We start from the raw sequence: 288,358 nt of genomic DNA, 5'->3' as shown, positions 1-288,358 counted from the left end.
GATAATCAAAGGAGCAGAAGTTTTCATATTTATTGTAAGTTAGCATTCTGTAGTGGAATTGAATTTAATCCTAATCATCGTAGTATTTCAAGTAGATTTAGATTTCTATTTTTTGATAAGGAAACCCAAAGGATAATAATAAGCTTATTTTTTTTATATCTCTATGAAACACAAAAAACCAAGTTATTCTTAACAGTTTATAAAAGCAATTTCATATCTATAGATTTTTTATCAAAGTAGCTCACTATTATAAAAGAATCCTTTTCGGCACGCTGGAAGGCGGAGGTAGATTTCACCGGTTATAAGTAGGAAATAAAAAAATGTCCACCTTAAAGTTAAGAAAAACTTCAAATTTACTCAATGCAATGGTTGCATGTGAAAAAAGTTTTACATTCGAGCCCCATCTTACAATTCCAGCTATATATTAGTCATCTCTTGCCGGAAGGGTTGGTCGTATAAAAACTGTTTCAGACAAAAGTTTTAGGTAATGTTTAAACGACTAACGACCACTTAAAACCGATTCGATACTGTTCCTATTAAGGGAGGTATGATTTTTTGTCTTCTAAACCCCATTTTTTCCACCCACTGGGTCAATGTTTGGTGATATCAAAAAACTATACTTAGATAAGTTTTTCAGTCTTTATACAAAGAATCGTAGGAACTTTAAAAGAATTCGATATTTTACCTAATATGAAGGTTATAATGATATTTTGTTTTTTTCGAAAAAGCCACCCTATTTCCGCCTCCATGGTCCAATTTTAGGTCACAAACTGAATCCGTCTTTGTCGAGTTAACAAAATAGACCGAGATTTTGGGTAGCGTTATTTTTAGGAAAAAATTTGAAATTGAGTGGCGCAAAATTACGACAGTTATCGTGTCCACAAGAAAGTGAAATACATACTCGTATGTAGATATGTATATACATATACATATATATATATATATATATATATAGAATTTTGAACTGATGATGGTTTTGGGGTCTGGGGAATGTGAAACGAGAAGATATGTCGAAATTTTCCGGAAGTCGAATCATGGTACTCATTACAATAGGTAGCTTTCTTATGAAATCTACCTAAAAGTACTAATTTTATTCTTGTCTTAACAATTAAAAGAAAAAAAAAATCCTGAAAAACTTATCTAATTGTTGTCTTACTTCATAGCAAACTCTGTTGGTAATAACAACTAAATATTAAAAACCTTTTAATAATATTTTTAATATAGTAAGCTTTTTAATATAGTAAGCACAACATTTACATAAATTTTTCAGGAAATATATGTTGTTTTTTTTTAAAGTAAAATATGATATGCTGTCAATTGGTAACTTTGATTAACTGTCGGTTATAGTAAATCATAATTAATTATCAGTATTGAAAAACGTAAAAAAGAATTAGTAAATTATTGTAAGTTCCATTAATTGCATAAATCCAATTTATTACTCTCCTTTGTGGTAGATAATTAGCTCAACTACATCATACAAGTGGAAGTTCAGTGTTTGAATCCTGATTATCCTCAGTATCATAATTATATGATTATCATCATAGCTATACTTACAAAGCTTTAAGTTTATTTTAAGAATTAATTTTAAAAATAAAATACTTAAAACCTACTGTTAAGCATTACCTAAATATCTTATTGAAAACAATTTTAAAAAATTCTCAAAGAAAATGGAGGCTATTAGTCGTTTAAGCAAACATGTAAATGTTGATAAAAATTTCCATACTACCTGTTTCATCTATTATGTACATATATTTTACTACATAAATATATTACATTGATAATAATATATACCTCTACTCTAAGCATTAGGCCCGCAGACCTGTTGCGGCTTCAGATTTGATCCAACTATCTTTTCCTCGGTCTGCCCACATCTCAGGTACCATGTGGTGCGTATGACAGGATCCTCTTAGTAATACGACCATTATCCATCCTTTCTACATGCTGCAACCAACTCCATCGATGCTCTTCAATTCTTGAATTCAAACTATATACCCCAAGAATGTCTGTAATATCTTGATTTCTCAGACGGTCACCCCTAGTGACGTCCAACGTCCTTTTCAGAAACCTCATCTCAGCGGCTTACAAACGGCTTATATTTCTTGCCGTTAGAACCCATGCTTTACAACCACAAAGTCCAGCAAGAACTGTCACCTTCCCGTAAAATTTTAATATTGTATCTTTCGTTATTTTGTTTTTAAGGGATCTAGATATGGTACCGCTCAAACGATTAAAAGTTATTATCTCTTTTCTTACATCCACTTCTCCAGTATATGACTAACATCAAATACTGGAGAAGTAGACTGTTCTGTAGAAGTGTGTACTCAATAAGTATAGTGGAGAAGCAACATCCTAAAAATTAAAGAACTTGCAGCTGCTCCATACTACAATTACACCCAACTTACACCGTCTGAGATATTTACCAATGAAACCCATCGATTTGGTCTTTGAAAAGGAAATTTTCATATTACATGTATCAGCAACCTGTAAAAATTTATCCAAGGCATTTTGAAGGATATATTTTTTGTCGTTAATGAATTTTTTCGTAATTTGTCAATTATGAATTAAGAGAACCAACTACATTTTTTAATGTGCCGGGATATTTCATGATTTATGGGAAATCACACCCAAGTTGTTTGTTCCTTTTTATCTTAATGATCTGCCGATTCATTTGAGATCTATAAATGGCTTTTCTAGATTGGAGACTGAACTGAGATATCACTTTCTGGCATTAGCCTAACCTTTCATTAAAATTTTTTGTTCCATCTGTCAGAATACAGAGTTTTGATTTGTATGCGAAATTAGTTTTATATTCATGTTCATTTTAGATATTAAAATTGAAATAATTTTTTTTTTTTTGTAAAGACGATATTTTTATAACATAAGAGAAATTTTATTCTAATAAGAAAGTAAGTTAAAACGACTTAATATACTATTGTATATTATAAAATGCTTTATTTTAATTAATATTATAGTTTAAATAGAAATAGTTTTGTATGTGATTCCTCAAAAAAGCTTACTGTAGCTTAGAGGAAATTTTGTCATGATTGTAGTACAACTCAATAAATAAGTAAATAAAAATTATTATTGTTATTATTATTATTATTATTATTATTATTATTATTATTATTATTATTATTATTATTATTATTATTATTAAAAACAAAATCCAGCAACTTATTTGTGAATCATTGCCGAATGTATTACTCCGCACTCCGCACATAAACGTCTACCATTCCACAACCATAAATAAAATGTTATGCCGTAAATGTTGGCATTTCTCTATTTTTCAAATCGTCGAAACATACAAAAAAGTGGATAATTTTTTATCCGTTACGTTAATTCCAATTAAGATCCATTTTGAAGTATTCAACATCATTTTAGCTGGGTAATTACTTTAGTGGTATAAAAAAACACAATTTTATTTAATATAACTAAGCATATTAGTTGGTTCAGAGGGTGGACTTTCTTTAATTTGAAATGGATTAGTAGGATTATGCGGATTAATAGCTTCATCTATAAGCAATTTGATATTCTCATAGCATGCCTTCTATCACTTATCTTCCTTATTCTGGATTCTTTAGAGCAGATTGTACACTGCTAAATTCTTTTTAAAGATGCTGGGATAAACAGCACTAGTATATTCTGTGATTTCGGGATAGTGACTACTTTTGAACAAATCCGGAGAATCTGTTTCCTGTACGTAGCTGCGCAATAAGCCTAATGTCCTAAGTGTCTGCTGGTATTTCTGAAGCTTCTAAAATACAAATAGATATGCTAATATGTCATCAGTACTGAAGAATAGCAGTAAAAGGTGGGATACTTTTTGATGGGCAGGTTTACGTATCGCCAATTCCACCAGAAGATCAATTCAATTTCTCTGAGATATAATAGGGACATGACATGGAGAAAATGATATCACTAGTCGATAGGCTCTGGGAAATTCAATAATTGATCAGTGAAATTGAGAAATATCGATATTTCTCGCAGGTTATCTATGGATCGCAAGGCACTTTGTTTACTCTGAAATGGAATATTTGAGGAGCAGATTGTGTTTAAATATGTCCGCAAGGGAATGCATGCGATTACAGAATACGTTCAGTAACAGGGTAACACTCAAAATTTGACTTGACTTCATACAGAAAATATTGAAGCATCAGACTTTTACGAATGTATCATTTAGGTTAACTGATTTTGTTTGTATCGTTCGTTGCCTTTACCGGATCCTTTCCTACTCAACATGTGGCAATGAATCTCATTAGTGTATCCAGTTGCAGTCCAATTGGTCCATCTAATTGACTACATTCAGTCTTTTTGACTTAACTCTGCAAAGAAAAGAGATATCCCCAGAATGAAAGTCGATTACGTTTTGGCCAATAGATCTGATTAGTTTCAGATGGTTAGTAGGGAAAACAATTGGACCTATTCCCTTCAATATGAATTTCCTATTCTCAGATTTACATTTATGTGATAGAATTTGCTAGCATTTTGAAAAAACTATTTTTTTTTTTTGCTGTGTACTAAAAATGATTTTCTCTGAACCAAAACCATGTATACGCTGTCTTGGTGCTGCTGCTTAAAGATAATTTTTAAGCAGAAATACCAAGAACTACTGCTTAAAAATAAATCCATTTATTAAAAGTAATGTCATAATAATATTAGTGTAACTTAATTCCCTTTTTTTAAAAACTAAACAGCAGTTTCCGTTTCAAATTACAAAAAGAATTCTGTATAGAAAAAAATTGGAGTGAAAACAACAATATTTACTAATGATTAATAACATCAATATGTATTAGGTCAGAAAATTGTAATTTATATACTTACTTACCTTTAAATTAACTGCTCTGTTAATAAGTCATTTTCTTAGAAAAACCAACTTTTTTTTTTAGATAAGAATCTAATTATATTTTTAATTTTTTAAAACTATGAAATCTAGTTTTATAAAACTAGTATAAATCTATAAACGTAGTTTAATAAAATTGACATTATTGAATGGAAATAAAATTAATGAGCATCAGTAATATTTGAATAAAGCCTTTTTGATTGAAGGGGAAAAAACAACATTTTCTCTGAAGGTTAAATTACTATAAAATTAATCTTACGTAAAATAAAGTAGGAAGAAAAAATGTGGCTGATGTTATACTAAAAAGAATGAACAAGTTTTATAGAATTCAACTTACGTGTAATAAATTCGTTTATGTGATGATGGGCAAAAAAGGGTTTAAAGTCAAGGACAATTTGATGAATTTTCAGTATAAATTGAGAAGCGAAAAAATTTTAAAACATAGTTGTTTCTTAGCTGAAGAACCAACACGTTCAAAAAATTCATCATCATGAAGGCCGTCGTAAGTAAACATACAATTTATTATATTATTTATAAGATTAATTTTTTTAATTTTTTTTATACAATCCTACTTAAAATTATTAAAAAAATAAGGTTGAAATATTTTATCATTTGTGATCTACATTATAAGAATTTCCAAACTTTGTATTTCTACCTTACTTCAAGTTACATACTCAATAGACTTCTGAACTTTTTTAAAATCTTTATTTTAATTTATGCATATGTTATGATTAATATTTCTCGTATATTTTAATAAGAAATATAATTTTCTTGAAAAATAAAACAATCCCTTAATAAGGTATCTATTTGGATAATTTATTCACCTATTTCTTTACACTTTTGATAAAATCATATTGGAAAAAATTCAAATCCCGCTATATAAAACCCGATATGAATCTCGATTCATAGCTTACCCCATGTTACGATTCAGAGTTGTATAAATCCTCAGTCAATAATAAAAATATCTACATTAATTGACTTTTTTTTTAACTTAATTTATGTACTGACCAAACATCAATTTTATATAAATATAACCTTCCAGGAAATTTTTTTTTCCCCTGAAGTCGAAAAGGTTTTATTAAAATGTTATTGACGCCCAATAATTTTATTTTTATTCAATAATATCACTTAATTTTATAAAACTAGATTACATAATTATTAAAAAATTTTAAAAATAATTAAATTTTTATTTAATAAACATAGTTTTTCTTCGAAAATTTCTTAGAGTAAATAATTTTAAAATTATTATCTATGCAATTTTCTTAACTAAAAATAATAAGTAATTATTAATAACAACGTTCGGTAAAAAATATTTTTTTAAAATTCATAATATTTTTTTTTAAAAACTAGTGCATATACGTGTATAGACTTTTATTATCAAGACCTCAGTACAGTCAAGACTGAAAAAATACCGATAGAGGAACCTAGTTTTTTTCGATCCATAACAATACTCCTTCTACATATGTATTACACTGTTTAAAAAAGTAACATAATGAACAATTATTTGTTTTTTTAATTATTTAAATTTAAAATATAATAATAGCCCTTACTTAAGCTTATCACTGGAATTAAAAGTATATAATTTGTTTAGCAATTGGCAAGTCATTTAGTACAGCAATTTAGTTAAACACAATTTGATTTTTCTTTTGTTCTCAACTCCAGTCTGACACAATGTAATTCATGTTCAACTTAAAGTCAGCAGAAGAATTTTTTTTATGAAAGAGCAGGCATCAACAACTATTGGTAATTAGGCCGGTGGAAATTGGTAGAGTATGAAAAGATAACATGCCTTACAAGATTTGAACCTGGGACCTCCGCACAAAACCTACTCTCGCAACAGAACAATATTAACTTGCATAAAATGAAAATACAACGATTAAAAGTAAACATTTAAAATTATACAATATATTTTTAATTTTAATGACGTTTATACTCGTAAATAATGAACTAAAGATACTTAGTAAGCTTATCATGGGATGCATGTTATTTTTGAGGATAAATAAATCATTTTCTGGAATAACTTGTGACTCATCTCGGATTAATTAAAATTGTTACGGTATAACCACCAAATATTCACACGAGACGTTAAATAAGTTAATGTCTTGTCACACAAGACATTAAATAACTTAAGTTTTAATTTTATTTAAAATTTTTCTTAAACAAAAATTTCTAAAAGGAATTTATTTTTTGTTATTTATAAATATTATTGTATTTTCTTTTTTTTCTTTTGCAGGCTGCTCTCGCCATCCTCTTCTTCGCCGTCTTGGCTATCTGCTCCGCCGCCGGTGTTCAACCAGCCAAGGAAACCCTTAAGGAATCAGCAGCCTCTTACTACCCGTACGGAGCATACCCATACTCAGCTTACCCCTACTCAGCCTACCCTTACTCAGCAGCTTACCCCTACGCATCAGCAGCTTACCCCTATTCAGCATATAACTACGGAGCATATCCATACTACTATTAAGTCAGCGACCACCGGATAAATGATAAACAAAATTTTAACTCAAATTTCAAAATTACTGAAATTCACAGCGTATCTTAATAAATAAATTTCTACCACAGATGAATTTTTATACAGATCTACTTCAACCTCAAAGTTGTTAACAGTTTTATTTTTATTTTTTGTAAACAAACCATTTTATTTAAACAATAAATCACACTTCCAAAAAATCAAATTTTGTTTAGTAATTTTTTTATGAATAGAACTTCCTTCTTATTGACTTAAATCTCCAAGTAAATTTTAAGTAAACCATTCGAACAAACCTTTAACTATTTTTGCGTATGTATGTTATTTATCTAAATATTTTCTTGATCTCAATAATTTATTTACAGTTAACATTTAATCCATGTTATCTTATTGTTTTAAATGTTACTTTTTTCCGCAGTGTTTAATTTACAATCTGTTCCAAAATACCGGAACCATAAATAAATTTGATTAAATAAGAATGACATACAGTGAGGAGTTTCCATTGAAATCCCTCAAAGAACTGTATATTTATACATATCTCATACAGTATACATAAATGTATACTGAATATAAATAATTGCGTACAAAGATATAATATAGGAACACTGATAAAGTTCAGAACATTAAAAGCAAAGAAAATACCAAATAAATAATCTTATCAATCACTAAAAGAGTAACTAATCAAACCAAATAACCAACAAATGTTAGTGAAAAAACGAAATGAAGAATTTTGACGATGCACAACACCCTAGGGTAGCGATTCAACTCAAATTTTGGAGAATTTGCAGCTCTAATATATGCAGTCGCTTTAGGCGCCTTACATCCCCGTTGTTATCCAGGAGGTTAACCACGGGCCAGTTTACATATTTGTTCAGTCTCACCTTTTATCTAGTACCGAATCTCGTATCTCTTGTCGAAAGGTTGACATTCCCAGATAATTGTATATTTCAGTATTTTTCGCAAACTGCGGCGCTTCTGTTATATTTCTAATAGTTTGTTTTAGAATCGCTTTTCATTGTCGATGTTATTCTCACTTTTTGTGGCCCATATTTGGATTCCGTATGTCCAAATCGGTTTCAGGACCGCTGAGTACAGCGATTTATTGTTAGATAATGATAGTAGCGCCCCCTGCCTATGAACCACTACATCTTACTAAACTTAATGTTGGCGTGCAGGATAAAAACGCCATTAAGCTGAACTCGCGAGCAATCACCTCTCCTCATCGCAAACGTAAATGCGTTGACTCAGACGGATTATCTTCATTTTCCATTAAGTTAGCCATTCACAGTGTAGTCGGTTGGCTCTTTAATATAGAATATTAATATTGTTCTAATATTATAGAAAAATTACCATTCAGAGCCCTCCGACAGCATTTAAATATATTCGTTGAGGGACAAAATTTTCTTATGGATGGAAGACCTGGTGAGGACTGTCATTAGACAACCTTAAATGCCTTCTACTTCTATAACATGAAAAATATATTTAAACAAATTGAAACTGTCTGAAAGTTGATTGATCACAAATTATTTTATTTAATTAAATACTGCAAAATGATGTTTAGTCCTTTATTTCCATACCTTGTTTTTTTTTTTAGTTCGATTTATTGTCGTTTTTTAGATCAGTTTATTTACTGTTTTTATTTTTTAAAGTTGTGTTTTTTAATTTTTATAATTGTTTTTTATTAAATATTTTTTAGTGATCATAAAGAAAAATTCATGGTTCGAACTCTGGTGGATATAATAAATTTAACGTACTGAGTCAAATGAGGAAACTGTATCATTTCAGTTTATTTATTTAATTGGCGTAGACCAGTCTAAACTTACAGATTTCTCAAGCGATTTAGTTCCTCAAGAGCCTTTTTATCGTGTGGATCATATAGCAATTATATAAGCTCCAAACAACTAATGGGTAAACTCTCTGATTGTCTCACGCGACTCAGTGCAATGTAGGCCTGGCCCTTGGCAAAGATGCGACTGCTCAGATCTACGACAGCTTTATCTAGGATAGTCCCTTTGTAGTTTATTCATCGTCACAGCACAGCACAATATTAGGGGCAGCATACGCCGTTCCACTTAACAAAACAGCGTCCTAAGGGCACCCTGTTTGTTACCAGTTGATAGTGATGATTGGTCTAGCTTCGCAAGAGGTGCTCGCATCACCTTACCACTCTAGCCTCACACGCAGTCTCCACGGGAAGCTCATTATTATTGAACAGAGATTTTTTAATATTATTTTATTTAACGTAAATTTAATTCCACTATTTTTGTAATATTATCCATTCGATTGATCTGAATTATTCAGTTCAAATCCAGCTAACACAATGATAGAGGTTCACAGTTCACAATTCATTAATTCAATTCATTGAAGTCTATGTTCCAACCGCAAATCTCTACTACTAGATATATATTTACGAGTATATAGCCTATGACACTCCCGGTAATGTAGGGATTCCAACGCGGTATCATAGATCTAAATAGGTTTAACCGCTGAGCTGCTACGGTGGAACAAATATATACATACATACACTCTAAATTCAATTCACTCCTTTTTGAGAAATCGTTAAAAAGAACAACCTTTACGAAACAGCATAAAAAATATTTCTACCGAAAAAAAAAGATGTTAACATTAACAATAATTATATTAATTGTACCTTTGTTTAATTATATTTTTTTAAATTTATATTAGTATATATATATATATATATATATATTTTTTTTTTTTTTTTTCATTTATTTATTGAAAGTTTCATTATAGTATTTACATTTACATATTACTTTACATCTAGTTCATTAATTTAACATTCGTATTGGGAATTATCTTTGTTTTATTTTTAATAAATTTTTATTGATTATTCTCTTTTTACAACTTTTTCTTTCTCGGAGAATATAGATAGAATATTAAGGGGAGAATATAGTGATCATCTCAAAAATGGGGTATCTGGTATTTTGTAACTTAAAGATTTAGGGTCCAACTATTCAGTCTAAACCAAAAAAAATATATATATTTGTATATAAGTTTACTTATGTAACTTTGTAAGTACGTTACGTACTTTCTAATTACGTAAGTATGGTGTCACACAGAATTGACCAAACCGATTTTGTTCAGATTTGGGTCAATTATCACTATATATGGGGCATTTATCATACTAATATTTTTTCAAAACTCGTTCAGAGATTAGGAGGGATATTGTGAAAAAAATTTCAACATTTTTCCAACAAAATTTTATTAAAGTATATTTACCTATGATGGATAAATAATAACCCAAAAATATTTTTCAAAAAATCAACTCCCCCTCTTAAAATTGAAAACATTTTTTTTTCTTCTTTTGCTCGACCCCCCTTCGGTTTAAGTATTTAAAACAGTTTTTTTTTTTTTAATTTTATACTTCATGTATGCAACTATCAAGAAATGTCTACAATTTAAATCATAGACCCCAGACCTAAATGCAAAATTTTTTTTAAATTTTATTTTCTTATTTTAACCTTCATTGAAGGAAGCATTACATTTAACGAAAACTGTTTTTACTTCATTGTACGAAGTAAAGAAAGCATTACAATCGCGAAAAAATTCTGTTTTCAGATTTCAACTAAAATATTCATTTTGAACACCCTGGATCCAATTTTGACTAGTTTCGGCGTAACATCTGTACGTAAGTAAGCCGTAGAATGTTAAAATTTTGGATTTAGGATTGCTGTATCATCTAGTTGTTCATCTCCCCTTTTGATTGCAATCGACTGGACGAAAAGTATCCAAAAAGCCCAAACAAATTTGTATTTGGATTTTTTTTTAACTGCAGTAATAAGCCCTCATTGAGAGCTTCTCAACGATATATCATAAATGGTATTTATTTTCATTGGTTTTAGTTATAGCCAAATAAAATTTAATTAATGAAATATCTGGATCTTAGGAGAAGGCACACTGGTTTGAATCAGATTTCATCTCCTTTTTTTATTTTAACTTTTTTTTTAATTTAAATATATTGATTTATTAAAAATTATTAACCTCTAATTGAAAAAAAAATATGAAAAAATCAAAAGTTATTAGAGAAGTAAAATTTTATGTACTTTTTATTTTAATTCAATAGTTTTTACAGTGGTTAATAAATCATTACTAATAAATCAATATATTTAAATTAAAAAAAAAAAAGAGTTAATAAAAATATGTATATGAAGTCAAATTCAAACCAATATGTGCATAGTTAATAATCCGACACGTTCTCACTTACACCACATTAATTGAGAGACGTGAAAAAAAATTAATATATAAACTAATATAAAATGCTGATACGGACACCAGAAAAATGTGATGTAATGTGGTGCCCACCAAAATGCAATTGTGTAACTGTCCACTAAAGAATTAGAGGATCGCATCTTACTTTCAAATGAAATAAGTTTAAATGAAGTGCAGAAAAAAAAGTGCATATGTAATTTAATAGGCAAGGAAGTCATGTGATGTCCAGATCAGATTTTTTTATTTTAATACTCTTCTGTTGGTTGAAAAAATAAATCTTCGTTCTTGCATTTTATTTTACATTTATTTAAAATAATTTTATAATTTTTTTCTGTAGACTAATTACCGAAATATTGAGGATAATAACAATATTTCATAAATGGATAACTGCCTTATTTTAAAAAAATCGTCAAATTCTCAAAAGCAGAATGTTAAGTTAAAATTAAACTAATGACCGTAAAAGTTATTTTAATTTTAATTATCTTCAACTATTCTATAGATAATATACCAAAATAAAATTTAACTTAATCGTAATAAACCGTGTTACATTAATTGTATTCAACTAATATAACCATATTAATTGTTATATTAACCGATATTCAATTTTATTGTAGGTATAATTAACTTCTTTCATAACTATTAAAAAAAAATATATGTATTAAAATTTTGTTTGATATTTCATAAATATAAATGTCTTTCAGTAAAGCATTTATTTTTCGATACAGATAAAGTACTTCTTTCTACGGTTCTATTATTTTTTCCCCAAATTGCCGTGTATATATATATATATATATATATATATATATATATATATATATATATATATATATATATAAAGCGTACATATATTAGAAAAAGTGCTAATGATTTTTCATGAAATTCTGTACCCAGTCATAATAAAAAATGCACAAGATTCTTAAACTGATATACAGGAATATAAAACATTTGACTTCTTTGTAACAGTCAGCTAAAATGACCAAGAGAAAATGCAACAGAATACTGAAGGTCTAATGGTAAATTCAGTTCCTAAAGGAAACAAAATAGTAACTGCAACAATTATTAACAGATAAACCATTTATTTTATTTTTATTTTTCTAATGTGTACGTTGCAATTTATTCAACTAGTGAACAATAATCAACCCCCCATGGCCCAACGAGATGAGGTTAATATGTACAAGTAAATAGGTTTAGTCTTATACAGACTCAGGCCGACCATTCCTGAGATGCCTAATTAATTGAACCCCAACCAACCAAGTACATCGGTATTCATTATCTAGTATTCGGATCCGTATAAAAGCAACTGACCTTTACTAGGGTTTGAACCTCAGAACTTTCGACTTCGAAGATCAGCTGTTATACTGATTTGCGACGATGAGTTAGCTAGATCAGCCTGGTAGGTTATATAAACCCCGTAGTCTGTTTGAAATTATTCTCCTACTGAATGGTGACATGTAGCTAAATGTATTATGAAAATACATGAATATAATGTGTTCGCTGAATTTTGAGTATTTAACCCTAAGAACTGTGTTTTTCTTGTAAGAAAAACACAGCCATAGTATTTTTTATGTCTTATTAGTTTACTTATTCCTATTCATTCGAAAGATTTGTCGATAAATTCCGAAATTTATAGTTTTATAAAATAATTGGGATGTCACGATATTTATATAATGATACAAATAGTTGCAACAATCATGGTAAGATGTTATTTATTTTTTAAATATCACCACCACTCTACCGACTGTTAAAGTCTCTTATACTTCAACTTGGAGATATTAATTTACAACATTCGTTCAGTTTTGATTTCAGTTGTTCTTTTTGTTTTTTTCTTCAATTATTATGAATTTCTACAATATATAAAGTAATTTTTAATCATTATAAATTACTTTATTAAGAATCTGTTCTTTTCCTTCCTGAAAATTAAATTAAAAAATTCCTAACAATGCAACACATAAATGTTCTTACATATAATTATACATGATATGGTTACATCCATAAACTGTTACATATGCTGACTATTTTCAATATCTTAAGAATTTGACATCTGAAATGTTGGAATACTTGCAAACCCGATAATATTGCAATCCCGGCTGTAATAGACAAAATCAGTTAACTATTTTTATCAATAAAAAAATGGCTCACCTTTGATTTTTGTCATTCTCTTTTTTTACAAGTCCATGAGTCAAAAAATGCTAATATCATAATAGTATTAGAGTCACAATAACTCTAATACATCTGTGTTTTTTTATAATTTTATGAATTAGTATTATTAAACATGACCTGTTAAAGCCGGCGTAAGCTAAGTTGGTATTCTTCTTATTAATTGTTTTCTTCTTATCTCTTATCTTCTTTTTATTAATTGTAATTGGTACGAAAGGATTTATAGGAATATGCAGTTTATTTTACTAGTGTATTTATCAATTTTATTAATAATAAAAGATATATGAAAAAATAGAGAGATATTGAGAGTAAGTTACGCCTTTGTTAGGAAATATAACAATCTCAGTCATGAATGTGTTTTTTTTTTTATAATTATATAATAATACCATATTCTGAAATTAAAAAAAATTAAAATTTTGAAATAAAGATGAAAAATCGTAGAAACATCATCCCTGAAATCTGAATTTTTTAAATCAATATAAATTATTATTGATTAAACCTGTTGAAATATTTTATTATTTATTTATAAATTACTAAATTTTTATCAGTTTTCAGGCCTTTTACAGGTTCCCCAATTGGGTTGTTTGAAAGAGAGCTATTGTCTTTGAGATGTTTTAAACAAATTTCAAGATACGTTAAAACAGGAGTCCTTCTGTGAAACGACTGAAAGGTTTAGCAACGTTGTTTCCAGATAAAAACTTACATTCATACACACATAATATACGCAATGTATCACACACACACTTATAAATTTGATTTATATATATATATATATATATATATACTAGCTCTACCCACCACGCTTCGCTGTGGCACATTGTGGTTGCATGGATGAGAAATGAAAAACGAAACAAAGCATACGTTTCATAGAAATTTAATTTTGCAATACTTGTGGATGTACAATATTTTTTTTTTGTTTTTCCACTGTCTGCGTAGATATAAAGGCTATCTGGTTTGCCGACTCGGGAATACGTAACATACAGTTGCCTATGTGAGAAGCAATCCGCATCTAAATCTAAACCACACAATTCTAAAGATTGACCTTGAGATTTATTGATTGTGATTGCAAATGCCAATCGAATTGGGAATTGCAATCTTTTAAATTAAAATGGTGTATCGGTCGGGATTATGGGTATTCGAGGAATGAGGACATCTTCACCTTTGAAAGGCCCCGTTAAAATCGTTGCTTCCACTACGTTATTCATCAATCTCTTAACTCCAAGTCGCGTTCCGTTGCAGAGTTTTGGCTGATTAATATTCCGCAACAGGATAATTATCATTTTTTGATCGAACCGTTGCTAGAATCAATCTAATGAGGAATGTTTTCCCAGTTCCTCCTGGCGCATCCAAGAAGAAGTTCCCCCAACTCCGTCATTTATCATTTGCATTATGCGATCATAAATACCTTTCTGTTCACGCGTTAATTTGGGAATGATTTGATTGACTGAAAATCACCAATGTTGTAACTCTGTTCAAGGCGTAAATCCACATCAAATAAAGCAATCGCAGCTCGGGTTGGTGCTGGCATTCCCAATTAACTAAGAACTATATATTGAGGATATTTTATGATATATAGGATATATCCTGATATATTTCCTGATATTCAGAATATTTTATCCTGAGCCATATGCGATCGATATCTTTCTCATAACTCTGTGGGAGATGAAGGGAAGCAAGCGGTCAATATAATTGCGAATAATGCGCGAATTTAGTTAGGATGTGCAGTGCTGCACGCGTCATTAATACATATATCCCACTGTTGGTCGTTTTCTAATAAATTCAGAGCTTGGTGAAAGGCGCAGCTCAATCTCGACACGATCACACAAAAGTACCTCGATTAAGGTGAATATTTAATTTAGATTGTATAATAATCTGAATCAGATGCAACTGGATACCATTTTTTTTTTGTTAATAAACAATGTAATTGGGAACAGGTATTGTTTCACATGTGACTGCGGTTGTCGTTAGCTAGTATGACGAGTGTTCCCCTCGCTTCCGGCAGATGGCGCGGTCACTGGTACACAGCTGACCGTTAAAAAACTGTTTTCTCGCGGTCACAGGTGTGTGACTGATGCGAAAAATAGATAAAAACAATCTTTGATGCGGGTTATATATCGTGCTAAAATTTGAGCTCAATCGGTGCAGAACATTTTGAGTTTTTAAAGCGTACACAAACAACTTAACATTTTTATATATAAAGATTTGTGGGCTGCGAAAAAAGCCCTTAAGTCGTGTGAAAAAACACATCATTTTAAATGCTTATAAAAGCAGAGTAATGCTTACAAATTACAGAATAATCAAACGGCGAAAACAATGATATCAAAATGTGGCTTAGTTCAAAAGGAATAATTTTTGAAGAGGTTTAAGGTAATGTTCAATCATTGCAAAGGGTTTCGCGTATTAAAAGTAATTATAGTCCGTATAAAATTGGTTTGACACACAACGCCATATTGGTAAGTCGTGTTTTTATTCGGCTCCTAACGAATATATTTGCCGGCCTCCGTGGCGCGAGTGGTAACGTCTCGGACTTTAATCCGATGGTTCCGAGTTGGAATCCCGGTCAGGCATGGCATTTTCATACGCTATAAATCATTCATATCATCATCTGAAACAATGCATAACGGTGGTTTCGGAGGTTAGAAAAAACAAAAAACAACGAATACTTAGTTGTATGGTTTCAGTGTTACTATTTGTGAATTTTGTTCTTTGCTATGTAAAAGCAAAGAACGCTAAATGACCAAAAAACGATTGTTTGGTCATATATATGTAAAAAAATAACCTAACAAAGGATCTGGGCTATAAGAAAGTTGGGTGTTTTAATTTATTTACTGTAAGTCATCCTTCTTGGTGGCTTTTCTTTTTGATTTGGTGTTTTTTTTTTAATAAAATACAGATGTTTTAGCTGTTAAATATAATTCAAAGAAATTTGTTATTTAATCAATTGTGATTTTGTTTACATTGGCAACGGCCATACGGGCTCTTTGTGATTGGTCGTTGTGTTTGACAGCGGCCATCTTGCATTGATCGGATTGGTTTTCCTTTGTTTACATTTCCATCTGATTTATTAGCCTCTTATTTATTAAAAATCTGTACAAATTAAAAATAGATAGATAGATAGATTTATTAAAAATAGATGAAAACAATCTTTGATACGGGTTATATATCGTGCTAAAATTTGAGCTGAATCGGTGGAGAACATTTTGAGTTTTTGAAGCCGTACACAAACGAACTTAACATCTATATATATATATATATATATATGTGTGTGTGTGTGTGTGTGTGTATTACATCTACCAAGATAATGAAGAGATCTTTAGTAATATCAATAAATATAAAAGGAAATATATTGATTGAAATTTAATTATTTGAATTTACTATATATAATTAGAAATAAAAAATATCGCAAAAGATTGCTTTTATATACCGTAGTTATAAACCGATCCAGTCGTGATATAATGCAGTTATTTAAAGTCCAACGATCAAATTGCTCGTATAACATTTGGATTCTAATATATTTAACATATAAATATATAGCCTATTTTTCACACACACACATATATATATATATATATCACTAAGTCTAGATCATCTAAGTATGATCTTTACTAATATTATATAAATATCTATGCGTTTGTGTGTGTGTGTGTGTGTGTGTGTACAGGATTAAGGAATCTATAAATTTAATTATTAATAATCAAGAATAACACAACATATTGTTTTTTTATGAAAGAGATTTATTGATTCAATAAATCGATTTTTACAGAAAAAAGAAAAGAAGAAAGAGATAGTTAATTAATTATAATGCCCACGTGGTTTTTTAATTAATCAGATATTTTCATCAGACAGAATGTAATTATTTTTTATTTTGGATGGTCAGTGATACCCATAATACTCTGCTTACTCTTTTGTAAAAAAAAACAAAAAAAACCTGTTATATACGTATATAAATTTTAGCTAATTAATGTTGGTGGTATCTTTTATCTTAAATTGTAGAGATGTTTTACTGGTAGCCGGTCGCAATCTTTTAAAGGAGTCATCTGATTTTACATCTTAGTAGTAGTACGGATAACCAGAGTATGCTGAGTAAGGATAAGCTCCATAGTTATATCCTGAGTACGGGTAGGCTGAGTATGGGTATGCTGAGTATGGGTATGCTCCGTATGGGTAGTAAGAGGCTGCTGATCCCTTAAGGGTTTCCTTGGCTGGTTGAACACCGGCGGCGGAGCAGACAGCCAAGACGGCGAAGAAGAGGATGGCGAGAGCAGCCTGCAAAAGAAATAACAAAATAAATATTCAGGAAGTACGTTTTGTTAACTGTACTAAAGCCCAGATAGAGTTGGAGTGTATCAAAATAACCTCTCAATTGTTGCAACACATCCAACAATATTTTTCTGTAATACGATCATACCGAATTTTTATAATCTATAAAACAACATTAAAATATAAAAGATTAATCTTAATATTTATTAAAGCTACATATATATATATATTAAATATATTATTTACATAATCTAAGGAAACTTCATAATAATCAAAATATTTAATTACGAATAGCTCAATTACAGATAGAAATAACGTGAATGAGCTGATATATCCATTCTTAGTTTAACTGGACTTTAAGTAGCTTGTAATTCTATTAAATAGATATGCAACTGACAAAAATTCGCAATAAAATTTAACATATTTCTTCCTGTTAATTTATATTTGAAAAATAGAAAAACATTTTATTTTAATTAATGGAAATTTAATTAAAAGGTTATCAAGGTAAGTAACTTCAAAGAGAGAAGTAGGACAAAATTTATTGATATAATGTCCAGTCCCTTTCTTATTTTTATATTTTAATACCTTATTTTTTATACCTCAATAAACAACAATTATGATCATAGCTGATGGAGGAAAATATAATGGGCTCTTTCAGGATTCATCAACAAAAACAAACGGTTGTAGAAGATTTGACTTTCTAAGTAATTTCATATTTTTGATAAATAGTAGAGGGATTTTTAAAAACTTAAAGCAGCCTATGCTATGTTTACTACGAAAGTTAGATGTCCTTGGCGGAGTGGTAACGTTCCGGTCTTTCATCCGGAGATCTCTGGATCGAATCTTGGTCAGGCATGGCAATTTTTATATGCTAAAAATTAAATTTCCACATTCCTACGGAAAAGCCTCAGGCTTACGTATGGAAATAATTCATCAGGAAAGAAAAAAGTTAGGAGAAAAGTAGTTTCCATTGGTCTTCTTCCCTGAGCCGCTGTTGCACATTAGCATGAAACAAATACGATGTTTATACCTACAATAACAACTTCATTCTGGTATACAGTGAATATCATTACTCTCAGAGAAAATAATTCTAACTGTTGGCTCTTGTTAGTGTCCAAATAAAACATCGTGAAATATATAACATATTTTTGAAAGTGTTAATTTAATAAATATTACAATATCTAATTTGCAAATGTATCATTAAAATTTAAAAGGTTTTATGTACAACTAAATTTTCTTCTGCTTTATGTTTTCTAATATTTGCCTATTATAGAAATTACTAACAATTTTTACACAGAATTAACTATAAAATTAACTTTAGTTTACATAAAATAAATGTTTTTCCTCTGTTTTTTCCTTCTTTATATACTTTTGCAATTACATTTATCATTATTTTTTTTCTTTTGTTTAATTTATATTATAAAATATCAAATCATTATTATATAAGCACGCAGAATAATAAAATGTAAAATGTTATTTTATAATATTTAATTAATTGTGGTTAAACATGTTTTTATTTCACATTATACTCATATTACATGTATGATACACATCCATTGCTTATTTTATTATAAATATTTCTATATTTTTATTTTCTTGAAAATAATAATGACTATTTAGATACATTTTTATTTTAATTCTAATACTTAATCAGATTACCTTATTCTTAATTTATTGTTATAACCATATAATTAATCCTTAATTAAAAAAATATTTTGTCATAAATTTTAAATTGTTATAGAAATTCAGCCTATTTTTATTTTATTTTTTAATAATTAACATTTCAGATGTACTTTTACAAATTCTTAATGAGGAATTTTAAATAAAGAAACGACTGGTTTAAAAAAAATTCCATACCTCACCCCAACAATCGAACCTGAGATCAAGGATGGTTACCACCGTATCAAATCTTACGATGTAGTAGCATAAATCTTTGACTCGAACTTTGGACCTACAAAACTCCATTGAACCCCATTTCCATACCATATTTTATTAAATTAATTGTAAAAATAAATCGAATGTAATCGTCTTTATTATTATTTATTTTACTTTATTTATTTTTTATTAGTTGTAGAATAGGCAGTAACAAGAAACGTATTTCTATCAGACGAAACTGATAACATATCAGCTGAGCTTCCGTGAATTCAAAAAAAAAAATTTAGTTAAAAAATTTTGTATATATATTATACAACAAATGAAAATCAAATTTAGTGGATTAGCTTATTAAAAAAGATTAATTCTATTATTTTTATTTATTTATTTTTATTTTCTTGAATAAAATGAAAGGTCAGGAGATATTAAAAGGTTGTTATACATTGAAAGGTATTTACAGACTTCACAAATATCTTACTCGTTCGGAATTAAAAAAATACTATTACAAATAATTTGCTTTTCTTATAATTATCTTGTTCATTTCTAAAAAAAAATATGTTCTTCATAGATTTTACTTACTTTTTTAAATGTTTTTACTAATTTTTTAAGATTGAGATGTAATTAAGATTGGATTGGTTTTTTATTATTATCCTACTCTTAGGTAGTAATAAGCACTTACCCTTAAAATTATGTTTCTTATATTTTTACTGTTACAATTAATAGATTTTTCTTACATTTTTATAAATGAGGCATGATAAGATGAAAATAGTGTTAAAATTTATTCACAGAGGATAAGTTGTTAACAAATTTTTCATCTACAAATTTTATAAAATATGCATTTGAGACGATTTCAACTACGTTTTTGCTAGAGTATCGTACCACATGACGAGTTGTAATAATTTCAAAATTGGTTTTTAACAAATCAAAATAGAATTGTTTTAATTTTTATAAAAAATAAAAAGCTAGTGAATATAACAATGATTTTCAATGTTATATTTGGGAGAAAGGTAACTTTTCTTGAACAGCATTATTTTTATCAGTCTAAAACGTTTCTAATGAAATTCCTTAAAATTAGAATTCAATCGTTGTTTAGTTGGGTCAAAACGTTTATTATTATTCTTTTTATTATTATTATTATTATTATTATTATTATTATTATTATCTTGTAGTTTTCACACAACAATTTAATTTATTATTGAAATAAAAATTAAACAAATACACATAACATTGTGATCTCTTGAATCTTTGTGATCCCAATTATTGCAAGTATGTTTATTTATATAGACTCTTTATGTATATATAGCTTATTTATCAATGTACCCTTTACTGAGGGTGTTCGCTGAAAAACCGTCTTGGTGTGCCTTTTGCAATGAAATTTACTTGTGGTTCCTTACTCGGAACCGATTGTAAATACACGATTTGTGAGATAAAAAATAAGAAAAAGAATAAAGATAGATTTTTTACGTTGCCGAGAGATTTATTTCAAATATTTGGAATAAAAATAAAAATATAACATATATTCATTACTACGATATTATAATTTAGAATTTTAATATAATTATCATTTTTTAAATTTATTTATTTATAGAGAAAAAAATTTTATTTTCTATTGTAATCTATACATAATTTTTTTTAAACTTATTAAAAATATTTTATTTTTTGTTAATTTAAGGAAATAAAGAAAGTATTAGTTATGTTAAGTGATAATTATTTAATTTATTATATAGTTGTTTTACTTACTACGGCCTTCATGATGTGATTGTTTTTGAGAAGTTGTCGGTTCAACGGTGATACGACTTATGCCATCAATTTTTCCGTACCTCAATTTATAGTCGACCAAAAATCATTTATCGTCCTTGACTTCTTCAAAATGAAGAAGGTGGAAATTCTTTTCTGCTCTAATGCCGCGTATTCTTGCACGATCCACGCCCTTTAATCGACCAATAGGATTCAAGAGACGACACTTGATTTGATAGTCTGTATAGGCTTCAGGTTTATGTGTGTATATATGTATGTATGTATAACTTTAGCAGATACCTGTTGCACACATCCTGATAACCAGTCCTACTACCCTTATTAGTCATTTGACCTATAACATTATTTTTATTCATTTGATTACTTTAACAATTTGTATTAAAAAACATTATATAAATAGAAATAAAATTGAAACCAGAATATATTATATGAAACTTGAATTCATAAAATTAATAGCTGATTTTTCTTACTTCTCTTCTCTATTTTTTTCTCTTGATATAATTTACCATTTACTTCTATTTTGTTTAATCCTTTATTTTGAATCATGAAGTATCCCTAGGTATCTGCTTTATGTTTTTTTTTTTTGTTTTTTTTGTACTTAATTCGCACATTCTAACATCTATCCCTAAATACAATTCATTTACAGAGCTTTCCTTTAAAATTCCTATCATTTAATTTTTTAAAAGTTCCTTTATTACAACATTTTTAAGCCTGCCTAATAATAGTAAAAATCTTTTTTGACATTTCTTATAAAAACCCTTAGTTGTTTTCTTTAACGGCTTTCATAATTTCCATGCGTCCCTTTCATAAAGTGATACATTTCATGTATAAAATACAATGAGAAATTTCTGGATACTATTAAAGTAAATTTTATTCTAGCCGGATTTTATTATACATTAAAGCTTTTTTTCTTCGTTCTAATTTGCAGTTGCTGCCCTCCTCCGCTTCTGCACCCTCTGTAATTTTATCTCATATATAGTGAAATTCTTAAAATTTGATTTCTTATAAAAATATTTAACAAAATCAGTTTTAATTGTTTTTCGCATTTCGAGAAAATGCAAAAAAAAATTCCTATGAGTATGTTCCATTCAACAATTTTTATTCTTTTGAAGATCATGAATATAAACAGAATGATTCACGTATAACAAAATGAAAATGATTCACATAATAAAAATACGTGAAATATAATAATTACGTGAAATGATTCACGTAATAATGAAAAAAGTTTTATAAACATGCGTTCGGAAATGCTTCGTTAGTGAGTTATGGTTAGCGAAAGATTTTGCCCTGATTCCTGAACAAAGAGTGAAATAAAATTATACTGAAATTCTAAGAACCCAAATTAAGGTGTAAAGTTGTTTGTTTCTTATGGTTTATGATTTTTGACTTGGAAAATTGATTAAAATAGATTCCAGAACCATATCTCCAGTATTTTTCATAATATCCGGCGTAAAACAGAAAAATCTGTTGTCTAAGCAGAATTTTTTTACGTGATACAAAAGGTAATAACTAATAAATCCATAATATTTATTATATAAACTTGTAGAAAATTTAATTCTGAGAAAATTGATGTCAAATAGCCCATTAAAAAACAAATATTCTGATTTCTGTGTTATCAACTTACGAAAACATAATTTCTCAAATTCAATTTTGTAGTGAATTCGAGAAAGATTTATAAACTTTATTGTCTTAATAACATTAGTACCGGTTTTTTAATTTATTTGTTTTTTTTTAACTTTAGTACAACACTATTTTTTGTGTTATTCCAGTTTGTAGGAAAGGAAACATACTTTGTACATGTAATCGCTTTGTTTTCATCCAGTAAGTGTTAATAATAAAAACCGAATTTCTTGAACTTATATTTGTTTTTTATTGGGTTACTTTCCATCAGTTTTCTAAAAATTAACTTATCTAAAAGTTTTCATAATAAAGTTTACGCATTTATTAGTCATTTAACAAAGATATTATGTTACAAACGTAAAAAAGGTATTTTTAGACAACAAATTTTTCTGTTTTACGTCGGATATTATGAAAATTACTGGAAATATGGTTCCAGGAACCATATGGTATAGGAACCTGTTTTACTCAACTTCTCAGAAGCATCAAGTTTACTTCTTAATTTTCCCCTAGTATTTAGAATGGTTTTATTTCATTCTTTGCCCAAGGATAAGGGCGAAAGTTTTCGTACAACAAATTCGTAAATCGCTAACGAAGCGTTTCCGGATTCATGTTTATATGTACTTTATACATTAGTTTTGTGAACTCAGTCTGTATACGTATTTATTGTTAATGCTAAAATTCTCCATTAGACCCTTTCTCTTCATCAATGGATCTAATTTAATGATTGTTTTATTGTCGGAGACTTTTTTTTGCCTTATTTTATCTACTTCCCTTGTAAATTAAGTGATTTTTTTTTTAAATTAAAAACAGCATTTTCTACATAAACGTTCTAGGATATTTTTAATTTTTCTTCATTATCATTATGTAGTACTAAAAAATTATAAAGTTAAGATCATTTTAATAGTCTAAGTATTTTCGCACAAAAATGTTAGAAAATTAGTTTGTAAACCGAGTAAGAAAGTAAAAGTAACTCGTATTTCCGCATTCCATAAATTCTTAATTTATATTCGATAATAGTCCTATATCGATGCTTTGCATTCTTTTTCGTAGTTTTATTTAACGAAGATTTCTTGACTTTGCGTTTTGAAAACGGGGTTTCTCATACGTGTAGAATTTTTTTTTTATCTCTCCATATTTTAAATGAGAATAGAACTGGTAACTGTAAAATAGAATAAATCTAAAAAATTAAAATAAAATAAAATCCACGTAACACAAAATACACTAAGAATTACTCCGCCGATCTTCGTGGCGGAGTGATAGCGTCTCGGCCTTTCATCCTATCGCCGAATAAGCTTTCAAGTTTATGTTTCGATATCATCAAGCAGGAAAGAAAAATTTTAAAATATTTTTTAATAATTCTTCAAATTTAACTTCTTGCATTCAGTGACAAAATTTTTAGTTTCGCTCCGACATCTAAAATTTAAAATTTAAGTAAAGGATTTTTTAAATTTTAGTCATTTGTTTTTAGTTTTAAACTCATTTCTTTCATTAGATTATGGACTCACTCTTAAATTATGCATTAAAAGTCAATAGATATAAATTACTTTCGTGTTAATATTCTTGTCTGATTCGTCTTCCTTTTACTTGTTTTTTTTTACCTTTATTTTATAAGAAACTAATAAATCTAACGTAAGTTTTAAGTAACTCTTTTTTTCTAATTTCACACTGATTTTTGTGTTTTTTAGATGTAGTAAACATCATTCATAACTCTAATCGTTGTAAGCAACCCGATATGAGTTATAGTTATTAACAGAAAAACAGATATCTTATATTAGGGCTTACTAGAAAAAGTGAAGTGTTTTTCCATTGCATTCTTCACTGACCGCAGTTAACTACGGCATATCACTATGCCAAGCCCATTTATATAAATGTGAAATTTAGTCCTAAAACTGGCATCTTTACTTTGCTCACTGTAGAAAACAGAATAAAGATTTAAGAACAACAATTCTCTCAAAAAAAGGAACTTTAACTACAGCTTTATGTACCACAGATGCTATTATTTTCATAAAGAACAAAAAACTTTCACATTTTATAATTCGTTTTCAATGTTTATAAATTGTATTTAGTTAATTATATTTTTGCAACGCTGAGTTTTGTGAAGATGATATCAGAAGTGATGTCAGAAAATACAGTAATCATCATGAGTGATGAAGACCACTTCCACCTATCAGGTTGTATTCCGGAACAAAACTACCGCTATCGGTTCGATAATAAATCCACGACAGCTTCATCAGCAATCACTTCATAGATAAAAGATTATAGTAGGATGTAGGATGATGAAGTTTGAGGCGATCGGTCCGTATTGCTTGGAAGAAGGCGGTCAGATAGTCATAGTGAATGCAGAACGGTACACTTCGATGCCGCAGAACTTCCACGATCTAGAAATTTACGGAAACGCATAGGTTTAGCCGAAATGGGAGTCCAACAGAATGGGGCAACTAGTCAAACGGCTGGGGTTTAGATGGAAGAGTTACTGGAAATAATTTTCCTACGTGGAAACATTACCTGGCCATACCGTTCAGCCGATCTTTCAGTATGTGACTTATTCCCACAGGATCATTTAAAATCCAAAGTTCACGGTGATAAACCAAATATATACCTGAACTAGAGTCGGCAATTCAAGGCGAGGTGGCCGCCATACCGAGATCCATACTGTTAAATAAAAAGAAGTGTTGGCAAAGGCTTCAGTCGTCAAAATTGAATTTGCTAGATGTTATTTTCCGCACTTAATTTTAAAGTAAATTAACTTTTTTTAACAATGATAGCATGCATGCAGCTTTAAGTCTCCTTTTTTTTATTTTCTTTTTTTTTGTAGAGGTGGGAAATCCATTTTACAGACGCCGACGCAGTGTAGGGGTCACTAACAGGTCTCGATAGGTTTTATGTATAAATAATAAATATATTAATATTTATTAAGAGCGTATGTATAGCTGCGCACTACCGACTAAACCTACACCCCTGGCTATCCACCCTTCTGGCATAGCTAATAAAACATTCCTTTAGGTAGGTGGAGATCGCCCATTCACACAGTCATACGCTGCATCATACTGCAAATACATTCATAAATTGTTAATATAACAATACTTAATACATGTATATATACATAATACATATACACATTATACATAATACATAATAAATAAAATAAGTACATTACACATATCAATAGCAAATACGCGTATCAATATCAAATATATTTCATGTAACATATTATTACATAGGAATACATATGTCAGTTCTAAATATATATCATACAATATATTATATATCCCATTATATAATATATATCAAACATACATCGTGTCACACATAAAGTGCAAAATACAAATACTTGTACAAGATTAATGCATTGCAATGAAATGATTACAACATACTTACATGACTACAATACATGTAAAACATGTTATATACAACAATGTAACGTGATACGTAATAATACATAATACAAATATACAGCAACAATACTCAACAAATACAATAAGTACAATAAATATATCAAAAGCAAATACAAATAAGAATACCAAATATCTATCATGCGATATGTTATTACAGAGCATTACATATGAAACACATGTCAATTCTAAATATATATATATATATATATATATATATATATCATACAATATATTATATATCCCATTATATAATGTATATCAAACATACAACGTATCACACGTGAAGTGCAAAAACATGAAATACAAAAACTTATAAAAGATCAATATATTACTGACGATGATTACAACATATTTACATGATATATACAATGTAACAAGCGTAATATTTACAACACAATGTAATTGTTTTGTTTTTTTTTTTACTTTAATTATAGTACATGAATAAAAACGAGTTTTTGTAATTACTAAATTATATTATTCTAGAAATCACCAAATTCTTGACCCATTCTGTACAATAAAATAAACAATTTATTATAATTTCTAGCCCATTAAAAAAAGGTTCAATATACCGTACTTTTTTTATAAAAAGATTTTCTAAAGCCATTCAATAAACCTTTGAAAGATTCAAAGGTAAAACTTTGAATCTTTCTGTTTAAAGTTTAGGTTCTAGCCAGAATTATAGCTTTGTAGAACACTACTTGCACAGATTGTGCAAGGCAAGAATCTGTTGTTTATGGGTAGGTCATTTTGTACATCGTAATCTAACATTTCAACGTAGTGATTAACGAATTATCTAGAAAAAGAACATACTGGATGATTTAAAAAGGACTTCACAACTTTTAAAACAAATAAAAATTTATTTTGATAATTTACAAGTTCGGTTTATGTCTCATTTCATAGTACAAGTTTTGAATTTTTTAGTACTCGCTTATTAGTACCGAATTCGTCCACCAGCGCTGTCACCGGTATTGTTAAAAATGGATACATATATTGGTGCGGAACGTGTTCCCTTTGTGGTCCTATTTCACGATATGCAGTCATCAACTGCAGTTCAGTGTAATTTTCGAAGAGAGTACGATAGGGAGCCTAGTAGGCATATAATTTTAATCTTGGCACCAAATCAAAGATCGATTTTTTGTGCTCTAAGCAAACAAAGACTGTACGACCCGTTTTTCTTACGGAGGCACCCGTAAATGGTATAGTTTATCTGGACATGCTTCAACATTTTCTAACTCCTTAATTAGACGATGATGACCTAGATGGACGTCATCACTATCATTAAGATACGGCACCACCTTACTACAGCCTTGAAATCCGAGATTTTCTTGATACTCGATTCCCAGGTCGGTGGTCGGTCATGAAGGTGCCACCTCACTCCCCAAATTTACCCCCGCTATATTTTTTCTTGTGGAGGTTTCATTAAAAATTGGGTTTATGCACCACCTTTGCCTACTAACCTTATTGAGCTAAGACTTCTAATTAACGCGCAGCTGCAGAAGTAACGCCCAACCCGCTGGCTGCAGTCTGGAATGAAATCGACTTCAGGTGGGATGTATGCTGCATTACAAATGGAAGCCATATCGAGCCAAAGCGAGTATTAGATGACAAACTCGATGTGTTTTTCTATGAAATGAGATCTCAACCGAATCAGTATCTCAAAAAAATTGTTTATGCTTTTAAATGAAGTACATTTGAATCACCCGGTACTTTAAATCTAGTTATGACATATTATGTTGGAAATAAATTAGGGGACCATGAAATGACATAAACCGCTAAACGCTAAACGTATTTCAAATCCCTGCTAGGCTTCTATCTCTCCTGGTCAGTTGGAAGCTGGTAGATAAGCTGGAAAATTCACCGGGTTGGTCTAGTGGTGAATGTGTATTTCTAAATCAGATGATTTGGAAGTCGAGAGTTCCAGCGTTCAAGTCCTAGTAAAGGCAGTTACTTTTATACGGATTTGAATATTAGATCGTGGATACCGGTGTTTTTTGGTAGTTGGGTTTCAATTAATCACACATTTCAGGAATGATCAAACTGAGACTGTACAAGACTACATTTCATTTACACTCATATATATCATACTCATTCATCCTCTGAAGTAATATCTGAACGGTAATTCCCAGAGGCTAAACAGGAAAAAAAAGATAAGCCTAAAATAATGTAAGCCTAAGTAGGCACTACAAGTGAGCTTCCATCTTACTTATAATCCCGCAGGAATTCTGGATACCTTTATACACAATCAGAGCAGCATATTGCTGATCCATGATTTTACGTAACATACCTTAACACACCCTACAACAAATCGCGTTTCCTTCAGATAATAAAAAGCCACCTAAGGTAAAGTTCAGGCTTTCCTAAGGAAAACCCTTCTCTATTCCCATAATTGTTCGGCACGTAGATATATTCAACTAAGCTATATAAACCGTACAACCGGACTCCCACTAGAAAGTAAGATGTTTCGTTGTTTATACTTACTAACAGTATTGAAATAAAAACTGTCTTCATCAAAATCTGCTTCTTAATTTTATTTATTGGTATGATATTCGATAATTTTTTCAAGCTTTGTGTTTTAGTGTGTTCTTTTTTTCCCAAAACATGATTTAACTGGTTATTAAGAAATTTATTTGATAATTTCATATCACCTGTAATAAGTACTACTTTATCGTTTTCTTGAAAATGATCTTATACGTGAGTATGATATACATATTTTTGCAAACAAATAATTGAAAATGATCATATATTTGAGTATAATGATATATATATTTTTGGAGAAAAAAATTTCATTAACTATTAAAAACGATGAATTTTAGATGCATAAAGTGTGGGCGGAAAAGCTTATTAATTAATTGCAATACTCATAATTTTAAGTAGTGTCAATAATTAACGTGATATTCGATTTGATCCTGAAATTCGAATAATTCATTATTATTCTTTGTAAAAATTATTAACAAAGATTTATGAAGGCATGTGTCGTATGCTTAGAGGTAAACCGGGCGAAGCTGATATTGCAGATAGCATTGAGGTAAAATGCCGGCTTCCTCTCTGAATTTATTGATAGTATAAAAATAAGTAGGTACAAGATTAAGCCTAAAATTTACTGGATGACATTTTGCACGCTTGGCCATATATTTACAGTGATTATTATTCGTAGTAATACTGTACATCCTATCTAATCTCAATCTTAATATCATCAATAACGTTAAAAGAATAACAAAAATAAATAAAAGGGCAAACCAATACATCCTTAAATAATTTAGGATCATAAGTCTTCCTCATGATTCATAAATTTCAATGAACATATCTATGTATATGTATGGTTTAATGTAAACATTAAAAACAATCACATGTACTGTCAAGGTCAAAGAATAATTTTGCCCTCACGTAATTCATTCGATTCTATTTAACTAACTTGCTTCTTTCCTCTGTAAATATCATATTTATTGTTTTCATTCCTGTCTTTAAACAGAAATGATTTATGTTTATTTAATATTAAACAAAATCGGGTTTTTCTTCTCTATAAATTGTAACTGTCAAATGCGAGTAAAATAAAAATTTATCTTATTAAAATAACTGTAATTTGTTATATAATCAGCATCAATTTTCTTAAAATAGGAAATATTTGATATTTAAATTTACAGGTAAAGTTTATTATTTTATTTTTACAATTTAATATAAATAAAAAAATGGCTGTTTATGATTATTTTTATCAAAATTATAATGGGAATAGAGTAGTTGTGTATATATATATATATATATATATATATATATTAAGGTTTACTTTTTTCCGTAGAAATCTAAAACAATTAAAACGATTTTCAAGAAATAGATATCAAATAATTCACTTTAATCAAGTAAATGAAGATAAATATGAAGTCGATTGGAATGATGGTAGATCCTCATTTTTCCAGTTTAAAAAAAAAAATGTTTGAACAAGTGTAATGAATACTTGAAAAGGAATTTCAAAGAAATATCCAAGTAATACAGTTTAATGTATTGTGCGAAAGAAATAGCGACGAAAGTTAATTAAACGTATAAATAATTTATTAGTGATAAAAATATTAATAAAAATAGTTTTGAAGATCATTTAAGTAATAATTTAAAATAAAAATTATTAATATGTGCAGTTAATTAAACATAAATTTTAATTCAATTATTGAAAATTATCAAACAAATTTCTTCAAAATCAGAAGTGGAAAGCCAGATGAAAAAAATTTCCACAGCTTACAAATAACATTAATAAATTTCACTGATGATAATGGTGATTAATCAACATGTAAAATATAATAATTTTCAAAACATTTTACCAAATTTTATAGGTTGCAATTTTCATCCTGTTTTCTTTTATGTAATTAAATATTTAATTAAATTTTTTTATGCTAAGGGATCTTTCAAATTGAGCGCAAAAATTGACAGACTGTGATGGCGAAGGTGATTTTTTTTAAATTTTCAATTGTCTTTTTTTCAGTACTTTATAAAAAAATCATCATAGAATTCCAAACGCCTCAAGAACGTTTACAAATCTTAAAAATTTATTATCGAAATATGGAAACGGTTAAAGTTATGTATAACGCACTTTGCGATATTTATGGTGTGCATAATCAGCCAAACAAAAGCAGAATTCATCCTTTCATTAAAAAATTCAAAGAGAATTTTTCCATTTGATATTAAAACACCAATTCACAAAAGAATATGTAAAGAGTAAAGAGAATATTGTTACTGTAAGTACAAGAATTCATGAAAATCGAAATTTATCAGTTTCACATCGTTCACAAGAACTGGGCTTTTCGTCAAACAATAACATGGCGAATTTCGTGTCAAGATTTTGGTCTATACCCATATAAGATTCAATTAACTCAAGAACTGAAGCCACGGGATCATACTTCGCGTAGACGGAGTGCTGATAAGACTCCAAGTGGAACCATATTTTCTTTAAAAAAAAATCATATTTTCTAATAAAGCTCATTTTTGGCTAGATGGCTTTGTAAACAAGCAAAATTGCCATATTTGGGACGATTCCAATTCAGAAATGATTAAACAGCCACCATTACATACGAAAAGTTACTGTTTGGTGTGGATTATGAGCTGGTGGCATCATTGGGCCATTTTTTTCGAAAATGAGCAATGACATGAAAATACAGTAAATAGTAAATGCTATCAAACTATAATTCGTGATGTTTTGTTTGGAAATTTGGAAAATTTTGATTTGGATGAGATGTGGTTTCAACATGTGATGATTCCAACAACACCTGCTGAAACAATTCAGTTAAAGCCATTCTCTCTCAATAGCGCCATTCTTTGTTGAACAGACAGTGAACAGTGAACGTTACCTAAACATGCTGCATAATAATTTTGTTCCTCAGCTTTATGCAAAAGGGTTTCAATTAGAAAACGAGTGATTCATGCAGGATAGATCCAGACCACACACAAGTCTTGTTTTAGACTTTCTTCATGAAACTTTTAATCCAAATGTCATTTCAAACCATTTTCCTAATCATTTTTTGAGTGGACAGAACTGAGCCCTGAACAGTCATGATTTGAATCCATTTGATTATTTTCTTTGGGGATTTCTAAAAGAAAAGATTTTCCCTAAACATTCTCAAACAGTGCTGGAACTGTAAGTGCTGATCATTGAGGTATGCAACAAGATTACCGAGGATATGTGTCGTTGAGTTATTAACAACATAGGAGTTCATGTTGAAGAAGTTGGGTATATAGTAAATACGTTGCATTTTACTTTTCTGTGTGACGATTTAAATAAATATGTTTCAACAAAACCAAATGTTGGATCATTCCATGCACTACTCTGTAGAAAAAATTATCACAGATTCACAAATATGAAAAAAGAGGGAATCTATTCATGATAATACAAGCTACAGAAGTATATTATATTCAAGAGTAAAATCCTGCTTAATAATGTTTTATACTACCTTTGTCTGTCTACATCTTTAATATCTTTTTTTGATGATACTTGCTGCTGTTTGTCCCAGTCTTTTGGCATTAATACATAAGAAGAACACAATAACCAACATCAAAGTTCCTTGCTGTAACAGTAATGATCTTCACAATACAACCAATCCCAGTTGTTATTAAACCAGAAAGTCACTTTTAGGTTGCACCCACAGCACAGGTTGGTAGGTAAGATAGTAGTGAGTAGCAATTAACCAAGCAACACCATGAAATGTGTTTTCACCGTAAGCATATGGACAGGGCCAGATGAATTGCTATCCTCCAATTTATCAAACCAACTTAGCATTTCATAAGGACTATTAGTAGGGAATCAATTTTCTTTCGTTAAACATCTACCCAAGAGACATTCAGTCATATTAATTGAACATAACTGTTTTTAAACTTAAAGGAAATTTCTAAAATCCTTAAATCATTGAGAGCAACATTGATTGTGAAAGATGTATCGATGTATCCTATAAATAAAATACAAATTGAATGTAATTTATACTAATGAGACTACAAAGTGTGCTTTACAGAAATTGAATACCTAAGATTTGTTGATCTTTTCTTTAATTTTTATTATTAATATACTTAGAAGATGGTCAAAAGAAACTACAATCAATGCGTACTTCTAAAAAAATTTATCTGGATAAGTTTTTTCTTTCTATAAACTAGTAAAAATTCATTGACTAATCAATGTACCTACATTGGTACAGGTTGTACTTGTGCACCGACAACCAGACTTTTTTCCCTGAATTCATATATCTTATATGGAGGTCACACCATAAACGTTTGTTACAAAATTTTACTCTTAGCATGCAGTGCAGAGATTTATTTTGAATTCTGAGCAAATACCTAGAATAATCCATCACACAGAGTGGTTCAAGTCTGATGTACACTCACCCTCTAACTGTCAGCTTCTAGCCATTAAATAAAAAACAGAAACCCAGCTGTAGAGTGGTCTAAGATTTAGGACTGGATATCACCTGTTGCTCAGTTGGTATGTTGAAGAGTGATTAATTAGAAAGCAAAGAAATCAATGGGAAATAATTTTCATACCAAACCTTTTATCTAGAATACTTTTTGTCCTTGAGAACTCATACCATTTTTGGGAATGATTCATTTCTTATTTCAGTTGCCTACAGCCAAATGGTAATATGACACCTAAGAGAAAAACCCCCTCTGTATACATACAAAACTAAAATTAATTGCATATTACTAACAGTAATAGTTTTTCATAATGTCTTTGCATCCTATAAAACATTGAAGCATATTATTCATTAGATATATGCTTCAATATTATGCAATAATATGCTTCAATTGTGCTAAAAAGGCTAATAATATCTTGATTTAATTTATATTTTATTCTATGCATCAGATAAGAATGTATGAAAATATTTTGAAAATTATTGTTGAATGAATAGCCCAGATTTTTTAACCCTGTATGAAGTCTTGGGAATATGTTAACACAAAACTTCTACTGTTAAACATAAATAATATTTTCTCACTTATTAAAAAAAAAATAATATGAATGTTAAAACTCATAAAATTTGATACTATTGTGTTTTGGGTAATATGCATGTATTTATACATGTATATATAGTATGTATTTTTAAGATATGATGAGGTGCACTTGTGTCTCTTGTCTGCTTTTAGGGAAAATCATTTTAGGAAGAATAATTAAAGTGAACAAAACTTTTAACAGGAAAAATTTAGAAATTTTAAATGGAGACTACCTATGCCCTTTTTTGTAATTTGTTACAGAACATTTTGGCAGAAGATTATCAATGGACAAAGATGAAATAAAAATAAAATTTTACAAGAGTAATCTTATGAAATTAAATTCAATCTATCCCACAAAAATGAATATTAACAAAAAAAAAAAATCAGACATAAAAATAAAAACTAAGGTAATTTTTCAGAAATTTTAAATTAGGGCTGAGTGTACTCAGTATTGTTAAATAAAGAATAAAAAACAATAGCTGTACTATTGTAATTATTGATGAATTATACAGATAACAAAAGATAAACAAAATTGTTTTATTTCTATGAAAGGAAATGCAGAATAATATGATAAAAATGCCAATAATAATCAATTGTGTCAAAAATGTTACTGTGTTAGCAATATCATAAACACAATTTCAGAAAACTGACCTATGATTGTTGACAAGATACATCAGTAAGTTTTTCAAACATTAAAATATACAACAAAATAGTTAGTCAAAGAATCCTTGCCAGGAAGCCAGTAATTTGCAGTAAGAACCAATGTTCTTCCTATTACCTGTATTTTCATCACCATTTTGAAACTGGAAATTTTATGAAAAATTGTTGCACACTCATCGTTCTGCCTAATTGCAAGAAATATTGCAGACTTTCATAAAAATCCGAAAATTCATTTGATTGTAATTTCATCATAAACCAACAAAGTGCTAAAAGGTCACAATAAAATAGAATCTCAGTTCACATTATCAATCCGAAACTCATTATTTGTTTTTATATAATACATTTTTAACAGTATATTTTATAAAGCACTTTGCATTTTTGTTAAACTTCCAATTCTAAATTTTTTCTAAGATGATTTAAAACGTTTTTAAGAAATAGAACTACCTTTAATGTTACTTACCTAAATGTATGTTAAAATACTATGTTTCCTCATAAAGATTATAATGTAACGCATCAATAAATTAAAACTGTAAACTAAATTTTATTTTTGTAGTTAGCCCTCTCAATCTAAGTTTTAAATTCTTATAAAATCACAAAATACATGATAGGCTATAATTATTCATCCAACAATTTATTAAAAATATATACCAGTACAAATTGTCAACCATTTTGTTTACAAATGCAAAATATCTGATATTTCACAATTACATAACTTAGGTATAATAGCCATATAGGTTGTTTCATGATTGTAATACTCATGTAACATGAGTGAAAAATCAGTCATGAAACTGGCATAGGAATTCTCAAAATATCCCATGTCAAGCTTACTAAGGAAAATGAGCAGTGGGTGGTTACAAAATTGAAAGATATCAAAGTAGCTTTCTTTGACAATAATGATTATCACTGTTCCTGTAGTGAACACAGTGAAGGTGACACATATAGAACCAAATATCATCTGCATTTCATTGAGTTTTGGATACTGATATGCAACAATGTTGACAAGTAAGGAAGATAAATGAGAACTATCTGATGCTCTGTAATTATCCTGGCTGGATGTCCAAGATGTTTTTTATTCTTCTAGATAGTTGTGTCATTCTTGAAAATTATAAATGAAATATACATCTCCTATCTAGAATTTAAATTACATTAATTTCCATCACTTTTGTTTTACTTTTATTTATTTTCAAATTAAGTCACTTTCCTTCAATGGATCAGTATCATTCAGTATTTCTTCTAAGTAATTTTTAGTTTCACTAATAAAATTCATTAATATTATCACTAAATTTTAACATTTTTATTTTTTCTCTTTGGATTATTACTCTGCTTTCAAATTTTTATTACATCTTCAGTATGTAAGTTGATAGGGGGAAGACTCACTAAGAAGTAAATTTTCATCCTCTCTTCCTGGTGTGATCTTGTTTCTCACTTTCTTCACTTCATAGCAGATCATCTTTCCTTTATTGGTAATTTCCCCTAATTACAGAAATCTGAATTTTATAAGTTTTTAATAACTCTTTTATTTTCTATCATTTATTCATATGATCCTTATAAAATTTTAAACATTATATTCCACCTAACATTGTTATTGCTGTGAAAAAAGTTAGTGTTTGATCTAATAACTGGTGAATTAGTAAGGTAGTTTCCAAAGAAAATTACTGTACTGTATTGTAACTTATACATCTATATAATGCTGCATTCAGACTGATGTATGTTTCAAGCTTGAGAAGGTAGCAAAGGTGTTCATGATCAGTTTGTGGATAACTCACTTCCTATAGACTTAACTCACTGTTGCCAATTCTACCAAAATTGTTTGAAAGGCTATTCTCAAAAGACTGCAGCCAATTCTTGAGCATGATTTATCACAGTCACTTGCATCTCAGAGAAATACCAATAATATTCAAATATGAAGATATCAAACAATGAATCATGGGTGTTATCGAAAAAAAATATTACAAGAGAAGAAAGTTTGCTCCATTATTTATCCGCAGACTATTAATAAACTCTGGCAAGACAGCTTATTCTATAAGATGAATCAATTTTGCATCTTCACAATATAGTATAGCCAAGTACTAAGATCATACATAAAGAATATACATTTCAGACTGAAAAGAAAACGAATACCCTTCTCTTCAAAGATTATATAGGTGGCATATCACAGCCATTCTACCTCTACTACCCAATTAGGAATAATGCTACACCTCCTGTACATATTGCTTTACTGGAATTACTTCCACTACCACCCTATTTGATCTCTGTAAAGCATAAGACCGAATGTCTGTGCCACAAAGGGCTACAGTGCCTCAGAACAGTTCATGCAACCAGTCACCTAACCAGCTCCTGGAGGTAGCCCAATAGCATGAATGGTATAAGCATTGTTCAATACACCATTTGCTTTGGGTCCAGTCATTCACTTCTCATAAATAAACTAAATTGGGTAGGCATACTCTGTCTATACTAAAATATATGACCATCATAAATATCAAATTTACGTCATCAACTTAACGCTAAGGACAACAATTCACTGCTACACCTAGGTCGCTGAATGCCAGCAAAAGCCTGTCCACCACTTATAGCTGCTTGGAGCTATTGGTCAATGGCCGACCATGTTTCAAGGGTACTTTCCCACAGCAATGTGGTAGGAGTCATTCCTTTAGGTAAATTACTGTTGCCGGTTGAACATCATAACTGCATTAAAAACTCCCACACAGTCCAACAATGCAGCTCATTTCACATTGACTCGCCGCTTGAGAGTGGCCAATTTTCCCCTTGACCTCTAAGTTCCAGGGTGGCCAAGTTCTGAACCCCCAAAAGTGGGGAAGTCGAACATCATATGTTCATTCTACTGGATGTCCCCACAAACACACACCTCATCAGTTGCCAGGCAGAACCTATACAGATATTGTTTCAAATTAACATGGTTGGTGAGTTCACCTGGGCTTCTGTTGGCCTTAGAAATGAACTTAAGGCATACCATCCCCCCAAGTCCTGTATAAATTTATACAAGGACCATACCTTAATTGTGGTGTTCCATTCTTGATACCATGCTTCCATCTCAATGCTCTAAAGCCTCCTCCACAGGCAGGAGGTGGGCAACTGTTCAAAATTTAGATCCAATGCATTGTGATCACCGTTCAGCTCCGATACTGGCCTGGCTCAAAACCGCATTCCAAATACCTCAGCCTCTCTACCTCTTCACATTTTCCACATGGCTACCTGAACTTTCACCACTAAATTGACTGGGAGAGCCTTTCCTAATACACAGTAGTAACCTAACACAGTAATAGCCTCATAGGAGGTTGTTTTAAAACATCAGTGCATACTATCCATGCTAGGTACTCCTTAAATTTGAGTAAGTACTTTATTTCTATCCAACCTAAGCACCCAAATGGTGTCATGTAACTGGACATCTTGTGTACCTATTGACATTACAAAACCAGTTGTTACTGTGGTGACATACTGTACCAGATATTACTGTGGTAATACTTACCATTGAAAGATAGTGCTATTTGCATATCTTTCAGATAACACTGTGGAAGTCACAATGAAATTAAAACAAGCTGCAAGTGATGTAATCATCTGGACCAAAAAATGGTTAATTAAATTAAATGAAAGGAAATCAGTACACATGTATTTCAGTATAACAGAAAAGAAAGACATTCCAGTAATTACAAATGGAAACACAATATCATCAAACTATCTGTGCCTTAAACTGGACGTTATTCTAAGATGGAAAGCTCACTTAATCATGTCTACATGCATACATACATTAGATAACACAAGGTAACACAACATAATATAACTTAAAAACAGAAATATGGCAAATTAAGCTTTGTCAACATATAACAAGTTACTTCATTATAAGCAAATAGTCATGCCTGTATGGATCAATAGTATAGATTGGGTATTATATGGACCCAATTTTGGTACTGTAAAATCATAATTATGTAAACACTCCTCAGCATTTTCAAAACAAAGTATTAGGAAAGTAATAATTATCCCATGAAATGTTTGGCATACAGACCTCCATTGTGATCTGAAAATTGAGATGTTTACAAAGAAATCAAGGCATTTATTAAAAATTATGGAGATAATTTACAATACTTGACAACCTCACAGCTAACCATCTGTTTAATGTTTAAAACCTTGTTTGAAGGCTCAAAAGAAGTAAAGTGTTTGAGCTGGTGATATGAGATAAATGCCAACCTAAGTATTTAACAATTTTAAATAAAGTAAATTGGTTAATAAGCTATGACTAGGAGCTGTAATAAAAACAAGAAAGAAGAAATGCAATATTATTGAAAGCCATTTTATTATATACAACTTGGATAGGAGTACATTAAATATCATTCTTAGGTAAGAAAGAATATTATTGTCAGGTAACAAAACAATTTTTTTATGGTATTTGCAACTTTTTTTGGCAAAGTAATATTTCCATTATAATATTAAAATATATATAATATATATATATATATATATATATATATGTGTGTGTGTTTAAATGAGTTAATTTTTGGAATAAATTAATGAAATAATAAAATTTTTAAGTAGTAATTACAGTACTTTTAAGGTAAAATTAAATCTTGGTAGGAGAAAAAACACAAAAAAGCACATGTTCAATGAAGAACATGAAGGTCAAGTTCAATGTAGGCTTACCACTGACCACACCCTTCATTTTTAAAACAATGTTATACAATCAGTAACTAGAGACTAAACAATAATAATAATAGTAAAAACAACTACACCCTACACCCTACTAACTTCTTGACCTTGACAACCTTGTGATAGCAACACCTGGTTTTAAATAGTGATGTCAGATTCTGTTACAAATAATAATAATAAAAAATAGTTTTTACACACATACACATACACAGAGAGAGAGTGAGAGAGACCTACATTTGTTACACACTGACCAACTAATAACAATAATAAAAGCAACATGAATATCATGTTTATTTCCCCTCTTTATACTCTTATCCAGTTTCCAGTTTTTCTTTCTTAATTGCTAGCTCATTCTCTCATACATGAAGAATTAAAAGACAATAAAATAAATTCTACCTCCTCTTCTGCCAGTTGTTCAAAAACTGAATAAATTTTAAATTAACTATAAAAACGTTCTTTATTATAAAACAATTTACCTGATTTACAGAACTTTTTATTGTTTTTATTGGTAATTTAAGTGCTACATTAATGAATTAAGATTAAAAATTAACAATAATAATACTCCCATAGAATAAAAAATAAATAAATAAAAGTAAAATGTTTTCTTGTTAAATGAAAAAATGTACATATATAAAGATAATTTTTTATACATATATGATTCTAAAGGAGTCTTTCAGTCAGGTATTATTGTAACCTTATGATTCTAGGTGATCTAACATTAAAAATCTCTCCTGAAAATGATATTGTGACAAGGCATTTTTAAAAGTAACAAGCATTTATCCAGGCTTACACTGGAAATTAGAAGTAATGCAACTTACCCTAAGTATTACTTAGGGTATTTTGATAAAATTCATTCTACCAAAGTACTACTTCATATCAATATTCCAAACTCACTAAATCACAGATGGTATTTAGACCTCTGGTGATACTCTCACTTTATTCACTCCAGCATAGTGAATATCAGTTTCTAATAAAAAGCAACTTTAATATACATCAGGTGTTTTATATGATGCATCATAGCCGTAAGAAATACTGCAGTAGGGTAGGGTAAAATAATGACTAAGGTATCCTTTCTGTAGTAAAACATGGTATTTTACACATTTTCTCCACCTGTAGGGGAAATATATTATAACTTAATAAAAATATATTATTTTTTATTAGCATCTACTGTTTTTTTTACAAATAAATACAATTCACTCTAACATTTAAATTGAATATAGAAAGCACTGAAAATGCTGAGATCCTTAGACTGAGAGGCATTGGTTTGTAAAAAACCAGTAATTGCTAGAATCTAAGTTTTTATTAGTTTAAAATTCGAATTTTAGTAAGAACTGGTGGTAAATATTACAAAAATGAGTTATTTATTATTTTTTTTAAATAACTAAAAAAATAATAAAGGAAAACACGTGCAATGATTTTGCTTATGTTCTTAAAACTTAGAAATAAACTTTCTCTTTCTCCACATTAAAATTTAAAAAAAACTCTTATTACCCTTATGATATTAAATATTTTCTTATGTACTGATTTACTTTTTTTATTTTGTTTTTTTTTTCATGAAAAGAAAGTAATCAATAGGATAGTTGCTGTTTTAATGAACATGTATTTTTCTTTTACCTCTTTCAATCAATTTAATTGAAATTATGAAAATAAGAATTCATTTTTAAAACAGGTGATTTAGCAAAATATTTTCTTATCATTACTGAACTCAAAACAGAAAGTAAAAACAAAAAAAAAATTGCTACATTGAAACCAATCACTGCGATAAATATATATTTAAATACTTGAAATAATGGCAGATAAAGCTCTGTTCTTACAAATGTTATTAAACACTAAATTTGTATATAATCTTTTAACAAAATTACCCAGAACATTAAAATTGCACTTCTGGGAAAAATAATTTTAAAAATCAGGAATTTTTTATTTAATAATTTTCCTTAATTTTGACTTTTCTTCAAATAATTTGCAACTCACAAAACATGCAAAAGAGAACATGTTTTAATACTGTATAAAACAATAATTTCTCTATCAATTGATTTATGAAATACAATTCTAATAAAAGATTATTTTTCCTTAGAGTTGTTAATGTGAGTCTAAAAGGTGTCACTCCAAAGCTACATCAAGTCATCACAGTATCACTGCAAGCTGTTAAAGAGGGCTAGTCATCAGTGATGAACAATGTGTAGTTAAGGGGGTATAAGAAATAAAAAATTATATGATTGAAGCCAGTTCTTTTACCAGTTGTAAGTGTACACCAGCCAATGATCATTTCTACCAATCTTCAGATTAAAAGGACATGCTGCCAATGCAGGTGTCAGATTAGAGTGTCTTACACATGCAAAATACCTTCTATGACCTGATTAACGATTAAAATTGGCTAAGATCATTATCAAATTAATATAAATTCATTATTTTTCAAAATTAAATTTGCCTCTACCGACTCCACTCCTCCGCTGACTCAGATTTTCATTATGTTTTTATATTAAAATCTTAAAAGCTCTGCCAAAATATTTACTTTAAATAAAAAAAGCTACCAATATCAATTCTGGATACCAGTCAAGAATTGTTATAAATCTTGTGGTACAGTGGGAATGGGAATTAGCAGAAAAATAAAATACAACTCTTACTGATTTTTCTTAGTCGGTGGATGAAATAGTAAAATATTACCTCTTTATTAAAACAGTAAACTTTAGTTATTATATAGATTTTTTAAATAAATTAACTGAAAAAGACATGAAATTATTCAAAAAAAGGTTTTGTTTACAAAAAAAACTGTTCTTCCTTTCAAATATAATTTGTTTCTGTCCTTATAAATGGAGAATTGTTAGTTGATTTTAATGTCATGAATAAAAGGATTAGTTTCAATTTTATATTAATTGTAATCAGTTATTTTGAAGAAAACAAAAGCAGAATGGTTATCAATAGATTTTCTGCAATATGTATGCATGTTTATTATTCTCTCCTACTTAACATATATATGTTATAAATATAGAAAATATATATATTTATTTATGGAGTTACAATTTATTGCATCATATATAATCATCAATAACATAACAATTAATATATTAATAGATATTATTTCTAGGGATCAGTGGATAGATAAAAATTGAGAAACCATTTATGAAATGGGTAAGGAATGCTCGTATTAGATGGTAAAGACACATAATGAGAATCACAGAAGAAGAACAGTAAAGATTTGGCTAGGAAATAAGCAAAAAGTTCCAGCGTTCAAGTCCTAGTAAAGCAGTTATTTTTACACGGATTTGAATACTAGATCGTGGATACCGGTGTTCTTTGGTGGTTGGGTTTCAATTAACCACACATCTCAGGAATGGTCGAACTGAGAATGTACAAGACTACACTTCATTTACATTCATACATATCATCCTCTGAAGTATTATCTGAATGGTAGTTACCGGAGGCTAAACAGGAAAAAGCAAGGAAATAAGCAAAAGGGAAGATACTGATGAGAAGGCTCATTAAAAATTGGATAGAAGAGATGAAAAGATATGTTTACCTTATAATTGGATGGATGTGATGAGACAAGAAGATTTCAGAGATAGTGAAAATAGGAGCAAAGATTTTGCTGTGAAAGAAATAAAGATATGGTTGAAAGACCCAAGTGATGAATGTAATTGGATGTGAAGGAATGTGCAGAGATAAGGGAAGATAGAGAACGCTTCAACAACAAATCCAGGAAACTGGCGCTGTAAAAAAGAGGTGGTACAAATATATAAATAAGAATTAACAATAAATTTAAATAAATCACTGAAAATTCTTCTGAGAATAATCCAAAATGGTTTGAAAAAAATCACAAATTATACATTAAATTAAAAAATATTTCTTCTGGCTTTTACAAAGAAAAGAATCTAAGGTATACGATATGTATACATTCACACAAACAAACATCATGTAGTAGTTAGATAATATAAAATGGTGGTTAGATAATAGAAAATATTTATCATTAAATCAAAATAATGATAAAAATATTAACAAAATGATTTTAACAAATTTACAAAGATTACAAAGATCAATAACTGTGTAATTTCAATTACACGGAAAACAAGGTGGCATTGGTACATTTATAAGTTATAAATGACAATAAATGAATGCATTCTGATTGGATATACTGTTTAAAAGGTTGGGTTATTTAACATTTGTAAGCTGCTTTAAGCATCTCGAGTAGAAAACCTTATTATTAGAAAAATATATATATATATATATATATTTCTTATTTACCTTTGTTCACTGTTAATTGTTTTCGTAGTAAAGAAGCCCTACACTTTGTAGAGTATAGGCTATTAATTTTTAATAATAAAATGAATAATGGTAAATTTTAAATTACGATTTTTTAGTGGAAAGTACTTCAAAATAGAAGAACTCTGCATTATTTTAATACGATAATCCCAATTTTAATTTGAGATCGTTGTACAACAAAAGGTTACAAATACACACATTACGAAGATAATGAAAAGAACGTATTTACTTCTTCGATCTTTCGATATATGTACCGGGATCAGTAAAGCTTGACAACGATAACAATCTTTTATTATTAAGCTTGAGATTTTTTTCTTAAATTTTTAACACCCTCCCTAAATATTTATCAAAATCTACGGTTAATTTGATTTACGAAGTAATAAAACAAACTTAAAAATAATAAAAACGATTCAGCAAAATGCACTAAAAAAGTCAAAAACTATTATTTTTTCGACTCTAGTTGAAATTTCTACTTTTTTAATTAAATAAAATTCTTCTAAAAACAAACAATCGTTAATGCAGGACCATGTTTAAAAAATTAATATTTAAACAGTAGAAAAAATCCTCCCTACATTATAAAATGTTGAGAAAAATTCTGAAAACACAAAAATTGCAATAGCTCGAAACCAAATTGATATACTGGGACATAATTGCTTAAAATACCGGATGATTGAAAAACGACTTCACGACTTTAAAAGCATATAAAAATTTAATTAGGTAACTTACAAATTCGGTTGAGTCTCATTTCATACTAAACCACATTTAATTTTGACTTAAATATTTCATTAGTACTGAATTTTAACACCAGCGCTGTCACAAATTGTTAAAAATGGATACATTTACTGATGCCGAACGTGCTAATTGTGTTTTAGTTTCACGATTTGTAGTCAGCAACTACAATTCAACGTAATTTTCGTAGAGAGTTCGACAGGGAGCCTCCTAGTGAACATACAGTTTACTCTTGGTACCAAACCTTCGTTGAGACAGGTTTGTTCTGTTAAACATACAAAATCACCAGGACGCTCACGCGTCCCTGAAGCTGCTCTAGAACGACACAGAGAAAGCTTTTCACGTAGTCCGAAGAAATCAACTCGATGTGCGTCACTTGAGACTGGCATTCACAAACGACTGTTTGGCGCGTATTACATAAACGACCGCACTTGAAGCCACACAAACTAATCGTGGTTCAACACAATGCAAATGACGGCGAAGTTGCTCGGCTGCAGTTTTGTGTAGAAATGATGGATAGAACTGCAGGCAACGATAGATTTTTAGACAATGTAATTTTTATTAATGAGTCAACGTTTCAAATTGATGGCAAGGTAGACACCCATAACTGCCGAATATGGGATAGCGAAAACCCTTATGAAACTTTGCAACATATTCATGATAGCCCTAAGATCAATATTTTTTTTTTGCCCTAAGCAAACAGAGACTGTACGACCCGTTTTTATTCCAGGAGGAAACCGTTAATTGTATCATTTGTCTGGAAATGCTTCAAAATTTTGACAAGTTATTTGTCAATTATGACAGTTAGACGATGATGACCAAAATAGACGCCATTCCTATCAATAAGCGAGTACCACCTCATTACCGCCTAGAAATCCGAGATTTTCTTGATACTCGATACCCAAGACGGTGGATTGGTCGTGAAGGTTCAATTGCATGCCCACCTCGTTTCCCAAATTTGACCCCATTAGGTTTTTACTTGTGAGTTTCTTTAGAGATCGGGTTTATTTATCGCCTTTCCCGCTGATCTTGTTGAGCTAAGACTTCGAATTAACGCCGCACCTGAAGAGGTAACTGCCGATTTGCTGGCTACAGTCTGGAATGTAATCGACTTAAGGTGGGATGTATGTCGCATTTCAAATGGAAGCCATATCGAACCAAAGTGAATGTTCGGTGACAAACTTAATTTTTTTTCTATATGATGAGACCTCAATCGAATCTGTAAGTTATCTAAATAAATTTTTATATGCTTTTAAATTTGTGAAGTCCTCTTTGAATCACCCATACTCAGGAAAATAATAAAATTAAAAAAATTAGAAGAAATAAAGAAAGGTTAAAAAAGAAGAAAAGTAACATTAATAAATACAAAGTTTTGCTGCTTTTCATTCACCGAGAAGGGGCCAGAGGCGCAGCCCTTTTTTTTTTTGAATTGTCAAGTGAAAATACTTTTTGACTATCATAAAATGTGGTTGATATTATTATATTTATGTGAAACAAAAGTAATTACTATAATAATACAAAGTAATGACGAATCGTTTTTCGTCATTAAGTAAAATATATTATAATCGCCTTACTGGACGATTTAGCGTTTCGTTAAAAATATATATTTTTTAACTTTAAATAAAAACTCAAGATAAAAATAAACACTGAGACAATCATGAGAATATACCTAAAAAAACAATTTTTTCTTTAAATCGTTGAAATCGGTCTATTTGTTCATACCAAAATATTTGGTCATTAGCAAGCCTGAAAAAACATAAAAATAAATTATTCGGATAGAATAGAAAAACTCCTTTATTATTTGAACACGGTTCAAAACTGTTGTATATGAAATAGAATTTGAACAATATAGAACATGAAATAAGCATCATTATATTTAATAATTTTTTTTAAGTAAATGCGACCCCTCATTCTTTTACACAAATGAAAAATATCATGAAATTATTTATTTTTGTACTCATATGTGTCAAGGTAAATGTGTCATCCAAATGTCAGCTTTCTATTATGTCTGATAACGACGTTCACATTTAACAGTTTGGTATCTGTCTGTTCTATAAGTTAGAAGAAATTACGATGCGACATAAATAACAAAATTATTAATTACTGTTGTCAATTTCATTTTAGTTTAATTAATTTTTAGATATCTATTGCAACAAGCCGTATTAAATTTGCCAAGTTCATCGGATCTAACTAAAAATAAAGCTTGAATAAAACAAAACTGATATAAAAAAAGGAATACAAAACTTTAATTTACTATTAGCATTATTATTATTATTATTACTATAACACAACATTAAAAACAAATCATTCATTTATTTACAAACATTTGCATTTGAATAAGAGTAATATGTAATAAATAATATTTTTCATTCAATTTTTCGTCGGTGATTAATTTGAATTGCAAATTTAGCAGATTCGTTATTCACTTTATTATTATTATTACAGTTTAAACTTTTAAATAGAGTTTATAGCGTAAACGGATAATTTTAATTTAATTGAAACCACGCCTTGTCCAGGAATTTAATTAATAGGTGTTTTTTGTTGTGGTACATCCTGCTTTACTTTTATAAGAGACCTTCAGTTACGCAATTTGCGTGTTGGTAAGACTGTTAAAATTTAAATAAAATCAAGTAATATCGAGATCGACTGAAGTAATAAGAATCATCTATCATCTTAGTATTTTTATAAAACTGAATTTTTCTCTAAAATTTTTGCTTATTTTTTCTTAATTTTGGGTATATATAAATGTGAAGAAAATTTGCCAATTATTAGGTTTATCTCGTTTTATCTTTCATTGGTTTGTTCATTAAATTCTCAGAAACTATTATCAACTTATTGAAGTTGCAAAAATCAAGATTTTTTACGAGTGTAATTAAAAGTACAATGACTGTATGTAAAAGAAAACAATATAATTATAATTTCCAACATTTTTCCGTTTCCTACATTTTTATCGAGAATCCCACCCAATCATAGATGAATAAAACCCCAAAATGCAGACACAACAAAACTCCCGCTCTCAGATTTGGTATTTCAAATTACTTGATAGATGTGTTTGTCATCGATTTGTGACAAAAAATTTTTAATTTATGATGTGGGTATTTCATTAAAATATTTTTAAATTTGTATATGTATGTGTGTAAAGAGTAAAAAAGAGGTTATCTAAATTTCTGGCCCATCTCTAAACTTAATAAAATGTCATAACTGCTAGAAAAAATAAATTAACAAATAAGTAAGAAATTATTTTTCTACTAAAAATATTTTACGAACAATATCCTAGGGATAAAAGAGTTAAACCTTCAGACAAAATCCTCTTTTTTCAGTCCAACGCTGAAACTCAGCATTATTATTAACAAAAAAGTAATCAGAATAACTTTAAGATCAGTACTTTAGAATAATTACCATAAAAGTCACTTTAAGATAATTCTAAAAGAAAGCTAACCCATAAATAAGACATACAGACTGAAATATCATTCATCACGCTACTTCCCAACCAAGGTACTAGTTTGAATACCTTTTGTATGCGATCAAATCCTGTTTTGGGATCCCCATACAATATAGAAGGGATTGTGTAAAAACGAAAAAGATATTCAAGCTTAAGGAGATTTTGACGTAGCGTTGAGGAACAAATAATTCTTTCTTGAAAAACCTATGTAATCTGTTTTAGTGTAAAACAAAAGCCAGTTATTCGAGTCGGAGAACGAAAGGTTTTGAAATGTGGCTTTACTGGAAGCTGTTGGAAATTTGACGCTGAAACGATATGTAAATAAAATTCTTTTACTCATCCAATGAAATTTCATCAAGGTTATAATCTTGAGGCTAAATCAGTGATTTTTTTAATCACTTTTCTATGAATACCTTTGCTCGTGATAGACAGTAATCTCAAATTATAACTCACCTTACATATTATTATACATTGCAATGTTACTTCATTTCACAAATTATTATTTTTTTATAAATAAGAATAAAAGTTGTTATTGTTCAAAAGTTTGGTAAAAGGGGAACGTGAAAACTGGGGTATTATTATATATTGATTTAAATTTTATCCGAGACCAAACGATAACAATCATATTATTTTTCTTATAAAAGAACCTTTTTTATATGGTTTATGAGGGGGCAGATACTACCCTGAAGACATTTTTTTTTTTTTTTAATAGTACTGACAGCTTATAATATTTATTATATCTATTTAATTTTTTTTTTATAAACATACAAAACTTTATGTAATTATACAGAACAATCACTGCGAAAATATAAAAAAAGGAAAGAGATTGTAGGTTAGCTAGCTATATTAAAGAAATAAAAATACTTTAAAAATACGAGATAAAAATTCGTTTGATACTGTCACGGTTTTTGTCCCTCGGGGAGAACCTTTGAATGTCAAGGTCACAGTCATGGTTTAATTTAGTATGAACTACAACAGTTTCATTTTAAGAACTCAAATAAGTGCACGCACAAGAACCGAATTCCATGTCCATACCCACATACACACCTACATAAACTATTATCTCAGAAATACATACTCACGCGCACGTACACATGTGCAAGAACAAAAAATTCACAAATTTAACATTATTAAATGGCATTTTGTATTTATTATAAAATCTTACTATCATTCTATTTAAAAAAAATTGTTTAAACTTACCAAACGACTGGTTTCGCTCGGGTCAGCAAAGAATCAAATTTCAGTAATCGTACTTCATTGAACAAAGCTCGGGGAACTGTAAAACCAAAACTATTTGTGATTTATCAACTGGAATATTAAATAAAAGTACTGGAATAGACTACTTATGATTAGTAAGTAAATCTTAACATATAAATCAGTTTGTTTAGAAACCTTATGTACCAATTTTTTCTTAAATCTCAAAAACCGCTAATCCATTTTAATACTAATTTTATCATCATATTTATATAAGTTTGAAGTAGATTTTAGGAATAATTGTTTACCAATAACTTCATTATTACATGAGTAGTAAACCAAAAGAAAATCATTTTTACAACATTTTTTAGTACAGTAATGTTTCTGTCTGGCTAAATAACCAATAAAAGATGATGATCCCGTAAATTAGATTTAGAAAATAGATGACATTTTATTTTAGTATTCTACTCATCAAAATCGGGTAATTATCTCAAGATATCAAACTTTTAAACTGGAAATTGTTGTTCATAATTTCTGTAGATAGAGAGTGACGTAATGTTAGGTAGTGAATGCTATGGTATATATAATTAAAAAATTATTCTTGGAAACTTTTAAGATGAATATTTTAAAATAAAGGTAAATAAAAACAAAAGTTTGCTTTAAATAAAACTAAAGAAATATCCCTCTTATTTCAATATTTAGTCATTATCATGCCCATTATCTTGAATCTTGACTATTTTAAGATCTTGCTTAACGAAAACTTGCTGAATGAACATTTCTACTCTCATACAGAGAAATTTACACCTTTAAATTGAAACGATTGATTGACTTCAAAGTTCATGATTGGTGAACATTCTTCATTTATATGTGTAAACATATTATTATTTTATAAGTGTAAACATTTTTTTTTATAGGTTTTTGATGTGAAATTCAAAAAATATATTTTGTTTATTACACAACTGCCCAGAAAGGAGTGTAATGTATTCAGGGTGAATGTATGTATGTTTTTTCCACCGTATCAGCTCAACGGCTGAACCGATTTAGATTTATGACCCCACGTTGGAAGAATCCATACGTTACTGGGAGTATAATAGGCTCTATATATATATATATATATAATGTACGTTTAAATAAATGTAAAAAATGATACTATATACAAATAACGCATCTAAATCAATACGTCGAACGAAATGAACAATGTCATTTCCAAGATACAGGTAACGGGAAGTTTAGTACGCGAGCATTTTAACCAAGTTAAATATCTTAACCAAGTCATATTGACGTAAAGACTTCATGGATCTAATGACAATGGTCCGAAAATTAGGGGCTCCGCACTTCAACATTACACTGTCTTGTAATGCAGAAGTGCATGTCCGACCATCTGCGCTAGTCGGACATCCTACCTTTTTTTTTTTTGCCGGTCGTATTTTTTAATCTTTAACAGATGTTAAACTTGTTTTTCTTTTTGTTATGATGGATTTTCAATAAGTAATGGTTTCATCGATCGATTATTAGTTTTTTTGTCTATTTATTTTACTGAGAGATATTTTATATGAAAGGATTAAAGAACGTAAATTTGGAATTATTTTCGTATTAAAACTTTTTTATGACAAAAATTCCTTCCCGTTATAAAGTAACTGAAACCAGAAATAATACATAGCGTACGGTGTTCCTTAAGAGCATTAAGCGAGAAAATGAACTTTATGAAGTAGAATATATATATTGTCTACTTCATGAGATAAATATATTTATGTGTCATTTAGTTACAATAATTACACAATATTAAAGTAATTTGAAGATAAAATTATTATGAAGATAATTTTTTAATTTAATCCCCGGAAATTTTTAAAGCATAGTTGGAAATAATACAAAAAAAAGAAAATTCAAAAACATATCTTAAAAATTAAAACGTAAAATAAATTTGTGTAAAATGGTTGTAACAAATTTTTTTGAATTTAGAATTTATTTTCTTTTCATTTTTCTGGATTCATCTAATTTTTTAACTTCTGTCTAATTCATCATTTTGACCGTCAAATAAAATGCTGTGCGAACACCTGTTTTTCTATCGAACGATTATGACGTTTTCATGGGCACTACTTCGCAGTCTGCGAAGCAGACTGTTGTATTTTTTAAAGTATAAAAATATAAAAACACTGACACTCAACTGAGTAAAGGGATAAACGACTTATAAAACGAACTAATATAAGTTCGATTTCCAAGATTTTTGAAAAGTATTCTTACGTTATAATAGACGAAATTGTAAAAATAAGCTTCAAACTACTTCATAAAATAAAACTCAATTTTATTTGTAGATTCTCTCTCTAATATAATATTGTAAGCTAACGACTCGTTAAAAGATTTAAACATATAAACAGTTTAACCTTAAATGTAAAGTTGTAAATCGCGATGTAGTAATAACATTAAATTTACCTATAACTCAGTTGAACATACATGTTTACATTTTATTTATGACAATTTAAATACGCTCGTATATTCGTGTGCTGCAGTGACCTTTCTTATTATTAACTTTACTCAACACTTCATTTGTTGAAAACATAAACTCAGATAATTTTAGTAACAATTTTTACGATATTAAAATGACTGAATGTTGAATGTAGAAGAGGTTCTTCTCTTTATGTAAGTAGGTTAGGTTATGCGTTTTAGTTGATGACAAAACACAAAGAAAAATTAACAGTCATAGAACTGCTATTAGTGATAACTCATATTTCCTTACGCGTAAACTTTTGATCGTTGATAAAATTTTAATCAAAATTATCAGTTTCAATAAAATTGAAAATAATGGTTTTAACATGCTTTTTTTAAACACGGGAATAAAGCTTTCATACTAACTCATAAATTGAAAGATTGGATATAAATAGGATTGGATATAAACTAGAATTAATTGGTTTTTTTTTAAAAACACCGAGAAATTTGAAAAACCAATCGGTGTTATAAAACTACTCTGTTATTTCATAATTTATCTCTCTATAACCTAGAAATTCCAATATGTGAGCTGAAAGTTTTCCTATTGCTGTGTCTAGCGTACTAGTCATTGTGTTGTATTAGTCTGTTGTGCTTGCATTTTATAATACAAATGTGCCATGTTATTTATAATTGGATGATGTCAGCTAGTTAGATAGTATAGCAAACCCCGTTCGCCCGTCCCCCTAAGCCAGCCGACAGACAGTCTTTGTCTTTGTCGTTGACAAACACAGGGACAAACCTTCAGCTCACTTAGTGTAGGATCCCACAATTCCAGTCGTATCTCGCTCATCCTTACCGTAACAAACCTACTGGATATAACAGTGCTCTTAGTTGAACTAAGAACACTCTTAAGCACACTAAAATATATATGGCATTTACGAGATGAAGTCATCGTAAATGTTTTTTTCATAGCTGCAAGGCAAGAAAAGTTTAGTGTAATAGAGTGTCACTTCTGGTACCTTAGAAGCTCTATTTTTCTGTTTTAGCCTCCGAAACTACCATAAGCTTTTATTTCAGAGGTTAAATGGGGATGATATGTATGAGTGTAAATGAAGTGTAGTCTTGTACAGTGTCAGATCGACCAGTCCTGAGATGTGTGGTTAATTGAAATGAAAATAAAAATTACTACCTTTACTAGGTTTTGAACCTTAGAACTCTTGACGTCGAAATCAGCTGATTTGCGATGGCAAGTTAACCACTAGACCAACCAACAAAATTTTAGTATGGATTTCAAATGGATTTTCGCCATCTGCAATAGAATTTTAAAACATTTTTAAATCTATTTTTTCGTGATTACTATAACAACTTCAAGCACTCCTTCGATTAAATAATCTTAATTATCTATTTTACTATTCAACAACAAGGCCAGTCAAACTACTAGCACACAGATAATTTCCGCCGTTTTAATATTAGATTTATCAAATTTTGCCAACGTTTATCAATTTTTTAACGTTTCCCGACTCAACCTTTCCTACAAATCCTTTACCTATTAAAAAGTTAAAATATCATCGGATGCATTATTTTCAAAATCGCTTTATAAATTCCACTAATTACCATTAAAGTACTCATTGTCCTCATTGTATGTAAGTACTCATTAAAGTAATCATTGAATTTCCATATCCTATGAACACCTGTGTAAACGAATTATTTAAATAATTTCTAGGAAATATATGAAATGAAGCATGCCTAAACTTATTTATTACAGCAGTAACCCAGCTTTCCGTTAATTCTTATCACTTCCCATTACGTAAATCTGTACGTATCTACCTACTAAATCATCGTAAATACGCTTACGTGATATTTAGATAGATCATTGAGATATATCTGCTGTTACTCGTGAATTTTAATCTACCTGCTGGGATAGATTACTTAACATAATTATAATGATAACCCAGTACTGCAGGCCTACAAATACTTCCCAACAACAAAATCCATAAAAATGTGAAATTATCAAAAAAGAAGGTTTAAATGATTGTTTGACTAATTACATAATAAGAATGACGTACACTTTTTTATTTTACAAACAACTTCAAACAAATTTTAAATGTGAAATTTCCAATTAATTCCATAAAAGGAATTTTATATAATAAGGCTAACATTTTTTTAATAAACAATTTGTCATTAAACTACCTTTTATATAAGCAGACACAAAAAAAACATAATGAAACGGTTAGAGAATATTTAAATTATTTAAATGTTTTTTTTTTATCGGTGTCATCCCATGTAAATTAAAAATAAATTTGTAAACTAGAGTTGTAGCAAACATTGCAAATCTTTAAGGAAAAAATTATAAGAATAACATATTAAAATTATTTGTAAATATCAAGGCCAAAATAAATTAACCTATATACTTAAGAAAATATATATTTATTTTGAACACATTTAATTTTTTTTACTCGTATAAAGTACAGTTTAAAGAAAATCAGTTTATTTAGATCAAATCCCGTTTACTTTGCTAAATGTTAAATCTGCATTTGACATTGAGATTAAAATATTTCCACCTACTAATATTGTGAAAATATTTATGTTGTCAACTTTAATCGGCTTTTTTTTTCTTTCCTGAATTTTTTGTGTATTAATTTTATTTTATTTTAAACAAAGATTAAGATAAATAAAAACCAAATAAGGTCAATAGTAATAATAAATAACATAAAAAAATATTATTTTTTATTTTTTTTTTTTATAATACAATTTTTTTTTAATTTGAATCCTACTTAAATGTATACGTAATTTTAATGTAGAAATGGAGATCACAAGAATTATGAATGTCAAACGACCGCAATGAACTGTTCATTTTATAATTGTTTGGTTTACGGTCAGAAAAAGTATACATTTTTTTCTAAATTTTCTTTTCAACTTCAAAAAGCAGTTTTCAGTATTTCCGTGAAAAAACACCGATACCATTATGTGACTTCATGGTTACCACCGTTAATTCTTCATCACGAGTCCCAAAGCCTAATTTAACATCATCTACATGCTGTTTCAGATTAAAATCTTTATATATATAATTTAATTTTTCTCAATTAATGAAGATGTTTTTGGCTTTTATTCAACGTTTTACTTTTCAAAATATTAAATTAAACTATTTTTTGTCTCTCTATTTTAATGACAATCGGCCCCTCTTATAGAGATCATAAGTAAATTAATAACAACATTCACATTAGGAAAAATCCCCAGCGAGACCCTTCAATAAAATATACACAAGACAAATAGTTCACATATAAGAAAAGTATATAAAAAACGTATAAAAAGATATTGGACCTAATCTTTTTATACGTTTTTATACGTTAATATATTATTTAGTAAGAAAACCAAATTATTGCACAACCGAAAGAAAAGGAAAAGTCCCCATAAAGTAATCGAAATGACGCTCACCACTCAGGAATCCAACTCAAGAATCACGGAGCCTCTTCCAGGTCCAACACAAGAAGGTGTTCAAACGCCTTACGTCCTCCCTACTGTCGAGAAGGTTTGCATGATTGTTTAATCTCTGATTTTATGTGATTTCATGTGGATTTCTTCTTGAACACAAGGTAATACCAGATAATCATGAAACTTCATATTTCTAGTAAACCACGGAGCTTCGTTATGGTTCTCAGCGACTTACTCTGGAAACATAATTTCAACATCGCTGCTGCTCGTTGTGTTCCATAATTGGATACTAAACGTCCAAATCGGATTTAAAAATACTCTGTATATTAACTTAAAGTAAATAAATAAAATATTTTTCTGTAAATTCATGCTTGTTTACAATTAACAAGTATGAATATCAAGAAATAATTAAATTCCGGTAAATTACGTGGTAAAGGAACATCACCTAATGCTTTAATAATGTCGTTCCATTGAATTATACATTGTTATTTAATTAACAATAAAATAATTAGATACTTTGCTGTAATTTTGGGTACATCATATGATAGCGAAAAATAAAATCAGTAGTTAGTATTAGCCTTTATGATATTATATCAAGAAATATATTTTTATAAATCAAGAAAGTTAAATTATATCACCGAATAATACTAAACAAGTATACCCATGTAAAAATATTTTATTATCGCTTGATTCATTAAAATAGTTCCTTATTTACATACATAACTAGCTCTACCCGCCACGCTTCGCTGTAGCACATTGTGGTTGCATGGATGAGAAATGAGAAACAAAACAAAGCATACGTTTCATAGAAATTTAATTTTGCAATACTTGTGGATGTACAATATTTTTTTTTGTTTTTCCACTGTCTGCGTAGATATAAAGGCTATCTGGTTTGCCGACTCGGGAATACGTAACATACAGTTGCCTATGTGAGAAGCAATCCGCATCTAAATCTAAACCACACAATTCTAAACATTGACCTTGAGATTTATTGATTGTGATTGCAAATGCCAATCGAATTGGGAATTGCAATCTTTTAAATTAAAATGGTGTATCGGTCGGGATTATGGGTATTCGAGGAATGAGGACATCTTCACCTTTGAAAGGCCCCGTTAAAATCGTTGCTTCCACTACGTTATTCATCAATCTCTTAACTCCAAGTCGCGTTCCGTTGCAGAGTTTTGGCTGATTAATATTCCGCAACAGGATAATTATCATTTTTTGATCGAACCGTTGCTAGAATCAATCTAATGAGGAATGTTTTCCCAGTTCCTCCTGGCGCATCCAAGAAGAAGGTCCCCCCAGCTCCGTCATTTATCATTTGCATTATGCGATCATAAATGCCTTTCTGTTCACGCGTTAATTTGGGAATGTTTGATTGGACATATGACTGAAGATCACCAATGTTGTAACTCTGTTCACGGCGTAAATCCACATCAAATGAAGCAATTGCAGCTCGGGTGGGTGCTGCCATTCCCAATTGACTAAGAACTTTATTTGCAATAGCTAAGCACTTGTCTTCAATATTTATCCATGCTTCGTTGTAAATGCCATGGTCATATTGGTTGGTATTTTCTAGGCGTACTCTATGCAAAATATCCTCAGCCATATGCGATCGATATCTTTCCCGTAACTCTGTGGGAGATGAAGGGAAGCAAGCGGTCAATATAATTGCGAATAATGCGCGAATTTGGTTTGGATGTGCAGTGTTGCACGCGTCTTTAATACATATATCCCACTGTTGGTCGTTTTCTAATAAATTCAGAGCTTGGTGAAAGGCGCAGCTCAATCACGACACGATCACACAAAAGTACCTCGATTAAAGTGAATATTTAATTCAGATTGTATAATAATCTGAATCAGATGCAAGTGGATACGTTTTTTTTTTTTTTTTTGTTAATAAACAATGTAATTGGGAACAGATATTGTTTCACATGTGACTGCGGTTGTCGTTAGCTAGTATGGCGAGTGTTCCCCTCGCTTCCGGCAGATGGCGCGGTCCCTGGTACACAGCTGACCGTTCAAAAAACAGTTTTCTCGGGGTCGCGGGTATGTGACTGATGCGAAAAATAGATAAAAACAATCTTAAAACGCGATGCGGGTTATATATCGTGCTAAAATTTGGGCTCATTCGGTGCAGAACATTTTGAGTTTTTGAAGCGTACACAAACGAACTTAACATTTTTATATATAAAGATTTGTGGGCTACGAAAAAAAAGCCCTTTAGTCGTGTGAAAAAACACATCATTTTAAATGCTTACAAAAGCAGAGTAATGCTTTTACTCACAACGTGATTCTCGAGTATGAATCTACTAATGAATTACGGTCTCCAAAGAAAACAAAACTCCGCAGGTCAATTGAGAAAAAGGTGAGATTTTGATAAAAACGCGATACGTAAAAAAATTCCAGGAATTTGAATTATTTAATTTGAAATTTATAATTATAATAATTTGAAATAGTTTAGCGGTCTATTATGTCCTTTGGAAGAGAATTCCGTTATTGTCTTCGACAACGCTTCTTATCATTAAACGAAAAGAATTCCAGCCGTGTAATAGAAAAACAATGATATCAAAATGTGGCTTATTTCAAAAGGAATAATTTTTGAAGAGGTTTAAGTTAATGTTCAATCATTGCAAAGGGTTTCGCGTATTAAAAGTAATTATAGTCCGTATAAAATTGGTTTGACACACAACGCCATATTGGTAAGTCGTGTTTTTATTCGGCTCCTAACGAATATGTTTGCCGGTTTCCGTGGCAACGTCTCGGACTTTAATCCGGTGGTTCAGAGTTGGAATCCCGGTCAGGCATGGGATTTTAATACGCTATAAATAATTCATATCATCATCTGAAGCAATGCATAACGGTGGTTTCGGAGGTTAGAAAAAACAAAAAACAACGAATACTTAGTAGTGTGGTTTCAGTGTTACTATTTGTGCATTTTGTTCTTTGCTATGTAAAAGCAAAGAACGCTAAATGACCAAAAAACGATTGTTTGGTCATATATATGTAAAAAAATAACCTAACAAAGGATTTTGTAGGGATATTATTTTCTGTGTATTTGGTTATTTCGACTTTTTTTGTTTGCATAGTCTTAAGTCTATCTGGGCTATAAGAAAGTTGGGTGTTTTAATTTATTTACTGTAAGTCATCCTTCTTGGGGGCTTTTCTTTTTGATTTGGTGTTTTTATAAAAATAAAATACAGATGTTTTAGCTGTTAAATATAATTCAAAGAAATTTGTTATTTAATCAATTGTGATTTTGTTTACATTGGCAACGGCCATACGGGCTCTTTGTGATTGGTCGTTGTGTTTGACAGCGGCCATCTTGCATTGATCGGATTGATTTTCCTTTGTTTACATTTCCATCTGATTTATTAGCCTCTTATTTATTAAAAAACTGCACAAATTAAAAATAGATAGATAGATTTATTAAAAATAAATGAAAACAATCTTTGATACGGGTTATATATCGTGCTAACATTTTTTTTATCGTTTTTTTTTTTAATAATAAAATACAGATGTTTTATCTGTTAAATATAATTCAAAGAAATTTGGTCGTTGTGTTTGACAGCGGCCATCTTGCATTGATCGGATTGGTTTTCCTTTGTTTACATTTCCAAATTAAAAATAGACAGATAGATTTATTAAAAATAGATAAAAACAATCTTTGATGCGGGTTATATATCGTGCCAAAATTTGAGCTCAATCGGTGCAGAACATTTTGAGTTTTTGAAGCCGTGCACAAACGGACTTAACATTTTTATATATATAGATTAAGGATATTATTTTTTGATGATCTCCTCATACACACCTACAACCAGCTCCTATAATCTTGGCATAGCAGGGCTTATAATGAGGCGGATTTGTTGTTAGCTTTAACAGTCTGACATTGAAAACATAAAAAACAAATTCAAAGTTGTTTATAGTAAATTATAACATGCAGCAAGATTATGTATATATAACTGATTTTTAGTTGCGTATAACATAAAACAAAACATGAATTGCGTAGATAAAAAAACAAATCGTTTACTTTATTATAGGAATCAAGTCAGAGTTAGAATGAATTAAAATGGTTATAAGGCCAAAATTCCTTTCCATCTTTCATTTTTTTAATATTTCGTTACGCATATTTAAAATTTAAAACAAGAAATCTGGCATTTCCGACAAGCTAGACGTTTCGAACATTTACTTAGATTATATACCTACCCTAAGCTTTATTTTATATCGTGTCAGATATTGCTTCTTTAACTTTATCCAGCTAAAAATTACTGTTCATATCGCTTAAATTATTTTTATCAATAAAAACAATCTATATATATAGAAATTATAAATTAAAAGGAAATCATTAATTAAAAATTTGTTTATTATTGCTAATAATAATTAATCTTTATACCGTGATTCACGTAGTGTTACCGGAGCTTTCTGAATTCATCCTACATGCAAAACTAATGAAAAACGTCCATATAAACATGGGTTTGGAAACGCTCCGTTACCGAGTTACGGCTAGCAAACGTTTTCGCCCTGATTCCTGGGAAAAAGAACGAATTAAAACAATACCGAAATTCTAGAACCCAAATTCAAAAACTTCATGGTTTCTTATGGTTTTTGACTTGAAAAATTGAATAAAGTAGATTTCAGAATTATATCATTATTATATTCATTAGTTCTCATTATATCCGACAAAAAACAGAAAAAATTGTGTCTAGAAACACGGTTTTTTACGTTTTTAAAACAAAAACATTATTAAATGACTAATAAATGCGTAACATTTATTATCAAACTTACAGAGAAATTAATTTTGAGAAAATTTATATGAAATAGCTCAATAAAATATAAATACAAATGCGAGAAATTTGATTATTTGTTTTTTTACTGACTGATTTTAACCCGGATTTTACCCTGTTGTAATACATTTTAAAACGTAGTTAAATATCAAATGGAATATCTATGTTAAAAAAAAAAAAATGAATTTCCTTTTTTCCTTTTGATTCTTTGTTCGTTTAATGATTCTTTTGATGCTTCTTCTTTTGATTACGTGGTCGTCTACACGTAATTTTGAGATCAAATTTAGCATTTTTATTGATTTACTTGTGATTTACAGTTTTTATTAAAGTTATCATATGAGGTGTAATTGGAAAGTTGTAAGACTGGACTTGTAATTTCAAAATGGTAGTACTTACAGTCTACTTTGATAGGTCTCTTCAAAGTAACCCCCCTTCTGACTGAACACCGACGCCAAAAGTATTTTTTGTTTTGGAAACATTCCAGAAAAGTTTCTTAGTTAAAGGTGTAAAGAAACCTCTTCGTATTTGCCTGAATTTCTCCAATGAGTCAAATAGATTCCCTTTCAGCGAAAATTTCAATTTAGTAAACAGGTAGAAGTCGGCAGAGGCTAAATTAGTGGAATAGGAGTGTTGAAGAAGAACAGGAATTTGGAATTTGGCCAAAACTTCCGCGATCGAGAACGCTGTGAACACTATGAGCCGGTGGTGTTGTGGCAGAGGATTCAGTTCTTGCCTCGCCAAAGTACAAGCCTTTTTTTCCGCATATTTTGGCGCAAACGCTGAAGGACATTTTTATAGTATTCCTGATTGACTGCTTGTCCCGTAGAGACAAATTTATGTTGCACGATACCCGTAGAATCAAAGAAAACCACCAACATTGTCGCCACTTCAACTGACTTGTCGGCCTTTTTTCGGTCGTAGCGAACTTCGATCTTCCACTGCGACTATTGTGCTTTTGTTTCTGAATCATTCCCATAAACCCATAATTTGTTCTATTTAACTAATGAATTAGCCCAAACATCATAGGGCTAACATCATAGGGATGTTATTTTTAAGATTTCAACATATGTTTTTTTTTTTTTTTTAGCTAAATTTTATTAAATTATTTAATTTTAGAGGGCATAATTATATGATGTAAAATCATTAATAGATTTGAGAATAGTTAATGCCTTAATTTTACTTGCAAAGTTATAGTCTACCATAAACTAATTCTTGTAAACTCGAGATATAAATCACTCACAGAAAAGCTTGATTAGCCATTACCAAAGAATAAGAAGAATTTCATACCAGGTTTACTGGAAAAAGAAACCGGTCAAATAGTTTAAAGTTATCTTTTTTCAACAAGCCAGAATATATTATATAAACAGTTGTACATCGACGTGACAAATCCACCGAAATGTTTACGATATTCAACCCTATTGAACTAATAGGGTGTGAATAATACATTTTCAACCAATTTACCAGGCTGATCGCATAGTTAATATCATTACTCTCCTGCACAACACCTTGGAGTAATGTCCCTTGCTGATATTTTACATTCATAACAGCCATATAAAAAACCGAGACGGACAATACAAAGCTAAAAATTAATGCATTAAGAAATAATGCATTATGTAGGCCTACAATTACAGTACCTTCACTCACAAGAAGGGTAGATGGTTAATAATATTTGTTAATAAGAATATTGAAAAGTGCATAGTACATTCTACGAAAATTAAGGAACTATCAGTCAAAAATTTTTCTACTTTTCTTAAACGAATTTGGTTAAATCATTGTAGTGATGGGAAATAGTTGTACCATGAAAATCATTTTTAAGTCTTTCATCTATGTACTTCATGTCTTCGTTCGCTTCATCAATTAAAACTAAACAATCTTTCACCTGACATTAAATTCAAAATTGTAAAAATCCATGTTTCCCACAATTCTGTGTTCATAAGACTGTCGATCTATGTAGTGGATTGGTGGCTTCATTGCCTTTAATCTGGAGAGTTCTGAACTCAAAACCCAGTCAGGCATTGTATTTTTCATAAACTGTATAATTAAACATAAATTAATTTTTATCGGGTGTAAGCTTGTTGCTTTGAGAATAAACACATAAATAAATAATCAATATGATATAAACGTAATCATTACGTTCATGGTACGAAAAATATCTGAACCCTATTTCTACTACTTCTAAGTTTTATTTCTGGCATAGCAGATAAGCAAATATATTATAAATTCGAAGCAATTCTTGAAAGAAATGTTGACAGTTTACTCTCTACTGCTCACACATGGCAAATAAATTCTAATTAAATTAATTTATATCTATATAAAGTTTTTAAAACAAATTGTTTGTGTGACCACTGTATGTTTTATTTTCAAAAATACAAATTAAATAGCTAATAAATTCGTTAAACATTTACTCTAACATAAAATATATTTTATGAGCTGTAGAAAATGAAGAAGGAATTAAAATGCCAAACTGGTTTCTTAAAATGTTCCTAAATAAAAATTGCTAAAATTATTTTTATTTTTATAGCCAAAAACTAATGATCAATAACATTTATGCCACGAACGTAATATATAGTGTTATAAACATTTAAAAACGGATTAATTTATCACCTTTTAAAACAATTTGAATATTATTGTGGAATTTATTGTAGGTTAAATTTACTCTTACACCTAAAGAAAATTAATGTTTGCTCTTAAAACATCAAGGTGATAAAATTGATTGTGTTTTCCTTTTATACTTTTACGTATTACACATTTTAATAGAATTCACCAAGGACCACTGCCAACTACAAACTAACAGTTATTTTCTTTTTCTCTTTTCGTTTTTACTTTTGATAAGAGATGCCGGCACTTTTGATAAATCTCTGACTGTCTGGCATTCAAATCTAGAACCAGTTACAAAATATTCGTATAATCAATAAAACCATTTATTCATTAGAAAAATACCGCGATTACTTTCCCCATTGGAATAATATAATAAATTATATAAATTCAAGATCAGTTGAATATATACCCATGAAGTTGAATATAGATATATTCAAGAAGTTTAGAATGGTATCTTTTTTATTAAAAACAGATTCATTAAGAAAAAACTATTTTCATTAAAGGAAATGTTACATTTTTGAAAAAAATTGGATTAAATCGGAATATTTTGAAAACGGGTTGGTTATATCTCGAAAAAGATTTAAATTCATAAAAATATCAGTAGTAAATGATTTTTAATAAATAACTTATAGAAAAAAATTAAAAAATTACATTGCAGATGCGAAATTAGTATTTTAAAAATTATAAATGCACTTTCCACTCATGAAAAATTTATTTTTATAATTTTTTTTCCTAAATTTTCCTAAAACCTCAGAACATTCGACTTCGAAAATCAACCGTTAAACAACTGATTTGCGATGATGGGTTAACCAATCCTTAATTTTATTGCCTACCGGACAATAGAAAATGTTATTATATGAACGAAAAAACCGGGTGAATGAGATTTCAAGAAATAAAAGATGTTATTTTTGTAAAACAAGTATTTTAAATAAAATGGATGTAAATGCCACAGCTTCTTCAACAGATAAAAATTTCTGGCAGATTAACAAGGATAAGGGATGCATAAATATAAAAAATATGGAATATTATAAAAATATTGATGACCTATTGATTAAAATAATATTTTATTTGTGTCTTCCTGGTTGAAATATTAATAAAAAAAGTAAATAAATAAAACCAATCTACATGCCTCACTAACTGTTTTATACACACACATCAGGACAAAAATATTACTTAATAGTATTTCTGTATATATTAATAATAAGCGATCTACGTCAATAATATACCTGACATTTAATTGTGGAAACGATAAACATGAAGTGGTTTAATCAAATCTAGTTCATAATGTAGGATTGTTTTAAATTATTTATTTTTAGACGGATTAGTTTTTTTCTTATAATAATAATAATAACAATAATAATACACCACAATGTAAGATTATATTAAGAATTCAAAATCCTGTTCATATTTTATTTTATTTATTGACAAAAGAATTCATAATGTAGAATACAAGTTTAAGTGTAGTGTACATAATGTCACGGCATCTCACTGACATATCATTGTTCGATTATTTATTATTATGCGATATTTATATAATTCATTAAATTTTTATATACATTTAGTTTGTGTTTTATTATTTTTTTTTATTTTTTTTTTTTTTTTATTATTTATGTAGATTTATGATATAATTTTTAGAGAATACACATATAAGAGTATGTTAACCATTCGTAATATTTTAAATGAAAGACAACCATTTTTAAGAAATAAAAAATTCTCTCGTTACGTATTATAAGTTATTATGCGAGGACGTAAACTATCTAATATAATCCATCTATCTGTTGCTTAGATTATATCATACAATTTTAATGATATAGATTATGTTATACATTATTACACAACGAACTAATTGATGAATCTCTGGTTACCTAAACTCTATTACCCAGAAGAAACCCCTTAATCAAAATTATAAAATATATTTCGTTAGAAATTCGTTCCAATTTTATGTGCTTTAATGCTATTCCCGGTTAGGCTTGGTACTTTTCATACGCTACAAAATACCATTTCCATACTCCATGCACAAGCTTCAAGTTATGTGGCAATGTCATCAAGCTAAAAAAAGATCTTTTACAAATTTTATCAACAATAAATCGTAAAATACTGTTCTTCCAAACTAAGGGAAGGAAACTCCTGTGTAAAATTTCAGAAATTTCTCTTTAAAACTTTTCAATAGACCTGTTTGCTTTAATTATCATCGCTTGATATTTTTCACTAAAGGAAATCCTCAAATAAGATTATTATTGCTGTTGAAATAAAAGTTCAGCCATATACCGCGATTCAAATTGCCAACTTTATTTATGAAAAATATCTTCAATGGATTTCCCTTCTTTTCCGTAGCTTAATCTCTTTTTCTTTTTAACCTTCGAAACCACCGTAAGGTATTACTTCAGAGGGTGAATGAGGATGATATGTATGAATGTGAATGAAGTGTAGTCTTGTACAGTTTCAGGTCGACCACTCCTGACAAGTGTTGTTAATTGAAACCCAACCACCAAATAACACCGGTATCCACGATCTAGTATTCAAATCCGTATAAAAGTAAACTACCTTTACTAGGATTTGAACTTTAGAACTCTCGACTTCGAAATCAGCTGATCTGCGATGACGAGTTAACCACTAGACCAGCCCGGTGGGTTCCATAGCTTAATCTACCCCAGCCATTCTTTTTTACGAAGTTTTCCACTCTTCTTGTCCTTGTTAGAATCCATCTAAGACCGTTTCGGTCTTAAGTATCAAACATTCTTTGCAAGTGACCATACCATTATAACTGTTTCTTTTGAATGAGATCTAATCTAATGACTTCATGACATTAATTTCGTTTCGAAGATCATCATTTCGCAGTGGATCTATTATGATTTTGTCAACATAATCCCGTCTCAATAGACTAGATTTTTTTATCAATTTTGACAAAGACCAGTCTTCTGAGCCATATGTGCCACTACTCACAAAGAAAGTATCAAACAATTGTATATTCTTCTCTACAGACATTATTGTTAAAAATTCAACATCATACCACGACTCCTCCCTTTCCTACTTTATTTAAGACATCCTTACCCTATTTTTAACTAAACTAATTGATTCCTTACTTGTTATTATAATACCACCTCCTTCGCCTTTAACCACGATGTGTTTAGGTTTTTCAGTATTTATGTCAAATCCCCATTTGCAGTACTCTTCGATCGATTTGCTTACCACATATTCTTCTTTATCTTCTGCCAAGATCATCTAGTCATAGTGAAAAGTTGAATAAAAACATGATCTTCTGCTAATTTGATACCCATACCATAACACTTTCTGGTCAATTCAATGGGTATCAAGTTTAAAAAAATCTTAAATAACAGAGGTGAAAACTTACAACATTCTGGACATTGTTATTCACACTTAAGGGATGCAAAACGTTTTCATACCTCTACATAAAGTTTGCTCTTCATACTTTTTTATATGATACTTATAAGGAACATATCAATGACGTGACTTGCACTGCTCCCATGAGCTTTTTCCACAGGGGCACTATCAAAGGCTTTATGCAGACCAATGAAAATAGACTGTAACCCAGCACCAAAAGCAAGACCTTTGGCCATTATCTGAAGAGTAAATATATATTATCTCCACATAAGCACTGTGGAGCTCCTTGTGCTGGAATAATCATTAACAGGAGGTCATTATTTGCCGTTTGTAGCTCACTCATGGATATCTGATGACTCAAACAGATGCACCCATTTGTGCTTGCTGCATCTGCCAACTAAATGTACATCACATCCTTGTGGATTCTGTAAGTTTTGCAATATTGCGTTGCAACTTCAAACTACGGGCTAACATGCAAAATATGCTAGGGATTAATGAAATGATGCTATCTTATTTTTTACGATTTCTTATGGTCGTCTGGCCACTCAGCTGATAGTTCGTCTCCTCTTATTTGATGAAGTTAATTATATTAGTAAAACATTCCATTGCAACAATCAAGGAAACTCTTAAGGAGTTCAAGTGATATATCTTCATGATCTTGTTTTTTATAGATTTTAGAGCCAAAAGCATCTTCTCAAGACTTACTTTTTGATACCTATTGTATCAAAGAGTTTTCTGTACTTATTGAGACTGAACTATAATCAATTTCTTTGTATTTTAAACCGGTTGCCTCGAAGAGCATCTCATAATATACCTTGCTGGTGTAATAAGATTAATTCTTACTTTCTAATTTTCATAAGGTTTTTTCATTTTTCAGGATGTTCCAAGCTTCTCCATACCATGTTCCTTATCACTTAATAAACCATAAAGAAAAGATCTGCCAACAGGAAGTTGGCATCTTTCTCGGTTTGAAATGAAAAATCAAACTTCCTTGGAAAGATAAATTCTAATTTTACCAGTTGAAATTTTGAAATTTGAAAATTTTTCAAATAAGTAGCTCCTTTAATTTCTGTATTACGAGGGTGTTTTAATTATATATTATTTTAGTGAGAAAATATCACAATTTATTTTTCCTCAAGCGCAGGAGGCTCATTTAAAAATATTTTAAATGAAGAAATAACCTATGTAAGTTTGTATAGTAAGTATCCTTATAACTGATACTTCTGTTCACTCATAATCCTGTGCAAACAAAAAAATATACAAATATCATCATGAACACAATTTAAAAATAAACAAAGGCAGAGATGCAAAAGACCTTTGTTCGTTTTGAACTATACGCTAAGATGAACATAAAATGCAGCTTTTATAAATTTACTTATAAGTAACATATACTTTGTAAAAATATGTATACAGTGTTCGTTATGAAAGGTTATGTCAATCGTCTACAAAAAGAATGAATTGGTAAAAAGTTTTATTTATTCTTTGAAACCTGTAAAACAGATTGCCAAATAAAAATAAAAAAATCCAATATAAGACTCCCACTTTATTCTAAATTTTACTCCTAAGAACTTTGCAGCTACAGGTAACAGAAAACGACTTAATTGGCAACAAAATATTACCACATAAAAACTGGCTCTATAATGCCACACCTCTGTCTTTAGAGCAGTTCCACTGTTTAATTAATTACAGAAATATCTTGAAAATTTTATTCCTAATTTTTTTTTTTCAAATTAGTCTATATAACTTTTTATTTTATTTAATATCGGATAAAAGTTTCCTTATTAAAATTAAATCTTCTAGTAAGTTATAAACAAGGCTTCTGGGCAAGAAGTTAAACAATCCTGACCAGAAATAATCGTTCCTTTCTCTTCCTATCTTCTTCCTTGCTCTTATTGCTAATTCTTTGGATTAGTTCCCTAGGAAATTGAATCACAAACCTCCCTGGGTTATCTGTTGTACCACGCTGATAGGTTCAAAAAGCCGCAAGGGCGATCGCTTCTTTATTGGGAGCATAGTGGGATGACAGCCCTCTTTTTTCTGAACCGTGGAACTTTCTAAACACAGGGTTAAACGAAAAGCCAAATGGAGGAAGAGATACTATTTCATACAATCTAATCTAATTGTTAATGATTTGATTTTATTCTTCGTTAAATTATTTAAGAAAATGAAAAGAATAAAGAAATTTTGTAATTTTTTAGGAATTTACTGTATTGATAAATAAAGGTGATCTTTTACAGAAGCTGATTTAATCGGTGATTTACAGTAGCCGTCGCGTAACGGCGAGCCTGGATGATCAGTCCGCATGTCATTGCTGCATTATTGTTCTCTGAAACATTGGCATACCATGATGCAACATATAAACAGTATAAACATGATGCAACTACTGTTTTTAGGAAGCAATTTATTTTTGTTTGTTTACAGTAATAAGAAAGTGACATCATGTTTCAAATACAAAAGAATTATATTTATTTTATGTTATATTTCTTTTTCCATGTATATAAATTTCAGTACTGTGGTTCTGCCTCTTGGTACGGTTCTTTTGGTGTGTGTCGTGCACCAATAAATAAAAGTGAACGCTTGATTGTAATTCACGCTGAAAGTGAAATGGGCTTTATTCCAAACGCAATGTGACTGCAAAATTAAAAGTGGCGACTACCATGATAACATAAATACTAAAAACTAATTGAAATGGGCTTAACAAAAATTAGTTCCTAACCTTCCCCGTGAGTCTGTAATAGTTATTGACAATTCTCCGTATCACAGTACCCTTTCTGAAAAACTTCCAGTGTCATCAAGTAAGAAACAAGACACGACTGTTTGGTTACAGAAACATTATATTGTATTTTCGTCTCAAATGCTTATACCATAGCTGTATGAACTAATTAAGTTGAACAAAAGTAACAGAAAACAATAATAATTTGGTGAATTGTCGGAAAGAAGTGGGCATCAAGTTTGCGGCTTCCACCTTACCTTCCTGATTTAAATCTGATCGAGATGATATGGCCAGAGGTAAAACGACATATTGCGAGCCACCACACAACGTTTAAGATGTCAGAAGTGGAGAAATTCTGTGAAGATAAAATGAATTCTATGAGCGAAGCACACTGAAAATCTTACTGTGAAAAAATTAACAAAATCGATAATAGTGACAATTACACTGAAGAAAATGATGACGGCATGACAGCGTTTTAGCTGAGGAATTAAACGGATAATTCATTTTCAAGTAAATAATTAAAGTTACTGTAATAACCATCCATCGTAATATTTACCGAATTAGTAACAGGTAGTACTTTTTCATCTGTTATTACATTTTACAATGTACAGTAGAGAATTAGTCGACTGTATTTCTTTACAAAATTGTTGCATTCATTTTTCAAAAATAAAACAATTATTTCGTAAGGGGATTACTAAGAGCGAGGAACATGTTTTTGCATTGGGTAGTAATCGTCGCCGTTCTAAGCTCCCCGTTACTTAGCGGCGAGTATACTACTTATAAAATGACTACAGAATACGGCAGTTGCTTTGTTTAAGCCAGGCTGTTCTTTTAGTTAAAAGGATCTGCAATTTGAATCTTATAGTGGTACTAGTTAAATTAATAAGCATTTACCAGTTTATCATTATCTTTTGCCTGATAGAAATATCTCATTAAAATTTCTACCCAATATTTCTTATCGTTTTAATTTTTATCGATTTTATTCTTTTCCCCGAAATTTTGCTTCGAAAATAATTTCCTTTAGTAAAAATACGTTTTACTAAAGGAGTGGGAAACTCCTGCAAGAGATTTTTAAACATTTATCTCTGAGATAAAAAAACTCAAAAAGGATAAAAAATACTTTTTAGAAAAATATTTTGTACGCTCAGGTTATCTGTTAAAAAATGTAGACACTCAAAATATGTCTTCTCAAAAAACTGCTTTTAATTATTGTAGGATCTAATTTTAACCGTAATAATTACATTTTTAGTAAAATAAATTGTAAGGGAGTAAGTAAATATCAACTAAAAACATTTTTCGCCAAGGTAAAAAGCGGTTTACTAAAAATATTTTTAGGAGCCTTTCCTCTTTTGATGAAAAACTAATCTCTTGAAACGGATGAGGGATAATGCTCTCGTTATAATTTCCTCTGGGATTAACTATAAAGAGCTATTTTCAGAAAATAGCATTTTCAAAAGCGAGTGGGTTAAAATAATTATTTCGGTCTGCATCTGAGGGTGCAGGGAGAAAGAATTCGTGAAACAGAGATTGATAAGAAAGGAGATTACAAAAGAGTACCGCCCTGGATTTTATTTGTAAAATGTATATAGTTATAGCGGATGCATTTATGTAGCTTATTGTAATGATATATAATAGATTAAGACCACAAATTTCCATAAATAAGATAGCGGGTGACGTTTTCATATGTGTAGAGTAACCGAGACTTCTTTATCTTACATTTTCATTCTATTACATTATGCTGTCCAAATACTCGTAAATTGACAGCACAAGGGTGACTACAGACCTCTTTCTTATATATTGTATTAATATTTTAATTATATTTTCTACATTATCTGACAGTTTGGCATTAACATTTAACAAATAACGTAACCTATTCAAATAAAAACTCAATAGTCCTGTATTTTTTTTAACTTTACTGATTTTCTAAAAATAAATAAGTAATGTGCACATACACACACGCACGCACACACACACACACACACATTTATTTGTGAAACAAAACACTACAACGAAGTTGATATTCTTATTAATAAAATTTCCTGATTTAAAAGCATTAATAAAAAAAAAAAAACAAATTCCGTAAATTTATGTGCGTATTTTTGTTTACAGATCAGTATCTTTTACAAATGCTTTTTAAAATGTAATAATTTTTGTAAAAACAAGGAAGTAATATTTATTAATACAAAAACTTTTATGGTGCATGTTTACTCATCTCTACTTCTTCAAAGATTTATACGACACGTAAAATGTTAAAAAAAATTGAATAATAGTAACGAGGTAATTTATTTTACATCAACATGATAAACTAGTCATTTAAATGCTGATTACATTGCACGTATAATATAACGATTTAAAAACACTATTAATTAAATGTCACACTTATTTCTTATTTACCTTTAAAATTCTTATTTTTATATCAAATGAAGTACAAGCACAATATTAAATTAATGTATAATAAGATATTAATTAAGTATGATTAGTCTATAGATTCATTTTTTCCCACAAATAGTACATTTACAATCGGCTCCTTAAATGGAACCTAAATATCTCGTTTGGTAATAATCTCATAATACTATGAGAGTTCTTAAGGAACTCTCATAACAAAAGTTGTAAGTAAGCAATGTTCCTAAAAATATAAATATATCGATATAATATAATATATTATATATATATATTTCTTAGAAATATATCGTTTTTATTATTTTTTTTTTTTCCAAAAAATACCTAACGGATCCACCGTTAGGTATTGCTTCAGAGGATGACATGAATGATATGCAGCGTGTGTAAAAATGCCATGCCTGACTGGGATTCAAACCTGGGATTTCCGGAAGAAAGGCCGAGACGCTACCACTCGCGCCATAGAGGCCGGCAAAGGAATACATCTCTGCCTTCACTTTATAGTTCATAAAAACAAATAATAATCAAATTGTCAATAAAAATAAAAAATATTCAAGCGATAGCGAGTCGATAGATACATAATAAATAGAAATCGACAAGAACAATACAAATTATAGTTATAAACAAAAAAAGTAAAGTTGTAAACAAAAATAACAAAGCTAGTTTTCGCATAATAACTGCAAACTGTCATTCAGTAGCCCTTAAGTCAAGCATATAGAGACGATTCAACCTTCGGATGTCGCCGCTGTTATCAAGCTGCGGGGAGGTTATATGATCGCTAGGTGGTTTGGCCGGCCACCGTGGCGCGAATGGTAGCGTCTCGGCTTTTCATCTGTAGGTACCGGGTTCGAATCCCGGTCAGGCAAGGCATTTTTACTCACGCTACAAATCATTCATCTCATTCTCTGAAGCAATACCTAACTGTGGTCCTGGAGGTTAAAAAATAAAATAAAAAAACAGGTGGTTGATGTGAAACCCACCGAGTTGATCTAGTGGTTAACTCGTCATCGCAAATCAGTTGATTTCGAAGTCGAGAGTTCTAAGGTTCAAATCCTAGTAAAGGCAGTGCTAAATACTAAATCCTGGGGATACCGGTGTACTTTGGTTGTTGGGTTTTAATTAACCACATATCTCAGGAACCTGAGACTAAATTCTCATTCATCCTCTGAAGTAATACCTTACGGTGGTTTCGGAGGCTAAACAGAAAAGAAAGCAGTGTGATTTTGTAGGTGGTTGTTATTATTTAACACTGTATTGTCTCACAACCTCACGAACCGTCGGAAGCTCCAGATATCCAAGAATCTCATCGTTCCATGTGAACTACAGTCCCTCCTCAATTGTTCTTGTTATATTTTGGAAGCGTTGTGTGATACCTATGTTACTATTACTTGTTGTCCCCACAAATAACAACTATACTTACCGTGCTCTTATATAATGAGTTTGAAACTTAATAACTGACTTTAAAATAACGGTGAAAATTCCCTGGTAGTCATATTTCATTCCCATTTCTTTCCTGTTTACCTGGGAAATTATATTTAATTATTAATTTTTTTCATATGGCTGATGAAAACTAAAGAAAACTGCAATTTTTAATTTTTATTACACCTAATACGATTCTATCTCCATGTGAAAAGCATAAAATAATTATTCTAAAAATAAGTTCTATTAACTTAGGTTTTCTCATTTTTCTACAATCTGGAAGTTTAACACACCATGGTTTTCCAATTAACGACTATTTTCCATGTAATAGTTATTTTAATCAGGAATAGTAAATTTTATAAATTGGTGTAAAACCGGTATTTTTGTTTTATAGTAAACTGAGTCAAATTATATATACTAATTAAAAATATTAATTATTATGTGAAGGATGCAGCCAACACTCTGACGAAGCATTTCCGAAGTACATGTCCTAAAAGTTTGTTACATTCTTCGTGAATCATTTTGTATAAGACTACCCACGAAGTTTTACCATCATTATGAAGCGAGTTATTAACCATCAATCTTAATGACAAAAATATACCGATAGTGGGTGTCTAGTATATTTTTATAGTCTATGGCCATTCGATTTAATTTAATAATATAACCATTTGTTTAAACAGCACAAAAATGTATTAAATACCAATATTAAAGACAATACATTATGCAATGTTGATAAACTGACTGTTATTGACACAAACTGTCCATTTAATTTCAGCTTTCTTTATTTTTTCTAGTTTTTGTTCTTTTCTTTATTTTTTCTTTATGCTTGTTTTCCTCAAGTAATTAAAAATTGAATTATTTCAATACGGGTAATATATTTTTTTGAATTCTGTAAAATCTCTTTTCTTATATACGAGGTCTTTAAATAAAGTAATGAGACTGACTCAGAAATAGTTTTATTTACAATCCAATTATACATGGACTCTATCATCTTCGAAATAGTTCCCTTGGAAAGCCACACTACGCTTCAAACAGTTTTCCCGCTCTTCATAGCAGTGTTGTAACTCAGAAACCGAAATATCCTTCATATGGACGGTTACAACTTATTATGTTTTCTACTGTTCCAAAATGGCGTCCTTTGAGGTGTTTTTTTAAAGACGGAAACAGGAAAAAGTCGCAGGTACTCAATTCAGGTAAATGAGGTGGTTGAGGAACTGCAGGAATGTTTTTCTTAGCCAAAAACTCATTAATTGTGAGTGCAATGTGACAAGGTACATTGTCATGATGCAGCATTCAATTGTCTTCGATGGGTGGTCTCACGCGGGCAACTCTTTTCCAAGTCTTTCAAGAACTGCTCGGTAAACATAGTGATTTACAGTTTGTTCTATAGGCAAAATTCCTTATGGGCAATGCCATTACTACCGAAGAAACAAATTAGCAAGATTTTGATTTATGATTAGCTCATTTTTGCTTTTTTGGGACGTGGTGAGTTTGAAGTATGCCACTCTTTACTCTTTACTTCTGGTTCATACTCAAATATCCCACATTTCACCAGTAATAACATTTTTTAGAAAATTAGGATCAGTTCAATTCACCCTAGAAGATCGCGGCACATTTCCACCCTGTTGTTTTTCTGTTCAACAGTGAGATTTTTTGGAACCAATTTTGCACAAATATTTTTCATGTTCAATTCGTTTGTCAAAATTTGATGGACTGTGGTATGGTCAAATTCAATTGTTCTGCAATCATTCTGACAGTTAATCGCCGGTCGTACCGTATCAAGTCTTTGATTCGCTCAAAACTGTCGTCACATTTGACTTTAACGGTCTTCCAGAGCGTGGATCGTCCGCAAGTGATTCCCAGCCACCTTAAAATGCTTTAAACCACTAAAAACTTGGACTCGTGACAGAGTATCATCTCCGTACGCCCTTTTTTTGAAAAAGTTTCAGTAGCATTCTCACCGAGATTAACACAAAACTTGATTGCACAAAGCTGCTCATAATTAGTATCACTTATTTTTGTAACGCACAACAACTCGTTTCACGAAAAGTTTATTTACATCTCACATGGCAACAATAGACGAAAAATATTAATACCTAATATAAATCAGCTGTTCATATAACCATATGTTTACTAGTATTTTCCAATGTTGCCACTTTCGCTGCAAACAAACTAGTCTCATTACTTTATTTACAGACCTCGTATATATATATATATATATATCGCCCAAATAAGTATTTATGTTTATTTTAATCACATTATTTAGGCATATGGTTATTTAAGTATCAGGTTTTATTTTTTTTTTAATAACTTCCCATTATTTATCCGGTCATATTACTAAATTCTGCACAAACTTAGCAGATTTTTCTTTAATTAAATGCTCGGTATAGTATTTTAATTACGTGGAATGTAGTAAAAAATTAAAAATAAATAATTTTAGCAGTTTGTTTGACCTTCACTTGCTTCATTTCTTTAGACTAATAAAGCTAAAAAATCCCGAAATCGTATGTAATTCAAAATTACAGTAATCCAAGGACGGCCACAAATTTTTGTCCGAATACAATACGTAACATTCTTTTGGATTCGATATCGAATAAGAGATTCTTTAAATTTACTTGCTACTACTTACAAAACGAACAATAGCCTACACAAAGTAGCTTAAAATAAAAAATTCCAACACCTTAAATAGTACAACTATAGTATTAATAATAATTGTTATTCGTTAAGTTTATTTCTCAAATTTCATTACCGTAAACGGTTGTAATAAATTAAAAGTAATGGTGTTCACCTTGCAGCCAGTTCCTATGATGGAAAGAGTTAAAATATTACTTTTAGATATTTCGGTGTATTTATCGGGTATTGTAACGGTAGGTTTTATCTCCTTAGAGAAAAAGACAATGAAATTATTCTTTTCCTTTTCAAAATCTTGCTATTCTTGAGAACGGATATGCTGTCTTGAGCTTATTAATAGACTCATGTCAGTTGCCAGGTAACCTACAAATCGATTAGAATAAGTAACAGGAAAATTCAAAACTAAAATATATTGAATATAACTTTTAAAAATAAAACGAAAAGTGGGAGTGGAATTTTGATTTGAAATTTTTTATTATATCCTAATGTGCACGTTGCAATCTGTTCAATTAGCGAACAATAAGCATCCCGTCTCCGTCACAAATAAGATAAAAATGATATGAACGATATGTAAATGAAGTGCAGTCTTGCACAGACTCAGGATGACCATTCCTGTGACTTTTGTTTAATTGAGCCTTAACCACTGAAGTATAACCCACCGGGTTGGTCTAATGGTGAACGCGTCTTCCCGCTGATTTGGAAGTTGAGAGTTCCAGCGTTCAAATCCTAATAAAGGCAGTTACTTTTATACGGATTTGAGTACTAGATCGTGGATACCGGTATTCTTTGATGGTTGGGTTTCAATTAACCACACATCTCAGGAATTGTCGAACTGAGACTGTATAAGTCTACACTTCATTTACACTCATACATATCATCCTCACTCATCCACTGAAGTAATATCTGAACGGTAATTACTGGAGACTAAACAGGAAAAAAATCGCCGAAGTACACCGGTATTCACTGTCTAGAATTAAAATCCGTATAAAAGCAACTAATTTTACTAGGATTACTAGAAATCTCAAAACCTTCGATTTCGAAAATCAGTTGTAGTTGTTAAACAACTGATTTTCGCCGACGAGTAGACCGTGGCGAGCTATTTAAAATTAGTTTTTGTTTTTATTTGAAATCAAAAGATTTTTTTTAAACTTATTTGAATGTGTTCCCAATTCTTCCCCCTGTTTAACCCTTAACTTTATATTTTGAGTTTAAACGAACATCGACATAGGCGTACATATAAACATACGTTCGGAAATCCTGATTTATATGAGATATATAGCTGGTACAGACTACTGTAGAAAACATTTAAAGATGATTTACCGGTTGAAAATTAACATTAATTGTAGTATTGTGCATTAATTGAGGAACAGGTATTTTATAATTAAAAAACACAAAATTTAAACATGCTGAAAAATATGTAATTTTCTTTTCCAAAAATGATTATAATGTTAATTTTAACGAAAATTATTTGTATCTTGTAAATAACCTATTAGTGTACAGGCAGTTTAAAGCTTTTTGAACACTCTAATCGATTGAAATTATTGAATTACTGTAATTGATTTTACATACAGTATTTTATATATATTAAATTAATTCATTAATTGATGTAACATTAGAAAAAATAATTCCCCACGCCATATCATCTTTACGTAAGTAAAGATCTTCTCTGTAAGTAATAAAAAATGCATCATATTCTATTTTATAACTTATATCGTATTGAGTAGCTCAGTTTGGTAAACGTAACGATCCATATCTTATTGTATCTCTTTAACCGTGGTAATAGAATGGATAATTGTACGGATAAAATGGGTATCCGTAATAAGCATAAGGATAATAAAACGATTCTGCTGTTTTAAGTCCTTCTTTTGGTACTGCAGCTGCTACTGTTGAAGAAATAGTAACGGCAAGTATTGTTAAAACCGCAAAAAATGCCTGAAAAAAACAAAGATTTTTTTTTATTTATAGTTATTAGTGTATGTTATATAATTATATATTTATTTATTATGTAGAATAAAAGAAATAATCATAATATAATATACCCTAAATAAGTAAGTTAACAATTACAAATGATCACAAGAATAAACATAAATACTTTGATGATGCGCAACTTAAGAAGAGAGGCCTCGTCCTGAGTATCAATGTTAGGTTCATGTGTCTATTACATGAACCCGTTTTAATCGCCTTACATGTTCTCCATTGTCTAAGAGGTTAACAGTTAGATAATTTACGTGGTCGTTAAGTCTTATTTTGTACTTAGTTGCAAATTTTTTTGCTGGGCGCAATACGAAGTATCATCGCCCCGACACAATATTTATATAGTATAAAATTAAATATTAAAGATTAAATTAAAAAATAAAACCCAGTAATATAAAAACACAGCATAAATGGTAAACTTCTGTAACGTATCCTAAAATAGAAATAAAACCGCAATGAAGTATTTCATTAATAATCTAAATTAAAACAATAAAATCGCACTGCCATACGCCAAACGGCATAAATAGTTGAAATATACTACAGAAACTCAGATATTTTGATATTAATGGGCGGTCCTAAGAACTCGTAAAACATTCGATAACATTATCTCATTGTTTCTTACGATATTTCAAAAGTTAGCCTAGTTTAAACTTCCGACGCAATAGCGCATACAGACCACAATCCACAAGGATATGGTGTACAGTTGGCAGTCACAGCGAATACATACGGGTGCTTCTGAGTCATGAGATACCTATGAGTGAGCCAAGGGTGCCCTATTCGCAAACGGCAAATAATAACTTCCTCTCAACAGCTACTCCTACATGAGGAGTTCCACGATGATACAATTTCCTTAACAGTTCGAAGTTTATTGTTGTGGTAGCATTCCATTCACTTTGCCATTCGTCACGGATCACCCTCTTCAGAAAACAGACAAGATCATCAGAAATAACACGATTAGTGAAAGGAGGGTGGAAACAAACCTCTTTTGCCGCACTGTCAGTGTGCTCATTGCCTGAAATTCCAATATGGCTGGGGATCCAGCAGAAGCTCACAGTTGTGTTATGCTGAGTTGATTCAGAGATAAAAGACTATATATCACAGACGATAGGGTGTCTGGAGTACTGTCAATAATCGCCTGTAAGGCATTCATAGAATTTGAACAGAAAAATAGGTGTCGAAATGTATTGTAAATCGATCGAGTCCCTCTCGAACACTCGGTAGCTTTATTCATGAATTTCGTTATTCCGTACGAACCATGGTGTCTGTGTAATAAATCTCACAGATTTATTCTGTAAACGCTGAATAACCTCTATATTGCTGATACTTGCCGTACCCTAGGGTTGGATTCCATGTTTTCAAACCGGTTTTAAAATTAATTAGTACAAAAGTAGCTTGTTACATACAGATAGTTGCGATTTCTTGCCTAATAACCAATAAAGCTCCTTAAATTTAATATATAGTTGTCTCCTTTTTTCCTTGATGTGAACCTTCCATATTAGACAATAATCTAGGTGAATACATAAATGCCGTTCACTTTCAGATCGCGGGATGTAACCTTCATCTAAATGAATCCCCGGGCATTCATCTCTTCTCATCGCGAATGCCATGTGATTCGATATTGCTTGATCTTTATTTTCCATCTCTTCAACCACTCGGCTAGAAGGTCTAATTCATATTGTAACTTAAAAGATAATTAATGCACAAATAAACAATCCGATGTAATATTTAAAAATTTTTAAATAGTTAAAACAAAGAATGAGAAGGATCAGTTTCAAGAAATTGTATAACCGTTTGAAAGAGAAAGTCAAAGAAGAAGAGGCCACGATAATCGGGATGGGGAGTGAGAGGAGCTTATCATCGCTATTTATTCGATGATCCCAATTCTGGAAGACTTAGTGCTAAAAGTAGTTTTGAAAACGGAGATAGTACGAAACGTATCAACAATGAATGTTAGAATGACAATGCTAGGAAGGGGGGAAGAAAATAACAATTAAATTAAGATAATCCTAACAGAAATATAAAATATTGCAAAAACTGACAACTACTTCTTTCATAAATGAAAAGATTGTAAGACGAACTGGGGCACACAGATGTTGTGTTTAAAAACAAGTGAATAAAGAGACAAAATATAAAATATATAAACAAATATTTGAAAATTATTAGAAAGATTGGAGAGATACAATAAACCGGTTCAATGATAAAAAAATAGGTTAAATATCGTTTTTATTTTTTCAAAAACATGTCTCATACACTTATAATTGTCTATGAAAGATGGACGTATGTTTGTAAATATAAATATGTAAACTTATTAAAAAATAATTTTTTTATATTGTAAATATAAACAGTTTATTGTTTATATTGTAAAAGTTTGATTAAAACTCAAAAACTTCTTGGTCTGAGTTAATTTTATGAGGTTATATTTATTGAAATTTTAAGGTGGTTTTAGATGTAATTTAGTCAAACAACGTTATTATTGTGTGAGCAGCAAAAATCTTAAAGAAAGAACGTATTTTATTTTGCAGTAATAATTTTTTTTGTGGAAATAGACAAAAATTCGTATTTTGATTCACTGATTATATCGTTTTTTATAAGAGATAGTTGTTTGAATCTCTTAATAAGATTTAGAAAAAATAATAAATTTAATTTTGGTATTTCATTTATTAAAGTTCAGTAAAATATATCTAGATAGCAGTTAATAATTAGAAAATTTTCATATGTACACGATTGATATAATTTTTAGTAATGAGCGCTTCCTATATATTGTAGGAATATGTAATAATATTATTACTCAAAATAATAAATTATTATTTAAATTTAAAAATAATAATAATAATTAATAATTTAATAATAAATTATTATTATTACTCATAAATAAACATAATAATATTTATCTCTTAGTAACTGTTGAGGTGCATTATATTTTCATGTATTCTTAATGTTCCATATAAAATCACAGCAAAAAGTTTAATTTCAGTTTGGGTCTATTAACTCGATTTATGAATTTTTACGCATAATCAAATTAAAATATATTTTAACTTGAAGAATTTAATACTCTTTTAACTGTATACAAAAAATAGATACGATTGAATTCTTAGTAATGTTCTATATTTCTTCATTTTAATATTTACTAATGGGCTACCCCACTAGAAGAAAAATAAAATTTTTCTTTGTTTTCCCTCTTCTTTTGTTGTTTTGGGTTTTTTCTTTTGTTTAAACAATTAAACTTCTTCCCTTTTGGTAAAACTATTTTAAGTTACCTTGCAAATCCATTCCACAAAAAATTTCAAGCGCTGAAAATTAAAGGTGTTTCACTTAAACTTTCTTTAGATTTTCTACGGAGGTTCCTACCAACCGTACCACGATAGTTTTGTGATTTAACAATTTATAGGCTGTGAATGAATTTTAGTAAAATATTTCAGATTTGAAGCAAATATAATTTGAAAATATTTTACTATGAAATATTTTTCATAGGAAAAACAACTTTCCTATTAGTCTTATTAATTTCATAGGAAAATAATTTTCATTTGAAGTGTTGAAATGTTTTTCAATTTTTTTTATTATTATTTTTTTTTTTTTTTTGAGTGAGGGTTCTCTTCCGGGTAGAAAATTTTTCCGATTTTAATAAATAAAATTTCGCCTTTCCAATTAATAAGTTTCTCGAAGAGATCAGTAAGAGTTAAAACGTTTTTACGTATATTTTAAGGGGTACAATTTTTAACTTAAAAAATTTAATCTTGTTAGTTACAAAGTCAAATTTATAAGAAAAATCAAAGATAAAATTTCCCCGTAGCAGATAAGACATTTCTTCCCTAATTTTTAATGATTTTATTAAAATCCTCACAAACAGATTTTTTTAATTAGCTAAGAAACTCGTACCGATAAATTTTTTGTAAAGTCTAACCCCTTAGATATATACAGCACAGCATTCCTGTAACTTATTTTTCTGCCCTTCACGAATTTTTTTGAAAATGTATGAAATAATTTTCCTAATTTAGAAGCTTACACAACAAATTTAATTAATTTAATTAAATTATTCTTAATATATAACCCCACGTAGTTCAACAAATATTTGCATACATACGAAAAAATTTTGTGATCCAGATTTTAGGGGTTTTTAATAATTTTACTTCCTTATTCGAAGTAAAGAAAGTATTGTGATCGCGAAAAATTTCGGTTTTCAGTTTTTAACGGAAATATCCATTTTGATCCCTGAATCCATTTTGACTCGTTTCGGCGTGACGTCTGTACGTACGTATGTATCTCGCATAACTCAAAAACGATTAGCCTTAGGAAGTTGAAATTTTGGATTTAGGACTGTTGTAACATTTAGTTGTGCACATCCCTTTTTGACTGCAATTGACTGAACCAAAACTGTCAAAAAAAGCCCAAACTCCAAAAAATTTGGATTTTGAAATTTTTTTAACTGCAGTAAAAAAATAAATAGTACCCTAATTGAGAGCTTTTCAACGATATATCATATCATAAGTGGTACTTATTTTCACTGATTCCAAAGTTATAGCTAAATGAAATTTTAATTAATGAAATATTTGGATCTTAGATGGGGAAGGCATGTCAGTTCGAATCAGAATCCTTTTCTTAACCTTTTTTTTTTAATTTAAATATATTGATTATTTAATAATTATTAACCTCTGATTGTAAAAACATTACCATAAATAATAATTCAATAACAATAAAAAAAAGTATGAAAAAATATCAGAAGTTATTAATGAAATAAAATTTTATGTACTTTTCATTAAAAAAAAAAAAAGTGTAATCTAATTTAATAGGCGTACAAGGATGTCATGTAGTGCCCACATCAGATTTTTGTGCTACGTACTACAAACATTAAACAATAAGAATACACGGTTTTTAGAACGTATTAAGATAACCTGTGATATTTGTAGAATATTCTTAACTGTTATTCAGAAAGATTTATTTATTCAACGTAGTATCTAAATATTTATTTATCTAGATGTTAAACAGTCTATTCTATTCAGTGACATTAAATAAAACAGAAATAAAAAGCAGAAGTCGAGGTTATAAAAGAAGTAAAAAATAGAATTTCCGAAGTATGAATGAAATTTATAAACACGTATATCATTAATAATTTATTCATAACAAGAAGTTTTTCATAACTTATATGGAACCGGTGAAAATGTATATGGTAATGTACCCTTGGATTCTGAATTTATAATAAAACAGTATTACTATAACAGGTTTTACATGAAATAGTTAAAAATACATTCACAGCAGATCTCTAGCAAGTTCCGGGGAAGTGAAAATTAATTTTTTTACTCCATTACATCTAATCAATAAAAGTTTTTACTGAATTTATCTGAATTTTACAATTTATAAATGCATTAAAAACGATAACTATGTTTTAAAAACATTATGATATTAGACGCGTTATATTTTTGCCGATAGGTTTGAAGCTTAATAATTGTTTTCACGATAATGCTAAAAAATTTAAGGATAGTCTTGTTTTACACCCATTTAAAGTTCTGGTAAACTGCAAATTCATTTCATTACTAAAATTTGTCTTCAGAAATCTGAGGGAAAAGTTTTATAGTACCTTTTTGACTCTTAAAATTAAAAGGATTTTATGTCCATAATAATAATTAGATGATAAACATATTTCTAAAAATGTGTTTTTTTAAATATCCAATAACTGATTTTTTTATTCACATTACCATTGCGGCACATTTTTGAATCAACAATTCTCTTTAGCAATTGACTATTTTTCACGCAACAGCTCTTTTAGTTAGGAATAGTTATTTATAGAATTAAAGGCAATAGTATGTTAACTTGGATAGCCAAAAAAATGTGTAGTGTAACTAAAAATAATCATTATCATAAGCGGTGCAAAGTAAAAAACAAAAAAAGAAGATTAATAACTTTTATTAATTTCTGCAAAGTGGAAGATACTATAACAAAGCGTACAGTAATATCACCTGATTATAACTACTGTTGTTATTGACTTAGAAAACAAAAATAAAAGCCCAGATGAGTCTTTTCCAGTCAAAAATAACTTTATGACATCCTAGATACCTAGGAGAGCATCAGAGTCACCGTCTAACGTGGAGTCATCCCAGAGAAAAAACGACACAGCTTAACATTAAGTTCAAGGAGATGCGCTGTTTGCTAGGCAGGGATCATAACTATCATTACCTTTTTTCCTGTTTAACCACTGGGAATCACCGTCAGATATTACTTCAGAGGATGATATGTATAAGTATAAGTGAAGTGTAGTCTTGTACAGTCTCAGGTCGACCATTTCTGAAATGTGTGATTAATTGAAACCAACCTCCAAAGGACACCGGTATCCACGATCTAGTATTCAAATCCGTATAAAAGTAACTGCCTTTATTAGGATTTCAACGTTGGAACTCTCTACTTCGAAATCAGCTGATTTGCGAAGGCGCGTTCACCACTAGACCAACCCGGTGGATAGCAACTATCATCACCTAACAAGCAATTGCTGTACTCAGCGGTCCTTACACGATTTGGAACTACGAAATCTAACTGTCGGGTACGATAAGCGAGAGTAACATCAAAGTTGTATAGCATTCCAGAACAAAACCATTGAGAAATATAACAGAAGCGCCGTGTTTTCTGTTTAAGAAGAACTCAGGAATACATAATTATCTCGGGTTGCCAACCGTTCGAAAAGAGATACGGCGATTTAGTAAAAGATACAAATTGAGGTTGAGCAAATAATATGTGAACTGGCTAACCCCTTGTAAATAGCGAGAATTGTAGGCGCCTAAACTGCACATATTACATCTGTAAGTTCTCAGTGATTTAAGGTGAATCAGCTACCTTAGGTGTGCATCGTCAAAATTCTTGGTTTAATTTCTCCACTTACTTTTGTTGGTTTGTTTTATTTTTTCACTGTTATTTTGTTTGATTAATTATTCTTTGTGTTACTGATAAGACTATTTTTTGGTATTTTCTTTGTTTTTTATGTTCTGACCTTTGTTCTTTGATCAATTTTCTTTGGACTCACCTTTGTATGGAATTATTTATGTTTAGTATGTATTTATTTATGTAAACTGTATAAGATATGTATGTATACATAATCCATCTTTTGAGGAATTTCAATAAAAACCTCTCTCTGCATGTCTTTTTCTATTCAAATTTATTTATTATTCCGGTAAACTGGAACCGATTTTAAATTAAACACTGCGGCAAGAAAATTAAAAATATATCACTTCACGTGCTATGTCCTAATTTTTTTTTCATCAAAACGAATGTGCTCAGGCTTTTAATCTTTCTTAAACTAAAATACTCGTATTATTCTTTAGGACATTTTTGGGTTTAATACTTATTCGAAAGATCGGGTTAGGTTAAAAATAGTCAAATACTACTACTACTTTCATTTGGTTTTGTTAAAGAAAATGTTGAATTAATTAATGGAATTTTAAGATAAAAATAACTGTAGAATAAACTATCTCATTTTTTATAATTAAAAGCAAATTATAATCGTTAAATTCATCGGAAATTCTACAACACGTACGTACCATAGAATAAACACATATTAAAAAAGTACGTAAAAGTCTTTAACTATACATCTCTTGAGGTTAATACAAGAAAATAAATACCATGATATAAATATCTAGATGACTTTTACATTGAAATAGTGCATAGTAAAAATACTTAAAGAAAAATTAATTGATATACTGAACTATAACACACGTTTTTTAAGATCGCACTTTTTAAATACTGTAATCAGAATTGTTTTTCCAGGATGCCTTACAATATTAACTTTAAAAAACGTTTTAAGACGCAGAAAGTTACAGTATGGTCGAAATTTAACAATTATGATATGAAGTGTGAAAATGAAGATAAATCGTTATGTATATTATATATTTCTTCTTTCTCCATTATCTAACAGGCCACGACTCGATTGCAATTATTTTAACTAATTTTTTATGGTGAGAAATGCATTTTTTAGCGTATGAAAAAATGCCAAGTCTGACAGGGATTCGAACCAAGAGGCTTCTAGATGAAATGCAAAGATTTCCTCATAGAGGTCAGCAACTTATCCTTATTACGAGCCTGTTAGATACCAACCCCTTGCTTTGTTTGCAAAAAAAAAAATAATAATTTTACAACGATTTAAGTACGAAAGAATTAGCTCATACATCTCTCCAAAGAAATGTTTCTTTTCATTTTTTTTGGATATGAGTTTTTTTGGATATAAGGTTTGGCCCCTGATTACTTATCCGGACCAAGTCTTATGAAAGTTGAACTGGATAAAGCACTATTAGTTTTAACCTGTCTCTAAACATACAGTAAATGAAAGGAAGCTTTTCGTTCCGTTCTAAGTAATTAATGAAATACCTTATTGTTAAATCTCAAATTTCATGGCAGTGATTTTCAATGAAAAATTAACTTGAAAATTTTCCTTACAATTTCAATGTTTCGAAAACATGAAATGAATTTTGAATTTGCTATTTATTAATTTCCTCGAATTAGGATAATAATTTCTTATTTAACACTGAAAGCAGTAATTTTTATGAATTGGTGAAAAATTATAAATTATATCTTAAAAAAATTCATTACAAGGCAGCCGAACAAATTTTAAATAATTATACGTATTAAGATTTTAAACAAAATTAAAATTATAAAGGCATTAAAATTTTTAACTAAAAAGAGTACCTACTTAAAAATAATTTCAGTGGTGTTTTTATGAGTTATCAAGCAATTTAAAGAAAAAGTAAAAACCCAAAAATAACTGTGGAATGGATATTTAACTCTGAATTTGTCCCATTTTTTAAGAGTGCTACAGAATACAGAACTTGGAGCGTTCCAAGTGGTGATTTAAAGAAACCAAAATTCTCAATAAACCGTGGAAAATAATTTATAAATAAAATTATGTTTAATTCTAATTAGTACTTGTCAGTGCTGATAATATTAATTATTATTTTATGAGATGGCCTGTTCACTTTTATTTGTGATTTTTGAGACAAGATACATTTGGATACATTTTTAATGATCCGTTCAATATGCGTATTTGTCTTAAAAGATTAATTTAATACGGAATCACTTAGTACTGATTACGTAACAAACATAATTACAGAGTAAAAAATACAATCCAAGATAAAAGGTTAGTCTACTGAAACAAATTTATCATTTAAATCATTGACAGTTCTATAAAAAAAAAAGCTAGAATAGTTTTTTAAATTTAAATTAATATTGAAATTATGACACATATTCTAATTAACAGAATTATACTCTACACTATTAATAATATCATTTTAATATTTATGTAAGGATCCCACATACACTCACAGCCTACGTATAATTTGACAGTATTTTACTGTCAAAGCAAATCAAGTAATATAACAAATTAATGTAATTTTTACCTTTATAAATGGTTTTATTAATGAGTTTATAAATAAACCTCTATGTACTTGTATTTTTACGTTTGAAAAGATTCAAATAATAATTAAAAGTTAAAAGTAAGAAAATAAAGGTAAAGTAAGTAAGGTTAGATAGTAAGTATTTGAAAAGGTGAAAAGCAATATTTTCAGGTACTAACAGTTGATTTTCGGAGAGAAAGGTTCTGAGGTTCGTTTCCTATTAAATGCTAGCTGTTTTTATACGGATTTGAAACTTTACAGTGGATACCGGTGGTACTTTGGTGGGTTTTTTTTTACCTTCTCCCCCGGGCCGGATCCTGCAGTTAAGTATTATACAGCCCAAGGGAGTATCCTTTACTCTAACGGGCCTTCACGTCTCAGCCCGCCGGTCGGTCTCACTTTGCGCCCGTCTCAAACCTCCAGAGTAGGATCCACTAGGCCCGGCTATGCCGTCTCTGGGTCTCCACTCCGAGAGCCGGGACTCAGTCAACATGCCATTGTCTGTAACGGGGACATCCCGAGTGGGGCATTCCAGCCGCGAAGAAGAACTCGGTCTTCTTCGCTCAGGAGTGCGACAGTCCCCGTGCCTCATCGTTACCTTGGTGCCTCATCGGTACTTTGGTTGTTGGGTTCAATTAACCAGACGTCTCAAGTCAATCAAGGATGGTCTTATTTTACTACCCAGTTAGTTTTATTAATTATTCAACTTAATTTTATTTCCGAAATTTTTTTTAAAAGATTTAAACGCTAAAAAAATGTTGTATTAACCGCCCTTGAACCAGTTTTTTCTTTTTAACTTTTAAAAATAACCATTCCTGACCGAAACAGTTATTAAATAGAAAATGGGCAACAACTTAACTCAGAACCTTCAAATTGAGTGAGGACTTTGTTTAGTTTAATTATTAAGCAGTTAATAAAATAGGTTTTATTTTTTTTTACATTTTTGGCAGAAGTGGTGTTATGTTAAAAGGTTGTTAAAAAACGGTATTTTTTCAGTTAATAAATGTAAAAATGAAAAATATTTAATAAAATAAATTAAAAAATAAAGCAATAAAATAACGCTAAAAACGTAAAAAAGAAAAATTATTTTTAATTCTGTATATTCACCGTTTTAAAATGTTAAGGGATAGCATTTTTAACAAGTTAAGGGATAGAAAGTCTTTAACGATTATAGATCTTTAATTTGGCGACTTCAGAAACTAGAAATTTATAGAATTGAATTATATTACTCCATTTAGTCCATTTTCTAAGTCGATTAAAACTTACTAGAGAATACTTAAAGCGTTTAAGGTAAATTAGTTTGTATTTTATAAATTCGCTAATCCTGCTCTGTATTTCTGAACTTAGGCGTTCGACTGGAACCGGTGTATAATCACTTTAGCGGCTGAACTTTGTATTATTTATTTTCATAACACCTGAGTATTATTAACAGAATTTTTACTCTTTAACATAATGTATGCATTGTTGTTGATAAGATAATAATTCCTATTATCTTTTCTGCTCACTATAGTTTCTATGTTTACTACTGCTTACCTTAGCACAGCTTCATAAAAGAATGAATCTAAGAAAGGTAAGCAATACTAAATGTAGAAATTAATGTATAAACTACAGATTATTTACTGACTACATTCATTACCGCTTCAAAAAAGTGATATTTGTTAAATAACTAACTTGTTTTCTTCAAAGAACTCCATAAAAAAGATCTGATGTGGACACCATATGACTTCCTTGTACGCCAATTAAATTATATATACATATTTTTTTTTTTTTTAATGAAAAGTAGTAACATTTTATTTCATTATTAACTTCTGATATTTTTTCATTTTCTTTTTTTTATTGTTATTAAAGAATTATTCTTTATCGTAATTTTTTTTTACAATCAGAGGTTAATAATTATTAATAAATCAATATATTTAAATTAAAAAAAAGAAGATGTAGTATGATTTGAACCGATGTGCCTTCCCCTTGTAAGATCTAAATATTTCATAAATTAAAATTGTATTTGGCTATAATTCTGGAACCAATGAAATAAGAATCGATAAGTAAGAAGAACAAATGAAAATAATTACCACTTGTGATATATCACTGAAAAGCTCTCAATGAGGGCTTATTACTGCAGTTAAGAAAAGTCCAAAATCCAATATCAAAATGTTTTTGGATTTTGGGCTTTTTTGGAGACTTTCGGTTTAGTCGACTGCAATCAAAAGGAAGAGCAAACAAAGGAACAACTAGATGTTACAACAGTCCTAAATCCAAAATGTCCACATCCTACGGGTAATCGTTTTTGAGTTAAGCGAGAAACATACGAACGTACAGACGTCACGCCAAAACTTGTCAAAATGAATTCAGTGATGGTCAAAATGGATATTTCCGTTGAAATCAAAAACCGAAATTTTTCGCTATCACAATACTTCCTTTACTTCTTACAAGGAAGTAAAAAATGTATATATATATTATTTGTTGATTATTATAAAATGCTTTTATTCACGTAACATACATTTTCATTTGAAAATTCTTTATAATTTAGAAACAGAACTGCATAATTTATCAATAGAACTATCAGGTTATCCCTCGGATATCTAATCTTATTCATTACCCAGAACTAAACCCTCAGTTAAAAGTTAAAAAATTCTTCAGAATTTTTTTTTATTTATAGTTGCATCAACGTTGAGTCATTAGCGACTTAAATAAAACTAAATGTTCATAAACAGCAAACATTGGATAAAAAATATCGAAACAGGAACATGACCACTAGACTATTTTCACACAGTACTCCGTAAGGGATCTCACGTAAGTAAACCCGTTAAATTGAGTTCTTCAATGAAGTCCTTCCTCAATTAAGAAAACTTTTTCAAGTTTTATTAACTTTAATTACTGTCTCTTGAAGTTTTTACAAAACCTCAAGCACCATGAGTCACAAATAAACTTAATCTGCTTGAACTTTCAAAAACGTTTTGTCAAATTGAATACAATTCTACTTTCTTTCATTTGTATCTCTTTTGAATTGTTTTTTCTGTAACAAATTTGGGTATGTAAATGAAAAATGTTACACAAAGCGAAACGGATTAAATCGTCTGTCCGAATACATTTTAAATAAAGTATATCCTAAGCGAATAAATGCCAAAAATTTTGTTTTTTTTTTTTCAAAAGAGAGTACACCGCTGATAAACACTTCATATTAAGAAGTACCAGATATTATTTCTACGAGTTCTGTCATGTAAATCTAGTTGGAATAAGTTTATTTTTCAGATATCGTTAAAACAAATTGTATCGTTCAGTTGCAAAGGTAATCCCACAAAAACAAAATAAAACCCAATTATGTCGGAGTGGTGCAAATTGTTAAGCGATTGTCTTCCCACAGAAGATTGATAGTTCGAATCAGTTATATTTTAACACTGAACTACTCCTCCATACTATCCTCTCGTGTATCATTGTTGTTGGTTTGTAATTAGCAACACATCCTGCCCTGGCGATCAGTGGATGTTAGCTCACAGGTATAGTTCTTACATGAATAAGGAACGCACCTGCCTACGGAACTCAAATAAAGAAATTTGCTCTAAATATCTGGAGATTTCCAGAATATCATACGAAGAAATTTATCATCATACATAATTAAGATAATGAGAACTGAAATAAAAAAAAATCCCTTTCGGTGCGCCGGAAGGCGGAGGTAGATTTCACGGGTGCTAAGTAGGGGATAAAAAAGATTTCCACCTTAAAGTTAAGAAAAACTTCAAATTTACTCAATTCGACAATGCTGCATGTGACAAAAAGTTTCACACGTTTAACATACGAAAGCCCCATCTTCTAACAATTCCAGTAACATTTTTGTCATCCCTTGCTGTAAGGGTTGGTCATATCAAATATTGTTTCAGACAAAAGTTTTAGGAAATGTTTACAGGACTAACTACTACTACTTTAAACCGATTCGTTACTGTGCCTATTAAGGAAGTATGATTTTTTTGTCTTCGAAACCCAATTTTTTCCATCCCCTGGTCAAATGGTTGGTGATGTCAAAAAACTTTACTTATATAAGTTTTAGGCCCTTATACAAACAATAGTGGGAACTTTAAGCGAATTAGATATTTTACTTAATAGGAAAGTTATAGCGATATTTTTTTTCGAAAAAGCCCCTCATTTCCCCCCCCCCCAGGTCCGATATTGGCCGCTAACGAAATCGGCGAAATTTTGGGACGTGTTATTTTTAAAGAACAATTTGAAAGTGATTGGCGCAAAATTACGGCAGTTATCGTGTCCACGAGAAAGTAAAATAAATCTATATATATATATATATATATATAAACCTTTTGAGCTGATGGTGGTTTTGGGGGTCTGGGGGATATGAAATGCGAAGATATGTCAAAATTTTCCGGAAGTCGAATCATGGTACACATTATAATAGGTAGCTTTCTTATGAAATCTACCTAAAAGTCACTGAAACAAATTAAATATTATGCATATATTTAATAAATAGCACTCGCTACATAAATTAATCCGATCGTCTACGAAAATTATGGTATAACGATAACATCTTCTATTAAGTTTGTGATGTTTGAAGAACGGTTTACCCAATTTTAATAAACGAAATTCTGTTTTTTTTCACTAAATTTTTGTAATAATTACGTACTATCTTTTACAGAAGGTTATATAAAATATTACTTCACGAAAAGTAACATCAAAATAAGATACACTCTCTGTTTAAGATCTGTTGCTCACCAAATAATTTCATTATTATCTAAATAAAACAATTCTGAAATTTTGAAAAAAAAATCGTTTAAAGAATCATTCAGATTGACCTCTCAGGTCTCAGTTTTAAGGGAACTTTTGACATAAGCAACCAACCACACGACTTCATATTTATATAATTTTTACATGGAAATAAAAATGTTTGTCATACCGTCAAAAGTTTTTAAGTTTTTTTGTCATACCGATAAAATTATAACCTCACAAATGGCTAAATTTAAACTGGCAATGTTGTCAAACGTTCCCGGAAACTTCAAATTAAAATGTAACCCTTTTCTTAGAGACAAAGAAAATCTAACATGAGATCAGTTGATCTACGGTATTCTTCACTGAAACGGTCTACTTTTTAAAAATTTTTATATGTATATTACCAAATTTTATATTAAAAAAAAAATAAGTAAATCTTTTTTAAACTCTTTACCATGAGAAAAAAAAACAAATATTATATACGCATACTGTTGCTTAGACCTAAATATACTTACAATCAATTTTTGCATGGTGTCTGTGTTAATACAACGAGCTTACTGAGAATCTACTGAACAAGTTGACTTAGTTGAACTCAAACATCAACGTTGTCTATTATTATTTTCTATTTGAAGCCCATTAATTTATAGTGCAATTTGCAGAAAGAATGCAACTTGCATTTCCTTCCCCCTCCTAACATTTTTTGTGTTGTTATTGTACCTACATAACTGGCAAGTGCATATTGTATTTATCTATTTCTTTATTACTATTACAATTATTATAATCCTATTAAATAGTTATAGTTGAATTTATCTAGATTTATTTATTATTCATAATAAACTACGCTTTTTTTGTAGTAGTTGTTCTGATGGGTGTGGCAAATTTAAACAGAGTTGTTTTACTTGCGTTAGATATCAAACAAAGTATTCTAACATATTTCTGTTTAATATACGTTTTTTATTAACACAGTAACTGACATTGACATGTGTTGTTTTCATATAGAATATTATGAATAAAAATAATAATTATAAATTTATTAAAAAATAATAAGGTAATCTTTATCAATGTATTTATTCTAATTTATTTTGTTTTTGTAATAAATTTTTTAAAAATCTCCAATAAGCAAGGTAATGGAAATCATGTTAAATAAAATTAATTGATTTTAGTTAATTTAGTTTTGATTTTAATTTTTAAATAATCACTTGTTTTGAATTTCTGATTCATTTTTAATTAAAATATAAATTAATATTATCACTACAGGAAAAATGCAAAAATAATAATATTAATGCATAATAAATGTATTTGTTCATTTTTATTTTACATTGAAATTACTAACACTTGCGCATTAATAGTGATTTACGTAATTAACATAATATTCTACTAATATAATTAAGTTAATAGTACAAGGAAAACATTTTTAGACAAAAATAATTATTCAAGGAGAAATAACAAATACACATACTGTATGTTAAATTTTTTTAGGGAAATAGATTTGAGATACAGATAAAGAAAATTTATTTTTAATTTGAACAAGAATTAGGACGATATAATTAGAATTAAAAATAAGGAAAGGAAACTATTGAATAAAAAAGAGAGATATAAATAATAGAATAAAGCCTATTTCCATTTCTTATTAATTTATATTGGAAGATAGCTAGGAGAGAACTTCAATCCGATAAGAGTTATACAGAGATAATAAAAATGTCACCAAAAAGAAAATGAGAAATTAAATATTAAGATAGAAGAACGTAATATGCCAGAAATGTAAAAAAAGAATCATTTAGAGAGTAAAATTATAAAGGATATACGAAGTAAAAAGATATCAAAAGTGGTCTGACGCTAATCATTAGAGCTTTTAAGCAAAACATAAATTTAGGGATTGGAAAGGCGAACAATAAATACAGTTAAACGATTGTTTCTAGGCCTGTTTATATTCACACATTACGATAATCTTGGCGAGCAATATTGCCATATCACATAACATTCATTTTTTTACTTCCTTATACAAGTAAAGGAAGTATTGTGATCGCGGAAAATTTTGGTTTTCAGATTTCAACGGAAATATCCAATTTGACCAGTTACGGCGTAACGTCAGTACGTATGTATCTCGCATAACTCAAAAACGATTAGCCGTAGGATTTTTAAATTTTGAATTTAGGATTGTTGTACCATCTAGTTGTGTACATCTCCTTTTTATTGAATCGACTCGAACAAAAGTGTCCAAAAAAGCCCAAAATCCAAATTTAATAAAATTTATAAAAAAAAATATTGTTTTATTATTATTAACCTCTCACTGTTAAAAAAAATTTAAACATGAATAATAATTCAATAACAAAAAATATAAAAAAAATATGAAAAAATATCATAAGTTTTTAATGAAATAAAATGTTATGCACTTTTCATTTAAAAAAAATGTGTATGTAATGTAATAGGCGTACAAGGAAGTCATGTGTTGTCCACATCAGATTTTTTTTAATATTCTTGATAAGATTCTCAAGGTTTCATTTCTTTTTAACGTTATTTTTAAATATTCAGCACAATCAGACAGTTAAATATGTAAGCTGAATTAAATATTTCATTACAGTTATTTAATCCAGTAGCACAATCTATGTACGATCTCTTTTTTACAAAAGCAAATTGTGTATCAGTTTGGTGTCCATTATTATTTTTTACCTTACTATTCACAAATTTCCGGATGCCACAAAAAACCTTGCAGCGTTACTAATGGAAAGGGAACCTCTCTCTATATACTATTCTCTATGTAAAATCATTTGTCTTTAATTTTGGCTAAAGAATTAGTATATGTAAAACTATCAGTATAAGCCAAAATTCAGTTAACCGTAATCTGGAAATTTATTAGTTTTCAAAGATGATAAGTTTACTTAATTAGAAGAAATGTACAAGAAGATTTATGGTTTAAACAAATTAGATAACCTGCGTAAAAAAAATTTCTATTAGGAAAAGTTTCATTCCATTCTTTTTAAAAAGGTTCATGTCTTTTACATTAATACGAGATTCATCTAAATTTCCATTCTTGAATATTAAAATTTATAAAAATTTGTTTTTTAGGTACAGATCCCATTCAGCCCCTTGTTTTTGGGGCCTTAGAAATTTATTTATCGGATAATTAATTACTTCTATAAGGTGAACCAATTTGGTGGAATGTTATTTAATAAGTATAAAAAATTAGTTTTACTAAAAAAAAATATGAGAACTGTGATTTTTGATGAAAAAAGCTGGAATATATATAGCCAAACATTTGTACTAAATTAAAAATTTTTCGTCAACAGATTTTCTAGATATGAGGCAGAGACTGTTTAGAAATAATGTTGAATAGCCCTCACCCCTAAATCTGATTGAAGTACAGTACTTTCATTATACTAAAACTCAGTTTTCTACAATACTAAACAAAAAATCAATATTAAAAATGTTAAAAGGCTCTAGAATGAGCTCCCAAAATATATTTTTCTATTATAATTTTTTTATTATAGAATATAGAGAAAATGTTTGAGCAATTTTCAAGAATTTAGACCCAATTCAGAGATATTAAACAATGTACAGACCAACAGACATATGTGGTTTTTTGGACTAAGGTGGTGTTGAAACATCTACATTTGCAATCTAACCAAAAGTTTTGGCTGATTGTTACACCTTCCTTCAATAGCTGTACTGTTGCAACAACAATAAATCTATAGTCAAGAATGTAAAAATATCAAACCCTTACTTAAAATATAATTATTTTAATTTTATTACTTCTTTAATACATATAACAAACTTTTATACAAAGAAAAGATGATTTATGATTAAAATTATTAACTGATTAAGAAAGAGATAATACTATTTCACAGTCACTGATTTTTAATCATAATTTTTTTCTTTATTCTAGGGAATAACCAGACTGATGAGATGAAAAGAAAGTTTGTTACTCTTAAAATTGTAGATGACAATAGTTTTACGGATTGTACTAGATGTAGGACTACAATGTTATAGAATATAAACAGTTAGGTCTCCTCGAATAATGATACTCCAACTCAAATTAATTGAATTGAATTAATTTAATTGAAAACTAATAAAAGGTATTTATTAAAAATCAAAATTTAAAAAAATAATCATTATCAAGAATTTTATTGTTGGAAAACTAAATGTATTAACTGTGATTGAAAAAATTAACAATTAAATAATAGTAGGGAGCATTAAATTTTTTTTTTGTAAAAAGTTTTTATTTTAAATAAAACATTAAAATTTTATCTCGTTTAAGTTCATTACTGTAGGAGTTATTTCAGTATAGATGAAAGTTCATGCTGCTTTTTTTCTTGAGGTTATTATATTTTTTTACCTTCTTAAATGAGGTGCAGTGACCAGCCCGAGTGGAAAGTTTAAATGATTTAGATCATATTTAATTAACTCTCCAGTTTCAATTTTCATTTCCTAAAATTTTATAGCTTACACACCAATTGTTTATATTTTCACATTTATAAACACAGGTAAACATTTTTTTAGAGTTTATAAGTTTTGATTTTTTTTTGTTATTACATTATTTTTTAACAGTGAATTTTTTTTTCGGTTTTGTTTTGATTTTCCTCTTTAATAATTCCCTTGTATCTAGTAAAAAAATTGTTGGCAATAAGCTATGTCATTAAATCTTCTTTACTAACTTAACTCAGTAAACATTGTGGGAAGTGAATTCCATGCGGTAAGGATTACCGATATCAAAAGTAGTCTGGCGGAATTGGCAGCGTTTCAGAAGTCCAGGAGTCAGGACTCTTCTTGATAGAACGGTTTGAAGGCTGAGGAGGTTGTTGAGAACTATCAGAGATGAGACATTTAAGGAGTACATAGGAAAACTTTCTCACCTGAATGGGGATGGATTCTCCTTATGGAAGGCTATGAAGGTACCATAACAATCCCCAAGAACACTCCCCCCCCCTTCAGAGGCGTACTGGATCATAGGCGAGGACTGGCAAGAAAAAGGTCGATTTGTTTGCTTCACACTTAGAGGTAACGTTCCGATACCACGATGAAGAGGGCCCGGTGATATGGATGTTAACGACTTCCTTGAGAGCCCAATACCAATCAGCTTCCCGATTAAACCGATCAAGGGGAGGTACTGAAATTAAGTCAACCAAGGGAGGCGACTAAGAAAGGCTCCAAGCTTTGACTTAGTGACGCACAAAATGCTTGTCATCCTACCCCTTAAAGGCATCGAGTACATTAGGAATCTGTTTAACGCTGTTCTGCAGACGTCTTACTTCCCAGTGGAATGGAAGATGTTGCAGGTGATTATATTAAAACCAGAGAAACCTTCACAGGGAGTTTCTTCTTACAGACCAGTTAGCCTATTACCAGTATTACCTAAAGGGTTTGAGAAGCTAATAACGCACATTCTTCAGCCAGTGTTGGAGAGTAAGGGGATAATTCCAGACCACCAGTTTGGGTTCAGTTGTGGCCATTCCACAATCGAATAATCTCACAGGATCATCAGTGAGAGTAGAGAAAATTCTGTTCAGCGGTGTTCTTAGACACCTAACAGGCTTTTGATAAGATATGGATACCTGGTTTGCTCTGCAAGTTAAAACTACAGCTTCCTCAACCCTGCTATCTAGTCTTGCGGAATTATCTTGAGGGGCGTTTTGCTCAGGTGAAATATAATGACGAGTTTTCAAGAATCTTTGAGTTTGGGTCGGGTGTCCCTCAGGGCTCTATGTTGGGCCCTGTGTTGTATTCAATATTGGCTGCGGACATTCTAGTTCTGGAGGATTGCATCATCGTTACGTTCGCCGATGACACTGCTATCCTGGTCGTTAACACAGACCCTGGCCTAGCCTTGCAGGACCTACAAATGGCGCTACACCGTGTCTGGGCGTGGCAGAAAAAGTGGAGGATTAAGATTAATCAGGGTAAGTCGACGCATGTCACATTTTTCATGGAGAGGGTTGACTGTCCCGATGTGTCCTTCGATGGTGACTTGGTCTCACAAACGGAGACTGTGTGGTACCTGGGACTTCACCTGGATCGTGTCTGACCTGGAAGTGTCAGACACTGAACCTCACATCAGTGACGTGAGGATGATGCGGAAACAGCTGAACGCAAGATACAGGGACTTCATTGGCTCCTACAGAAGGACTCAGGTCTCACGTTATCCAACAAGATCTTAATTTATAAGGCTATCCTGTACCCAATCTGAACGTACGGTGTAGAATTTTGGGGAACGGCTAGTACTAGTATTAAGGAAATTATACAACAATTCCAGAATCGTTAGCAAGGGCGTTTTTGCAGAAAAGTAGCAAGGGCAATTGCTGAAGCGCCATGGTTCACGCGGAATGATGAAACTCACGATTATCAGTAGCTCCCGTCGTTTCGTGAGATTGCACGGCACCGCAGTGTGAAATACCTGCGGAGGCTTGAGAATCATGTAAACCACTTTGCAATTAATCTACTCGATAACAGCAGAGACGTCCGACGGTTGAGTCGTGCCCATGTACTCGACTTAGGGTCTGCGTAACAGTTTGTAATAAAACATCGTCAAGTTTAGTGATGTATCTAATTTCTATGTTACTACTCGTTCTTTCTATTCTTTTTTTTTCTTTTTATTCTTTGTTATTAATATTTGTTTTTTGGATTATGTGGTCCTTAAATTAATGTTTTGTGATTTATGTGCGAGTTTGAAATTTCATATCGGCACATCGGTTCGAATCCGGCTTTATTTCCTTTTTCTTAACTTTTTTTTTTTAATTTAAATATATTGATTTATTAAAAATGATTAACCTCTCATTGTAAAAAGTTTTACAATAAATAATATTTCAATAATAACATTAAAAAAAAATTATGAAAAAATATCAAAAGTTATTAGTAAAACAAAATTTTATGTACTTTTCATTTTAAAAAAAAAATGTATATATAATTTAATAGGCAAAGAAGAAAGTCATGTGATTTACCATCAGATTTTTTAAATTTTATTTTGATAAAATACAAAAGTATATAAAACGTTATAATAATTTCAACAGCAGTGTTTCATTAAAAAGTAATAAAACTGATATGAAATAATAATACACCTTGATTTTTTATCCTTTCAAGTTACTCTAATTAATCATTTATCGTCCAATTATAACTGGATAAGAGTATACAGGTGAATAATAATACGGGTAATGCCATAACGGATAACCATATCCGTAATAGAATGATTCAGATCCTTCCAATGACTCTTCAATTTTCTCATTTTCCTTTAGTCTTCCAACAATTACAACACCATCACAATATGTAATAATTATGGATGACGCAATAAACAATAATACCACCTGAAATAGATAAAAGACTAATTAATGATGATAATATGATTAAAAGAGATATATATTTAATTAATTGATTATAATTAAAATAATATTCCTTTTTTCCAGATACCAGAAATATTATTTATTACAGATAGGTAAAAAATTCGTAATCCTTTGTACATGCAAAATTCATGTACAAAATATTGTGGCACGATAATCTCACAAATAACATTCATGTATGAAATTTTGTACCTTGAAAATCTCCAAAACTACTACATAAATTTCATTTAAATTCAGATATGCTGTAATAGTTTATCTTAAGTTCATAGAGAATTTGATGTAGATTGGTTGTGTGATTTTTGAGTGACGCTCATTTGTCCCAAAAAATTAAAAACATTTTGGCTCGAAAAATCACCAAAACTTTTAAATAAATTTTAATAAATGTATATTTCTTGGGCAAAAAATATATTACAAAATAAAATAACGAAAATTCGGTCTTTTAGTTTTGGTATGGTAACGTTTAGCTTTTAACTATGGTAACTAAAGCACATAGACCTTTTGACGAGGAAAACTTTACAACTTAATTTTGTTGCCATGGTGACAGAAATTAATTTAATTTTTAATTAGTTTTTCTTCTTTAATGAATATCTCTAATTGACAACTTCACCTCCAAAAGGGCTAGGGGCTCTGTCTATCGCTTTAAACCTTCCCTGGGATAACACCAATGTGCAAATTTGAAAGAAATCGGTAGTTTGGTTCTCGTGTGATAGTGGTTTGTGGTGTATGTTATACACAAACAAACTTTCGATTTTATATATAAGATTCATGTAAGTGTGTGTGTGTGTGTGTGTGTGTGTGTGTGTGTGTGTGTGTGTGTGCAGGTGGATGGATTTGGTGTTTGGGTGGGTGTGGCTGTGGGTGCGTGGTGCGTGTGTGTTTGTGCGCGTAAATGTCTGTAAGTACATTCATTTGTGTTTACAGCACCACATAACAGTATTTTCACAAAAAATATCATAATGAACTCATGTTCTGTTCATAAAACCAGTCCATTACATTTTATATTATTACCTAACAAAATTAGGCTTTAATATCCGAAACATGTAGCAGCTACTTTTTTTTCATGTTTTTGTAATATGAATTAAATAACGCAAACACGTAAAAATTTAATAAACTTATTGTATTTCTGTATATTAATATTTTCTTCATAACCTATCGTAATACTAATCTACGTTTTTAATTTTTGTTAAAAATGACTTAAAATATGTGTTAAATAGTATTTACAAAAAAGTAGCTCATAAATGGTACTAAATTAATAAATATAAAATTTAATTTTATGCTGTTGTATATGTCTCTCTCTCTCTCTCTATATATATATATATATATATATATATATACAACATTTCGTGAGTTAACTCCCAGTAAAAACTACTGAAGATAAATTGTATTCATGTTCTTTTTACAGTGTCAGTAACACAATAAGAAATTATTTTTATAATTCCTCAGTAATAAACGTAGATATCAATTTGATTCTTGGTGTGCAATCTTCATATGAATACTAAAAACCAATTTGTAATTTTTTTTTAAATTCCAAGTTTAAAAGGTAAAAATTGATTTTTTAATGATTTTTGAAACACGATTATTTTTTTAATTTCTCGGTAAAAAATGAAGATATCAAATTGATTTTTCGTGTGTGTAATTTTTATGTTAATATCAAAAAACTAATTTCTAGATTTCTTAAAATTCGGCCTTGAAAGGAATAAAGAAAGGTAAACAAATTTTGAATAATGATTCCAAATTTTCCCCATTTCCGATTACACTAAACGATATATTCAGTAGATCTGGGCTTGTAAATACTGTTCAGATAAATATCTAAAAACAATTTTCGGGTTTTTCTGAATTTCGATTTTTTGAGGAGTGCTACGGTGTACAGAGAGCGCGGCTCAACCAACAAACGCCATTGTCAGTGTTACTATCTGTGCGAAGTGACTGGCTGCACCTGCCTCCTGTTACTTGACAAAAAAACATAAAATAAAAAAATTGATCAAGACTGGAAACCCAAGTAACCATATAGAGCGGATGAAGTTTTGACGGGGATGCTAGTATACATATATAATTTTGTTTTGAATACCATCTTGGACAAATAATTAAAACACATATCTTCATGAAGAAAAATTTATTTTCATTCGTGAAAATAAAGAACTTAGATGAACAAGAAATTTGTAATATTTATAGTAAAATATTTACAGATAAACCCTTTTTTACATTGAAATCAATAAAATTTTTATTGTTTGATAAACGATAAAAATAATATCATTTCTGTTGAAATAATAAATACAATACCGTATTACAATGAATTTTATATTTCTTTACAATGCATTTTAAATTCGATGGCAATTTTTAAACTCTTTAAATGTTCTTTACCTAAATCTGAAATTTGAAGAAACGTATGCAGAATTTTTCAGTAAATGAGGAAATTTATTTTGAAGACATTGAATGAAAAATTATTTATTTACTTGGAAGAAAACAAAAAAATTTTTTTCTAGACCAAAGAAAGGAAGACAACCGGAATTTATGCTGCCGTTTTAATTTACTTTAAAAGATTTCGAGAAAAATAATTACTAATAATAATAACAGAAGAACTAATATTAATTGCAAAGGAGATTGAAAGGTATTCTATTCAAGGGCAGCTCTGGATAGTGCGATCTGTTGCCGTTGTACAACTATATATAAAAAATTACCTTCTGATTATGAAGATAAATTAGTTTAATATCAATATCACGTAAATATTCCATGCAGGCAGAAAAAATTCTATTTCAGTCACAACGGAAATACTGAGGTAATTGATATTTATTTCATCATGCCTCACCATTATACGGTAAATAAAAAGGTGAAAAACAAATTACAGTTAAAACAACCTGTTATGAAAAGCTTACCGACCGTCTTTACCAATAATAAATAGAAATACAGTTCTAAAAGAACAAATGTTTTTGGTGGTAGTTGACCGTGCTCAGAGTAATTAATGGATAACAAAATTAATGAAAAATTGTAGGCTTCATAGCCGAAAATATAGTTTTTTTGACAAAAACACTTATTTCATATGTGTAAATTATTTATTACTCTTTACTATTTAATAATAATACTCGTAGTAAAGATCATATGTGTATTATTTCCATTTAACTGGTAATTACCTTATCATAGCCCAGCTGATCGTAATTCAGTTGTAATTTTACTGTGTTCACCATTCATAATAATATACGACCAATATCAATTACCTCTACTATTATTTTTATTAATAATTATTCATTATTAATTATTGTTATTATACTATATTCATATTCTGTTTATATGTATAATTTATTAAGCAGATTTTTTTAATAACTATTTGATACATAGATATCTTATATTTTGAGAACCTGCGTCAAAATATAAACAGAATCATTTTTCTTGATAAGAAAAGAGTAAAACATGTGATTGTAGCCAGCGCTGCCATCTGGCGAAATATAGACGAACCATATGTTTACTTGCTGTCGGAGAAGAATAAAAATGGTGGTTACAATTTTTGTGAAGAGAAAAGAGTAAAAACATACAAAACAGTCAATTAATGAATATTTAATTGTAAAAATATTTTTATATAAAGAAAAATGCATAACAAAGCCATATTACCGGTTATAATGTTAGCGTATGTTTTTTTTTTGAACGAAAATTCGCGATCTTTCATAAGAAGCTTAATAATTTACTGGAAATACGAATAAATCCCGTTTGTCGTTTTCTTAAATTTTTTTCTCTCATATTTGAGTTTTTGGCGGAAATCACTCGACTTCCATCGGGAAGTATTGATAAAATAGATAATATCAATTTTTTTAGAATTAAATTTTAGCGTTTGTAAAATCAGTACTATGAAATAATTTTTTTGTGCAGGAAGATGGAAAAACCTTTTTTAAAGGCACCAGGGGTGGTGATATCATCCAGACTAAAAGAGCTACCACCGCTCTTCTAGTCTGGTCATTAAACTGATAAATTTCTCTACGTTCCTGAACGAGCAGGTCAAAGGGACACCATCGATACAGAGGGTTCTGACACCGTATTGTACGAAAATACAGCTTTCAGAGCCCGTTTACGCTATACAAAGAGAATGGGAGTGCGATACCTCCTAACCCTACCAGCGCGTCCACCTATCACAGTCCCTTATGAATTATTAAATTTTTTTTAATGGGATAGCATTTTTCACACGCTACAAAATTCATTTATCACCTAGTAACTGTAAGAGGGCAGAAGACTGTTGTTACTATGTAAATAAATAAATTTTATTATTATTATTATTATTATTATTATTATTATTATTATTAATTAATTAATTAAACAAGTAATAATAATAATATTACTTGTTTAATTTTTTGAATGATTTCAAAAAAGGAGGTTCTGAATTCCATTTGTTGTCAATTTTTATTATATATGAACAAGTCTTATATTCTTCAAAATGAACTGATTTTGATGAAACTTTTTCTTTTACGTAAAAACATTCTGACGGAATCATTTTAAGTTTCTTCGGAAAACATAAGCGGAAAATTTGTATAAAGAAATATCACATTAACGATATGAAAATAATTTTAGTTTTTTATCGTAATCACGAGATGGTATTAAATTTTTATATCATAGTGAATTACAATCACATTAGTTTGATATTTCAATATTCAAATTATACTTTCATGCAAAAATTAAAAAAAAAGTTTGGTCATGATCAGGATAACAAAACATGATTCCTGAATTCAGATTTTTTTATGTTCAGTAACAAAATCTAAACTTTACATCTTCATTTCCTGACATTCCTTTTTTATTTTTATCAAGGTGATTAGCAATGATATAGCTTTAGAAGTGAAAGTTTTGTAGTCGGTCCAATTTGGACATATGCAGTTTTCACCGGATCTTCACCTTTTGACACGTATGGAACCCAAAAAACCGGATGGAAATTTTTCGGATGTTCATATGTACGTGTGTGTGTTTGGTGTCGCACTCCTTATATCTCCAGAAGTACTGGACCGATTTTGACCAATCTTGGGCAGATTACTTTTATATATGGAGCATTGATGCCACTAAATGTTTAACTTAAAAGGTCAAGGAGTGAAATTGTACAGCGAGGTCACTTATGCAAGGTCATCATCTCAAGATTTCGTCTAATTAAGGTCTTATTTTTCTTAGGCTCATCTGTAAGCAATTAAAAAATAATTTTCAAAAAAACATTTTTTGCAAAATCGTAACCCAACCCAAAAACTGCTCTAAATAAATTAATGCTAAGTATATATTCTGTGTCAATAGTACCCCCTCACGACAAAGAACACTATGTAGCACTGATGTACAGATGTTATAGTCTCTCCTATGTTATGATGTCACAGATGAGCGGTAGAATTAAATAAATGAATAATATATAAAGTGTAAAACTTTATTTAAAACACGCTGGCTGCCATGATATCCAGTTTGGAGTCTCACCTAATGTTGCTACGTGGCCATGTAAAAAAAAGCAATGTTTCCAACTGGCCACTGTACTTATTGGTCAGATATTAACTCAATATTGCAGATTAGTTGTTTTTACCATATTATGAATGTAATTTTATTGGTATTATGGCCCTAGGATGTGAGATCCCATATGGGATCTCGTGGCCTCCTAGTAACGCTTATTTTTGTTACTGTATCAATTTCACATATTATTAGGATTTTAAGAGTAAAAGATGTTCTGTTGGGCAAGTTATTATAGTATATTTTTATCAATTTTACAAAAAAAATTGTAGATATACTTTTAAAAGATAATAAATAAAATAATAATAGACAATAATAAGATAATAAATGAAAAGAAATATAATTTCAAATATATGAAATTTTTAAAAAAATTTCTATTTCCTTATTTTATGTTCAAAACAGAAACAGTCTTGGCAGAAGTATACTAAACATACTGAGCGTGTTTGTTACGTGTTTTGTACGTGTCTTCTTGGAGTGTGATTGTGCATACTTTCTTCCAAATCTTGCGGAACTATGTTTGAAACATGTAGCACAACGACTCTTAGCCGAAACAAGTTGGTGCTTTTTGTTACCAACTACTGAATTATCAAGTGGCGTATCATCACTTTTAATTAATTCTTGTACAAGCGAGGTCCGGAATTCAGTTATTGAGAGATTTCTTTTAGTTACAACTGTAAATAAATAATGAAATTTCACAACAGCTATGTTACAGATAACATCTATAGCTGCTTTTCTATACCACTTGTATAAACATAAAAACCACTAAAACTTGTATAAAAGCATAAAAAACTTGTATAGATCACTTTGTGGTCGGGAAACATAAAAATTTCGGGGCAAGGTTATATTTTGATAGATAGCAACAATATCCGTCTATTTATTTATTTATTACAACAATGAAGAAAGTAAAAACTTTCCCGTAAAAGCTGTTACAGGTTTCACCACTCAGCGATTTCCTGAGTGGTGAATTATAGGAGGAAAGTTGATCTGCGAGATCAATAGCAGATTTCCCGTTATTGTAATGTAAAACAACTTTTGGCTTTGAAATAACTTTATTTCGCTTAACAACTGCTACCATTTCTGGAGGGTCAATTGTGCTTAACATAAGAAGGTTTCTCTTATCCTTCCATTTAAAAATCATAAGATTTGTTGAGCTTTGAGTGTAATAAACTCTCCTTTTTTTATTTTTTTTTCTAACCAATACCTTAGGATTTTTCTTTCTATTAGACCTGAGAGTACCAACTAAACGCGTAGACTGTTTATTCAATTCACGTGCAAGATCTATACTCGTGTAAAAATTATCGGTTAAAAGTGTCCTTCCGAAATTTAAATATGGTTTCATTAAATCCATGACAACATTTTTGTCAGATTTTTACCGTTGCCCGCTTGTTTACCAGAATAGATTCTCATTCCTATAGTATAGCAAGGAGGGGATTAAATATCGTAATCCCATACCGATGATGTTATTTTAAATGAATTGTTTAAATGCCAATCGCCCCGTGAATGGATTCATCTATTACAACATCTCTCTCTGGTTCATAACAAAAATTAAATTTCTCAACCGACGAATCAACAACAGCCTTTATTTTACCTAACCTATCAGGGCTTTCATTTCATCACAGAAGTGAACATTGTTGAGTAATAACTCAAACCGATTCCTTGACATCTACTTATGTATTTTATTGTGAAATACTTCTAACGTACTCCAATAACCTGCTATTGAAGGTAATTTAAGTAAGCCCGTCCAAATTATGAGCCCAAAATTTTTTTTTATTTCCCCATTCGTAGTTGGGACCCACTTTATCATTCTTGAACAACTAAGAAGCTCGAACTGGAGCTGCTTATCTGCATATTTATTCGTCTCATTTACTACATTTATAATTTCTGAATCAAAATATAAATAATAAAAATCAATAGGAGTTCCATCAATTAACGTTTCAATAATATCAGGATTTATTCCAACACTTATGTTTTCTGGATTGTATACAAAATTGTTACGGGACCCATCATCATCATTCCATGTCGTCAACGTCATTATCATTATTTGTACTTACATTATTATCGCTAGCATCACCAGAAATAACAACTTCACTTTCTTCAGAAGTATTACTGCTAGGTGCATATTTTGGGTCCAAATCTGAATCAAAAACTGTCGAATCTTCTTCTTTACTATTCATTAAACACTCAAAAATTTTATTTACTTCCATTTCTATTCAAATTAAAAACAACGTAACTATGTAAAACACGAGAATATAAATATATAAACGATTACCAATAATTAGACACTTTTTCTGAACAAGTTATGAAACTTAGGTTATGTTACTATGTATGAGATTATTAATATTTGTAAAAACTTGGTACAGCAGGTTGGCCAACCTTGTTATTGGTTGTTTGAAACTTTAAAATGTTATAATTACTCAAATTTAAGCGTTATTTCCGAATATATAGTGCCTAAACTTGATGAAATTTTTAATTCCTATAACATTTGTAGCTATTTAGATATTAGAGCGCTAAATAGATCAGTTTAAAGGTTAGAATTTAGTGAACATTTCTACTTAAAAAAATATGCACAGTGAGATCCCATTCGGAGACACAGTAGGTTACAAACTAATTCGACTTGAGATTCCAAATGGGATCTCATGGCCTGGTCATAAAATTTGGTGAGACCCATATGGGATCTCACGGCCAGCCACACGTAACTTTTTAAATCAGCGTGGCAGTCAACGTGTTAAAGTGACCGTTAGTGCCACTACACCAGCACGAATGTAATACGGTATGCGTGCGCGCTTTAGTTAGAATCTTTAAATTAAATAAATAAAAAATTTTATATTTAAATAAAATAATAAATATTTTAACTTGTGTATGTATGTGTGTGTAAGCTGTGCATCAGAAAAAAACCGCGTGACGGGAAAGTCCTACAATTTGTTATAAGTTCTTCTTTTATAAGCATATCAATTTATTAGGTAAAATAACACTTCAACTATATATATAAATTTTTAAAAAAATAGTTAAAAATAATAAAATCATTTTAAAAAGTAAAAAAAAGAATGTAAAAATCATAAAACAGAAGAAACCTGGGACGTTATAGTTATAAGAAAGGAAGACAGAGAAATGATTTAGTGAATGCATCGTAAGTTTTCCAATTAATTTTCTTGAATTTTCAAATACTTTAGTATCAGGCTACGTATAACAATCTAGTTATTATCTCTGTTAGCGGCAAAAAATAGAGAAATTTCTTCAAATTTTTTATGTAGACAATGAAAATTTTCGTTTTAATGCAGTCAACCTTAGTTGTCTGAAAGAAACCGATAACAGAACCAGATAATAGGAAGAGATTCATCGAAATCACTCCATCAGTGACGGATAAAACTAAAACTTACATAAAATAAGCCACAAAATAAGTCGAATTGAGAGCCTTCTTTTATTGAAATCTGTTATTATTTTTATATAATATTAAGCTACATAATTACATAATTGTTTCTGTTAGGAAATCCCCGAGAATTTATTAAAAATAATGTTTGAAAAGCTTATTAACTGAAATAACCTAATATTAATACAGATCAGTTAATTTTCTAAGAGAACTAGTGAATGCTTAATTGTTTAAAAAAGCCCGTGTATTCGTCAACAAAAGCATATAAAAACAAACCGAGTAAAAACAACAAAAGCTAGAATAATAATACATTTCTGCATTCACACGTTATAATATGAGTGATGAAATAAAAACTTAATGTATTTTTTCTACGACTGTGTTATATTGTTTGAATTACGCAACTGGAACCTGCGTAATAATGAAGGTCATTATGATTATGACATGTGTTTAACAAATCAAAATCTTACTGTTTTCAACCACTGACCTGTCAGAAGCAGGTATTTTTTAATGTATCAACTGCTTTTTTAATTTGATTTTAATCCGATTAAGTAGTTAGCAAGCGAGATTAATTTAAAAATACACCAATAGGTACAGGCGACACGACGAATTTTGATAATTGGTGCCACAGCAGCGACAGCCGCACTTCGAATCGTTCTATTAACAAAGCATACTTCATTACCTAAAAGCGAATGGGCTTTCGTAAGATTTATTGTGGAGTTAGTATTGGTCGCAGAACACAATTTTTTGAAATTTTTATCACCTCAAAATATAGCTAATGGTTTGAACGTTAATACATTTTTAATTTGATTTAATTATATGTATATATATCCCAATATTAATCCCGATATTTTCTCATCCGTATAAGAAATACGGTATACAACTCTCTATAACGACCATTAATGCACTCTTGGAAAGTTTACAACTCTCTCAAAGACTGTATTAATGGCTGTCATTATTGGGTCGTTTAATAATATGCTATTATTGTGTTATCATTCGTTGAGGGAATTTTTAACCAAAAATTATAATCATTTGTTTAAGTATAGAAATCTTTAATTAGTTTGGAAATTTCTATTTGATGTTTATTTGTTTCAACTTTATTTAATAGCGCTGATTTTGATTTTTATAACATGATTATTTAAATAATAATTTATAAACTATAATTATAGTACTCGGTGATTGATTGAAATATAACAAATGTTTACAATACTTATAAAGATTACAATTTACTTAATGATGAATCGCCTGTTTTACTCACATAAATCATTAATAAATTAAAAAAACTTTATTGCTTTAAATACGTCTAAATATAAGTAACGCAAATGCTAATGGAGTTTTACGTCGATATCATTTAACATGCTCGTTTCGTTGTCGTATCCCAACTAGTTTTATTGTAATTAGTTATACCTCAAAAGTGGTCGAGAAACATAAAAATTTCGGGGCGAGGTTATATTTTGATCGATAGTAACAATTTCCGTCTATTTATTTATTTATTACAAAAATGAAGAAAGGAAAAACTTTCCCATAAAAGCTGTTACAGGTTTTAACGGTTCTACTTTTTTAATATTTTTTGTTATAATTTTTAAAACTTTGTTTTAATATTTTTTAATATTTTTTCTAACATTCTTAGAGAACTGTTGATAAGAATGAATATTTTGTAAAAAAAAATACAGTAAAATAATTTTACCTTCTCAGCTGTATAAAGGTTTTATATCTGGATTATTCATTCATCGTATCCGCTCTTACTTTATAAGCTAAACCATAAAGAAATCGAAAACAAATCACATTATTTTAAATTAAATTTATAATGAAATTAGAATCTACTCACAAATAGCTTCATAATGCTGCAGTCAATATTAACTGATCTATGTAAATGTAAAAATATTTATTTTTTACCCAGAATAACGAATCAGGCAAGAATCGATTACTGTTGATTAAATAACAATCAGACGCAATTTATACAAACTATGTTCACTTAATTAATATTCATTAAAAAGTACAATGACAAATCTTGTTTTTTTTTAGATTTTAATTAGAAAACATCTTACATTAATTTTCATTATAATAATATTATAATATAATTTATTAACAAAGATGTTGCAATCGTTTCACATTTATTTACAACGTTTACTAATATAATAAAATACTTAATCAGATTCATTTAAATAGTTAAATAAAAAAAAATTCTTTCTCACTTTACCGCGTTATAAACCTTTTTGTTTATATAAAAAAAGAATATACTTCATTTAATTAAAAATAAAATCTCTCGCTCTTAACTTCAATATCACATTGGAAATTTCCACATGAATATTAATGTACAATTTTTATCGTACACTACATGAAATTGAACACAAGCACACATAATACATATAAGTCTAATGATAGCTAAACATATAAGCACTATAAGTCACGTTATATTTTTTCAGATGATCTTGAAGCTTAATAATTAACTTCATAATAAAGATTTTTAAAAAAATACGGATGATCCTACTTTATTTCTTATCATTTTTATGTTAATCTATAAAATTTCATTCCATAACTCAAACTATTCTTCAAAAAAATCATTTTTAAAAATTGACGATTTTCTTTCTTTTAGTACTTTTATAAGCTTACTCAAATTTATACCAATGTTGAACGTGAAAAAAAATGCCTATGTAATATCTATTTCATTCGCGTCGCTATACCTTTCCAGATTATCTGCGAGCATAACATCACGAGAATCCCAAAAAGCCATAGCAGTGACTTTTCCTGCAGATGGAACCGTTTTCGCTTGCTTTGGCGCACTTTCATCTGCTCCCACCCATTTCACGCTAGTTAGTTATTTAGTCTCGCACTCGCTAGTTAGTTTACGCGTTTAACGATAAATCCATGTTTCATCTACAGTTGTAAAACGTCGAAGAAGCTTAGTGAAATCCCATTTAAATAAGTTTAAAAACACCCTTGAGAACTGTTCAGTAGAATGTGTTTGCTCGTCGCCTGTTAACAAAGCTTTTCTTGCCCAAAACATCTTGTAAAATGTCGTGGACATGCTCTATCGAAATGTTTCCGATATAAATACTTTCAGTGGGCGATCAATTAATACGGTATTGTTGATTTTTGTGTCGATTTCGTCGGTCAATACGGTTTTTGGTCATTTTGAGCGTTCGCCAATTTCAACGGATGTACTACCACGTTTAAATTCAGCAAGTCACTTTTTACCGTCGAAAACGAAGGGAAAGAATTATTTAAGTGGAATCAACTTAGAATCAATTAAGAATCAATACTTAGAAGAATTAAGAATCAATTAAGTAGAATCAACTTTTGGAATCAATTTAAGTGGAAGTCGGACAAACTCTTTTGGTTTGTCCGACGGAGTTAAACACTTAAAAACCAAGTTTAGAAAACCTGTTATAACTGGAATGAATTAATAAAAATGACTGCTAAAGATGTTTCGCCGGTAAAACGTGAAATATGCAACCATTTGCTTAATAGAACGAATGAAATGAGAAATCTATGAAAAGTCTGTTTTATTATTTCATATTAAAAGTATTTGGTAAATAATGGAATAGACGGGATTGAAATTGTTAAATAAAGACTAAGTAGCAATTTTTGGTTTTTTCATTGAAAAATAATTTTTGTTATATTTACGAAAAATATTAGATATATATATTTTTTTAAATTTCAGGAAACGCACAATAATTTAAACATAGATCATGTAACAACTGTTCTTATTACACGACTGCCCAATAAGGAGTTTAATGGTTTAGGATGTATTGCTAATGTACGTGCTTGTTCCACCGTAGAAGCTCAATGGCCGAACCGATTTAGATGTATAACCGCGTTGGAATTCTTACGTTACGGGGAGTGTCATAGACTATAAAAATATGTATTTATGTATGTTTAATTGCAACTACAAAATCAAAACAATCAAATATGCGATTCTAAATGGATAATTGATAGTATTTTCAGTATCGATATATTTTTATCGAAAACAGTTGTGTTTTAAGAGCTGAATGAATGAATTACGGTTGTAAAATTTATTAATTTAGGTACTTACGACCGCAGCTACAGCTGCTGTTTAGGTTATGTTGACTTCGTGTACTGACAAATCGTACGTATATCAAAATAACCTAACTAAATATAACCTACGCTCGCTTCGCTCGCTAACCTCTTATAATTAACATTAAATATTCATAATATATACAACTTATTGATGTTATAGCACCGAAATCCAATTAATGTTAATCCACCGAAATCCGATTGACTACTTTGTTTTTAAATAAAGCTGTAGGTGCGGTGGCGTTAATACGTAAGTACCGAGGTTAGCGAGCGAAGCGAGCGTAGGTTATATTTAGTTAGGTTATTTTGATATACGTACGATTTGTCAGTACACGAAGTCAACATAACCTAAAGCTGTAGCTGCGGTGGCGTTAGTACGTAAGTACCTTAATTTATTTTATAATTATTATTACTGTTGTTAATGTTTATAAACAATTTAAAAAAAACCTTATGATATTTTGACGGGCAGTATGTTCGATCATGTAAGCACGTTCTTTCTTTTTGCTCTTATTTGTTGGTGTTGCTTCTTCTTATTTATTGTTTTAAAACATTTAAAAAAAAAAAATCACACAATTTTTTGACGGGTTCTATATTCGATCATGTAAGGATGTTCTTTATTCTTGCTCTTATTACTTTTTTTTTTTTTTTTTTTTTTTAGACCTCCGGGTGAAAGGCTGAGACGCTACCACTCGCGCCACGGAGGCCGGCTTTATCTTATTACTGCTAAATATTATCTAATAATCCCCTTTCTTTTATTAATAAAATTATATAAATAAAATTAATAAATAATAATAAGTAAATAAAAATACAAATATAAATAAAAAAATCTACTCATAGAAATTAAATTAAATAATCTGAAAATTAATTGACAATTGACTGCTTCTAGCAGGAGAGAGCCGTGGAGGGAGTCGTGGCGCCCGGCGCACCACCGGTGATTGGTCCGCTTTACGCCACAATTTTATTGCTACATATTAACTAATAATCCCTGTTTTTTATTTAATTTTCATAATTGTTTTTATTATTTGTACGACTGGTTAAAAAGGAGTGCAAAGTTTTTAGGGTGTATGTATGAATGTTTGTTCCACTGTAGCAGCTCAACGACCGAACCGATTTAGATCAATGACCCCGCGTTGGAATCCTTACGTTTCCGGGAGTGTCATAGGCTACATAAATAAGTATGTATATTATATATACATGTAGTAGTATAAATTTGCCGGTTGAAGCACAAACTTTAATGAATTGAGTTAATGAACTGTAAACTGAGAGCCTCTATCACTGTGTGAGCTGGGTTTGAACTGAATGACTCGAATTAATTGAATAAATTACTATTACAGAAAAATAATAGAATTAAATTTACGTTAAATAAAATAAAATAATATTATATAAATTTAAATAATTCTGTTAAATAATGGGCTTCCCGTGGGGGACGGCACGTGAGGCTAGAGTGATGAGGTGATGCAAGCACCTCGTGCGAGGCTAAACCAATCATCTCCATGAACTGGTAACAAACGGGATGTTCTCTGGAGCGCTGTTTTGGGAGGTGCAATGGTCTGCAAACAATCGTCCCATTTTAAAAATTCAAACTGGTTATTTGTTAGTAGGTCGAAGGCTAACTTTTGAATGCATCAGGTGCACTCTCGATGTATCAGATCACGGTTCTTCGCAACCAATCTTCCGTTTTTCAAAATTGAAACGGTATATCTGCTAGTATAATACAAAATCACGATGGAACCTAACTCGAACAAAATGTTTGTCAGCAATGTTTTTTTTCAGCAATCATGTTTTTAATTTTTGATAGTTATCTTTTGTTTTAATATTTAAGTAACCGTATGAAAAAAATTAGAAATGTGATATCCGCTCGATAGAAAATAAGTAATACAATTTTAAATGGCCAGGTTAAATACTAGCTGTAATCTGAAGGTTTTTATTAAAATAATAAAAAGGAGCATTTTGTAAAAAAAGTGCGGGATTATTTAGAATTTTTTCCACAGTTTCATTTCTTATTTTCCAATATTATTTTTCATACACTAGAAAATGAACGAGTAAAATTTGCATTAAGTCCAACTCCCTTCGAGATTGCTCATCTCCTCTTTATCTCATTCTTAACCAACTTTTGTTTTTTTTAAATTAATAGAATCAGTTCTACTACTTGTCAACGATAGATAAAGTTTTATGAGTGCAGGTTAAACAATCCTAAGATATCATACAAAGTAATATTCATGTCGTCAGAAATACTTATACACAGAATTTTATAACCGGTTAGTGTTTTTTAACTTATAGGAACTGAAAGTATGAAGAAATACAAAAATCTGGGAGTATTATTTGACCTATAGGCTTTTTTATTACACTGCCCAAAAAGGAGTGTATTGTATTAAGAGTGTCTGTATGTATGTATGAATGTTTGTTCCACCGTTGCAGCTGAACGGCTGAACTGATTTAAATATATGACCCTAAGCTGGAATCTTTACTTTACCGGGAGTGTGATAGGCTATATAAATATTATACACGCGCACGCGCGCATGTGTATGTGTTAAAATAAATTTTTTAAATTAAAAAAAAAAAATTATACGATATTCAAAATTGTCACTCCCACGCTGTTTAATTATCGTATATGAGTAATAATCCTACATTAAAGAGTAACTTTTTTTTGGCAGTCGGGTTTTTTAATTTGTAATATTTATTTCTTTTCAGAATTTTAATCTCGATTGTTGTAGTAGATAAATTGAATGTTTTGTTTTTTGTTCGAGTGATAACATTGATTATTCCCCATACAAATTTACAACAAAAAAACATTAGTAAAGTTAAATTGCTGCCTTATTTTTTTCATTCTGTTTTATGGCTATCTTTTTTACAAATTAATTTCTCTGATTGACGGATTTTTCCGCTCATTCTGGTTCTATAAATCCTTCTATATCTGTACAACCCCTTATTGTGTTTTCCGTTTCTTCGTGTATACCGACTTTGTGTTGTTATGAGAATTTTTTATAGTACAAAGAGCTACAAAAGACTCAAGAGAAGCTGGGTAGTACCAGAAGCTTGTTGTTTATACGAATATGCGTATTATATTCTATTCTTACAATAATAAAAGCTTGTAAAACAGTAATTTATGAATTGCATTAATATCTAATGTAAAAATATGAAAATCAGTTGGCTTACTCGTATTTCCGTGACAATCGATGTTAGGCAGCAATATAGCGATTGCGTAATGGTATTAATATTAATTACTTGTTTTTATAGTTTTTTTCTAATTTATCCTTAGGAATAGAAATGAGAAAATCTATCCTTTTTGTACATCTGTTAAAGAATCACGTCTGAGAATTTCATAAAAATTTAAAATGTTATATATTTTTATATAATACACACACACACACACACACTGACATACTTCAGCTTACATATATAATAAGTGTAGTTTTAAAAAGCTTATCAAAAGATTACGGCAAAAAAAAAGTAAAGCAGGATGTTTGTTAATTTTTTTAACTTTTTAAATATGTTATTGAAGTGGAAATATATTTCTTCTTATACTACAGATGTAAAGAGTAAATTTTAAAAAAGATTTAAATTTTTTTTCTAACAACAGAATATATTTTAAATACAATTATTTTGTATTTTATAAAGTAGTACTTTGTACTACCTAAGTCAGAATAGAATTCTGCCGACTTCTATAAGGAATTTTTAAAATTACTTTTTTTTAATAAGATCAATCGAACGAATCTAGAGTTATCGCCAGAAAGATATCACCAAAAAAAAAAATGGTAATTAAGTTTACGTAAAAGTTTTCTCTGTTAACGAAACTAGTGCTTTTTAATATGTTAAAGAAATATAAATAAAAGTCGCAAAATAACATTTTTGAGTACAACTTATAACAAACAGAAACAACAATACGCCACTAAAAAAAAATCTTTGCAAATCAACGAAATAATTAAATCGAGATGACTGTAAAAATTTATCATTCAAGAACATTAATCAGCAAAATAATAATATGAAATAAATGAAAAATAAAACAAAAAATATTTAAATAAGCAAATGCAAATATATATTTCAATATGAACACATTTTTTTTAAACTTAAGTAGAAATCAATTTTTTATAAATTAATGTTTAAAATAGGTTTTTCCCAACGTATGGCTTTTGAAGAAGGAATCAGAATCCTTTGCCGAATATAGATAGGATTTCACATCGGTATGTCAAGTCGACCGAAATACAGGAGATGTTCACCCTTCCACAAGTGACACCTTTACTCTTATCAGCACAGGTACTAGATATTTTTTAAAAGCATAACGTACAGAAAAAAACAATTCTGAAAAAGCCACTTGTACTTAAATGTTTTGCATAGAACTCAATCATAGAAAATACTGTATTTGGATGTTATTAAAATAAAGCAGAAAAATAAAATAGAATACTATAATATTTATGTTATATTTTGATTGCCAATATAGAATCCTTCGATAATGGATTTTTTATTTATTTTTAGAAAAAAAAGAGTCTGTCAGGTAGGTACGAAATCAGATAAATGTATTTTATAATGACAAAATGTGTACTTAATCATTTAGTCGTAAAAAATAGATTTTGTCTAAATATTTCAAAAATCTTAAAAAATCATACAAAACTATTAAGCAGAATTGTTTTTATATTAGCCAGCCCGTCTAGCCAAAACCTGGACCCTCGAGGTTCAGGTCAATCCAGGCGAATCCCGAAGCCAAATCAGTAGCTCCTCGGCGCCTCCCGGGGCCAAGGGACCTACCACATGGCCGCAGAGCTAATTTCACTGGCCATTCTCAATTTTCCAGGGGAACGCCCTGAATACATGCAAAGCTTGCTTTGGTCGCCACTTCCATCTTCCTAGAAGGCTCCATCCACTGGACCCCCCCGCACTGTACGTTATCCTCATGGTTGTGAGAATCTTACTGATAAATAACAATTATAGTATTCAGGCTTTATAGAAACCTGAAAAAGAAACTAAATTACAATATATAAAATAAATAATAGTAGCTCTTTTTACTGTTTTTCCTGTTTAGGCTCCGGGAATTACAGTTCAGGTATTACTTCAGAGGATGAATGAGGACGATATGTATGAGTGAAAATCAGGTGTAGTCTTGTACAATCTCAGTTCGACCATTCCTGAGATATGTGGTTAATTGAAACCCAACCACTAAAGAACATCGGTATCCACGATCTATTATATAAATAACAGTAGCTATGATAACTAAATACACACACCTTTGACGACGAAAAATTCATAATTTATTTTTTTGTCATGGTGGTAGAAATATAATAATGAAGTAAAAGGATTAATCTGTTTTTTCCTTAATGAATATCTTTAATTTACAACTTCACCCTCCTTGGTGGTGAAGAAATAATAATTGTTTTAATATCTTAGCCTTCAAGGGATCTAAGACCTCGATCGATGGCTTAAACTTTCCCTGGGATAACACGAATATATCTTGCACATTTGAAAATAATCGGTCGGTTGATTCTTGCTTGATGCAATAACAAACACAGGCAAATTTTATATATATACATTTCCGAATAACCGTGATCTGTCAGATCGAAAGTGTACCTGATGCACAAAAAAGTTAGCCTTCAACCTACTAACAAATAGCCCGTTTGAATTTTGAAAATCGGACGATCCCGTTTGTGATGATAGTCTAGCCTCTCACGAGGTTCTCACATACCTCACTACTCTAGCCTTACACGCAGTTCCCTTGGGAAGCCCATTATTCTTAAACAGATATTTTTTTAATTTATTTTATTTAACCTAAGTTTAATTCTGTTAATTTGTAATATTATTCATTCGATTGATTCGAATCATTCAGTTCAAACCCAGCTCACACGTGATGGAGACTCACAGTTCACGAATTCAATTCATTAAATGTTTTGCTTCAACCGTAAATCTCCACTGCTACGTGTATATATATATTCGAGATTTTTCGAGATGAAATATATTTTTTAAAAGCTTTTCAGTTATTCCAAGAAACATGAGTAAAAATTTGGTTGCGACTGATCGAGTAGTTTTTTGTTTATCCCCCGAACAATAATACTCTTCCTCTTTATATAACAGTATAGATATAAATATAGATTTGCTACTTATTAACTTATAAAAAACTACGTGTGTACATGCATATATATATATATATATATATATACCCCATTTCTATTTCATATATATATATATATATATACATATATATATATATATGTATGTATGTATGTATATTTTTTGTATACACGTATACAAAAAAATCAATATAAGTCAAGGTCATAAGGACAATAATTTTCAGTGAGTTAAATTTTAAGTCCTTTGCATAAGCTAGAAAATTTCAGTCTGTTTTTTCTAATTTTATTATTATTTTTATTTAATATTATTTTTTATTAAATCGACGATTAATTTATCATTATCGAAAATACATTTCTTTTATATGAAATAGCGGTTAGAGAAAATAGTTATTTGATAAACAGTCTTTAAAAATTCGAATATTTATTGACATACCAGTATAATAAATAAAAAAACTAACAGAATAGTTTTTTACCGGTTTGTTTTGGTTTTTTGTACGAAGTTTGTGATACACATATATTTATCAACCAGCATCTTTTATTTCAAAAGACCACGCGATAGGTGATACAAGCCTAACAGGATATGACGTTACACCGGTTTTAATCTTAACATATGTTATGCATTGTATAAAAATGCGTGCAAGGACATCCAGAAAGCTCCCCCACAAAATTCAACTAGTTATTTTATTTTTATTACTGTTTACTTTTTTTATTTATACTTTATCTTCATCTTTCCATTTATCTATTCTTTTATTTCTTTACCAACCAAATATATTTATGTTTTATCCTCTTTTAGGAGATTGCTTGTAGCCTGCCGTAACTTGATAAGTTGTGTTTCGTAACTTTAAAACACAAATAAATATGACAAAGGGTTCCGCCCCTTACAATAATTCTCATTCCCTCCTTCCATAAATCTTGACAATTTTATCTGACTTATGAAAGATGAAGATTTTATTAAATTTTTTTTAGTAATAAGTGTATTTTAGTAAAATGAAATTAGATCGGGCAATACTTATGAAAAGTTCTGAAAAAAAAATTTCTAAATAAAGAACTCTTTCTTCTTGTCTTAGTATTTTTAACATCGTATAATGAATTTAAAATAATAATACGGTATTACACTATAGCCTTATTTAATTTTTATATTTATTTATTTTTATTAATAGTTTATTTTGTATCTAGATATTTTCCAATATCGAGACGATTTTAATTTTGTTTAAAAATTATAATACTTAATTTTAATACTATAATACTAAACATTTCATTCCGTTTTGTTTTTAATAAAATTCATATTTCTTAAATGTTCTTCACATTAAGCTGACATTAATTACATAGATTTTCTCAAAATTGCAAGAGATACAGTTGTGGGACATATTTCATTCAATTTTTGAGATTAAAAACCAAATGAAATCATCAAATATTCCCCTTAGTTTAAGTTTTAAGAAATTCAGTATACTTCATTTTGCCCTTGGAGCAGAAATCAGGGCGAAATTATTCGCAAATTATAACTAAAAAACAAAGTATTTCCGCACCTATGTTTATATATATATATATTTTTTTTTTCCTTATGTATAAGTTGTAATCTATTCAACTAGTGAACAATAAGCAACCCCCCAATGGCTCAATGAGATGAAGATGATATGTAAATGAAGTGTAGTCTTGTACAGACTCAGGACGACCATTCCTGAGTTGTTTGTTAATTGACCCCCAACCACAAAATTACACTAGGATTTCAACCTGATAATCTTTGTCTTAAAAATCAGCTGTTAAATAACTGATTTGTGACGAGTTATCCACCAGATCAGTTGGTGGGCTACCTACGTCTGTATGAGATATATATTTTTTTCATTCATACAATATGCGCTTATATATATATATATATATATATATATATATATATATATATATATAAGCACATATATTTAACCATTCTATACAAATATATATATATATGTCTACAGAATGTCTCATGAATACAAAATAAATTACAATATATATATATTAACTTTCTGGTGACAGTAGTCATCTTGAGATGCATTAGTAGTTCAGTAATATGATAAAGAATGACTAATAATAATTTATGATAAATAAATTCTTAGTCTCACTTTACTAACCCAGAAACAGACTTTGTGGTTGTTGAAGACTTCATAGCTCATGCGTTCTATCACTATGTTTTATATCACAGTAATTCATCTTTTCAACTACATTAGAATAATATGTATATCAAATATATATTTCAAGTCCTTTGTTTTATTTATTGTTTTATTATTATTTTTATTAAATACTATGTTTTTCTTTATCCTGTTTTCAGTGTTTTAGTGTGTCTTTCAATAAAAGTGTTTGATTTATTTTTGTATTGGTGTATATTTATTTTTGTGCTTATTTTAAGATAATATTTAAAGTTATTTATTTACTTTCATAGCTGAGTACATTTTAAGATAGAGCCTGAAACGTGAAGGTCTCTAACCTGAATGAGAAGCGTTCTGACCTCGGCCTTCTCGTCATTGGAGAAAAAAGAGGCTTTGATAGCACAACTGCAAGCCGCTGTCGACCTTAATATAGTGAGGGTGAAGGAGGAAATCGGTTCTCTCAAGAGAGTTGTGAAGGAGTTGTTTCTTGACAAAGATATTTTCATAGCTCTCCTGAGAGTGTGTCGAGCATGGCCAGGCTGCAGATGTTTCCATCAGTTGTCAAACTGAGGAAAGTTCTTGCAATTTGGCTATGTTAGCTCCTGTTGTTTCCTTTTTTGAATTTGGAAAGGAAACACTTGACAGCAATGACTTCACTATCTTGTCAAATCAAGAAAAAGAAGACGGTGAAGATAAAGTTCTTTAAATAAATAACATAAAAGTTCTTTTGCTTAAGAATGCATAAAGTTCTTTTGGTTGGTAACAGCCATGCAAGGGACTTGGCTGACCTTATACAGAATCATTTTTCGGGGAGAGACTATCTTGTGTTAGTCCTCAAGGTCGGGGGGGGGGGCCTTTGCCTTTTATACTTTTATACATGAGACGGGGTCTATCTAAGGTATTTTCTCCGGGTGTGCACGTTGTGGATGATGGTACGAATGCCATCGACAGGTTGCTGGTGCAGATATCCATATTGGGAAGAAGATCGGGAGATCGAGCCATACAAGAATATTATACATTGACATCCTTTGCCAGTTTGATAACTCAGTATTTGAAGCAACTGGAAGGAGAGTGAGCAGTCGCATGAGGAGATATATCCGTTCAATGTCTCATTTTTTCTTTATGGACCAAATGTGGCTTTCAAGCACCAAATGTACACATGTCATGGGCTACATTTAAATTCAGGTTGTATGAATATGATTTCCCATATGAATATTTACTACCTAAGAAATACGAACAGAGATTGAAAAAACATTCTACATAAACTACCGAAAACTCTTTTTATAACTGCTTATAGATTTAATGACAAAGTGTGTGGTGATGATTGTAATATCAACTTTCTAGATAGTTCTAGCAGGTCATGTGGCAAATGAAGTATTAACTCACTCAGATTGAGTTAGCAGGTCAAAATATTTTGATCTCTCAGCCAACCAGAATACCTGTATAAATAATATTATTACACATTTACCAAAAGGTAATCTTTGATCATTTTGTGCAGACTGCAGCCTTTCAGAACATAGTTATCTGATTGTAACTGCATCATTCATTAATGAAAATGTGCTATGAGAAAATGATTATTGTTATTCTTTCAAGAGGCTGATCAATAAAGATTCAATTAGAAAGTTGAGAACCTTATTGTCACAAACAAACTGGGAAAGTAATAAAAAAATTATACAATAATGAAAAATTAAACAATTTTCTTGAAGTTTCAGATGGCTTTCTTTCTAGCTTGACATTTACTAAAAAAGAAAATCAGTTTAAACATAAAAAGAAAAATCTATGGATTACCAAAATTGTTGTAAAATCTAGCTTTACATTTAGAAATCTCTTTGAAATGCCTGAATAGATGAGATAAGGGAAGTTGAGTCCTTTTGTATTTTTGGTGAAGTTATGTGTCCTGTTTTATTTTCTAATTCGATTTCTTTTAATGCCCACATAGTTTTAGATTTGTTGTTTGATTTATAAACATATATATATATATATATATATATATATATAAATATATATATATATAATATTGGTAATTATATAAAACTTTTAGATAAGAAATAATCTTCAATTTTTTTCTTATTTAAAAAAGAATATTTGGTATTTTAAAAAGAGAGTGAATCTGTTATTCAGCAGGAAGAACCTACTCTGAAATAGGTAAGACTTTTATGAGAATTAGAATTCACAAACAAAAATTCCTCAGCCTGAGGATAAAATATTGTTTTGTGTAAAGTGTTTAACTGTAGCAGAAAAATAAATTAGAACATAATTTAATGAGAAAATTCCTTGAAATTAACAAAGAATGTCACATAAACTATTGGCTGTAATATGTTTTATTTATATACTATTGTAACATCATAACCATATTCAGTTTGTGACAATGAAAAACATTTAAATGAATTCAACTTTGTGTTGAATCCATTAAGATGTTAACTAGATCAGTTTAAAATAAATCAATTGTGAATCAGCTAACAAAAACAAAATTATATGTATCTAAAAAATTATCTAATGATCACAAAAGTTATTACCTAAATACCAAAACAAGATGACTTTTCATCAAACTAAATAAATTAGTAATTATTCAATTTTGTATGAAGTAGTTGTTTTATACCAAAACTTGAAATAATAACTGTAGTGTTATGATAAATTTGATATTTTATATGAAAACAAACAAATATGAAAAAAAGCAAGAAGCAATAAGTTTAAATAATTATAAAATTTAACACTACTTTTGATGGGTCCATATGCAGAACTGCTCCCACCAAATCACCCAGTTACCAAGGATGCAGTAATTTTAAGTAGTTATGTCCTTTAACACAACCCTTGTGATTGTTTAGCCAAGTTCCCAAACAAATACTGCAGAGAAAGGAATCAAAGATAAAAAAGAGTAATTAATGAGAAAAGGACAATCTACTGCTAAAGAGATGAAAAATCTAAACAAACAACAGAAAAGAGATATTAGATAAGAAAATAACAGCCATTAAGTAAAATATGGTTTTGTATAAATATCACAAAAACTATTTAGTTTTGCTAAAAATATTATAACATTTTCTTCATAACAAATTATTTTGCTCTTTGGTTTTATGTTTGATTAATTATAAAAAATGAATGAATTATAACATTTTAAGTTTTTGTATATTTTATTTTCCCCTTTTTGTATTTCCTATATTAGTCCTTTATAATTAACCTTATAATTAAAGCTAAGGAAGAAACACTTGAAAAGAAAATTTAAGGAAAAAATTTAAGAAAATTATTAAAATTTTTCTTTTCTTTTTTTTACTGTAGTTCTTAAGTGATGTAATTATAGACAAAATAAGACATATAAATTAAAATAAATTTAATTTTATGTTCCAAAAAAATAATTTTTTAAGAAAAAAATTATAATCCTTTAAAATAAATTACAATTTTCAATATTTCTGAAAGTTTATACTTCAAAATCACTAAAAACATAACAATATATGAAATATGTGAAATTTTTTTATATAAAAAATATATAAAATTTAGGTGTTTAGGCGTTTAGAAGTACGAGGTCCCATTATTCTTCCCAATAAAATTAATCCGGTTAATCCGGTCACAGCCTTCTAAGCCCGTTGACACACCTTTTGGAAATGGATAGTAAAGGATCGTCGGTAATCAATCCATATACCGAGATACTTGGTCGCACCTTGCAATTCCATCTGATGTTCTCCATTTCGGAGCTCAATCGGAGAGAGTCACCTTTTACCAGCTAATGCCACAGCTTTCTCTAGTGGTAAGTGTAGGCCTCTCTCCTCAAGCCAGTACCGCACTCGTTCAACCGCCTCACCAGCAACCACAGCCACCTCATCCTCTTTTTCTTAGCCATGATCAACAAAGCAAGGTCATCCGCAAAAGCTAATGTGATAACCCCCGGTGGGAAGTTATGCCAAGCACTTTGTTGAACATGATGTTCCACAACAGGGGGCCCAGTACAGACCCCTGATGAACCCCACAAGTCACATGAAATTTTAATGTTCTCTCTCCAATCATATATATCATGGATCTGTCCGCTAAATAATCCTGGACTAATCATCATAGAGAGCCCCTGATCCCTGTATCATGAATATTTTGGAATATAGAATTCCACTGGAACAACTTAAAGGTGTTCCTAACATCAAGGGTGACCAGCACCGGAATCAACCTGGTCCGTCAGCCAGCCACTTACCACTCGATCAGCCCGCGTAATGATTTCTCTTGCCGCATCCACAGTTTTTAAATAAATAAATAACATATTATATAAATTTATATTTTCATACCAAAATAGTCTAACCTCACAATAAACAAATGTTCTTAAGGCAGGAATAATGTATTTAATGCAGGAAATAGCTATTAACCACCATGTACATTGTACTGTACAAAGAAATTTGTTGTAGCTACAAATTTTATGGTAATCTTCAAACAAAAATAATAAAAAAGCTTGAATAACCATATTAAAATTCTGAATTTTTATTTAGTAATTAATAAATACAAAACTACAAAATCAATCAAACATTACTGAAGTGAAATAATAAAATGTGCTTGCATAGATGACTACAGTAAACTTTTTGCAGATGTAAAAATAACAGAATATTTCCAATCAATTCTCAGAGAGTTCACTACTGTTCCAAATTATGAAATTGATGTGCATGGTTGAATAAAAATAATCTTTAAACGAAATATCGACAATCAAGGCACTATATACACAAGTTACATTATGATTTACAGTATACTGTACAGTTACTGTCAATTGTTGTCTAAACCAAAAATTGTATTGTGATTGAAGAGGGTTATTTTGTCTTTTTGAAGTCAAAACCAAATTGAAGGTAATTATTTTTAAACTCCCACCAACTTCAGAAAGCTCAATTTAAAGAATTGAATAAGCTTTATTCTGTTTTAACGGGAATAAAATGTTACAAATTTCAGTCTTCCTTCAGCTCCTTTCTATTTGATTACATAATGATAATTTGTCTAGTAATGATAATATTATTAAGATTAAATCCTTTCTTACCCTTACACAAAAACTGCTGCCAATATTTACACTAACAAACACAAAGGAACCATAACAAAATAAATTATAAAAGCACATTCTTGAAAAACCAGAAAAAATTAATATAGTGACAAAGAATTTAGATAATAACTAACATTTTTAAGTTATTAAAAATTTTAATTGACTTGATTTCATATTAGAAATTGTTCTGCCAGAATAACATCTTGAGCTATTTGAGCAGTCCTCTTTTTAGGTTTAGTTATCAATGGTAATTTTTTAATGACACATATATAGTTAGGAAACCTCTTTCATGTAGCCTCTTTCATGTAGTCAGATGTTTTGTTCATTTAATGAATTGTTTGTGCCATTTTTTTAAGCAAACATAATGGTTATTATAACCAATGGCATTATAATGGTTATTATTTTCCAACAAAGTCATACTATACACAAACTGCTGACAACATAATTTTTATGTAAATTTTCAGAAAAAGTGTAATGATATAAAGAATAAAAATCAAATTTACAATTACAGCAGATTAGTAATTTTTTTTTATGGATAAACAACCAACAGAGGCTATTATAGAAAGAAAAAACAAATAAGAATATTAAATAGGCATAACAGTTTACAGACAAAATTTTGTTGATGATGTGCTGTCAAAAGCAGTCATAAAAACTGGTACTAAGACTCTATTCATGGAAAAATGCATCAGCTAAAATGTTTTACTTTTTAAGAAACAAGTAAATGGATATCTTATTATCAGGTAATGATTCATTCCAAAAAATAATAAAACAATTACAGAAGCATAAACAAAAAAAATGCATTAAAAATAATGTATTTATGTTATCAAACTGCAAAATAATTGAGGTAAAACATAAGGGCTCCACCAAAAAAAACAGCAGTAAAAATCATACATTAAAGTCTAGATAAAAGTATAACTTTTTTCAATTTCATTTCTTAATTATTTGAAATAATGGCTAACCATTATTAATGGTCTATGCAATACTAAAACGAAATAGAATTACAAATAGAAAAATGTTTAGTTAATAAAACTTGACATGATTTTATTTGCAAAAACTGATCAAATATGTAAAGATCTTAGTTTTTCAATGTAACTAAAATTTGCATGATTAATATCTTAATATCTTAATATCTCATTTGCATGATTAATGTTTTTGTATGAATGTTCTGCTTCTCTAAGATGATTTACAAAAGTTGAGTGAGTTGTGTTTAGTGTGTGATTGCTTTTTCTATGTACTGGCAAATCTATGTCCAGTCTATTTAAAATGATGTACAATGTAATCACTGAAGTGTAATATTTGTTATATACATTTCAATATTTTTAAGTGTGCATTTTGTTTGTTTGCAACGTGATCTTGAGTAATTTGTTTACTGTTTTGAAAGTGGCATTATAACTTCATTCTTGGCTATGTGTTGGTAATTTTGAATGACTGTTGATTGACGTATATCAATCTGTTACCATGCACTTTCTGTCACTAGGTGTACAAGACTAGGTGTACAAGTTCACTAGGTGAACTTATAAGACACCCTCTAAGTAATACTGTTTCAGTTCTTTTCCTAATTATATTTTCATATAATAAAAAAGGAAAACAAAATGTAAAAAGAATATTCACACTATCTTATTCATTATTCATAAGACTATATATATATGACTACAGTTGAGCATATCTAAATCAGTATAGATGTATTTGATATTAAAAAAAATAAATGGTATAATAGTGGTCATTATGTAACAAAGATTGCAAATAAGTAAGGTACATAATAATATTATGTTGGCCTTGAAAACAGGGTGTGGTACATAAATGTATGCATAAGTATGAATACACACTGTGCTCCCATGCAAACAACTTTGACCTTTTTATACTATTATTTATATATTATAGTTGCTCTAATTGTGGTTATTTCTGATGATAATGTGATTATCTAATTTGCAATAACATTATTTATTTAAGTTTAATTTTTTTTTCTTTTTTTTGTAATTTATAATTATTTTTATTTTTTCGTAATAGGTGAAAAATGTTGTACATTTCCAGCCAGCAAAATTCTTAAAATACATAGCCCATACAAAATTAACCAAATACCAAACTCAATTTAAAGTTTGCATGTCAGTACCCAGAAATACATTCATTTCTAATAAGTTTTTAAAAATTTTTATCAACCGTTATGAATGCATAAATTTATAAAAAATATGTTTTAAAATAACAGTATGCATAAATTTATAAAAATTCAAATAACAGTATGGTTTACTTCAAAATAAATGTAATTTTTTCTTTTCTTAATTTTAACTGCATCGACTGCTATGATTACTAGCCACTAAGGAATGTCAATAGTTTTTAAGTAAAATTTATTCAACATTGTTCAGCTTAAGTGATCAAAGGAAACCAGTTTATTAAACATGGCCTGAACTGTTAGTATTTATTCTTACTTCAAAAATTTTGTTGTAACTTTTTGTAAAATCATGCTAATTTATGAGTGTTGACATTTAACCAAGTCAATAAAACTATGCATTCCTTCCATCAACTGCAGTACTTTTATACAAGATGTTTAGAAAATAATTAAACTTTATTTTTTTAATCTTTATTATTAATTTTACAGATTATTGGTCCTTGTCCCTTACAACGTACTCCCCTCCCATATTCACTCACTTTACCCAGTGGTGTTTCCATTTTGCAAAGCAGTCCTGATAGTTTCATTTGAAATGGCCTTTAAGGTCCATGACGAATTTGCTTTGAAGTAATCAATAGTCTCAAAACGGCATCCTTTCAACACTGATTTTAATTTTGTAAATAAGAAAGAATCGCAAGGGACCAGGTCTGGCAAGTAGGGAAGCTGAGGGAGGACAGTCATCTGAAAAAGGACCTCATAAAGGATTAATATTCAAATTTTATAATCAAATAACAACTTATTAAAATAATAATTTTATATGTATCTAAAGATTATACATTTTTTTTTTTAAATTTCATAAAAGGCTGGACTTCAATTTGACCCAAATACAAATTGGTACTACGAAGACAAAAATAGCTTACAAAAATATTATACAAAAAAAAAAAATATTCTGATTTTGATGATTCTATATGAAATTTCTCTGAGGATCTCACTGTGAATTCTTGATATCTTAATATTAAAAATAATTTTCTTAATAAAATCTATTGTTTCTATTTATTTTGTGGGTGATAAATAGAAAGGTTACTTTTTCTGAAAATCACAATTTCAGTGGAATAAAAATTAATAAAAACCTATATAATATATTTACAATAATACTAATAATTTATTACATAAATAGAAAATTAATGAATATAATTAACTGTAAGTAAATTACATTAATTAAAACTAATTTCTTTTGTTTTTTTACAAATCATCGCATTACAATGTTGAATTCAAATGATTGGTATCGATTAAAAATATTGTATCACATTATCACATTATCAATTTCATTATCATTTTCCTCTGAATTTGCACCATCATTTACATTGCTGTCTAAATTTGTCGTAATTAATTCCCATTCCTGAAAATAATTAATAAATAATACTGATAATTTATTTAAATGTTGTAAAGAAAACATATATATTTTAGAATTATACTACATCATTACAAAATCAGCCACTTTCAGCTACGCCATCATCTAAAAATCACCTGCATTGTTCCTTTTATCTGATAGAATTTTTCATTCTCAGCATAATAATAAAGCTATCAATTAATAATATTTTACTTTATTAAACACTGCTAGGTGAAATTCTTGAAGTAATAATTTTGAGAAATTTTAATTGCACAAGGGTAAATTTTTATTTTAATTACACCGAAGGATTTTTTTAAATGATGAAAAAATAAAATCAAAATTTTATTTTAAATATTCAACTAATCAAAACTCTATATTGCTAATAAATGTTAATGTAATGAAATTTTATTTATATTACAGCACATTTAATTTCATAGATAATAAATTCATGTAACTGGTAATAATTTACTTGAAAAGTAAATTTGAGGCTGTCAATATTTTTTTAATAGTAATATTTTTATTTTTCTATCAGCACAAGGGAAAGTACAGTGATCAGGTAAAATTTTTACAAGTGTTAATGTTTCAAGACCTTAATTTAAAAAAACAAAATGTTTTAGAATTTCCAAAAGGTGGATGCATACATACATAATGCATACAAATACATACATATTTTTATGCATGTGCACATATTGAGACGTATTTTCATTAACATCTCTGGATTTGCTTAATATAAATTCTTCAAATATGCCTCAAAAATAATTCTATACATGAACCATTAATGGAATTAGATTTTGAACAAAATTAAAAATTGGAGGGTTAGTTTTCACCATTTTTAATTTTTGATTCTTTCTCTTAAAAATTTCAGTATGATTAAAGTATTTTTTTATTAATAAATTAATAAATAATTATTATTAATTAATAATAGCTTTTTTTTATTCTAATATTTAAATTCATTACATGGATCAAGCCAGATTGGGTATAATCAATTATACAATAAAAAATAGATGTACTTCAGTCAATACTAATCATTTAAAATACAAACACAAGAAATACTATAAACAAATAAAAGAAGATTTTAAATATAAAAAATAACTATAAAATAATTTACAATTTAGAAGTTATTTGAAAATTTTTTGAGCATATTTTTATGTACTTGTTGAACAGAATGAAAGAAATTCAGGGTTTTTTCATTTTAATTAATTAGTATTATTTAAAAATTCAGACAGAGTAATATTGTCTATGCAAAATAAAATCTTTTAATTGAATTTTTAAATAAATTGATTGGAAGATTTTTTTAAAATGGTTCAGTGATTGTTAAAAATAGCAATAGAACCATAAGAAGCCCTTTCATGAAGGCCAAAGTATTGTGTTGAGTTATATGAAAACATTTCTGTTGTCTGGTTTGGTAGAGATGATACAGTTATTTTTTTTTTAAGAGTGAGTGGCTATTCTTTTTAGCAAAGATTGCATAGCCATAAACATAAGCATAAGTAAATATAAGCACAAGAACTATAATGTGTTTCAGAATTATAACTATCAGAACTGTAATGAATTTCTTTTCTCAGTGGTGTTCCAGGTAACTCATTGAGGAAGAAACTGCATTAACAATCTGAAAAGATCTACTGTTAGCACATTCTAGGTATTTAAAAAGTGTGTAATAATATCAAACGTAATTACCAAACATCAGTTAACATAAAAAAATTCTAACAAAAATAGTAGTGTAGAATTTTTAAAATTGAATGACAAAATTTCACAATAAAAAACTACAAATATAATTTTTAAAAAACATAAATTATTAATCATACCTTAACAACATTTGATGTAGTCTGATCATTACATTTGTGACAATTCAACCTTGATGTCCCATCATCCATTTGATTACAATTACATTCCTCACAGTCAGATGGGGCTTCAATTTTAGCTACTCTTCTTACCCACATATCCATAAATTTTTTACTGATTCTATCCAAGCTAAATAATGTTCCATTTGTTTCTAAAGCTACTGGAGTACATAAATCCTTAGGAATAGACACCTGTAATTAATTTTAAAATTAAAAAATTACTCTTTTCAAAAAAAAAAATGAAAAAACTATATAATGAAAATCATTTTCATTACATACTGGTTTCTATCTATTTTTCTGACCATGAACAGATTAGCTATTATTCTTGATAATTTATGGAACAAGATATTTTAATAAACTGATACATTAATATATGTTTCTGACAGTAATGTATCAGTTGAAAAATATTTTAGAAAATATATTTGGTGAGATAAGAAAATATTTCAATCTGCTGTAATTTTATTTATTTATTTTTCTGATGAATTGATTTACCACAAACGCTTATGGAGAAGCTTGTAATTGTTTATCTGTCACCTTTATATATATATATATAACAAAAGTTGCTTATGAACTTGCCAAAATAGCAATTTCAGGATAAATTATCAATTTACATAAAAAACTTTTGAAATCCATGGATTAATCATCAGTCATAAAACACTATTATATAAAATAATACCTTATCATTATCAACAATCATTTGTTACATTTAACAATATTAATATATTCACAAATATAGAATTTTGTAACTGAGGATAAATCCACAATTTTGAAAAGCTTTTTATATAAACTGGTAAGTTTATATTAAGCATGCTACTCTGGTACGTTCATAGCTAACACAAGCCTGTGATGGTTGTATTTTTTTAGTTTTTGATAATCTAATAGATTGTAATGTATTTTTAGCACTGAATCCAGAGTTAACCTTCATCTTTTTCCATCACGTCAGGATTTTTCACAAATTTCAAAACTTGTAAAAAGTTGAATAATTACAAAAATGTGGTACAATAAAATAGATGTAAAACTTTTTTTTACATAAATTAATATAATCACTTTTTTGGCTTATATTATGCATTCTTATAGCTAAACAGTTGAGTGGTCTGAAGAGGAGTGGTTGGGGGGAGGTCATTGACCCTTTGAATGTCAATGAAAATTGCCACAAAATAGGCCTAATTTCTATAATAGTGTATTTTTAAATTTATTTATTTTTATTTATTTAATTAATTTTTATAAGGTATATCATGCCTTTGGAAGCCACTATCCCTCTTCATACACCCTTAATGATGAAGTATATAAAATACTTACAATTTTATTCCACGTGTCAAAGTTTCTTTGGACAGCTTATAATTTGCTTTGTGCTTTTCCTTCTATGTTTATAGGGTTCATCTCAGTGTAACATCCAGCAATAGTCTGCCATCATCATAGAAGTCCATTTTCCTTGATACCTCCTTTCCATTTCTTTCATGTCCTGATGAAATTTATCACCCATCTCTTCACTAACAGTACCCAGATTTTCAGGAAAATAGTCTACATGTGAATATAGGAAGTGAACTTTCAAGCTCATGTAACAGCCAAATTTTTGTACTTCTGCAGTATATTCTCAATAATTTAAACTTTGAATCCTTTTTATTCCTGAGAAACTTGGTTACTACATCTTTAAAGGTTCCCCAGGCTTCTTTTTCTGAAACCTCCATTTTTTTTCAAAATTACCATCTTTGAGAAGTTTTCTGTCAGGAACAGTAAAGACACCCTCTTTTCGTTTAGCAGTTGATAAGACTGGAAATAGTCAACAGATATATTTAGAACATTTACTTTCTTTTTGTAAGGCTTTGATAAATTGCTTCATCAAGCCTAACTTGATATGCAGAGGTGGGAGAAGAACTTTATTCAGATCTATAAGAACTTTTCAGAGCACATTTTTGGTTCCAGGTTCTAATGAAGCTCTTTTTTTGTCAATCTTTCCTTATCCAATGGTTTTCTCTGTCTCCGCTACCCCATTCACACAAAAAACAAGGAAATTTTATGTATCCTCCTTGCTGTCCTGTCCTTGAAGCATCAATATTATTTGAGATTGCCACACGTAATCCACTTATGATTGTCATTTTTAACTTTATCGAGAACGAATTCCAAATTATCATAACCCTCTTTTAAATGGACAGAATGTCCAACCGGTATTGACAGATACATACTCCCATTGTGGAGAAGGACAACTTTGAGATTTCCTTTGGACGAATCTACGAACAGTCTCCAATTGGTACTTTTATAAAAATGTTAAATCGATTCGAAAGTCCACATACAACAATACAGAAGACTAATTCTCCTTCTGCCGAAAAATATGGAAAAAATCCTTTTCTCTGTAGCTTAACCAGGAAAATGAGGTCCCAGCTGCTAGCAGGTTCTTCTCTTTAAGTCTCAAACCAAGCAATTCTGAATTTTCTTTGGTCAAATGTAAGTCTCGAACCAAATCGTTTAGTTCAAACTGTGAATAAAGCTCTAGTGCACAGCTATTTCGGGTTCATTCTCTTCGATGTTATTTTCATTTAAATCACTTGTGAACCACCTACTACAAGTAAATTTTCTGGTGGAATTGGCACTGCTACATCTGGATTGTGAGGAACCGGACGTAAAGCAGATGGCATAATTGGATAGACAATTCTTTTTTTTATTCTTCAAATTGAAATTGTGAACACCAGTCGAACAAAAGTAACAATCATTGGTATGATTTCATAGCTCTCGCCACACCATTGAAACTCCAATTCTGGATGCCTCTTGTTCATCCTTTGACCACCATCTAAGTCCTTCAACACATGTACAGCAAACATAGCGGGGTGTCCAAATTTTTTCTTGATCTTCTGTTTTCACTCCAAAATGCATGAGGTACACTTGTTGAACGAACTTGTTATATTTCTTCTTTACCTTTCCACCATTCAAAAAAACCTGCAGAATTTTTACAGCCTCTTGAAGCCGTTTTGAAAACGGAATGTTTGGCCAAGCTCTACCCACCTTCTCATCATCTTCAATTCAACCCTCCCCCCACCCACCTCTTCAGACCACTCAACTATTTAACTATAAGAATACATAGTGTAAACCAAAAATGTGAATATATTATATTAATTTATAAAAGAAAAAGATTTATGTCAATTTTGTAGTATCATATTTTTGCAATTTTTCAACTTTTTACAAATTTTAAAATTTGTAATTTGTGAAAAATCCTGATGTGATGGAAAAAATGGAGGTTATTTTCAGATACAGCATTAAAAAGATACATAGGAATCAATTATCAAAAGTTAAAAAACATTCCACAACCCAAATTTTACAGGCTTGTGTAATTTTTGTTCATTATTAATTATATCACATTAGACATGTTAGGAAGTAACAAAATTGTTTAACGATGCTTGACATTTTTCATTTCAACTTGACAATAAATCATTTTAAGTGGAATAAAGCACATTTTCTAAATTTTTGAAGTTCATTATTTTGATGATCATTATATCAAACTTTACTAAATACATCTTACTTCTTTTTTTCTCTCTTTTTAACAATTAATAAATTCTTACTACTATAACCTTATCATTTAGTCCATAAAAAAAAAATAGCATGGATTCGATTGAAGTAACTGATATTTTTAGACAGAACTTTTCCTTTCTGCAGCCATCTTTCATATAACTTGATATCCTACATCTTGAGTAGTATTCTTAAACCAAGTAAATTGTTATTTTACTCACGTTTCTTTTTCCTTCTATCACTTCAGTGTTATTTTTGTCTTTCTTCTTATTAGGCTGTGAAGTTATTTATGCATGTCTTGTTCTACAATTATTTCTTTGTTTGAATCTTCTTGTTTTAGTTCTTTAATTTCAAGAATATAATCATTAGTAACTACACTACTTATTACTCTTCTTTTTTTAACTAACTTAAATTGTTATCCTTATCTGATTAACAAACAAAACAAGTCTTTACTTCAAAACTCTCCTAATATATTGATTGTTCATTATTCATTATTCAAAATTAATGCTAAAATTAAATTCAATATTCATTTTAACTAATAGAAATTATGAAGAATAAACAATTAAACAAGACAGAAATACTAACTACCAAAAATATTGTGCACAGTTAAAACACATTAGAACTGACCATGCATAAATTATATATAAAATCGGTTTGCTGATTTTGTCTTACAAAGAGTTCAAGGAAAAATTCACTTCTAAACTTCACCTAATCTGAATGATAGCTAAATAATGAAAGCATAAGGAGCTTCTCCTATGTATCATGTTAATAATGAGTTAACATAAAAAAAAGAAAATTTAAAAAGCATAGAATTTATGTAAGTTAGTGATTAAGGGTTAAAAGAAAGAGTTTGCAATAAATAACAGATATTATTTACATAATTATATTAAAAAAAATAAGGAAAACAAACCTGCTTTAATAATGGTAAACTAGGTGTTAAAGAATTGATATTACGTCCAGTGTATGCACCATAAATATCAACACCATACACTTTACTAGATTTACCATTCAGATCTTTAATAGCTTCATGTTGTAATACATGCAGTGTTATCTGTGAATTCAACATTACACGCATCATATCAATATAAGTATGATTCACAAAACTATTTGAACACCTTTGACATTGAATCAGTACTACAATTTTTGATGCTAATGATCTAAATGTCAAAGTCGACACAAACTGTAATGCTTTATATGCTGGAGGAAATTCTTCATCTTTGTGTAATAAGTTTGGATCAGTAACTGACAGCACACTGTTTGATGGATAATATAAGCCACTGAAATCATTAAAAAAAAAACTTATTATTTCACATATTTTTATTAAATGTAAGACTCTATTCAATAAGAAGATATAAGTACAAATTTAATTATAATGCATAAGACAATATAGAACTAATTAAATTCACAAACAATTTAAACAAAAGTGTTTTCATAAAGAAGACTGGGAGTCTGAAGGAAAAGATGGAAGTAAAATGGAATAGAATAAAATATTTATTCATCATAAAACTTTATATTGTGAATTATCATACATAATTTTGATTTAAACACTTTTTTTATGTTTTAAACTTAACGTAAAAAGTAAAACTACAATGGTAGCTGCAACAGCACTAATAGCAGCAGCAGTAAATAAAAATATGAAAGTATTTCAGTACTGCTAATGCTGTAATTAATAAATAAGAATTATCTTTATATATAATTTTAAGAAGGTATTATGAATAATATACTTAAAAAATACTGATATTGTTATGCATGTAAATATTGTTTTATGAATGTTAAGTGAAGAAGCCAGAATTAAACAGTTTATCAAAAAAGGAGTGCTTGAAGATCTGCTGCATACTTCTGTTATAACTATGATGATTAATTTTTGCAAAATGAGAATTTTTTGGAATTCATTAGCGATTTCTCAGTAAACAATACAATAATTGAGGATGGATTAAATATGAATATAAAATAAGAAGCAAATTTTGTTCTAGACAATATATAACTGTCCACGACAACATCCTGATTTCAAAACAGTTTCAACAATTTTTTAAAGGATATTAAAACGTTCAACCCAGGAAATATTTTAATTAATCATAAATTAAAAAACCAACTAACATCTCAAATCATTTTGCTGTAGTACAAACACACACACACACACACATTTACACTTGCATGGCTTCAGTGATGGACTGGTTACATATGAAAATTTGGAACTTCATTCTTTCTTCGCAAAATTACTTCTTATTTTATCTATTCCATTGTTTCCTACATAGAAGGTGTGATATAAATCTATTATGGGATGCACCTATTACAACTGTTTCCTCATTTATATATAATAAATTCCAAAGCATCACTTACATCTAAAACGACTGATTAAACAAGATTAGAAATGAGTTAGAATGGATAAGGGTAGGTAAGATTATTCCTGCAAAAATAAATTGTGATAAAATTTTGTGATCTCAATACTTTATCTGAACCCTTGATATTTAGCTATATAATTTTCATACAGATGAGATTCTACCCTACTTAACAATTCAGTTACAATTTTTTTTTTTTTTTTTGGCAAAAAACAGAAGTTATTTTTTGAAAAAATCAAGCAGTAAATGTCACATAAGAAATAAATTAAAAACTATTATATTAACTAAAATTTTGGTACAAAGCAAAAAATATTTAACTTTATTATTTTTCATTAATCAGGTATATACTAACGTAAGTGAGACATTGATTAAACCTACTAATTTGCCTCTATTTTGTTTTTGCAATATTTTAAGCCTTAATAAATTTAAATCAATAATATTTATATTTTATAAGTGCAATATTTTATATTTCATCCATACTACAATAACCATATTTTTATAGAAACATTATTTTATGTATCTCTAGCTTATTTACATTCTAAATGATAAAATAGTTTGAAAAACTTACTTTGTAATAATTTAATTTTTATTGCACTAAGTCAGTTACTTGTCATTAAAGAATCTTAAATACTATGAATTGTTTAAAATACTGAAACTAACCTTTTAAATGATTTGCCAATAGATTCAATATCACTACTCCAAATACCGCCATCAGTGGTTTTAATAAATGGTCCATCATTATTAAATTTTGAAGTAATAGAAGCAGTTCCATGGCTGTATGTTACAACAGCATATCTATTATTTTTAAAACCATTGTAATTTAAAGCAACATCTAATTTACTTATTATATCTGGCAATTTTATATTGTGGATGCAAGAAGACTGTTCTGTTACAAACACAACATCTGATGTTTTAGGTGCTGAGAAGTTATATTTGTTTAATGTCTCTCTAGGATACAAATAATCTTCCCCATACCCACAAGGTGCTGCAAATACAGAATTTCAACTGAATACAATTCTATTTATACAATTATTTTCATAATAAATAAAATATTTATATTTAAATATTTTTTACAGGCTTACACTGCAGGTCATTGGCGTTGTTTGTTCAACAAAATGTCATAACACAGATCAAGTACTTAATATTTTATGTATTAATATTTTACAAAATATCCAGAAAAGGTGAAACACAATTCACATAAACCTAAAAGAACACACATCAGATTTTCTATGAAAGGAAGACTTTTATTCTGAGCAAACTACTTCAGAGATTATTATTGTCCATAACAACTAACATAACTAAATATAATAATAAAATATAAATGCAAATGGAAAAGTGCTGTGTTGTAAAACAATTATTTAATTTTTATAAACACTGGTTATAAAGTTACCAGAAACAAATTTTGGTAGTAGTGGCATATAGAAAAATTGAAAACACAGTAAGTGGTTGCAAAGGGAGCCCAAAAATTAACAAATAAATGAACTGAAACAGGGTAATGTCTATCTGTGTGGGTAAAACTGTTGATTATCTTACCAATTTTATTTCCCTAGTAAACAGCTAAAGTGATTATTACCACCCACATATTTAAAAATAGCTAATTACTGTTTAAATCAATAGATACTTTAATTTTAATTAAAAAAATAATAATAAAAGGAAGACAAGTGCCCAAAACATTCTATTTTATTTTATTCCAGGAATAGAATAAAAAAAAGAATGGTGAAAAAACTGAAAAAAAATTGCTTTTGCAAGGCATCTATCATGCAAAAAAAGTTACGAAAATCTTAAGTTATTATTGCTCCAAAACATCAAACAATAAAGTACAACATTAAATTATTAACTGTTGTATTATTTTGAGAAAAAACTGATAAGTTATATCCACAAAGCCTTATGAATCCAGAAGAGAAATTTTGCAAGTAGTAGGGTTCAGAAACAAAAAAACGATGATTTGAAAGGGGTCTCCAAAAACTAAAATAAAATATAACTTAGAAACGTGTGAAAATTCATAACTCAGGAAATTTAACTAACAAAAAAAGTACAGCCACAATGCAAACAGATTGAGAGCAAGAAAATAATTAAAATAAAATATAACTATCTAAATTATATTTGTAAACAAATTAGCATGGTTATATATATATATATATATAACCATGCTAATTTGTTATATATATATATATATATATACATACGAGATTTGTAAATAAAGTAATGAGACTAGTTCATTAAAACCTTTTATTTACAATCCAATTATACATGAACTTTATGACTCTCAAAATAATTCCCTTGGAAGCCACGCACTGCATCAAACAATTTTCCCACTGTTCATAGCAGTGTTGGAACTCAGAAACTGGAATATTCTTCAGATGATCGGTTACAATTTTTTTTGTTTTCTACTGTTCCAAAATGGTGTCTTTTGAGGTGTTTTTGTAAAGTTGTAAATAGGAAATAGTCGCAAGAACTCAATTCAGGTGAATAAGGTGGTTAAGGAACTACAGGAATGTTTTTCTTTGCCAAAAACTCATTAATTGAGAGTGCAATGTAACAAGGTGCACTGTCATGATGCAGCATCCAGTTTTCTTTGATGGCTGGTCTCACATGGACAACTCTTTTCCGCAGACTTTCAAGAATTTCTCGGTAAACATATTGATTTACAGTCTGTCCTGTAGGCAAAAACTCATTATGGACAATGCCATTATTATCGAAGAAACAAATTAGCAAGATTTTGATTTATGATTAGCTCATTTTTGCTTTTTTGGGACGTGGTGAGTTTGAAGTATGCCACTCTTTACTCTTTACTTCTGGTTCATACTCAAATATCCAAGATTCATCACCAGTAATAACATTTTTTAGAAAATTAGGATCAGTTCAATTCACCCTAGAAAATCGCAACACATTTCCACCCTGTTGTTTTTCTGTTCAACAGTGAGTTTTTTGGGACCAATTTGCACAAACTTTTTCATGTCCAATTCATTTGTCAAAATTTGATGGACTGTGGTATATTTCAAATTCAATTGTTCTGCAGTCATTCTGACAGTTAATCACCAATTGTACTGTATCAACTCTCTAATTCGCTCCTGTATCAATTCTCTGATTGTCATTACTTTTTGACGTTAATGGTCTTTCAGACTTGTAGATCATCCACAACTGATTCCCGGCCATCTGAAAATGCTTTAAACCACCTAAAAACTTGGGTTCATGACAGAGTGTCATCTCCATATGTCCTTTTCAATTCTGAAAAAGTTTCAGTAGCATTCTCACTGTGTTTAACACAAAACTTGATTATACAATGTTTCTCATGATTAGTATCACTCATTTTTGTAACGCACAATAAAAACTCGTTTCACAAAAAGTTTGTTTGTGTCTTTCATGGCAATAAGACTAAAAATATTAATACCTAATATATATCAGATGTTCATATAACCATCCCAAATGTAAAAAATAAAGGACTATTTCTTCATAGTGACTGCCTCACACTGATGACTATCATGTCAGTACACTAGATTTATTATTGTGACAGCTTGTCACAATATTCAACCACTCACCCTACCACGCTGCTTTCAACCAATATATTGCAAAGCTACATTAATTAGAATGGATAATTATCTACAGAAATTCACCTAACTAGTTATCTTAGTGGCTACATTAGTTATTTCATTGCTTGGGATTTCTAAGGGACAAACTAACAAATGTATTGAAGTTTTTAAAAAGAGAGACAGATATATGAATATCCATAATCATTAATAGTAAATATGTTATGCAGTGCTTGAAAAGTACTTACTGAATCAGGGCTCACAAGAATATAACAGCTAACTATTCTTCAAAAAATTCAACAGAATGATGAATTGGCTGAATTTTGCGACTTAGATATTATGTGGTCTTTAAAATATTTATTTTTAAACAGCAAACAGTCGAAAGATGATTTTAAGATTATCTATCTTTAATGTAAATATTTTTTTTTAATTTTTCATTATTAAACTTATTAACATCAGGTTTTCATTTTAAGTAAAATATTTTACAGATAAAACTAATTCTAATATAAAATACTCTTTATATAAGAAATTACTTACCACACACAAAAGGCAAATTCAATTTAACTCCAGCATTACTACATTTTTCTACATAAGCTGCTGCGGTTGTGCATAATGCAATAAAGGAATCTGTATCATACTTCGCTGATTTCATATCATTACTACAAATTTCTAAGTATGGTTCTGGATTTACAACACGAAAGCATGTAGCAAAAACTGATTCTTTACGTTCAAAGTATATTTTACAATATTCAATATTGATTAGCGTATAATTGTGAAAAGAATTATTAATAACTAAATTAGATTTACTGTCAATTTCATTATCAGATGAATTTTTTTCACATATCCTATCATTCAAATGAATAATCCATGAATTAACAAAGTCTTGGACAGATTTAACTACTGTACCATTTGCAAATGAGAAATCATCATTAGGTTCATTGTTGTAAGTACCTAGTAAACCTCCAGTTTTACCAAAATACCAACCATTCAATTTAATTTTACACACATCATGAACCATATTGCAATTTATACTGAAACCATTTTTACTATTTATTATAAAACTGTTAATATCTCTATATATTATCAAAGATTCTTTGATAATTTTTGGCATTTCAGTTCGTTTACCATCAACAATTAGCTTTGATCTAAAGTCTACATTTATCTGATGTCCTTCTGTTAATATAGTCAATGAATCTTTAACACGCTCACCATCATTCTAAAAAAAAATTGAATAATTAAAAAATATAACAATAATACTTAAATACTATCTTAAAATACAATATTAAAAGGAATTTATTAATAAAAACAGTTGCTTAAAGTATTTGTAGTGCTAAAGGATTTGTTTTACTCTAGTATTATTTTCTATATTATTCAGCATTAATGGACTTAAATTTAATAGTTTTTTTCTTTTAGCCAAAACACCAAAGAGGTTGTCATTGCCCTTGTTTTTTTCAGTCTTAATAAAAACAGACTGCCTAATGTGGCATAATAAATTAAGTGAAAAACAGTTTCTTACTTTTGACACAAAACCAAAAAAAAAATGATAGTTATAGAATGAAATAAAACAAATTTAGGAAAAAAGCAGCATATAGAAAAAAGGAAATACAGTAACAGGTGCAAAGGGACTACCCTAAGGGAATAGAAGAACTTATAAAGTAGTAAGACACCTATAATGAGATGGAGATTATATAGATTGGAAGACAAACTTTTGTAACCTTGTTTTTTTTTTATCTTGTTTATTTATTTTTGAACAACCATACATGTTTTTCAGACAGACAATCAGATGAACCATTCAATCCTAAATGTAAAAAAACACAAGCTTTATTACAATCGACTAAATCACATATTTAATTTTGTAGAAATGTGAAAAAGTAGGTGAAATACAAAAATTAAATGGCATTTAAAAAGTAGCAGAGAAACAACATTATTGTGTTGTGATGAGATAAAAAGGAGATTTTTTAAGACAATATCCAAATAATTATTGGTTGAAAAGCACAACCATTAAGAATAAATAAATTAAGATTTTATAAGTAAACCATTATCCAGAGATGTTTTCTTATTTAAGAGCAAGCAATCAAGTCAGTTTTTATTGCCCAAAAATCATAATCATAATAAATATAAAAATTAAGTCCAAAAATAGAGTTGAAATAAAATTCAGTTGAAATAAATAAAAGTAATGAAATATATTTTAAAAATTAAGTAGTCATAAGAGTAAAAACTATCATCTGATATCTAGAAAAGCATATTGGACTAACCAATTTAAGTTCAGTCAGTTCTCTAATGCTTATAAAATATCAAAACCTATTTCTAGCCACATCTTTACATTACTTTAATTCTTCAGACTATTTTAAACTTTCACTGAAATGAATAACAATTTTTAATTTTTATAGTTGAACAGCGAAGAAGGTTATAATTGCTCAAAAAACATGAACAACAAATGCATCAGTACAAGTCATCTGCAAAAAACTGTGACAAACTGTGATGGTAGTTGTCTAAAAAATCAGATTGGAGCATTACTTCAAATAGTAATAAGAGAGATCCATTCGTCGACTGGGTGTGTGTGTGTCCAAGCACAAATAACAAAGGATGTGTAATGTAACTTTATTCTTTATCTTTTAATTGGTAAATGAATAATTAGGGTATTATCACCCAAAAAAAAAAAATATTAAAAAGTCAGATTACAACAAATTATATGAAATAAAGTATCAATTTTTTTTTAGAAAAGTGGTAGAATATAAAGCCAATTTTTCAACCACATTATACCACAAATGGAAACAATAGATGATGACAAATGTCAGCCATCCAACTACTCATTCCATGTAACTGCTTTCAAGTAATATTTCACAAAGCACACATAATTAAATGAATAACCATACTTCCAACATATGATAATACTAAATATTTATTTATTCATTCCTTAAGTAACACATCCAAGACCCAATTACAGTTGTGATAACTGATGAATTTTGCACTGTATGAAAAATACCAAGACTGACGAGACTCAAACCCACAACTTTCTGTACAACAGATAGCAATTTTTCACATAAATAGGTTGGCACAGTGATTCATTATATTTATTTGTAGTGAATATATGTGAATGTCATATCACACAAAAAACATAGTGGATATGTTCACAAGAGTACTTCTATGTAGGTAAACAACCAGGGAAGTTATTATTGCTTAAAAACTTATGCAGCATATTTCTGTTTATACTATCATGATTTCTAGACTTTAAGCTTCTTGATTTATTTATTAAGAGGCTAATACAAACATTGTTTTAAGACTCTTAGTTATAATATAGTACTACAAAAAGGTACAAAGTAAACCCTTAATCTCAAATGTTAAAAAAGTGTGTCTGTGTGTGTGTGTGTGTTTTAAATGTTAATAAAAAAAGAAATTGCTGCTTCATAAAATAGTATTAAGCTGATCAAGAAAGCTATTTAATTCAGACCTAATAACATAACTTTTAGGTTTTGCACTTTTCACACACAGAATTCCAAATGTCATCATAGTTTGCTGCAACTGAGTTTAAGTCCCTGTAGAAACCTTTAATGAATAGATAAATAAGAATAGGGACAAAAACAGTTTGCCAGGCATATTATGTAAATAGCATGAACATGTTAGTATTAAAACCGATTACTTTAATGAATATAATTATGCAACATACCTTATTCTTATAATTAATAATTATAGTAAACTTATTGTCGAGGAAATCACTTGCTAATACATAACTGGCACATTTATCAGTATTAACAGGTTGAACTAGATCTCGGAAGTCATACATTACACTATCAAAAGTGATATAATAATTTCCAAAAATCATCGCTGTTGATCCAAATTCAGGTATTATACTTGTTTGTAAAATATCACTCTCAGTGTAAAACGACATGACATCATACAAATAATGCTTATATCTGAAAATGACAAGGAAAATAAATATATTTAGGTAATTGTAAAAAAATAACAGATTTGTTAATTGAAAATGTTGAAAATATGAAAATGTGGATTTCAACTATTTATAGTCATTAATAAAACTAAAATAAATCATCTATTGAATAATTGGGTATATGTAATCCTGTAAAACAGCTTGAGTAGAAATCAAAACAGCTTAAAAACAATTTAAACAATGCTCAATACTCAGTCTCCCGTCTCCCCCCTTCAGACTTGACACATGCCATGATATGCATATCTTACATAGCGTTGGATAAGATAAGAATTTACCTCAAGAAAGACAGCTTTAGCATAATGAAAAATAAACTAGTAACTGATCATAGAAAAAACAGAAAAAACATAGATAAAAAAATGTTAATGTTCTAACTGACTTAAGATTTTTAATAAATTTTAAGAAGCTATTACATGTTGATCTCCTCTCAATGAATTTTCTCCATCATTGACTTCCAACTATCAAATTCCTTTTTTTATGTAAATTTTTAAAAAGACTTTATTTCTAATGAAGATATTTTTTCATCAATTTGTCAGTAAGTTCAGAAATTAAAAACAAAATCATAATACATATTTATTTTTTAAAAAAATCTTTGTCAAGTTTTTTATATAAGCTATTACAGCTAGTTATCAAATGATTATACATTTTATTCTAAATATGATTTTATAATTTTTAGTTCATCCCTGGCCATTAGAATCCATCCAAAATATAATTTATTAGATAAGGAAAACTACTCTTAATATAAATAAATGAAGAAAAATCAAACAGTTAAGCAAGTTACATACTTATCTAATGTAGCTGTAAAATTATTAAAAGCACCAAAAGAATTAAAGAAATAATCAGGTAATTGTTCAAAATTAGGTAAGGTATTAAATGAATTCCAATCTATTGGCAACTCTTGAGTGAACTGAACAGAGGTGTAATCTGGTGATACTTGAAAAGATGATTCTAACAGTCCAAATGATGATCCTTCTCCTATGATATTTATAGATCTTTCCAATATTTTATCAATGTCAAACAATTGGTGTAGACTTTCTTTCAATATTTCTGATATGCCTGAATTATTCCAAAACCATTTTGTCTAAAAAAAAAAAAAAAAAAAAAAAAAACAATTAGTTTGTAAAAAAATAAAATGAAATTATAAAATTTACTACTAATTTCAACCAAGATTCAAGCAAATATAACTGATAATCAGCACTATAACAAAATGTGTTGAGAAATTCGTATCCACTGTGAACAGTTTGTTTACAACTATTATAGTCATCATTCGTATTCAAACCAATAACTTCCTCCCTCACCTATTATGAACAAAAGAATGCCATAATAGAATATAATTTTTAAAAAGTTAAGTTATAAGAATAGAAGTAAAATTTTAAGAAAACAACTAACCCTGAAATAGTGAAATATGATGCGAAAAATCCAACAGTGCCAATGGGAAACTACAACAAAAGCTATAAAAATATCCATCATTTGGCATGAAGCAGCCAACTGCCCAAAAGTCAATGATTACTGTACAATCAACTCAAAATTTCATGAAAAGAACTGGTTGATTTTTTCCTAATATTTTCTACAAACTTAAAAGGCTGGAACTGAGTGTTGAAGATACTCTCTGAGAACCATATAAAATCAAGTAAATAAGCAGAGCTTTGATCTAATGATGGAAGTTCATATACATATACATTACATTACATATATTTACAAACCTTGTGTGTGTGTATGTGTGTGTGTGTGTGTGTGTGTGTGTGTGTGTGTGTGTGTGTGTATATATATATATATATATATATATACAGAGTGATATTTAAGTATGGAAGAGTTTTATACGGCATATCTGAGAGGTATTTGGAGGCAGAAAGAAATGGTGTTCTACATAGTTAAAATAAATCTGCATTATGGTGGGTTTTTAATTTTTGCCTGCCATCTTTGTTCCACTACATTGAATCAAGCTTAATTTTTTTTAAATAGGAAGGTGGACATATAATACATGATTTCGATTTTTAATTCTACAAGAAAAATAATAGTAAAACCCGTTTTTCTGTTAATGCCTTCATTACTGAGTCATAAGCATTGAAATTTGCAGTGATGGAAAAATTGTGTTAACAATAAAACAAGGTAATACATGCAGCATGAACAATTTTATTGCATTTTATATTCATAATGTATATAATAATGAACTTTAAACAGGGCTATAATATTGATAATAACAAACAATAACTAATAATTAACAACATAACAATAAACTAAACAACTATATCAACTAATATTTTCTAAATAAAAATTAACTTCCACCGTTAATATCAGCAGATATTTGTTACTTACCATAAATGAAACAAATCAGCTGGAAATACATACTTAATAATGTATTACAAATTTAGTTGAATAAATCAGCTGTTAATTCACAATGTAGTTTGTATTATGTTGAAATAATGCAACTTATTGGCTTCTCTTTACACTGTTTTACTTCAACATATTTGTAATGGTAAAATTACTAGTAGTTAAAATTTTTTTTGGTGAAAGTTTTATTACTAGTTTCCTCGTTCATTTATTTAGTTCTATTAAATATTAAATTTTCAAATAACAATGCCTTCTGTAAATGAATCCTAAGGAATAACTCTATTGATGATGTACGGGTATGATGACAGAGTTCGGCCTTTACAAAAGATAGTGATTTATTTAATAATAGATTTCCAAACAGAGAACCAATAAGTAAATCAACTGTGATCAAGATAGTACAGCTATTTGAAGAAACCGGTACTGTAAACAATCGTCCTCACACCTGTAGACCAAGAACTGTCTCAGCTGATGCAAAGTCATTAGATGTATTACATACCTTTGTTGAAGATCCTCATTCATCCATTACAAAAGCTGTTGTCTAACATGACATCAATTATTTTTCAGTTCAAAAAATTCTTAAAACAAATAAATTTCCCCCTTATATGGTTTAAATTTATTTGCAAATAAATCTTATACTTGCACACCTGGTACAAGAACTTTTGGAAGGTGATTTTGAACGCCAAGATGAGTATTATGATATTATAATGCAAAAATTATACATAGATGCAAATTTTTCTAATTTAATAACATTTACTGATGAAGTGGTTTTTATGTTAAATGGCCTTGTGAATAAGCAAAATTGTTGATATTGAAGTGATTATAATCCAAATGGATTGGAAGCTGATACACAGCACCCGCAGAAAGTGAACGTTTGGGCGGGAATCGTTGTTTGTTGTATAACAGGGCCTTTTATTTTAGATGACAATCTTGCAGGAGATGCTTACTGCAACTTGTTAGCCAATAGGATTTTACCAAATGTCCAGGAAAATGTTGGACAAGAATTAAATAATAACATAAGGTTTCAGCAAGGTGGGACACCACCTCATTACTATTTAATACCACGCTGAATACTAAATGAATAATTTCCAAATAGCTGGGTAGGTTATAGAGGAGCCATAGAATAGCCTGCCAGGTCCCCAAAACTCTCTCCTCTGGATTAATTTTTTTTGAGGTACCAGAAACATAATGTTTACAAAACAAAACCTGCAGATATTGACAAATTGAAAAGAAGAATAATTGAAAAATCTGCTTGTGTATCACCAGATATGATACAAGTTATAAACAGATATTACTTGAGGTTAACAAACTACCAAGCTGTAGAGGGGAAGCATTTTGAACATTTGTTGTAGAATGTTATGCTTTCAACATTTATTTCATTATTTAAATATTTACAATTGAAAACCCTTATATAAAATATTAAAATAAATATTGTAATATTAGAGTAATAATATCAGTTAACATAGCTGTTTAAAATGGTGTTGTGTTGTTAATTATTAGTTATTGTTTATTATTATCAATATTACAGTGCTGTTAAAAATTTTGTTATTGTATATATTATGAATGTAAAATGCAATAAAATTGTTCATGCAGCATGTTTTACCTTGTTTTATTGTTAACACAATTTTTCCATCATTGCAAATTAGAATGCTTATTACAAAGTTATTAATAGAAAAAGGGTTTCAGCATTGTTTTTTTTTTTTGTAAAATGTTAAATCAAAATCATATGTCATTTAAAAAAAAACTTATTTAAAAGAATTAAGTTTGATTCAATATAGCAGATTCAAGATGCTGGGCAAAAATTAGAAACCCACCATAATGCAGATTTTTTTTTTAACTATGTAGAACATCATTTCTTTCTGTGCCTCTAAATACCTATAAGATATGCAGTATAAAGCTGTATCCATGCTTTAATAATACCCGGTGTATATATATATATATATATATATATATATATATATATGTGTGTGCGTAGTAGTATTTGTTACCTATAAAAAAACCATTACATAATTCATTTAAAAAATATCTTTACAGTTTCAGTCAAGCAACATGAAGAATCACAAAGAAAATGTTACAAGCAATGTGTCTTACACAAAAAGTAAGAGGATAATAAAAAAAAAACTTACATACACAATACCATGAACTAAAATAGGTATAAGAATCCATCAGTTAGAGAAATAATAGAACAAAGTAAAACAAACGAATAATTAAAATGAATGATCAATAAAGAACTTGGAAAGAGGAATTGAAGTAGGAAATTAAGGGTTCTTATAAAAATAAAAAGTAACTGAGAATTTATTAAAATTCAGGCAAAACCTTATTATTAGAGTTTAAAACATTTATCATTTTCAGCCACATCACCATAAAACAATGCTAAATCAACTAAAATATTTGGATAAAAATTCTTATGCTTAGTATTCTGGCCAAAAAGGAAATTTTACTCATTAAATTCTTACCACAAGCAGCAACAACAAATGTCATCTTACATTACCTAAGAGAACAAAAGACATGACATCCTTATGTACAGAGTTTATTGCTTTATAAAAATGCTTTATTTTTTTAACTTATACCTCATTGTGTCCTCAATAGAAAATGCAAATGGATTTTCCCCAAAAGTACTCAGCTCATAGTGATATATCTATTCTTGATTCTAGTAAGGTTTCTTTACAGTAATATTTCAATAATGATACTGAAGGAAAAAGAGCAATACAAAAGGGGCTAACTTCCCTGACATCTTACTTCAGTGGTGAGGTAATACAGACACTGACCTTCATAAAATTGAAACTAGTCAATTTAATATACTTTTTCTGACTAGTAAAATAAATTTCTATTAAAATAAATCTCTGAAAATAAGCTGTTTTTTTGTTAAATACATTATTATAATAATTTTCTAAGAGATTCTATAATTTTCTAAGATTTATATTTTCCTCCACGTAACTGCTAGATAAATGTGAAGGTTTATAACAATAATTACCTTGTAATAAATGTTACCAAAAATTTTTTTAATATAATTTCCAATAGGGTGGCTTTCAATTGTACCATACTTGCCAATAACAGCAAATGATGTAGCATTAAGAAACTTTTTATATTCATCAAACTGCAACTGGACATCTTCAACGATCAATTCTATTACACTGAAACATGAAATGAAATGTAAGTTATTACTCTATACAGAAATATATAAAAATATACAAAATGAACATTAAATAGAATCACTGAAAATTATGCTGACCACAGAAAAACAACAAATATTAATTTTTGTTCAGCTAAAAATACCTATTTTAAATTTTATAAATAAGAATAATAGATATATCCAAAACATTATAGTATGAAATTCATTTCTTATATTAGCTAGGACCATTCTTTTTTCTACGAGAAACTGGATGCAATCAGTTCATCCTAGTTTTGATTAGATTGTGATTTTTTTTGGGGGATTTTTTTTTAAAACACTATAAAGAGAAATTATAAAGAGATGATAAAAAAAAGCACAAATAGATCAGTATAAAATATATCCATTATATGAAAAGTGATTTTTCATAAGCAAACAACCCAAAAGTTAATTAAGTAATATTAAAAATAAAATTAAAGTAAACAATAATTTCTAAAGAATAGTGTATATTAATTCACTTAATAACAGTTTAATGACCATTACGTAAGGTCCATTGGGCCCATTAAGGCCAACATCATTAAGTTTTAATTAAATGAGCTTGAATAAGAAGACTGATTAAGAAATTTTATTTTAAAACACAAACTATTTCTTAATATTTTATTCATAGGGTTAGTCAACTGCTCCTTCAATTTATGAACAATATAAATACATAGAAAGTTAATTTAAAAACATGAATTGGCCTTTTATTACAAATAACATACATGTTTGTTTGTGGGAAATGTTCAATAAATTTTATTTCATATCTGAAAACATATCTTAGCAGCTTCCTTTTAAATGTTTGCAATTACCTGACAATTTCTACAATTTCAAAATTGTTATTCTTAAATGTAAAATTGTATAATGTAAGATAATGTAATGTAACTTTTTTTTTTGTAATTTGATATATTTATTATGTACATGACTCAAACACTTAACCCTACATTCTGGAATTGAAAAGAATACAATTCAAATTTTAAAATATAATATTTTTTTTTTTTTTTTAATTGACCAAATTTTAAATATTTAAAAAAAGTAATATGCTAAAGATAAAAAAACCCTATTCATAGATTTCAAACCCTTATTCATAGATATTCAAAGATTTTTATGGTAGTATATAGAGAAAACATTTGTGGAGTATAACCCTTAAGTTCAGTCGTTTATTCTTCTTAAGGAACAAATAAATTTGGCAAGTTTGATACTGGTAACAATAAACTGACAAGGAGACTTTCTTTTAACAGTAATTTATGTCAAAGTGACTTGATATCATCACTCTTTTAGTTTAATTTTAGGATGGGTTGTACATTTCACATCTAGTGGCTTCCAGATTCCACTGCGAAAGACTTTTAGGATTTTTATGTGTTCAGATGTCGTAGCTTTGATGGGAAAGGATGGGAAGAATGTAAAGAAACTGCATGGTATATTGAAATAAAAACAGGGTCAGTCAGTAAAATTAATGGTAAATATGAGTAAATGAAATATAAATTGGATAGCATAAAGAGATGTTGTATCCAAGATGGATACACTCTATTGTCAAAGATGGAGTATTGTCAAGATGGAGTATCACTCTATTTGACAAAGAAGTTTTTCAAAAACAACTTTAAATATCATGATGTTGCTTTGATAAATATAAATAGTGTGGGTGCAGAGATTGATACCAGAATTATAGTAGCAATAAGGTATGTGCTGGGTTGAAAAGGTTGCTATAATCACTACCTATGTCAAACCATCTCATCTTCATGTCTATAGTAAAATCATACTGTACAGCATCAAGAGTGATTTGAAAGAGCTCAAACAGAACAGATTATTAGAGGAGGCTGTAAAGGATGGTAGAAAAAAATAGTACAGGAGAGCATGGACCTAAACTCTACACTGATCATATAGTTATCAGAACTAAGAAAGATATATATTTTTGTTTTAATACATATATTTTGCTGAACAGAAAAAGAAAATTAAACTTCATAAATTAATAAAAAAAGAACAGCATGCATTGTTGATTTATAATTACTAAACAATTCCAATAACTAAAATGCAGAACTAATACTATTTTTTAAAAAATAACTCTTAATTTTATATTAAAAAAAAAATTACTCACTCTTCTACAAACAATTTAAATTGATTAATGTAATCACTCAGCTTTTGGTTTTTAAACCAATCAAAATATTGAGCTAATAGTTTTATTAATGATTCCAGTTCATTTATTGTTGATAGACTTTCATTAATTGATGCAATAACATCTAAAAAAAAAATATATATATATATATATTAATAGGCAAATGTAAATAATTCACACAATTTTTCATTCTACTCATTTACCTATAGTTTTTTGATAAAAATTGGCACTAGTTTTAGTTACTTAAATGAAATTAAACTATATGGTATCCATAAAAAAAAATATTTTTACACTAAATAAAACATACATACCCCTGCAATAAGTATAATTGTGCACGTTGTATATTCTTCTTTGGATAGATACATTGGTATCCTACTAGTAGGCAGCAAGGCGATAACTTTTTTATTGCAACTCAGCACATCCCAACCCCGTAGGGGAAGACATCCACCTTGTTGTGACACTTCTGGTCGTCACACCCTCCCCCCTACCATTCATAATCCTGATGGGCTTTAACGGGAGTTGTTTTTCACCCTCTAACTTTTTACATCTCACAGTAATCAGCCAGACCTTGTTGGGATGCCACCGATGTAAATGCCTTGGTAGACATTTGCATCGGTGATTTTTTGAACTCAGCTTTTGCCTTCGCTGTAGGCCTCGTCCGGACATCATGAATGTCCTACATCATTTCTCTCTGAACTAGCTGATCAAGTCTGCGGAAGCACGAACCCTGCAGCTAGTTCTACTTCTACTGAGCCAATTCTAATAAATGTCTCAAATTCGAGACAATTTAACAACATACTACCAAAAAGTGTTGTTCGTAACAACAAAATTTAGTCCTAATACCCTTAATGACCTCAACTTCAGTTCATACCCCAGACTTAGGTTAATTACGGACTCCGGTCTGGACCTCCTATTCCCACTCAGCTCCATCGCAGAGTCCCATGTGACATTTAATTGCATACAACCATGGTCGAGATGCCGCTACACCTCATGGCTACATGGGATCCATGCCCTCAGCAGTGCAGTCGCTGTTCCGCCAACAGCTATTCAATTAAATAATTACCATAATTCTAACTAACCGTGGCTCACTGCCAGTGTGCCTATCTTTGGCCAATCAACTGCCCAGGCGGTCCCTAGCCACCCAAGGTTGCAACTCAGCACATCCCAACCCCATAGGGGAAGACACCCACCTAATGACGTTCCGGTCGCCCCCCCCCACACCGTTCCTACCCGTGTTGGGCTTTAACGGGAGTCGTCTATAGCGCCCTCTGACTTTTTACATCGCATAGTAATAAACCTGGCTTCACTGGTGTAACTCAGCACAGTGACAACTCTGCATGTTTGTCTATGTTTCTAGCCCAGGATTTAAAAAAAAACAGACTAGTAGCTGAAGTGCCATTTGGATAAGCCAGGCCTCCTACAGCTTCAAAATCTAGAACGTAAGCATTTTTACTTAATAAATACTTATCCATCTTATTTTAATTTCAAGATATACACATTGTGTACACTGCACCACTACATTATTTAAGCAGAGTTAAAATTAAGCCCTTGATCTTACAATAAATTGTAAACAGAAGCTCAAGTACTATGAATACTTCTTATTTATTGGATTTGTTTCTTTAAAAAAAAAAAATGGGATAGAAGATTTTGAGTAAGAGGTATCAGCTTTTCATCAGATTCTAATATAACACCTATGATCATAGTGTATCATTTGATACTAAATAATATGAGAAGCCAATTAAATGATGTAGAAACAATATGTCTTCATCAAATAAGTGTGCCTTTTTCGTTTACCTTATTGCTTTATTGTATGTCTTATTACTGAGATATTTCTTATTATTTTATTTTACAGAAATACTCATTACTTGAAAGCTTTACCTGTGAGAGTTAAATATTGATTGCAACCAGAGGTAATCAGCATCAGTATAATGTTTAAAGACCTACAAATGTTTTTATTTTTAAATACAAATTAACACCGGCACTATATGGCAATATTAGTTCTGTGACTCTTAGGAACCAATGCATTAATCTAGAGTATTTCATCAACAACTAACAAAGGACCACTTCTTCAAAGCATGTGTCTTATACTAACAACTTCCATGGTAAAATAATAGCTTTAAAATAATATACCTCACTGCCTACACCATGTAATGGATGTTCACTTCCAAATTATCAAATATAATAATGAATACTATAATTAGGTGGACCACATTAAAAATAAACACACCTTTACAAAAATAGAAGTCATATCAATTTTAGAAATTAATTCACATCTTATGAACTCGAAAATTTACATTTTATAGAAAATAGTAATATAATTTACAGTAGCTCCCATGTAACGGAGAGCTTGGATGATCAGCCCATATGTCACTGCTATACTATTGTTCTCTAAAATATTGGCACACCATCATGATTAATCATCTCTTAGTAGCATAAACATGATACAACTGTTGTTATCGAAGCAATGTATATTTGTGTGTTTACAGTTTTAAGTGACATCATGTTTCAAATAGAAAAAAATTATTATTTTATTTTATTTGTGTTTTTCTCTTGCAGTCCTGTGGTCCTACCTCTCGGTACGGGTTTTTGGCATGTATTTTGTTACGTAGTCAATTAATGTGCAATATGATATTTTGTAAAACGACTTTATCATGGTTTACGGTTCAAACTTTTTAAATTAGTTCGTTAACATGGGAATAGTTATGACTCTATTTAGATTTGTTATGAAACGTAAAAAACTTCGAAGATAGGTACGCAAAATTGTAAACAACGTGTTTTGTTATGAAGAAAGTATCTTTAGCTGTAGGAAAATTAAAAAATGACAAGCATTTAATTGCTATACAGAAGTGTGAAGAGAAACTGCAGAAAATGTAATCGGGCGATCGTACACTTAGATGAATCCTATGCTTTATCATCTCATTCAACGGCAAAATCATAGGCTGACTACAGCGATGCTGGAGTTCACTTACCAATAAATAAACGTGAACGCTTAATTATAATTTAGGTAAAATGGGCTTTATTCGAAACGCAATGTAAATTTGAACAGCCAAATCAAAAAGGGACGATTACCATGATAGCATAAATACTAATAATTATTTGAAATGGGCTGAAGAAAAATTAGTTCCTAACTTTCCTCCTGAATCTGTAGCTATTGATAATGCTCCGTATCGTAATACTCTTTCTGTAAAACTTCCAGTATCATCAAGCAAGAAACAAGACATGACTGTTTGGCTACAGAAACATCATATTCCATTTACTTCTCTAATGCTTAAACCACTATTGTACGAACTAATTAAGTTGAACAAAAGTACTGTAACAGAAAATGAGATCAACTTGACGAATTGTTAGAAACAAGTGGGTATCAAGTTATGCGGCTTCCAGCTTATCATCCTGATTTAAACCCAATTGGGATGATAGCTCAGAGGTAAAATGACATCTTACGAGCCACAGATCAATGTTTAAGATGTCAGAAGTGCAGAAACTCTGTGAAGATAAAGGAATTCGATGAGTGACAAATACTGGAAACCTTACTGTGAAAAGGTTAAAAAATCAAAGGTGAATATTGGAACCAAGAATCATTAATAAATTCTCTGACAGAATCTTTCATTGTCTCTTTATGTAGTGACAATCATAAGAGTGATAATTACACTGAAGGTAGTGATGACAGCGAGGAGAGCGTTCTTGCTGGGGAATTAAACAGATAATTAATTTTCCAGTAAGTAATTAAAGTTACAGTAATAACCAACTATGGCAATATTTACGGTGTAATTAGGAATAGGCAATATTTTGTCATCCATTATTACTTTTTACAATATACAGTACAAAATTAGCCGGCGGTATTTCATTTCAAGAATGTTGCATTCATTTGTTAAAAAATAACAATTATTTCGTAAGGGGATTACTAAGAGCAAGGCACATGTTTTTACTTTGGATAGTCATCGTTGCACTCCAAGCTAGCCGATACTTGGTACTCGGCGGCAGCAATACAAACAATTAAAATTTGACAATGAAATTGGCATAGCAAAATTGTATGAACGAAATTCTGTATTATTCACTTATCTTTTAAGATTGATTTCTTTTATTCATTGATCTTATATTAACAATAAAGAGACTTAATTTTACATATAAAACCAATGCTTATATCTACAATCTGTTAATTATCAATTCTTAGACTTAAATGAATTATTGTTTTTACTCTTTCTACTTCATTCACATACTTAAAGAATCACTGCACTGTTCACTAGAAAAGTGCTCTATGAAGAACAAAAAAAGATTGTTATCACGCATCATAATTCTAGAGCTATACTGTATAAAGTAAAGAATAGTAATCAGTAAAAAATGGGGTATGAGTTTTTCATTTCTCAACATTTCATGATCCAAGGACCTCAAAAACAAAAAAGTGGAGGTATTGTTTATGTGTGTGTACGTATATATGTACATGTTAGAAGCTTTTTAACTTTTGACTGGATAAAATGATTTTTATGAAATTTTGTACAGATACTCCTGTATATGGAGCAATTTGTTGCTAAAATTTTGGGTTCATTATTTCCAGGAGGTAGACAGTTTTTTGGGGTCAATTTTCTCAAAATTTTGCAAACATAACCCACTTTATATTAAGCTCAGTACGTGTAGATGCTTATCTTATCACATTTTTTAAAAATTTGTCCTAAAATTCCTCCCTTTCCAAAAAGTTAAAAAAGCTATCTTTTTATTCACTGTATATTTTTTAATCAAATTGTTTTTTTAGTTCTTTCTAGTACAAGTGACCCCAAAAAATGCTTTGGGAGCATTATTGGAGATGGGGAAGCTGATCAAAGTTTAAAATATCAATTTTTCAAAGTTTTTTGATTTATTTAAATATGTAATAATAATTTAAAAATAAAACTTCAACATAAATTACCCCCACCCCAAAAGAGAAATTAGGTAACTTTTTCCATGTATCATTATTTTTTCCATTAAAAATAAATCCACTATATAAGAATAAATAGCCAATGCCAGGAAAGTATTTTAATTTTGTTGATAGATTTTTAATTCATTATTAACTTACATATATTTTGTTAAAATTAATTGTTACTATTTATTATATATTTTTTTTACCTCCTTATACCTATCAGTACATATGTATAGATTTCTACACATTAATTTTTTTATTTAAAAAAACATAAAAATTCTCTCTCTCTCTCATTGTAAAATACACATGTATATATGTACACATTTACAATATATTTTAGCTTTATGTATTTATTATTTCATTATTTTAATTTACTTATTGAAATAAAAAATAATACATACTCACCATTAATATATTCGTCAACAGCACAAACAAAATTTATCATCTTCTGAATAGAAAACAAATAAGCTTCTTTTATTTGAATATTAACACTGTAAATAAAAGTGTAGCACAAATCATGAATATATAAATCTAATTTGTAAATCTCTATAAATGTAGTTTTTCTAAGTGAATGTAATTTTTGCCCTATTGCCTGATTCATGTATTCAAACTCAGTACCTATTTCAAATATTAAATCTTTCATTGATGTAAACATCTCTTTTGCTTTTTCACCAGTTTTCTTCACAATCAGCTGAAAAAAAGAAAAAATGTTGACAGCATGATGAAATATGATAAAGTTATGAATAACTATCTTTCAAATTAATGGACCTATTTTATCAAAGGCCTTAGAGATAATTAATAGCACCTTCCTCAGAATAGTATCTGGTAATGCTACTGTTAGTGCCACCTATCTTAAAAATCTTAAGAAATCTATTTAGCATCTACCCAAAAAATATATTCAATTTATACACAAAAAAAGTATAAACTATTTACAATTTACTATTTATATTTACAATTTTTTTGTCAAATTCAGGATATGTTCAAATGTGTTAAGAAACCAGTTTTGATGTAATATTTCTAAATTTTTCATAATGGGGTTAATGTTTCCTAGTGTGGTTGATGTATCCTATTTAAATGAGGTAATTTCCAAGCATTGATACTATTGTTATGTGTAGTACCTAATACCTATGCATCTTAACTGTAAAATCTCATTTAAATGAGCAACTTGTCTGTCCAATTTAATATTCAGTAATTTATAGCAGTTTAATATGAACAATTCTGGATTTCTGTACACATAAGTGAACAGATTCTGGATTAAGTACACATAAAAATGATGATCAGTGTACGAGGGTAAGTCAATTATTATCCGCAATTTAGATATATTTTTGTTTATGTTGGTAGTATTGTCGTGTTGCGTAGATGACGCATGTATGGTTTAATTGTTGTTATATCTATGCAGGTTTAATGCTGCTAGGTTAGTTCCATTATCGCTGCTCTGCCGTTAACCATGGTTGCTCCGCTTTCTGTTTGCACCAAAGAAGAGCAACGTTCAGTGATCTGTTTTTTGTGGTCGGAAGGTGTATCAGGGGCCAAAATTCATCAAAGACTTTCGGTACAGTACAGGAACAGTGTGTTGCTGCACGGAGTGTCTACGAATGGATTGAAAAATTCAAAAATAGTTGCACAAGTGTTACGCACGACGAAGGAGCCGGACGACCGTTTACTGCCACAAATGATGAAAACATTGAGCGTGCACGTGAAATGGTTTTATTAGACAGATAAGTAACTATTGATGAAGTGGCACATTGTCTGAACATTAGTCACAGTTCTGCCTATGAAATCATCCACAACAGATTTGGTTTTCATAAAGTCTGTGCAAGATGGGTTCCAAAACAACTCACACAGTTGCATAAACAAACGCGCTTGGACATCTGCCAAAAACATTTGGATCGCTATGGTAACAAACAGGACCTCTTCTTAGACAGAATCATCACCAGTGATGAAACATGCATCCATCATTACGAGCTGGAGAGTAAACGGCAGAATATGGAATTCGCCCTGCAAAAAAAAGTTCAAGACCCAACTATCAGCAGGAAAACTGATGCTTACGGTATTTTGGGACTCACAAGGCCCAGTACTGGAACATTATGAAGAAAGGGGCATGACAATAAACAGTGCGCGTTAAGGTGAGATGCTAACTGCCAAGCTGAAGCTTAAAATTCGAAGCAAAGGCCAAGGACTGTTGTCGAAAGCTGTTGTGTTGTTGCACGACAATGCCTGTCCACATACTGCTGCCCACACTGCTGAAACGCTCCAGAAACTCAACTTTGAAGTACTGGCTCATCCTCTGTATAATCCTGATCTTGCCCCTTCTCACTACCACTTGTTTGATCTACTCAAAGAGGCATTAAGGGACCGTCGATTTACCTCAGACGAAACAGTGAAAGAAACGGTGCATTCCTGGCTCGCAGCTCAACCGAAAACCTTCTTTTATGAAGGCATCAGGAAGCTTGTGCAACGATGGACCAAGTACGTTGAAATGCAAGGGAACTACATTGAAAAATGATGTACATGTAAGTTTCCTATTTATATTGTAATAAAATTTATAACTAAACTGCGGATAATAATTGACTTACCCTCGTACAAACTCCTGCAATATGATTAGATCCTTTGTTATTTTATAAAATAAGGATAGCTAAACTTTATTATGGCTTAATTTATTACATATGACAATGCTGTAATTTCATTTAATCTGAGATTTAATTTTTAATAATCTGACAACATTCTACTGTGCTATTTGAAGAAAACACATGAAAATGTTGGTTTCAACAAGATAATGTTACCTCTCATACTGCTGATTTATTTGTCATTCAAGAGGTTTTTGTTATCACATAATCTCTAAAAACTTCAAACAGTCAAGATCATAAGATCTTACACCACCAGATATTTTCCGTTAAGAGTTAAATAGAAAGTATAGCCTATCAGAGAAATTCTCATAAACTTAATTAACTGAAAACTAGTATTGTAAGTGAGATTTAAAAGAATTAGAATACAAATATTATAAAGTATAATGTCATAAAAAGGAAAAGTTGTTAAAGAGATAAGAACTTGTATCTATAGGAGTAATCACTTTTAACATCTTTTACACTTTTTTTTTAATCTTTTAGCATCTTTTCTTCTTTTTTTTTATTATTATTAAAAGTATGTATGGTCTAAATATTTTTGAATTTGAATCTTATGTTGCAAGAAAAATAGTTCAAATATATACTATCAAAATTTTGGTGATGCCTTTATGAAACATTTTGACACAAAACATGGGAGTACACAGGTAAATATTTTTTTGCGCCAATCATTTTAAGTACAAATATTTTATTTAAAGTAATAATTTTTATTCTAACTATAAATTACAGATGTAGATGTACATTTGTTTACAACTTTTATAATTAATAATGAATTAATGGTTTCAAAAAGCTTATTAAGTAATTACAAAAATTAATATTAAGCTTGTTATACATGTATTAATATGTTCATAGCCAATTTTATTAATTGTAGAATAGGGAACATTAAAAAAAAATTATGTAATGTATATAAACATAATTATAATGTACATAATTATATATAAAAATATTAACAAAAATCACCTACCAACACTTCAAAATAGTAAGCTTAATATAAACTTACCACATACACAAAAAACTTTTCAAATCGATTGTCTAATTTAAGTTTGATAAAAATGAAATAAATCCATGTGCATAGATTTTACCCAAATAGATTTCCTTCTGCAAACCTCTTTCTAGTAGACATCTCAAAACAGATGACTGTAAAATTTGTACCACTAAATTGTTTGTGATAACATAGATAGTACTGTATAAAAATGTAGCATCTACAATTTGGGTAGTTAGGATAAGTTAAGTGTAAGTGTTAAATTAAAGGATTATGATGAATGATGTCACATAAGATATTATAAGTCTTATAATAATTTTAGAATTCAGTGTAAGATTTATTTTACTGCCATAATATTTAACAAATATGTTAAATGGATTAAACACATATAAACGTCTTTTACACTTACCAATATAATTCTACCATGCTGTAAGTAAGAAAAATTAGAAGTATTTACTCCAAGATGTTAAATACAAAAAGTTAATAATAACAAAAGTTGATAATAAAACACAAGTGGACCTCTAATAGAAAGAAAAGACCTAACTATTGCAACACTTGAATAATTAAATAGAGAAAGGAATCAATATAAAAGCATAAGATAATGAATCACAAATAAATCAGATACTAAAATACAAAATTGAAAAACTCCTATAACCTATTGGAAGTACTATCATAAGAATAGAAAACAAAAATCATAACCCTCTACTAAGTAAACAAACAAACATCAGATAAAATAAAATTAGTTTTAAAAATGTTTACCTTAATATTTGTTCCAACTTGCTTTATTTTTAGTAAATCAATATGGATATTATTTGATATTCCTTCAATTATTGTTTGAAAAGGTTTTAACATCATAACAATGTCCCAAATTCTACATATGAATAATACAACATTATCACCAGCATATGTGCTAAAAATGAAAAGTAAAATTTAAATTGCTTTTAATTTATAAATTATTAAAATAAATTAAAAAATAAAAAGAAGTAACAAATAAAATTGTTTAAAACTGACTTACCCCTGACCTGATTTATCAAAAGAAAATCAGATATTCAAACTCAAAGAAATTTTAGAACTAAATATCAAAAAAATCCATAAGCAAGTTAGTCAATTTGCAACTGTTTTAAGTAATATTTATGAAATAAGAACAATGCAAGGTAAACTGAGGACTGGAAGACCAATCTGAGGTCTGAGGTCTGGAAAAAGACATTAATTGTGTTTGTTAGGCCTTATTAATGCACCGGCCTTACACAATTAATGCAGCGGTGCTCTGTTGCAAGAACACACTGTAACAGAACACCGTTCCAGTACTGCTTTTTGGAAGAAACAAAAAAATTGTCCTTTCTCATAAAATTTTTTTTAACTGAAAGCTGATAAAAACATGTAATGTTAATTAAAAAAAATCATACCATACAAAAATAGTCCTTGCTTTTAGATATCCATAGGCAAATGACTACAAAATAAGTTACTAAAAATCTATTCACGAGAAAGAATTAAGCTTTTGACATGAAAAAGATAAGTTTTGTTTCTTAATCAATGTAAATACCAAAATAAAATGAATGTACATTTTTCATTGCTATTTATCCAGCCACCTGTGGCTGTGGATCATATTCCTGCATTCTGTTATAATACAAAATCAAACATTCCGATACTGGAAAAGTTACAAGTGCACCTCTGAATTAATGTCTTCTTCAAATGTTCCTGGTCTTCCAATCTGCTTCCATACTGTGTCTGTTCAACTACAATTGCCGAGATCAACAATTCATAAAATCATCAACAAGAATCTGAGTTTTATGCATATAAACTGCAAACAATTCAGCCGAATCATAAACCACCTAGAGAGATTTTGCTGTAACATTTTCCAAAAAAATCAATGAAGATAATCAATCCCTTCCTTAATTTCACTTCCTTTATGGGTAAGGTAACTTTCCATATGTCTGGAAAAATTAATAAGCATAATGCAAGAATGGGGATTTGAAAACCCTACAACAGGGAAAACGTGAAAAAAAACATGTGAAAAAGACAGGGAAAAGATCAATCTGTGTGCAGAATTTTGTGCAGTAAAATTATTGGTTCATTTTTCTTTTCAGAAATGATAGCAACTGCTGATAACAAAGTATATGATCTTACTGATATGTTGTAACAAAACTCGATGAGCTCCAGCGAGATTGATCTTTCAACGAGATTGATCAACGCTTCATTGGAGGGTAAGTGTCTGGATCTTTAAATGAAAAATGTTCAGATTGTTGGATATGAAGAGGTGGCCTAATTCTTGATTCCTCATATCCCAGATATAACACACAAAACACTTTTCTTGTGGGGTTATACGAAAGAGGGGGTTATACTATATTAAAGTAAGGAACATAAATAACCATAAGCAAACAATAACTGCCACTGTTGAGACCATTGTTAGAAAGGCATGAAGAAAAATTGAATATTTACTTGTCCTTTGAGCAGTTAGCAGGCTCTTATAGAAAAATGAATTAACATTTGGAAAAATTTATTATTTACTTGATATTATATAAACATTTCAAAGGTATGTAACTTCAGCTGTAATTTTAATAAATATATGGAATTGTTTAAAGACTTTCTGGACATTTGGTATTCTCAAAAAATTATCACATGCGATTTTATAGTTATTGTAATATATTATAACGTTATATATTATCACTATATACTACATCATTATATTATATTCATAGTTTTAATATTTATGTATAATAGAATATATATTTAAATCACATGTTCTCCTATGATACAGTTGAATTGGGTTTATTTTGTGCTATAAATTGTCAAAATTTGGAATTAGTTATAAGTTTATTTAACTTACTCAAGAAATAGGCCACTGACTGCAGCTTTGCGATCACTTGCCCACCTTTGATGTAAACACCCTCCACTGTTATCAAACTTGATATATGCAGTGTTAACAGTCATCTTGATATGTAAGGTCATGACCACAATCATCCTTCACTATGGACAATGGAATACTCCTATTACGCAATATACCATCACCAACAGGGTAGTCCCGTTTTGGACATACTATAGGTTTTTTACAGTAATAAACTTGTCACAGAGCAGTCACCTGGCTTCCAGTAATTCACTAATAAAGCATGACAACTCTGTTGAGAACAACCAACCATTATGGATATATCCTAGCTTGAAACCATCCGTATTCTGTTGCTTGGGATTTCATAAAATGATAGCAAACAACTTCAAAAAACATCACTTTTAACATTCAGGATGAAAATTATGACAAAAATGCTGCTGCTTGCAAAATTAGCTCCCTCATGATGCAAAACCAAACATTCCTGCCTTTCAAAATGTTATAATAATGACTTCTGCCACTATCACTACTAATCCAACAATCAATTGTCTGACAAAGTAGCTGTTGTCTCTATACTATTGGAAATAATATTTAAACGTGCTGACTACTCAGATCATTATTCACAAATCTATAGTCAAACAGGGAGCTGTGGGATCCATGAATTTCAGCACTTTGGTGAGCCAGAGCTCCATATAAACCTGGAATAGTGAGGTAGAATTATTATAAAATCACTATGGTATGAGTTTAAAATTATCCTCACTACTATTATTGTCTTCTCTATTATTCTATTATTAAATTATTCTTTGATGATAGGCTATAGAGACAAAGCTGGTAATATCACCTCATTTTACATACAATGCTACACACGAAAATGATATGACTAGCGTTACACCCTCCTATCTTCAATGTTCCCAGTCAGTGAAGAAGAGGCATCTATTTAGAGTATCTTCCATTAGATTACATTTTAAAATCATAACTGAAAAATAAAAATAAAACACGAATAATAATAATACTTACATAACTGATAAAATATCTTGAATAAAATATTGATTTTCATAATACATCTTCTTGAATAATGAGCATAAATCATAATAGCAATGTAATATGCTTTCAAATGTTTTATAAACAATCAACTCAATACCACTTAGTAAATCATTATAAATTTCACTGTTCATTTTCATGAGTTGTAATTTATAATTTTCATTTAAACTAATAACAACTTCAAAAATCTTGTTTACAACATATTCATATTCTTCATACTCATTTGAAATAGTTTCAATAAAATTATTATAAATCTCTGGTGAATACCGAAAATAACCTGACAAAAATCTTGTAGTATTTAATTGTATATTTGTTGTGAGATCATCGATCTGTAACCCATACATTGAATGTGATATTTCAGCTTTTAACAAATGATTATTTGGCATACCAACATACAAATGATAGCTTTTATTCAATCCATAATTAAATTCTATTTCTAGTTCAGGATTATACCTGTTCAGACCCACTTCTAGTTTTAATGGTCTTTTATCATTAATTGCCGACTTTATTGTTAATCCATTGTAATTATTTTCTTTTGCCCATACTGTACCTCCAAAAAAAAGTTTTTCTTTATTAGTATCTATTATTAATTGTATATCTTGGTAAAAGTAGTTTATTTTTCCAAAAATATCAATATACTTAAACTGACCATTATTACTTATATATTCCAATTTTATTCCTGCTTTATTCATAACAGACAATGTTGTAAAATTTGTTGATAATTTATAATATAAATCTAATTTTGGTAATTCTATCAACACATTAAATAAATGTGTTATTGAATCATCATCTTCATCAGTATACATATCATCATATTTTATATTAGTTTTAAATTCAATACTTTCTGATTCAATGTAAGTTTTTGGTAAATTTGTGATTTTAAAATAAATTTCATTACCAGTTGTACTTAAGAAATATTCCTTATCATAAATTAACGAAAAATGACTCATAATAAAACTTCTTTTGAGCTCGTTGCCTAATTTTTCAATAGAATAATCACCACTTACTTTTTTCATATCATTTTCTGATTCTCCCCATTTTAATTGAAAACATTTTCTTGAAAAGTATTCTTCATAAGATTTTTTTTCTGATATTTGTTCTATAGAATTTAAGACTATTATTTTTGATGGAAAAATAAACTGTATTTCATTGTACATGGTTGAAATCATGAATTTTTGAAATTTAATATTTTGTGAAACCAATTTGAATCCAAAATTATTATTTCCATTTGATATTTTTCCAAAGTATTCAAATTCATTGTTGTCAATATTGTAATATGACACTTCTAAAGAACAATTTTTATTAAAAGTTGGCAACACAGTTTTAATGAATAAATTATTTTTTTCTGTTTTCATTTTATTCAATTTTACACCCACTTCAACCACAGATATTTCATTTATCAAATAACCAAAACTAATTTTTCCATAAACATGAACACCAGATGTAAAATTCAAATAATGTTGAATAAAAAGTACAAATTTAGAATTCTTAATTTTAATCAAATTTGTATTATTTTCATTATTTCTACTTAAATTTAAAGAAAAAAGTTCTTTATTATTGAATTCAATAAGTGCTTTACTTGCTTCAAAAATATTTTTTGAAAGCGATAAATCCAATTTTGCTCCTCTGAATATCTTAAATGGTGATGCAATATTTACTAAGAAATTAATATTTTCATCTCTTTTTCCACTAAACAGCGTGGTAGATAATGTTTTGCCATCAAAATAAATAAGCATACCTGTATTGATACTCCTGTCACTCATATCTTTCATAAATGTTTCATAACCAAAACTTAAATAATTTTTACAATCAAAGTTTAAAGAAGATAAAAACTTGTTTTCTTTAATATTTACATCATTCTTCATACTCAGTTCAAAATGATTTGGTTTCAAATAAAATGGTAAATTCAATAAAAACTTTACATTATTATTTGCTACATTATTGTAAATATATAAGGACTCAAAAATAATATTTTCATCATAAAAAGGTGTTTGTAAATTTAATAAAACATATTTTTGTTTTGTATTCTCAACAGCAAAATCTAATTTATATTTATTGTTAATGAATAGAAGACATTTAAAATTTCCATAATAGTTTTTCTCTAAATCAATAGAATTCAATAAAGTCATTTCAGCCACTTTTTTTCCACTTTTCTCAATATCAAATACATGATTGGGCTCACTACCCAGTTCAGAAAATTTATATGTAAAAACCAATGAATCAACATTTCCCTGAATATCATTATAGTCAGTCTCTATTATTTCCTTATTCTCTTCCAGATCATTTCCCCAATAGAATTTACTGGATACCAAAAATGATGTTTGATTTACTTCTTTTCCAGATAGAAGCATTAACAATTTATACGTATTATCATTTGGCAGTTTTGTGTTAATATATCCATTTACAGCAAATCTTTTCATTTCTACACATATCGTAGAACCAAGATGTTTGAAGCAATTAATTAATGGCCTTATCTTTGTATCAAATTTATTGACATGTAATTTAGATTTAACACCAATAAATTCATCTGTATTTTCTGTTACTGTATAATATACATCAAAATTAATATTTTTAGATGTCTCGTTTTGATTTACATCTGTATTGAAATGTATTAACTTTACTGTATTTAAAATAGGAGAGTTTAACTCTAGAAACCATTGTTTTCGTTCATCATAGTTAATAACAGCGACTTCAAGTGAAATAAATCGTTTAAGTGATTTATCAGCATTGCCAATAAAACTAGTCAAACGATTATCATTTAACATATAAAATGCAATTAATTTATTATCAAGATGATCAAAATACAAATTCATTGTTGTATTTGTTAAACTTTTTTCATAACTAATCTCAAAAGTATTACTTAAGTCATCGTTCTTCCAACTAATTTTTCCATTAAAATTACCTCTTTCAATTAATTTGAAAGTAAATTTGTAGAAGTCCTTTTCATTATTTCTTCCAGATAAGTAGGCATCACTATTTATAACTAAATCATCTTCACTTAAAAATAACTCAAACCTGCTTGCTTCAAACGAGTATTTTTTACTAACATTTACTATGAAAGTAATTTGTGAATCTATAATATAATTACAATTTATTTTAAATAAAAATATATTTCCTTCAACCTTTATAGTTTGTAATCTTTTATAAATATCATACAATACATTATAATTTATATTATGTTCTTCTGAATCCAGTCTTGTATAAATGGAACCAGAATTTTCATCCTTTTTCAATTCTAAAATAAAAAAATCATTAATATTAATTTTAAGAAAGTTGTACTTTTTTTTATTGAGTGTTACAGAAGCAAATTTATCGTCAAAATATGGTGAAACAATGTTACCAACTAATTCATTCATTTCACTATCTGAATTATCATACATAATATAAGCACTGTGAGTTGCAGTAACATATAGATTGATGTGTGACAATCTTAGTTCAATAAACGGTTGCCTTACATCCCAACTGGTTTTAGTAATCAATGAAATTTCAACTTCATCAGATTCTATGCGTAGTAAACTTGAACCATGTTTGTTTCCTTTCACAACATTAAGTGTGATTGTACCTTTGTGGCCATTAACATAATATGTTGCAAAATGTTCAATATATGGTGACAAAGTACCTTGAATTTCAACATATCCATTTAAATTCAAAATATCATTCATTTTTAATTCAATTTTACTAATGTAAGACACATTATAATATTTGTAAGTAATTAATATAGAATTATCATTTAAGTAAATTAATAGTTTAGAAGTTTCATTTGGAACATTTATTTCATTTTTGAAACCAATTTTAAAATCTTTATTAAATTCTGATGAGTGTAAATTTATTATCAAATCAAGGCTGTCCAGATTTATATTTAGTAATAAATTGTAATATGAGTCAGGTGACATTAAAAACACACTTCCATTAATTATTTCACTGTCAGTAGAATTAAATGATGTTAAAATTTCATATCTTTTTACAAAATCATCATTTTTATCAGAAAATATTCTTAAATAAAATTTGTAATTACATGGCTTTGTTAAATATAAATCCTCTAATTCTTTATCTAGGTTGTCATCATAATCATTTTTATTATTGCTTTTTAAACCTTGATTTTTGCTGTCATATCCTGACTCAATAAATATAAACTTTTTACTATTCAATTTAACTTCTGCATTTCCTTTAAAATTTTTCTCTTCATCATTTATAATGAATGACATGATAGCATTAAAAGCAAATATTTCATTTGTTACATCAGTAAATAAATCATTTTTGTCACTGTATCCCTTAAATTCTTTATTTAAAATACAACTATAATTTCTCCTCATTTGATAAACTGATAAATTAATATCATTATAACTGCTCAGGTATAAAGTATAATCAATATTTTCTGAAGGGTAGAACTTAGTAATACAAATCACTCCATTTTCTTCCTTTTTAAAATTTAATGAAATTCTTGAAACATTTTTAAGTACCAATTCAAAATTAGCTTGCTTATCAGAAAAAGGAGATATATTACATGTTAAATTAAGTACATTGTTATAGTTATCAAATTTATATTTAAAAATGGAATTAAATCCAAAACCACCTAATTGATTGTAATTAAAATAGATTTTTTCACAAGTTTTGTATGGTGACTCAAAATCAAAAAAAAAGTAATTTCTTTGATTTATCCTATCAATTTTTAGTTTAAATATAGTTTTACCTCCTATATACTTCATCAAATTCACATCTGACTTTTTGATACTAATATTAGAATCAATTATTAAATTATAGTAATCATTTATTTTCCATGAAATATACGAAGTCAATAATTTTGTATTAAAATCTGAAATATCGAAAGTAATATAACTTAAATTATATTTCAAGAACACACTCACATTTTCAATTGATAATTTTGGTATATTTAATACAGCGTTAAAATTCTGCTTTTCACAATCTAATTTAATTTTCAGTGTTTCATTTAAATGAATTGCACCTTCATTATAAGATAAAAGTTTAATGTCAAATGATTTATCATTTTCTTTTAATAAAATAGAATCATTTGAACATCCTAATGAAGATTTAAATGACAATTCATAAGTGTTTTTATCTTCAGGTAATTTGATCTTTAAAAAGCCAATATTTTTACTGGTACTATCCTCTTTGCCTATCGTACCATTTATAAAAAATAAAGATGACATCCTATTAAGATTATTTACTAAGAAAATTAAATTTTTTACATTTAAATTATCTTCTGCTAGATATCTTCCATATATATTATACTCTGCTCCCATCAACTCAGTTATTAAGTCAATCGCGATATTATTATTATTATTTGATATAAAGTGATTTAATTTGAAGAAAATCGGATCCATTTCTGAACATGTTACTTCAAAATAGGTTTTACCAGATTTACAGCTCTTATCATTACATTTAATATTCAATAACAATTCATTTGTAATATTTTTACCACTCAAAAATTTATACCACATGGTAAATAATTCAACATGCTTATATCTTTCAGAAGAAATATTAAATAAGATATTAGCACACGGACAATAAAAGTTAATATTTATTGTTTTAATATCCGAATTGGAGAAAAGATTTGTACTCAGTGACAAATCAATTTTTTTAACATCATTGTAAGTTAAATTAAAAAGTATACCAGCATTTTCACTTAATATTATCTTACACTGTATTTTAATTTTGTGATTTGGAATAATGTAATTACTAACAGAAGAGACACCGTAAACAGTACGTGACAATTTGTTTGATAATTCATAATAATCTTTGTTATTGTTTGCTTTTAAAATTATTTTTGAATACTCATTTACATCAAGGAAAAATAAAAATCCAAAACTATCAATCATCACATAATCATTGGTGTAAAGTGGTTGATTAATAGCTAAAACATATTCGTGTTTATCGAATAATAAATTAATATTAGTTACTTTACTATTATCAATTATTAATTCTAAATTTATTTCAGTTTTTTTAATGAAATCATATGTAATATTAAGAAAATTTTGTATTTCATTTGAACTTGCAAACATGTTGAATTGAAAATCACCTCGTTGATTGTTCATGTTATACTTGACATCTAGTTTCAGTGGCACTTTACCAAATATTGAAATGGCTGCCATTTTCTTATCAGAACTAAGATCATACCTTCCAAGTATACCTTTAAATGAAGAAAATTGTAACAAAGGTGGAAGAATAATATGAACGAATAATTTTTTAGAACTCTCAGAAACAACTTGTGTGATAAAATAATCTTCATTATTCATTTTAAGCTGCATATTAAGATTTTTTGAAGAATCTTCTGCGGTTCCAAGATCATAATTACAGTTTAAAGATACAGTATTCATCTGAGAAAATATTTTTGAAGAAATAAATAAATTAAGTAATCCAGAATTATCAATTTTATCATTAATTAAAGCTTCACCATTTATTACATACTCTTCTTCTTTCCACTTAATTGAAAGAAATCCAATTTTTTTATCTTGATTAAAATTGTATTCTGTATCCAAAATAAATTTAGAATTGTACGGATATTCAATCTCCACTGGAAGCAATAAATTTGATTTCACATTTAATAAATTTTCAGCAAAAACATTTACAGAAAATAATTTTTCAGAATAAATTTTAACAAAGGTATTTATTGATAAGTTATCCAATAATATTAATTCCGCATTAAACTCAAACATTTTGATATTTTTGTCAATCGTAAATTCGACAATACTAATTTTCTTTGTACTTTTTAAATCCACCAATACTTCTGAATTAAAATTTTTATTCATGAAATTTTTCATCGATAATAAAATATGTAAAAACTGAGTTTGACTTGTTATGTTTAATTTGAACTTATTATAATCATCACAATTATAATCTATAAGTAAATCTTTTCTTTCAGCTAACATAACAATACTTGATTGTAATTCTATCTTTTTAACTCCTTTAATAAACATTTTACCTTGAAAGTAGGCAACATCTTTATCCCTATCTGTTTTAGCGGATGAATGATACAACATATCTAATATTTTTTCATCATTTTTTAAAACAGAAAACATAATTTTGTGGTAATAATCATAACTTAAGTTTAATACCAAAGATTCATAACCGCTAAATGGTGTAAATATTTCTGCTTTCACTTCATTTTGTTCGAATTTTATATACAAACTATAATTATTTGCTGAAAGTTCATTTTTATCATTAAAAATATTAACATCCATATATTTGTTTATATTGTTTTTTCTGTTTGTAAAAACAGATTTATCTTCTTTAAAAATATTAGTTTTTATTTTTAAATGTTGAAAACTCAATATAGAAGAATACACATTTAACTCGACATCTTCTGAATTATCAATTGTACTTACATTAAAAAAATTAGAATAATTATCCATATTGTAATATAAATGATATAAACCTTCTTCTAAGTATTTTCCAAAATGATATGTTGTCTTAATATTAAGTTTTTTAAAATTGAAAATATTTCCTTCAGAGAGTTCTATACGACTATTTGAATAACCTTCATTAAATCCAATTACTCCATCAGAAAACAGAGAATCATTGTAGTTAAATAAATAAAAATATTTCAGTGTCTCTGGAGCTATCTCATATCCACAACTAGTGTGCAAATAGACTTTTTCAGTTTTTAATAAAATATTATATTCTTTTTTATATATTTTTATCTTATGCTCAACTTGACTTATTATAAATGTAATATTAATAAAAGAATCAAAATCTTTTAACCCATTAACTGATAAAAATGTAGAAGTATCATTATTTAAAAATTTGAAAAGCAATAATTCTGAAAACTCTTGTTTTTCTTTTTTTAGAGTGATATCTATATCAAAATCATCATCATTACCAAGAAAAAATGCACCTGTGATATTATAAAGGTAATCACTCTTTGTGGTTAAATTAAATGCTATTTCATTTCTATTATCATAATTATTATTTGACGTCACGATTAAATTAATTATTGGTATTTTCTTTTCAGATGTTAACAATTCTCCAGTTAATTTATCAAAAATGTTGTCATTAAAACTTAAATTTATTTCTCCAGATATTAATTCATAGCCGCTGTAGGGTGTATTAAATAGCAAATAACCTGTACTTGTTTTTTTATCATTGATATTAAATTCTGAATCAAATTTGAACTTACTGTTACCATTTTCAAGGGATATAAATTTCAATAAACCCTTCATTTCTGAACAATTATTATTCTTCATTAGATAAGTGTTAAACCTATAATCATTTTGAATATGATTTAAATTTATTAATAGATTAGCATCGATATTATTTTGTAATTTATCATTCATATTAGAAATGTAAAATTTAATGAAATCATTTAATGCACAGTTAATCTTTATACTATAAGGTGAACTCTTCAAAATATCAATTTCACCATTAACATTTTCCAATCCTCTGGAATTACTTGTCATTAAAACTTTGGCAGAAACTTGTTTATCATCATTTAAATATTTTCCATCAACTAACAAGGAACGTTTCATTACTTCAGTTTCAAAATGAACAGTTGAATCATCAACATTAAGTAAATTATATGTTGCATTTATATAAAATAAATTTAAATTATTTAAAGAAGTTAATATTTTAATAAATAGTAAGGGGTTCAATAAATCTTGTTTTATCTTAAAATCTATTAATATTTCTTCATTTCCATCATACATTAATAAACTTTTTGAAGTTTTTATATCGTTATCTATATTGTTTAACGATTTAAACAAAATATTTTTATAATATGGTGTTTCAATTTCCACCAATAAATCTTTTCTCAATGACCAATTATTTATAACAGCCAACAATTTAATCTCTTTATTTTTATTATAACGCATTAAAAACTTAATATTTTTTAGTGATTCTGATGATAAATCTTCTGTTAATGTGTACTTCATACTTATAGGATCTGTCCATGGTGAATCTAAAGATAAATCTGCTTCTTTTAAAACATTTTTTTCATAATCATAAATTGTATTTAAATGAATAATAGTATTATTAACATAGCCATTTAAAACTATATTCATATCATGTGTAATTTTATAAAGATAATTTTCATCATCAATTTTAATTTTATTTAAATTATGGATTTTATTAATATTATTAAAATTTCCACCCATATGTATTTCCAATAAACTTTCTGTCAATACATATTCATAATGATCACTAGTAAAATTTAAATCATGTTTAATAATATAATTATATGGCAAAATCAATAATGTTTTATAAAAGGCTCTTGTTTCTTCTTTGTGTTTAAGATCAAACATAATATCATCAATATTTAATCCAGCCGTTGTAAAAAGTAAATATATATTTTTATGTATGAAATCACTATTGTAATTAAATCTCATATCGATCCCATAATTTTCATTGTAGTATATGTTCAATTTAGACTCTAAATCACGAACAGGAATATTGGTTTCAATGTTTGTATCATTATCAGTGTGAAACAGATAAACAGTTAATTTATGTAATGGAATATTAAATTCACTCCTAAAAACTAGTTTATTAAAATTTGTCCCAATACTGCCCTTGCTTTCCCATAATAAATACCTTTTACTTGCAACATCAATCAAAAACACATTCTGCAACAACAAACTATCATCCTTAATTAAAGTATTGTTAAATAATAAATTGATTTTTGGATATGTTGATGTAACTTTTAAAAATGTTGCTAAACTATTATTTTCATAATTATTCATAAATGCCATAGTTGCTGAATAATCATTAACTTGTATATTAAACTGATAATTACTATATGATGTATCAGCTGCAGCATTGACTGAAATTTTTCTCAAAAAATTGATTGGTGTAAGAAGTTGTAAAGAATAATTTCCAGAAGATTGTGCATCTAACACTAAAACAACAGATTTATCTTTGGCCCATGTTGTATTAAAATTAAATGATTCTTCATCCAAACGAAAAAATCCTGTTATTGTAGTTAAACTATCGTAATAGGGACTTAGTAATTCAAAACTTCCGCTTCTATATTTTTTACTATTAAAATCTCCTTTCATAAAGATGCCAGTAAGATAGCTTTCATCATTGTCATACTTAAAATTAATTGTAGCCCTATGAACACTTTCATTCAGACTACATTTCATTTTGAAGTTCATATCTTTAATAGAAGGTATTGTACTCTGAATATTACTGAACGCTAGTAATTCATTATCTGCTATTTCACCACCGCATTCAAATGATGTTTCTAATTCTTGCCATCCTGCATTTGTCTGTAAAAAAATATTTGTTTAAAAATAATAAAATAATAATATTGTTTAACAAATATTTGTTTAAAATAATAAAATAAAGTTATAGCAAATTTTAATCATTAAAAAAATAATAATAAACACAGTACACTACTTCCACAACATTTCATATTTCTGCTGGAATTACCATAATTGATTTGAGTATTACTTTCTGCCAGTCCTAGCATTGTCACTCTAACATTCATATTTGATACATTTCAGAGTATATATTTGAGTGCTAAAAGTAGTTTTGAGAATGGAGGTACTCCGAAACACGCTATGCTCATAAAACATATGAACTCAAAAAACAATACAACCACAAACATGAATAGACAAAGAGTTAAAAAATTACTAAACATAACAAAACTTATAAAATTAGAATTAATTCTAATTACTTTTTTAGAATTAACCTTTTCCAAAAACTAACTTGTACATAAAATATTATTCTTTGATAAGAACTGCTGGTTGATTTTTGTGTTATTTTCAATTTTTCCGTAATGATTTTATTAAAATGTATGTTGACTTATGTACATGAACTGGATTATTAGAATTTGTGGAATAAGTGATATTGCTATATTACACTATTTAAAAACATAGTATTTTTTAGAAATTACTCATAATTTTCTTTCCAAAAAACTATACCAAAATATATATTTTACAAGAAATACTAAAGGATCCAAAATTTTAATTTTATTTTTTACAGTCACAATTGATATTTTTATGCAGATGCATAATAAATATGTTGAATATCATTACTTACCCAAGAATAGTTGAACAAATAGGAATGTCTGAACAACGCATCTGGATAACTAAATTAATTACAACAGAATATGACAAACCTAGTTTAAGTGGTAAATTTATACTTTTACAACCACATACCATTTGTATATTTTTACATTGTTTTTTTATTATGGTAGAAGAGCTTTTCCACTGTTAGAAAAGAAAACAGAGAGATAGAAACCAGTAGAAGCAATTCTTCTATTGGTTCCTATCATGCTGTGATTGAGTAGCTCATACTTCATCCCTCACCCACAGTGTACAATGCAGGTGAAAGATTCAGCATAAAAATTAGAAGAAGAGCTGCCAAAATGCAAAAAAAGATTGTGGAAAACATTAAGAAGGTAACTAACCTGTAAGCAGAAGAATATCACTATGAATATTGAGAATGGCCTTAAAGAATGGCCTCAACTAGATGAAGTCTTGGATCTGACCTGCTCACACCATCTAAAAGAAACTGAATGGTATGGCATACAATAACTACAAATGCACAGGGAGTGTCATCTTGCAAGAGGAAGGAAAAGAAAAGGAGGCCACCAAAATTATGTTCAGAAGAACCCCTAATAAAACCAGCTAGAGGTAAAACATATCTGAAACCCTTCAGGAAGACTACAATAAACCAAGACAGAGGATATGGAACAACTATTAAGGAGGTCTAGCAAACAAGAGCCAGACTTACTCTTATAAAATTTGGTGCGAGTACTAAAGATAAAGAACATTTAACACAACTTTGAAAAATATATTAGAAGAAAACAGATCTGTCCACATTCTTGAACCCAAACCACTCTGAAGATTAGGGATCTGGATGATTTGATCACAGTTGAGGAAGTCTAATGTGCCATTAATACAGAACTCAAAGACTTATCTGGAGAGCTTAAGATGATTATGAGCGAATGTAATGGCCGCATTAGAAAAATGGCCATAGTCAAGATGAACATGTAGATAACAAAGAAGCTGTTTTAAACCTCAAAGCTAAGTGTTGTATGGATATACTGAGGGTTCATCACAAGATTTTAGTACCAAGATTTTTTAAGTTCCTTGAGTGTCGTCAGTAGCAGACGGATTGCAGAGGACTGGATAAAATGTGCTTGACACTGTATGACATTTAGAACAGGGCAACATGAGAAAGGATTGTGAAAAATAAAACAACTGCTTTTAATTTTTTGAAAGGAAATTGCAACTGGATTTAATGGCACACGATACATGAGGCTGGATCAAGCACTTCTCAGGTGTTAAAGAAGCCTTAGAGAAGGCCAAGAAAATCAGCAGATAGTGAGAATTGTACAAAGCAATCTCCAGTTGAATAAGACAGCCAGTGACTGCTGACATACTCCAAATTAAACAGAAGATACAGCTACTGATCATCAGCTAGCAGTATCAGAACAAAATGTAGGTAGTTGGTACAGAGATACCTTCTACACCACCACCACCTGGATTCAACAATCGCACAGTGGTTTGGACAGCAACAACCACACAAAGGTAAATTGTTCCTATTAAAGGCAGTTACTTTTATTCATTTTTGAATACTAGATTCTGGATACCGATGTTCTTTGGTGGTTGGGTTTCAATTAATGACACATCTCAGGAATGGTTGAACTGAGACTGTACAAGACTACACTTCATTTACATTCATACATACCAACCTCATTCATCCTCTGAAGTAATACCTTATGGTAGTTCTGTGGCTAAACAGAAAAGAGAGAGAGGTGAATTGATACTTAAATTATTTGTGCCTTCTATGAAAATATAGATGCATTTGAGGACAAGCACAGGAATTCAAGGATATATCCTTAATAACTTGTGATGCTAATGCCAAAGTCCTGGAGCTGGAGTGAGATATGTTCTAAACAGATTCAAAAAGACCCACATACAAGAGTGGGCAGGGTTGAAGCTCCCCCGATGATGGCATCAGTGATTCTCGAGGTTTGAGAGAGACGTGGGTGGAGCATCGGTTGTGTACAACACACATTCGGTGCTAATAGGTTAGGAACGCGAAGAGTAGCTTCCCAGTGGAGGGGTACGCTGGCCGTCCAGAAGCGGAGTTGGCGGGCCTTGATACTGGAAAGACCCCGACGGGACGCCCAAGGAAAGGTGAGGACAGAGGGGCAGAGCCGACTGCCACGACTGTGCATTGCCTAACGGCGGAGGCCAGTGGTCTTGGGGGAGTTTAAAAAAAAGGAAAGATTCAAGAAGAAGGCGAATACTGGATATGACAAACAGACTAGGTATCAAGATAATAAATGTGGGGAATGTATTGTCTTTAAATGAGCCGACCAAAGTGAGACTATTCCTGATAACTTACGAGGGATATCTCTAAAGTGAAGACCGCTGGGAAATTTCTCTCCTTAACGTTGGCAAACCTGTGTCGTTCACGGCCACCTAGTAATGTACACACTGCATTGTTGTCTGTAAGTTGTCGCGTTGTAGTATCTTTCATTATGTGTGAGTTATTACGTTATAAAATGAATAGGAAAATTGTTGTTGCCGCCGAATGTGAAATACTTGGAGTCATACGTCTTTTAAAATATCAAAACGTTAAGCCCGCAAAAAATTCATAGGCAGTTGGTTGCTGTGTACAGTGATAATGTAATGAGTGAAAGAAACATCCGAAAATGGTGTGAAGGCTTTAGAAATAACAGAATTAATATGCACGATGAGGAACGTTCGGGGAGGCCCTCGATAATCACCGAGGACTTGTTGAAATGCGTCGATGATGAAATCATAAAAGATCGTCGCTCAACTATTTCCGACCTGGCCCTTCTTTTTCCTGATGTTTCAAGAGCTGTTATTGATTGCATTATTCATGACCATTTAGACTTCAGAAAGGTTTGTGCACGTTGGATGCTGCACGTCTTAACGGAACGTCACAAAAAATCCGAATGGGGTCTACTTCGGAATTTTTGATGCGCTACACAGAAAAAGGTGATAAGTTCCTTAATTCAATTATTACCGGTGATGAAACATGGATTTCTTATTTCACACCAGAGAGAAGACGGCAGTCAAGTGAATGGCGTCATCCTCAATCACCAACCAGAACAACAAAGGTCAAACCACAGCCATTTGGACGCAAACTGATGGCTACAGTCTTTTGGGATCGGTTTGGCATACTGCTGATTGATTTCATGCCACGTGGAACGACTATAAATGCAGAAGCCTACTACAAAACTCTTCGTAAGTTACGGCGCACCATTAAAAATCGGCGACGTGAGCGGCTGACCGATGTCGTCCTGCTGCACGATAATGCACGTCCACATGTTACGTGTCCGACACGTGATTTACTGATAACATTTGGGTGGGAAATTTACGATCACCCACCATATTGTCCAGACTTAGCTACTTCTGATTACCATTTGTTTGGGAAATTGAAATAATTTTTGAATGTAAGCAATTGGGTGACAATGCTGTTAATCATGGCTAAATGGACTGGTGGCAGAAGAATATGATGAGGGTATATTGAAGCTGGTGTATCGCTACGATAAATGTCTTAATTCATGTTGTGATTATATAGAGAAGTAGTATAAGGTATGTAGTTTAAGAGAAATAAAAATATTTATAACGTTTTCAGAAAAAACGTTTTTACAATAAAATGGTATTTACCTTAGAGATAATCTCTCGTACTTGTTGCAGAGACCATGATGTCCAAAGTGAGGAACTTGAATTGTTGAAGAATATACAACCAGTGATCACAACACATAGTCTATGAATTACTGAGATATCAACAAGTCAAAACTTCAAGGCAAAGTTGATCATTAAGTTGGAATGTTGGTAAATTTAATGGCCTTTTTATACAGAGTATCAGATATGTCACAGAAATGGCTTTGAAAATGCAGGAAAGCAGGTAAAGTAGTGAAATCTGCTTTGTGGATAATACAAACAACAAACTTGACCAGCTTTCATGCCTCTTAAATATAAAGCTAAAACATGAGGAAAAGAGATATACTGGGGATGGATGAGATTGTCTATCTGATGAACTGATGCCTACAGCTGAGATGCAAAATCATCAGGGGAAGTAAGAAGAGTACTTTTGTCAATATTGATGCCTCGCAGATAGGATATAAGATAGGGAAGAGAGAACTTAATATAGATAGGGAAGATTAACAGAGCAAAAGAGAAAAATGGAAGGAATTAGAGAAAGCTGTAAAGATCTGGGGTTCAAAATAGTTTTGCACTTCATGGGGGTTTGGGATACAAAATTGTTTTGTGGAAGATTGGAGCGTAACTTCTAGTCATGTACCAGAAGGCAAAGAAATGAAAACATTGTGCATATGTTCTTCCCAACACCCAGATAGATACTAAAATCCTCCTCTACCTCCATGTTCAGATGTATCTGCTTTTAGTGAGGTAGAACTCGTGAAAGTTCATAGAAAAATATCACCTGATATTTACTTGGGGTTGCTCAAAGCGTATATTGGAACCTGAACTATGGAACTTCTAATGATATCTTTCATATGGAGATGACTGAAAACACTTCTTTACTAGTATAAATGGATAATATTGCTGTTGTTATTACAGAACGAGATATTGACCATGGTCAGTGATGTAAAAACTGATTGAAAAACAAAATCCTTCATTAATAAAAACAAATGAACCAGTGAAGTATTCTGGAATAAGCATAGAAAATCTTACTTTCTGGCCCGGAAAAAGATTCCAGTGGTTAAGGCTGGTAAAGTATCTGTCAGTATGGGTAGACTGATCAACAATATAGGGAGACCAACAGCTAACAACCTGAATTTATCAAGTCTATGATTCATTCCATTATTCTGTAAAATTATTAATATATTATTATGTAAAATTTGAGCTGATGAAATTCAACAGGAGAATATAGGAAAGGGTTGCATGAGTATAGATGAAGAGGCATTCGAAATAGTGAGTGTAGAGGAATCTGCAGTATTAGAGGTGGCAGGAATAATCCATATTGAACTAATTGTACAAGAAAGGAAATTCACATATGAAAGGAGTGAGCAATCAGAAATGAGTTGGCAATAGTAGAAGCCAAGACCCAGATGATGCAAATTTTGCAGTTGCTCTGGGATACTATGATAATCACTAATGATATGACAATCACTAATGATATGACAATCACTAATGATAATGTCGTACATTTGATGCACTCTAAAAAGAAATATTTTGGAAAAATAAATCCCTTGTCATGAGAATTGATGAAAAAGCCCATAGAATAGAAAATACAGTCCAAACTGTAAAGACATTTTAATTTTTTTTCTGCTTAGCCTCCGGAACCACCAGAAGGTATTACTTCAGAGAATGAATGAGGATGATATGTATAAATGTAAATGAAGTGTATACCCTTTGCAGTCTCAGGTCAACCATTCCTGAGATGTGTGGTTAATTGAAACCCAACCAAAGAACACTAATTAGTTGAAACCAAAGAACACTGGTATCCATGATCTAGTATTCAAATCTGTATAGAAGTAACTGCCTTTACTAGGATTTGAACCTTAGAACTCTGTACTTTAAAATCAGCTGATTTGCAATGATGAGTTAACCATTAGACCAACCCGGTGGGTTAAACTGTAGAGACATTGAGAGAAAATAGATAGAAGCATGAAAGGGGTAGTCAGGTGCCACTTTGAAGTAATGCTATTTTAGAGTGGAAACAAAGAAGTAGCAGCTTTTAGTCGATGTGTTGGTCGAGAGACCAGCACATGAAGTGGTGCACATTAGCTTGCTGACAGTACATGATGCACTTTTCCTCCAAAAAAAAAGAAAAATTATTATTATTTAAAGAGTTTGGGTCAAATTGTTACAAGGATGTACTGAAAGTCACCTAATCTAGTGAAATTAATATATCAGAGAATGATTTAAATGTTGAAAAAGTAAAGATGAGTAATAATGATACTGAAGAAAGTTCATGGAATAGAGTGGTTAATTTAGTTTTAAATATAAGGTGTACCCAGTTTTCTCAACCCTTTTAACTCCTAATCATAAGTTAATTGCATGAACAGGTGGTACCCACCCATCACATTTAATATTGAACAAACTTCAAAATAACCTTTGTATATTTCTCACAGACACAATTTTTATAAAACAATTTAACACAATAAGCATGATGTGTACCTGACTGTTGTTCCACATTTACTAAATGGCACTAAATGAGTGACAATATATCAAGTTCAGCACTCTCACTCAAACGTCACATGAATTATCAAGCTTTTAAATTTTTCCACTTCACTTACGGGACTGTATAAGATTACAAATAAATAAAATCATCTTTAATAAATTTAACTGTACCTATATAATTACTTGCCTTAAAAAAAAATACAGATTCTCTTGTAACTGCAGTAATATTGAAGTTTTGTTTCTTATAACCTTCGAATGGAGTTTTTAATAAAATCATAAGATTCAATTTTGATGGATATTTCAAGACCCATGAGGTGAGTAGCTGAATTCTTTTATCAACTGAGTATTTATCATTACCCCAGCCTAAAGTAATTCCTAGTGCTGATTCATGTTCCCTATAATTAATAAAAGAAACATCAACAATAAATATTCCATTCTACAAAACAGTGAATCTAACAAAAATTGGAAAGAGATAAGTACCTGTTATCTTTATTAATCATACATAATAAGGTTGTAAAAACATACATAATAAGGAAAGTAAAAATAAATAAAATATGTTTAAACACTCACTTTCTAAATATTGTTCATGGAAATAGGCTTTCAGAAAATATTTTTGAAATGTTGTTGGGTACCTCCTTTGTCAACATTTTTCATTACATTGAAAAAAGCAATTAGTATAAATTATTAACAAACCTTGATATAAAATAGATCTAAAAAGAATATTCTTGAAACATATTTCTATTTATTTAATCTATTTATTCCCAAAAATTATCAATAATTTTCAAGCTTATTAGGGAAAGTGATGATCAAAGTGGTTTCCCATTGTCTTCTTCAGTAAGCCAAATTTAAGGCTACATAACAGCTTCTCAAACTCACCAAAATGCAGGTGATATCTAGCCCGACATACGCCATTATGTTCATGTCAAGGATTGGCTGTATGGTGAACATCATTACTCTCATAGAAATTAAACCTAAGTGTTGGTGACACTTGCATGCACTACAGGCACAAGAAAATGTGGGATGTATAATGTAAAGCAACAATTTCATCAAATACATTCCTTCAAATCAGCAGGGGAACAATATGATAATATGTGCTTTATTTGCAACTCTATTATTCACTTATTAGGTATGTAGTCATTATTTCAAAGGATTATGTTTCTATCTACTATATTTTATAAGAAAAATCTACCTCCACTACCAAACTTTCTTGTGACCAATGATCATTAATGGTATTCCAGCATAAGTTACCTACTTATCAGATTTACTTACATATGTTACTATTAACCTGCTTTTGGAAATTTCCTACATCTAATTTTGAAAATATACCAAAATCTATAACTTTTCTGTATTCTAATATGAATCGGTAATCATAACCTACTTACTACCTTAATCTTGTAACGATAATCATATTTTCTCAATCATAAAAATTGAATTTTAAATTATTATGAATAGATTTCATGTTTCCAATCCTTTGTTTCAAAGGTGTATATACTGAAATAACTATATTAAATTACTTCCTAAAATTTGTTATCAGCTTATAAAAATCCTACTTGAAAATAATATTGTTTATTTATCAAACATAGTGCTACTATTGACAGTTACATTATTATGCCAGTTTTTCTTTCAATTAAAATAGTAGTTTTAAATCTCTTCAGTATAAAGAAAATAATAATTTGAAATTGCTAATGTCATCATTGTTAAATACTTACATTCAAATTTAATAAAGTATTTACAGTAAATAGTAAAATAAGACTACACATGTAATAACAGTGTATTAACAAATAATACCAATTTTACCAACTTTAACCTAATATGCTTACCTAAATAAAAAATAAAAATATTCTCTATTAAATAATATAACTTTTATCGTGTATTATTTATATATATATACCACACACCGTTAACTGGAATCTAGCAATAAATATTAATAGTATTTAATATAAATATTATAATACTATTAATAGTATTTATAAGCTATAACATAACAACTGCATATACAAAAGATATTAAATTTATAAATATTAATAGGATTTTTAAATTCAAAAATGAAAATAAGTATGAATACACATTAGTCTAAAAAATTATAAAGTTCTATATATATTTGAATAAAAATTCATTTAAATTCTGAGTTAGATACATAAATGGTATAAGTATAAATAATATTGATAAATATAACTTGCAAAACAGATTTAACATAATAAACAACTATTGTTATTTTAGATGATAAAGTATTTAATTCAATTAAGATTTTTCTATTTTGGAAATTTCAAATAATGAATGTAATTCTATAACACAATAATTAATAATAATTATAATTAATAAGAAATTTATCATTTTAAACTGGGATATTTACTAGACTGAAATTGGTAGTACTGTTCAGTACAAATATAATCTCATTTAATTTATGTCATACTTTTTGATAAAGGTGGTTGTATGTATTTGATAATTTATTTTCTTTCTCAAGCAATGTAGGCTTATCACCCAGTTACAGCTGCTGATGATGCATAAATTTCTGTTTTGTGAGAAAAATGCCAAGTATGACTGAGATTCAAACCCAGGATCTATTGGATGAAAGGCATTGATAATGATAGCATTATCAAACGTTTAAAACAAGATGTGCTTTAAATTAATTTTTAAATGCATTTTTGTGATGATGGCTTGAACCTGAAAGTGCTGAGTTTTTTTTTAATAAGAAATTGACTTTATTAATAGTATTTTTAAATTGAATGAATTACAATAGAATATTGATTTTAAATAAACCAATCCATTCAAAATTTTGTTGACTTAAATCAGCAAAATATCTTATGTAAATTTTTAAAAATGTTACCAAAACATTTACTTTCTTCTCAAATGTCATTTGATTTATTTCCTATACTCAATTAATTACACAAAAGCACATGATGTTCATAATACTTTTTTGGTTTTTTCTGTTTAGAATGTTTGTTACTGAATAATCAAATTTCTGGTACTTACATTACATCTAGAACAAAATTGTAACAATGCCCCGGTATTGATAACTCAGCTGTTTTATGAAACTGATTAGATTTAACTGATAATATAATTGATTGGTTTTCATCATTGCTTTTATCCCAGTAAAATGACAATCCAGCTTCCTGATCATAATCAGCATTTGTAGATTCCGAATTTAGATTTTTATAAATAAATTTACCTCCTTCACTTTGTGCCTGAATAAAATAAAACATATTTATTTTATACTACTGTTATTAGATCCAATTATTTTTTTTTAGTTTAATTGATTTTTATTTTTCAGAAAAAAATATGTATATAATGCAATAAAATGAATAATAAACGGTTATATATTTTATATTTTCTGAAACCAATGAAAAAAATATAGTATATTTTTCATCAATTTTATTAATTTTGGTCAAATAAAAAAATCCAGCAGACATTCAACCCTTAGCGGTTTGGGTGAAGAGGATTTTTCAGCAGAAAAGAAATTGTTTGGTGTCAGATGTATTTAGGGATTAAAAAGATAGTTTAAAAAAGACATTTAACTATATTCATTGTGAAGCATAATGAAAATATTAGCAGATTGGATAACACATAAACTAAAGTAATTGAAGTTATTTTTTTTTTTAACCTCTGGTTTTATTTAAATCCACTTTTATTTCCAGAGAAGAATAATTTACAAATTCATTTTTACCAAAAATACAAAATTTCAACATATAACCAAGTTAACACAAATAACAGTTTAGAGACATCAAAACACACGAAATCAGTTTCCAAACATATTTAGTTTGAAATAAAAATAAAAATTATTATGTAATCAAAATAATATACTAATAAATAATCCGCATAAATTGCATGTGTAGAATAAAACAGCCACAAGCTTTGCTAGTCTTTTATGAAGACTATAAAAAAAAATAATTTTTGTTAAACATATTAATACAGTTTCACAACCTGGGGTCATGACCCTTGCAGGGGGTAATTCCCCTTTCATATCACCGCAACTAGTGATAATTCACAACTGGTAGTGAAATTAGCCTACACCTTTACATGTAAGCAATAATGAAATCATTTATGAGAAAAAAATCATTTATTACAAATATTGTACTTACATTTATAAGTACTTGTGTAAAGAAAATAAATTAATGAGATGGGATATTTATTTTTCATTTAAAAGTTTCTACATATGTGGGTCTATGTTACACACAAAAGCAAATTGTTTTCAAAGGATAAAAAGCCTATAATTAGATTTTAGCGCAACCATGACAAAAAACCCTTTTCACAGATATAAGACATGATGAAAGGAATTAATTTCTTCATCACTTCGACGAGCAAGTCAAAACTTATCAAAATGTTCAAATGTAATCTGCAGTTATAACGTTTTATTGAGAATGACATTTGTTTATCTTGGAAAAATATTACTAATTCATCTCACAATTCCAATATCCAGGTTAACACTTTCCCCTCGATAGCCATCTGACTTCTGTATGGAAAAGAAAGGATTTTTTTTCTTCCGTTTCACCCCATTGTTTACCTAACAGCTTATTCTGTAATGGTCGACTTTTAATAAAGATAACCATTTTCACAGCTTTACAAAGAATTTGTTTAAGACTTTCCAGCATATTTTTTGTGATAAGAGCATGTCTTTGAAGGAAGCCACATAAACTAATTTAATTAAAAATAATTCAAATTCAATTTTTTTAAAAACAAATTAAGAAGAAAATTGTGTGTTTATCATGTAAAAGTTAAGAACAAGATCAAAAGAACATACCTCAGTGCCCATAGTGTTAATTACATTCATAATAGAAGGAGCGGTAAAGGGTAAAAATTATAACAGGAAAGAAACATTGTTGGAGCAGAAAAAATTCATAGAGTTTATTAATGTGAATATATTTTATTTTTTTGGTTGCTATATTAAGAACAATGTTTATTACGTACAGAATAATACAATTTTCTGTATATTTTTCATCTGATTTGCTTCAATATAAAACCAATTTTTAAAAGTTTTTATTTACTTTTTATTGGTTGTATTTACATTAATTTTCTCAGAATTAAATTCTCTACAAGAATCTTCTGCATTAAATCTTCCCAATTTACAAGCCATTTAACAAAGCTATTTTATTACAAACCTAAAAAAACTTTTTTTTCAACACCAAATTTTGTTTTACATCAAATATCTAAAAACCTACTAGAGTTACAATTCTGGGACCTGTTTTATACTATTTCCCAGCTAAAATTACATAAGAAACCACCAACTTTACTCCTTAATTTGGGTCCCAAAAAATTACATTAGGGCTTCTTTTTACTAGAAGAGTGAAATCCGGGCGAAATCTTTCGCTAACCATAACTCGAAAACAAAGCATTTGCAGAGCTATGTTTAAATGAACTTTTTCCATTTTTTTCTCCAGTAGAACATGTCCTGAAAGTTTCTTCATTTCTTTCAGGGATGCTCTGTATAATGTTTTTACTATTATACCATAAATTACAAACAACAATATATTTTTTGTGATAAATAAATAAGGAAACTGCAGTTGGTTTAAGTAGGCAGTGATCAGAACTTAAGGATTGAATGCTTCATACAGTCACTGATAAACACATGCTGTTAGTCTCAAAAGATAAATTACGAAGAGTGAAAGAAGGTTTTCAAGAGGAATACAAAACTAATTAATATTGGCAAAAAAAAAAGTATAACTGTAAACTACATTCTTTTAAAGCCACTAAAAGTAGAAATTTAAGTATATACTCATAAAATAAATTTTAAAAAATACCATTAAGGATTAGTTTATATCTCACCCAAATATTAAATGATAAATGACGTTGTGATTTTACATCTAGTGATAATTTCTTGTTATTTGCAGAATTATTTATCTCCAATGCAGCAGAAAGATGACTTCCAGGACTGGACATTTGCAGCAGTGCTGTATGTGATAATCTAAAATATAATTTTTTTAATGTGTTTTAGAAATAAAAATAGATAATAGAAATAAATTATAGAATTAAGAATAAAAATACATATATAAATAATGAATATGCATTAATATTTTCCTTTGTTATTTTAAAATAATGTTGAAATTATTTAAATCACAAAAATTGGCTCCAAAGAAATCTAGACTGGGTAAAAGACTCCCACTAGATAAAAGAACCAAAGTGACTTATCAGATGAAGTCAAAGTTCATGTATCTATCACACTTTCCCAGATAAACCGAGACACTAATACTTTTCAGTTACATTACAGTGCCACAAATGTAGTTAATAAAGGAAATTGTAGCAAACAGACTGATACACATTGAGTATATTTACAGATCTACAACAAATTCATGTATCTAGGTATACCCCAAATATAAATGGCAAAAAAATGCTTTTTATCCAAACATCTGACAATGACCATTTCCACAGTATTATCATATTTTTCATCTTTTCAGTTGCTATCCACTTATATTACTAAACAGTATTCAACTAGCATTTAATAAAGAATAAATAATTAAAATTGATCACATAGTTCATGTAAACTGACTGGCAACTCTCTTTGACAGCTAAATCTGCCTTATAATTGCTGGAAATTCTTACTATCCATCCATAACTAGTACTGATATGTGTATTGCAAATGTCTAGAAATAAAGTAGATAAATAACTAAACAATAAAAAATAACGCATAATCCATTTGTCTGAAATTATCAAATTAATTGTAAATATGTAAAGTAATGCTTAAGTGCACTCACTAATTTATCACTAAGTATTCTATGACATCATCTGATAATGTTTATAAAAATATTTAATATAAATATGGTATAAATGTAAGCAATTATTTTATTAATATGTATATATATATATATATATATATATATATATATATATAAATTTGGTTCTACTTTATCAGTATTAGATGAGATGTGAAAAATGTTTGTGTGTGTGTGTATATATATATATATATATATATCATATATATATATTTTATTTATTTTATTTGGTCAACTAAAGTACACAATAAATAAAGTATGATGACTTACCTTATTCTACTATATATGCAGGAGCACTTTCGCAATTTATTCACATCATCAGCTGCATTACATATTCATCTCAAATTACATCAAACTTCATAAAATATAATAACATATCATGCATTTATTTATTTTAATTAAAATTTAAAACAATATATAAAAATATGAAAAATTAATTAACTTTTAACATTAAAAATTAAATTGTAAAAATGTCTATATACGTAAAAATTGACATCAAGGCATAATATCAAATTAAAATTAAAAATCAAAAATTCAAATAAAAATAATTTTAAGTAAACCAATTCTGCATGTTGTCCACTTAACTGAACTTACTTTATTGTACTGATTGAATATTAAACTATACATCACTATCAAAATAAGATCGTGGTGCCATCAACTGCAGCTTTCAAAATACTGTTATCCTCATATTCTGTCTGAAGTTGATCATATTAAATTTATTTTTATGTTTATATATATAGTATTTTTCTAAAATGTATAATTCCTTTCTATTTTTATTCATATTATATTTTTTAATTTCCAGTATTTTTAAAATTGTCCAAATATCAGATGTGTTTATTCTTAATCAGATGACCACATACATCAGAGAAACCTAGTTTACCTTTTTTATAATTTCTAAAATATTCCAAGAATCTACCCTTAAAGGATCTAATGGTCTTTCCTATAAAAATATGATCACAATCATTGTATACAATTTTATAAATACTACTCAAATTATATAAATCAGATTATTCACAGATTATATTATTCTGTACTTCGGTTGATCTAATAAAATAAATATATTTGTATATAGTACAATACAGAGGAGTGTGATTCTTAAAAGTATTGCTTTTAGAAAAATAATTATAAATGCCAACCAGGCAAAATTATTATTTAAATTCTAAAAGTTACATGTTAAACTTAGTAATATAATGCAATCAATAAAATTCAACAAAATATGCCTTAAATTAAATGTGATACTAAATATGCTAGGCTCAATATAAAAAATTACCAAATTAATAAATGTGTAAATAAAACAAAAGAGTTTGCTGAAAAACTTAGGGTAAAACAAGAAATCAAATATGCATATTATAGAAAAAATTTAATAAATATTGAATTATAAAACACACATTTACACTTGGAAAAAAATGTTGGGTAATCTTATATTTGATTATGTATCTAATTTGATTAGGGACAATATTGAAATATATAAAAAGAATCTTAAAGACAATAAATATAATAAAAATGATTATTAAATAATAATTATTAAAGTAATGATAAGTATAATTATAATCTTAATATTTATAATAATAATAATAATAATAATAATAATAATAATAAAGGATTGGGTTATTTCACATTACAGGAAAATTTGTTGGGTGATAATGTTTATGATAATTTACAACTAGACAATATGCATGAAAATTCATGTTCATTTCCTGACAAGTGTATTGATTTGATAAATTTAACAAATATGGTCCTTAATAATGATGAACATTTTATTGTAGCTAATGCGTATAAGTTTAATCTGACAAAGGATGATAAGAATGATATTGTTAAGAATGACATTGAATTGATAAGAATGACATTGTGGTAGATTCCGAAATAAATTAAATAAAGCAAATCCTAATGAAAAGGAGGTGTTATGTAATAGCATTAGTAATAAAATGTATGATATAAAATACAAAATATAAATGGAAGCCTAATATAAAAACAGGAAATATAAATTACAAACCTTTTATAATTATAATAAAAAAATAATTTACAACCTGAAAAATAAATAAAATAATGATAATAGTATCATTTTACATATATAAACATTTTTACAATTTAATTTTTAATGTTAAAGTTCATATTTTTACATATGTAAACATTTTTCAATTTAATTTTTAATGTTAATTAATTTTTCATATTTTTATATATCGTTTTAATAATTTAACTAAATAAAAGTTAAAAAAAAATATTAAAAAAAAAAATAGAAAGATTAAAGGTATTAAATTTTAATTAAAATAAATAAATGCATGATATGTTATTATATTTTATGAAGTTTGTAATGTAATTTGAGATGAATATGTAATGCAGCTGATGATGTGAGTAAATTTCAAAAGCGTTCCTACATATATAGTGGAATAATAATCTTTAGTTGATCTAATAAAATAAATATATTTGTTTATAGTACAGAGTAAGATTCTTAAAAGGACTGATTTAAAAAAATAATATGTAAATACATATAATATACATAATATATATTATAAAGCCTTAATTACACATTAAAGTTCAGCCATAAATATCCAATAGGGTTGAGTATAAATTAATATACTATACTATAAATACATCATAGAACTTCTTAATATGGACTTAGTATAGGGTATGGGTTGGGAAGTAAGTTTAGGTTAAAGGAGGTTGAGTTGATGGAAGAATAATCACCAAGCAAATCAGGATAAAGTCGTCAAATGAATTCAAAACAAACTTCTAAAGTACACTGGGAGTACTGAACTAGTAATCTGTAATATAATTTATTACAGTGGCATGTGGCCAGAAGAATTTCTTAAGAAACCACGATTATAATTCTGAAAAAGCAGGTACCTTATGTATTAATATTATAGGACAATTAATTTAACTTTACATTCAATAAAATTTCTTCTATTAATTAATTTTGAATAATAGACTAGGTTAAGAAATGAAGCAACTGGATTCAGGAAGGCTATTTGCAAAACCAGGCTAATATAATACATTGATGAGAGGTACTGGTACACAAAAAAGGATGATGCATTAAAAAACTAAAGAGTAGATTGAAAAGATAGAAGATTGCTTGAAGTTAAGAAAAACATGCAAACGGAAGAATTGTATCTGAAACGGAATCAACAAAGAAATTAAAGCATGCAAAAAACTGAGCAGTTTAAATTACGAAGAGGAGCAATAAAGGATATTATACAGAACCAGTTTTTAACATAGGTGTTAAAGATTACGATGGAAAATTCTCTAGAATAAAGGAACAGTGCTGGAAGAAGAAAATAAATTGTATAAGGTTTGCAGATGATATGTATTTTGGGAAATGAAGTGCAGAAATTCAACAGATGATTTCAAAATTAAAGTAATTATGACAGAATATGGAATAAAATGAAAGTTTAAAAATCAAACATAATGATAGAAACATAGAAAACAGTAAGCAAATGAATTTTGGTGCACAAAAAAGATTGAAAAGTAAAACATAAATATTTATAGAAAATATTTATTTATAAAATATTTTTTCATAATCCAAGAAAAAGAAAAATACATAACATCTGAATCAATAAGTTCAAAGTAAGAGAGTTCTTTTTTTTTCATATAAAATACTTGCATATAAATATAACATGAAATAATTAATAAACCTAGCTGTATAAAAATCTGCTAATATTATTTTTACTTTGTTTAGATTTTTGCGTATATCTAATAGCACTTCTTTTAATTTTAAAAATTAAAGAAATTACACTCAAACAAAAAAAATATTATATTATAATGCTATAGAACAGATCACACAAATGTGTTGTCTGCTGAAACAAGCTTTCAAACAGTGAAGATAAATTTTAACAATGGATTAGAAAATATTGTAGTAATAATTGTTTAATATTATTTTTTTATCCCTTCCAGAAACAATAAAAAAATAGTATTAGTTATCATAATTGTAAAGTAACAACAAACAGTACAAACAAAAGCTTATAATAAAGGAAAATATTTATGATACTTACGAGTTTTTAGTGTAATTAAGATCAAATATATAAGCATCATTTCTATAATTAATTGATGTTACTGTATAAATGTTGTTAGTACCGTTTTCATTTAATCGATAAAAGTAACAGGCAGTTAAATTAGCAAAAGGTTTTGAAGTTCTATAAACTGATATAATGTTTCCATCATCTACAGACTTTGTAAGTTCTGCAAAAACTTTCAATGAATTTCCTGTTTGGTTCATATTGAATGTTGAATTTAAAGATAACCACTGTGAAAAAATAAAATAATAAATAAATAAAAATTAATAAAATGCAAAATTATACACTAAAAATGGTAGTATATATTAATTTCAGAAAAAAGTCCTTTACCTACATGAAAATAAATAATATCCAAATGTAGATGAATAAACTAAATGACATCTCTTCAAAATCTAATAAATATAATTCTTTTTCTTTAATATATCTTAAGTGGCAGTGATCATTGTGGTCATTAGCTACTAATAAATGTCAATGGTACACAGAAAAACTGATGCAAAGTTGTTAAACTTCCATGACTAGCAGGATTTATTTATTAAATGCGGCATAGTAGTAAGATTTTATCTTACTTCGCCTCCTTCAATTCCAGGATATTATTCCATTAAATATTCCTAGTGATGCACAGTTATCGAGATGTAAGGGATGCAATTAATTTTAACAATTCATTATTATTTAAAGAAAATAACTGATTATGGAGGTATCTCTGAAACTGCATTCTTCTTGATAGAACATCTTCCTTATAATTAATGTTTAATTCATTGATGTAATATAAAATTCATTGTTTTGTTGTGTGTGTGTGTCTCTCTATCTCTCTCTCTCTCTCTCTCTCTCTCTCTCTCTCTCTCTCTCTCACTCTCTCTCTCTCTCGCTGTGTGTGTGTGCATGTGTGTGTGTGTGTGTGTATGTGTGTATGTGTCTTTTTTTAATTTGAATAATTTGATTTCTTGGGATCCAGGTCAGACATCCCAAATTCTCTTATGAAAAATTTAGCACTGAAAACAATGGCTAATATTACAATAAAAAGTGTGATGGTGTACACAAATACAAGACATGTGCAATGTATTTTTCAACATTTGCAACATTTACAAGAAGAATTAATTTCAACTTGCATTTTGTCATCAGTATTGTTGGAACCTATAACATAGTGAAATAATTATTGTGAAAAAACTTTTTAGGATGGAATTTTAACCTATTCATATCTTTGATTCTTGCTTCTCAACTACTTTGCAAAACAAAAGTAAAATGTCTATACTTAGTAGTAACACCAATTTTTTTTTTTTTTTTTAATATTATATCAATTTTCTAACTAATGCTGATAATACTGACGTTTTTCCTAGAATGATTTCCATAACCAAGTAGAGCTGTAGTAAGTAAGCTAGAATTTTTAGTATATTCAAGTTCAGTATCTAGTTTTACACCTTTCCAAGGATCACTCAATTCAAATGTTAATTCACGTTTAAATAACGTTTTCAATTCATAATTAAATTTAGCAATAAATCTTTTTTTATCATTTAGCTGACCAAGTGCATAACTTAAAATACCTCTTTCATTTATCTGTAAAAAGAAAAAAACACATTATTGAAAAAAATAATTTACTTAAATGTAACTATACTATTATATAAAAAGGAAGAGGATTTTTGTTTGTTTTGGATAAACAAAAAACTACTCGATCAATCGCAACCAAATTTTTACCCATGTTTCTTAGCATAACTGAGAATGGTTTTAGATATATTTCAACTAGAAAAATCTCAGAAAAAAAAAATATATGTACAGAGTGTTTCTTAAATGGTGGGCTTGTTATACTTTTTTGAATTCTACTTTTAAAACTACACAAAAAATTTTCTTAGGAAAAATGGCGATTTCTCCTTTGTTCTCCCCCCTCTTCCCTTCCCCCTAGAACCAGAACCCTGCTCCAATAGCATTACTCAGTCCTACAAGTGCCATAGCCTCAATCCTCTCAGGTGACATGCCTCCTGACCCGATCAACCTCACCAACCGACCTGAGGTTGCTACTCTCAAACAGGATCGCCTGATGATCACTTAGCGTCTTTTCACTCATCACCTCCCATTGTCTCACTCCTCTAGGAACTCTCTCCGAATCGAAGGCAACGTCAATGAAGGAGCTGCCACCCCCCTCACCAACGTCGGCTCCCTCCCGTTGTTGAGGCAGGTGAGCTGCAACCCAGCCATCACCTCGTCAAGTAACCTTCCTCTGGCATTCATGATACGGCCCCCCAGGCCACACATTTGGCATTAAAATCGCCTGCAATTTGCATGTCCTTCCTGGCTCCAAGTACCACATTCTTTATACTATGCAAAGCAGCCTCAAAATCCTCCCTAGAACAATTAGGAGATACATAAACACAACAAATAAGAACGCTGGGCAGCTTCGCCCACACATAATCGTCTCCCGACCCATACGACAACACGGGGACCAGACGTAATTTAATGATCTCTACATTGGAGCCGCCATCTCGAAGCCAATCAGCCTCCATTGCCTTTTGCACATTTGTCTCTGATACCAACAACATCTCCACGTTCTTGCGAGGCAATCTCAAGTATTGCGTTATGAGACATAACACTCCTGTTTTCATTAATTTGAATGAATCTAACCATTCACGGCTTGCAACCAACACTGCTCGTCCTATGCCCGATTCCTCCGTAAGTCAGGTACACCAGATATTCTCTACGCTCCACTGCCTTGTGGCACGCAGCACCATAATTGAAACACACTCGTGACCTATTGGGTCCAGTACACCTCAAGACAATGTGCCCTCCCTCCAAGCAACAAAAACATTGAGTTTCCCCTCCAGTAGAGTGACCAGACACAACATCCCGCCAATTTGCAGCCTCACCTTCACCACTAAACGGGACGCCACAACATGCAACAACACAACCGTACTTTGTATCGCCAAAAGCAGGCCTCGTCGACATGATCTTCGGCTCTACATCAGGGTCTTCTAACCCCTTCTTAATCGTAGCAACAATCTCAGCCTCCATTGTGTCCTTCTCTATATCCATCATAAGGGCATATGCTGGTTTACCCCTTACCGTGCGGGTAACATTCAGACCTGCCAACTTGCCCTGCACTTGCTGCTTCATCCCATGTAACTTCTCCACCTGTCCTTTAACACAGATATGGAAGACCTCACCCAGCCCCTTGTTGATCAAGAAAATATCTCCCAGTTCCTCTCTCAGCGCTTCTTCTTTAACCTTCCTCATCAAATCGGCATATGTAGTGCCCTCAGCCTTAAGCACAATCATGCCTGACAACTCCCCCTTACTTTGCTGACCACCCTTACTCACCGCCTTAACTGCAGTATCCTTTTCCATGTAGGGAGTTCTCTTCTCTCCCTGCCTCCTCCTGTAATACTTGAGCACCTGCTTAAGATACCAGCCTATCTTGTTTCCAGCTGCACCAAAAAATCTTCTTATAAGCTCTGAGAAGATCCTCAACAACCATCCTGTTATCCGCCTTAGAATCAATAACCACTGTATAACAACCTCCCAACTTCTTATCTTCCAAGTCCCCCAAGAGGACTTCAGTATGTCCTCTTACTTTTTTTATCACACTGTTGGAACTAAGAAACAATATATTGATGTCATTGTCGATAACAGCCCTGTGAGAATTTTTTGAAAACTGATTTTTAAATTCTGCAAAATTAATTTGAATTTAAATGTCAAGTGAATAATGTATTTAAATTATAAAATGTATTTAAAATATTAAATTAATATTTTGGCCCTAATGAAAACATACATGACCACAACAGATATGGGTAGATGTGCTTCTCGATGGTTAAAAAATGTTACTGCCCCAGCATTTACCTGGATGTTGAATGTTTGTCAGTATTTCTTCAAATAGTTATGAAAATACAGATGTAATGATTTTAATAAATGAAAAATTTATATTTTTTAAATAAGAAAGCAAACAAATAAAAAATGTAATAATAATTACCTTATGTTGTACTTCAGCTCTATAATCCAGAGCTTTATTAGGACATGCGAGATTTAATTTAATGGCAAAATCACGATGATCTGAGTTCAATAATACATTTGAAAAGAGTTGTTTAGCAGTCCACTCAGTTTCACCAATTTTTATGCGACCATTACTGTTGAAATAATTATTACCACGACGCAATTCCCACACTGCAGATAAATTATACTGTGGCCAGCTGCTCATCTAAAATAATATAAATTATAATTACAATGCACAAATTATAATTATTAAATGAAAATCATTCACAGTTCATGAAGTAAAATTAATAAGAAAATCTGAGTAAACCAACAAAGGGCTTCTCAGACAAACTGTGAATTATCCACTACTATGTAGAGGAATACATAATACATGTTTAATCTAGCCTTGGCCAAAGACCATTGGATACTCATTTTAAGGACTCTGATAATGAATAATAGTATACTTACTTTGCTAAAATGCAGAAAGCCTTCAAACAATCTTGTTAAATAATTGGATAATCAATATTAGCTTTTACTACTATGTTAATAGTAGCCATATAAAATATTATATTCTACCATACTGTGGCTATGTTCATCATTTTTCTTTATTACATTATCTCATATATACGTATTATATTTTTCTTTTTTTGATAAAGCAACATATGCCTCAAGTGAATATTTTTTACATTAGCCACATCAAAATTCTTCACCTTTTCTGTATTATTAGGTATAAAGTACTTTAAAAATTTACTAGTCCCCCAAAAACAAACTTTATTAGAGTAAGTAATTCTACAATAAAATTTTTTATCCAACCAAATGAGGGCTTCAAAACTCCCTCCAGGATGAGAGAAACAAATAACAGATCAGCAATTCTGAATCATCAGCTCCTAAAATGTATTCTGCAAAAAATTTCTCTTCTTCGTCATACTAAAGAAGCAGCTGAGAACAGTGAGGCTTTCTGCAGGAAAATAAAAGGTTATTTATTTCTTGAATTAAATGGTGTTTGAAAGTTTCTAATTAAATATAAATTAGCCAGCCAAAACTCCCATTAAAAAATAAAGATTACATTATCTCAAAATACCAAACAAGCAGAAAATCTTTCTCAGCTTTCAGCTCTCCTAGTTGTACTGTAACCTTCTCAATAAATTAATATTTTTACAAACAAAAGGTAATAATAAAATAAAAGAAATACATATTTGTTATTAACATTCTTTACCTGTAAATTAAGATGAGCTTTTTCTTTTGAAAAACTTCCTGTTGTATGCTTTTGCAGTTTAGTACTGAAATCAACAGTCTGAAACTCAGACCTACTAACTAAATAATACTGTAATTTTGCTTTAGCATTAATCATAGTTGATGATGATTTTAAATTACCTTTAACCTTAACATCAATAACAGGTGACGAAACTTTAATCAGTGCATTATACTTATCTTCATTTAAATTTAAATCTCCTGATACAGAATAAAAGCAAGTATTAAAAACTAATAAATAAATTTTTGTCTTAAAAACACACACACACATGAGTATATATAAAATAAAATCATACATAACTGAAACTACGATGTAAAGTGCCATCCAATTAATTAGTACTAAATACTTTGGTCCAGTTTCACAGGTGACCCACATCTCCAAAGTCACAAGTAATATAATATATATAGTTCTTTTAATAAAAGTAGTTCAAAAACAAATATAATTGGGTTCTAAGGTGCCATTATATGACAGCACAACCCAGCTTTTTGACATTCTTGTAGTCTTTAAGTAGCACATACTGCTTCGTTTAAAAATTGTAGCCATGCTTGAGGAATATATGGTACAACAGAATGTATGATGTGCATTTTCTGGGAGGAGACAAAAAGAACTCCTACAAAGAATATTTATATGGAAATATTCCTATTAAGTGAGAAATATTTGTTATGTACAATAGTGAACACTGGATCATTAAATGACCTCAAGAATGCTCAAAATTCATTGATGAAGAGGCTAATCTGGTTGTGCTGTTCAGAGATTTTGACAAAAGCAGTAATGCAGAAAGTGAAGATGACATGCAAGTAATGACAGAAAGCACAATTTCAATAGGGTATTTTCATCGTTTAGCTCACAATATAATGCATGAACATTTGAATTTTCAGAAAGTGTGTACATTGTGGGTGCTTATAGTGGAACGGAAAAACACAAGATGAATAAAATTGTAAAATCTTTTCCTCACACACTGATAAAGAATTTAACAGCAATGTTATTGGAGATGAATTATGATAATTATAATTATTATTATTTAGATTGTCACTACCGACCTGAATCAAGACATAATTTTCACTTTTATCAAAGAAATTCAAGACATTGTCAACTCATAAGGTTATGCTTCGCAGTTCTGGGATTCTTGATGATTGCTGCTGCCTCATTTTTAAACAAGATAAAGATGTGAACTCTGCATCATAATACTATAAAGTTCATTTGTTGCTTAGGCATGCAATCTGAAAATATGGACAATCCAACTATCTAGAGAACTACTTATCCATTGCCAAGATTCCAGATCTCATACAACTTAATTAATCGAGGAGAAAAGTGGTGAATTAATGAGAACTTCTTCAAAACCTGCTTAAAATCTGACTTTCACTAGTTTGATCTGTTGAAAATTCACTTGTAAATATGTCTTAGATTGTGTGTTTAAGATGTTAAACATGAGTACATCAAACACAGTAAAAATATGACTAAAACACCAACCCAAAAAGTTTTTATGAAGGTTTAAGTGCAGTTATAAGCATTGAGATGAGTATCAATGTTGATAGAGATTGTGGTGATCGATAAAATTAGTTTTCACAATTTATTAATAAATAATTACCAACATTCTTATGAATAATGTCACTGATTTAAATATATTATTGACGTCTAGTAGATTTAGATTCTTTTAGTAGAAAATTTATATTAAATAGATTCTTACCAGCTAATATGAAAAATTTATCACTAAGACCAGTCACAACTAAATTTGAACTATATTTGGTTCCACGGTCATAACTGATGTTACCAGTGACATCAATATACCGCTTATTATAAATGTGTGCATTGAACGACGGCTGGTACCTAAAATAATAGCAGAAAAAATTAATCACTATCACAAAATGACAAAATATTATTATCAAGTACATTATATATGCCAATAAATATTTTACAAACAAATTCATGAATCACGTCCATAATAGATGAAATATGGGGGGGCAACATTCATAAAATATTGTTTTTTTTGTCATTTGACTGGTTTGATGCAGCTCTCCAAGATTCCCTATCTAGTGCCAGTTGTTTCATTTAGGTATACCTCTTACATCCTACTTCCCTAACAATTTGTTTTACATATTCCAAATGTTGCATGCCTGCGACTATTTCAGGATGCCTTAATATGTAACCTACAAGTCTGTCTCTTCTTTAAACTACATTCTTCTAAATACTTCTTTCTTCATCAATTTGTCGCAACACCTCTTCATTTGTCACTTTATCCACCCATCTGATTTTTAACATTCTTGTATAGCACCACATTTCAAAAGATTCTAATCTTTTCTTCTCAGGTAATCTGATTGTCCAAGTTTCACTTCCACATAAAACTACGCTCCACATATATACTTTCAAAAATGTTTTCCTGATGTTTAAATTAATTTTTGATGTAAACAAATTATATTTCTGACTGAAGGCTCGCTTCTCCTCTGCTATTTGGCATCTTATTTCGCTTCTGCTTCGTCAATCTTTAGTAATTCTACTTCTCAAATAACAAAATTCTTGTACTTCCACAATCTTTTCTTTTCCTATAGTTATATTCAGTGGTCCATCTACATTTCATTACTTTCATTTTGTTCTTGTTTATTTTCATGTGGTAGTTCTTGCGTAAAACTTCATACATGCCATTCATTGTTTCTTCTAAATCTTTTTTACTCTCAGTTACAATTATTATATCATCAGTAAATCATATCATCTTTATCTTTTCACCTTGTACTATTACTCTGAATCTAAATTGTTCTTTAACATCATTTACTGCTAGTTCTATGTAAAGATTAAAAAGTAACGGGGATAGGGAATATCCTTGTTGGATTGATTCTTTATTACAGTTTCTTTCTTATGTTCTTTGATTATTACTGTTGCACTTTGGTTCCTGTAAATGTTAGCAACTGTTCTTCTATCTTCATACTTGAACTGTAAATTTTTTAAAATGCTGAACACCTTATTCCAGTCTACATTGTCAAATGCCTTTTCTAAGTCTATAAATGCCATGTATGTCGATTTGTTTTTTTTTAATCTTCCTTCTATTATTAATATGAGCGCTAAAATTGCTTCCCTTGTCCCTACTTTTCTTGAAACCAAATTGGTCTTTTCTTTTCACTCTCCTCTCAATTCTTCTGTACAGAATTCTAGTTAAAATTTTTTATGCGTGAGTAGTTAAGCAAATTGTTCTGTATTCTTCACATTTATCTGCTCCTGCTTTCTTTTGTATCATGACAATAACACTCACTTTGGTATCTGAGTGAACTTCCCCCTTTTTGTAAATATTACACACCAGTTTGTATAATCTGTCTTTTGCTTCCTCACCTGTATTTTGCAGTAATTCTGCAGGTATCCCGTCTCTCCCTGTAAGTCTTTCTGCCATTAAAATCATTTAATGTTCTATTAAATTCAGATCTCGATATTGTATCTCCTTTTTCATCCCCTTCAACTTCCTCTTCTTCCTATATAACACGAGTTTCTAATTCATTTCCTCCATATAGCTCTTCAATACATTCCACCCATCTATTGACCTTTCCTTTTGTATTATAAATTGGTGTATCATCTTTATTTAACATATTATTAGATTTTAACTAACGTACCACAAAATTCTTCTTAACTTTCCTATATGCTTTGTCTATTTTACCAATGATCATTTTTCATTCCACTTCTAAACACTTTTCTTTAATCCATTCTTGTTTCTCTAATTTGCACTTCCTGTTTGTAATATTTCTTAATTATTGATAGGTTCTTTTACCTTCTTCGTCACTAGCATTCTTATACTTTCTATACTCATCCATCAGCTGCAATATATCCTCTGATATCCAAGGTTTTCTACCAGTTCTCTTTGTTCCGCCTAAGTTCGCTCTGCTGATTTAAGAATTTCCTTTTAAACATTCTCCCATTCTTCTTCTATATTTTCTCTCTTATCTTTTCTACTCAGACCTCTTGCGATGTCCTCCTCGATAATTTTATTTATCTCCTCTTCCTCAAGCTGATCTAAACTTCACAGATTCATCCGTCATCTTTTCTTTAAGTTTTTAAATCCCCATCTACATTTCATTACCACTAAATTATGGTCGCTATCAATGTCTACTCCTGAATATGGTTTGCAGTTGACGAGTTGATTTCTAAATCTTTGCTTATCCATGATATAATCTGTCTGATACTTCGCAGTATCAGCTAGCTACTTCCTTGTATATATTTTACTATTATGATTTTTAAACTCGGTATTGGCAATTACTAAATTATACTTCATGCAAAACTCAATAAGTCAGTTCCCTCTTTCATTTCTTTTGCCCAGCTTGTATTCCCCCACAATATTTTTTCTTGCCTTCTCCAATACTTGCATTCCAATCTCAAACTATCATTAAATTTTCATCCCCTTTTATGCATTTAATTGCTCATCAATTTCTTTATATATACCTTATCATCAACATGGGCACTTGTAAGTATATAGACGTTAACTGTCGTTGTTGGCTTAGGTTTTAATTTTATCCTGATTAAAATGATTCTATCACTAAGCTTTTTGAAATACTCTACTGTCTTCCCTATCTTCTTGTTCATTATGAAACCTACTCCTGCCTGCCCTTTATTGGATGCTGAGTTAATTATTCTAAAATCACCTCACCAAAAGTCATTTTCCTCTTCCCACCACAAAATACTATAATAAATGTTATTGTAATATTTAAATGCTCACAAAATATTATAATAAATATATTATTATAATACTTTTTTCTTTTTTTTTTAACCTCCATGACCACTGTTAGGTATTACTTCAGAGGATGAGATGAATGACAATTTTGTAGTGTGTGAAAATGCCATGCCTGACTGGAATTCAAACCTAGGACCTCCAGATGAAAGGCATTATTATAATACCTGGAAATGCTATATGTCACTCAAATCGACTCTTGCTAAATTGGTAAGAGTCACTCAGTGACTGTTTTAAATTTGCACTCCAAATATAATGTTATATATAATTTTAAAGAGGGAATTTTTTTATGACATTATTGTTTGATAACTATATCAAATTGTATATAATTTATGGTTTCTGTTACTTTGAGTTTACTACATTAGATTATTAGTTTTACTTAATTTTTCAGTAATATTTTAGTTAGTTCATTAATTTTATTAAGTATCACATTTTACTGAATGTTTAAGCTTCTTTTTGTGTATTGACTACTTTCAATATTTTGGTAAGGCTACATTAGTGATTCACACATGTAATTTATTTACTTACGACTACTATTTACAAATGACAGAATAGTCATCATACATATGCTATTCTTCTTTAGTCATAAAATGAACAAAAGCTAAAACTCAAAATTCAGAAAACCAAGAACAAAAATATTAAAGTACAAATTATTTTTACTTTTAAATAACAATGCTAATGGCAAAAACATTAATAAACAATAAATAATAATATAAATGAAAATTTAGTGTTAAATTAATTGTTCTCTCTTTTTTATTTTTACCAAATTATTACAACCCTTAAATTTGTATCTTTATTTTAATATATTATCCTAGAAAACATTAGAATATTTTAATTTGCATAACTGTACAAGTCAAATCCCAGTTTTTCTTTTTTTTAATTATGTTATTGGTTCCAAATATGAAATTATATAATAGGATTTACAGAATTAAAGAAAAAAATAATAAATTTAACTTACCATCCTGATCTATAAGAAGAAGACATCAGTAATGAAGTGGTAATGTTCATCATTTCATTATCGTTGTGATGTAATGATAAAGATAACCCTTTTTTATCATACTCATTATTTAAAATCATGCTCATGTTATAACTACCTAAACTAGGAGCTGCAACTGATATTCTTACACTATTGTTTAATGTATCCATTGAACCAGCCAAATGGAAGTTTCTGTTTAATTTTGAACCTGGAGTATCAAAATGTAATGAAATGAGCATGATTCCATTAAATCTGTAATAAAAAAAAAATTCTAAGTTGTTTTAATTTAAACTAATTGTTTTATACGTATACACAAGCATAAATATATGCAAAAATTGATTTATAATTAAATCACCAAACTTTAATTAGAGATCTCAAGGTCACTTGAAATAATATAATTAGATTGATATCAGCAGTATCAAATCATTAATACACTGACTGAAAATAATTCAAATTGTAAACCCTTGGCTTTTCCTATGAAGAATGCATCTCTTGGTGTAAAACCACAATAGGACGAAACATTCAAATTATAATTAAACTTACAGTTAGTTGTTTTTCATCAAAACCATTCTTTCTTATATCATTTAAATATTAAGTTAGACACCAGTTGGTTCCACATTTGAACAAGTTGTTCAAATTTCACAAGTTGTTCCACATTTAAACCCTAATAGAGTTTTTAATTTTTTCTTTCAGGATACATGTATTCTGTAAATGTTTTAATAGATGATTGAATTATCAACACAGCTGTTCAATTATTTCTCAAAATATATTTTCAGAATTTTTTTTTTGTTTCTTTAATTTTTTAGAGTAAAAAATCAAGTGCTGTCATATCTTTGTTTTTATTTATCTAAGCTTTAGTTCTAAATTTGTAGTCATTTTTTGTTTTATGTTATAAAACGTTTGAATAAATATCATATGAGTTATTTTATTATTTGTGTAATGCTATAGTTGCTAGAAAATGAAACTGCAATAATCAATTTTAGCAATAAGTTTTGCCTTAAATATATTTTTGAAATCATCCCAGCACTTTGTCCCATTTAAAACGAAATCTCGTTTTTGCCAGTATCTTATTTTGGCCTTTTATCAAAGCTGTTATAGTAACAAAATATTTTATTCACATAACATATGAATTTTCTATTATTATTTTTAAAAATCAGATTGAATGATTAATTTATTGATATCTTAATTTCTACTAGGTCTTTAAAGACCTATAGCAACACAAACAAATAGCACATGTTTTTTATAATATAAAAACAAAAAAAAGAATTATAATTACAATCTAGAAAATATAATAAAATAGACTATTAGAAAAACAAACTAGGAAAGTAAAAGTAAATGAAAATAAAAGAGAGAAAATAAATTAGATAACTTAGTCTTATTGCAATTTTTAATCATGGATGTTTTTAACTAAAAGATTTAATTTTTATCATTTTTTTCTAATTTTTACTGATTCAGCTATCAAATATTCCGGTTTTATTTTTCCTAAATGAGGCACTATCACTGGAAATAGTTTTCAAATTTACTGTAGCGTGTACACAAATTTTAAATATCTTCTAAAAATTAATTTTTTTTCAAATAGCCCAAAATAATGTTATGTGAAGAATTATTCATTTTTTTATATGCTTTAATAATATACCTTATCTTAGCAAAGAATTAAATTTTTGGTAATTTTTTATAAATTACCAATTTTTTTTTTGTCTGTCATTTGACTGGTTTGATGCAGCTCTCCAAGATTCCCCACCCAGTGCCAGTTGTTTCATTTAGGAATAACCCCTACATCCTACAACCCTAATAATTTGTTTTACATATTCCAAATGTTGCCTGCCTGCAAAATTTTTCACATCTACCTGTCCCTCCAATATTAAAGCGACTATTCCAGGATGCCTTAATATCTGGCCTATAAGTCTGTCTCTTCTTTAAACTACATTTTTCTAAATGCTTCTTTCTTCATCAATTTGCTGCAACACCTCTACATTTGTCACTTTATCCACCCACCTGATTTTTAACATTCTCCTATAGCACCACATTTCAAAAGATTCTAATCTTTTCTTCTCAGGTAATCTGATCGTCCAAGTTTCACTTCCATATAAAGCTACACTCCAGATATATACTTTCAAAAATCTTTTCCTGATGTTTAAATTAATTTTTGATGTAAACAAATTATATTTCTGACTGAAGGCTCGCTTCTCCTCTGCTATTCGGCATCTTATTTCGCTTCTGCTTCGTCCATCTTTAGTAATTCTACTTCTCAAATAACAAAATTCTTCTACTTCCATAATCTTTTCTCATCCTATTTTTATATTCAGTGGTCCATCTACATTATTTCTACTACATTTTATTACTTTCATTTTGTTCTTGTTTATTTTCATGCAGTAGTTCTTGCGTAGAACTTCATCCATTCCATTCATTGTTTCTTCTAAATCTTTTTTACTCTCAGTTAGAATTACTATATCATCAGCAAATCATATCATCTTTATCTTTTCACCTTGTACTGTTATACAGATCTAAATTGTCATCATTATGACCATTATGATCATTGTGATCATTAACTGCTAGTTCTATGTTAAGATTAAATAATAACGTGGACAGGAAATATCCTTGTTTGACTCCCTTTTTTACTAATGCTTCTTTATTACACTCTTTGGTTATTACTATAGTAGTTTGGTTCCTGTCAATATTAACAACTGTTCTTCTATCCCTATACTTGAACCCTAATTTCTTTAAAATGCTGAACATTTTATTCCAATCTACATCATCAAATGCCTTTTCTAAGTTATAAATGCCATGTATGTCGGTTTGTTTTTCTTTAATCTTCCTTCTACTATTAATCTGTGCTAAAATTGCTTCCCTTGTCACTATACTTTTCTTGAAACCAAATTGGTCTTTTCCTTCCACTCTCCTCTCAGTTCTTCTATACAGAATTCTAGTTAAAATTTTTTATGCATGAGAAATTAAGTTAATTTTTCTGTATTCTTCAAATTTATCTGCTCCTGCTTTTTTTGATACCATGACTGTAACACTCTTTTTGAAGTCTGACAAAACCTCCCCTTTTTCGTAAATATTACACACCAGTTTGAATAATCTATTTATCACTTCCTCACCTGCGCTGCGCAATAATTCTGCAGGTATTCCGACTATCCCTGGAAGTCTTTCTGTCATTCAAATCTTTAAATGCTCTTTTAAATTTAGATCTCCGTATCGTTTCTCCCTTTTCATCCTCTTCGACTTGCTTTTCCTCCTATATAACACCAGTTTCTAATTCATTTCCTCCATATAAAACTCTTCAATTTATTCCACCCGCCTAATGATCTTTCCTTTCATATTATAAATTGATGTACCATCTTTGTGTAACACATTATTAGATTTTAATTTATGTACCACAAAATTTTCATTTACTTTCCTGTAAGCTCCCATCTATTTTACCAATGATCTCTTTCCACTTCTGAACACTTTTCTTTAATCCACACTTCTTTCGCCAGTTTGGACTTCTTGTTTATAGTATTTCTTAATTGCCAATAGTTCTTCTTCATCACTAGCATTCTTATATATACATTCATCCATCAGCTTCAGTATATCCTCTGATATCCAAGGTTTGCTACCAGTTCTCTTTGTTCTGCGAAAGTTCACTTCTGATGATTTAAGAATTTCCTTTTTAACATTCTCCCATTCTTCTTCTATATTTTCTACCTTATCTTTTTTACTCAGACCTTTTGCGATGTCCTCCTCAAAAATCTTCTTTACCTCCTTTTCCTCAAGCTTCTCTAAATTCCGCCGATTCATCTACACCTTTTCTTCAAGTTTTTAAACCCCAATCAACATTTCATTTTCACTAGATTATGGTCACTATCAATGTCTGCTCCAGGATAAGCTTTGCAGTCAACATGTTGATTTCTAAATCTTTGCTTAACCATAATATTATCTATCTAACATCTTGCAGTATCACCTGGCTTTTTCCATATGTATATTCTTCTATTATGATTTTTAAACTGAATATAAGTCAGTCCCATCTTTCATTTCTTTTGCCCCCAGTAAATTCACCCACAATATTTTCTTCCTTGCCTTTTCCAATGCTTGCATTCCAATCTCAAACTATTATTAAATTTTCATATCCTTTTATGAATTTAATTGCTTTATCAATTTCTTCATACACACACTACCCCATCAACATCATGGGCATTTATAGGCCTGTAGACATTAACAATCACGGTTGGCTTAGGTTTTAATTTTATCCTTATTACACTATGCATTTTGAAATACTCTACTCTCTTCCTTATCTTCTTGTTCATTACGAAACCTACTCCTGCCTGCCCTTTATTTGAAGCTGAGTTGATTATTCTAAAATCACCTGACCAAAAGTCATTTTCCACTATCACCAAACCTCGCTAATTCCTACTACATCTACATTTAACCTATCCACTTCCTTCTTAAACTTTCAGACCTACCAACCATTTTTAGACTTGTAACTTCCACGCTCTGACTTGTAGAATATTATTTTTTAATTTTGTGATGACCCCCTTCCTTAGTAGTGCCCACTCGGAGATCCAAACGGGGGACTAGATTACCTCTGGAATATTTTACCAAGGAAGGCACCTCCATCTTTGTTACATGAAAACATAGAGAGTTACATTTTCTTGGAAAAAAAGCAGCTGTAGTTTTCCATTGCTTTCAGTTGCGCAGTACTCAGAAGATTGAGTGATGTTGATATGGCCGTTTAAGTCCCCCTGACCTACACCCTTAACAACTACTGAAAGAGTTGCTGCCCTCTTTCAGGAATCATTCCTTAGCCTGACTCTCAATAGATTCCTCTCCAATATGGTTACTCTGTAGCACTGAGAACTCAAGCCCCTTCAATGTTGGCAAGGTCTCATGATTCATAGAGGGAGCAATTTTTAATAAATTTTGATTATTTTGCATTTATAAGAAAATAATTTTTTTTTTAATACATATAAAATATAATAATTACAAGAATTTTCATTTTATTGCTGATGGAGAGAATAAACTCTATAAACAATAATGACACATTTCAATAATTGCATTTTATAATTTGTGTTGTATATTTACTCACAATTAAATTAACTTATCATTTCACAGCAAATCAGTTGATAATTAATTCATTTTGATTTAAAGGCGTAAAACAATCTACAAAAATAAATGCACTCACACAGTTTAACTAGAAAACAACCAAATGTTATTAAATAACTTGTGAATACAGAATGAAATATAAGTTACACTTTCTATTCACTTAAATTTATATGGCTTTTAATAAGAATAAATTAATGAAAGAGTACAGATTTCTACTTTCATTAAAAAATTATCAACTAATAATTATGTTGATAATAGACATACATTTCATTAACAGACATAGTTCCAATAATTCAAATTATCCTAAATAATATATAAATAGAATTGCAATATAAAAACATACCTTTCTTTAAATTGTACTTGAGATTTAAAATAATAATTTGAAAATGAATCAGTTTTTTCTAATAACAAAGAATAATAAAATGGTCCAGATAGAGGAAAATATGGAGCATCGTCTAATAATGTAGTGTTGCTGTATAATAATTTTGAACATAAATTTATTCCAGTTTTTGTTGGAACTCTATCACCAGAACAAGTATCCCATTTCTCAGTATCAACTTCACTTGAGTTTTCAATTAATGAAGATGTATTTTTTTGTAAAACAAACATCTCTGATGATACATCAATTATTACCATTTTATCTTTTGGCACTCCTATAGATAATTCAACGATTTCACCATTTTTCATTGAAAAATTAAACTCATTCTTTGTGTTTGTATTTAATTTACTTATTGATTTTAAACCAGATGTTGCAATCATAGCATCAACAGACATAGTTCCAGTAATTTCAACCAAAGCACTTGGATGTATTGACATAGAGACAGTTGCAGACATTGTTTTAAAAAGATTTTCAAAATCATTATTGCTTTGTAACTTCAAACCTATTGTTGCACTACCATTCACTGACAATTGAAGAGGTAAACCAACTAAAGTTGAAATTACATAATTTGTATTCAAAAGATTCATTGATTTTGTATAGTCAATTGATTTATTGTTAAAAACATTTGCTAAATTGAAAATTGAAGCGAGTGAATCTTTATTATATCCTTCACTAAACAGTTCACTTAATCCTTCAAATTGTTTTAAATATAACTCACTTCCAAATATTCTACCATAAAACAAACCTTGTAATTTTCTTTCTAATTTATAATTAGTTTTAAAATCATTACTGTACTCCATAATTTCATTATTAATAATATTATCGTCAAGCGCTGATTTTGTTTTATTTTCTGGTTTATACTGCATTAAATTTTGTAAAATTTTCAAAACTGAGTCATCTTTAAAATAACCATTTGGACCAAAAAAATCTTCAAAAGTTTTTTCAAATCCTTCAAGACGTGCACCCAATTCAAAAATATTTAAAGTTTCACCAAACATATCAATGGTCAGATTAACAGCAGCTGATCTCGGTAAATATGACTCTGGTGTAAAAATAATATTTGAATCCACAGTAACACCTGCATTTAATTTATCACTAAACAATGATCCCTCATAGTTACGTGAAAATTTTAAGACATCTGTTTTAAATTTATTCTGTAAATATTCATTCTTCAGCATTTCTTTTATTTCCATTTTCCATTTACTAGATGTTTCTTGTAAATTAGTTAGATGGGTCCATAAAAAAGATGTAACTAGAAAATAAAAAAAGAATGAAATGCATCATTTAATTGCATGTATCATGTCATACCCCATTCATGCACACAAATTGTTCTATATATTAATCACAGTGTTTCCTGCTACACTGTTAATTGTTATAATCTTGCAGTTATTTTAAGAAAGTCAGATCTTATGTAGAGATTATATTAAGGAAGTCAGGTCTTATGTAAAGATTTTAAAAAGACTCCAAGAACAATCTCATTTATTTTACTGATATCCAGTATCGACTCACATTTTCATTTATTTATTGTTAACACTTAAATTACATTATAGTTAAAAATGAGTTATCTTAGTTTAAAATGAATTATCAAAAAAAATTAAGTATTTCTTACTTGGCTTTCTTTTTAGCAGAAGTATAACTTCTTATTATCATTATTATTTTCTGTTCTTGAGGAAACCGTTATTTGCTTTTTGTGATAAATTAATCAAATCATTTATAATTTAAAATTTTTTTAGTCATTTAAATAATTCAGATCTAATAATTTTTTATCTTTAGGATTGACATTTGTAATATTAAATGGAAGAATAAATAAAATAATTAGTGAAATACAAGGGCTACTACAAAATTGATTTCTAATCAGCTGTTGAAAATAAACACCCCACAGCAATGTGGCATATGTGCAGCAGCCATCAGCCAATAATCTTGTTACTTTCCCATTATTTCCCATAAGAGTTGTTAGGTGTTGATAAAGCAGCGGTCAGTGAAATACAGAATCTGCCAGTGATTTTTTCTTGAACGGTGAGGAATGGTTTGATAAAGATTTTGTAAGCGAAAGGGCACAGCCTTTTTGAAAACCATTTGTGATTGTGTTAGTTTATGAAGATAATGTTATGGGTAACAGCACTGCTGGAGATTGGAACCAAAAATCTTGAGAGATGTAGAGATGTTGAAAATGATGTAGAAAGGGTAAAACTCAATCATAACTGATGTTCAGAAAGTTGAAGAAATTCTTTATAATAAACATAGTTATACAATATCTCTTGGAAGTCGAGGGTTCCAGCATTCAAATAAAGGCAGTTACTTTTACACAGATTTGAATACTAGATCGTGGATACCAGTGTTCTTTTGTGGTTGGGTTTCAATTAACCACACATCTCAGGAATGGTCAAACTGAGACTGTACAAGACTTCACTTCATTTACACTCATAAATGTCATCTTCATTCATCCTCTGAAGTAACACCTGAATGGTAATTCCAAGGCTAAACAGGAAAAAGAAAGTTACATAACATCTGATCTTTCAAAAATTCACACAAATTTCAAAAAATTCTTTTTGTAGGCTTGCAACAGACAAGTGGGTTTCCATAAGTTTCGTACAAGGGGATATCAAAACAACTAACTGGCATGATCAAGTAGCCATGACCTTTATATCCGTTGGATCTTAATAAGAAAGGGATGAATATCTCAACAGAGGATGAATATAACTAAATTGAGTTAAGTTCATGAATTTAGGAAACAAGGAATATTTCAAATGATGAATACACACTTACTCATCTAACATGCAAAAAATTGAAGTTGGTACTATTGATTCAGAAAGTAACAGCTAAAGAATATATTTTGCATCTAAATAATCAGAATTATGAAATAATATTATTGACCTTCAGTAAGAGACCAGCTGCTGCAATTTTCAGTTATTCTAATTATAAGTTGGAAAAACCCACTACTAGATGTTCACCCTACAGTAAAATTATTTTTCAGATATAATGTATTGTGGGAAATATAAATGTTTGCACTTCCACATTTGAAAACTGCCAATAATATACATATGCACATGCATGCATGTCTATCCATATGCACACTCATGTGCACGCATAATGTGGGCTCAACAATTACTTAACAGTTTAACTACATGTCATGAAGTATGTATAAGAGAACCAGCTTTACCATACAAATGCAATCAAGTTAGACCTTCCATAGGAGCAGAACAGATCCATAGACAAAGCTTACCCCACCACATTACATATAAATGATGAATAAATGAGACAGATGGATGACCTACTCATAGAAGAACCATATAACAAGACAAAAGAGAATAAAATACATAGCAGAATGGATGATGCCAATTCCTTATAAGAGTCCTTAAAGCACATTTTTGGGAGAGCTTTTTTGTCCCACTTCAAGGTCCTTTTATGGGAACTAATTCTCTTTCTACTTCTTATCCCTATTCCTTATCCTTAAATAAATCCCTTATGTTCTACAGATTTTGGATTGATAAATATCTGATTTAGTAATTTAGAATTACTGTATCTTGTATTTATGTGATTGGACTGCTCATGGAATTACCTTGTTTCTTGGTTTTAATACATTAACATGGACTTTTCATATTTCTTATCTTGGTAGTGGTACAAAAAGCTCAACTTAGTGCTGGGGTGCCTTTAGATAAAAACTAGGTTTCCTAATATAATGCAACTGAATCACTATATGAGTATATTGCTCAAAAAATACGATTACTACATTAATAAACAAAATTTACCTTGACTGACATCCTCATTATAAAGAATTGCTTTTACTTGATCAATAATTGATTTTGAAGGGCACTGCATAGCTGTAATATAACTAGCAATCCTCAACTCAGTATCTTGTTCAATATCTGCATTCAAGGAAAATACAGATGATCTTAAAGGATTATCACAAGGGACTCTACGTAATGAAAATACTGCAGCTAACCTTACATCCATAGAATTTGAATTCATCTAAAAAGAAAAAAATGGCAAATCAAAATAATTGTTAGCATAAATATCATTAATTAAAAGAGTTATAGTGATTATCACTATTAAATTCCTTATAAAATGATTTCTACACTTAACAGTTCAAAATGAGGGCTTTAATCAAAAAGATAGATTTTTACATCATAATTTTGTACAACCAGTGTTCACATAGATATATTTTTAAAAAAGCAGCCAGCTACATCTTAGGATTATAAAATGATCATATCAGCAAATTTTCTGTTACTATAGTTCCAATTACATAATTGGTAATTTTAAGTTGATCTGGTGTTTATAAAACACCCATGCAAGGTACAGCACAAATCAAAATACAGATGCTGGAATGCTGCTCCATCATAGATTAAACTCTGTGTATGTATATATATTGACAAACTAATTATAAAACATATGTAACAATCTGGCAAGCTGAAAAATAGCTTAGCTTTGACCTGTACTGATAAGTGTTTGTGAAGAATAGTTTACACATTAAAAGAAAAGAGAACAGAATAAATGCTATTAATTATAGTATGATCACAAAAGAGTAATAATAATACTAGTGGATGCATTTAAATCAGAGAGTACAAATGAGAATCAAACATTATGGATTAGACATATTATAAATGAGAAAGTTAGAATTATAAATTGCAATAACATCAGATGTATTGAATAACATACCTTGTAACATTTCTGTAACTTTTCAAATGAATTTTTCGTCAACACACCAGCATTACCGATTGATTTTAATGCAACTACAACAGCCTCTTTATAAGCTCTTACATCAGTTTCACAATTATTACTGATATATTCCTCAATACGTTTCATAACTTCAACCACTTCATTTTCATTAGAACAATTTTTAATGTTATTATTGTTTGCAGTACAATAAGAATAAATTAAAGAACTTATACCGAGCATCGCTTTAGCATGAAATCCATCATCCAGTAATGGCTGTAAAAAATAATTATATGCAAATTTAAATTAAAAAGAGAATTTTACAAAAGTTTACTGCTTAAATTATTGTTTATATGATAAATAGTCACAGTAAAGTTAACCATCACTACATCAAAGATTTTTAACATGATGCTTCAATGCCAAGCTGCCATAAAACAGCACCAGGAGCATTAAAAGATTACTTTTACCAATAGCCAAATTCCCTTAAAGTAATTTATATAATTACAAAGATATTTCTACTTTAAGAAGGTATAGGAGATCTACCTTTACTTTTCTAATGTCTCACCTTAGGATTATTGTCTATCTTTAGCCAAGAAACCGAGGTCCCAGACAGATCAATAGGTAGATCAACCCTTCGCTAGATACCAAAGATACAATGCCTTCACAGATCCCTGCATTCTCATCCTTGCCCAAAATGGACAATCATTAGCCAATCCATTAATCTGGGATAAGATAAGGATAAGGAAAAGGACAATAAGAAAGAATAACCTTTCGATTAAGAGAAAATTGTAAAAAATAGACAATTTCATTCAATGAGTGTTTCAAGGCTCTCCATGTAACATTCGTTACCCATCACCCAACGTCCCATTTGCCTTTCACATGTCTAGTCCCACTGGACAATGTTTCAGTAACGTTTTTTTCATTGTTTGAATTGTTCTAAATGAAATTCTCACTAGATAGACTGATAGTTCAGTTTGTGTTGTACGTTTGCAATTCCCAGTTGAACTATTTATTGAACAATGTCTTTGGAATCGACCATTTTTACTAATAACTTTTATGTTATTCATTCCACATTTTGTAACTTATTTTTTCTTTTAGTCAAGTGCATTAATGATCTTATAATTATTGTATTATTTAAAATTTTAATTTAATTATTTCAGTAAATTAGTAACTGTATTTTGTTTTAGTTTTTATATTTTTTATGAATGTTGGCATTATAATACCTGATTTCCAAGCAGAGTGTTAATGTTTACATTCAGTGAAATATTGTATGTGGTTTTCTGATTTTTTTTTTGCTTTGAAATGGCTTCTTCATCATTTGTTTGTGATGATGATATTAGAAAACATATTTTTGATGTTAGTAGTAGTAGTTATTCAGAATTAGTGATACTGACAATTGTTTGAGTTAAAGCAGTGAAGTACAAGATGACGGCGGTGGTGATAGATTAGTGAATGACAACAAATGGGAAGAGTATATTTCAGATGATGTCACAGAATTTACTAAAATTCTGTTTACACCAATAAGTGGCAACAGAAATGTGAGTAATAATTTAAATAGCTCCTATAGAATTTTTTCAACTCTTTTTTTCTGATGAAATATTACAAGAAATCGTTCATGAAACCAATAGATATGCAGATGTAAAAATGTTAAAATTAAGTCCTTTACAAAAAAGATCAATATGGAATAATTTGAAAGATGTTTCATTGCCCAAATTGAAGGCCTATATTGGCATAATATTAAATATGAAAGTGCAATCAAAACCTTATTTGCAGGTTAATTTTACTGATGACTGGCTGTTTGCTCAGCCATTTTTCAAAGATATTTTTTCTTGTGAGAGATTTTCCGAGATATTCTGGAACTTTCATGTCTTTCCTCCATCATCAGAGCAACAAGCAGGGATGACAAAAGGCCAAAGGATAAAAAATATTGTGAGTTACCTATCTGAAAGATTTATTCATTATTATGTGCCTGATGCACATGTATGTGTTGACGAGTCAGCTGTTGCTTTCAAGGGGAGATTTTTTGCAAAAAAATACAATCCACTTGAGCCTACTAAGTGGGGTATAAGAGTTAATGTGTTGGCAGAGGCTTCTGCTGGTTATATGTATGCTTTTGAGCCATATTATCTAATTAATATGTCTCAGACCACCACCAAATCTATGGATAGACCAGACCTTCCATTTAGTTCTCAGGTAATAATACATTTAGTAATCAAACTGTTGAATTCAACAGCTGGAAGGGGATTCCAGGTTTACATAGATAGATTACTTCAGTACTATGCCACTTATAGTTTCAAATGCTAGTCTGTCAAATAGTGGCAAAAATTTTCTTTTGGCTACTGATGTAGCAATTATAAATAGCTATATAAGGTTCACCAATAAAAGAAAAAAGCTTTAGTTGAAATCTTTAAAACAAAAAGCATTCTGCTTTGATCAGATAAGAAATTTAGTTCATGACTTATGCAAATCTTCTGGTTGGAAACATGGAAGACCTTCTTCAACGATAAAGAAGACAGACTCAATGGTAAACCACATTTTAATTATGCAAATGAAGAAGGCAAAACTAAAGACTATGCAGTGTGCAATGATAGAAATGTGAAAGGTGGTAGGTGCCAGACAGTTTAATTTTGTAAGACTTGTCCCTGTCAGCCAGGCTTACATCCAGGATTATGTTTTGAAAAACATCATACTCTAGAGACTTAAAAGTGACTAAGTAAAATGCAAATATTGTTGTAAATAATATAAATTGTGAGTGTAGACTATGCAAAAGTAATATTTGAGTATAAAAGTTGTAATAAAATTTGTTCAACATAAGAATAATTTCATTTTTTTATATATTTAGCATGCAAGACCTAAAAAGTTAAATATTTCAAGAATAAAATTCAATTACAATGTAAATATATATTTTTTAATATCAACAACAATTTATTATATGTATCCTGGGCTGTAGCTAACAAGCTTGGGCATTTAAGATCAGAGAGTAATAATATGTCTAAAACACCAATTTTAATTATGAGTGGAAAGCTAGCCCTAGTAAAACAAATTTGGGGGCTGAGGGTTAAATTAAAAATTTATAAGTCTTTCGCATTTTACCCCTAGAAAAGCTCATTCTTTTCATTTATAAAACTTAACTCATTAACAAATAAAAAACAACTAGTGTGTGTTTATCAACCTGTCAAGTCAGTCCAGTAAGCACAGCCTAGATAATATTAAAAAGATATTCTTAAAAGACTTATAATAAACAGGAGTTTTCCCCTTAGAAGTATACATTACCAGTTAATGAGTGGTGAATTAACCAGATAAATTGTATGCTGTAGAATTAATATGCTTCCATCTTGTTCTGTCTAACAAATACTGTCAATCCAGTTCATTTTTGAAGAGTACTGTAGGAACTCTCAAATACAATAATATAATGTAGATTATGTTATAGAAACTAATTTAGAAATCTATTACTGCTGCTACTATTATTTATTAAGATGGTTAGTCATATATGAATCGGATTTTTATCTCCAAGGCTGGCGTATGAACATGAGCAGATTTAGTAAGGAAGGATATTGATAAGGAGATGTGGAGACAATATAGACTCTCCAGCGACAAGTCTACGATGGGCCAGCAAATGTAAAGGAGGGCTTGAAATTGTACAAATGAGTCACATAAGTGTTCAAGGTCAAGGTGGCAGATAACAACATTCAATCAGTCTCTTACCTCTCAAAACATTCAGGACCTGTCAGTTGTTGAAATTGTTTTATAAATGGTATAAGTTATGGAAGGTTCAATCCATTGTCACAACCATCTTATGTTTTACAAATCTATATAAAATGGTTCCAAGATTTCTGGCCCAAAATCAGTAACAGGCCTGTCCAAATTTCTTAAATACTCCTGAACTTATTTCAGTGAGAGAGAAATAATATTTTGCATCAAACTGTTAAATGTAATGAGACACAGTTCTATAACTACACTCCCAAATCAAGATTAGCTAATAGCAAAGTGGCACAGAAATGGAGAACCTTGCCCTGTTCTCAACTGCAAAAGTGCTGTTCAAATGCTGTTCTCAACTGCAAAAGTCTGTCAAACTCACCAAACATCTTTTGGGAATAGTATTGGTCATCAATTTTCTCCACTGTGAAGGTCACACTGTAGATGCTGCTTACTAAGTTCAGCTCTTGGACAAAGTGAAAGCTGTCTACAGGAACAAAAGGCACTGTCATCCTATCAGAGATACGATTCTCCTTCATGACAATGTAATACCTTTACTCAGGCATTAGCCATCAGGATAAACTGATGAAATTTACTGAGAAACTTTAGAACATCCTCTGTACAGTTCAGATCTATCCCTTGGTAAATTTGTTTGTTTGACCCATTGAATGATTGAAAGCTGCAAGATTGTAGCTTCTGCTACAATTAAGTAGGTACTGAGGGTTAATGAAATTGCTTATAGAAAAAAGTATTGAAGGTGATAAATGCAGTAAAAGATGGTATAGATTACAATATATATTAAATGAAAAACAGTGAATACAAGGAAATAAGAGTTATTCTGAGGCTAACAGATCGGCGCAAAATAAAACGAAATGGGTTGCTTCATTCCTGACAGAACATAAAAAAAATAAAAAAAATTATTTCATGCTTCACTTTTCAGAAAAGTGTTTTATCACACTTCATCATCCATGTAAAAAAAAATTATGTTTTGTACCTTCATGGCTGATATCATTTCAACTGTAGGGGTTTTCTGGAATGCCAGTGATGTAAGCCATGTATCCATCTCATCAGAAGTGATTTCATTTGCTTTGAACAAATCCCTCATTACAGTCATACTATCAGCAGTGCTGACTAAGGGCATTGCATCCAGTAAAAATTTCCTTACATTAGGCTTGTCAGTTTTACTAAATACCTGTAAAATTAAATTTATTTGAAAATTATTAGTTGTATTAATACTATATTTTTTATTCAATATTACAAAACTGCAGTCAGTAATGCAAAATTAATTTAAGAATATACAAAGAAAATACACACTTTATCATGAATATGAAGTAAACAAATAAACAAACATTTGTTAACAAAGAACACACAAATACTTTTTTCAGGATACACACAATTAAATTAACATTAAGATAATTTTTCTTTAAACATTCTTAAAATTGAACTAATTGTAAAAAATATACTTTTACATAACATTTATATGTACAAGGTCTGTAGATAAAGTAATGATACTAGTTTATGTTTTGGCAGCAGAAGTGTGCACAACACGTTTTCTCTGGTGAAAATTTGAAATCATTATTTCTTGGAACTTCGTTATATGTGTTTATCGCTTATTGCAATTTATACTTCATCATAACTATTGTGTTGCTGGCATATGCAATTGCCAGATTATCGACGTAAACACTTTTACTAATTTCTAATTAGTAATTAGTGATTAAATTAGTAATTCTTTTTTTAATTTCTAATTTCTTTTAGGAATGGCTAATATCAGTTTATTGGTGGCGATTGTGAACAAGGTACCGCCCAACGGCGAGCCTTGTGGTATGCCATTTTCCAATCTTTTTTCTGATGAGAACTCATTGTAAAAGCGAACTTGAAAAGTACGGTCATTCATTTAGTTGCTAAGTAATATTGTTAGATTGCCGTGAAATGTCCCATTCGTGTAGTTGAAGCATTATTCCATGACGCCAGGTCATATTGAAAGCCTTCTGCAGGTCAGAGAAGACTTTGACATAATGTTTTCTTGTAATATATAGTTGTATATAATATTTTGTAAATTTCGGTGCACAATGAACAGCTTACAGTAAAACATCTTTTGGAAGAGTGTACTTTATATGAGGACCTCAAAAAGAGATACGATCTAATGAATAATATTGCTGCTGAATAATATTCTTTACCGTTTTCCAAACGGTAAAGAAAAAAAAGATAATTACTTATTTACATGCCAGCGGACTTTTAACAGGTCTGCAAGTCAGTAAAAATTGTTGCTTAAGGATTCTCTATATGAAGTAGTTTTATATGAAGTAGTACGAACATGAATGTTATTTAATAATGTTGGTATTTTCAAGACTTCGAATTTAATTTTTTTGTTTTTAACGGGGTCATAAATTTGGTTTATTTAAGTATCAGAGCCCTTTACACCCTGTAAGTGTTATTAGTGTAGTATTATATGAGTGTTTAAATGTTTCGTGTATTGTTATTTTTGTGTTTTTAAATAAAATGTCAGGGCCTTTTACACCCTTACATATAACAATCCTGGTGGTGATTTAAACCTCTTTGAAGAATATGAAGAGGCCTAATGACCATAGAAGTCGATGCCCACATAAACCAAAAGAAATAAAAAATAATAATAACCACAGGTAAAAATACATATATTTTGGGAGGGAGGGCGAAAAACGCCGCGTAATCATCGCCCGAAACAAACATAATAAAATATTGCAAAAAAAATATATAATAATTATTAAATAGTCAAATTCAGATGTACGGCCTTGAGAAACAACAAGATACTCGATAGCGTCATCATATTGTTTCTAGAATATCTCGGATGTTAGCTCTTAATTTAAATCTTTAACACAATGCCGCATAACACACACAGTCCACAAGTATGTGGTGTATCGTTAGTTGGTAGTCGAACGAACACAAACGAGTGCATCGGTCCGATTCATTAGGCGTCCATTAGTAAGTTTAGTGTGCCCTATTCGCAAATGGCAAATAATAACCTCTTCTTGGCGGTTATTCCTGCATGAAGAGCTACATGGAAGCACAGTATACTTGATGTGTCGGAGTTTATCATTTAACACAGCAGTCCAGTCACCTTGCCACTTTCCTCAGACTGTGTTTAACAGAATTAATAAAATCGTCAGTAGTAACACGAGTGGTGAAAGACGGTTGGCTACATGCGTCTATAGCACCGGAATCCGAACATTCATTACCCGGTATTCCCACACGGCTAGAATCCAGCAGAAACTCACTTATGTATTGCGACGATCCAACTCAGTGATTGCATTATAAATTTCGGTGAAGATAGGATGCCTAGAAAACAAATCTAAAGCTTGGAATACACTACACGAATCGCTACAAATCAGGATGTGAAGGTATTTTGGGTTAATGATGGGGGTACAGTTCAGCAGTGTAGAAACACTTGTAATACTAGATAGACCAAACATATAGGTTTTGTCATTAACAACAAATGCACATTCAATGATATCAATCTGTTTCAATCAATTTGTGTATACAACTGCATCTGGGTTCGTCTAGGAGAGAAATGGTAAGACATTAGGTGAAAGACGATGGAGTTGTTGATTTTTTGTAAAATATGGTGAGGTCATAATTAAAATTTATGGGATCAAGCCTCCACAGAGGACATGAACAGGGATAGGTTGGGAAAATAGAACATGTATCAAGTTTTAAAAGGTGCAATAAAAGCCGAGTACAAACACCCATTGGTGCAGTATAGCGTGAATGATCTTTATGCCATTGTAATCAGGATTTGCAAGGACTGCCTTAAAACAAAAGGGTGATTCGGCGGACCTTTAAGACAGGCAAAGTAAGATGCTAGCAGCTGGTCCAAAGTTATAGCTCACTACAATCAAAAAGTATGCTTGCGACAAGTCTTGATCTAAATGCACCTGACCAAGATGAAGAAAAGCGTGATGTACAGCATCTTTAGCATGGTATGACGCACTGAAGAGTAGGAGATGCAACTATAAACCAAACAGGTACAAACTAAAGAAAAATAAAACCACAACATACATTAACAATCGGCTCCCCACTTGGTATTGCTAAGAACTCATTGCTTATCTAGAATCTTTAAACACCTCGCTTTTGTTATATATGTTTGACTCATGTAAGATGACTATCAAATAGCAAATCTAAAAACTTAGTGTCAGGAGATATAGCAATCGACTCTCCATTGAGAAAGAGTTGTGGAATAAAAGCGTCTTGCAGGCGAGAAAATACTATACATTTTGTTTTCTTCCATGAGAATGTAAAGCCGTTACCTTGGATCAAGCTTCAAGATGAGATATAGTATTCTGTAGGAGTCTCTAAGCTGTGGCTGTTGAATGGGACATGATATATATAGTAAAAGCATTAACAAATAAGGAACATAAAATGGTTGGTTACACATATTTAGTAATACTGTTGATGGCTATACAATCAAGGTGACACTTAATAAACTTTCTTTAGGCACTCCATTCCCCAAGGCGATGCTACTTGACACAGAATCCCTACCATGAACACGGAAAGTTCTGTTATTTAAGAAACCCCTAATAAGGGCCCATAACACCCCATTCTCTCTCATATTGCCCATGACTCTTTAAGGGTGTTTAGAATAACACATCGCCGGGCAGTGTCATATGCCCTCCTGATGTGAAAGAAGACAACAACAAGGTATTGGTGGAGCAAAAAAGCATTTTGAATAGCTGTTTCCAATAATACCAGATGGTCAATGGAAGATCGTCCTTGGTGGAAACCACACTGTTCTTGAGATAAAAGGGCATGTTTCTTTAAACACCATGTAAGTGTGCGGTTCACCATTCTCTCCAGCACTTTGCACAAAATCCTTATCAAGGAGATAGGGCGGTAGTCTAAGGAGCCAGGTTTAAGTACTAGTACAACAATGGCTTCTGAACAGGTAGGTGGAAAGACTTGCGCAGAGAACAGCATATTATAAATAAGCAATAGGTGTTGTAGTGACAAATTGGAAAGATTTGGGCCTTGAATGTTGTTAGGCCCAGGAGAAGTGTAACATGAGTTTTTTATTGAATATAAAAGGAACATTTAATTCACCAACTTTTAACAATACTGTTTCCATCTGTATCTTATATCTCTGAAACACATTAGTATATGAAGAAGTTCAGTAGGCCGAACAAAAACAATCTGCCAAGTTAGTTGTGACTGTAGAAGATGTAAGATGTTCTCCTTTCTGAATAAGTTCAAGAATAGATTTTTTCTGTGATTGCAAATTGCACAAAGCTTCTTCCTCACAGTTGATGTGAGAGTAATGTGTTTGTAATTCTTCCATGACTTTGTGTCTAGTGTCTATGAATACCCAAAAACATACCATTCCAGCTTTAAGATACAAATTCAGATGTACATTTGTAGATCTGCGATTAAATTTACCCAGTGCCTGTCATCGTTTCTTAATCATATTTTGGCAATCGCAATTGCCCAATGTAATCATTTTGGACTACAGCCAATTCATTATGTAAGGCAGAGAAACTCCATCATGAAAAGGCAAATACAGCTTCCTAATCAAGCTTAGAACACTAATTTTGTAGCATGAAAGACCGGGTTAACCTGGCCAGGTGTAAAAGTGAGCCAGAGAACATCTTCTAGAAGTCAGGTTATGTAATGGAACTTTTTGGACCAAACTCAGGGCCTGCCCCACACTAGAAATTGTAGCCTCCCTACCTACCCTCTAACAATATCAGCCACTCAAGATATCAAATTTCAATTGGCTAACAGCCACCCTCAGCGAAACAGAAACTCAGATCACATTTCACCCACAGATCTATACTGCTCATGCAGCCCACTTCAATGATGTTAATAGAAAATTGATCATAAACTTTTTATTAAATGACTAAAAAGGTCACAGTTGTTTCATTACAAGCACCAAAAAATTTACCAGTAGGTGATATGATTTGTGGAGCAGATGATATGATGTACTTACAAAAATTATATAAATAAGAATGAACTAATGGCTTCATTTATAAGTTAAAATGAAATCTGAAAGAAAAAATAACACAATTTCTAATTAAAATCAAAATCTTTTGTTCAGTCAGTTGAAAAGGATGCTTTATTATATATGTAAAATCTCAGAGTAAAATAGAAGTAAAATACAGATCTAAAATTAGATACAGATCAAATAACTAATTTATGCACAAAATAAATTGCACACAGCAACTAATACTGTTAATATTGTAACAAAGATCAATAAATTAAAAAAAAAAAGAAAAAATTAGTAATAATTTTAAAAATGAGTTGGGATAAATTAACTAAGGAAAACATTTAGAAAACAAAGAATAAATTTTGTTAAAAAATTCATTCATTAAAAAATGTTTATTGTATCTAAATTATCAGTGTTCAACTAGCACTGTTAATTATTATTATGTAACAACTAGCCACAGGTTAATTCTAAAATAAACATTTTCAAACACATGTTAAACATTATCTTAAAATATGATTCATTGTATACCATTGTATATTGTAAAGTGGTCTATCACGAAAAAGGATTAACTGTGTTTAACTCAGATTTGCACACTAAACTTTTATTTCTTCCTTTTTATAAATAAAAATTATTATTTTAAAATGTAGATATTATTTTATACCTTTACTCCAACTTTTGCGATGAGCTAGTCTCAGTTTGTTTATCTAAAATACTCTGGGTTAGAATCCCAGTCAAGAACTGTAACTTTTACATGCAAAAAGTTCCCACACCAAATTTACTATTAAATTGGCATCAAGAAGAACATCTGGTGAAGAACTATCTCACCAGATTATACAGAAAAATATGGCACATAAAACAACAATTCTGATCTAGTTTTATCTTTTTACAATTAAACACAAATTAGTTTTCTGTGTACAAGATTATTTCCATAAAAGAATTTTATTAAATTTAAATCTATTAACATTAAAGTAATTCAGAACAAAATAATTTCCCCTTAAAATCAATTTTTTAACATAATAACAACAAATCAAAAGTCTGGTAAAATGAGTGAACATGTATTAGAGTGTGACAAAGCTACATGTTTTTATTTCCTTCATGCGCATTGTTTTTTATTGCCTATTGATAAATAACAGAAAATAAACATTATAAACTAAAAATATCTAAGCTTATTCTTAAGACGCATTAACTTACTTTGGCCAGCTGTGGGTATCGCAATGTTTTAAGTTGAGATACAAGAGTAGAAAACATTGTTAAAAAATTGCTGTTAATTCCATCAAAAGAATATTCTTGTAACCTGTCTAATATTTCGTAAATGCTTTCCTCTGATGCCAAGTCAAGTTGATTTTCCTTCTTTACATGATCATATAATAATGTAGTGCGTAAATTAATTTCTTTCTCTGTAAGCAAAATTGTTTTAAAAAATTAATTCTAATATGCATATTAAAATATATGCATTATAATTACTTTACTCATCTGAATTGTTACAATTGTTGGTAAGACTAATTTCATTTTTCCTTCACATAGAACATCACAGCTCAGACTGCTAGTTTATTGTAATAGATAGTTTACTGAATGTAGATGTAGTTTATGGAAGTATAGTTTACTGAAAAATAATTGTATCTATGTTCTACTTCTGCGATCTTGGTGATATATTATTTTCTGTTATTTCTAATGATATGTCTCTTGATTTCCTGGGTTGTATGTTGGTGTATGTCTATATTAGTGAAAAACTTTTATATTTGTATTTTTTTAAACGTTTCACAAAGCAGTGAAAAGCCTAAGTATAATACATTTTTATCTTATTTTCCCAATATCACAGCTTTTAAGATTCAATAATTCATTTTTCAATTATAATTCCTAACTCCTTCATTGTCCTTTTTGGAATCCACCTCCAGTAATTCCAAAGTTGTAGTTAGGTTTTATACAGAAATTTTCCACTAGTTTGTTTTAAAAACATCTATGAGTACTATCAGATACAGTGCAGAGAATTATGCAATTTATATTTTTTTAAAGTTATTATTAAATTTTAAAGCAATCTGTCAAGGTAAATAAGTAAATTAAACCAAACTGTATAAAATTGTCATCAAGTGCACTTTTTTAATGAAGCATGTGCACGTATATAAAATTTGTTAAGAGCAATTTGAAATATATTTCCTAGATATTGCCTCAAACTAAATAAATTAATTTTTATGGCGTATACCAGTTATTGTCAATATTTCAGAACATTAAATCTTACACCAAATCATTTAGAACTATGATTTATTAATTACTCAATGCATCCATGTAATATGGAGGAAACAGATAAACCAAACACTGTAAATTATCTACCATGTACAAATCAATCGAAATGTTATCACTCCTATCTAAAAATTAATTAAAAGAAGATAGTTTTAGTGGTAATGAACCGAATGTACGTAATAATTTGTTCTGACTACACAAAGTTCTAAACTGGAAAACAATACAAAGATTCAACCAAACATTCTTAAGCAGAAACGCCACTTCCATAGCAACATAGTCAATAATTGCCAACCACTACATAAAGACAAATTAAAAACACTCTACAGCAATGACCTAGGTATTTTTCATGGGTTCAAAAATGGACTGCATATTAATACATTTGAACATTATAAAATAAATAAACAAATAACATTAATATATACAACTACATAAACAAACACATTTAAAATTGAATATGCCTTTTGATAAAAGGTTTTTTTGATATTGATGAAAAGTTGTTGTTTAGCAACCACATTAGGCAAGTAGCGGCGGACACCATCTCAGTGATGCACAAACTTAGGAGGATTGCTCAGAAAGACTATGGGTTGTCGGGCCATCAAATGTACATGGTGTACTGAGGTGTCTTTGAAAGTATGACCTCCTACACAGCGCCTGTTTGGGCTCATAGGGTGGGGAGGGAGTCCAGTCAAATGAACACCTGATGTTTGACTGCCCTGCTCTTGGGGGCGCCAGAGACCAGGCCACCCTGAAACTTAAAGATCAAGAGGAAACTTGGCCACTCACAAGCGGCAAATCAATGTGGCGAGAGCCGCATTGTTGGACCATGTGGGAGTTCCTTGATGCAGTTGCTTTGTTCAAACAACATCCATAGTTTACTAAAGGAAAGACAATTACCAGATTGTCATGGGAAGTTAACCTTGAGTATGGCTGACCACCAGTCAATTATTATGGCTCCAAGCACTATAAAATGGTGGACAGGTACTTGCTGGCATTCAGTGAACTAGGCATGACAGCGAGTTGCTCCCTAGACAAAATAAATTTTATTTATTGATGTCATATATATTTTTAGTAGTTGACAGGGTGCGCCTACCCATTTTAGCAAATATATGACAAGTGAGCAGTTGACAAGTAAGCTGGTGATGTATGGTACTGCACTTAGTCTGTTCATGCTGTTAGGTAAGCTCTAGGAGCTATTTTAGGATACTGGTCGCTAAACTGTTAGAGGCTCAGTTGCCGTTTGTAGCACAGCATTCGGTCTTATGCTTTAGAGCAACCGAATGGGGTGGTGGCGAGAGAAATGCCAAGCAAACCAATACCTTTTGATCATACTCTAAATATATTTTCAAATATATTTATTATTTAAATATTATTTTATATTATAAAATGTATTATTATTACTTTATTTTGTTTATATAAATATATTTTTTAAGTGTATTTTCCAATTAAAAAAAAATTGCCAGCAATAACAACAAAAGGAACCACACCCTACTTGTATCACGGATGATCAAATAAACATCTGTTAATGTCGTATCCTAAGTTAATAGAATAATTGTTTTAAATAAATTTGATGCAATTTTTCTTTAAGAACAAACAGTTATATGTAATATTCAAAACTGTCCATTACAAACACAAAAAATTGAAAGTATAAGTAAAATTAGATCATGTTTAGTAAATATTATTACCTGTGGTTGGTGGTACTGCACCAGGTACAGTAGTAGATAACTCAAGTTTATATGTTATTTCAGTAACAACTCCATTAGAGCGCCCATTCTTTGTATTACTAAATGGTTTAAAAAGATGTACCTCTTTGCAAAAAACCTCTTCAAGTAAATCTGAATGAGTCATAGTCTGTGTACATTTATGTGTACTCCTAAGAAACAAATCATCCAGGAAAAAATCATTTGCAACGGTAGTATTGAAATTAATTTTATACATATAAGTATGTGTAGTTAATTATATAATTCAGAAACCTCTTTCTTTCACAGAATATCAGCAAAGAATATGACAAGTTTTTAAGTATTTGTCTCCACAATAATTTACTGTCAAAATATAAAAAAAGATAAAATATGAGAAATGCTTGAAATAATATAAATAGAAATGATGCAATGTAGTAGAATTTCTTTTTTAAGTAAACTTTTTTTCATAAATATCATGTATCATGTACACTTTATGTTAGTTTATAAACTAAATGAGAAAACTGAATGTTAATTTAAAATTTTGTCTTGAAGAGACTTTTTTGAAATGTGATAATGCAAAAGAGTGTTGAAAATAATAATAATAATAACTAAGATTTGAAATTACAAAATAAATTAACTAAGAAACAAATGAGGTATCATACTTAAGTAAAGGTTGGGTTTTTGACTGGGGTGAAGATACTGGTAACAATGGCGTCATGGGTGATTCTAAAACATGATTAGCACAGTTTAGTAAATCTTTATTCTTCTCAATCAATACTTTATATCCCTCAATTAATTTAACCCGGTAATGTGTTTTACAAACACCAGTAACATCTCTCTGAAAAAAAAATAATAATAAAGAAAATTAATTAAACAGCAATTCAGAAATAGAGTACTTGTTAAAAAGTAAAACTATCATGATTAATAACATAATACCATTCTTAAAATTACAAACAAGGAAAACCTGAAAAATTAATTCCTCTCAGGTTTAAGATGACTTGATTTTTCAAATGACAAACATCAGGAAAGCATCTCACCTGTGATGGTTTACATGACACAAACAGTTACAGTTTCTGTTCATAGTAATAAATATCAAAATTGTTTGTTGTTCCCAGATGTTAATTTTTATTTATATTCAAGGTGAATTAATGAATTAGTTCATTGGGCAAAAAAAATCCCCCAAAAATAATATTTTCTTCAGATGAGGGTGTGAATCTTTTTTAAAAATGACAAAAATTTTTTTCCAAAAAACCAGATTAAGATTATATGGAATTTATCATATTTGTTTTTTTTGTTTAAACAAAAAATATTATTTTTCATAAAGATAATTCAGAGAAATTATCAATCTTTGAGGGGGAGAACCTTTTATTTAAGAAAATAAACAATCTATTAAACAATAATTCTTCTCAGTGACCAGTAATTATAATTATTAATCACCTCTATGGTGAATGTTCACTATATTCCTGAAAAGACATGTCAATATTTTATCTTTCATCCAAAAAACGTTGCATTTTTCATATGCTTCAAAACTGTCGTGTTGTTTCCATTTATAAGCTTTCAGACTTAAAACTAATTTTTATTTCAGACTTTTGGGTAAATTTCATTTCACTAATAATTAATAAATTTACAATCAATATTTACAAAGAAAATGTATGTATAAAAGTGCATGACTAAAAATAAATAAAAATAAAATGTATTCTAGTTTAATAGACCATAACCCCAATGTTAACTACATATTCAGATAATAGTAATTCATATGAATATAATATAATAAATAAATACTATTAATTATTTTTAAAATATTTTTAACTAATAATGAAAATGTAAAGATGATTGACAAATATCAAACTCCAAAATTACATCTTTTGAAAAGTATTAACACTAAGTCTCTGGGGTTATTTAAGTAAAAGACACAATGCTAAAAAAATTACGTTATGATTAGCCACTGTTTAGATAGAAAAAAGTACATTAAACAGTTGATGTTAGTCATCATACCTCAAATAGTGTTTCATGTGAATAAAAATTTTTCATTGAGTTCTGGAAAGCCGATAACACACCACGCTTAATATTTAGTGCAAATGGAATTTCATCATCAGCAGGGCATAGTTCACCAATAATACCATCATTATATTGAAATCGTAATGGATGACGTTCCAGTGCTGATTTAAATTCAGAATTACGATCACTAATACCTAATACTGCTTGCTTAGGAAAGTTTTCACTCAGTTTTACATCGTGTAACTAAAACAAAAAGAAAAGTAAAATTTACAATTTATAATTCAGTTCTAATTAAAATTACCCTATACCAGTTAGGGTGACAGATTTGAGGAACACAATTCAAAACAATTTAGGAGAAAGATGTCTTCTGAATCAAATGCATACCACATGCTTGAATTTAGTTCAAGCATTCACAAAACATTCTCGCTTAGATGTTATTTAAATTAAAATAATTTAGTTGTGATAAAAATGTAACACAGCTTCCTTCTTACACTTAAAAACGTGATTCTAGAAGTAATTATGATTCTTAGAGATATATTTTAAACTATTCAGAAAGTTAAATTAACTATATTATAAAAATTAAACCACATTTTTTCATTGTAATCTATGAAATAGGAAAAAATATTTACATTTTTTATTTATAAGCTGTCAAAGTATTGCATGAATTAATAATTAAATGTTTATAATTAAGTAATGCATTCCCAGTCATTAATAATGAAAAATTAAAGGTTCTAAAGTCATAAAACTAAAAAACAGAATATATATTTTTGAGAGATGGGAAATAAATTTTAAGAAAGATTTTTCTAAAAATTTTCATTTAAAAGTTAAAGATTAACAAATTTGCTTAAGTAAAGTTTTCTCTAAATCTTACACCTCTTTAATAAAATAAAAGGTAAAATAAGAAAAAAGTTTTCAAAAAGCTTACTGTGTTTCAGGTCCGGGAGCCTATAATTTAAAAAACTGTAGACATTTTTAGATAGCTATATATATAAAGTATAAACTTTGAAAAAGTTTTGAGAAATATTTAAACCAAAGGGAGATAAAGCAAAAGGTAAGAAACATAAATTTCAATTTTAAGAAGTGGGTTTGATTTTTTTAAAAAGGTTTTTGTGATTATTTAAATATGCATTGAAGGTAACAAATTTTCTTTTACAAAATTTTCTCCAAAATACCTCCCAAGAAAATTGAAATAATTTTTTCCCATTATTCTGCCTAATAATGTTTTTAAAAACTAATATGATCAATGTCCCATGCGTAGTAATATTTAGCCAAATTTGAAAAAATTCTGGTCAATCCTGAGATAAAGGTAAAAATCTGTGCAACATAGATAGATAAGTTTTTTTTGTCTAGATCAACAAGTTGGATTCTAAAAAGTAAAGATTTACAAAAAACTGGATACCTCATTTTTGACATGATCATCTTTCTACTTTCATCTACTTTCCGCTTTAATGTAATTATTCTAGGTATATATTCATCAGAGAAGTAATAGTACAGATATAGGTATAAAAATGATATGAGAATACTATACACACATATATCTATTGAGAGAGAGATGTATATACCTTATTATTATTATTAATAACATTATTTCAGTTAATAACAAGAACAAATAATTTATTTAATTTTTTCTCATACACCTGTGATATTTTAATTTACAAAAATGTTCCACCATTCAGCTCAGATACAAAATAGCAAAAATAACTTGTATGGAATGAAAGATGCAGCACTGTACCTGAAGTATAAATTCACAAGGTGATGTTACAAAGAGTTCAACATCAGCAGATATAGAAAGCATTGATACATCATCACCTGTTCCATTAATGTATGTGGATATTTTAGCATCATACACATACTTATAGCTGGAACCTGTTTTAAATTTGAACTTTGTACTTCCTGAGCTAACTTCTGCAACAAAAAAAAAAAAATTAAATAAACATTTTTGTAATCATTTAAATTATTGTTCTGAAACTTATTTATTCCTTTATGTTAAAGCAATTAATTAAGTCAGTATAATTTGCACTGCTTATATTACACAAATACTTTATGAATTCAGTTTTTCTATTTCTTAGCATCATTTACAAATTAGACTTCCTTCTACAAGCTAGTGTTGTCTGCAATGATTGGTGTTTCCTCAACTCTGGTGGTAGGTGATTTGTTTCTAGCAATTTTCTTGATTTAGAAACACACATGTTTAGGGTAATATGGATTTAGATTATATTTTTTATTAGTATATCACTTCTAGATATTTTTATACCTCATAATATGTTTAGATGTTAATATGAGTATATGGTTCTTATTTTTTGTATGTTTAGATGGTCAAAGTTGTTATTAATGCTGGTGGATTAGTAATTTACATCAATGAGATGGCTGACAAGTGTACATTGCTCTGTAATGTTTTTATATATTTGTTATATTCTTTCTTGAAGCTCATCTCATTTGTACAATATAAGATACTATGCAGTTCTGTTTGTATATTCCAGAGGCATTTTTTTTTTTTTTTTTTTTTTTTTTTTTTGTTCAAGTCCTAGTAAAGCCAGTTATTTTTACATGGATTTGAATACTAGATCGTGGATTCCGGTGTTCTTTGGTGGTTGGGTTTCAATTAACCACATATCTCAGGAATGGTCGAACTGAGAATGTACAAGATTACACTTCATTCACAATCATACATATCATCCTCTGAAGAATTATCTAAACGGTAGTTACCGGAGGCTAAACAGGAAAAAAGAAAGAAAGAGGCATTTTTTTTGTCTGGTAATAGTTATCATTTTTATGATTTGTATAGTTTTGTTTTTTCTCTTTGAAACAAAGAAAACTATGCAGAGTTTCCAATATTTTTAAATTTGTAAACCATTTTCTCTTACATCTGTTTATGTAGATTATTGTGATGTATTTTTTTTTTTTTAATTATCTTTATTTTAGTTTTTACTCCTATTATATTTTGTTGGAAAGAATCAATGAATCAGTGAATTATGCTGATATAACATTTGTAAGTTATGAAATACAAAATTCAATCCAAAATTAAAACACTTTTTATCTTAACCTAGAAAAGATGCCAGCAATAACTGCAGCAGATACCAGAATGAAAAACAGCAGTACTGGTCTCTAAAGATATCTGCAAAAGAAACTGAAAATAATGATGTGCTTTTTTAAATACTACGTTAAATAAATTTGGTTCCATCTCGCATTAAAAAAATTAAAAAATAAATTTTAAATCATTTTCACTGCCACATAAGCATGAAAAAAAGACTGGAAATTTGAATAAGGATAAACATCTAAAAAAGTAGTACGTTAGTATGTAATCTTTAATAAATGGGATCAGAAATTCTATACTTAAAATTAATTGTTAATATTTGTAACTTTTTCTCATTAAGTAGAGATGTACGGTTAATTAATTATCTATTATTATTTTATTTATTTTTTTAAATTTGATGTATATGAGATATGAAAATTATATTTTATCTTAAAACTCCCTTTATTGCAGAGCTGTTTGATGAACATTAGTTTTGTTTTTAATTATATTTTATTTATTTATTATACTTATCATCACATTTTTTTTCATAACAAGTAAGTTACAATCTGTTCAACTAAGTAAACAATAAGCAACCCCCCCCCCCCACAATGTCCCAATGAGATGAGGATGATATGTATAAGGAGGATGATATAGGTTGGCCTGAGTCTTCAACAGACTCAGGCCAACCTTTCCTGAGACATGTGGTTAATTGAACCCCAATCATTAAAGTACACTGGTACTCGCCATCTAATATTCAAACCCATATAAAAACAACTTTTACTAGTTGCTGAGTTTTGAACCTCAGAAACTTCAACTTTGAAAATCATCTACTAAACAACTGATTTGCAATAATGAATTAACCACTAGACCTGCCCAGTAGACTACCTCATTTAAATTAAAAATATTTAAATTTCAAATAGCTCTTCTACAAACACACCCATTCTTTCTGCTTGAGCCTTCCAGCTCTCCTAAGAATTACAGTGCTCAGTTACATTACCATAATAAGTTAGCCAATGAAATGTAAATATGAACTGAAAAATAGATACTATTGAACAGCCTTATCCATATGAAAAAATTACCTTATCCCAGAAACCTCTGTGTTTTATAACTAGTTACTTTTTTTTGGTAAAAAGAATATCTAGACTAACCAGCAAAATATGTCATATATTGTACATTATAATTTGAATTACATATTTATAAAAATATTTACTCATTTGATAAAAATATTAGTTGTTTTACACAACAAAATAATACATGACAAAGTGTTTTCAATATTCATTAACTTAAAATATGAGCTTCTTTGAAGCATTTAGGGTTATGTTATTAGACAATTTATTACATACTTACGTTAACCTTATAACCATCTCATTATTAATTATATAATTTTATAAATTAAGGTAATTAAAATGTCTTAATAAATATGTAAGCTTAAATTTCATAGTATAATAGAATAACGAAAAACAATCTCTTTTAAAAATCGACAGAAAGCTTTACTTTACAAAAAGATGATGAAATTTTAAAAATAAAAGAAAATGTAAACGTAGGTAGATGAAAAAGCAGTAATGTTTGACTGTAATTAGTATTATTACACTTTATGAAACAAGGACAAGTATTTGAAAAAAAATAGATGTGTTACACTGTTGCTGTCAAAGAAAACAGTAACTCATGAAAATCTCATGTCAGAAGTAAAAACAACTTTTAATAGAATGGATTAACAACCCAAAGTATTTATTAATTCTAATGTATCAAAACCAACGACTTCTGCAAAGAAAGCATTGTCAATATTTGTGATGTTTGAGCAAAAACAATGCAGAACTGATATTCTGTGTTAGTAAAGGTCGATTTAGAAAAAAATGTTAAAATAAACTTTAAATTATAGTTGACACTATCAGTGCAGATTCATCCACTTAGGACTACCATACAAATGTATTAGCTGAAGTAAAAGATAAAAGAAGGCAAATATTCAGTTGTTTACTGGGAGAAGGGGAATTGTTAACCAAGAAAATGAATTGTTAATAATAATACTGACCAATAAAGCCAAGAAACAATCATTGTAAGCTGTTCACATGTAATTTACTTTGATCAAAGCAGTAGTGTTTTGGAACCCTTATTATCTTTACCACACAAATAAAAATTCAACGACTACAAGAAAATCTTTAATTAAAATTTTCATTTTCCCTTTTAAAATTATTCTGATTTAAGAATAATAATAATAATTACAATTCTATTTGACACTATTTTATTTTTTTATAATATATATTTATTTTATGATATCCTCTTGATACTTACTTTTGCAGTATCTGGAACATTTTTGACCTGCTGATTCGGATGCAAATGAATCTGAAAATGTTTGAATGTAATTAAATACTTTCTTGGTTTAAAAATAAATTGAAATTTATGTCTTTACAGAATTTTTAAGATACAAATATCCTAAAATATCTATTTGTTTAATATCTTTGTACATTTCTAATCTACTCATACACAAAATCATCTTTGAAGGAATATGTTCATGATAATTAAAAATACTGAGCAGATTATGACTACATAAACAAACTAAAAACTAACCTATATTAATTTTGTATTTTTACATTTATTTCTTACGTTTACTCTCCTGAAATAAAAATCATTTTGATTCATACTTATTGTCATGGTTTTATAATACATAAACTGATTCTTCCAGTTATTCAAAAGATTTTTATAACTTGGGTTAAGCCATAGAGATCACAGACTCTCTGGAACGGGTAACAAAAAATGGTAACTAATGCTAGGTTTACTCTATGTCATTTCTCTGCACTTTCAAGCGTACGGTATCACTTTCAGTCGCATGGTGGTAGTTGGGAATGAAAATAGATTTTCTTTACGTTTTCAGGAATGAGGAGTACGAAAATACCGTTCACTTAAGTTGTGGTTTCCTTGTATATGTATTTATAAATATATATTTATAGGCCTATATATAAAATTCTGTGGTTCGAAAATCTTCAAAACTAGCAGGTTAATTTCACTGAAATTTAAGTATTCTGTAGTAGTGCTTCTGAAGTTGTGCATGTGAAAATCTATTATTAATTTATTATATGTTTCAATTAAAGGTTGGCTGAGTTATGTTCAATTTAGAGTCGAAAAAATTTGAGCAGGGCAAGTTAGGAAAGATGTAACTTCGTATTCCATACTTTCAAATAACAAAAAGTTGGTCTTCTTGTGCAGAACTGCGAAAGATTTTTTGTTTTATTAATACCAGGTTTCTCAAATTTTGAGTTTCATGTAAACGACTCTATTCGTACCGGTAGAGGTTTTGTACACCTTTCAATTTTAAATAAAGAAAAAATAGAATTAGAAAGTATAAAATAAAAGCTTTTTTAAAAATAAAATCGAATTTTAAAAACGTACCAAAAATTAAGCAATAATTCGTTTAAGTTCTCGTTTAAATTTCGACTTCCTGAACTTTGTGCCAAATTAAAAAAAAGAAATTACAAAAACTTTGAAGGTAGAAATTTAAATGATTGAAAGATATTGTTCTTTTAATCTTTTATGTGCCTTTAATACTGTTGGATTTTTATTGTTATAAAATTTGTTTTATTTGATCGGTTATTCGACATGAATCTAACACGGAAAAGTTTATTTGACTGTTGTCTGGCCGTTTTATTTCTTTTTTTCTTAAAAATATTTCTTAAAAATGTAAGAAAAATTCTTATTTTAATAAATAGTACATTTGAACAGGTTTCAGATAGTTTAATTGTAAATTTGCTTACAATTATATTTCTTTATGGAATACACAGAAACGTTAAACAAATTAAAGCACACATAATTTGTAAAAAAAAAAACACTAGAAAAGGAAAACTTTTGTAAGAAATTTATTTACTTTTTTGCAGGATTAAACTTTCAGGCATAATTTATTTCTGTTAATCTTAATAGTTTTTATTAAATATCATAATTTTTCATTCTTTGTTTTTATGATCGAATGGTAGATAACTCCCTTTGATTCTCTTTGTCGGAGGTAGACAGTTTGAGGCGCGACCGGATAACTTATATTTTAATCTAACGGCTCCTCGGTAATGTCTCCACAGACACTATTCTATAGTTCGACTTAATTCTGACATGTTATAAAGCAGGCGATCCATTTTGTCAAATTACAGCCCAATAAACAAACTACTCTAACTTTATGAAAGACGATCGTAAAACTGCCTGTCCCTCAAATCGAGTAAGCTGCAGGAGAATTTTGGAGTTTTCCAAAGTATCAAATGTATTAATCAATCATATTTCTATTAACTTTAAAATGTTTTGTTAAAAATCGGTTTTATACTTATTCTTACTTTTTTCACAAAAATAATTTGTTTTTTTTATCCAAAGTAATTTTAAAAATGAGTTATTATATTCAAGGTTCAATCAGCCACAGCGAATAAATTAATCGGTCAATTACTGTACCGTAAAAGTTTTAGAAGTGATACTATTTTTTCTGTTTACAATGAATTTCAACTGTTATGAAATTTCGAAGAAAATAAGAAATAAACAATTAAAAAAAAACTTTCATTAGGCGAATTAAATAAGCAGTATCAACAAACTTAAAAAATTACATAAATACCGAATAGGAGAGAACCTTTTTTAGCTGAAAATGAATTTATTACTTCTGTCGTGCCCTGCCGCTAAAATTGGAATTTTTAAGAATATTATCGGGAAAAGAAAGTGTTTTTATATAACAGTGAAGAACTGTGGTTGAACTAGGGTGTTCAGAAAAAAAGTCAAGAGTTAATATTTTTTTCCAATACAATTTAAAATAACTTCACTAGGAAATCTTTTTTCTGATTATTTTATATTCCAGCGTAGTATCGCTGTTTAATTCAGCTAGTTCTTCAATAAAAATATTACTAATTAGGTGTGAAAGAGTTCTCCCACGCGCTCTACTAAAGATGCTCCAAAGATGTTCTATGAGAAATATCACTGTTGTATTCTAGTTACAGATAACATATAATTGAACCGTACAACGACCCTGACGGTCGCACCCGAACTACACCACAGTCTTCTATATGATCAGGATCCACTATTATTACCAGTGGAGCAGTTCTTTCTTTAATCTCCATCATTTATATACGTTGTTAATGCATCGATATTCTAACTTAAACAAATTTAAAAGATTATTATCGTTTAAATCATGTCTCATGTCTTTCTTTATGACCAATGTGTATTTTCTTTTATCATCAGCTACTTTATATGAAATGAGTCTGAAGGGAGAAATTTATTTACAGCACAGAGCTCTTTCCTTCAACCGTTGTTAAAATTAATATGAAACATTAACTTAACAAATACAGACTGTATTTGCAGAAAGTAAATTTTTAATTAGCGAGATGTATTTGCCAGAGAGATAACTAATATTTTAGCGAATCAGTATAAAGTCTCTAAATTTAGCTGGTTTTTAGTTCGAGTCTAGAAAAGACTACTACTACCATTTTATTTAGTTATCATTTCATAATCTCACTTATCTTGTTAAAACATTAAAATATACATACATTGTATACGTTATACGTTAAAGCATATCCAACACCATAATAATGTAATTAAACTGCACTCAATTAACAGCACTGTCTCAGATCTAAAACTTAAATTAACATTACTTTTTTGTGTTCCACCTCTCTTGTAATTAAACATTTATTTATTTATATATTTTTTTTTTATTCTACTGAAAACAAACCAAATTGAATTTCAATTTTTTTTGGCTAAACCAATTTATTCAGATCTAAGATAAGCAAGTGATTTAACAGCCTGAATAGAATGCAGCAGAATCCTCCGAGTCGATGGATTTTTAATTATTTCCTCTCTTATCCTACTTAAGTATTTGTTGGTATTGGTCTAACTAGTTAAGGGATATTCCCTTTGATGATAAGTGGCATATTCCATAAGGTACCGCATAAGCATCTGATTATTCTTATTAGCTACCACCATAAGGTCTTTTCCACACTCACACTTAAAGGTGAACTTATCAGTTTACATTCTAAAGGTGAAAACAAATCTCGGTCAGATTTTCCTTTTAAATTCCTCTGAATCGATTACATATTTTTTCCACTTACGATATAAACTGAAATTAGGTTCTGAAAGTTATTTTAGTAGTATCTGATCAAAAATTTGGGGCTTCTCTTTTAGTCAAACTTAAAAGTTTGAAATAAAATAATTTTTAATAACCAAATCCAATCGGATATTTCTAATAATTTGAATATCGAAATAGAAAATTTGCTGCAGAAGTTATTTATAAAATTCTATGAGAATGTATTTCAGGATTTCCCTTTAAAATATCCTTAAGAATGTAAAAGACTTTCTTGTTTACAGTTATATTTCGAAATTGCTGAAAATTTCAAGAAAATCTTCATATAAAAAACAAAACTTTTACATCAAAAAATCATTGATAAATTCCATTCCCAGATCAAATTTCAAACGAAAATGTAAATTCTATACTCAACTGTTACGTAAAAAATAAATAAATTTTTATTACCTAGTAACGTAACAAATCATCTTTCAGATCACTTTAGAAATAGTAGGTTTACTACTCCAAAACAGAATGCACTATCATTTGCATGGAAATAACAAGGGATACTATGGAGAAATCCTAATTATAAAGTACAAAATTATAAATAAAAAAGTGTTACAACCAATATTAATACACAGTAATAATAAATTTGTAAAAAAATATTATTATTAATTTTATAAAATAATATTGGTACAAATATCCGAAAATAATAAATAAAACGGATACAAAAAAAGGAATTTTAAAGATGTTACTTGTTATATATTTCATTATGTATTTAAGCACACCTTAAATGCATAACCAACCAATTTAAGCTTATCTTACAGTATTGTTTACAGAACTAATCAACAGTTAGTATTATTTCTGTAAAAGAAAATCTTTTAATTTATTTTTAACAAATAGTTAATATCATTTATAATGTTAAATAATTTATAAAAATATAAAAAAGTGAACCGTAAGATCTTTTAATGAAAACGAATGAAATTTTTTAAGCTAGAAAGAGTTAAGACATAAAGAGAAAGCTTAAAAAATATTCGTGTAGTATATTTATTCTCTTGCAACAAATGAGTACATCATCTAAGTAGTTTATACTTTAATCTGTAAGAGCTGACGTCCTATGTAGCATATTTTTATGTTAAATTCATTTTGGAAAAACACCAGATTCATTCGAAATCAAACCTAAGATTAACTGGTGAGAAGTCGGTATCTTATTTAATACATTTTTATTTTCTATTCAATTTGTTTTATTGTATTTTATCCCACAGATATGTTTATCTCCTTTATTTATTGATCTTTTTTTTATTTTAAGCTTAAAATTATTTGCATATTGAGAAACTAAATATCTATTATCAACTTTTACTGAAAATAATAATCTGACCTAGAAATTATTACGAGTCCAAAGACCGCTAAAGGCTAAATTATTTTAGACAAGATTATTTATAACAACATTTAATAATTACATTTTAATTTATTTGTAACACATAAAATAAAATGAGTAATTAAATTAAGCCTTTGTTTTATTATTTGTTAATTATATTATTCGAGAACTAATTAGTCTGTTAATCATTATTGATGTTATTCGTCGACTAAATAAGCTGTTTGTTTATTTGTACAATTAGAACGTCTATTGTATTTATTTACGTAATTGGATTTCCAGTTTAATAATAAAATAACAATTTTAAAAATAGAATGTAACATTTGTTGGATGAAAGATTTTCAGAATTTATAAAATAATAAAACCAAATCTAAAAAACCCGATGTGGACACCACATGACCTCCATGTACGCCTATTAAATTACACACACACGTTTATTTAAAATTAAAAGTGCATAAAGTGTTATTTCACTAATAACATCTGATTTCTTTTCATACTTTTTTTATTGTTATTATTGAATTATTATTTATTGTAATTTTTTTTTACAATCGGAGGTTATTATTAAGCTCCGATTGTAAAAAAAATATACAATTTTAACTACACTGAGGATATGCCTCAGTGTATATGTTGTTCTTGTGAGGGTCTTTTTTTGTAGTAAACTTTAATATAGATAAAATTAAACAGAAATTCCAAAATAATTAAATAATATTAAACATTAATTTAACTAAAAATCCAGAAATAATACGATTCTGAATTATAATTTTCAATTAATTTTAAATAATCAGATGATTATTTGTTACAAATCAGATGACCAAATCAGTTGCATATACACATATGTAATAATGTCTATTAAATTACATATACACATTTTTTTAAATACATAACATTTTATTTCACTTATAACTAATGATTTTTGTTTTTTATTGTTATTGAATAATTATTTATTGTAATTTTTTTTACAATCACGGGTTAATAATTATTAATAAATCAATATATTTAAATTAAAAAGAAAGTTAAAAAAAAAAAGAAAGGAGATGAAGTCCGACTCGAACCGATGTGCCTTCCCTTGTAACATCCAAATATTTCATTAATTAAGTTTTATTTGTCTATAACTCTCGAACCAATGAAAGTAAGTACCACTTATGACATATCGTTGAAAATCTCTCAATGAGGGTTTATTACTGCAGTTAAGAAAAACTTCAAACTCCAAACTTTTCTGGATTTTGGGCTTTTTTGGATACTTTTGGTTCAGTCGATTGCAACCAAAATGGGAAGTGCACAACTAGATGTTAAAACAGTCTTAAATCCAAAATTTCAATGTACTACGACTAATCGTTTTTGAGTTATGCGAGATATATACGTACGTACAGACATCACGGCGAAACTAGAAAAAATGGATTCAGGGATGATCAAAATGAATATTTCCGTTGAAATCTGAAAACCGAAATTTTTCGCGATCATAATGCTTCCTTTAATTCGTACATGCAAGTAAAAATGCACACGAGTAAAATTTCCTCTAAATCTAATCCCCATGGAAATACCGTAATCCGGATCTACCACTTCAACCTTACATCGGATCCTTTTTTTTGTTATATTACTAGCTGCAGGGCGTGCCTACGGCACGCCACTGCAGCTAGTCCCTCCGAGCCGGTTGCCCTGTGGAGCGGCGTCTCGGAATGGGATTATTAGGTTTCCAAAATTGATTACCTCGCGTGTAGTTTTTTTTTTTTAATAATGAAAATTGATATAACATAAGTTAAATTTGAAATTTAATTCTAGAAATTGACACTAACGAATCGGGATTTTCCACTAGTGATCCGTACATTCCGGTGCCTACTTTTCGGTTATAATTCATTATTTTATGAAGAAAAACAATCACATATAAAAATAAAAATTTAAAACACCACTTAAATTAAACGCACTAAAAGGTAAAAAATATTTTTATTTTTTTTCTATCTAGAAGTACCCTTTCTTCTTTCTTTCTTTTTCTTTTTCCTGTTTAGCCTCCGGTAACTACCGTTTAGATAATACTTCAGAGGATGATATGTATGAGTGTAAATGAAGTGTAGTCTTGTACATTCTCAGTTCGACCATTTCTGAGATGTGTGGTTAATTGAAACCCAACCACCAAAGAACACTGGTATCCACGATCTAGCATTCAAATCGATGTAAAAATAACTGGCTTTACTAGGACTTGAACGCTGAAACTCTCGACTACCAAATCAGCTGATTTGGGAAGACGCGTTCACCACTAGACCAACCCGGTGGGTCTATTTAGAAGCACCCAGTCATTCATCACGCATAAGAAAAAATTAACAAAAACATTAAATTTGTAATTTGAAGCTATGTTTTTCACTTAATCTTACATATCATCATCAAAGGTTGTTGTCAAATCCATTCTGAGATACCGTCCTAAAACTATTTTTTACCTTATAGTGCGTTTAATTTAAGAGTGGTATTTTTAGAAAAAAGTTTACATGTTTTTTTTTTTTATTTTCTTCTTTTTGGTGAATTTAATATAAGAGTAGTATTTAAAAAGTTTTTTTATTTTCTAATTTTTAGACTTCATAAGTTTATTCTTTAAGTTGCGCTAGCGCACAGGTTTGAGCGTATTTAGCGAAAGATCGGATCGGTACCTTTTACGGTGGGTGAGTTCAATCAAAACATAGGACTAAACGATTTAATTTCCGGATAACAAAGATCCGGTCGATCAAGAGTATACTCCATGCGTTAAACAGTTAGCGCTTGACCTGCTGATACATACGCCGTTTGAATCGTGAAAATCGGACCAGCGGTTGCCATGATATTACGGTGGCACCCAATTGCACCACCTCCCCAGTCTCTGAACGGCGCCCCAGGGGCACTTGAAAACATTATCATACGACGGGTACCACTGGGAGCGGATGGGGTTACTACTAACGGTCATGGAAAAATTTTTCAGAGCGCTAGGACCAACCGTTTTCGAGATATTTGCGATTTTCGTCAGAAAAACGGATCAGATTAAAAAGTACTAAATTTATCCAAAACTTCGATATACATATATCGAATATGTATATATATATACATATATCAAAGTATATATATATACACAGTATATTGATATATAATAATATAACAAGTATATACACCTGACTACCACGAGACATGTATTAACAATCGGGATTTTCCGCTAGTGATCGGTACATTCCGGTACTAAGCTAAGGGGGACGCATACACAGTCACACATACAAATGCCGTTTGTTAGAGTAGGATATTATCAATTTCTTTAATAAATGAGTTGATAGATCAAATTTCGTAATTTTAAGTTAGATAAATAAAAATATTTTAACGCTTCAAAACATACACCGTGTAGATAACTTCATAAATGATGGCAAGCTTCTCCTCGAATAGAAAAAAAATTGATTTAAATGTTATTTTCTGCCTTCCCTAGCATTGTCACTTTAACATTCGTAGTTGACGCGTTTCGGAGTACTTCCATTCTCAAAACTAATTTTAATGCTGAGACTTCCTGAGTTGGGATCGTCGAATAAATAGCGATGTTAAGTTCCTCCCATTACCCCATCTTAACATCGAGTTTAGCGAGCTTTAGCTACTTGTGACATATCTGCAGCCCATTCCGAGCAGAATAAAAAAAATACCCCGATCCGTTCAGTAGAAAGTCTGGACGGGCTGGAAATGGGTTTTGAGGATGCATTTTACCTGTGGTAGGAAAAGAAAGAGAAAAGCAAAGGGATTGGGGATGAGACGTATTGTAAATGGAATAGAGTTTTACTCGATTTTTTTAAATGAATAGCATACGTTGTAATAATAACGCTGTGGAGCAGCGCGGTCCACTAGATTTTTAGCCGATTTTTTTAGATATATAATGTGTAATACATATAATATTACAAATGATTTTACTTTGTAATAATACTATTTACTTTGTAATGATATTACTTATGTATACTATTATTAATTGATTAATTCCTTTTCCACATAAGTATTGGTCAATATGACTATTAATTTTTTTTAAATATTATATATGTAACAAATAATATGTAAACGGGTTCCGGGCTAAAGGTATCCAAAAGTAATGGCCTATATTTAGAAATTTAGTCGTAATCTCTTAAACGTAGACTCAATCGATAGGAAATTATTTCAAGATTTGTTTCGTATACTACCAAAGCCAGCAGAATGTCCATGCGTTGTCGGCAAGCCAACCCACAATGCAATTGCAGTTAGTAGTAGTCAGTCGAGATGTGGACCCCACAACAGAAAGTTCTGTGCGTGCTTTCGTCGATCAGTCACAGTGTTCAACGAACTGAATAGAATATAGATCCTCCTACATCCAAGTCTATTCGTCAATGAGATACGACTTTAGGAGTTTGTGAAGCTTAGTTTCACAAAATGGAAATCATCCAAAAGTATGAGTTATTGTTGAGACTGTGGACGTGTTCGCGATGCGTTCACTGTCAGTCCTGGAAATTCGTTTAGGTGGGCTCCTTCATCACATTAAACTAGCGTTTCTCAACCTGCGGATGCAATGATATGAAAGGAGGGTCGCGAAATTAGGCTCTAACTTTACACGTAAACAATACTGAAATCATTTTATGAAAGAAAAACATTTATTATAAAAATTTTACTTATATTTATAAGTACACGTGTAAAGAAAATAAATTAATGAGATGGTTTGAGTTTTTCCATTTTTTTTTTTCATTTAAAAGTTTCTCCCCACGTGGGTCTATGTTGGAAACACATAAAAGCAAAATGTTTTCAAATGATAAAAGACGATTGCTATATTTAGTTTTTAGCGCAGCCATAGACAAAAGACTTTTCACAGACTTAAGACGTTGCGAAAGAGATTAATATTTTCAATGATTCTGTGATTAAATTTCCATATTCACTTCGACGAGATGTGAATTGCACTTGTAACGTTTTATCGGCAGACATTTCGATGAGCTGGTTGTGAATCGCGGGTTAACCTTTCCCCCGCGACAATCGGCTGACTTCTGTAACAAAAAGAGATATTTTCCTTTTTGCCCATTTCATCGCATAGTTTAGCAAACAGCCTTTTTTGTAATGGTCGACTTTTAATAAGATTAACCATTTTCAGCTTTAAAGAACTTGTTTGAGATTTTCCGAAATATTTTTTGTGGCAAGAGCACGTCTGTGAAGGAAGCAGTACGTCCATTCAGCCCTTCATAAAACGATCTTTTAATTTTTTTTCGGAAATCCACTGTTCTTTCCTATTATCGGCCTTTGCACCATCACTACATACTCCCAAACATTTGTCCAATCTATGTTTCAGTTATTAGTAGCTTCATAAAAAACACCAAAGAGACATTGTCCTGTTGCATGACCAGGTATTGATTTGCAAAACGACATATTTTCTTTGACTGATCTGTCCCTATTGCAATCATATCTCACAAAACGTAAAAACTGAGAAATATTTGGCACATCTGTTGATTCATCAAATTGAATACTAAAAAATTCATTTGAACTCACTTGCTGAATTATTTGATAGCGAAAGTCGGCAGCCATGTCATCGATTCGTTTTATCGTATTGTGTCGTTAGAAAGGGGATTTTTTCAATTCTTTTTTTTTCTTCTTCCACGCCTATTAAGACACTAACCATATCAACTGGAGCAGGTAATATGAGGTTTTCTGCGATTGTATGGCATTTGGACATTTTAGCTACACTAAATGCTATGAGATAAGATTCTTCAAGTGTACTTTTATCAGTATGTCTTGATTTAAAGTTTTTTTTTAATTATTGTAGTTCGTGGAGCTTCTTTCTTTTTTTATTTTTCCTGTTTAGTCTCCGGTAACTACCGTTCAGATAATACTTCAGAGGATGATATGTAATGAGGGTAAATGAAGTGTAGTCTTGTACATTCTCAGTTCGACCGTTCCTGAGATGTGTGGTTAATTGAAACCCAACCACCAAAGAACACCGGTATCCACGATCTAGTATTCAAATCCGTGTAAAAATAACTGGCTTTACTAGGGGGTTCGTGGAGCTAAATACGTTGAGAATCACTGCATTAAACTTATATGATCGTTGCCTACGATATAAGTTTGCTGCAGAGGTAATGCATCGTGTTGAAAACAATCCTAATCATCTTGATACTTTGTTATTTAGTGATGAGGCAACCTATAACACATGCTGGAAAGTTAGCAATCACAATCGTCAAATTGGAATGCTAAAAATTCCCACAATAATCGAAAATGAAAGGGACACGCCGAAAGTGAATGTCTGGTTAGGATTGCACAAATATGGCGGTCATCGATCCGTTTTTTCTCAACATGCTTGAGAACTTTGCTGTTCCTCAAAGTCTTGCAGGCTTCAGTTTCCAACAAGATGGTACTCCATCACACTTTCATCGATATGTTCTTGAACAACACTTTCCCCGGATATTAGATCGGACGAAAAGCTCCAAGTGTATGGCCACCTAGATCTTCAGATATAACTCCTTTGGATTATTCTGCTTAGGGATTTATTAAAGGTTGTATATACCAAAGAAAAGGTCGAGATTTGTACGATTTAAAACAGAGAACTTTTGAAGCTGTTGGTCTAATAACGCTGGAGATGCTCCTTAACACCTGACAGCAATTAAATTATCGTCTAGACGTCTGCCGAGCTACAAAGGTGCGCGCATTGAACTTGATTAACCTACATAAAACTTGGTGAGTTACTGTGTTTATAAAAAAAGTTATTATTAACTGGTTCTTTAAATATAAGCTGTTACTTTTGGATATCTTCAGCCCATTCACAGTATAATGAAATTCAATTTCTTCTCTAATTTTTTTTCGCAGAAATAACATAATCGAGGACAAAAAATTACTTCAAAACAAATGACGAAGTAAAATACGACCAAATCACCGTTTAAGGCTTAATGTTTACGTAATAATCACTTATCTGGATAAATGTACACCTAACACCATTCCCAAAATTCAATAAATGCACCAGTAAAAGAGTTCACATTGTCCCAGCATTTTCTGAATTTTAAGTAAACGTAAATGGAAATAAACATTAGAACTTTCTCGTTTATATATCTGATATAATAACAATTTTGTTCTTTTAAAAAACCTTTTATATCGTTTATATAATAAAAGAAGCCTCTCAAATGTTTCTATTGTATCTATATTATAATACTATGATGTGTCATATCCTACGTAATAAGTCTTCAATAGATTACTACGTTAATATATACTCTTCGTTCTAAAAATAAGACCAAATGATTCGTTTAAATATCACTAATGTTAACGATTTACACTAGTATATAATTTTTTCTTTGTTAGATTTAATTTCTTTCAATTTTAGTTTCTTTGTTTAATGTTTGTATAATTTTATCTATGTATTATAGTTTTATCTTTTGCTTAAAACAGTGTGTAATTTATCATTTTTTATTATTACTGTATGACCTAAATTTTAGGGGAAAAAATAAGAAATTATTTGTTTTTCAATTTACACTGAGATATGCGTCAATAAACTGTGTTTCAACAAACAACTTTATTATTTTTTATACTATCATATTTTTCTTAGCAGATTGACCCGGAAGTATTTTTTCCCATTATTTTCTATTTTACATTTGTATTTTAATTTTAATCTTTAGTCGACCCACTCTACATAGAATATACTTGTAATTTGTTCTTTGTCCGTTGCCATAACTATAATATTGTAAACCGACAGACATGTATCAATATGCACTTGTCATGTGTTGCTACCGTAAACATCATAACTGTATTGGTATAAAAGAACATCTTTTATCCCGTGCAAAGTTTATCAGGGAAAGTACAATAAAATAAATTAAGAGGTTTTCCTATGTCTTCTTCGCCAAGCTTAATACAAATTAGCAGATCGCTACATCAAACTCAGAATGATATTCAATCCTTCACTCTATTTATCACTGTAATAGTGTTATTTTCAGAGAATATATGTTTCTTGTATCTCTTGTACCTTAGGTGCTTTAGAAACGTTCTAATCTTAAAAAAGACTAGTGAAAATAGCAAGGCATTTAGTTATCGTACCTATTTCTGTTGTCAATCAACAGAAATCATTTACTATCTTTTATTTCTAAATTACATTACCAGGAGTACCTAAATAACCCGTCAATCTACTTCTTCTCTAGTATAATTAACCCTAAGTTTTGATTTATATAATTTTTTTCAAAATCTCTTCATTTTATGTCAACTTTTTTTAACTTTACTATCAAAACAAGACAAAAAAAGTTGTTTCTATTCTTATTTTGAAAGATGCTTTTTTGACTTTACCAAACTTATTGTCTTTCATGTTTTGTTGTCATAAAAAGCGAAATTTAAACACGTACATCAAATATTTATTTCTTGTTCTTGAATGTGTATATGATATGACACATTGAAAATGTCGTATCATTTTTTTCGGTGATTTCATCTTTTCACCGAGTTCGATGATTTATTTACTTTTTTTTATTTTGAGGATAAGCTTACTTTGGCTCTTTGAGGCTATTTAAGTTTTTTCCACATAATATAAGTGGAATTTTTTGTGGCGAAAAATTAAATTATCTAAAAATACGTCTAGAAAAAGATTTTCGTATGTTTTCTTGTTATTAACCCTGACTTAAAAATTAATATTCAAGGTGCAAAACTTCAAGAAGATTTTTAAAAAATAAAGCTAGAAAAAAATTATACATATGCCTACATTCCAGAAAGTTTTACTCATATTTAATGGTTCTCTTTAGATCATTTCTTTGTGTTCTTTTTTGCAATTTTATGAGAGAAAGCTCTCTTTACATTTCTTTAGAACAACTTTATTCATAAGGACGGTTTTTTGTGGATCTTTAATTGTAGATTTGTAATAAAAATAAAGATTAGAAAAATGTTAAAAATAATAAATTTAAAAAACAACACTAAGATATAAAAAATAATGTCTTTCGTTTTCCTTTGATCTTTTAAATTCTGACTTTTTGAAGTCTACTTCAAATTTAGGATTAAAAATTTCTTAGTTGTATATTTTAATAAATAATTCTTTTATTTTCATTTTTTACATACTAATACATTATATAGATCCTTCCCTAAATGAATCAGGTGAAATCGGACAAACCTAAAATCATGATTTTTTTATCAGAGGAACATCATAGAATACACAATTAATTACGAGATAAAAATGGATGTGATTAATGCCAGTATAAACTATTTTCAACATATAAAATAATGTTAATATAATCACATGGAGTTGCTAAATAACTCGCAATTCAGTAGGGATTAATGCGAATTATTTTAGCACTTATTTTGAACACGTTGAACAGGATGTAAGAAGTAGGAAATTCGTTATTTTTATTTTTTTTAATTCGTGTTATTTATAAATTCATCTTCAAAGTAATACTGTTCCTGAAAAAGAAAATCTTTTAATTGTATTTTTAATAAATTGGTGGGAGAAATTTTTTAAATAGTCCGATAATTTATAAAAAATGGCAATGAAAGCACACTTACAAGAAAGGACTTGATAAGTCCTTTCTTGTAAGCTTAGGTATAGAGTTAAACGAAAATAGTTCTGTTGTCTGGTATGATACAGGCGGATGTGATTTTTTAAAAATAAGTTATTATCCTTTTTAGCAAACAATGCACATTCATAAATAATAACAAGGGCAAGTTAACGAATTTAATTCGGCCTCGACCTAAAAAAGTTGAAATTTGAAAAAAGTTGAGAAAAAGAATGTTCCTTAAATATTTTAGTGTGGGTTTTTTAAATCGGTTATTCTTTGTAATTTTTTCAATATATGAGTTTATATAATTTAGTAAGGATTATCCTTCAATGTGTGATTTTCTCATAATCAGGATTTTTAAATTTTATCATTCTGATTATTTACTGAATTTTTTTTTATCAATAAAATAATTTTTTTAAATCTAAGCTATATAGCTAAACTACAATATTACAAAACAGTAATTTGCCCAGAAGGCTTATATGCAAGTGTTTAGAAAAGTTTAATGTAAGACATCTTTTAAGATAAGAAAGAAGAATCGTAAGAAAGATTTTCTGATCCAATAGAATAGAAGTAGGTTATTGGCTAAAATTTACTAAGAAATAAAAGATTTATAAACTGAAATACAAAAAAGAAGAATTAGGTTTTATGGCCAAATTAATTAATAAAGAAAACAATTAAACTTTGAATAGGTAAATTAAAGAGGACACAAATCTTAACACAGAAACTGTACAACAAAAAGTGCATCTCTAGAAACACAAAACTGAAACACCACAATACAGTGACAAATATAGAAATACAATATGCAGTAGAAATACTCTCCCTCAAAAACAAGGGACTAGTAAAGAGTGATCCTAAGGAAGATTCTAGAGAGAAACAAGAAATGTGGTGACAAATGGGTTAAAATAAGTAATGAAAAGATCTATCAACATATTAATCAATAAGAAAGCTAAAGCTAATGTTCTTTGAACACTTGATAAGAATAGACAACAGCAAATTCACCAAAAAATATTTTTCAATTATATACCAAAGAAAATCTCCCAACCTCTGGTTAGAAGAAATCAAGAAAGACTTTACCAAACTTGGACTCTTAGAAATGGATGCGCTAGATAGAAGAAAGTACAGAAAAATATTAACTAAATTTAAGGAATTCCAGGAGGCTAAGAAAACTAATAGCCATTTGGTAAAATGGCAAAGGCAGAGGAACAGCCTTAGAAAAAAAGAGAAATATGAAAATGAATTTGTTGCACAGTCTCTAGTTGGCCAATTCGCACTTAATAATAATAATAATCTGTTTATTAATTTTACGCTAATTTTATAATTAACTGGTTACCTCAGGTGAAGGGAATCCAGGTTTGGATGCACCTGTAACTCAAGACTGGTAACACAATTTTTATGACTAAGGTTTGTAAAGATTTTTCTTTATCATAAAATGACATTACATGTGTACAGCCAAAAGAAAAAAATTACAAATGACAGGTGCTACATTTTTCCTAGTCATAAAATTATAATTGTTTGAATATATCAAATAAAAACGCTTGAAAAGTGATTTCAGAAAATTGCATTTAAATAAAATTATAAATAAAATTGTAAATAAAATTAGTTTAAAGGAAATGTAAATTGAACTATTGGAAATTTTTCAAAATAATATATTATAATCGATAAGACTACTAATTTTAACAAACTTAAAAAAAAAATTATAATTTTAAATTCATAAAATTTTTACTTTTAGTAATCACTGCCTTCTAAAAGTGAACACATCCAATAACTTATTGACTCTTGTTTTTTACAAAAAGTTGAAATTTGAAGATTTAAAACAAAAATTTATTTAGTTTTAGTATCAGCTTTTTAATGTTTTTTTTTTTTTTTATTTTGCAGTATTTAATTTTATTTAAAATTTGGTTAGGCCAGTAGAAAAAACTCTAACCACATAAAAAATTTTGCTTTCAAGAAGTGTAAAAACAAATAATGTAAGTCTTAGTAAAAAAAATACAATGTAAAGAAATCGATACAATACAGGGCATTAGACTACAGTTTTCTGAGTTACAATAAAATATAACATTCTTTCCTGAAGTTTATAAATTAATTTTCATGAATTTTTGTATGAAAATACTTTCAATATCAGAATGAAATCAAGGTTACAACAATGCATGCCTAAGAATTATATTGAAAAAAATGTTTAAATATTACCACATTTTTTTACAAAGGTAAATATTTAATTTAATAAATTTTCCATTCGAATTGTACAGAAAAACAAATAATGGAACTTCAAGAAGAAAATAAAAAGTTAATCATTGAATTAGGTCATAAAGTGAGAAGCGAGACTTTAATACCCATAAAATGAAAACATACAGGTTAAATTGAGAACCTCCTTTCTTATCAGTTACAAAAGCAAGACAAAAAACCTCTCCTTATAAATTAGATTAATAAACATTATTTGAATGCTAATTTTAAAATATTAAAAATGTTTTGAATTCTTTTGTAAGTTCTTAAAAAAAAAATTCTATTTATGTAGTTTCTATTAATAAAACTGTGTACATGCAAACTGAAAAAAGTTTATACGTATACTTAGAAGACTGTATTAAGTATTATTTAGCAATTTATGAACTTTCTATTTTTTAGGGGAAAAATCCACTATCAGAAATTATATGATTTTTTGTGCTTCTTGAATAAAAAATAAATTCATTTATTCTTTAGACATAATTTTATTGCAATTATTATGATTATTACTATTATTATTATTATTATTTTGAATATGCTTTTACACATATTTTAATGAGGAAGATGAATGAAAAAATTTGATGTGAACACCATATGACTTCCTTGTACAACTTAGAAAGAATATTGTCCAACAATATCAGAGAAGTAATGAACTCAAAAATAAGAATTTTTTGCAATTTATTACAAATCAGGCGCGTATGCCTCAGTGTATATATTGTTCTTGTGAGGGTCTGTTTTTCAGTCACTCTGTAGTTAACTTTAATCTAAATAAAATTAAACTAGAAAATCCAAAAATAAAAGGATTCTAAATTATAATTTTCAATTAATATTAAATAATCAGATGTTTGACCAACTTTATTACATATGTAATAATGCCTATTAAATTACATATACACATTTTTAAAAGTACATAAAATTTTATTTCATTAATAACATCTGATTTTTTTCATATTTTTTTGTTTTATTGTTATTATTGAATAATTATTTATTGTAATTTTTTTTTACAACCACGGGTAATAATTATTGGTAAATCAATATATTTAATTTAAAGAAAAAAGTTAAAAAAAAAGAAAAGGAAATGAAGTCTGATTCAAACTGATGTGCCTTCCTCTTAGATCCAAATATTTCATTAATTAAAATTTCATTCGGCTATAACCAGGAGGTGCACAACTAGATGTTACAACAGTCCTAAATCCAAAATTTCAACATTCTACAGCTAATTGTTTTTGAGTTACGCGAGATACGTATGTGTAGATGTCGCACCGAAGCTAGTCAAAATTGACTCAAGGGATATTTCTCAAAATCGATATTTCTATTGAAATCTGAAAACCAAAATTTTTCACGATCACAATATTTCCTTCACTTCATATAGAAGTAAAAATAGGGAGAAAAAGTGTCAGATCCTTGCTGAAAATTCATACTGAAATTGGCAAATTTAGGAGTGATGATTATGCTAATCACTACACTAAGTCCGGCCAGTTGGACAATTTAATAACGTCAGCAATGAAATGTATGAGTTTTTCATGATAGGATTTTTGTTAATTTGTTGCACCTTACTTGACTTTTTCAAACACTTTTTATGTTTCTTGAACTTTCTAGGATTTTCTTTATGAAAGAAGAGATTTTCCATTAGTAGTAAAAATGTTTTCACCAAATACAATTTTTATACAAAGTAAGTGTGTATTATGTTCTAATCAAAATGAATTATTTGTGAATTATTAATAACTTACCTGTTATTACAAGGGTTGTTGTAAGGAATGCGCATAGCACTCCATGTATTGATACCCACATTTTTTCTGCTTGTTAATTATATTATTATACCAACAGCCATTAATTATACTCATATATTTTTAACACTTTTTCACTTTTACAACCAACAAACACTATCAGTAATAGTCATTACTATCAGTAATAGTAGTATCAAACGGTGTACTGAATGATTTATATGTTATTATGATATATATTAAATCTGTTGTTATAATGCACTAAAATATGTATATGCACACTTTGGTATATATATGTATCTATTCAACCTTTGAACTTCTAATGTTTAATGAAATCAAATCATCTTCATCACTTCCCTCTCCATCCAATAACTCCCTTTAGTCACTTATCCACAGTTATGAATCTGTTCTACAGTCGATTAATGAAATGTAATCTTTGCTTCAGTATTATGTTATTAACATAATTAGTTATTACAATTTTTTTGCATTTAGATAATAACAATTATTTGTAATTAATAATAATTAATTACAAATTATTTATAAATTTATAAATTATTTAATATTCATTAAGTATTCATTATTTTTAATATTAGATTTATTAAATATTACAACTGCAATTAAATATTACAATTTTATGATTTGAAGATCTTACTTAATTATAAAAATGTATATTACACTATAATAAATAAAAACAGAATTAACACAAAAAAAGAAAGTAAAATATTATATATTTATTTATCTTTCCTGTACAAGATAAAATATAAATGAAAATCAAAAATAATTATTAATTTAATAACTATACTACTAATTAAAATAAGTATCTTAATTAAACAATTTAAATAATAAGTTTTATTAGTATTAGTATTTGTTTAACAAATAAGTTTCAAGATTTCAATTGAACAATTCTCAGAATTACTGATTGTAGTCAGTTATTTATCATTAATATATATTTAACAGTTTTTGAATTCAGTTGTTAAAATGTCATTAGGTAGATGTAAATAAAACAAATAATAATAAGTTATCATAGAAATACATTAGTAGATATTTTATTGTAAATGATGCTAATTAGTAGAAAGTAATTTCTAAATTTCTAGAGGGAATAATGTTGACAAATATTCATCACAGAAAAAATATGTAATGTCAATATACTTAATAACAACATAAAGTTGTTTTTATAAAACACTCAAAATGGGGTTTAAATTAATTTAAAGAAATGTAACAATCAATAGATTTATTTAAAAGATATTAAGAAGATTTTAATTGATTATGTATACTACTCAACTGATAAATACCTTTCCACATGAATACTGGTCAGTGTATATTGGTATATATATATATATATATGAATTTTTTTTTTTTTAAACATTGTGTGTAACAAACAATAAACATATCTAAAAGGCTAAAGGTATCCAAAAGTAATCTCTTAAACATAAGCTCAATCGACAGGAAATATCTCCAAGATTTGTACTGTATACTGCCAAAGCCAATAGAATATGTATGAGCAGTTGCAATATGCAGTCGGCAAGCTGATTCACAATGTAATTGAGTTAGTAGTAGTCAATTGAGATGTGGACCCCACATCAGAGGGTTCCTCCAATATCCAAGTTTATTCATCAGTGGGATACAACTTTAAAAGAGACTGTAAGCTTGGTTTCACAATACTGGAAACCATCCAAAAGGTTCAGTTAGTGACGAGACTGTGGATCGTGTAAGCGATGCAATCACTGCCAGTCCTGGAAATTCATTTAGAATGCCAGTTACGAACTTCAAATTCCTCGTTCCACTGTTCAAGACATTGTTCATAAGCGCCTTCATTTGCGAGCATACAAGTTACAAGTCCTTAATCACATTAGACCAAATTATCACCGCCTACAATATAAGTGTGCTGCAGAGGCAATGCACTCTGTCGAAAAGAATTCTAATTATCTTGATACATTGTTATTTATTGATGAGGCAACTTTTCTTACTTGCTGGAAAGTTAATTGTCAGAAGCGTCAAATTTGAGGTATTAAAACCCCCACACCTCATCAAAAATGAAAGACAATGTTTGGTTAGTACTAGACAAAAATGGTATCATCAGTCCTTGTTTTTTTTTCATGGAAGTTCACTGCAACAGGATGCACTTTCATCGACATGTTTGAGAACATTGCTGTTCCTCAGATTCCTGCAGGCTTCAGTTTCCAACAAGATGGTGCTCCACCATACTTTCATCAAGATGTTCTTAAACAACAGTTTCCCTGGATACCGGATTGGACAATGAGGTGTAACTGCATGACCACCTAGATCTTCAAATATCACTCCTTTGTACTTTTTGCTTCTTATTATTGAATTTCCACTCTTTTCAGAAATAAATCACAGAAAATTGTTCCTTAAAATCTAGGTTCCAAAAAATTAATGCAGATGATCCTGAAAATGTAGGCTGACATAACCTTACACATTTGCCTGCACACTTTCTTATTTCGCTCTAAATCATAATTTGTTGGCTGAAATCTAATTTAATGGCTGAAACCTAATTTTATACTTAAAATTTCATTAAAATTTTTAACAAAAATAATAATTTTATGAACGTTTTAACTGAAGTATTTTTAGGAACACCATGAATTATAAGTGTTACATATATTTTTACTCGCCAAAAAATTATTTTTTTAGGAGACTTTTTAATTTTTTTTTATAAACTTCATGTAACTTCATTCAAATAATTTATCACAATTAGTCCTTTTTTCTAAATATTTTTCCTTGAATGCATCATTAACTGTTGAAAAATAAAAAAATTGCTCATTAAATGATTGTTTTTACAACATACAAAACCTTGGTTGTGAAATAAAAAAATAATAAATTTTCTTCAGGACCTCTCTCTTAAGAACTCTTCAGGTATCTTCGCATCAAATTAGCTGTGCTCAACAAAACTTACAAAGCAGTGATAAGGGCATTCATGTAGGATGGGCTGCATTTTGTTTTTATTTACATGCGATTGCACATTCAGTCTTGCCTCTATAATTTCAGCGTGAAGTGTTACCTATTCAGCCAAGTCTTATCCTAGTGTTTGTAGATTTGACAAAAGATGACATAGGTCATTGCTCAAAGGTCTCATTCTAGGATTTAATTCATTAATTAAGGCAAGATCCCTTTGACCATCTTGAATTTTGAGGTTGTTTGTACATCCAACTGGGATTTTGCTTATTTTTTTCTGTCAAGAATTATATATAATTTATCTGTATGATATTCTGTTCTTGTTCAGACACAAGTTAACTTATTTCTGAAACAGTGTTGATCGTTGAAAAATACCCCACTCAAAATACAATTTTTTACAAAGCATGGAAAATGAATTATAAGAGCTTAAAAACTTATCGCTTATGATAAATCATCCATACGTTTATTAAACCTAATAAAAGATTAATTACATTTAATATTTGAATGCACATTGATAAATTTCTAGGTATTATATGTTAGGGTCTTTTTTATAGTAATTTTATCATTATTCAAAAAAATTAAGTGTGTCTTGGGCCATTGATTGTTTTCATTTATTATATTAGATTAAAATGACGTCAGTAGCCTGTAGTACGTTGGTAGGTCAAGTTTCATAATTTTATCTCACTAAATAATACAAAATACTTCACTAGATATTTATGTATAAATGTTAAAAGAATTGTTAATCATTCATACATTATAGTTGATATGTTTTTATTAAATTATATGATTATGGATGATAGAAATAATATTTATACTAGGAAACAACAAAAATTAAACAGAATGTTAGGTTTATTATCAGAAACTAAATTACTTAGAATTAATAAATTAATTCAGTTATCACAATTAATTAAGTCACTTTAATCATATTGTGCTTTAAAAAATTATTTAATTTTTCCTGTTAAGAAGGTGGTAAAAGATCCTTATCATAAAATTTATTTGACCTTAGTCAAATAAATATAATATAAGAAAAATATATTTATATTATAAATATAAGTATATAAGGAAATAAAAATAATATTCATAACATTTCAAAATATTTAATTTTTTTTAAAATTAGATCTCAGTAGTAATTTCCTTTTCTATGAGAATATTTTAACTTAAATGATTGTTTTACCTTATATTAAATCCCGTGACTCAAAGTATAAAAATGTAATATATTTTAAACAATATAATTTTTTTGAATGCTACTTTTTGTGTTTTTTTTTTTTTTTAAGGGCTAGAATGTAATAGATTAGAATTATGTGAATTTCAGTTTTGGAAATAAAGGTAAGAAGTTTGATTTACTTGTTATAAAAATGTTCACCATCATAATACATTTTTACTTCCTTGTACTTAATAAAGGAAGTATTGTAATCGTAAAATATTTCTGTTTTCAAATTTCAACGGAAATATACATTTTGACCATCCCTGAATCCATTTTGATTAGTTTCGGCTTGACATCTGTACGTACGTATGTACATATGTATTTCGTATAACTCAAAAACGAATAGCCGTAGAATGTTGAAATTTTGGATTTAGGGCTGTTGAATGTCTAGTTGTGCAGCTCATCTTTTGATTGCAAACTACATGACCAAAAATGTTCAAAAACGATCAAAATCCAAAACATTTGGTTTTTGGACTTTTTCATGACGGCACTAATAAGCCCTCGTTGAGAGCTTTTCAACGATATATCATAAGTGGTACTTATTTTCATTGGATCCAGAGTTATAACCACATTAAATTTTAATTAATGAAATATTTGAATCTATAAGGGGAAGGCATATCGGTTCGAATCCGACTTCATTTTTAAATTTTTTTTAAATTTAAATATATTGATTTATTAACAATTATTAACCTCTAATTGTAAAAAAAACTACGATAAATAATAATTCAATAACAATAAAAAAAAATATGAAAAAAATCTGAAGTTATTACTGAAGGGTTTTAAATCAGCTGTTCTTTGAGATAGTCGTGTGTTTCTACCTAAAATTTATTGTTTTGTTATATTGAGTTATGTTCCGTTCTGTTTTATATCTGCGGATGCGTTTTTGAAGTTAATTCCCATTAGGTATGAGTTTATTATTATTTTTTCTTTCCAATTATAATCTTGGAGGATCTTTTCGTTCCACCGCTCCGTCGCTAAGGAGTGTTCTTTGTTTGTTTACGTTTTTGCTTACTTCTTTGTTTATTTTTATGGTTTCTAGTTTCGTTTATGCTTATGTACGCTTAGTTCTTGCACGATATGGATCAGCTGCCTTCGGCAGATATGGTAGACGAGGGGGCATCTGATATTGTAGGTTGTCATGTACCGTCCAGGAAACGTGGTCCGCTACCGTCATTAGATAGGGATCCGAGGAGGGCTGCGCGCAAGAAGCTTATTAACGACGACTTGGCGAACAATCTGTCAGGTGCTTCGAGTGATAACGAGAGTGTAACCATGGAGTCCCAGCCTACTGCTAGTCAGTGGAAGACGATACCTGTGCCGGGGTGGCCGCGCCGCCGGGGTATGGTACCCGTGCGACCGGGGGCGTGGCTTCTCTCCACCGGTGGTGATCCTGATCGTGACTTGGTAATGCCATGCGAAACACCATGATTGGACCGGGTGGGGCTGCGGGATTTGTCCCCGGCTCCTGCGCGGACCGGAATGAAGTTGCGTTCCCTTGTTAGGTGACCTAAATTGGTTGACTGAATTGGGTGTAGGTCTGAATTTCTATGTTGCGTAAAACATCATTTTGATTGGTATAAGTGTAGCACTGATTTAACTTTAAACTCGATCGTGCTGTGAGACATTCACAGTCACGAACGTTGTCAAAGCTTTACAAGGCGCGGGGTTCGCGGTTTCGGTTAGTTAGTTTGAGGGAATCACTTTAGGTTGGATCTGAAGAAGTCCGTTTGAGGCCTACGGGAAGACGAAATTTGATTTGTATTTTATTGATGCAAATGTTTGCCGAGTTATTTACATCGGTGGCATCCCGACCGAGACCTGGCTGCTGACTGTGAGATGTAATCAGTTAGAGGGTCTAAAGACGACCTCCGGTAAAGCCCCTCAGGGCTTGGAACGGAGGGGGTGGTGTGGCGGTAACGTCACAAGGTAGGTGTCTTCCCCCTACGGGGTTGGGATGTGCCAAGGAGGCAAGCAGTGAATCGTAGTCCTAGCAATGGCGACTTACCACTATCGAACAGGTTTAGTGGCCTTCCACTGGAGGATACAGATGTTGTGAACCAACCTGAGCCAGTCAAGCCTCCTCTGATTGTGCTTTACGGAATAAACGACGTGCTGAAGCTTTACGAGCTGCTGGAAGCGGCCGTGTGCAAGAGTGATTACAGCATTTGAGTGGTTGGAGGTAAGCAGCTGAGAATAATTTCTAGAGACATCGAAGCGTAAAAGAAGATGTTGTTCGGCAGCACGGTCTGCAGGTCATACTTTCACAAGGAAGGATCAACGAGCCTTTCGTGTTGTAATCAGAAACCTGCACCACTCTATTCAACTGAGGTCGTAATCGAAGGCCACGGACATCAGGTGAAGTACTTGATAAATACACACCACAGGATAACAAAGGAGCCCACATCGACTTTCTTTGTGAACCTGGAGTCACAAGAGAACAATAAGACCATCTTTGAATTGGAGTATATTGCCAATTGCAGAGTGTCATTCGAGACGCCACGGAAGCCAGGCCTCGTGCAGTGCATGAGGTGTCAGCAATATGGGCAAACTAAGAACAACTGTATGAGACCTTTCCGCTACGTGAAATGTGGAGAGGGCTATCGGACAGCTGACTGTTCCAGGAAGGACAGGAGCACTCCTGCAACCTGCGCCTTCTGTCAGTCCGACCATCCGGTAAACTACCGAGGCTGCAGAGTATATCCAGAGATACTGGAGAGGAGGCGTAGGCGAAAGGCGAAGTGGAACTCGCAACTTGCTCCGGGGGGTCGAACCCGCTAGCTGCAAAGTGGCCGACTCCACGCTTGATGATAAAAACTTCCTTTCGTTGGGTTGTGGGGTGCCGAGGACAGTCAACGCGAAGCCTGAATCTCTCCATAAAATGTAGGCTGCAGCAGCTGGGTGTGCTAGTAAGGATAGTGTGAACAGGCTTTAATCAAATATAGACTTCCTGGATCAACAGATTGGAAGTCTGATAGACTTGCTCACCCAGGTGCTCTCCAAAATCTATTGATGTCCAGATTTCTATGAATCGCTGCATGGAGCATTAGCGGCCTACGTTTTAGGCGTGAGGAGCTAGGAGTTATGGGGGTTTCCAATTTTCTGAACGTAATTTTGATATCGGAAACGCACTTTACTGACCGGAACTGCCTCAGGCTTCAAAGTAATTCTGTGTATGTGACGAATCATCCAGATGGGAGGGCCCATGGAGGAACCGCGATTCTGATTCGGAGTTCTCTGCGGCATCACCAACTTCCGGGATTCTCCATGGACCAGATTCAGGCAACTACGGTTGAAATTACGGACTGATTGGAGCCTATTAGGCTGTCCGCGGTGTACTGTCCTCTGCGCCATACTGTAACTGACGAGTTGTTTTCTGTTTACTTTGCGACTCTGGGTTCTAGATTTATTACCGGAGGAGACTGGAACGCGAAAAACCCATTGTGGGGTTCCCGGTTGTCAACCAGCAGGGGTATATCGCTTGGAAAGTGTGTCCAAAATCTGCGCCTGGACGGGATTCCAGCCGACATACTGGCCTACGCATCTGACGAAGATCCCGGATTTGCTTGACTTTTTTGTCACCTCGGGTATATCATCCGCATACACTCTGGTGGAGAACAACTATGATTCATCCTCGGACCACTCGCCCGTTCTACTTACAATAAGCACAACGGTGATAAGGAGGAAAGGGAGGCCTTTCCTCCCTTTCACGAGACGAACGGATTGGGTTTCTTACCAGGACTGGATCGAAGAGAAACTGACTGACCCGTTTCCACTTGATACCCCTGAGGATATTGATTACGCGATGTACCTTTTGACGTCGATAATGCAGGAGGGAGCATGGCGGTCTACACCTGAAGATTTACGCTCAGCCAGAGACAATACATATCCAAGAGAAGTGACAGAACTAATTGTCTCAACGCGGCGTCTTCGGCAGAATTGGCAGCGTTTCACCAGAAGACAGGACTCTTCTTAATAGGACGGCGCAGAGGCTGAGGAGGTTGTTGAAGACTATCAGGGACGACACATTCAAGGAGTACATAGGAAATCTTTCTCACCTGAATGGGGACGGATGCTCCTTATGGAAGGCTACGAAGGGACCATAACGATCATCAGGAACACTCCCCGCCCTACAGAGGCGTACTGGATCGTGGGCGAGGACTGACAAAGAGAAGGCCAATGTTTGCCTCCCACCTAGAGGTATCGTTCCGACCCCACGATGAAAAGTGCCCCGGTGATGTGGATGTTAACGACTTAGAGCCCGATGCCAATCAGCTTCCTGATTAAAACGATCTCTGCAAAGGAGATACTGAAATGAGTCAACCAAGGAAGGCGATTAAGGAAGGTCCCGGGCTTTGACTTAGTGACGCACAAAATGCTTGTCATGCTACCCCTTAAAGGCATCGAGTACATTAGGAATCTGTTTAACGCTGTTCTGCAGACATCTTACTTCCCAGCGGAATGGAAGGTGGAAGGTGTCACAGGTGGTGATGATTTTGAAACCAGGGAAGCCTCCACAGAAAGTTTCTTCTTACAGACCAATTAGCCTATTACCGGTCTTATCTAAATTGTTTGAGAAGCTACTACTGCACAGGCTTCGGTCAGTGCTGGAAAGTAAGGGGATAATTCCGGACCACCAGTTTAGGTTCAGGTGTGACCGTTCGACAATTGAACAATCCCATACAGTCAGTGGGTGTCTGGAGGAGCGGAAATTCTGCTCGGCGGCGAACTTAGACATTCAACAGGCCTTTGATAAGGTACCTGGTTGGCTCTACAATTTAAAGCTACAACTTTCTCAACCCTATTTCCTAGTGTAGCGGAATTATCTTGAGAGGCGTTTTCCTCAGATGAAATGTAACAAGTTTTCAAGATCATTTGAAATTGGGTAGGGTGTCCCTCAGGGCTCTGAGCTGGACCCTGTGTTGTGTTCCATATTAGCTGCGGGCCACATTCCGGCCCTAGATAATTGCATCGTCACCACGCACACTGCCATCCAGGCCGTTAACGAAGACGCTGGCCTAGCCTCGCAGGACCTACAAACGGCGCTAGACCGTGTCTGCGTATAGCAGAAAAAGTGGAGGATTAAGGTTAATCAAGGTAAGTCGAGGCACGTCACATTTGCCACGCGGAGAGGTGACTGTCCCGGTGTGTACTTCGATGGTGTTTTGACCCCACAAACGGAGACTGTGCGGTACCTGGGACTTCACCTGGATCGGCGTTTGACCTGGAAGTTTCACGTGAGGTTGAAGAGAAAACAGCTGAACGTAAGGTACAAGGAACTTCATTAGCTGCTACGCAGGAACTCAGGCTTCACGTTATCCAACAAGGTCTTAATTTATAAGGCTATCCTGCGCCCAATCTGGACGTACGGTGTAGAATTGTGGGGAACGGCTAGTACTAGTAATGTGGAAATTATACAACGATTCCAGAACAAAGTAGTGAGGGTAATTGCCAAAGCGCCATGGTTCACGCGTTATGATGAGATTCACGATTATCTGGAGCTCCCGTCGGTTCATAAGACTGCACAACAGCGCAGTGTCAAATATCTGCAGAGGCTTGTGAATTATGTAAACCACTTTGCAATTAATCTACTCGACAATAGCAGGCACGTCTGTTGAGACGTGTCCTTGTACTCGACTTAGGTTCTGCGTAACAGTTTGGAATCTAACACCGTCAAGTTTGGTGGTGTCGAATCTAATTTCTTTGTTACTTCTTTTTCTTTCTATTCTTGTTTTTTTCTCTTTTTTTCTTTTTTCTTTTTATTCTATGTTATTAATGTGTGTTATTCTGGATTATATGGTGATGAAATTAATGTTTTGTGATTTATGACTGAGCTTGAAATTTCATACTGGACTTTAAGTTTACTTGCAACTGTTTATTGTGTATTACTTATTTTGGGAGTTACTTAAGGACTCCCTTATCACGTGCTTTTTTCAGGAAACTTACTTATGGCTCCGTAAGTGAGCCGATTGTAATTACAATTGTTATTGAGCAAAAGAAAAAAATAGTTATTAGAGAAATAGAATTTTATGTACTTTTCATTTTAAATAAATGTATGTATGTAATTTAATAGGCGTACAAGGAAGTCATGTGCGTTCACATTAGATTTTTATTTTTGTAGTATTCAAGCCTCACCAAATCTACCAAATTTGACGGCGGTAATTTATATTTCCTTCGAGGAAGTTTTTTTCTGGGGGTTACATTGCAAATTTTTCCAGATAACATAAGTAACATAAGTTTACTATTTTTTTTTTTTATTTTTTTTTTTTTAAATAAGTAATTTACTTATCTATATAAACAATTTGAAGATTTTTTATTGTCTTTCTTTATCATCATTTAAAATTTGATTTTTAAAATTTAATGATACAAAAAGCATGAATTTCAATTTTCAAAACATTTTTGTGTCAAAATTCAAGAAAATTATTTTTTTTAATAATATATATTCTCTTATTTCAGAGAACCAAATTCATCCTTTTTTTTAAAGTCGGTTTAATATTTCATAAACTTTATAACCAACATTTTCAGAATTTCAAATATGATTCCCGATAATAAACTATCTATCTTAGGAATGAACTATTTCACAGTATGTTGAAACTTTTTTTTTTTATTCCAAATTTTTAATTAATGAACTAAGTTTTTAGATACAATAAGCATGAAAATTGTTGTGAATCTTCTAATAAAAATTTACTTCATTACTTTCAGTTATTTTTACAAATTATAAGAATCTAGAATTGCAGTTTTTCTTTAAAAAAAAACTATCTCAACAGCCTTTTAAGAAGCTTATCCGGATTGCAGGCTGGCTTCAATAAAATGTTTTATCTCAGTCTGTTTTTTTTTTTTTTTTTTTAACTTACAGATTTCAGTTGATTTTAATAAAAATAATATTTTATAATTTCACTAGTGATATAAGTATCATTTTCTTTTGAAATTATTAAAATATATGTATGTACACTTCCTGAAAGTACTACTGGTACTTATGGTACTATTAGTACCACTTTTACATCTATTAACTTTTTTACTAATAAAATACGAGTAACACGTTAAAGACATACAACAGTATAATATGTAAGATGAAAGTTTGCCTCTCGCCAACTGTTGTGTCTAGTGTACCAGTCGTGCAAAAAACATACATCGCCGGCTCATATTCATTTCTTTCAATTTCCAATTTTTATACGTTATTATAGACGATATAAATTTATTAACTCCACATATTAATTTATATGTTTCTTGCCTTGTTTTTCTTTCACCTAGTATAAAAAAAGAGTTATTTTATGGTTTTAAAAAATGTGTTGATAGAAATAATTTTTTCTCTTAAGAAAATTTTTCTAATCTATTGTCTTTTCATTCCTTTCCCCTAAGTCTAATTTTCCTATTTCACCTCTTCACCTACTTCAACCACAGCACTCAGTTCTCCCATCAGTAACTTACAGTAGTCCTTTTCCATTTTTATTACACTTTCATTACTCTCATACATCTCTTCAATATTTTCATAATTCAATGTTGACATTTATATTTGTACTAAAATTAAATCTTTTGGTAATATCCCAATACTTAGCAGTATTAATCAACCATTTATATAACATATTTTCTGCACTCATTTTGCTACTTCATCTTCATAATTATTGCCACTCTGCTTTTTAATTTCCTTTTTCTAGAATAAAAAAATACCATATTTTTTAATATGGTATTATGGTAATAATACCATATTAAAAAATATGGTAATTATTACCATATTAAAAATATGGTAATAATTACCATATTTTTAATAATGGTAATTATTAAAAATATGGTATATTTTTAATATACCTAAACACTGTCCAATTCCTAAACACTATCAGTCTTTAACTTCCTTTGTTACTATTCTGAGACCCAAGTGAGAAGCATTTTGACTCTGAGACATTTAATAGAAGTGCATCATAACATAATGCAAGGAATTATCATTAGGATCTTTAATACAATGGTTTTCTATTCCCTTCTGTATTCTAATACTGTTGGCTTCCTAAAAAAGTTCCTCCACTTTTAGAGGGCAGTTTCCCATCTCTGGGACAACAGAGTGCCCTGCACCCACCACTGCTCATACTTTCTGAAGCCTATTATTAACAGCAGTTATACTCAATTGGCACTTTTATTGGGAGGGTGGGACTCCTTTACCGGGAATAACTTTATCCCTTCATTCATTAGCCATTTGTATACACTAGCAGTTGTTATATATACAATCATAGCTCCCTCTCTACCATGGTGTGTGAATATCAGGATTTTCCCTTCACCAAATCTCAGACCTTAAAGGCCTTTCCTAGAGTCTCTAATACTTTTAGAGAGGAAATATATATATATCACAATTAGAAGCTCAGACAAGGCTAAAATTTCTATAAATTTCATCTTAAAATAAAGAATACTTCATTCGATTTTAAAAATAATAAAATATTTATTATTAAATAAGAAAATGTAGAAAATGAAATTATTTCTGAGAAAATAATTTTGTTTAGTTTTAATTTTGAATAATTTTTTAAAGCATTTTTGTTGATTCATATTTACAATAAATCTGGCAGACATCAGATCATGTACAGTACAAAAGATAAGAATTACAACCATAGACAATTAATTAATGAGGAGAATTAAGTTCATGAGACAAATTTACCAGTAGGACTATCTATTTCTTACATAGGGTAGCTGAAGCATTACAAAAATAACGAAATTAGAAGCTGAAGTGCCCATAAAATAGCCTTCTACTCCTCATAAAATTAAAAAATTGTTGATAACAGTAATGATTGTTTAGATGTATGATGAGGAAAGAATAATAGCCAGAGTTCCAGAAATTGTACTGTTAAATCCAAATAAATAAATTAATGAAAATAATTTTTTGATGTTAGCTCTATTTTTCTCTCATGGTCTAAATTGTATAGGATGAAGTAAAGATCATATAGTTTGTATAGGCCACTGAAATTGATGAGTAACCTTGCTTAAGAAGTATTTTTTATTAATTCTTCTCGTTGAGGAAAATATAACTAAAAAAATGTAAAGTTTATTGAACTAAATCAATTTGTTGTTCATAATGAAAATACTGATGTAATAGAAATACCTGTGTAATTAAAAAGTATAAAAATGGATTTTTCTTTTTTCTGTCATTTACTTGTACAGTCTATTAGTTTTATTCTATTCTCAATACTTTCTGTTTTGTATTAATTTTGTAATCTAAAAAAAATGTATTATTATTCACAATTAGACCCTGTTGGATGTTGTAACACTGTGAAGATTCAATTTTTTGCCTTTCCATGTAACTCTCATTTTTTCTACACGGGTTCTCTTTCTTTCTTCTGTCCACCTGGTTCCTGATTTCTTCATGGACTTCATTCACTGAATGTATTCCCATTTCCCAATTGTTTTTGTCTGCACAAGTTTCTTTCTCTAAAATTTTTGATAAATTTATATGAGCTTTTTATTTTACTTATTTATTCATTATTTCACCTCTACTCTTTTTTACATAATTTCATACCTACATTATATTTTCATTCAAAAAAATTGTTATACAAACCTAATTGTTAATTGTACTTAAAAACTAGTAACATTATTAAAGTTTCTAATATATCTAGTTCTGACACAATTTGTTGTAACAGTTTCTTTAAAGCTGAAGAGAAAATAGGTAATCCTGAGAAAAAACTTGTGAGGTAGTTACCATCACATTATTTTAATTGCATTAAATGAATAATTTTTTTTTTAATATAACATAAAGACACTATTGCTGCCTATGACAAAAGTAAATGAAATAATAATACTCACACTTTTTATTTACCATAAGAATTAACATCCAACCTATGCCAATAAAACCTTGATACCATCAGAATTGCATGACAATAGAAGAAGTTTCAAGTATTTTAACACTCCAAAATATCAATATAAATTTATTTTTTTTTTATTTGATTAAATGTTTGTAGATAAAAAAGGATTTAAAGTAAAATATTCATTTTCTTTTTTTTTTTAATATGAGGACAAATGTTATGTACAGACAAAAAGTTTACCCATGGATTCACCTGTATCGGCAATCATGTCCAAAATTTTTGTACATTTTGAAAACATCCTAATTAAAGATCTTTTGAACAAGCAACAAATATTGTTGTGGATTAGGTATGTGGAGAATATATTGGTCAATCAAACTACAAATGATGAACATATGACTATTTTAAATATATTTAATAACTATAATAATGACTTAAAATTCAAATTTGAAATGGAAATTAACAAGAAAATATACTTTTTGAACATTGAAAATGAAATAAATGGAAAAACATTATAGAAACATCCATTTACAGAAAACCAACCATAAATCACACCACTATACACAAAGAACCTAATGGTCACAAAAAATTGGTATATATAAAAATTTAATTTTTTGAGAATTACAATACAGAAAATATAACCCAGATAAACTCAAAAACGAAATAAATATGATAAAACAAATAGCAGTTCCCAATGGCTTTGATAATAATTATCAAAAGAATTTATAAAAAACAAACAACCAAGAATTTAAAACAAACAAACAAACAACAGTTTAACAACATTACAGCAGAACAATAATAAAGATCTTACTAATAACTATTTCATACAACACACATATATGAATAAAATCATAGAAAAAAATTATTGATGTTTACAATAACGATAAATATAAGAAAGTATACAAAGCTAATAACCATTTTAATAACATTTTAAAATTTTTAAGGGATAATAATAATAATACTAATGGAGAAAATTTAAGTGGCATCTATAAGATTAAATGTAATCTTACATATACATTACAGTACATACATTAGTAAAACCGACAGATCTTCAGGAAAAGGTTTGCAGAGCATTATAATTCATACAAAAACTAGAAGAGAGGCATTTCTAATATAGCTGACGATCTACTACAACATAAACATACTATTACCGATTACGAACACAAGTTAGACATTTTAGAAACGTATAAAAAGAATAAAATATAAACATCTTAGAAAAGTAATACACTTATAAATTCAAACAAACACATAAAATGATCAACCAACAAGTAACTTAAAAAAAAGGAACAAGTAACTTTCAATTAACCGCACATCTCAGAAATGGTCAACCTGAGACTGTTCAAGACTACACTTCATTTACACTCATATATATCATCCTCATTCATCCTCTGAAGTAATACCTTATGGTGATTCTAGAGGCTAAACAGAAAAAGAAAAAAAATTTTTTTCATTTAATCGTAACATCACCATATTTTTTAGGTCTTTTTCAACTGGTTGCATCCAGGAGTTGGATCCAACACATTTTTACATATAAAATAAAAATCTTATTTTATTTTTATACATAAATGTTTTATATATATATATATATATATATATATATATATATATATATATATATATATATCTAAGCAGTAGAAATTCCTCCAATTACTCTCCAAATTACCTATAAAACACTCTCCAAATTATAAAAAAAATATATAAACATAATATATATATATATATGTACATATTCAATACATTATTAATATATACTTTATACTGCTACAACCTAATCATTGGTTTTATATGTTCCAATCTGACCTCATACCTCGTTTATAGTTTTTACCCTCTACTCTTTCTTCTATCACCAAATTAACTAAACCTGGATATCTTTATACAGTGCCACCTACCCAGTTTGTCACTTTCCAATATTCTACCACCACTCTCTCTTCTTTCCTATTGATCTTAGCAGTTAATTTTGAATTTTAATGATCCATCTAATGTTCAACATGTTACCTATTTTTCAAAGGATTGTATTCTCTTCCTTTCTATTTTCTTATTGTTCATGTCTCATGGTTTCAAAGTATTCTTTTCCTTTCTATTTTCTTGTTGTTCATGTCTCATGGTTTCAAAGCACTACACCCCAAAAAAAAGAAAAGATTTCAAAAATTTCTTTCTAATTCTCAGATCTATGCTCGATACCAGCTGAATTATTGTTAGCATAAATCTGCCTGTTAGCTTTTGGTGCTTTATTATTTCTCCCATTATTTGTAATTTTATCACATAAATAATAAAATTCTTTAATGTCTGGTATATTATGTTCCTTATAATAAGATTAATTTCCTCATTACTCATTCTTCTCTCACATTTTTATTACCTTTGGGTATTAGTCTTATTTGTTTTTAAACTGAATTTCTCTCCCAGCAATAAATCAATGCCATTTAACATTTCTCTTAACTCATTTCTGCTTTCTTCCAAAAACAAAATCTCATCAATGTATCTGAACATCTTTATTTTCTGTTCTTGGACATTAATCTCATTCTCTGTTTTTGCTTCAGCACTTATGTTATTTCTTCCTTGTAAAAATTAAATACCAAGGAGACATCCTTGTCTCACTCTTTTCTGAATCATAACTTGACTTTCTTCATCTTCTACTCATATCATTGCTATCTGATACTTAAATAACTCCATACAAATTTTAAATAACTCCTTTTTCGCTGTATTTATTTATTTTTTTAACTTTTTAAACATTTTATTTCATTACATATTATCAAATGCTTCTTCAAATCTGTAGAAGGTGAGTTTACTCTTCTAAAATTTCCCATTAAAATCAGTCTGAGGACCAGAATGGCTTCTCTTGTACCCATGATCTTAAAATATAAAAACTATCATAACTTAAAAAGGAATAAACTGAAAGAGTTGATTTACAAGTTTTCACATTTTCATTCTTCACTGATACAATTAAGTTTTAACAGACTAGTAAGAGCTGTACCTTTTTAAATTATTGCATGTGTATAGAAATCAATTGTACTATAATCTGAGAATTAAAATTTACCCCCCCCCCCCACCGACACCCCTGGGGGTAATTATTTCATCCCTATATAATATTTTCTGCAAAGATATAAATATAGACAAATATAGTCAAAGTAATTATTGAACAGATGTACAAGTACATTTATGTACTTGTATTTATATAATTGGATAATTTTAAACTACAAAGAAATAAAAACTGCAATAAACAAGAGAACATTATATAATGCCATTCATTGATAATTATTGAACTTTGATTTTTATTATGATGTAGTAGATTATACTTGACCTTAAATATTATCCAGTCCCACAACAAATGCGTAGAACTTGAGACATAAACATGCACGCACACCCATGCGCACACACACACACACACTTCTCTTTTGTCCATTAACACTCAAATAAAACTAAAAGAAAAAACAACAATAATAATTCTGTCATGCTGTAGATTCATGATATTGAAATATTTTTCATAATGTGATTATTGTTTTAAAATCAAATAACAATAAAAAAATTATTATATGTCTGTCTATTTTTATTCTCTTTATCTTCATTATAATTTGATCAATTTATTCATAAAGCATGTTACATGTAACTCTGTTTTATAAATCTTGATTCTTTGTACAGCAACATAAAATAAATAAAAAATCAGAGCTAATTATTAATGTTTTTTTATTCTTTTTTTAAAGTTACTTTTTTATCTAGTTTTTCTATTTTATTTATTCTACTTTGTATTTCATTATTTTACTTCATAGTTTTACTTTCATATATATATATGCATATATTTTAGTCATTTCTCTATTATAACTCTATATTTTTTTTTTTAGTACTTAGTTATCACACATTTATACTCTTTTAACAAAAAAATTATTTTATTCTTAAGTAATTAAATTTTAAAATACAGTCTTCATAAAAGAATGGTGTGGTTTTGAACATGGATTAAATGAAAACAAAAATACTAACAATTAGTTGATGTTTATTCATTGAACTTATCAAATCAAACAGTTTTTTTACATAACTAATAAATTTCAACATATGCACCATTAGTCGCTCGGCAAATGCCCGATCAATACTCAGTTTCTGCCCATACCCAAATTAGCATATCTTCTGTTACTGTTACAATTGCTTCATTAATCCTTTCCTTTATGTGACTTAGATCGTGCATTTTTTGCAAAAAACAATCTTTTTACATATCCCCACAAGAAAAAAAAATCAGGTCTGGACTCCTTGGAGAGCAGGTATATCTCCTTGCCAGCCTATCCATTGATCTTCAAATTTTCTATTCAAAACCTGACAAATGCATTAAAGTACAGGGATGCACCATCTTGTTTGAAATGAATTCATTGTATGTTTTCAAGTTCATCTAGTTAAGGGAATCCAGTAATCGTTTAACATATAAAGATAAAGATAATCCTTTTTAAGTTATTATGAATAATAACTTAAAAAGGAATAAACTGAAAGAGTTGATTTACAAGTTTTCACATTTTCATTCTTCACTGATACAATTAAGTTTTAACAGACTAGTAAGAGCTGTACCTATTTAAATTATTACATGTGTATAGAAATCAATTGTACTATAATCTGAGAATTAAAATTTACAAAAAATAGATAAACATTTCCATCAATAGTCTTTTCAACGAAGAAAACAGTCCCAATTACATGATATTTCATTACAAGACACCAAACATTAACTTTAGACATGTCACGTCAATTTTCTCAAAAATTACATGTGGGTTTTCGGTCCCCATAATCATGAATTGTGTCTGTTAACACACCCAATAATCTGGAATGCATCTTCAACTGTAAAAATAATATCTTCTAAAAATGATTTGATTTTATGAACTTTGAGGAAAATTTCAACAACAAAATTAAAACGTTTTTCTCCCTCATCAGGTTTCAATTCCTGCAGTAGCTGAATTTTATACACATGTAATTTCAGTCTTTTGTGTAAAACTTTGTGAATTGTGTAAAACTTTGTTTTCAGAATATCTAACTTGAGGCTTCAATGAGAGATAGATTTGTTAGAATTTCTGATTGCAGAATCCATTCAACAGTTTCGTCTGATACTCATGGTCTGCCAGTTGATTTTTTTTTGAGAGCAAATTCAGTTTCTTCGAACTGTTTGAACCAATGTCGTTCGTATATTAATTTCATGTGGTAACTCTTTTCCATATTCATCTCGAAATGCACATTGAACTTAAATTACGTTGTTTTTTCTTGAACAGTGAACATAGTAACAAACTAAACACACCTCAGCAACAATAAAAAAACTGGTGTGGTGGTTGAAACTGCTGTTACATAATTTTTTGAGTTGGAGGCAATCAAGGCTACATAACTTCTCAAAATTTCCCTACTGCCTTGTTCTGAATTACAGAAACCCCACCATTATTTTATGAAGAACCTGTATAATTTCATCTGTGTGCACTGTAATTGCACTTTTTTAGAACAAAGATGTTTTGATAAAATGATTTAAAAATAATTTCTGTTGTAAAAATTTCAATTTCTGTATTTTTGTTACTACTTCAAAAAATTCTATTTTTATATTTCCACAATTATAATTAGTTCTGAATCAACAATGATATCAAATACTACAAATTTGCTACTGGTTTAAATTATTCAATTTCGAGAAACAAACTCTTGTTATTGTACAAAAACAATATGAGGCAAAAGTAATAATTATTCTACTATTTATTAATTATATTTTTATTTAATTTATGTTTTTAACATTTTTCATCGTTTTCACTTTTTAACCCATTATCTGAACCTTATATTGAAGGTCTCATTCAGATGGAAAAAAATATGGTGTAAAATAAAAGTTGGCACAGTAATCCAGTCCAAAATAGAGGAAGTCTGAAATTCTGGAATCAGTCATTACACATTTACTACATTTTGGCTTAATTAGATGCATTTTCAACCACTAAAAGTAATAATTGACATGTACAGATGCAGGAAAATTAATAAAATAAATATGAATGTATATATTTTAAGAATGAATTCCTCTAAACAAAAACCCACAAAACATAGTATCTGTTTTAAAAATTATTTATTAAAAACACAACATACAGTATATACAAATAATAATAATAATAAGAAAATATTATAATAAGTAATATCAATAAGAATATATTTTTTAAATGACAATTTATGGTTTTATAAGTATTTGAAATCACTGCCTGCATCATACCTTCCAGCTAAATTCCGCTCAGGCATTAATGGTATATCCTTTGTTCTTTTATATGTTATTGGTAAAACAACTGGATTTTTATACTGTAAATGGTATTGAGGGTACTCAAAGTAGGTCCTAAACAAATAAAATATTACAACAGAATACTTTCATTAATATAGATTACACAAGATTTACACCCTAAGATTCCAAAAAAATGAAGAAGAATAAAAGATAAGATAATGTGAAAAAATCTAAATATGCTAATAAAAATCACATAAGCTTGTGACAAACAGGATCTTGAAATGCCATAATATTACCTACTTAGAAATAAATTTAACATTTTTTATACTATTTTATAAACATTTAAACATTTTTTATAATGTAAATAAAATAAGTAACTAAACTCAGATTCTTAAAATTTTTCTCAACACTGGTATATTTTCTTTTAGTTACACCATCATATTAAGATTGTTGTTTCTTACCAGAAAAGGACTATTTGTAAAATACCAAAACCACACAGTTAATAAATAAGGAATGATAACATATTCCTTGAATCAAATTTGATGAATTAATCTCTTTCATAAGTACAAGGTCCGGCATATAAATCTGATGATTTTGCAGTAATTGTTATGTTGGCACCACTGTCAATGAAAAAGCGGGAATGCTGTACATCGACAGGTCTATACATGCTATTCAGTAGCCAATATGTCGTGGTCGGGTGAACAAGGAGCGATTGTGATTGAAGCTTATTTTAAAAATAATGACTCGATTATTGTAACACAGCGTTTATTTCGCAGACATTTCAATTTAAATCGACACGCGTCTGTTCCTAGTAGGAATACGATATTGTTGTGGGTGAAGAATTTTAAGAACACATCGTCTGCTTTAAAAATGAAATCAACAGGACGAAAACGGACTGTGAGAACGCCTAAAAACATAAACTCCGTTTACGCGGTCTCCACGACGTACAGAAACGAGACATGCTGCTGCTCTAGCCATTTCTGATCGAAGTGTACGACAATTCTTCATGCTGACCTGAAATTCCATCCGTATAAGATGATGTTAGTGCAGCAACTTAATGCAAATGATTGGGCGTCTCGCAAAGCAGCTTGCGAGGTCAACCTCGAAAATGTCCACCAGGATGCCATTATTCTTTTAAGTGACGAGGCACATTTTCATCTCAGGATTTGTGAATAAAAAAATTACCGTTATTGGGCGTCGCATAATCCACGGCAAATTCTTGAAAAACCACTTCACAGTCGATATGTTACAGTGTGGTGTGCGGTTTCAAAGTTTGGCATAATTGGCCCATATTTTTTTGAGGAGTTAAATCGCAGAGTAACAGTAACATCTCATCGATACGTAAACATGTTGAATGAATTTCTGCGACCGAAACTGAATGACTTTCAAGGACATGAAATTTGGTTTCAACAGGATAGTGCCACCGCCCATACGGCGAGAATCGCAATGGATGTTCTGCGAGAAACCTTTCCTGGACGTTTGATTTCCCGATTTGGCGTCATTCCTTGGCCAGCGCGTTCACCTTATCTGGCTGTTTGTGATTTTTTCTGTGGGGGTATCTCAAACATAAAGTCTTTAGTAGTCGACCACAGTCAATTGCTGAACTCAAGGAGGCCATTCAACAAGAAATTGAAGCAGTTCCACAAGGGACGATTGAGCGAGCAATGTCAAATTTTAGAATGAAGTTAAGTGAGTGTTATTTTAACGGAAAACATTTGGACGACATAATATTCAAATAAAAAAAAAATCTATGTAAGTAATTCACTATAAATTTCAAAAATTGATCTTTAATTTGAAATATTAAATGTTTTAATAGTACGAAACACTGTTTAATTATTATCCCTCAAAAATCGTCAGGTTTATATGCCGGACCATGTAGTAATTATGCAATAAAAAATAATTTTTAGCTATATATTACACACACTGATTTCTACAAATTTTGTGATTTAATGTCAAACATGTGCACAATATACACTGAATAACATCACAGCCATTCAACTACTATCAGTGTAATTTAAAACTTATCATTCTTCCAAAAATTAGCAGTAGAATGCACCAAAAATTGGTTGGGCAGAAATAGACAAACTATCAGATAATCAGGCAGTTAGGAAATGCAGACATAATTTCTACGGGCACTGATGAAAATAGACTAAATGAGGAGAATGCTGCAGAAACAAGAAACAGAAGTAGACCAAGGAAGAATCTGATAAATGATGTTTAAATGTACTCATATAAAAAAAAATAAGATATGAGAATTTAAACATATTTTAACAGTTGTTATAACAAACGATAAAAGTTCATTTTATTGAGAGATAAAATTGTATACCATTTATTAACCAGTTAAAGATTAAATTCTTATCAACATCCTTAATATCTGAAAATTTCCACATTTTCAAAAAAAAAAAAAAGATGATCAATTACTATGTAGTACTAAAATAAAACAAAAATAAATGACACCAAAAAAAGCTAACCAGGTAAACAAAAAACCATGTCAATTGACAATCTCAACTCCTTTCTTTTTCCTGTTTAGCCTCCGGTAACTACCGTTTAGATAATTCTTCAGAGGATGAAGAGGACAATCTCAACTCAATTGTATTTAACTGTCACTTTTTAAACTGGTCAAGAATAAAAATAAATGATCAACACAATTCTCTGTAGGATTACAATAAATACTTTCACTTAATATTATAATTATTTTTACTTATTATTTTCACTTAATATTCTTTTCTTTTGTTCCCAGAACTTTTCCATTCTGTATGAATGTTTTCACATTTGCTAGGTCCATTCTGTTTTTTTCTGAAATCCTTCACATATTATGAGTTTTTCTTCTGGTAAAGTTCAAAATTTTCTCTAAGTGTCTAACCATCTTTTGCTTTTCTGGATCCTAGTATTCCCCTCACTATTTTCCTTTTTATGTTTTCAAGTTTGTTTATTTTCCCTAGCCTAAGGTTGTACATGCAGGTTCATATCTTGGGTCTTAGCATTGTTCTGTAATGCCTCAGTTCTCCACCTTTAAATTCATTTCTTGTTATATATTGTATATTCTGGTCATTTATAAGCTTTTTATGAATGTGATCCTGTTGTTGGCTTCTTTATCTAGCCCATTGGGCTGTTACTGCTCCAATGTACTTTAAACTTTCAGCTCTGTGAATTTTACTATATCTTAAGCTAAGGTGTCTGAACACATTTGTTATGTTTTGGTATGAAATGCATTTTTTCGAAAGATATTCATAAGCCCATACTTCAGCCATTTTTTCATCATGTTGATCAGTTCTTCAACTGTCTTAAATCCATAGTTAGGATTGCCAGATTGTCTGTAAATACTAAGCAATCTATCAAAAGACCTTTATTTACTTTCAAACCAATGATTTATTTCTTTAAAAAGAATTAAATTAAGTGATTACAGCTAATGTAACAGTGGACTTAGATGAGGTTTCTTGGCTGCTCAGTATTTCTAAAAACGTTTTTCAAAGTAGTGTTTTATGTTGAAATGCCAGCACAGATGTTAGGATGAATAATTAATTATTAAGTGCTCCCCTTCCTTGGAAAAATCAAAAGATTGAAACCTGTTTATCAACAAGAATTTCAGCATAAATTTATTTTTCTTCTTCATTTTGTCAACAGTTCATTTTTCACTTCTTGTTCTTGGATCTTAATAACTGTTCTTCTTTATATGATACAACAGTAACAAAGCTACAGTTTACATTGTCAGACCTGAATAAAAGATGCAGCTACCCAACGCATTTTAACACTATGAACCTGCACCCATTGTACAAGAGATTATCACACAACTGCTCATTTTTATCTATGGATTGACCTTTCTAACTATCTTTTGAATAAATCTTCAACATCATCACATTGAACTGGATGTGTTAAATTTGTTAAGGATTAAGAAAATGGTGGTCTTTCTTTCACTTTAACTGCACAAGATAACAAAGGGGCTGTTTGACGGCTGCTTGTGCAGAAACACAGTTTTCTGTGAATCAATAAACAACACCATTCTTCAGTATTATGCCAAATTCCAATTAGGCCATCAACAGTAGGCCAAGCTTCATTAGTCTGTCAAGAACTTTATACATACATAATGAAGTTTTCATGGTAAAATATGTTGATCTTGTTACAAATATAATAATAACTTTTGTTTTTCTGCTGAAGTATTCAATTGTTGTGGTCTAGATCCCAAAAGTTCAGCTTGCTACTTTGATAACTTCAAATCCTAAATAAATTCATTAAATTCACCTTTTTAAATTACATTTGGTACAGAAAATGGCATTTACTTCGAATTTCTGAAAACAACGTGCAAATAAATTGAGACCCAAATGCACAGTTTTTATCCTGATTTCCAAGTGCACAATCAAAATCAAAATTAGACAGAATTTTAGTCAAATTAGAAACAGTCTTTCTCTAAGCTTTTTGTATAAATTCAGACATAGCAAACACTATCTGAATCATTTGAACACCCACAAAATTTTCCAAAGCCATATTGTAACGATTTAAAAAAAAAACACATTTATTAATAAATTAATTAAAATATAACAGCTCACAAATAATTATTCTCTGATACAGAACATACGAAAAAAAGCTCGTGCGTAAGTTATACTTCTTTAACGTGAATAAAAACAGAATTTTTTTACGCATTCAAATAAATTTGAACTGAGTAAAACGATCGATAGACGACATTAAATACCATGAATAAAAGTTTTAATAAATAACACTTAAATAAAATAATATTTATTTTACACAGTTTAAAAAATATTCGTTGTCATATAAAACGAAGTTCAGCGAATACACTTCGATTAGTTTCATTAACTCTTCGGATGACGATTGAATAGGCACAAGGGTTACCAGCCGGCTTATGATATGAAAAATATTATACAAATAGTTTTATTTTATAGTAGTGTATTTTATCAAAAAAGTTTGGTTTTGGTAAATTTAAAATTATTTATGCAAAATCAAGAATTTATCTAATGGGTTCTATTTTCTATCATTAAAAAATATAATTTCACTCGTGAAAAATAATGCTTACGTAAATATAACCTCAAATCTTGATACACAATTTTCACAAAAAAAAATAAATATGTGCTGCAATATAAATAAAGTTTTATGAATATGAACAACAATATTCACAGTTTAAAATATCCGTCTTCATAAATCCGTCTACATAAAATTAATATATCAATATACATTTATTACGACTCAATATCTGTTACAACACCTGCTAATCATTTAACTGCATTGAACGACTGACTGAATTAGACACTACAGGCATGTGCGTGCAAACTAATCCACTTGGGCCTGCACAAATCCTCATGGTGTGTTACATCGGCGCAAGTAACTTCCGTATCTTGCTGAAAATACATTCTGATCAGTTTCTCCTAACGCGCCAAAACAATTATAACTTCAGTAAAAGAAGTAAAGATTGACCAAATAAGATTTAATTGCTTGCATTCTGACATATTTGTACAGCCACATTTACCAACAACCACTTCTTTCAGTAAATATACTGTTTAGGTCCACATTTTATTTACTTATTAGATTTCTTATTAAACATATATGTGGGCAAATTATTTAATGATAACAAAATACAGTATATATTCTGAATTGTAATCAGCAATTGATCAAAATCTTCTATTTCTCAAAATCAAGATTTCAGTACCACATTTGAAATCAGATCCAATTATAATAAGAAAAGCAGAAAACTTAATATGCAATATGCTATACCTAATTCAATTGGCTTATAGAGTTCAAGTAAACAGACAGCGCGTACGAATGTTCAGGCGGCCGATTCACAAGCATCTCCTGTAAATCGTGATGCATATAAAAGAAACTACGTGACATTAATATTCAGCAACCATGCGCTATTATATTTTACAAAAATTATACTTATATGTTAAATTTAAATAAATTAAGATACGTTAAATGATAAATAAATATGTTTTAACTTGTACGATACATCTGATAATAATCCATGAGTATTTTACCCACGAAAATTGTTTATTTTTACGCAGTTTCCTTGAGTTTCTTAAGAGTTATGATATTATCAATTGTCCACAACAGTAAAAGTTTACAAATATTCTAGATTAATTTCTATGATAAACAAATAATAAATTCAGTTCAGTTTTCGACGTCCGATTGCAAGAGATCCATACTGCTGTCAGTATTAAGAGATATAATGAGAGGCTCAATTTTGTTATCCAGTATATTATATCATCCAATTTTCAATAATTTGGTTTAACAGTATCTGTTACATGTTATATACAGTTTTTCTAATCCTGCTGGCCCGTTTTATCGATAGCTTTTAAACAAGTTTTTAACAACAGATATTTTAAAAGTAATATTTTCTGATGATACGTAACTTTTGATTTATTTCCAAATTAACTTAACTGGGTTGAGTTCTCAATGGATGGAGATAATCAAAGCACTGTTTTATCACTGGATCTTGCTAACTCATCAATCTTATACGCATTAAAATTACTCTTAATACGCGAAACCCTTTGCAATAATTGGACCTTAAATTCATCCTTTAAAGATCACTGCTTCTGAACTAAGTCACATTTTGATATTATTCTTTTTCTAAGACACGGCTGGAATTTTTTCCTTTTCATGAATGATAAGGACTGTTGCCTAAGACATCCGAATTATCTTCCGGAAGAGGTAACACATCGATCGCTAAACGGTTTCTCAAAATACGTGCCGTTCATCTCGTTACGATAGACTCCTATAGATTTAGATTCAAAAATCCAAAGACCACCATTGGGAAAACCCGGTATTATTGCCAATATGCGTAATTATGCGATGCCTACCTCTACCCGATGGAGCCTTATTACCGGTTGATAAGCCGCGCAGAAAGGCTTCTTCTGACAAATTCAAAGCTTTACCTTTCTAAACGAAACTTTTCGTGTGGCCTGCGTTGACCGTTCCATACAATATATTCTATGGCCTTCTTGGCTCATTTTATTTATTTCAGTGAAGTAATCTCTTCGCCATAAGATATAATTTCTATCAGTTAAAGCACTTTTCCGGCCCCGTTTTTCGTATTTAAAATTCATATTTTTAACAATTTATAAAAAACTGTTCATCGGAAATCTGTTAGATCGTTATCATTGTCATTTACCACTCGTAACACTTGTCTATTGTAGGCAGTTCGTTTCGAAAATAAAATTCGTGTACGTTTTTACGAATCGCGTTGTCAACCTTTTCTTCAATTGACCTGCAGGATTTTGTTTTCTTAGGACACCGTAATTCATTAGTACCAGATTTATACTCGCGACTCACATTGTACAATGAAGCAGCCTTTTTTTCGTGGGGACATCAATAATCATACGCTAGTATTATATATAATAATTACTCATATATTATTCACCGTATAATTAGTCGTGCAGTAGTCATGTAATCAAACATTTATATAATGTTATGTCTTCTCAGTTCTAGAACCCTCAATTTTCAGAATCTTCTACAAACTTTTATATTCGGTCCTATAAACCCTTGATTTTTTTATATGATTACACTTTTGTTTTTGTATTCAATCTTTGTGTTTCTTTTTCTGATTTATTTCCATTAATGTTATTTAAAGTTAGTATAATGCAATTTTTTTTAAGTTTACTGGAACACAGCGTAGTGTATTCCTTGTGTCTGTACGACTTGAGTTATATATATATTTTGACACCATGTCTGATACTGATTCAGCTAATAAAGATAAATTTTAAGAAAAGATTTCAGGGGGATAAGAACTAAATAAAATATTATTTGAAGCAATTTTCATACATAATGCTTTTTTTTTGTTTTTTAACCTGATTCTACGTTTCTTTTTTGGTAATAAATAAAATCTGGTACCTAGAAAAACAGAAGCTGAACCCGTTGGTACACATATCTATATATATTGAAATAATTGTTAACGAAAAACATACCTAGTGATATCAGGTGCACATTGCCACAGGTTATTAGATTTTCTAAAATATCTGAGAGGATGTATTCTGCTAATATGACTTTTATACTGTTCCCTATGTTGCTGACATAACTGAAAAATGGAAGAATGATAAAGATACATTAAATAATAGCAACATAAATAATACAGCGTAGAAAAAATAAATAAAGTACTATTACAGAAATAATTATTATTACTATTAACCCATAGATCAGTAGTATAACCAGACAAATGTACCAAAATCCAATGTGATTTTTCTGAGAGTTAAAGGTATTTATACCCACACCAACATTCAAATTAATTTTTTTGTCTCTTAATTCTTTCATTCTCTCCTTACAGTCACCTATTATCAAGAAACAGCATTTGAGAAAGTATCATAAAATACTGACAGACTTTATATGTTACAATGAAATATAAAAGACACTTAACAACAACAAAAAATCCTGATAACTCTGTTGCTGAAATTTCTTGGGTATTTATTTAGAACAAATTAGTGTTTCTCCCCATGATAAAATTGACGAATACAAAAAGAAATATTATTCTCTTGCAATCTTATCCTTTATTGAAGTAAATCTTCTTAACGCAGGCTTCGGGATGGGGAACTGAGAAGAAACAAGCCTCACGCGCTAGCTGATAACCCACTATGCCTACATATACTAACACTGCGTGTTCGATAAGCGCTCTCTCACTCTCACTCTGTCTCTCATTATTAAACACACTTATGCTTATACGCGCGTTTTCTCTTTTTTATAATATGTAATTTCATTGTTAGTTCATATTTCTTATTAATAAAAAATGTTATCATTTGTGTATATTGCGTATACGTTATTTTGCACCATTAATAATTCATATAATATTGCGTAAGAAGCTTTGCTTCCGTCGTGTGTCCACGCACCGACGCAGTCAATTTAATTTTTATTTATTTACTTGTGTTCTCATCAAAAAATAAAAAAATAATAAATAATATTCTCATCAAAAATAATAAAAAATCTAGAACAGGTAAACACATGCATTAAGGTATTTTACGCATATTTAATAACACATCATCTTAACTTACTTTGCACTATTCAAAGAAAAATTAGAAAATGTTATCATTTATCCTGTATTTTCTGTAATAAACCTTTAAAATTTTCATTATAACATCTCATTTAGAAATAAATTAAAATTTCAAATTGAAAACTTAAAAAACTAACTGCAGTACACTTTTTAAACAATCACTAAGTTGTAAAAAAAATCACCTTATCTAAATTAGCTTTTGCTCTATGTTAATCTCCTTCATATACTGCTGTTGGGAACACAGATGTGTCATAGCTGAACATGCTGTTGGTGTTCGAACTAAGTTTTTAAGTAAATCTTTGTTTTTTGATGTGTTAAAGTAGTACGTGTAATTTAAGTAGCATTATTCATTTATATTATTATTTCTTATATATTTTGAGTTACTCAATTGTGTTTCGTTTGCATCCTTTATTATGTATATGTAAGAATTTCACGTTGTTATTTGATGTTTATGTGGCTTATTTCAATGAGGTTATTTGTGAAAGTGGATCCATTGATAGATTGAAGTGTTTTCATGTGTTCTTTGCACTGCGAAAAATAGTGCTCTCTCATTCTATGCAGAACCAATTATAACCTTAGTAATGAAATTCCCACAAGTTCAATTGAGCAGACAATCAAACAGAAAACTTCAGTCAACACAGTACTAACAGCAGCAGTTTCTGAAGAATCTTAATGTACAACAAAAGCTAGATTAGATATAAGTATTTTTTTTTTTTTTATAATCTTTACTTTTAAAAAAAGTACCGTATACTATAATCAACTTTTAAAACATAATTTTAAACTTGATTCACTGAAAAAGTAAAACGTTTGAGAAATGTATACAATTGTTATTTTCATAGGCTTCATTACACTGTAACTCTGAAATCAGATATAAAAAAGCTATTCCCACACTACAAGTAGAGCTTTCAGTGAAATATAATCAAATTTTGACAGGTTAAATAGTATAAAGTTACAAAAGTAGGATCTTTTTCACTATAGGACTGCAGTCTTAAAACTTTTACCAATAATGAAATATAAACAAGTTACAATAGTAGAATAATTTTAATGAAAATAAAAGTTGTATACAATTTGTATATGTAACGTTAATTAGACGAGGTTAGCGGGTTAGGTTAGCGTAGGTTTTGTTGATATACGTACCACTCGTCGGAACCCAACAACATATTCTAACCAAACACAACCTATGCTCGCTTACATCATTTTTTTCATTTTTTTAGCAGTCGGCACCACCGTTAGGTATTGATTCTTGCTTCAGAGGATGATATGAAATGGCAATTTTTTAGCGTGAAAAAATACCATGCTTGTGCGGGAATCGAACCCGGGACCTCCGGATGAAAGGCCGAAACGCTACCACTCGCTAATACTTTGGAATGCGGCGTACGACAGCCTTCTGTGCATGTAGTTACCGGGGGGCTCCGAGATGGTCACATACGCCGACGATTTGACCATGTTGGTGGCTGCAAATACAGAGGACCGAGTTGAAGAGTTGGCCAACGATGCTATACGGAGAGTCAGAGGCTGGCTCAGAGAACGGGGGATGGAGCTGGCTCCCAATAAGACGGCGCTGTTGCCGATGGTAGGCCGACGGAAATTGAGGAATATGGCTGTTGTAGTAGAAGGACAAATATTAAAGGAGGACAAAGTAGTTAAGTACTTAGGGGTATACTTGGAGAAATCCAGAAAATTTATTATCCTTGCCAGGGAGACTATTGCAAAAGCCGAGAGGACCATGATTGCTCTAAGGAAATTGATGCCGACAAAGTCTGGACCCAGAGCTGGTGTAAGGAAGCTTATTTTATCAGTAGCAACATCTGTACTGTTATATGCGGCCCCGACCTGGAGGTCAGTTCGAGAAATTAAGAGAAGCGGTGGGCTTTTACAGTCATTCCAGCGTATCTGCAATGTGTCTGGCGATCGCGTCAGCTGTGGCATGCCGAACAGTATCCGGGGCAGCGGTCGGAGTAATAGCCGGTGTGCCACCGATCAGCCTCAGAATTAATTTAATTTGCAGAATTCAGGATGGGATTACCAAGAAACAGGCAAACCAAATAATGATGGAAGAATGCAGGCGTCCTGGGAACCCTCAACTAAAGAAGCGTGGACCAGGCGTCTGATTCCCCGACTTGAACTCTGCCTCAGGAGGAGGTGTGGGGAATGTCATACTTTCTCACGCAGTTCCTCGCGGGCCACGGGGGATTTGGGACATACCTAAACAACGTCAAAAGAAGATCCTCTCACCTGACTGTATATATTGTGGAGCGGAAGATACTCCGGAACATGTGTTCTTTGTTTATGACAGATGGAATGCTTTTAGGGTCTCGCCTGAACTAACCAGAGCTTGACACAGAAAAATGTGATAGAATTTATGTTGAAAGAAACTATGCAATGGGAACTGATATCAAGTATGGTAGCAAATATTCTCAGTACACAGGAAATAGAAGAGAGAACTGGAATACTGGCTGACTGAGCTGGGTACTCGGTAGGATTTCTATAGTGCCGGCCAGTGGAATGATAGTTTCTGGGGAAAGTTCTCTGAGAGAGGCAGAAAAGCACGACCAGAGGACGTGCTTGAAGGGATGAAGGACAGCTCCCTGCTGAACTGTTTGCTGGTCCGCGCTTGCGTAGATCGGTGACGACGGACGGGGGGGAGTTGGTGAGGGAGGTTTAGGTTTAGTCGGTAGGGTGCAGGAACACATATGCACTTTAATTAACACCTTGCGGAACCTGTGGCGAGTCTGACACTGCCCCTTATGGGCGTACACAACTGGTATTCCACTTCCTCACAAAAAAAAAACGTACTTACCGATTGCAGTCGAGTTGTTACATTTTAATACCTGACTTCTACAGAAAAAAGTTTAAACCATGCGGTCATATAGTGGAAAAGATACCGAAAGTAAATAGAATTTTTATTTTTTATGATGATGGTGAATTATCCCCCCTAATCGTCCTTAAGTTTAATTTTTTCCTTTCTAACTACAGGATACGAATATAATATTAAAAATTTAATTCATTGATGGTTGATGGGAGGAATTAGAAGGCAAGGTGGAAAGATGAGCAATATTTTTGGTCAAGAAATTATTGAATAATCAACACAAAATCAAAAACAGAACTGTAATGAGTAAGAACAATAATGAATAAAAAAATAGAGCGATAATGAATCAATGGATTTCTTACTATAAAAAGCACAATAAGAGAATTATTGCAGTCAGGATAGATTCAAATCCAGACCTACAACAATGATTCACCTTTATATATCTGAAAAAATAGGTGATCTAATCAAATACGTAAAAGGAAATAGAAAAAAAATTAATAAAAGTTGCTAAATAGGAAAAAAACGTTTTTGAGGCAAAGATGTAGAGCAGAAAAAAAGAAGTATTATATATTACTATATAGGTAAAGAAACTGGTTAAAAAATAATTAATAAATAAAATCATATTATGTCACCCTTATTTTTTTCTTAAATTATATTAAAGTAAGATCAATGAGAAGATAAATGTAGCTCACAAAAAAATTGAGAAAATGAAGCCCAAATGTGTTAGTATCAGAGGTGTAGATAGAAACTCATTCACTGTAAAGGAGGCAAGAAAGATTTAAGGTGGCAGAAAAATATAGAGAAATCTTGATATAAGAGAAAATTATCAGTTGATGTTTTAGCTATGGAAAAACCCTGTTGATGAAATAACAAGAGATACTCATATCCATAGAGTTTTGATTTAAACCTACTTTTTTTTTCTTGATTAGGAGAAAGTATTTAGTACAGTAAATCTTTACACAAGATTTAAAAAAAAATTACCTGTCATTTAATAAAGGTAACAAAAAGTTTATATAATATTACGATTACAAGGTTATAACTAATGTTAGAATTAATTATATAAGTAATTTGACGAAGTTAGAATAGAACTGTATTCTCAGTCTTGTGAGAATACATTTGAGTGAGAATACATTCTCACAAGAGTGAGGATAAGTATCATTTGGTGTATTATGAGGAAGTAATTACACTGATCTAATTTACTAGTTTTTGCAGATAATATGATTATTTTGAATGAAAGTGATGATAATTTATAGTTTAGTTTATGTGAGTTAAACAGTCTGGCTGGAGGATTTAATTGTAAGATATCAATAAGGAATGAAAGACAATGGCTTTTAAAGGCAAAGTACCTAAAGATAAAAATTGTTATAAATAATGTATTTCTCAAAGTATTTTCTTTCAAGTATTTGGATTACTGTTTTCATAAAATGTGGATGAGATTATTTTTCGAAGACTGATATGTGCAAAGCAGTCTACAAAAAAATAAATAAGGAAAGAAAGAATATAAGGAATATGACAAACAGTAAACACCCAACTAAAGTTGTTCAATCCAATGGTATACCAATGATTTATATGATTGAGTTTGCCTTTTAAGAGATAAGGATCTAAGCTCTTTACAAAAAGCAAAGATGAGTTTTTATTTGTTGTGAAGGTCACAATTGGATAGTCAAGAATTAAGATATTCAGAGAGATTTGATTATTTGTTATACATTACTTGGTTATTTTTTCATTCCATGATAAAAATATCTGGATATTGCGAGTAGAATAATATTGAGAGAATATTGGATGAAATATTTCAAATATTTAATATTTCATATATTAAATAGGATACTATTTAATAGTATGGTAAGACATTTGAGTTAGTGCTACAGAAATAAATGTCTAAGATTTAATCAATAAAGGAAATTTACATACCTTGTAAAACGTGTCTACTTCATTAGTCCTACCTACATCCATAATACGTAAAGAAACATCTGGACTTTTTAACAAGATATTCCAATTGGTTGGTTTATATGATGTAGCATATTTTTTATCGCTGTGATGAGAACTTGGAAAGCTCCATTCATAGTTTTCATTTATAAATGCCATCTGTGAAAAGAAAACAAAATATTTGATCTATGCAATAAAACTATTTTCTTTATATCTTATCTAGTACAAGTTTTACACAATTTTATACTACTAACTAAAAATACTTATTCTTTTAGTGATAGTTACTCAGTATATTCATATCACTCTTATCCCAATCAAGGAACTCTGTATTAACTCAATCTTCTAACATTGTATGTAAAAATAACTTTAAGACCCAAAAGGATAGATAGGACTTTCGTTTGTTATACTACCTTATAGATTCTTTTTTTGGGGGAAGGGTGAAAAACACTAGTCACCCAGGACAAAAACTGATAAAAAATTCTCTTCCTCAGGTAAGAAAAATATTAATAAAATAAGATGAAACAGTATGATTATAACTAGATTAAAACTAAAACAATAAAAAAAGTAACTATTAACATTAAATTTTATGTATACTGATACTTTGTTGAAGTAACAATACCTTATCTAGTAAATTTTTATTATTCCCTAGGATGTGGTGAATGTTTCTTGGCAACTTAAATTTATGACATAAGGCTGCATAACATATGCAATCCACAAAGATGTGGTACACGGTCACACAGCAGTTACGTCATTCACAGAGGGGTGCATTTTCTGCTGACATCAGATGTTCTTGAGTAGATCTGGTATGTCCTAACTGCAATTGGCTGAGAACCACAACCCACAGGACCACTCATAGATCCTGGGTAAAACAGTAAACTGTATCTCCTTACAACTAGATGATTCTATAACATGTTAGAATTATAATCTCGAAATTGAAGGGTATTTAATAAGCCATCTGAGAAAGCCATATTAAACTATCTGGTTCAAGTAATCACAAAAATTAATTGAAATTATTCCTGTTGTTATTCCATTGGAATTTCAATGCGTAACTTCAAAAATTAACTAATAAAAATTAAACAAAATTAACTAACAAAAATTAAATTTAACTAAAAAAATTAAACAACATTAAATGAACTTATTCTGTTATGCCATTGGAATTTCAATGCATAATTTCAATTTATATTATAGTTATAGCCACTTAAAGCCTATTATTATTCTGTCTCCCAACAGATTTTAAACCTAGTTTCTGCTTATCAGTTTACCTTGATCAAATTCACTCTGACCATTCATGAGTATTAAACTGATTATTGAACCTATCACAGGCATTCAAATCCATTTCAACTCTTAACTCTTAACACAAAATCCATTACACTCTTAACTATGTCTACATTATATTTATATCTTAGGAAATTAAATCTTAACTATTCAGGGGCTAAAAATATAAAATATTCTCTGTATTTGGAAGTCATTTGTTGAACATCATTTTTCAGAACATTATTAGAAAACTATCATATATTTTATATGAATGGTTTTTAATAAAGAAAATTGCCACTTATATACAAAAATATTTTACAGAATTTTTTTCATTTCTTAGAAAGTTGCTACTGACAAACATATTTCCAATTAATTTTTGTTTATTTGTTTATAAATGAAAACACTATTATTAAAATATTATTTATATCACTTCAAAAAAATTATTAAACTCATGTAACTAATAGAATAAATTTTGATTTACAAGTGAGCATTCACCACCCAAACAAATTCTCTAAAAACTGATTAATTAATTATCGTTATCATAGACTACTGTAATTCAACTTAAATGTGTATGTTTAACTTTATCTGATAGCGGTTCAGCTTGTGCATCAGCTAACTTTACAGGAGAAACATAATGTTATTTGTAATACTGTGTAATGATAGGTATATTATTTTTGTAGCATGTTTTTTTTCTCTTTTAATTTCTGTCTATAATATAGATAGAAAAATGGAAGTTACTTAAATTTCCAGCGCAAGAAGGAATTTTACAGAATGGTTTCTTGCCGGATGCTTTTCCACACACACCATACAATATTGGAGAAAAGTGAAAACATTCCTTAGAAAAGCCTGGGCTGTTATTCAAGTCTTTTTTGCCTGAGGAAAAGCAATTTGTTACAGCATGTATCTGAATTGATCAACATATAGTCACTGATCACTAATGTTGTGCTACCATACTGAGTAAAAATACCTAATCTCATGAGGACAAATAGCTGGGATAAATACCTGGAGAAGATACCATGACTCTGAATACTCTTTTGAATTGAATTATATTTCTACAAGTAGTTATATGGTCTTCTGTGAATATATTATCCTATTCACATCATCTACTTCTTTCACCAATTGTTAATTTTTTCTCTCCACTAATGTTCAATGGGTTTTGGGTAGTTGCTGAATCTACGGTTGTGGTGAACCATTATAGGAAATTTATATGGGTGGTAAATATTCACATGTAAATTTAAATTAATTCTATTAGTTACGTAATGAATTTAATCATTTTTTGAAGTGATATAAACATTTTAATGGTAGTTTTAAATAAAGATTCAGTGGAAATATTTTTCTCAATAACAACTTTATCAGAAATGAAAAAAAATTCATGTAAAACTTTTATGTAACTGTTTTTGTGACTCACGACATGATAAGAAATATACCTTAAATCATTTCTTTAAAATGTATTATAATCCTTGTTGATAACAACCTCCTCATAGCAGGTTTTTTAAGAAATGTGAGAATGATATGGATTCCCTCTGACTTCATCACTAGCTGAATAGATATTTAAATATTAGCATACCAAGCCAACTTAAAATGTGACCATTTTCAGGCCTGCAAGTAACACCTTTACTACTCCCTTCAAGAACTGGCCATTTGGTGATCATCATTATTCTGAGAAATTTAATTAAAGTTATTCTGGCATTTCTTGTACTTCAGTTTTTTGATGTAATTCACAGTAACAAATAAACAGGAAGTCAGATATTGATATTTTAAAGCAGGAAACTAATGTGTTTCCTGTTGTGAAAAAAATGCACTATATAAAATAATTATGCTCAGAAAATAAAATGACAAAGGATATCTAAGTATTATATTTCTAAACTAAATATTTTAATTAAATTGACAGTAATAGACTTAACTGATATTATTGAATAACAAAAACAAGAAAATTACGATGACCAAGACAGTGAAAACGGGAAAGCGTAAGTATCAAATTACAAAATTAATCAGCTATATAACGGATTCCGTAATCCGACCGATGCTGACCGCTTCTTATTTGTCATTTAGAATTTAAAGCAATACAGTATCGGAAAATATATCTTATTACAATTATTCCAAGTTTTACTTTGATTTTGTTATTAAATTTTAACTTATCTTAAAAAAGATACTTTTATCGCAATATGCTAACGACTTATATAAAAATATTTTTAAAATGACAATGTGAAAATGTCTACAATGTCCTCATTACAATGTGAAACGTCTACAGTTAGCTTAATTATTACAACAAGAAATCAAAGATTAATGTGATAATATCATGCTAACCAACCAAATCCAAATCACGTTATTTTTTGTTAAATCTATGAGAAACACTAAATTAAGGTAAGATGAGAAGTTCAATGTAAGATTTTGGACAGTATTTTTTTGCCCCAGGGCCTATACAGTCATGAAGTCAGAATTTAGCAAGTTGTGTTTGCGAATTATA

The 288,358-nt window shown here is 29.6% G+C and overlaps 2 protein-coding genes and 2 long non-coding RNA genes across 4 annotated transcripts; all 4 read right to left on the bottom strand.

Moving 5' to 3' along the window:
* Positions 1–17,407: 17,407 nt before the first annotated feature.
* Positions 17,408–21,770, bottom strand: LOC142321015 (uncharacterized). The gene is made up of 2 exons (XR_012755548.1): positions 21,567–21,770; positions 17,408–17,960 (listed from the first exon to the last, which is right to left on the bottom strand). It is a non-coding gene; the product is annotated as an uncharacterized LOC142321015 (long non-coding RNA).
* Positions 21,771–76,125: 54,355 nt separating this feature from the next.
* Positions 76,126–91,515, bottom strand: LOC142321014 (uncharacterized). The gene is made up of 2 exons (XR_012755547.1): positions 91,294–91,515; positions 76,126–76,661 (listed from the first exon to the last, which is right to left on the bottom strand). It is a non-coding gene; the product is annotated as an uncharacterized LOC142321014 (long non-coding RNA).
* A 35,830-nt stretch (positions 91,516–127,345) lies between these two features.
* Positions 127,346–251,105, bottom strand: LOC142322172 (uncharacterized). The gene is made up of 32 exons (XM_075360942.1): positions 250,849–251,105; positions 232,366–232,416; positions 228,796–228,968; positions 227,061–227,306; positions 225,728–225,903; positions 225,072–225,259; positions 222,343–222,548; positions 216,196–216,393; positions 211,509–211,781; positions 210,602–210,821; positions 206,817–208,104; positions 201,374–201,643; positions 197,401–197,540; positions 195,678–195,913; positions 194,463–194,687; positions 191,834–192,061; positions 190,490–190,740; positions 185,560–185,698; positions 182,773–182,984; positions 179,987–180,194; positions 162,689–172,929; positions 159,610–159,760; positions 155,653–155,938; positions 150,339–150,480; positions 148,073–148,232; positions 143,556–143,851; positions 142,495–142,741; positions 139,365–140,043; positions 135,961–136,285; positions 133,872–134,238; positions 129,428–129,655; positions 127,346–127,631 (listed from the first exon to the last, which is right to left on the bottom strand). The coding sequence occupies exons 1-32, from the start codon at positions 250,907–250,909 to the stop codon at positions 127,536–127,538; spliced, it is 18,207 nt and encodes a 6,068-aa protein (XP_075217057.1). The 5' UTR covers positions 250,910–251,105; the 3' UTR covers positions 127,346–127,535.
* Positions 251,106–270,885: 19,780 nt separating this feature from the next.
* LOC142321245 (uncharacterized) lies at positions 270,886–285,491 on the bottom strand. The gene is made up of 4 exons (XM_075359243.1): positions 285,417–285,491; positions 284,623–284,796; positions 278,830–278,939; positions 270,886–271,036 (listed from the first exon to the last, which is right to left on the bottom strand). The coding sequence occupies exons 1-4, from the start codon at positions 285,489–285,491 to the stop codon at positions 270,886–270,888; spliced, it is 510 nt and encodes a 169-aa protein (XP_075215358.1).
* Between the last annotated feature and the right edge of the window lie 2,867 nt (positions 285,492–288,358).

Source organism: Lycorma delicatula, chromosome 3 (genome assembly GCF_047948215.1).
Source record: "Lycorma delicatula isolate Av1 chromosome 3, ASM4794821v1, whole genome shotgun sequence".
Lineage (NCBI taxonomy): Eukaryota > Metazoa > Arthropoda > Insecta > Hemiptera > Fulgoridae > Lycorma > Lycorma delicatula.
This window is presented reverse-complemented; position numbering and strand designations above follow the sequence as displayed.

Bases quoted from the DNA above. Each gene is read 5' to 3' on its own strand.
- LOC142322172 (XM_075360942.1), bottom strand. From the start codon at position 250,909: ATGTGGGTATCAATACATGGAGTGCTATGCGCATTCCTTACAACAACC. The intron at 232,417-250,848 runs GTAAGTTATTAA...AAACATTTTCAG, and splicing joins AACAACCCTTGTAATAACAG to ATTCATTTGCATCCGAATCA. The intron at 195,914-197,400 runs GTAAGAATCTAT...ATTCTGTATCAG, and splicing joins TAAATTTTTCATATTAGCTG to GAGATTTAAATTTAAATGAA.
- LOC142321245 (XM_075359243.1), bottom strand. From the start codon at position 285,491: ATGAGTGGTCCTGTGGGTTGTGGTTCTCAGCCAATTGCAGTTAGGACA. The intron at 284,797-285,416 runs GTCAGCAGAAAA...TTCTTTTCACAG, and splicing joins TCTACTCAAGAACATCTGAT to ATGGCATTTATAAATGAAAA. The intron at 278,940-284,622 runs GTATGTAAATTT...TCCATTTTTCAG, and splicing joins AAGTAGACACGTTTTACAAG to TTATGTCAGCAACATAGGGA.